This window comes from Colossoma macropomum, unplaced genomic scaffold (genome assembly GCF_904425465.1).
Source record: "Colossoma macropomum unplaced genomic scaffold, Colossoma_macropomum, whole genome shotgun sequence".
Classification (NCBI taxonomy): Eukaryota; Metazoa; Chordata; class Actinopteri; order Characiformes; family Serrasalmidae; genus Colossoma; species Colossoma macropomum.
The window spans coordinates 25,804,323-26,080,762 of record NW_023494802.1 but is presented as its reverse complement, the minus strand read 5'-3'; the positions used below and the strand labels follow the sequence as shown (position 1 = coordinate 26,080,762).

Sequence of the window (276,440 nt, the reverse complement as noted above, 5' to 3'; positions counted from 1 at the left end):
TTAATCATAAATACACACAAAACCCTTTTAACCCTTCTAAGCCCTTTTAACTCTCTTCTCTCAATGACGTTTCACTCTGTTGTTGGTCTGTAAATTTTCTCCCTGACTTTCCATGACTCTATGCAACAAATGATTTTGTTACTCTAATTTTAGCATCTGTCACAGTTAACTGAGTGCTTGAGGACACTGCTATTATACCTTAGATGTGTAGATGTGAAAAATGTTTTTAAAGAACCTCCACATGTAAAGGTTCTACACCAAAGGTATTTTATTCCAGTTTCTGGTACTGGATTTCTTAATCACTGGTAGGTATGAAAGGTGGTGGTCTATCAGTAATTGTTAAACTGGATTAAAGGTCAGGATTTTAAAATCTCTCTTCTATACCGAAGTTTTTCCAGGGAAAGAACGATTCTATACTGTTCTATTTAGGAACCTATAATAAATCACTAGGCAATACCATTCTCCATGAAACATTGCTGGATCAAAAATATCCACCATTATGCATTCAAATGACATGCACAAGTGACATTGATGACAGATATCTATACACATGTACATGTGTATGTTTGGCCACAAGCCACAGAGACATAACCGACAACAATATCTTTGATCTTATCTCTGTACTCTGCAAGTCTTTTTAGTACACAGTATGTTTATTTGATCCGCCCAATGACAGCTGGGATAGCCCCCCCCCCACCCCACCCCACCCCACCCCACGACCCACAAGGATAAGTGGTTTAGTAGATGTGTGTGTGTACGTTTATTTGAAAAACTGACTTCTCTGCCATTTCATCAGTTCTGTTCTGTTCTGTTTCATCAGTTCATGTTCTGTCTGCCAACTTGAGGCACCTGGGAGAGAATTCATATGTAAGTGCTCACTGACCACATCACAAATCAGGAGCCCCCCGCAAACAAGGGAGAAGGTCTCACAGTATCACAGCAATGCAAGGAACAATTTAAAAATGCCGCATGAAAAGGTCTGGCTATTTCTCTGGGGTACTGGGAATGTACTGCAAGAATAACAGGAAAAGATTAGGTAATGCAGCTGGATGTGGGTCAACCTCTCTGCGCAGAGCTTGTCATCTGCAGCTTATTGCTGAAATGCTGTTGTGTCTTCGGGGGGTGCGTGTTGCATCTGAATGCACATTACCGAGTAAAGGAGGTGGCCAAAAACATGTCTTCCGAGGAGGTTAGCGCTGGGTTGCATGAACAAGAATGGTATGTTTCTTTTTTTTCCAGCTTTTTCAGGCTTCTAGGAATAGTTTCACTTTATAGCATTTTGTAATGGATTAAAAGGAGTGGAACAAATCATCTTGTCTTATTTAAAAGAATACTTTAGCATTCTTCAGCCTAATCTCAATTTGCCACTTCTGACAATACAGTCACAGCTGTCCACTGGTTTCTAGTATAAGTAAATTTCAAGTCAACAGGTTTTCTCCTCTTTTATTTATGTTCTTCTCTTCATTTAAGTACAGGAAAACAAGCTGAAATGTAGTCAATCATAAGTTACTTTGTCTCTGTGGCAAAAACAGGAAAGATTTACCAGAACTATGAATATATGCAGTGGTAGGATGCTGTAATGACAAACTCAAGAATGGATATTGTTTTACTACACGTTGTGGCCAAAGTTTGTGGACACCTGACCATCATACTTATATGAGCTTGGACATTCCATTCCAAAAGCATAGGCATTAACATGGAGATATTTCATAAAGCTTCCGATGCACTGTTCTTGTGCTAGTGTTGCTTTCAGAGGCAGTTTGGAAAGGCAATTTTTTGTGCTACATGTTTCAGCACTCGACAGCCCTGCTTTGAGTTTCCATGGTCTACTGCTTCATGCCTGAAATCTATTGCTCCTAGGTGCTTTCATTTCACAATAATAACACTTACAGTTGACTGGGGCAGATCTAGCAGGGCAGATCTCACAAATTGACTTGTGGTAAAGGTGGCACCCTATAAAGGTACCATGTCCAAAGTCACTGAGCTCTTAAAAGATTGCATGGCTATGTGCTTGATTTTATACAGCTGTTAGCAATGAGTGTGGCTAAAACACCTGAACTCAATAATTAGAAGGGGTGTCCATGTACTTTTGGCCAAAAAGTGTGAGACTACGGTAATCTAAAATGTTACACTAATCTTTACTTAATACTTAATACTTTAGCCATCATTTTATAGGTCTGTAGTATGGTTTTGTAGAAATATGGCCAAAAGTATGTGGACACCCCTCCTGATTATTGATTGTTCAGGTGTTTCAGCCACATAAAAATTGCCTCTGTTGTATCACTCACTGCTTCTAAAGGAACATCAGCACAAGAACTATACAAATGGATTTCAATGGCCCAGATGGAGTGGTATAAAGCAAGCCACCACTGGACTCTGGATCAGTGGAAACATTCTCTGGAGTGATGAATCACACTTCGCTATCTGGCAGTCCAATGGACAAATCTGGGTTTGGTGGATACCAGGAGAACACTACCTACCCTGTTTTTCAGTTTTTGAGGTAGTCCTCTTAGTTCCATTGAAGGGTAATATAAATGCTGCAGCATACAAAGACATTTTAGAATGTAAATTGCAAGCCATGCCTTCTTGTCCAACATCAGGCTTGACCTCACAAATGCTCTTTTGACTGATTAGGCACAAATTTCCACTGACACACTCCAAAATCTTCAAAGCCTGTGGAAGCTGTTATAGCTGCAAAGAGGGGGCCAATTTCATATTAATGCCCATGACACCCATAATCTCCAATAACTCATATAGGCATAGTTTTGGCTATATTGTACATAACACTTGTATAGAAACCTATAGTAAACAATAGGCCAATTGCCTATTTGCTTTAGAAATTCCTGTAATATTAGTATAGTTCTTTTTCGTAAGGGCTGTTAATAAATGCGATGTCACAGAATGTTTAACTGTGACTGATCATAAAATAAAAACATGATCATAGATATTATTATGGGCGGAATATCTTATGGGATTTAAAATACATTTATTCTTTACAGTGCTGTGTTCTCCCTCGCAATTAGTCCTTGTTTCATTCCCTTGGAGAGATTTCACCCAAAAAGGGGAGGAGATCACTCATGCTTCCACTGTAACATCACACATGCTGCCATGGTGACCAGAAGTAGGCTCAACAAAAACAGAGTGAGTGGCTCATGCTGTTCTCCTAACAGCTGGGAAACTGTTACAAATATAGAACTTATATCTTACACAGTCACACTTGCACTCACACTCACACACACACATTCAAATGTGCTACATCACGGCTGCCCAACTTTGCCACCCTCAAACAAAGCTTAGTTCCAATGTTTCTCTCAAGTAGTCATATTTTCCTAATTTTCACATGTTCACCTGTTTGATTAACTGGATCAGAGGTTAAGATTATAACTCTGAAGAGTCGGTAGCACTGTGTCCCAGCTGTATTCTAAACACTAATACTACTGGGTATGTACTGTGTAGTAGTCCTTTTGGTGGGTTAGTGCACAAAGTATTAACATTCTGCATCAGGAAGTAATGAAGTAATATTGTTATGCCAATGTACATTTCAAGCTGCAGTTTTGCAGGCTACATTGGAACTACCTCTGAATTTAAGTAAAAATGTTTATTTTTGGTTTTCATTAACCATTATTTTTAGCTATCATAGGAGCACCTATGCATGCACTGTTTTTTTGTATTTTTGAGCCATGACTAGCCCATTTCCACTTCTCATTGCATTAAGGGACAGTCAAAAAAAAATCAACTGATTCCAAGTTTACATGTTGAATTTTGAATATACTTAACTTGACACTTGTTAAGCATGTAAACCCGTAAGTGTTTAGTACACAACTGGGCACCCTCATGGCAGATGGTGTCTTTTCTTAAGCCTGCATCTAAAACATTAACAGTTACTAAAGGACATGCAGCGTGTTGCTAATAGCACATGTGACACTTAGGGCAATATATATTTCATTTATAACAAACATAGCCTGCATATGTGGGGTAAAATTAATAAAGATGCTCTCCAGGGTAAAACGCCTCCCACACCCTTTTTTAAAGGGCCTATATCCTACAAATTCATTGCAATTTATTTTATTTTATCGCTTAGAATTAAACACTTTCTGTTACTGTGCCTTTAAGATTGATATATAATAAGCAGATACATTTCTAAGTGGATACATGTAAATGTGTTGGTTTTCATGACGTGACAGAAACAATGAATTCAAAACAGGCTGTTTTTGTAGGTTAGTTTCCATACATAGAGTGTATGGACAGGGGAGTGAACATTATGTTTATGTATGATTCTGTCTGGGATGCTTTAGATGATTTTGTTGTGCTATAACTTCTAAATTGGCAGCTGTTCAAATTGAAATTCCCCTAAGTGCATTTTGGCTTATCTATCATCATCATTTACGTGGTAAACACATGTGGAAATGTGGGCTAATTTTACAGTAAAGGAATGAGGTTCTTTGGGGGTGTTTCTTCACCTATCTTTCTTTACTTTAAATGGATGGGGACATACATACCCACAATATATTCAGAAACATAAAATTCCACTTCGAGCGAGCACACTATAATAAAACAGTGCTTACAAAGTTCTGCATTTAAAGCATAATTGTTCCTCCTTGTTTTGATACTGATTAGTCTTGTTTGATAGTCATTTAGATTTGTGATAAAGTGTGTAAAGTGTGTTTCTTTGTACTCTGAGAAAGTGGGGCCATGTGCAGGTTTGTGTTGGCTATTTGCCCCAAGCTTTTATCAGTGCTTCAGCACACAATCAAAAGTGCGTGTACATAAATATGCAGCAACACACAAAGAGTTCTCGTCACCTGACTCTAATACCCTGTAGTGATAGGTATCAATGAGAGAGGAAATACCTTAAACATAAAGACCTGCCTTTACTTCCTGTCTGTGCAGCTGATTCTCTCGCACACACATTCACATACTGAAATTCCTTTGCCTCGTTCCTTTCTTCTTTAACCATTCTTTTTCAAGGGAGGAAGGGTGGGCTGCTGCTGATTGCCATAGACGGCGTGTTACATTGAGAGTTGGTAGACAGATTCATCGTTGAGGAATGGGATTTGGTCTGGTAGGGGACTGTTAAAGTCTTGGTATGGGCCTACAATGGTAAAACTGACTAATCTCAGTTTAATTCACATCTAACTAGAGGAAATAAAAGTCTTATTTACACTGGAATGTTAAGACATTTATAGACCATTTCAGCTAGTGCTAATGGGAGGTAAGGCTGTGGGTTTATTGTTGATGTTTTGTTCTTGTTGCTTGGACCCACCTCAGCTTCACTTCTTCCCTATAGCTGTTTAATACGTAGTTATACCATTAGAGTAAAGTCTTCCATGAGAAATTCTGCTGACCTACTGGATTTCCACTTTGTTACCAGATTTGTGTTACAGCATATAATAAGATACTTAGCTTTGTACTTAGCTGCTCTAGTAAAGTACGTTTTGAGTTGATGAGAATCAATTCAGAGTTTTCTTCCTGTAAGAACTTCATAAAAATATATATAAAGGTTTCAAAATGGCTCTGGACTTCAGACATATAGCTTGAGGAAAATCCATCTATATATAGAGCCTATAAAAACGTTTGTAAATGCCTGTAGACACACGTGCTCATTCAATATTTATTCCAATGTTTATTCAAAAATCAAGAGTATTACTAGTGAGCTTCTCATTATTACACCACCCCCCCTTGCTGCAGCCTCTACTCTCAACTGTTCTGTGGAGGAAGAGAAATGTACGTACAGTGTCCATGTCCAAGTGCCTAAATGTCTAAAACCCCAGGCAGCATAATATAACCCATTCAGTGTAACTTTCTGTAATGTAACTTTATTGTAGAGGCATTAAACACTTTGGCTGCCTGGTTCCTATCACCATTATTGTGAAAAATACTCTTTGGGGCATTTAACATTAAACCACTCTAAATGACTTTATATCCATCTCAACCTTTTAATTGTGTAGAAATTTTGAAAAAATTATGGAATTCCCCTTCAATTCCTTAAACGTCAAGTCTTTTATTCAGTTGTTAATCTTAATCTTAGTTATTGGTCATTAACTACTATGTAACTGCTATGTAACTACTTTAAACATTCAGTTACTAATATGAAAGTAATGTGTAATTTCTGTAACATATGACATTGAGGGATCAAAATGTCGGCTCACATACAGACCCTTACAGTTTCAAAGATTAAAATAGCTAAATTCACTAATTAGAAGCGGTGACTGTATACTTTTGGACATACAGTGAATATCGTTTTAGTTCTGTCCTTTGACTGGGAATGTCTCACTGTGATGGTTCCAAGATACAAGCTGCTCAGTGACCACAGGTTGCATATTGATCATTCTATGAAGAGGAAAATGGGCTCTTTCTTAGTAATGTAGCTCTGCAGCAAGAGCTGAGATCTAGTTAGCTTTTGTGTAACATTTAGAAACTAAAAATGAGAAGTGACAAGGAACTGACCTAATTGAGTCCTAATTGAGTCATGCCATAATTCTCATCATTTCCATCTTAAGTTACCAAGCCACTGTTTTCTTTCCCGAGCTTACTGCCTGTTAGAGGTTTAACAGTGTCTCCTGTGCACAGCAGGAAACTACACTAAGAAGACCTAAAAAGTGTGAATTGTTCACAACCCCTATTTAAAGAACCACAAAATGTCTAACAATGTGTAGTTGTTTTTTTCATACATCCACTATGAAGTGGCAGCACATCATTCTGAAATAAGCTTCTCTCTGTTCACATGCTAGTGGTTAATAGGTTATGAGAGGGAAAAACACAATCCTAGATCTATACTCTGAGAGATCAATCATTCATTCAACATAATGAGAAATTGTTGCATTGTTTGTGTAGAATTGCTCACATTGAGTTTTCAGTTTACAACACTAGACTACTAAACTGGACTATGTTGTTGGCTGATTGAACCTAGGCAGGTTGAAAATGATATTGACAAATTCATCACCATGCTATCCCAATTATAAAAAAACATATAATCTAACAGCGTAACCTTTCACACACATACTTTAGCATGAAATTAATAATGGACTAAATTTAAATTGTGTGCTACAATTTCTCATTATGTTGAATATGAGTTTTGCTAACATTCTGTCGCTTGACTCTGGATGGTAGCTACAACAGAATGCATTTGTGGGCAGAGCAGGAATATGTCAATTCCATTGCAGTTTAGATCATTTTCCACAGCATCAGTTCTATTTGTGATTCTGACACTGATCTTGGGTCAGTAAGTAAAGGCACATATGTGAAGTAATCTGTAGGTTTAAACCCACAGTGCTTACATTCCAGGCCTCAGCCTCTTCATCTTGACCATGTTCACCTCTAAAGCTCATGTTTTATGAATTGCATAAAACACATGACATCATTTCACAGGGGGCACCAGAGGTTAGACAGAGTCAACAGTAAACTCAGCTTGTTGACAGAGGCTGTGTAAAGTTGTGTGTGAATGTCTCACAGGCTGCAAATCCTGGGACTTTCACAGGGTTTAAATGTTCACTCATTTCACCTTAAATCAAATTTACACTCATTTGAACCCATGTGTGCAAGACTATTTAAGATTACTTTACAAGTCAACACAGTTTAAGACATTTTAGATTTCCACTATCTAATTGTCTAAGAATTGGGTTATATGACTTGCTACCTACAACGTCATTTCCAAAAAAGTTGAGATACTGTGCGAAACAGAATGCAATGATATGCAAATCATTTAAACCCTATATTTAATTGAAAATAATACAAAGACAACATATCAGATGTTCAAACTGAGAAATATTATTGTTTTTTGAAAAATATATGCCCATTTTGAATTTGATGCAACTCGTTTAAAAAAAGTTAGGACGAGGCATGTTTACCACTGTGTTGCATCACTTCTGTTTTTTTAACAACACTCTGTAAGTGTTTAGGAACTGAGGTGCCCCGTTTCTGTAGTTTTGAAAGTGAAATGTTTTCCTATTCTTGCTTGATATAAAATTTCAGCTGCTCAACAGTTCAGGATCTCTTTGTTGCATTTTTCTTTTCATAATGCACTAAATGTTTTAGTTGGTCACAGGTCTTGACTGCAAGCAGGCCAGTTTAGCACACAGACTCTTTTACTATGGAGCCATGCTGTTGTAATATGTGCAAAATGTCTTGGTCATATATTTTTCAAAAAACAATAAAATTTCTCAATTTTAACATTTAATATGTTGTGTTTGTACTATTTTTAATTAAATATAGGGTTTAAATGATTTGCACATTATTGCATTCTGTTTTTATTTACATTTTACACAGCATCACAACTTTTTTGGAAATGAGTTGTACATTAGGTCCTAACTTGAATTACATAGCTTATTACACTTGCTGCATGGAGAACAATTGTATAAATTTATTATTATTATTTGTTACTGTTATTTAGAGTGCCTCATAATTTAAACATGTTACAGAAGTAGTGTAGAAATGTAGCATTAGGAGTCTTGCCTAAGGACTTGTATTGGTGTAGCAAGAGAATTGAACCTCAGTCTGTTGCACTGAAAGCTGTGGTATTGATCACTACCCTAATTTATTGCTTTATGTTATGTTATGTTATGTTACATCATATTACATTACCAATGGACCAATAGAAATGGTCCAAAATGACCTGGAATAAAAACTTGCTAAATTAAAGTATAAAATATTTTCTGTTTTTCTTTTGACAATGATCTCTGAGATAAAATTTTTGTTAAATGTACTTAGTTGTAGATATGCCAATGTTTAGTTAGAAGAAATAACTTAAATGGCTATATAAACTGTTATCTGGTAGTTAAGTCAATGAGTTAATGAATGGCAAATGTGCTACCATTTTCAGTTAACTCTTAACCCCAGTTCATGACACCATATTTGAACACAAGTTACAATTACGATAGCAAGGCCACCCTCCAGACCTGTCCTCTCGAGGTGTTACCGAGCATGTAATGCTGTATTTACTCTGCCTATTCGACTCTTAGAGTAATGTTCACCTTCTGACCCCCTCCTGTGTTTTCTTATTGGGCCAGCCTTGCAGCGGAGCAGTCTGGAGGCCCAACTGGGAAGGAATGTAGCCATAAAAAGTGTGTGCGTGTGTGTACAACTCTGAGCATGCACATATGTGCGGGTGCAAAGTAGAATGCAGGCAGGCAGTGAATTTGCATTGGGGGAACCACGGGGGAATGATGTTCCATCTATCATAAGCCCTTTCACACACACACACACACACACACACACACACACACACACACACTCACACTGCTTTCTCACACCCACGTTCTTCCCAGAGAGTACATACATGGAACAGAAGCACATATATACATTAAAATGCACAGGATCACACTCATTTAGTCATGCAGTCAAACACAGAACACACATTTTAAAGCAAATATGGGCACAAAACATGCAGATAAATAAACTGTGGAACAAAAAGGGCAAATTTTAAAAATATGTTTTAAATATGATGCATATTGCTTATGTATTTTCTAAGCAAAGTATCAAGCGGTTTTACACATGTTTTTCATCAAGAAAAGGTCCCCTTTTTTTGGACTTACCACTTTCTTACCATTATCAACATTACATATAAAAAAATCACATGTGGCTTCACTGAATGTTTTGGATAATGAATATGAGGGGTATATTTGTGTTGATGTTGTGACCCCTGTTTTCTGTCACCACCACAATAAAGGAAATCTGAGCTCATATGTTTCTCTACAATGCACCATTTCACATCAAACCACTCTGAATGATTTTGTTTACATCTTCACAATTGAATTATGCAGAAACTTTCAAAAAATGGTACCAAAGACTGGAGTGCAGTATCTTCGTGAACTTAATTCAAGTTCAGCTTCAGTTTCACTTTCAGTGATGCTGAAATGTTGCATGCCATGTATGCATCACTTTTATTTTAAGCATGACGGACTGATGGAGCTTGAGACACTCAGCTCCACAAGAAGCTAAATCTCTATCTATTTTGTTTGAATAAAGCAAGTCATGTTATGACATGCTTTCCAAAAACTCAATTCCAAAGAACACTGTGCAAGATGTAAATAAAAACAAAATTCAATAATGTTGTAACGCTGAGCAAGCACAGAAAGATGCTTGCGGATCTTAAAAATGACAGTTGGTTTAATGAGAGAAACAAGTTAGGGCAAATCCAAAAAACAATGTCCAAAACAGGCAAAAGTCAAAAACCAGAAAATACAAAGACACAGGCAACCAGAGCAATAAGGGTAAATCCAAAAGAGAAACTATCCAGAAAACAGGCAATGGGTTCAGTACACAGGACATGAAAATAGAAGATAAACGCTCAGTAACCAGAAGTGTGGCAATACCTCGCAAAGAGGAGAACAAACCAGGATCCTTTTAAAGTCTAAGACAAATAGACACAGGTGTGTTGAATCAGTACTCAGGTGATTGAGAACGAGGCAGAGGCCTGTGATTGGTGGAAGGGGTGATGTCATGATGATTCGGATTCTGGGAAATGGAGTCCTGGAGCGTGTTAGGCAAGGGAGGAGAACCCAGAAGTGTGACAAATGTGCAACTCATTTAAACTCTACATTTCATTGAAAATAGTACAAATACAACAAATCAAATGTTGAGAAATTTTATTGTTTTTGAAAAATATATGCCCATTTGAATTTGATGCCAACAACACGTTCCAAAAAGTTGGGGCGGGGTCATGTTTACCACTGTGTTTCATCACCTCTTCTTTTAACAACACTCTGTAAGTGTTTGGGAACTGAGGAGACACTGCTGTAGTTTTGAAAGTTAAATGTTTTCCCATTTTTGCTTAATATAGGATTTCAGCTGCTCATCAGTTCAGGGTCTCCTTTGTCGTATTTTCCATTTTATAATGTGCCAGATGTTTTCAGTGGTGACAGGTTTGGACTGCAGACAGGCTAGTTTAGCACCCGGAGTTTTTTAATACAGAGCCATGCTGTTGTAATATGTTCAGAATGTGGTTTTACATTATCTTGCTGAAATAATCAAGGCCTTCACTGAAAAAGGCGTCATCTGGAGGGCAGCATATGTTGCCAAAACATGTATATATTGTTCAATGGTTCCTTCACAGATGTGCATGTCACCCATGCCATGTGCACTAATGCACCCCTATACGATCATGAATACTGGCTTTTGAACTGTGCATTGATAACAAGCGGAGTGGTTTTTAGGCCAGAGGACAGTGTCCATGGTTTCCAAAAAGAAATTTAAATGTTGATTTGTTGGACCACAGGACACTTCTCAACTTCCCCTGGGGTTGTACTCATAATCACTGATTTTTGGTTGCTTTTTTTCTGTAGAAAATGTATGTATGTAATGCGACAGAATGACGCAGACGCTTGCAGATAAAAAGGGAATGAGAAGCTTTACTGGTAAAAACAGAATCCACAATCGTAGTCAGGTCACAGGCAATGGTCAGATCCAGAAAAGACAAAACATACAAAAATACAAACATAACCAGGCAGAAGTATCCAAAAGGGGTCAGGCAAAAGGCAGGTCAAAACACACAGCAAAAAGGTCAGAATATGAACAGACAATCAGAAAATAAACGCTCAGTAGCTCTGTGAGAAGAAGCAATACCTTGCAATGAGACTAACTGCAAGCCCGGGCTATAAGCTAAACTAATCAGAGAGAGACAGGAGAAAACAATCAGTACTCTGGGGAACTGGAGTGCTGATTGGAGCATGAAAGTGAGGCTGGCGTCACGTGATCTCCCAGGGGATTCTGGGAGATGGAGTCCAAGGAAAGTTCAGAGCCTACGGGAGTCGTGACAATGTAGATAAGTATTTTACAATCAGTTGAAAGAAACAAGCATACATGTAATAGATATCCTACTCACATGGATCCTTTTGTGAAAAGAATAAATGATCGTTGTGCCTGACCAGTTTCAAAAACAGATCACCTGGTAAATTTATCATATCATATCTTTCATATATTCAAGTGCAAGTTTGAAATATGTGTAAAATACAAATAAAAACAGAAAGCAATGATTTAAAAATCTACTTCAACTTATATTTGAACAACAGCTGTAGAAAGACAAGATATGTAGTAGTTTACTTTATCAGCTTCATTGTTTTTTTTGTTTTTGTTTTTTTTGTAAATACATGTTTATTCTGAAATAGATGCCTGCAACACATTTCAAAAAAGTTGGGACGGGGCAATTTTAGAGTAGAAACATTGTAAAATGTTCAAAAAAAGATCTTAAACAGGTGATGCAATTATGCTCAGATATAAAAGGAGCACAAAAAGAGTCCTTAATGAGCAAGGATTAGGGTTATTGGGTAACCATTTTTTTTTTTTAACACATTTTTAGTGACAAACGCTGCCTTCTAGATGCTGTCTTTTTCAGGTCTCAGATGACACCAAGCCACATTCTGCACAAACAGAGAGTGTAGGTGCTAGACAAGCCTTCAGTCCAGAACATTCTTATTGAATCTTATTTAGCTTTAAATACAACAACAAAGGCTCTTTACAGTTGCACAGCTGAAGACTTGTATACTAGAAAAATGGCAAAAAATTCTGTTTTCAAAACTGAATCAGTTTGTGTCTTCAGTCTCCAAACAATTGTTAAGCTTTGTTAAAAGGAAATGTGATGTAACACAGTGGTAAACATGCTCCAGTCTCAACCTTTTCAGAATGTGTTGCAGGTATCAAAAATGGAATGAGTGTATATTTACAAATAAACAAGTTCAAAAGATAGAACTTTAAATATTGTGGTTTTGTAACATTTTTAATTTAATACAAGTTAGTATGTAGTAATCACTGCTTTTTATTTTTATTAGCATTTCACATTCTGTCCCAACTTTTTTAGAGTTGGGTTTCTATTTCAGAGAAAAGTTATACAGCCTTTGTACTATATTATTTAGTCTGTAATTACACTTTACTGATGTTATGCTCTGTCCATATCCCATTATTGTTCCTTGTATCCTGTGCAGACATTGTTCAAATAGTGCTAAACTTACTTAGAGAGGGAAACGTTGGCACTCACAGCAAAAGGTCACCATCATTATAACAACACAACGTCCCATCAGCAGCTAAAGCACAGTGCTCTAGTTGGTGACGCACAACATTTCTTCATAAACTTCTAACCGACGGCATTCTCCAGAGTGACAGGATCTTCCTTATAAGTCCATGTTAACTTTAAAGTAGTGCGGTCGTTAAGCAATGACATACAGCAGGAGAGCCTTATATAGATGCCACAAAGGAGTATTAGCATCAGTGAAATGCAGGGCTGTTTACTCTGATAGAGCGTTCAGCAGCAGGGGAGTCACTGATGGGTCAGGCCAACACTCTTCGTCCTCCTGAGAGGGTAAGTGCAGTTCTTTGATACCATAAAGCACTCAGCAACAACTGGGAAGCAGCGAGGTGGTTTAAAGAACCTCAGGCCTAGTGGTTTGAGGAAACAAAGTTTTACACATCCTGAGTCACTTCACAGGGTTGAGTTACCAAGAAAATAAGCCAAAGATGATCCTCATAAACAAACAGATGGAAACTTGAGACTTGTCATAATGCATAGGCCAAAATGGGTGGCTAAGTGATTGTTAAACTTTGGTTAGTAAGTTGAGATCAAACCAGTCTATCTGAAAAGTTGAGTCAGAGGGACTGATGTACTCAGCCTTGTGCACCAATTTCAGGGGCAAATTGGACACATTCTGCTTACATGTTATATACAAAACTGGTACATGAGCCTAAACACACAGTTTATGGGTCATGAGCATGGTAAAACACAAAATGCACTTTTCTCTCCCTCACATGCTTTTGAGAGATAGCTGTGCAAAGCATGTAAAAAGTGGGAGGAGATGTTTCATGTGTTTTTACTTACATATTCCACTCAGTTTACTAAAGTTAGAGCAACTTTCAGCACCCAGTATTGCGTTAAGAATCCTCCACCTTTTAAAACTAGGTGTAATTTGTGTTAGGGCCTCAAAAGACAAGTAGTTAAAGGACTTAAGGAAGAAGCTTCAAACATGTACTGTTTACCCTCAGAATAACACTCAGATAACACTACTCTATAATGTTTTGGTGGGAACAAACTTTTATTCACACCGCTATTTGTTCATGACTTAACATTCATTTTTTTATTCTGTCCGAAGTTAACGACTACATTATCTCACGGGGCTTTGAAACCTTGCACCTCACAAGCGAGTAGTTAGTGGGTAAGGCTGTGCACAGTTGCGTGATAAACTGCAATCTTAGTAAAATCAAACAATAAATTCAGGACATCACGGGTGAGTACAGCTGTGCGAGTACAAACATCTGCCCCAGAATCTCCACCTGTTGGAATGGCCTTACTTCTTATTCAAACAGCATTAGATACCCTTACTCATTAAGCTTTCATACTTCTTTTGGTGTCAAACCCAGGTCCTGGAGGGGCGTAGTCTTGCAGAGATTTGCTTTTCCCTCTTATAAGACATCAAATTCAACTTACAAAAGCCTTGATGAGTTCAGTCAAATGCATTATGTAAATGTACAGTGTAACATCTGCAGTGTTATGGTCCTACAGGATTGACATCTAACATCCCTGCTTTAACAGGTGCCAGATATAGGTTCAGATATGGGTTACACAACAAAGAATTCATTTAAAGCAAAGTGCTCATTGGGTTTGAGTAATACTTACCTGGAAGCATGGTTAAAAAAGAGGAAAAGAAATCAAAGAATTCAATTAGAAATAAATGGCACTAAAGGTATCCACAGCCAGTCAGATATTCTGATCTGGAGGAATGTCAACAAGGCTAATAAATCATGGTATGGTTCTTCACTGTTTAATAGTCCTAGAGGGCATCAGGTTCATAGGAGAGCAATACACAAACATTATACTTGGTCAATCAGCAGGTCTGTGCATCAGTGAAAATATGAATAATTAAAATAGCTGCAGCCAACTATCAGACATTCTTGTTGAGTTGCTTAAGAGGTCCTAATGAGTTACAAATGAGGCTTAAAACCATTACGATTGGAATCAGAAAACAATAAAACTTGGGCATATCAATGGAAAGAGATAACTCTAAATGTCCCTCATTCCATGTTTCTGTAAAAAGCTTCCAGCACTTCCTGTCTTTGTGTGGTGGAATGCCATCATATTTTCATATAAATGCTTCAGCTAATGTGCCATCATGTCTTAAAGTAAATGACTTGTTTCGCATTAAGTCTGTGGCCGATTTTGACAGAAGTTTTTTATTGTCACCAAAAGCTCGTTCACAGGCTTCATGCTAATTAACTTCAGGCTTTATTCAGAGAATGTGATTTGCAGCATAAGTCTTCATGCATGTGTCTGCAAGCACTGTTGCACAATTTTCTGAACTCTATTGGGGAGCCAGAGAACATGTGGGACTGAATAAGATGCACACAAGCATTTGCAAGTCAGGGAGTCACATCTCTTCCTCCATTGGGCTTCCAAGGCTTAACTTAAAACTTGCCTGTTTATGGCTGATCACACAAAGAACATACAAAAAAAATCTGTGTAGTATCTTGTTCTGGCAGTTGGATAATAATGAAACATTTTGTGTTCCTACTAACAAGCAGACTGGGAAGGTTCCAAGTCATACTAAGTAACACCCAACAGTTGTCTAATAGTGATCCTTTTCACTAGTTACAACATTCTGAGATGTTTTTTTTATTGGAACTGCCAAATCATCTTCAAGATAAACACTTAGCAGACCACCATGTCATCTGGTAAGAGGGTTTTGAAATTCTTTGTCAAAAATGCTGACTTCAGGGAACAAAAATTGGCTAGTACATCTAGAGATACTGCCTAAGTTACAACCCAAGAAACAAGTGTTCTGCAATAGGAAAAACCCGCCCAAGTCTTCTCCACAATAAGGCAGTTTCACACAACTGAGTGAGATGTTGAGCTGCTTTAACAGGAAGCAATGACACTAGTTAACAGGCATGAATACTTGCAAGAGCTAAGAAGGATTCATAATAAGCTTAAATAGTCTGACTGAAGGTACTCAGTAAACAAAGTAACAAAGTACCAAGGACCATAAATCCTTTCCTAGGGAAAGGGTACACCAGTGCACCAGTGGCCTAACACAAATTTTTTAAATCTATTCATGGAGGAGAGGTACATGCAGGGCATTGTAAGGCGAAATGTACGGCTATATTTACATTGTAGATGTTGCAACCCCCAGTTCCTATTACCTGTGTACAGTATACCATTTCACATCAAAGCACTCTAAATGACTTACGTAGAAATTAAAAAAAAATTGGTGGAATTTCCCATTAAGGAATTACAACTCTGTTCATTACTCTGTGCATATAAAATTTTTCATAATTAGTTTAAATCTGAAATCCTAGAGAAGTAGAATCGTAGTACACCTTTAACAATAAAGATGTCTCGGTAACACTTTATATTAAGGGTACATGACCTGTCAGTAATTAAGGCATTTACTAATGAATAACTAATCAGAAAATAATGAGTCATTAATCAGGAACAAATTAATAAGTCATATATTAACAACCACGAGACTAAATTACTAACACATGTACTGATGAATGAAGGTGAAGGTAATAAAAGCTTTATTCAGTGCCTGAATTTATTAGGAATTCATGTCTTAATTAAGCATACAAAAAGAATGTTAGTACACATTGACGAACTGCTAGAAGCTCTGTTAGTTTCATTATATTCATGCAATTTATGATTACCTACGTCATACTTTAATGTCATACTGTTACAACAGAAACATAAACTGTTGTATGTTTAATAAACTGTAAACTCGTTTATTTACTGAAAATAGGCATTTGATTTAATTAAAACTGTGAATTATCTTAAAATATGCCACAGTTATTCTGAGAAATACCACCTTCAGAAAATGAAAATGTGTTTCCCATTATACATCTATTATTCTTTTAAAAAAAAAATGCTATGTGTAAATGTTTTATTAATGGAAACACAGCATTTTGTAATGTAACACTTCAACCATTTCCGCAGCTGGAAATTACTGCTATTTTTCTTCGCCATGGCAGTAATTGCGTTAAATGCTACGTCAAGCGGCCATAGAGTCTTGAGTGAATGTCTCTAGTAAAACATTTAAGAGAAGCGAATGAAAATAATCAAAATAATAAAAAAAAAAGTAATATTTCTCTTTTCACGCAATATTTCGGATTTTTCTTACTTTTAAAGGTGAGTTATGCATATGCATACTGTATTATATACGTAATTTACGTAATTGAGTGTTGTGAGTGCTAGTATGTTTGTTCGTGCCTCACCTCTTTTTAGACTAAGGTGTAAAACATGCAGCTGCTATCTGTGGTGAAACAGAATGGATTTGCAGGTACTATTATTTCTAAATTCGTTGTAAAGTAGCTTAAATATTTGGTTTGGTGCTTACTTATTTGCAATAAACCTTTTTGGTTTTAATAGTAAGGTGTTTGTGTTTCTCACGAGCATCGTGTGATTCTAGTAGTAACATGTGGCGTCAGGCACGTCTATTCGGTCTGGTTAAAATCACATGTTAATTTTATGCTGCTTGGTTCATTTGTTATTCCTCCTTTGACAGAGACTCTTATTGTGAAGAGCTGTGTGTGCGCGGTGGCAGTGCTTCACAGGGCCTAGTAGTAAACAGACTGAGCCGAGATAAAGAGAGGGCGCGCTAACTGCGCTTAGCCGATCGCTAACCTAGCACCTTATTCTCACCTTTCTTTTGTACTCCGTTCTGAGTTTTTCAGTAAAGTTGCGTCACAGACTCGATCTTCAGCTTGTGTGAGTTATTTGGAAACACCGCTGCAGTATGAATATCTTTGTGACTTTAATTAGCTAACAGTTCTGTCCGTTTTACAGATGTTTGTGGAACTGCAGAACCAGTATGTATTGGTTTCTCTTCATTTTCCGTGTTACAGTGACATATTCACATGCTCTGGTTCTGTGTATTGTGTAGAAGTCATAAGATGATAATAAAATATGCTTTTTTATTCCTGTGAATTTGTCAGTTTCATGTTTTTATATGAGCCATATTGTACTTATCCTTCATCACTGTTCTTGAGAGGGCAAGGACTGTCAGTTTGGTAAGTAAAATGATTAACCCCTGCTATTTTATTAGCTCAGTAATAAAGTGTGACTGGTTCATTGCTTTACGTTAGGGGGCACAAACATTATGAACTCATCATGAAGAATTAGTATATAATCAGTAATAAAGTGTGATTCACTCATCACTTTCAGAAGCACAAACATGAATTCATCATGAAGAATCAGTATTTAATGAGTAATAAAGTGTGACTGGTTCATCACTTTACTTTAGGGGGCACAAACATTATGAATTCATCATAAAGGATCAGTGATCATTGCTTTCTTTATAGTGAATTGAGAATTGACATTGCATAGTGTTGTATTTTTCTCACTCTGACACACCTCAACCAGCACAACAGGAGCTTGTAAATTAGCAGTTGAGTTCAATCAGGTGTACTAGATGGGGGAAAGCACAAAAATGTGCATACAATTAAGGATTCTTATGACCCCAGGAGAAAGACACTTCAATAATTAACTCATTTCTGAGTTCAGTGGTAACTGTAGGCTAAACCATTCCCTCATGAGGCACTGTGTATCAATACAGGAGTTAAAACATGTCATATTATTAACATAAAAGATGAATTAAAACTATGGTAACTGTCACAAATGAGGACTAGTTGCAAAACAATGTCAGTGTAAGCTTTTAATTTCATTAAACAGTCACTAGGTGGGTAGAAATAGACGAGGTAACATAAGAAATCAAAAACAATAAACTCAAGACCTGACAGAAACAGGCAAATACAAGGGCTGCTTACACAACATGATGAAGAAGAAGGACAAGATGATGAGAGGATGGAGCTATAAAAAAAAAAAAGTTGACTTTGATAGGCATAATATTCCAGAGCACTGTGTCTCAGGGGGATTTGTGACAACATTAATTCCTAATAAATTCAGGCACTGAATAAAGCCTTTATTAGCTTCACCTTCATTCATTAGTACATGCGTTAGTAATTTAGGCTTGTGGTTGTTAATATAAGACTTATTCATTTGTTCCTGATTAATGACTCATTACTTTCTGGTTAGTTATTCATTAGTAAATGCCTTAATTACAAGCAGATCATGTACCCTTAATGTAAAGTGTTACCGATGTCAAAAATAGAATTTGTGTGATGCTATAGATGAACTACTTTTGGTTCCCTAAAGAACCTTTTTATAGTTTATCAGAGAACCATTTTTGTAAATGAGCCTATTTAAAGTTTAAAAACAAAAAACTGGTATAAAACCTTTACAATATGTGAAGATTCTTTGCACACACAAATTTCTTTTTCCAAATAGGGCTCTTTAGGGAACCGAAAGTGGTTATTCTAAGTGTATATGGTAGGTGTTTCTGATCAAACGGCCAATGAGTATAGATACAACATACAATATACAATAATATACATAATTTGACAACTCAGTGTAAATAAACTGGGACACTGAGGCAGGTCTTTTTTGTAAAAGAAATGGGATATTTAACCAATTTCATATGTGTTCATTCTGTACTCAATTTGTATGATATTGTTGTAAATCAACTACACTACATCTGCTATTAAGAAAATTAAAAATGTGTAATTCTTTGAGGTCATTATATATTATACTTGGCAGTCAAGTATTTACACAAATAATCACACAAAAGATTTTGTCCAAGAAACATTTGGAAGAAGCGCTAAAGAATTCCGTGAAATAATACAATTCTAGACTTCAGTGGAATAATAAAGTTTGGCCTGGCTTTTCTGGTTAATGTTCGCCGACAATAAATTAGGTTTTCATGAAATACATTCATGCTTATCTGATGTTTATGAAAATAACACTTTAAATGCTATAATATATTTTACATGCTGTTTGTATTATCCTTGATGGATACCCCAATTGCAAGACCCTGTAAATCATCTCATTGTAAAACACTAGTGACTGTCTCATCCAAATGTGACCATCCTGCTTGAGTACCGGATATTAGGCATCTGTACTTTTAAGTGAATCAGCTCCTCTTCCTTCTTCAGAGAAGCATCCAAATTGTTCATTTGTTTATTCTCAAATTCACCAAGCCGGCACCTTTTATGGCCATCTGCGCACTCCCCAAAGTACTCAGCTGAATGTGACTCAAGGTGTGTGCCAGACTAATCTTTGAGTCATACACAGTTAACACAAGGGACGTTCATCTTTTGTGATCCCATTAAAGAAAGCAGACGCAGTTCTCTACAGGCTTATCTGTGGTCATTCCTGTCTGCTGGTACTGAGTGATCCCGTGGTAACAGCACACGAATGGAAGGGGTCGGGGCTATTGCTGGGATCTGTTTGAACATCCTGACTTTGGTGGGAAAGAGCGCCTAAACTGATTCTAGATTAGCTGATACGGCTTGAGAATAACTGCAGACATTCAAACACAATTACCTAGAAATTTGGGAAGCTAAATGTTGTGCTTTCTATCTCATTTGACAGCTCAACTCATGACTACTCCAAAGCATTTCCAGCAAACCGGAAGGAAGAAAGAGAGTGAGAGAGGAAGAGAGAGGGAGAAAGGTTGGAGGGGTGATTACCCATGAAAAAAGTCTCGGGAAACATGAGTCACGAAATTATGATTGTGAATCATGATCCAAAGTTCCACCCACCCCTTGTCTCTCACAAGTCTTTTTTTGGTTGTTTCCTTGCTGCTTTTATTCTGAATAAGGCTCTTTATTAGGGGATCTTATGATTACAAAATGCTGCAACCTCTTTCTATCTGTTTCTCTGAAAAGAAAAATAGAAACACAACACCCACATTCTCACTCGTTCTGTGTGTCAGCTGCCATTTGTCCATCGCCACAGCAAAGTGCATGAGACTGAAATAGCTCTCAACTGGGGGGCACACATATTGCTGTCACATGACTGAGATGGACCACAGAGCACCATTTAGCATTGCACTCAGTTAGAGGGCATATTTTGCTATTGCCTTATCAACAAAGCTCCACTCAATTCATACCATATGGTGTGACCAAGCTGATGTGGTGAACCAACGCTGCCATGAAAATCATGGACCCCCTTAACTGGTAAATAAGAGTGGAGACCAATATCTTGTCCAGTGGTACAGGCTACACTGTCCAAAAAGGTTTAGATGAGCAAAAGTGACAAATTTCTATGAGAGGTCTCCCAACCTATGACCTCAGCATGTGATTTTGTCCAGCTGTGGCAAAAGAGAACAAAAAGTACATGGGGAGAGACCTATGTTCTTCTCCCCCTGGCTTTCTTTCCTATGCTGTGAAGAGTTGCTCCTTGTCTTGCCAGAAGTCTGGTTTACATTAGCGATTTGGCACGGCGCCTCTGCAGCGATTCGCATGGCCACAGGAGCTGTCATTGCCCAGGCTCCGGCCGGCCTCCATCATGTCCAATGACACACACACTCATATACACACAACTCAACTCCCCTCCCCATTTCCAAACAGAAAACCTAGGCTTCTGACCAGAGCCTGGAACATATGAGCGAGCGCTGTCGCTGGAGGTTTGGTGAGTGAGCATTCCGGTTGCTAGGGTGGTGGATAGTGTGTGTCAATGTGCTCCACTGAAACACCACGTCATGTTCTGAGTGAGTGTACTGAGCTGGGGCTGGGGAATTCAGGGAGGGGCCCAGACAACTCTCTGACGCTAACAGAATCGGTGACCTCTGCCAGATAGAGGAACTGAAAATAACGGTAAAGGCCCAAGGAAGAACAGCAGAGAGAGAAAGCAGTGGGTGCATGAAATGAGACATAGTGAGGAAAGAAGTATTAGAGAAAACAAGTTAGCAAGTTGAAAAAAATTCACAAAGCACAGGCAACGCGGTGATGTCACCAGAGTCTAAAGAGGCAATGCCTGTAAAACCCAAAGCACACCAACTCTGTGTTCTCCAATAAACATCAACAAATCCAAACAGTTGGTGTGCCAGACCTGTGTGTGATTACTGGGAGTTTCTAGTATGTTCTCCCATTCACAGTGGCTCATTAGATTTGTCAGTTCTTATTCTAGAAGTGTACACTCCTGAAAATTAAAAATGATAACATTTATAATTTTTAAATTAAGCAATAATAGGAATACTAACAAATCTTTTTAAAGAACTTTCTACTAAATGGCTCTTTAGGGAATCAAAAGTGGTTCTGCATCCCTCCACACAACTCTTTTAGGTGCCTTAATTTTTAAGAGTGTATAAAGTATTGGAATGTCTGTGTTATGTTGGGCCAGTGTGCTTCAGGGAATTCCATGGATGTTTTTAAATTTCTGCCTATTTATATGGTTAAGTACTAAAGAAAGCTATTGAGGGTGTTTTGATGTGAAATGTTCCATTCTAAAGAAACTTATTGAGTCAGAATTGTTCACAGCAGAGGTTATAAGAACCAGACGTCCAAAGTGTTTTATGCATCTAAAAGTTATTACAAATCCAATTCCAAAAAAGTTGGGATAGAAGGTAAAATGCAAAAAAGGCAGAAAGTGCACCATTTTAGGAACTAGTTCCCAACTTCCAAGTGTTGTGATTATGAGTAATATAATAGAAACCCTCAGTTTGTCATTCTGTACATGTATTTCGAATTTAGCTATAGTCAGACATTTGCTTATGTATTTTTTTAACTCAGAATATGTATGTAAGTATGAAGTGATTTATTTTTATCCCAAAAAATCAGTGTCTTATTCTTGTTTGGGGGCAGAGTTAAATAGATCCAGTGGGGCATTTATGTGGAATAAACCAGGGATGATGTAGAAGCAAGAATTTTAGTCCTCACGGTTCAGGAGATATGGACCAAAACATAAAAATATTGTTCTATAGCGCCACCATCAGGTCAATCAGGTTCATTTCACTTGCCTGAGTTGTGGGAGAGATACTACACCTAGTCATCCAAACACCAAACCGTCCAAGGCTGGTGTTTGGATGACTTACTATGTCTTCTCCACTATCAAATGTTTAGGGCAGCAAAAGAAGATGTTTCTGTTATGAATATCACTGCATGGGCTCAGGAATTTGACAAACTGCTGTCAATACACATAATTCATTACTACATCCACAAATGCAAGATAAGCCACATGTCAACAGTGACCAAAAACACTGATAATTTCTATGGGCTTAGCTCATCTGAAAAGGACAGATACACAGTAGAAACATGTATTGTGGTCTGAATGAAAACATGGAAATATTTTGATGTTGTGTTCTCCGGGCCAAAAAAGAACAGGACCATCCAGATTGTTACCAGCAGAAAGTTTAAAAGCCAGAATCTGTCATGGTATGCAGGGATATTAGGGGGTAATTTGTACATCTGTGAAGGCACACTGAACACATTTCATAGCAACATGTTCTGTCCTCCAGAAAACATTCATGCTTATTTCAACATGAAATGTCAAGCCATATTCCACATGTGCTATAACAGCACAGCTGCATAAAAAGAGAACGCAGATGCTAGACTGGCCTGCCTGCAGTCCAGAACTGTCTCCCATTGAAAACATGTGGCACATTATTAAGCTTAAAACATGACCATGAAGGCCCTGTACTGTTGCACAGCTGAAGACTTGTATTACAGAAGAATGACAGAAAATTCTGTCTTCAGAAAACAAATCAATTTGTGACTTCAGTCCCAAAATGATTATTAAGTGTTGTTAAGATGGAACATGTAAACATGTCCCAACTTTTCTAAAACATATTACAGGCATCAAATTTGTAATGAGCATATATTTGTGGAAAACACTGACATTCATAAGGCAAAACTTTAAATATTGTTTATTGTTTTTTCTATTGTTTTCAACTTAATATGCATCAGAAACAACTTACTAATCTCTGCTTTTTGTTTGTATTAACACTTCACATACTATTCCAACATTTGGGCTTGTACATAAAGGGGTAACAGGTACAAATATATGAAATACTAATGCACTCCCTAATGCCTGGGATATTGTTTTATGCTAATTTTGAAGTAAGGTTTTGAAACATTTTTTGGAAACTGGTGGCTTTGAATAGTAAATAAAATGCCTATATTCAACCCCTGTTTCATCACTACCATTATAAAGAAGACTGTGTCAGTATGTTTCTCTGCGATACACCATTTCACATCAAAACACTCTGAATGAATTTGTCTTAACAACTTATTATGTTTTTTAATTAGGTAGAATTCCTCTTTTAATGCATTCAGAAGATTCTGATATCAGTTTCAGTAGAACACTCTCATATTCCCAAACATCAGTATACCAGAGCTTCTCTGCTTGATCTCAGTCATTTGGGGTTAAAGCTAAGGTTCCCCACCCAAACAGAGCAGCTTGCCACAGCAAAGCAAACTTTTCTTCTGCACCATGTCTAAACCCACATCACCTCCCTGTCTCACATGTTCTTCCGAGCTCAAAATTGTTGATCAATGGTTTGGCAGGCGTAGATACAGGACAGCTTTGATTCCCTGTGCTTTGCTTTTCAAATGCTAAACGTTCCCGTGCCTGGCTGCTACCCTAATTGCTTCCATCTCTCTCAGTTGCGGCACAGGCTGCGCTGACTGTGTTGAAAATGAACCCTGGGAGGGGTGGGAGAGAGGGCAGGGGAGCGAGAGTTAGATCACCCTTGTTTGATTTCAGAAATGAACCAATACCTCTTTCTCACGGTCGCAAGTCCTCTGAACAAGCAGGTCAAGGCCGACAATCCACAAGGAAAAGTGACACCTTCTGCCTGTTTTTTCCTTGGAAGTTCTGTGTTCTTGCTTTATTTCTTATCTTCTCCCATGACTAAAGAAAAAAAGGTGGGTAAAAGCCCCAGAGTACAAAACCACAAACTTGTGAAATGGAATAATACTTACTGCCAAATCCTGAAGTAGGCAAGAAGGAAAAAGGAAGACAAAAGTAAATGAAAAAGTAAACGGCATTTGGGAAACAAAGTCAGATTCACATGTCTACCAAAAGTTTTTTGTATGAAAGAGCACAAGAGTGAAAGTTTTTGATTAGAAACATATGGCAAAGGGATTCTTGCTCACAAGTGTCCTTCATTTTGTGATGCATTAAGCTTTTCATGAAACCCCACCTCATGTTGTACAACTCAATATGTTCCATTTGTTGCTCTAGAGTGCACGCATGATGTATAGCCTTGTTTGCTCAAATCAATCAACTTGAAGATTTACATTAAATCAATAAATTCTAAGGGTTTATACTACACTCTGTGTTCTCTTCCAAGAACACTTTGTTACTGTAAAAGGAAGTTTGTTGAGAAAGGAAATCTGAAAGATGGTTTGATTCATGGCAGCAAAACTAAACGTTGACAAGTCAGATTTCTAATGCTGCCCCAGGTTCGCCTCAGCAGGTGAAGATGTTGAATTTAGCATGATTTTGAGCCCCTGTTCTCCAGGCGTTTCTACACACACACTCCACATTGTCTCTTTGATATGATTTAGACAGGGGTGATTCAAGGATAACTATGAAGTGAAGTTTCTTGCATGGCACTGTTTTTTCCAGTTTCAAGGACATTTTGGATTCATACTAGAGCCCAACTGACATGAAACTTTTTTGGCTGGTTTTAAGGAGCTAAAAATTCAGATAACCTGTAATATCAGACATTGTTATTTAATACGGTCAAAATTAATCAAACTCAAATAGAATTAAAAAAAAATGTACTGAACTTTCTCCCCAGTTTAGTCATAGTCAGATTTTTAGCCATGGCACAACGTGATTTTAATTGTGACAGACACCTGCGCTGAGTTATGGGGGTAGAGGAAGGGCCATCCTACCCACCACAAGGCCAATTGTGCTCTCCTGGACTCATGGTTGTGGATGGTATGGCATCACCAGAGACAGAACCTGCGATCACTGCACAATATGGCTAACATTTAGATGGTTGTACCACTTTTGCATGCATAAGACTCCAATAGTTAAACAAGGCTTAACTTATTAATATGATTATCAATCAACAGTGGTCAAACTTATCATTAAATATGATTGTCAATTCTCTACCAGCACATTTCTTAGACTCAAAGTTAATGACTTTTCTCATCCCAGAGGTGTCCATTTTGATATAAAACAAGTCACTAAATATTGGTGCCTTATCAGCAAGGCTTTTGCCGATACCAATTAATATCAGATGAAATGATCTGCCAACCAGTGTAACGGCCGGGTCTTAATTCCTACATTATCATGAAATTACCCCACAAAGTTACCTAGAATCCATGTACATCTTATGTGTGTGCTTGTGTCTATGGGTGTGGGTAACTGACTTTAATGGCTCAAGTCTTGAATAAGGTCTATGTTGTAAGCACAGCCTCTTTTTCATGGTCCTGCAGGAAGAGTACAAGCCTGAGTCAAGTCGTTCTGCTCTCACTGCCTCAATGGACTTCCAGCTGGGTTAATGAGTCATTTACCTGGGGAGTCGGCACGAGACCCAGCTCAGCTCGCCTTAAACAATGGCTGCCCCAACAGGATGGCTGGAGAAGAAAAAGTTCCCACAGTCGGTGGCAAGAAAGCCATTGCCTCTCCCAAGCTACAAGCTTGCAGCCCAAGCTTCATCATGAGCATTCTCCCAGCTAGATTGCTAAGATCAGAAACAGATGCCCATTGACGGAACAAGCTGGTTACTCATACACACACACATACACGCTAATGTGGAGTCCATGACTATGTCCAGACAGGGGGTGAGTCTCCCACAGCAAAGACTGTGATGACCGTGAGACATTGGGAACAAGAGAGAAAGAGAGAATGTGTAGATAGAATCTGTGCTGTTTGAATGTATTGGTCTGCACATGGTCAAGAAATTTGACTCTGAAAGTTTTGTGAGGGGGTGGACAGGGGCTGAGTTTGTTTGTGTATGGGGGAGTTCCTGAATTTCTGTGTGTCCATTTCACAATCACAGGGGAAGGTGAGAATGCAACCTAAAAGATTACAGGTGTTTGTCTTTATGCAGTATAATGTGTATTGCTGCCCTTTGGGACACGAAAGGAATTCTCAGTAATCACTGTAGTTGCCGCAATGAATGGTGTGGTAAGGGTCAAACTAAAGCATTTAAGTCAGTTGTCTCTCTGAAATAAGGCAGTGTGCTTACCTCCCTCTTCCCACCCATGAAGATAACAAAATTCCATTACAAAAGTGGTTTTAACCAGACTGCTAGCAGAATAAGATCAAAGTCATAATTTAAGATAAAAATGAACATACTAGTTCACTTGGCTTTTTTTTACTTTTGTTTTCAATGGAATATTACTGAGTTCCAATTCAGTCTTTTACATGACACACAATTCTGTGGAAATCTAGACAAATCATAGTATAGTCACTCAAATAAACCATGACACATCATGACTGCACTGAACCATATATAATTTGTTATTATTGGCATTGTCTGATGTCATGATGATCACCCAGCTTCCTTCAGTGTCCTCACACAAGAATCAGTAAAGAAGGCCGTAGTACATGCTTGGTATCGTTTGTTTTGGTTGTTGGCTCTCCATATTTGTAATCTATTGAATGTGTCTAATGTTGCTTTTAATGACAGTTCTTCACAGGTTACAAACAAGAAGCAAGCTCACTGGAGCATCGCCATATAAGTCACTCTGGGAGTCTTGCTATTAGTATGGTCTTAGTTTTAATCCTTTAATTTAATCCTTTAATATGTCAATTATTTTTATGTTATAGAAGTCTGTAATAAAGAAGATTTTTAAAAATGTTTATAAAAACTATATTCACAGATTTAACAATTCCAGAGTAAGGGTTTACCCCTTACTAGAGGTCTAGTGATGTCTGTATAGGTGAGCATACTGTGTGCACCTAACACAAAAACACCTTCGCTGATTTTCATGGGACGTTTCTATAAACAAATAATTATAGTATGTTATTCATCATGATTTGTAGTTCCAAATATACTTAAACCTCAAAGTATTTGTTGGTGTCTGGTTTAAAGTTACAATGTATAAATTGCTATTGCAAAATATAACAAAAATTAATAATGGCAAGTGCTTTGAAGGGTGGTGCATATATGTTTCATGTCTTGGATACATACAGCTAGACTAATCCAAACCAAAGTTGCACTAAACATTTTCCTTCAAGTATTCATTCATGTATGAAGTGCACAGAAATTAATAGATGAGAGAATATAATCACATAATGAATCTCAGAAATTCATTTGTTGGACTGAAGCATGGTAGTCACCCTTAGCATTAAGCTTTTTCATAAATTCAAAGAATGTGTTTTGATATGTTTATTTCAATCCTGTACTATAGCTTATTAGTTGTTATAGATAGAATTATATTGGAAACCACAAATAACGAAAATAATGAAAACAGAATAGAATACAACACTTGCATAAGAAAGGGAAAGTCAAAAGAAAATAAGTGAAAAACAGGAGTTTCCAAAATTAGAGTTCAAAAAATGATTAACAGATATTGAGAAAATGGGACTCCTAACAAGACCTAGTACACCACCAAAACTGTAAGCATCTTTCAGAATCAAGCTCTACTCTTGCTTCAGATCTGAAAGAGTCCACTGGTGTTTCTGTTCATCCTTATGAGAAGACATCTCAGAGCTATGGGTCCTAAAGTGTGTGTATCTGTCAAGAATCAGGAAAAAGAAAATTTGCTTATCAAACAAGAAGCCACTAGTGCTTTCAGAACATTTAACTGACCGTTTTTCACTGCGTTCTGTGTGTTTTCACCTAAAGTGCTAGAGGACAGAGCTGAAGTGAGCGTGAAGTGCCTGGTACCATGTATATTTGTACAGTTGTGGGTCATGGTGCCCCTTGACATGGAGACATGAAGAAAGTGAGAGAGGTCAAAGTGCACAGAAAAGAACTGGTTAGTTCCAAACAAGGGCGTGTGAGCTTGAATTTCTGCAATGTGTTTTGTCTGGACATAGTGAAAATGTATGCATATGTGCTTTCTCATTGTACTACACTAGCGTGAGAAAGTTTAAAAAAAGAGGGGGAGTTATTCAGACACATAAGACTAATAACCTCTACAAGACCATGTCACTGTTAGAGTTTCAGTATGATGCTAGATTGAGTCAAGCTGTCCCTTTTCAGTTCCGACACTCATCGCTTGTGCAATGCTAACACCCACCACAGTTACATATCTGCAGTCACAGCATACCTCATCTATGAAGGGCCATCTAGCTGAGCATTGTTACACACCCGTTCCTGGTTAGAAGTTTCACTTTTTCTGCAAAGTTGATCACTTACCGCATTCCATCAATAGGATTCTTCTCCCGGCTGCTTCTGCACTGCTTTTCACTATGCCAGACATTCCCGGCAACTTAGCCCAGCAAGCGTGTGCCATACAGGGGAAAGACTGCATGTTATTAACACAGCATGGTTCTCTCTGCATTATTCGAACTGCATTCCCTCAGGATACTCAGTGCCCATTACTTGCAAGGATTTAAAATGACTACTTGCTCATTCACTTATTTATCTGCATTTTTCCTGTTGTATTGATACCCAGAATGTCTCATGTACTGGGACACATTCAGTTGTTCTGTGTACAACACAAAATAATCTCATCCATGCTTCGCCTACAGTTATGTTCTTTAGTTACAACAGTTGGCCAAGCTTTCCCAATTATTCTAAACATTTTTTGGTTGGAATACAGAAACACTGCATAACATGAGTTATTGAGCTGGACTACACTACTCTAATCAAAACTAGGGAGGTTTGAAACAACAACAAATTTGCTCCATGCTAACAGTGCACAATGAAAAACTACACCCAGTCTGTCCTAATTGTGTGACTTTTCAGAAGCATACAAAATAAATATCTTTTTCAAATGTTAACGTACACTAAATCTGGTGACTATGGCATAACTCGAGGGGGCACAGGGTAGGCATTCACACTAGGGCCCAGAGTAAAGGGAGGCCCAAAATGAAAAGGTGTCCTCAATGTTTTTTACTAGGCCTCCAGGCTCAGACAACCCATCAGGAGTACGAGGAGATTGTCTGGCCAGTAGTCTGCACTGTTAGTTGGAGCATCCAGACCAGCAGCACAAACGGTAAACTAAACTGCCCCCGACCCCCCTGAAATAACTGATTTTCAGAATCTGGCTAAGCGTATCAGTAAACACTGGCACATTCAGCGTTTGCTTACAAAAATAGTCCTAGTGCTGCTTCCTAACATAGCCATCTTACAACTGATTTTACACAGCAGCAACAGAGGTCTTCAATCATGTGCAACTCTTTTCTTAGTTTCTGCTCAGACTGATTAAAGTTTTTTATTATTAAAATAACACTTTAAGAGACATTATACAGCACATAGGGAACACAGACATCGGACTACTCATACAAAAATACATCGAGCGGACAGCTCTGCAGAGGGTGGTGTAGACAGCCCAGCACATCACCGGGGTCCAGCTCACAAACCTCCTGGATTTATACACCAGCCACTGCCTGAGGAAGACCAGGAGGATTCTAAAGGACTCCACCAACACAAGCCACTGTCTGTTCTCACAGCGACCAAGCGGGAGAAGGTACAGAAGCATAAAGTCCCGAACCAGCCGGGTTCCTAGACAGTTTCTTCCCCCGTGCCTTCAGGCTGATGAACAGCCAGTAGTGCTGGTATATCGGTCTATAGGCCCGTCACTACACCTCTGAGTCATCATCATCATGATGATCTCCATGGACAATCTACACCTCATCCACATCTCAACAGATTTACTCTGATCTTACTGTAACTTCAGTCTAGCAATCTATACTTACACATATAGATTGACATCTTGTACATCTTCTATCCATATCTTGTATACTCTGGAAGACTTCTATATCAATATTCTAGCCCCTGTGTACCCTGCATCTCATTTATTTATCTACCTCAGACTCACTAACTGCACATACGGAAATGTGTACAACAGTACATATCATAGTTCTCATTCAATATGTTTTATTTCATAACTTATTACAATACTAGTGTATATTGTGTATATGTGTATATTTTTGGAGTCGGTGTATACATATTTCTTTTTCTTATATATATATATAAAATAAAATGCAGGAGGATGCTCTGCACTGTTTGTGGCAGAATTTTCCATCACGGCTCTATTGACAAAAATAAATTATCCAGTTTGCTGTCGTCCATCTACCACCAACAGGTAAACACGGCATTAGAAACAGTACATGAAGTACACGCATATAGCAGCTAAAAAATCCACTGTACATGTTTGGCTATACTGTACATGTACTGATGCTTCTTTGTTGGCAGACTTCTAATCTATTTGATTGTTGCAACCCCAATTTCAAAAAAGTTGGGATGCTGTGTAAAACTGAAATAAATGTAAATAAAAACAGAATCTGTGAAAAACTGTGTTTAAAAATTGCCAGACAATTTCAGAAAATAACCTACAGTAAATAATATCATCAAAAGATTCAGAGAATCTGGAGAAATCCCTGTACACAAGAGACAAGGCCAAAATTGGATGCTTGTGGCCCTCAGGCAGCACCGCATTGAAAACAGGCATGATTCTGTTCTGGAAATCACTGCATGGGCTCAAGAACACTTCCAGAAATCATTGTCTGTGAACACAGTTCGCCGTGCAATTCACAAATGCAAATTTAAGCTGTATCATGAAAAGAAGAAGCCATATGTCAACACGATCCAGAAATGCCGCCATCTTCTCTGAGCCAAAGCTCATTTAAAATGGACTGAGCCAAAATGGAAAACTGTCCTGTGGTCAGATGAATCAAAATTTGAGTTTCTTTTTGGAAACCATGGACGACGTGTCCTGACTCAACAGGAGAAAGACCATCCAGCTTGTTATCAGCGCACAGTTCAAAAGCCTGCATCTCTGATGGTATGGAGTTGCATTAGTGCCTATGGCGTGGGCAGCTTACACATCTGGAAAGGCACTATCAATGCGGAACAGTATATAGAGGCTTCAGAACAACATATGCTCCCATCCAGACAACGTCTCTTTCAGGGAAGACCTTGCATATTTCAGCAAGACAATGCTAAACCACAATACTGCATCCATTGCAACAGCATTTCGGGTGCTGAACTGGCCTGCCTGCAGTCCAGACCTTTCACCAATAAAAAACATTTGGCACATCATGAATCGAAAAATCCGGCAAATAAGACCAGGACTGTTGAGCAGCTAGAACCCTACATCAGACAAGAATGGGACAACATTCCTCTCCTGAAACTCCGGCAGTTGGTCTCCTCACTTCCCAGACGTTTACAGACTGTTGTTAAAAGAAGAGGGGATGCTACACAATGCTTGACATGGCCCTGTCCTGACTTTTTTGAGATGCGTTGCTGCCATGAAGTTCTATATGAGTTAATGTTTTTAGTGAAATGGTAAAATGTCTCACTTTCAACATCTGATATGTGTCCTGTGTTTTATTGTGAATAAAATATGGGTCTATGAGATTTGCAAATCATTGCATTCTGTTTTTATTTACATTTATTTCAATATTACAAAGCATCCCAACCTTTTAGGAATTGGAGTTGTATATCCACCTTTGTAGCCTGAAACAGTTTAGCCCCCTCATTCATGTGAACTTTATGGAGTGTTTCTGTCCGGACTGCTTTTTAATTGAGATGCATACAAGACAGCCAACTGGAACAGAGGATATTTACATATATCAGTCTTAAAGTCATAACAACAAAAATAACCTGTTTAATTCTTAGGAATAAAGAGGGATTGCTCACAACAACAACATTCACCAAATAATTTTTCTTTGTTCCAGTCCCAGGAATTTAAATGTTTGAGGGCCCCTGACCTATTCGGAGTTCCCCCTCAGGCTCTGTAGTATTGTGACTCAAGCACAAGTTAAACCCAGGTGCCTGGTTGACTTTTTTCTGCTCAACAAAGAATAGCTCTCTTTGGATATGTGTCTACCCTGACAGCTAGTCATCAAAAGCTGACAGACAGTGAGATCATTCAGAGTTTTACAAAGACAGGCTTTGATTCACCTGCTAACAGGAGAGTGTGTTAACACAGATTAGAGGGGAGCTTATTAACTCTTATTCTTTCATCATAAAGGGGTGAGGATGCACGTGTGTGTGCGTGTGTGTAGAGTAGGGGGTGCTGACACACTCAGCATGCTTTAATGAAGGGGCAGATGCATGAGCCCTCAGGGACACTATTAATGACCCCCTGCAAGTCCCTTTATTAGAGCAGTGAAATAGGGTGTGTGACGTGTGCACATGTGTGTGTGTGTGTGTGATTACTAAGGTTTAGGCTTCACTAAGTACATTTTTTCTTCAAATTCAAAAATAGCATTACTAACGAAAAGAGAAAAAACACGCTAAATAGGGCTTTCTTGCGGTGCTGAGTCTGTAAATCCTTAAAAAGTAATTTAAAAGTGGTTTAAAATTTAAGAGATTTTTTGAGTCACTGACTCAAAAAGAAGGTCTGGCTCAATGTTTGGGACTCAAATGCAATCAACATTATACTGATGAAGATATGATGGCAGTAATAGGTGATTCATTTACATCCTTGAAAGACATGCCCTTCACCAAGTTTTGAGTGAGTTTTCTTTGAATACTCTTTTAAAGCACAATCAGCAGAATCATCTGCTCAGGAGGGTCCAAGGCACAACCGTCCTTACAAAATGTTCTTCCACATGTTTCCACCAGAAAGGTCTTTGAATCTCCAAACCTTACACGGCAAGGCGAGCTTTAAGATTAGGGTCAGGCTCAGAAAAATGTTATTAAATACTGATAGTTACTGCATATAATACATAGTGGGGAACCATGAGGGCCATCAATGATTTCTGGGACCTAAAAATGTGACTAATTTTTTGTTTATTTTAATAAAATCGTCATGTTTGTTGTATATAAACTCTGTATAAATTGTTATACTATATTTTTTCATTGGGTTGGGTTTAGGTTGGAATGGTTTTCAATCTTTAAACACCCAACAAAAACTTGTCCGATCAGAATTTTCCCATAGTATCTAGGTAGATACAGCCAAGCTAGCTCTTTCATTGGGTAGGCCTTAAGGAGCTGGACTGAAGTTTTTACACATTAGATTAACTACCAACACAAAAAGTGACAGGGAAATCAGCCAATCACTATTTGATTTCCAATAGGTGGAACCAGTTATGTGAGAAAAGGCATCTTTCTATCACTGCTAGTCTCACCAGGTTTTAGCCAGTTATTAAAAACAGACAACAGTGACAGCAGCTCTATAGGCTCTTCAAAAACCCTGAAAAACTGCAAAATACAAGGTAAAATATATGTTGATATCTGTTACAAGCATCAAATAAAATGTATACAATTTATTTCACAAACTTGAATGCTAGAATGGCCAAAAATGTTAATGTACATCAGAACTAGTGTTAACATACTATCAGAAATTCCTTCCCTATTCAAACTGGCATTATCATAAAGTGAGTTTTTTTATTATTGAACAAAGTGAAGCCCTGTCTCTACAATAGTGATGTCCAGCCATGTGTATGTGTGTGCTTGACACAAATTACCTATGTATACTCAATTAATTTATAAAAATAAGTAAAAACAAGTAATGTTTATTCATTTCAAAGCTGCTGAGATCTCTTTTCCATCAACTGAGTAAACAACGCAGTGCCCTCTATAAAATTAAAAAGTACTGAATATGCAACACTTTAATCGCAGGTGTCTGATTCCACATGCCATGTCTGCTTCTATGAGAATGGTGTCTCACATTAAAGCCCTGGTAAGTGGTGGATTGTGTAGATTAAGTGTGAACTCTCTGGGCCATCTGCCATCCCAGCTGTTGATGGAGTTGGTGGGAAAGGCATGAGAGAGTATCCGGCCCTTTAGCCATAACACGCTTTACACACCAGCAATGCCCTTTATAGTGCCCATCAGAACAGGCCAGACATCACCCAAAGACAATGGCCTGGTGGAATGTGGCTGCTTTGTTTTGACTGCTTAACCTTTCCCATATACAGTGTATTTGCATGCATTTGTGTGCATTTGTGTCATTTTTCATTTTCACTGAGAAATTATACCTTCATCTTGCAGTTTTTCTTCTCTATGGTGCTTCTCAACAGTAGAATGCATTAACCCTCATATTCTGTTTGGGGTCCCAGAAACCTCAAACCTTCTTCAATAGCTCAAAAACACACTTAACATTGTTTTAATGACATTTCTTAATTTTAGATTTATAAACAAGATTTTTATTTGGTGACAGAAACAAGAACATGGGATATGTTTGCATATAGACCATATAGTATATAAACCACATAATATTTAATTATTCCTTGTAAAAATAATGTTTTAATGACCTTTCTGAAATACAAACCTACTTTGTGGCAAAAGAGAGACTAAAGGCATCAGACATATTCTGTTTGTGGGTTTTAGTTAGATCAAAAGAAAGATATAACATGTATATCATATAATATAATGTAATCATAATACATGACTTTTTATTTTTAAACGTATGACATTAATATCTTTGTTACCTCAAAGTAAAGGTAATTAGGTATTTTACTATATTCAATAATAGCAACAAGCATAATGGACAAATACATGCACACAGAGTGTGGTTTAGTTCTACTATAAAGATACCACTGTAGCAGCACAGCACAGCACAAAAAAAAACCTCAGTGGCCATGAAAACAGTCTGAATAGTCTAAAAAGTATCTACCTTTGACATCATTGATAGGCCAGCCATGTTTAAAAGAGGTGAAGCAGTATGCTTTAAAGATTCAGATGCTGCTGGTACCAAGACAGTTCATTACTTGCTCAAACCCCAACATCTCATTCTCCCTCTTATTGGGGCCTGAGCATTTATGGCGGCTAAAGTCTGTTCCTCACCCTCCTTATGTGCTGAGCCTTGAGAAGGAAAGATGAGGTTACCACTCCAATTATTTTATCAGTTCCTTTGGCCATGGGCCAGCCAGGCAGTAGTGTAAATCCGCTGCGATTTGAGCCTCTCGTCTCTGAAGTCCTCAGGAATTCATTTGTCAGCTCAGCTTTGGGGGACCTAGATAAATGCAGGATGTCTCTTTGGGGAGGGGGAAGTAAAGAGAGAGAGGGAGTCGTCTCACAAAAGAGGCACAGGGTTGACTGATAAAAAGCACAGCCGAGAGATGGAGATGGAGAGCCCATTGCATGACACCCTAAATCTCTACATGCCGGAAGGGTAGTAAATCAAAGTGGACTCAGTGAGGGGTGCAGCAATGACCCTGAATTCCAGTTGTGCTGGGTTTCAAATCCCCCCAACACCAACACCACTACTACCACCATTGCACTTAAGAGCGCAATGCCCTGCTGAAGGTTACGGCTCTACTAGAGAACAAAACACAAATAATGCTATATCAAACGAGCTGAGACTGCACACTTAAAAATAATTTTCTTTGTTTGAATGTGCAGTTTTAAGAAACACTTAATTTGCATAGAAACTTTACCAACTTTATTTGGTGAAACTCAACAGAGTTGAGTGAGTTAGGGTTAGGATTAGGACCAGGGCTAAGGTTAGGATTAAGTTTTGGGTTTAGGTTAAGGCAATAATTAGGATTCAGGCTTGAGTTGTGGAAGTTTAGGTGAGCATCTACAAAGCATCTACAATGGGCAGTCCTTTTCACAGAAACAAATGTTTCATTAAAGTTATGGTGCTTTTTTATTTTATTCTGTATTTTTTATTGTTTTTCTTTTTCAAAATGCAATGCTTTAGAAATCAAAGAGGGTAGGCCATTCTTTACCCCCTAGCAGAGCCAATGGGAAAATTATGTATACCACCAAGACAAAAACTATATCCTGCATTCCCTCACGTTCAAACAAACACATATAAATACATACTTACATAATTACATACTCTGAAAAGAAATGAACATACTTTTCATCCCCATTCCAGTGACTACAGATGTTCAATACACACTCTCAAAAAAGTGCCAAAAGAAGAAAGGTGCCATAGAAAAACCTATTAATGAACAGTTCTTCAAAGAACTTTTTTTGTACACGACATATGTGAGCGTGAAGAATCTTTTTAAATATACATAATGTTTAAGGGTTCTGTACTAATTAAAGATTTTACCTAGCACTGTATGTCCGATCCATGAATCATTTTCAGAACCTTTATTTTTTAGACTGTAGTTGAAGTACATTCTCCCGCTCAAAGCCCAGACATCCTCTGCTCTTAAAGCCTGTCTCCGTGTCCCTTCTTTTCTCTGAGCCCCCATCACACCCAGGGGAGCACTATAAATAACAGCATGAGCTCATCCCAAATGGTAATTAATTACAGGCTGGGGATCCCTGCTGAAGAGCAGGCAGTGGGCCCCTTTATTATGACAGCCCCCTTCTCCTGGACGTTCTATCACCTGCTGAGCCCGTGCTGAGCAATTTTTCCCACCCGTAACCCGAGACCTAGCCTCATCCTGGAGTGAAATGGACACTGTGGAACCCAAGACGTTCTGCACAAAGTAGGGGGGAAGCAATGGTCAGCCCTTCCATTTCTCTTACCGTCTCCCTCTAGCTTGCAGGTCAGAGCATTCCAGAGGATTGCTTCACATCTGAATATGTTTAATGCTACACTTCCTTTTACACAGAATTCAATTACAGGGTTATGAACTACAAAAACATGCTGGACTTAGCATATGAGTAAATTTTTTCTCTGGTTTCTTTACTACACCTTAAGCACATGGTACTTTAACTTGAAATTCTCAGTGTTTTATCCTAGTAACAAAAAGGATTATTTGTAATAATGACATAAAAGGCCTACTTTTCCCTGAAGAATTATTGTTATAAATGTGATGTGCAATTGTGAAGAAACATAACATTATGTAAAAGTTATACACCAATTTATTTTTGTGTCCATGGACTGCAGAACATATTTTATAGATTCATCTCCCCCAAACAGCTTGGGACAAAACTATGGTGCTTTACTCTTTTGTCTCATAGCAGTCCCTTAGTGTTTAATATATTGTGAGACGTATGTGTGTTTAACCTTCTGGTGAAATTCAAATAACCAGAATTAAACCAATCAATCATAAAGTAATAAAGTTTAGTTCTATTTTATTGATAGTGATGCAGGTAGATGCAATTGGCATATAGCATTGCATTAAGCATCTCTATTTTCATGCAGGAGAATGAGTAGAAGTTAAAATCAAGAACAACATATGTGTGGGATATCTGGATTTTATACAATGATAGCTAGTGAAAGTTTTTGGCCCATAGTAAAATCCCCCATTCATGGCATGTGATGCAGTCCACATCTGCATCCAGAGCCTGTTTGCTCCTTCTGCTCTTTGCCCAGCACAGTTCCACTTTCCAAAGGCCAGCTGAAGTAATCACAGACCTACTGTCAGGCCTCTCTCCACACCCAGCCCATTCACTCCAAACAGGAACTCTACCCTAATAACGTATCACAGCCCTAAACTAAAAACACCCAGCCATAGAACCCCACAACAGCTGGGTCTGTATGAAAAACAAAAAGGCCCTGGTGTCACACATATGTCAACTTTATGAGCCACTCTTTCAATTGGTTGTTATTAGTATGCAAGAAAACAATGGTACATAATTACACAATACCTTAAATAGCAGCAAGATTCATTAATCTAAATGTTCGCTTTATTCATTACAATGCAAGACCTGGGTAAACATCCTCTTAGGATAAAGTTTATCAATACACAAATGTATATATTGAGAAGATCAAAATATGCCCTGCGATGGACTGGCAACCTGTCCAGGGTGTATTCTGCCCTCCGCCCAATGACAGCTGAGATAGGCTCCAGCACCCCCCACAACCCAGAAGGATAAGCGGTTTAGAAAATGTGTGTGTGTGTGTGTGTATGTGTATGTGTGCATATCAAGATATGTTTTATTTATACTTTAAAATATATTGAAAGCATATAACGATACATTTATATTGTCGTAGTCCTTTGCAATACACTATTACATATCTAGATTAGATACTTTTTACATTGATATTCCTTTGATGGCAGAAAATGTCATCAGAGTGAAACTAAATATTGGCTGTCTGGTCAACCTCCTGTCTCAAACTGGACAATGCTCTTAACGTCCATTCACCATAAAGCAAACATCCTTCCACACCCACACAACCACAGTCTGCCAGCTGGCACAAATTTCCATGACAGCTCCAGGAAAATGTGACATTGTGTATGATGAAATAAAAATTTCCCCTCTCATGTTTATTCATGATGTCTATGTGTTTTAAAGTACATCTAAGTAAGAGGTGAATTTGTTAGGACTTTAGGAAGAATTTAAAAATAAATATTATAACATCTCCACATATACACCTTGCAGTATGATCCACAAACTGAAGCTTAATTTAATGTGATTAATATATATATACATTTAGTATTTATTAATACTGCATGATTGACCAAAAGTGTGACATCTAATGCCACTTGCTGATGCAATACGATATTGAGAGGGGAAGTATGTATCCTCTGTTTCTCTGACTTAACTTTCCTCACACACCCCCATACTGTTTCCAACCCCCACAAGCCCAAAACCTGAGAACTCGTGCTCTCCATTCCCCTCAATATACCCCTTCATTCCTCTTTCCTCAGAAGACTTCATGTCTTTCTCTGAGGCAAAAAGATTGGGATGCAGTGCAAAATGTAAATAAAACCGAATGCAATGATATACAAGTCATTTAAACCCTATATTTAATTGAAAATAGTACAAAGACAACATATCAGATGTTGAAACTGAGAAATTTTATTGTTTTTTGAGAAATATATGCCCATTTTGAATGTGATGCCAGCAACACATATAAAAAAAGTTGTGGCATGGCCAAAAAAGACTGGGAAAGTTGTGTAACACTAAAAAACAAATCACAATTAATAAGGTTAATTGGCAAAAAGTCAGTAACATGATTGGGTAAAAAAGAACATTCCAGAGAGGCTGAGTCTTTCAGAAATAAAGATGGAAAGGGGTTCACCACTCTGTAAAAGACTTGCATGGGCAAATAGTGCAACGATTAACATTTCTCAGTGTAAAATAGCAAAGAACTTGGGGAATTCATCATCCATGCTACATAGTATCATCAAAGAATCTGGAGAAATCTCTGTATGCAAGGGACATGGCCAAAAAACAATACTGGCTGGCTGTGATCCTCGGGCTCTCACTGCGTTAAAACCAGACACAATTCTGTAGTGGAAATCACTACATGGGCATATGGCATTGGTGACTCGCACATCTGTGAAGGCACCATAAATGCTGGATGATATATACAGGTTTTAGAGCAGCATATGCTGCTATCCAGACAAAGCCTTTTTCAGGGCAGGCTTTGTTTATTTCAGTGAGACCATGCCAAACACATTCTGCACGTATTACACCAACATGGATTTACAGTAAAAGAGTCTAGGCACTAAACTGGCCTGCCTGCAGTCCAGACCTGTCACCTGTTGAATTTAATTCATTATGAAATGAGAAATATGACAAGGGAGAGCCAGAACTTTTGAACACCTCAATTTCTATATCAAGCAAGAACGGGAAAACATTTCACTTTCAAAGCTACAGCAGTTAATCTCCTTGGTTCCCAAACACATACAGAGTGTTGTTAAAAAAAGAGGTGATGCAGCACAGTGATAAACAGTCCCCCGTCCCAACTTTTTTGAAACATGTTGCTGGCATCAAATTCAAAATGGGCATATATTTAAAAAAATAAAATAAAATTTCTCAGTTACATTTGATAGCTTGTCTTTGTACTATTTTCAATTTAATATAGGGTTTAGATTATTTTTTGGGGGAAGGAGCATTTAGTGGTGTAAAACACTTTGGACGTCTGGTTACTTTCACCACTGCTGTGAACAGTTCTGATTTGGCAAATTTCTTTAGAACTGAACATGTCATATCAATCCACTCTGAATTAATTTGTTTACATGTTAATCATGTAGTTATGCAGAAATTTATTATGCAGAGAAATTTGGCAGAAAAAATCCTCTTTAACAGAAGGAAGACTTTTACAGAAACATTGAACCCATGACTTTTACTTTGGTAAAAGTCATGGGTTCAATGTTTCTGTAATCATTTGTCTGAATTTTGAACTCTTTATCACCTTCTAGCCAGTGCTGTACATTTCCAGCCCATCTTCCTGAACTGGCAACCTCAGAGTGGACCTGTATGTCTCTTTTATCCTGACTTGGTTCTTGATATGGTCATTCATAGCCTTATTCATTTACTTCCCCTGCATTTACTCACCGCCAGCCTGTGCAGTTCATTCAGATAGAAGAAAGAGCCATTTCATGCTATGGATAAGAGGTATTACACAACTCATGACTGACACCAACCAAGTATTCACAAAGACTAACATATTTACCTTGTCAGAAGTAAAGAGAGAGAAAGAGAACCATCTTAAGGGGTGTGAGGTTTTAATGTGGAGTCAAATTGAACATGGCTGTTTACACAGTTAAACAGATTCAAGTAGAACATGAATGTGAACATCTAGCAGTCACTTTCTCATATTCCAAAGCCAACATCATTTGTGAATTTTGACTTTGAATATTTTGATTGATGTCTGTTTTTGTACCATGAAAGTAACTTTTTCCATTAGAAAAGTTTTTAGATTAGATAGTTGTATTTTCATCATCCTTTTGTGGCTGTAATATAGCACTTTTTTGAAGTGTATAAACAACTAGTAGAGCTAGCCAGACTAAAGTACTAGATTTAACAATGAGAAAACAATGAGGGCAGTTCATTCTTTCATTATGCACATGCAAAATAGTTTTGTTTTGTTTTTATTGTTTTGTTTTTTCATATAGACTCTTTTCAGAAATCACACTTACTTTGATGCATATATTGTTTGACATGTAATTGTGACTGAAAAGCTCATTCCATTCAAAGAGCATAGAATTGAACTGTATCAAATGCTTTTGCATTAATTTGCCAGCCTTTCTTAGCAAATGCTACAATTAGCCTGTCAACTTGTTATAAATGACCCCGCCTCTTGACATATTTCCACTCATGCCACTTTCAGCTAAACTGTTCTCAAACTGTAAGTGCTCAACATTAAGTTTGTTTTTTTCATTTGTAGCAAAGATGTATAGATTTTATGTAGGTTACATAAAAATAATTAATCATTTAGAACAACTCTTAAGTTATGCTCCACTCTGCCCTTCTTCAAGTGATCAGAAGACTTTTCTTTCTAATAATTTAATGCCAGTCTGACAACATGAGATCTATAACATTCTCCACCCATACTTTGAAAACATCCTATTCAAAGCTGCCTGTCTGACCACAATCTTGACGCTGTGTCAAGGCCTTCTGCCTCCCTAAAAGTGAAAATCTGAGAAAGAGCTTTCCCATGGACAGCATTTCTCATGAACACTAGCATTTCTCATGAACACCACCCTTCAGGAACTTCTCACTCATGCAAACTCTCCTCCTGTCCACTTCTTATCTCCCCCCGTCATCCAGTGATCAAGGCATGATCTCACCATACTAAAACTGAGGCCAGTTAAGAGAGTGAGATAGATCACCCTGAAAAAGTGTAATAGGAACCACATCTCTCAGCAGAGGAATCCTTTGGCACCCGTCTTACTGTTTCCCAGTACAGCTGGAGATGAATGCTTGCATGCATTACTCAGCTATGCATGTATCTGACCCCAGCTCAAGAAGCCTTTCATAAAAATTATTAAATGCATGAAGCGTTAATGAGATGATGTCATTCCTCCCACCTCTCCCACAACTGTTCTCTGACATCACCGTGCACAATTCACATAAGACGTGGCCTGCAAACTGGCCAAGTCAGCAAGGCCTTGTAAAGTAGAGAGGACCTGACAACAGTGGAGACTGGTCTAAGCTCATTTATACAGTGCACATCACACATGAGTTACTGGCTCTTGAAAGACAAAAATCAAATGTTTATGGTGAAAATGTGTCCGCACCTGCTGCAGCACACTCATAAAATCATCAAATTTTGTGTTCACTGCTTGCCAGTTAATACAGGGCTTTGAGCACTTCCTACCATCAGTTAAAAGCAACGTTTGTCTAGGATTTAACATGTGATTCATTTAGGGGTTAATGAAATCTGCCTGTTAGCATGCCTGGGGTCATTTAGTACGAATAAAGTATACACATTACAACTGTACCAATATTATTACTGGTAAGAAGGAAAAACTATTAATTAAATACATTTTAATGACCCAATTAGATGTGGCAATGAGAGAGGCATTTGCCCAAAATACATTATTTAACTATGTAATTTACCTAGCAGGCATTTTCCTCTACAAGCAACTTTTAACCTAATGTAAAAACTACGTGGATGACAGCTTCCCTTAATTGTTTTCAAAGCATTCTTAAACCTAAACAGGGTTTATTTATCTGTAAAATATGTTTGTGGATATGACAAAGACTTCATCTAACAAAGAAAAAAACAAGTGAGCTACATGACAGATAGCATTTAAGGGGACAGCATCTTCACAGTAGAATTGAGAATGTTTCATGCTAGAATGAGGAATTTTCAAGAATTTGCAAAAGCAGCACAAAACTAAAGACAGAGAGATGAAAAACAGATTGCAGATTTGTCTCTGGAAAAAAGACAAATGTGTATGGTGTGTACAACATGTTGTTTTCAAATGATTTGGTTGTTAGGGAAGTTCTACACATGGTGAAAGTTTCCAATCCGGATGTCGTAGTGCAGGAAGAGCACTGTGAACTGTTATTCAACTAAAATGTAGGCAGCTGTTTTTTTCTGTCCTTGCAGCATAGCTGGGCCATTCTGTCATGTTCTGCCTTTGTTTAGTTCCTTCTTTGTTTTTCATGCTTTGATAGTGTGGTCCTATTTACAATGACATAATCTATTTCATATGGTAGTAATTTGGTGGCACCAATACTTCAACCTATTCAGCCCATAGAGTTTATTTACTGCACTTCTTTTGATCATATGCAGTCACGTACACTAAGTTTTCAATTTACTTTGTTCTTATGCTCATTGTCCATTTCATCAGAAACACCTACCATGTAGGTGCACTTTGTAGCCCATCTGTTCCCTTACAGAAAAGTGACATACATTTCACAAGTGAAGTGTGCAAAAACCACACGTGTTTGCAAGAAATCATGCAGTTTTTTTTACATGTGAACACATTTTTTTCATGTGGTAACACATTTTTAACATGTGGAGTGTGTACAAACCACAAGTGTTTGTTTTACATGTGAAATTCTTGTGACTTTTTGTAAGGGTTACTGCACAATTTGTCAGTGCTCACTACTCCACCCATCAATGAAAAGCGACCACAGTAGGACCGACGCTCAGGGGTGTTGCACCAAATTTTGGGCCCCAGGCACAGTTACGTATACATTACAAAAATGTAATGTATTTATTATGTTGTATTTCTTTATGAGGTTGAGAGGTTGACTGGTATACATTTAACTCTTTCTTTTAACATTCTACTCTTTTTTCCTCAGTGACTGCCTCTGGAACTAACAGTGTGCATTTTACAATTTAGCTGTTGGGTTAAGGCTAACTTGCCCTGCGATGGACTGGCGACCTGTCCAGGGTGTATCCTGCCTTCCGCCCAATGACAGCTGGGATAGGCTCCAGCACCCCACCGCGACCCAGAGGGATAAGTGGTTTAGATGATGGATGGATGGATGGATGGATGGATGGTTAAGGCTAACTGCATTTGGTTATGTGAAGACAGGATATACTTACATAACACCATCTATATGGTCACCAGCAGTCAGAATCAACTTGATGACACTTATAAATAATAACAACAATAATAATATTACACTTGCTGGCCACTTTATTAGACACATATATTTTGTTGGTATATCTTTGGTACATCTTTTTCCATGCACAATCTGTTAGTCATACCCTAGCCCTTCATTAGTGGTCAGTTTCTGACCACAGGACTGCTTTTGGCTGGATATTTTTGGCTGGCAGACTATTCTTGACCCAGCAGTGACATTGAGGTATTTTAAACCTCAGCCACACAGCTGTACCTGAGACATTCATACCACATACTGCCATACAGTAGTGTTACAACTGTGTTGAGGATCGTCCACCACCTAATAATATCTTGTCAATGGTGGTTCAGTGGTGTGCCTTTTCAATGATGGACACAGTAGAGAGGGACTGATAAACTGCAACAGACTGCTACAGTTAGAAATTGGAAACCTACAAAGTATACCTATACAGGAAGCGTACCTGATAAAATGGCCAATAAATGTAGATACAATGTAGGTGTACTTAATAAACTGGTAACTAAGTGTATAGCATTAAGCCAAACTATGAAATACAGAGAATGCAGAATTTGCATTACTGTCACCCTAAAATATAACTGTAATGGGAACACTTCCTGTTTTTACTGCTTCCTACAACCTGGAGTAACATTTCTGAACAAATATAAGCCTGTCACTAACCTTCTATAAACAAGCCTGATTTCAATATGACTAAAGGTAATTTAAGGATGAACATAAACTGCTTCTTCAAATCTGACATACTCATCTCTAAAAAACTGTTAGAACTTTTAGTAATATCAAAACATCGTGCATAAACTTCATCACAGCTAATTATTACCAATAATAGCCATAATTTGTCCACCACAAAGAAAAGTACTGTTGGGATCATGCACATGCTAGTCAGCTGTAGGCCTCTATCATAAAATGTATTATGCCAAATCACTGAAGGTTTGTAGTACTGTGTAAAAAATATGAGCACTGTAGTCTGCTTTCTCCACACTCATGTTTTTTCAGCTGTCATGGCAGACATTGTGTTTTTCTACTCCCAGCCATTGTTACTTGTATGTTGCTTGAGTGAGATGTGAACACGAACTTGCCTCCGTTACTTAGAAAAGGAAACTTCCCAAGGTTAATCTGAGTGCGCGTTGAATGGAAAAATCATGCTCAGGAGTTTATGTTCTCTCAGAAAAGCCAGTGATTTATGATTTACAGTGCAAACAGACACTCAAGGAGTCCTGATTGTGAAGTTATGTGCAGCAGTTCATATTTTGCTGACAGCCTAAGATTGCATCTCAGAGGATGTTGTTTGATGGTACTGTAGGAAGGAGTCTGTAGCAGTTACTATGAAACACCAAAAACACAGCAACACTCAATCTGAAGGCTTTTATTAGACTTATATATACTTATATATATACACCGATTAGGCATAACACTATGACCACCTCCTTGTTTCTACGCTCATTGTCCATTTTATCAGCTCCACTTACTATATAGGTGCACTTTGTAGTTCTACAATTACAGACTGTAGTCCATCTGTTTCTCTGCATACATTGTTAGCGCCCTTTTACCCTGTTCTTCAGTGGTCAGGATCATTTTCAGCACTGCAGTAACACTGATGTGGTGGTGGTGTGTGTTGCGCTGGTACAAGTGGATCAGACACAGCAGTGCTGCTGGAGTTTTTAAACACTGTGTCCACTCACTGTCCACTCTATTAGACACTCCTACCTTGTCAGTCCACCTTGTAGATGTAAAATCAGAGACGATAGCTCATCTGCTGCTGCACAGTTTGTGTTGGTCATCCTCTAGTCCTTCATCAATGGTCACAGGATCCTGCCCACAGGACACTGTTGGCAGGATATTTGTGGTTGGTGGACTATTCTTAGTCCAGCAGTGACACTGAGGTGTTTAAAAACTCCAGCAGCACTGCTATGTCTGATCCACTCAGACCAGCGCAACACACACTAACACACCACCACCAAGTCAGTGTATATATATATACATATATTGTAAAAGGAAAAAACGACTACCTTTCCACTCCAACCATGAGTCATACTTTTACTGCTCTTCATACCTCCTCACATTTCATTTTTGAATTCTTTCCCTATTCTTCTAAGGGAAGCATAAAGACTATTCAGAGTTTAACATTTGGGCTTTAATGCTACGCAATAGATGGGAGGTTGTTGCGTCACTCACAACATTAATAAAGTAAGGGGGATGAGTAAAGAACGGCCTTAGGCGGCAGTTATGAATGGTGCCATTTAAACATAATCAGTGCCTGTGAAGCACTAATGATGGTTGGCATCACAAGGAGCTCTTTTTTCCAATCTGGACTGAAAAAAGTCTAGCTTGAGAAAAAAAAACACTGATTTCTTTTTGATTGACTCTACAGAGCCACGAGGCCCATTGACCTGCCTTACTACTCTATCCATTCTGAAAAACAAAGGTGCCAAAAGAGGTCTTTGCTGCAATGCCAGAGAGCCTAGGACCCGAGTCCTGCACCCAATGAGAGAACAAACATATTTTTGCATTGTATATAACAAACAATTGCAAGGATTTTCGGTATTTCAAATGCTTAAGGGTGTATTATGCACCACAGAATAGATGTATATGGGTAATGTGCTTTGAGGCAACCAGTTCTCTGTTCTGGAAGGTCATTTTATGCTGCGAATGTGGCAAATAGAATAACCTTTTCAAAGATTGTGTAGGGATCAAAGATGATTCTTCAGTGGCATTGCTTCAAAAAACCTTTTGGCACCTTTATTTTTAAGAGTGTGTGGTAGCAAACAGCTGAACCATGTCATGTTACTCCAACTGTTTATCTGCAGTAGACTTTTTAGCTGGAGTAAGCCTAATTGTAGCTACTCCTGGGATGCCAACAGTCAAAATTACCAGCCTGTTGAGAGTCTGTGCTAAAACTGGGACTCCTATAATTAGCCTTCACCTTCAATCTGTTGACTACTTAATTCCACAGGTTTCCTGTTCCTCTAAGTCTGTTCCTTTTTTCTTTTCTCATCATTTTCTCTCTCGTTCTTCATTACATTTATTTGCAGGCTCAGTGGATACCTCATCTGCCGTTGCCATGGAAAAGTCATCAGGGCCTGTGTTTGAAAGAGGAGGAGGGAGAAGAAAGGGGCAATTAGAAAGGCTGCCCAGTCCTGACCAGGCGACATACGTGGCATTGAGATTAAGGAAGATGAATGAGATGGGCGGAATATTCCACAGAATGTCTCATTAGACTGAGAAGCTTGTTTATAGTGCCTTACAGTACATTATAACCAAGAGAAATTACATTCCTTGATTTGATGATTTGGAGATTGTTCTGAACTGGCTCAGGGGAACTTTAAAGCTAAAGTCTTTCATTCAGCAGTGCTTACTTAGCTTGTTATCAGTTCATTACCATCCGTACATTCTTAAAATTAAAGTTTCCTAAATGGCATATGATTTTGGGGAACCTTTACATTATGTGGCAGTTCTATAAACTGTAAGATTCTTCACACATTTCCAAAAATGATGAAACCAAAAGTGGTTCTTCTATGGCATCAGTGAGGTAGTCAGGCGTAAGGGCATGACTACCTCACTGTTGTATACTGACTGTGTATAACATATGCTGTGTTTTTGACAAAAAAACACTTACTGATGGACACTACAGAGCCACATGGCCCATTGAGCTGCCTTACTCGCTGCTATTCTGAAAAATACTGTATACAGTTTTTAAATGGAGCTGTTCCATATACTAACTTCTAAAGATTTTTGCTTATATATATTTTTTATAAGACCACATTCCAAGACGCTGCACAAGCCAGGGAGAAGAGACAGTTTCACAATTACAATGTGATTGGCCAATTCCATCAATAATAAACAATTTTAATTGGTTTATTTCAGTCTGTTTCTACAGATATCACCATGAAATACCACCACGTTCAAGTCTCCTGCAGTCAGTCACAAACATCCCGATATAATGTCAGGTAAAACTACACATTATGATTGAAAACTCTTGTGAATATTGATTCTGGTAAATATTAACATGGCGTACTAGTAGCATGACATGCTAGCTAACCTTGGGTAAGGTTTGCTAACATCAGCATTTTAATGTTGTCTCCAGTTTTTGATGGAGGAGAGAGGGAAGGACAGAGAAGTGAACTCATGGATATCTCACTTGCTGTCACAGCAATGTAAACCCATACTACACTAGTGCTGTAGAGTAAACTGTATGCATAACTAATGAATGACTGTATTTCAGTGCAGTATTCACATTTTCATGGTTTTCCTGAGCTCATACCACCTGTCAAGATTCCAACCATGACTCAAAATTCACATTTTTTTCATTTGTGAAAGGACCTGACTTGTACATTGACCTTGGCATTGCACCATGAAGGTCACTTGGGGTCTTCTTAATAATGCAATTTATTATGGCCCCTCGTTTGTTAAAATATGTCAAAATAAAAGTCATTTGTCCTTGGTTGTGCCACCTGATATTTGAGGAAGGAAGAATTTACGGTTTTTCAGTGAGTTGAGTATTTTTAAAGTTGCTTATTTTGCAAAATAGTTTTTATTTTAAAGTTTTCAAACATAATTTTTTTTTAACATAAGATTTTTTTATAACTGAATTACCTTTTTTGGTGGTTTTGATAGTTGATAACGCACAACTCCAGTCCTGGAGGGCCAGTTTCCAGCACAGTTTGGTGATTTACCTACTCAACTGTATGGCCAAAGATCTCCCTTTGGCACCATTACTTTTGAGTGTACTCTCACATGCAGGATCTATATGCTCTTTCTGATGTTATCAGATCCATCACTTTGTCTAGCAAACCTCTTCCAACACATATCAAAAGTGCCATTTTTTACAACCTTCTTACTCCACTGCTCTTCACGCGTTAACTCTGTGGCATTTCCTTTGAGCTCTCAGGTATTGCTCAGTCACCGATTCAAGCACTATCAGCATTCTTTCTCCTCTTCCGGCCATTGGAAAAGCAGCACAATGGTGAGAGAGACAGGAAAGGGTGAACAAGCCACAGCACTCACTGTGCATGGAGCTCTGCCATGATTGTTCCTTTATCCTGACTCATGACAGCACTGTTGTAACAGTCTCCCTTCTGCTGGTGTCCATTCCAGCACAAGTACTCTTAGCACTGCACATTCAAACTCAGCCTTGGTTCAGTATCATTAAAGAGGATGAGATGACTAAGAAGGGGTGTGGATGTTCCAGCATGTTCTGGCTATTTAAGGTTTGGCGTCAGTGGTGGTGTTGACTTTTCTGAACATCGAAATGTGAATGCTTGTGTAAGTGGGCAGAGACAAATATGAGTTAGCATGCCATACTAATAGATGTCTGTACACATGGAGTCATTTTGGTTACACTATATTACATTCACATTCACATGGCTTTTTTGCTTGTATCAATACTACATGTTAGTGGTGAACTATGACTGACAGAGATACATTTTTTTTAATGTCAAAACTTGGTCAAAAAACTAAAAGAAATGCTAATGTCCTACTTAGAATACCTGTATAGGACTTCCAGAAGGCCCAGAGCCAACCCTGGTCCTGGAGATGTACTTTCACACAAAGTCTTGTTCAACCTGTTCCAGCTAATTCACTTCTTCAGAAGTTCCTAATGGGCTAGATCAGATGGATTACTATTATATAAAGTGGGGTTATGTTAGATTCAGGATGGAACTAAACTCTGCTGAAAAGTAGATCTCCAGGGCCAAGGTTGGTGATGACTGACCAAGAGTGACATTCTCTCACAAAATTGGTCCCACCCATTTGAAATCAAAATCTGACTGGCTGATTTCACTGTCAGTTCTTAATTATGTTGATAGTTACTGTAAAGCCTTGTCCAGCTCCTAAAGGCCTAACTGGACAATTTTCTGTTGGCTGTTTTAAGACTTAAACCATTTGTTTCCACAAACATGAAATAAGAGTTCTATTAAAAGTTACAGATTTCAGAAACCATTAGCCCTTCTCTAAAGGCCTAGAAGGCCTTGAGTGTCCCTTACCACTACATGTAAGCACAACATGTATTATACTTTTGCCTGGCATCGTTTAAGCTGGGATACCGATTTTGGAGTCAAACAAAAATACATATTTGCATATTTTCAATTTTGGTGGTACAGAGAGAACAGTACAAAATAAAGAAAATATACATAAATAGTAAGCAGAAATCTGGAAATCTCTTTTCTGTGGTTAATGATTACAATACTGTGCAAGTTTCTCTTTTCTTCTTTGCTGTAATTTTAAGAGAAGCAGAACAGAATGAAACAGTCGAATCAAAACAAGTTATGTTAGTAAGACATTTATCATAGAGTGCTTGTGCTCAGTAAGCATGCATGTTTGTTTATTGAACTTTTATTAATATCATAGGGCGTTATTAATGTAAACTTAATTATAATCTGATTCTGTGATTATATATCTGAAAGACTTTGTGATATTGAAGTGTATCAGTACTGATCAGCACTAGATTTGTCTCATAATTTACTGACAGAAAGAGCAGGGAGGCTTGTATGGCACAGTGGGATTTTGTCACTTTACCCAGCTAGCTGCTTCCTGCTATTCAGGGGACAGGGGAAAAATGCTATTGTTCTCTAGGCAGCATGTTCTGAAAGCATGTTTTTAAGCTGAAATGCTGAAATCCAGTTCAGGTGGTGGCAGTTACAGTGTTTGGCAAAGAAGCTATGAAACAGAGTACAGACAGACACAAATCACTGACCAAGCTGGAAATGACATTTTTCACATTTCTCATAGCAGATGTTTAGTTGCAGCCATCTTTGATTTGCTTTTTCCAAACTTTAGCATGGCACTTTAAGCAAACATTTGTTTCAGATTCCAGTGTTTCCAGAGTATGTCTGTTTTTAGGTTTTTGATCAGTCATCTTTTTAGTACATGTTGTATACAGCCAGGCGTACAAACAGTAATAAGCTTGTAATATGCACCAGCAATGCTGCTGACATATGAAATGAATGTGACTTACTTAAAATGCAGTCATAAATATGTTACCTATGGACATAAACCAGGTATTTGGTTAATTATGAAAATATTTTACCTCATCAAGCCACCTTAAAATTACAATTGTGAGAAAGCCCACATTGAAATATCCCCGGTCTTACCCAAAAGACACATTTTCACCAAGCCACCCCAACTGCAATTGTATTGAAAACATCTCTTGCCTCCATTCTGAATTACCATATTGATATCTAGTGGCATTGGTTTGTTTGTTTAAAGCCTTGAGTGTGCTTGTTCACAGCCTTTCAGTTATTGTATCACAGAGCTTCATTATTCAGTGTTTGAGAGCACAATCAGGCTGCTGGGAGCATTAAGGTGATAAATAGATGGAAAAGAGCAGAGAGGGGTTGAACAGAACTGCCTTCACTCTCAGTGTGTGTCTAATGTGTAAATAAACCCAAGCTCACCTCTGAGTGCTGGCCTGGTCAAAAGGTCTCAGTTTTTCAAGAAAATGCTCAGGGGGAGCAATGGATGCAATCAATACAGAAGAATAACAGAGTAAAATATGCCATTGTTACTTATAAAATTTACCAAAATTTACACACAAGGCCTATACTGAATTTCTGTCTACAGATTATAAAAGTCAAGAGACAGTGGGAACAGAAGAGAAATATCCAAATATTATTTCATCCCCAATTTAAAGTAATACAGGCTGATGAAGCCAAGTTTTAGTGAACTTTATAACCCACACACAAAAAGGCAGCAGCCTTTATGAAACAAAGTCCATAGGACAATGCTGCCCTCTGGTGGAAGAAGTATTCTAACACAAGGTTCAGTACTACGATATACTGCTTTACGCCTGTAAACATAGTTTTACCCATGTCCCTTCAATTTTCTTTATAATTATGTGCCTTGAAATACACTTCCTATCACCTAATGTGATAGTGATCAGTAATACTTAATAATGTCATTGTTTAAAGGAGGATTACACTAATTCTTCTAAATTTCTACACAATTCAGTTAAGATATAAACAAAGTCGTTCAGACTGGTTTGATGTGAAATGGTGCATTTCAGAGAAATTTTCCAACTCAGATTTTTTTTACAGCAGTGCTGATAGGATCCATGGGTCACGATATATACAACACAAATATAGCCAATTTATTTACCATCCAAAATTACCAGTGAAGCTACTAGTGTCTTTTTAAGTTTTTATATGTAATGATGACAATGGTCATCTGTAAAATATCGACGTTTCCTTTGGGGACTGTTTTGCCTTACAACGTCCTGCACATACTTCGCCGGTAATGTATTTAAAAAAAAAAAACTTAGGCAACATATTTGTAATGATTTCATTTAAATACTTTCTGTGAGCTACCTTTTAGATGCATTTAATGCCACTTTTCTCTAGAATGGGGCATTTCACATCAAACCCCTCTGAATGACATTTTATATTTTAACGATTTAATTTTTGCAGAAATTTTGAAATATTAGTGGAATTCCCCTTTAAGCCAATAATGATTCATCTAACCCATAACAAAACTGTCCAACCACAAAATATAGATTAAATCTGAGGGGCTTCACTGAGGATAGTAGATGAATGACAGGAGGGCAGCTTTTGATTTTATTTTATCTTTATTCTTCACTTACATTTTCATATAAAATTTGTATGTTTTGTCTCCTCTTTAGGCAACAGCATAAGAGTCACTCTCGCAGCTGTGAACTCAAACCTCAGTCAGTCTTTCTGTATTAAGCACCTCTAGCACACACGCTTACACTCACACGCACCCACCCACACCCACACACACACTCATTCACAAGGCAAATCAAAATGGGTCTGACTTCATTTAGCGCAGTGGTCTCAAACCGCAGCATACCAAGAAAAGGGCAAGCAGGAACAACATGAAGAAAAAACAAAGTGAAAGCCCATTTTTCACACTCCAGCCATGCTAAACACAGCAGCTTTTCTCGCCTGCCTTTGGCCAGGACTGAGACCACTGGTTTGGTGGTGCAAAACTTTTTCTTTTTTATGTTAAGACAACAAATAGAGGCCAAAAAAGAAAAAAACACATACATATACACGCATACAACAGACTGACCCTCAGTGCACAGCGTTTTGGCCTGTAGCAGGCCCTTAGTTCGCCTTTTTGAATGATTCATCTGTTTCCAGGCTGATTTTTCTGCTACAGATACACGCTACAGGAGGAATGTGGTGGTAAGTGGCAACACTTAAACTACACTAAAAGGAGTGCACACAAGGATTCGACACATTAACCAGTCATGTATACGGAGACAAGATACACAGTAACAAAAAAGACCAAATAAACAGACACAAAAAAACACTAACTCCTCTATTTCACATAAACAGTGACCATATAAAACAAAGGATACCTTCTCCTTTGATTAGTCGTTTGCAAGAACAGTACTTATTGCAACTCTTGGTGGAAAACTGCAGAGATTGAGCAATTGAGCAACAGATCTGGATGATGCCTAAGGTCAAGTTTTCCAGTCAAGTTTCTTTAAACAGTAAACAAAGTTTCACTATTATCCATGTACTGACATTGCCATTTGGATAAATGCAGAGTAGCTACACAGAGTTATTTGTAAGAGCGGTCCTTGTGTGGACAATAAAGTTTGCAGCAACTGAAAAGCAGCGTAGGATGAAGAGCTGTAATTCTATTTTTGTGTTTCTGTGACCAGGAAAATGATTCCATTACTATGAATATGTAAACCTAAAACAACAGCACCTTTTTTGAAGTATGACAACTCATCATACAAACAGAAGCTTCATCACACTCTTATGAATAAATGCAAAACATCTCACACTCACTCTCATTTTCTCTCTCCCTTACACACACTCCCCTTCTCTGTATAGTGTGCACATATACACACAGAACAAAATGATAATTTTCTTGTTATTTTGTGTACATATAATTTAACATCACATTACTTTTTACACTACTTCAAAACACTTCCTATTTAATTTGACCAAAGTATTTTTCTTTTCCTTAATCAATGCACAAAAAAAAAAAAAATCAAAGCCTCTGAGAGCCACTGTAATATCAAAATCAAGACATGGAAGTTCCAACAATTGGGCCTAATGCATAATAAAATGAAGAAAATATAAAAGACATGAGTGCTGCATGTCCTAAACGGAATTTCACTCTCTGCCCAGAGCACTGAGAAGATTTGTCAATATACAGTTATGAGCACTTGGTGACAGCAACAAAGTGCACTGCAACAAATTCAAATGTTATCTAAGATTTCTCTTAAACAACTGCACCTATTAGGACGGTGGTCCAGTGCTACAAAGACGGTTTCTAAACTGACTGTGTCCAAGCGCAAATCATAGCTATGATTCCACATTGTCCCAGCATTGTGCTCACTGGGGTTAATGGTAGCGATCATATGGAGCTACTGGATGTAACATACAAAGAAAATGTTTCATTAATCTACAAAGGTCTGATGTGCAAATTAAATTTGTGGAATCTCATTCGCTAAAATCGACTTTATGGTTTTAAATGATTATTTGCAATCATACACTCTCTTTGCCCTCACCACTCGGCTGTGGTTAATAAAGAAATGCTCACTCTGTGATACATGAGTACAGTATGGTAAAGAGAAAATAGGGCAAATTTGCTTTTAGAAAAGACTTGAACAACACAAAGAAAAATAAACTGTACTGGGTTATTCCATGCCAAATGACTGGGGCTTGACATCACCCATTACAGATCTTAGACACAAGAGAAGTGATGCCAAAAGGAACAGTACTAGCTGAGCACTTTTTTGTGAAAATGCTGGTTGAGTCCAAAAAAAAGTCTATTTTGCATTTGCTCAGTAATTTCATTACCATTACAAACGTATTGCTGGTTTTGTAGACAGAAAACAGAGCATCCTAAATTAACATCCACAAACATTACTCATGTATATGATTATTTGCTCCAATCAGAATACCTTTAAGTTAAATTATCTAGATTTTAAGTTGAATTATTCAGATGTGGCTATGCCCTTGCCTGAAGGAGCTAATATGACAACTTAAATTCAAAGTATGAGAACTTGTTTCATTAGCAGAGATAAGGTCCGTCCAGTTTAGTTAAAACTGTAGAACTCAAGAGCTGTACTTAAAAATCTTAATGGCGGTTTTGGATTCCTCTGACTTCTTAACAAATCTTTATTCACTTAGAGAGTGTCTGAAATTGCTCACTTTAACCTCAATACATCATTTTGACTGACATTATTCTTTGGACCCAGTGAACAAATTCACAAAAAATGTGCAAAACCGACATTTATAAACAGTTGTGAAGTTTGAGAACCCTGTAGAATTATTTGGATCTGTCACAATAAAGGAAACTGTTGCTCAAAACTGTACATTAGCTCTGAGATCTGTGATGAGTAGCATCAAAAGCTCTTTTCCTCAGATTATTTGACAAGCAAGACCCCTGTGCAAACTAACTGCACATTCATTCAAGCTCCTCATCAGTTAGCCTTTGAAAAAGCCTAATCAAGTTTTTTATGTGCATAAAACAAGCAAAAACAACCTCTCTCAACCTTTTGCTTGCTCTCAGCAAACACTTGTACAGTACATGAAACCCAAGTATTACCAGGATTTTTATATCTATTCTAGGGGAGGGTTACTATCGGACATCCTTGTTCAGTTTCACTGCTAATTTTCAGCTTACATCTGATATCCAACTAACATCTCCTTCAGTTAGCAACACCTTGGAGCATCCTGCTCTGCTGATATTCTGCTGATAATTCCACTAATAAAAAAAAAAAAAAATCAGGGGGCTACTGCAATGGAAATTGAAGGCATCTGCAGAGCCCCCAAGGAGCCACTGGGCCATCCTGAAAATGCTTGCTCCTCAACATAAAGGCCACATTTTCCACCAGTATCAAATACTGACCTGTGAGTCTGCTCAGCTTTCTCCTCCCCTCTGTCGTGCTTTTCTTTTTAAGTTTTTTTTTAAATAAATTATTATTCTACTATTTTTTTCTTTTCAATAACTTATTTTAACCACAAAAGACCTACTTCAAATACAGTAAATGCTTATCGCCATTTGAAACGGACACGAACCAATCAGTAACTGTTCCTTTTTAAAATCTAATGGTTAACATCACTCATCCTATTAAACTGATCTACCCTGTGTGGAGTAGGCCCTCTTGAACTTTAATATAAAGCTTGTGCAAAACATCTGCAGTGTTGCTGGGCTCTAAACTTCTGGAGGAAGCTGGATTGTCTCTCCCTCCGCTAGAAGATGGGTCTCCTCCTGGTTCTCTGTGGTACCCGTTTTAGAGCCAGACTGGACCTCTTCATCATTTCTAATGTCTGGACATGGGGAAGGAGAAGCACTAGAGCTTTCCGCCTGATCCTGCCTGCAGGTTTGGGGTTCTTTCTCAGCGTCATCTCCTCCAGGCTCTTCCTCTTGCCCTTGAAGTGTCTCAAAGGCAGCTGTCTCCACAGGGCTGAGCTGATAGTAGAGCAGAGAGCCTGATTCATTCAGCAGATTCTGCTGAGCTGGAGCTTCTTCTTGGTTTTCTGTGATGCAAAGCAAGGTGGTTCCTCCAGGGAAAGCACCTTGTAGAAGCATTCCTTCTACACTATCCATTGCCCCCACGCTCTCCATTTCCTCGACACCACCCTGGCTGCTCAGCTCCCCATGCAGAAGACAAAGCCCCTGGTCAGGGTCCTGCACCTCCTCTCGCTCCCTCCTCCTCTCCTGCTCCTCAGCACTCTGGAGGTGCAGCACAGCTGTCTCGTTCTCTCGCTCCAGGCTGTTGCACTGCTCCTCTAGAAGCTCCTGCTCATTCTGCGCCTCTAGGGTCTCCACCTCCACCTCTGAGTCCAGGGGAGAGAGAGAGAGAGGTGGGGAGAAGGAGGATGAGGCCAGCTCCACCCCCTCTCCACCAGAGTCTTCCTCACCGGGCCTGGAGCCCAGCACCCGTCTCTTCTCCATGTCCAGCTTCATGATGGTGTGTAAGTAATGGGTGCGCACGCGCAAAGGGTTGAATTCTATCCGGCCAGCCGTGTTGTGGCAGCCATCACGGGAGCAGCCACATGGGAAAGACATTCTGTCCACCTGGCATAGAGAGAGGGAAAAATGGTCTGATGCATGTTGCACTCTTAATATAGGTTCCTAAAACAATTCTATAAATTCTTTAGAATATTTACATTATGTAGAAGGTCTTTAAACTTTAAAAAATGTTCTTTACACTGACATATTTAATTTACAATTATGGTTCTTTTCAGCACGTTTTTAAGAGTGCAGGTCTGTTTGACCCTTTACACTCCAGGCTTCTTACTCAGTTATTAATAAAAGGCCAATATCATGAAAAATGGATGTAGAATGTAAACATTATTACAGTTTCAAAACATAATATTCACTCCCTACCCCATACAATCCATATATATAAGTTATAAGGATTGTTTCAGCCCAGACTGCTTTCTGCGTGAGGCAACATATATCAGTCTTAGAGGCATGGTAACAAAAACAGCCTGTTGAATTCTAAAGGATAAAGAGAGGTTGGAAAACAGTATAATGTATACATTTGAAAACAAATGATGACTGGTTTAGGTGCATAAAATCACACAAATGTTATAAGTGAGTGGGGGGGAATAAAGCTCAAGAAAAATGTAGGATATGGGCCCTTTAGCTTCAGGTTTATTATGCACTAATTAGTATGATTATTCAGGAATTAATTATATAACTAATGTACACTCATGAAAAAATTAGGACAACCATGAAAACTTTAACATATTTAAACATGTGGACATTTGATCTTTGAAAAATAGAGGTAATACAACTACATAAATAAAACTGAAGAAATGTCTTTGAAAAATAATTTGCAAAATGTAATTTTCCAATTTCATTGTGAGGAAAAAAATAGGACACCGCCACATGTATACTACTTAAAATGCCTAAAATCAGGTGTACCACATAAGCTGCAAACGATTAAAACATCATTATAGATGATTTTGGAGGAGTCTATCTTATTTAAACCACAGACGTTTAGTTTGGTTTGCTCTTGATTGTTAAAGTGAGTGGTGAGATCCAAAGGGCTCTCTGAGACCTTCAGAAAGACGTCTGCAGATGCATATGAGTCTGGGAAGGGATTTAAAAATATCTCAAAACAATAGAAATCAGTCATTCTATTGTCCGTAAAAGAACAATCAATCAATCAACCTTTATATAAACTCAGAGTATATTGAGGGAGACTTATTTGTATGTAGCCAAGCTAACACAGAAATCAGGTTTGAAAAAACTGGACTGTAAAAACATATCAAATACAAAAAAAGTAATAATGATAATAATAATCATAATAGTAAATTGCATAGTAAAAAAAAATCAATAAACCATTAAAATTGTAACAATATAAGGACCTAATAAATAATGAATCAAACATTTGAAAGCGCATTTGTCATCTAGCCGTATGTTATTTGTACTGACTAACCCAGTGTCAGATCCCTTCAGGGTTGTGATTTTAAAAATGTTAAAATCAATGTTAGAGGCTCTGGAAAACATTGCATAAATTTAGACTAGTTTATGATTGTAAAAAGCCGATTGTAGAGCATTAAAAATTCTGCAGTTTTCCCACTGCAGTACCAACTTAGTCAGCCGAGGAGTACAAGATGGTGTCATCGGCATATAAATGTACTTTGCAATCGACAACTGAGGTGGTAACGTTATTAATATAAATATTAAATGATCCTGGTCTGAGGATCGAACCTTGAGGGACCCCCACAATTACCAGTAGTAGCTCTGATTTACTTTGTCCCAGGGCCACACATTGCTGACTAGCGGAGAGATAATTTCTAATCCAATTCAAAGCCCTGTGGTCAAAAGCAATATTTTGCAGACTTATTAAAGTAAAGAACGATCAACTGTATCAAAGGCTTAAGAGAGATCCATAAAAATGATTGCACAATGTTTCTTTCAAAGGCACCGAGAACATCGTCTACGACGAAAGCAGCAGCAGAGATTGCACTATGTTTTTCTCTAAAACCAGATTGGTCATTTCTAAGATTTTGGCTAAGCATGACAATTTACGTTATTAAGATCTGAGGGATCACCTCCTTTGTGAAGTGAAATTAAACATGCTGTTTTCCAGATACTGGGAATTCTGCTTGAAAAAAAATGTGTAATGTGTTTTAAAATAACTTTTTTCGTGCTAAGGGCTTTAACTACTATGCAAGGAGAGAAAGAATGAATTGTGAAGAGACCACGTCTTACAGCAGGGGGTGTATCTATTTCATTGAGAGGCGCTTCCATATTAGCATTATCAAAGACATGTCCAGTAGCCGCAAAGTGAGTATTAAATGCTTGGCAGAGCTCTCTCTGTTCAGAAATCTGTTGACCATTCATTACAATATGGGTTTTAATAGGCATTCATTTATTTTTTAGCAAACTGACTTATAAAATTTGAATCAAATTTAACTTTTCAAAAAGATTAATACTTATTTTCAGTCATTCTGACATAAATGTATTAATCATTTTGCCAGCTTTTTCTATTTGCTGTGTCACCCTGTGTAATATTGGAAATTGAAGTATATTAGGTAAACATAGCTGTTTGCAGCTTTGTTTTGCTAGCACAACCTAGCAAAGCTGTGTCCGCTAAAGAGCTAACTAGGTGAGCTTTGCTGTTTAAAAATTAAATCAGTGTTTAATAACACTGCTTCTGGAGATCTACAGCTCTGCATGGTTTCTTACATTAAAACACCTGATCCAGTTCATCAACTGATTAATGAGCCCTTCATGAGCTGAATCAAGTGTGTTGGGTCAGGAACTCGTTGAATCTGTAGTGCTGTGGGGTCGTATGAAATAATGCAGCACTGACCTAAACACAGTGAAGAGCAGAAAATACCTTTGATTCATGCCAGCTATGAGTTACTGCTGCCATAAGATAGTTGATAGACAGTAATGTTTATTCATTACAAAAAGAATCAAGTCAACTCGTCATGGTTGGGAATTATAAAGGCTGTTCTGTCAGTCTTTTGTTGTTTCTACCCACAGAATGTCTGTGCTGGTCACTGAAACAGGCTTTCTATCTTAGCATGCTAGTTTACAGGATGCTGTTGCTCCAAATCACTGTCTTCACATTAATACAGTGAACAAACTTTAGATATTTAAGCAATTTAATCCCATTATCAGCATGACTAGCAGAGTTAGCCCTAGCAGACAGCATTGAAAGGTGGTACAGTTTCATTCATTCATAAACAACTAAGTTTGTTCTTCAATGTTTTTACCCAGGTTGACACAGGACCCATAAACTTGTGTTACATTAATAATTTAAAAGGAATATGCCAGTAAAATGCTGCACTCATTGCAGTACCCAGTACAGCATGTCCCACCATGCTGGGGGTGGTTCATGCTGAGTGTCTACATGTTCAAAAGACCTGTCACTACAAATAAGTTGATCAATAGAGAGTGCAGGTGAACACCCTCTTCTAAAACCCATCCCCTGTTAAAAAGGTGCCAAAAGTCAGAAGCAAAAGAAAAATTTCAGAAGCAAAAGAGCAATTTGAAAAGCAAGAATATGTCAGCAAGCATGTGGATTTTGCTTTATTTTATTTAAATCTTTTGGCACAAAATTAACTCCACAAGCTTGGTCATTAAAATGTGTAAAATTTCTTCTAACCACCATCCAAGATCCTGACTTAATTATGCTTGTGGTTCAAATGCATTCGACAGGGCAGTGGTCACTTAAACCAGGGTCAAATACACCTATAGAAGTAATCTATAGGATTAATTTTGTCAGATCTGTTGGATAAAATGTAATCTGTTAGTGTTGACTTGGTGAGGTCATGTAAGTTTGGTCATGCTGGTTGTAATTAGTTGCATTAGAGACAGATTTCCACACACTTCTTTCAAGTGATTGGATGCATTACTTAATCAGTTCAGATTAAAGAGCATTTCTGAGCTGATGTATGGACTTAAAAATTCAGCCAAATCATCTACAGTATGAGAGGGTGCGGAAGGAGGTCTTTGAATGATGAATTAAGAGTTTTTAATTAAATGATAGATTTGTAAATAGCCACACCACCACCCCTTGCTGTCTTATTTATTCTATATAGATTATAACCAGGTAGGACTACTTCTGAGTTAGACACAGATTTATTTAATCATGATTCAGTTAAAAAGTACAATATCTGGATCGGCTTGTGAAATCAAAATTTTTGGATTACCCTATGTATCAAGCTGAAGAAGGCTCCTATTGTTTAAATGAATTTCTGTGTTTGAAACTATTAGGATCTGTTAATAATTTTGTTGCAACCATAAGATTCAGGGTCAGTTTGGGGGTGACCAAGATGGCTTAACGCTGATAAGATTAGCTGGGTTAATTAAAAAGTGGTAATGATTACAGGGTACTCATTCTTAATTTCAGGTAGTCATTTCAGGTTAAGAACAGAGTACAACACAATGTGACTTAAAATCTGCATGCCAAGCCTGCTAGGCTGCTAGCCTGCTACCGTTCCTACAGAAGGATGGACAGTTCCAGAAAAGATTAAAATTGTTGTTAAAAAACAATTTATTCACTAGACAAGCTTCCTGAAGCCAACTGTGGAGGTTTAACAAGTGGCTGAAATGTCCCATGCCTCTTCCCAGGGAGCGGGACTGGGCCAGAGATAAAAATCCTTTTGCCACAGTTTTTGAGTGCGTCAAACAGTGTGCAAGGTCATTCTTCAAGAGTTCAGTTTTTTCGCCTTTAATATTGTTACAACCTACGTGAATGATCACATAGCATACATTTAAATGCTTGCGAGGAGGCAAGGAAGCTGCTGCGTAATGTCATTTTACCTTGGCACCTGAGAAGAAGTAGGTGGTTGTCAAGTTTCTGTTGAGGTATCTGAAGACAGACACCCCAACAATCAATGTGGTTGGTGGAGACTGCAGCATGTGCAGTGGGGTCCGGAGAGAAGGCTATGCAACATGGCCTGATGAGAAAGCCACACGCTGGGGCCCAAAGGCAGTGTCGGGCAAAGTCATGTGTCGACATCCAGCAGCACAATTCAGCAAGAAGCCATGTGCCAGTGTCCAACGGTATGATCTGGTGTGAACGCCATGCATTGGTGTCCAGCCACATGTTTGCGTCCAATGGAGGAGTCTGACGTGAATGCCGCACGTCGGCATTCAACGGCATGATCCAGCACAAATGCCGCATGTCAGCATCCAGCGGCACTGATCGGTGAAAAAGCTGTGTACCGGCATCGAGCACTGGGGTCTGGCGAGAAAGCCTCGCATCAGCATCCAGTGGCAGGGTCCATCAGGAAGGCCACGCTTTTGCGTCCAGTGGCGCAGACCAGCATGGATGCCATGTCAAGGAAGCCTGCTGTGGTGGTGAGCATGGGCGCCTCTAAGTAATTGTTGGAGAAAGACAATCAAACTCTATCCGGCCTGAACTCGGCAATCCTCTCCATGGAACTGCTGAAAGCTCAGGAGGTGAGAGGGAAGCAGGGGATCCATGCAAGCGGGCGTCCCCAGGCTCTTTCAAGGTGCAGAATCTGTTGCTCAGAGGGATATTTCGAGGCAGAGGGTGGTATGCCAAGCGCCTACCACCGTGCGAGTTCTCACAGGCCACACTCCACAGCTCTGTCTGGTAAGGTGTGGAGCAGCTCACCCCATTGGATCCTACACCCAGCCAAAGCCTGGGGTCCTCCAGCTGTGATGAGGCTGTGTCTACCCAGTTACTGAGGTCAGGGTCTGAGCTGTTGCTAGCATAGAATCTAGCAAGTTCTCATGCTCTTGGATTTGATGCAGAAGTGTAATTCTGCCCTACAATTCTGCTATCTTCTTGTATAGACAGGCACAGTCCAGATGGATGGCCAAGTTAGGCCATCCTGGCAAGTTCAGCCCAAGAACAGACTGCAAGATGCATAAAGACATTTCCAACAATCTTCCTACAAATGTCATCATTGGACCTCCAGGTAGCTCTTGCTACAGTTGATGTCAAAAAACATGCATCTACCCTCAGAAAGAGATTTTCATGGGAGATGTGCAAGAAGGAAACCTTTGCTGTAAAAAAGGGCAAGACTAAATTTCACAAAGAACACCTAGACAAAGACCAGGACTTCTGGAACAATGTGCTTTGGACAGATGAATCCAGTTGAAGTTGAATTATTTGGGAACAGTAACAGAAAACATGTTTGGTGCAAACCAAACACAGCATTTGTGCACAAGAACCTCACACCAACTATGAAGCATGAAGGTGGAAATGTTATGGTTTGGGGCAGCTTTGCTGCAGCAGGGGCTGGCAAGCTCTAGATCACGGAATCCACTATGAATTTTTTATTGTATCAGAAGGAGCTTCAGGAAAATGTGAGACCATCTGTCTAAAAAACTGAAGCAGAAGCAGAGGTCGACCATGCAACATGACAATGACCCAAAACATTCCAGTAAATCCACCAAGGAACAGCTCAAAAGAAAGAAATGAAGAGATCTGGAATGACAGTCAGGATCTTAATCCTATTGAGATGTTGTGGAGTGATTGAAACTGGCTGTGCATGCAAGACAGCCCTCAAACATCATGCAGCTGAAAGAACTGTGCATGGAAGAGTGGAAAAAAACTTTCTCTCAGTTGATGTCAGAGACTGGTAGACAGTTATAGGAAATGTCTAATTGAGGTTATTTCAGCCAAAGAGAGAAATGCCAGCTATTAGGGCAAAAGGTGTCCTAAGATCTTCCTCAGTAGGAATTTGCATCTTTTTCATTTTTTTGTTAAACAAATGATAAAGTCACATTTTATTGTTTTTTGCAAATGCAATTACATCACCCTTATCTATAAATATTATTTGACTGAAGATCAAATATTGATATGTCCATATTTCTTAATAAAGAACTAAATATTTAATGGGGTGTTTTTTTCACATGACTAAGTTATGTAGTTAAGAGAGGTTAAGGGGTTAAACAACTTGTGCCTCACTTTCTCATTCATATACAGCTATCACATTACAAATTCTCTTCTGTGAGAGAATGCTCCTCCCTGGGGCAGTCAATCTGCTACACTCTTTTTACAAAAACAGGCAAACATATACACATGCTCACAGCAGCCCTCTAACCTGGCACTTGATTCCTGCCTGGCTGCAGCCGCACTGGTGTGGGTCACAGTAGAAGCGGCAGTCACAGCCACATTCCTCACGCGACAGCCGGATGGCCCGTAGCTCCGTCTTCTCACGCGCATCAATGCGGGCAATGCCTGATGCTCGCAACAGTGCCCGCCGCCGCTTGGTAGGAAGAGGCTGCAGGAAAAAGCAGTCATCCACTTCGACACCTTCCACGTCCAGGTCATCGTCAGACACATCATCCAGGGTGAGCAGGTCTGCCTGGGCACACTCCACTGTCCCATTCCGTGTTAGCTGGGGAGACATATTAAACTCATGTTATGATAATTAGTAATTTAAAAAATTTAATTCTTTCCCCCAACCCTAAATATAGTTCATAAACTATAAACACAATTTTGAAAAAGTTGGAACAGTAAGTAAAATGCAAATAAAAACAGAAATTAATGATTTATAAATGTACTTTGACCCATATTTGAACAAAAACAGTACAAAGGCAAGATTAAATGCTTAATTTTTATCACCTTCATTGTTTTTTGTAAATGTACATTCATTGTGAAACTGATGCCTAAAACAGTCCAAAAAATGCGTGACAGAGGCAGTTTCCGACTAGAAACACTGTGAAACATCTTAAACAGGTGATGCAATCATGCTTGGATATAAAAGGAGCGTGATGGGGAGTCTTAGTCCTTTATGAGCAAAGACGGGTTAAGGCTCGCCACTTTGCTGTTAAAGCATCAGCAAAAATCTAACAGTTTAAAAACAATGTTTTTCAGCCTGGAATTGCAAAGATTTTAGGTATTTTACCCTACACAGGGCATAATATCATCAAAAAATTCAGAGAAGACACTAGTGAATAAGACCCATTGAACTTAAGCTTAATTTTTTTAAATACCTTTTTTCAAGGTGCCCTCTATTGGCACAGGGGCCAGAAAAGCAAATGCCATGTTGCAGCACCCATGGTGTTACTAAAGGGCACAACAGCAGTGGTCAGAGGAAAAGCAGGGACATTTGGCTACATGCTCGCCTGGTTGAGATCACAATCACCAGCCTTTAGCCTCTATTTTTGATCAACCTCTTAACATAGCCAGGACTTTTAAAGGTTTTATTACACACTTCTATAACTTTAGAATAATGGTTACTCATTTTTCTGTTCATATTTCTAAGGAGATTAGGTACAAGATAATCCACTTACCTAAGGTAGGATCAAGTCAAAGGAAAATGAGTGGGGAAAAAACAGGAGTTTCAAAAACTGGAGTTCAAAAAATTTGCAGCGTGAACCTGTGATTGGCTACTTTCACAGCTTAGTGGCCACAACAGGCGTAAAGAAGAAAAATATACAGTCAAGACAATGGCATTCACAGAAAGCGGCAGCCGCGAACCAGTGCTTAATGCTGACGATGCGTCTGAAAAACATACATTCGTGGCCTTCCACTAGGAGTGGAAAATCGGGAGAGTCGGGAGCACTCCCGGGGGGCCAGTAGTGCTTTGGGCCGGTTGCTGTGAGCCAATGAATTAACGGCATAATTAATGAATGGCACAAGAATGCTCAGACTGTAAATGTTACATCCAATACATTCTCTTTTCATAGTAGAGATTCCATCAATGTCCATCTCAAATTCCTGTAAAGGAAGTCAAACAGGTAAAGGTGTTCGGGTGCTCTAAACGAGTGCATTTTTGTGGATGATGCCTGCTGTTCTAGTATAAACCAATATGTACGCTCAGTCTGATGATGTGTACCTCTAACCCTCAATAAAAGATATGTTTGTTTACAATTAAATTAGAAATGATTTTTAAAGAAATACTTTAACTTTTACATAAGTACATTTATGAGCATGTACTTTTACATTTCTACTTGAGTAAAAAAATCTAAGTCATACTTTAACTTTTACCTGAGCAATGGTTTTTTGCTAGACTACTAGTACTTTTTCTTAAGTAAGGGATTTTTATGTTCTTCTGCCACCTCTGGTCAAGATGCCATTACTGAGAAAAGAAATTAGACAAAAAAGAATAAAAAATGCAAATCAAACAAAGAAGCTTCTAGCGTTCTCAGAATTAGCCAGCCCAGAGCCCAGACCTCACCATCATTGCTTGTGTTTGGGACTACTTTGGTCGTGAGAAGCAGAAAATACAACCAACTTGTAAGACTGAACTTTGGAGGTCCTTGCAGATTTCTCTGAAAAACTAAAAGCAAGTCTCTCAAAAAAATGGAAGTTGTAGTGAAAGCAAAGGGTGGACACACCAAATACTGAAAACTTTGACATTATATTTAGCTGTTGAGGCTTCTGTGTAATTGTATGTTGGGTGGTCTCTGACTTTTGCAGAGTACTGTACTTCCTGATAAGTGTTTAAAAAACTTGAGGTCAGGAAAAGTTCCTCAATGTGAAATTCAGCATAGCACATTTGCAATGACAGTAGATAAAGCCATAAATAGTGTGCCTAAAATGTCCTTATTCATGGTAAAAGCAAGGCAATACACAGCATTGAGTGGCTAATCATTTCTTAACCTTTAAACGGCCAGGGTCCACCAGTTGGCCCAAAGTTTTATTAGACACTTCTATAACCTAAAATAGCTCAGCCAGTTTGCATTGTATGTATGTGATGTATGTAATAAGCCTATGATTTTAAGGGATTAAAATGGGGACATCATACAGTATGACAAAACACACTGGTTTGTTAACTCTAGCTTATGGTTGCCAAGCAACATAACAATCAAAGATTATTCCACATATATTTGGCACATTAATAAATAATTCAACTTTGAATATGGCTCTGCCAATCAGATTTAAAAACTCAAACCGTTCATTTTCTAATATGAATTCTTCACCTTCAGCTTGCGAGCATTCAGCTTCTCCTGGCGCAAGTGCTGGCGAAGAATGTGCCGGTGGCTGCTCTCCTGCTCTCGGGCAAACTCCCCTAGGGTGTAGTGGCGTATGGCACAGTGATGCCTTGCCATGCCCAGTGAGCTGCCACCCTGGCTTGGCACACTGGTGAAGCCTTGCCTTCTGGAGAAGTAGTAGACCGTCACTGCGTCAAAGCGGACCTGCTTACGGCCCAAAGAGGTTTTATGTCGTCTAAGAATGGAGGTGGCTGAGGAAGAAAATTGGAGAGAAGTGGTTAATGGTGGTGTCCATCTCTCTCAGGACACAGTGTGTGGTATTTGCGTCCTATGGCCTGGTTATCATTCTCGTGAGGGGAAAAAATTAGGCAGTGGCAGCAAAATTTCTATGCATACTTTATGTTCTGATGATACTGATCCTGTGTTATTGGTGTTTTTTTTAATCTATGCACCACCCAATGTATTCTTTTATAGCAACTGGAAAGGCTGGAAAGATTTTACAGAAAGTTGACAAAAATCCCAATCGACCTAATGAGAAACTGTAGTGCATAACTTTGTTTTTGTCAAAATAAGAAAATATTTTTTGATTTAAAATATTTATTCTGTTTACATGGGAAAGGTCGCACTGTTAGATCGAGTGTAATTTGTTTGTAATGTAATTCAGCTAACATTAGCATGCATTCAAATATGGCCTAGTTTATATTCCAGCTCAGTAGTGTAGCATTTTAAACTGGAAACTCAACATTAAGTGGCAATTCCAAACTCTAACCAAAATGATTTTTGCTCACTTTTCCAACCACAGTTTCAAAGAAAATAACCACAGTTGCTATTAAAAATATATTTGTGAGATGAGCATACATAGGTAAACTGTCACTCTGTGAGGGCAATAAAGTTACTGTCCAGTCTCATATAACATATCTAAGAGACAGAAGAACATAAGTCTAATGATAAAAATGTAGTTTGAGAACTTCGATCAAGAATACCACCTCATTTAATTTCACTTAACTAAGCCAATGTCATGAGAAGTTCCTGATGCCAATTTGCCATGATTTTAATTATAAGCTCATTCAACACTTAGTAATTCTATTACATTGAAAATTAACCCTTGGTGGCCCCTTACGTGTGAGGGAGCTGGAGGGGGCGTTGAGACTGTCACAGCTATCTGCACTGTCGCTGCTGGAGATGTCATCGTCGGAGTCTTTGGGCGTGGAACACGGCGAGCCGCTGTCCACTTCCTCAAATCTGCGTTTCAGGCTGAGAGCTGACACTGTCTCCATGGAAACACGATGTTCTGAAGACATGAGGTACACGCTTAGTTCAGCCAACTTGAATGGCAGATGTGGTCAAGATGAGACACTTAACAGTCAAAAGTCAAGCACCAGCAGTCAAAGCACAGAGTGAGATAAACTGACCAAAAACTAGACTGTGCAAAATTGTTAAAAAAGGCTGCAACAACCAAATATATCAGGGTTGTGTGACAGACTATAATAATTACAATTATAGTACAATAAATACAATAAAAATCATACCAGTAACAGCTTGGCATTAGGCATTAACGTAGGACAAACATAACAAAGCACTAGCTTTTTGCCACTGGTAACACATGAGCCATTGCACTAAAGACTTTCATCAAATTTACCCAAAAAAGAAATATAACATCTTATATAAAACCAGTCATCATGTTGGCATATCCCTAATTGTACTTGTATTTCAACATTTTGACGTGACATGATACAAAAAAACACAAAAGTGAACATGTGGCTTGGTAAAAGTAAGCATTCAGATACATTTTTCAGACCACACAAATACCTGTGGTTTATCACTCACAGCAGACTCTGGACCAATGAAAACGTTAATGGAAATTTCACTGATTTGATAAAGAGCTCAATTTCAGAGCAGAGCTGTTTTAAATAGGAACAAGACATACTTTGATGTAATAAATATACCCTTATATATGGAATGCATTATATTATAGCCTTTTGTGAGATGATACTGCAGAAGCCACTATGGCAATAACAACTAACCGGAAACACATTGTGAAATCCTATAAGAAAGTGTTTTAGTCAGCAGGTTGAATTTGAGTCAGATATGGATTTGACTCCATGAAGTATTTTAAAGTTTCTTCGGAGAGACAACTTCAGGCTAAATACCAAAAACTGGAAATGGCTACATTAAAGGTGAGCAGGACACAACTGATAAACTATTAACTCTCTCTCAAATAAAGCTGAACGTTTCCTTAGAAAAAAAGCTGATGACTGAAGAAAACATTCCACCAAGCAGGAGATTAGTTTAAATGTAATGTGAATATTTAAAAATAGCCTTGAACACTTAATTTATGTTTTACCCAATAATGAAACCCCTCACCAGTTCTTGCGAATGAACTCATTCAATCGAAACACATATAAATACATATATTTTTTCACATAAAGCATGCCACACAGCGAGGCTAGAATCTGGTTAACTATGAGAGCAAGTGAGGAAGCTGAAAATAGTATCCATGATGATGAAAGGAAGAAAACAATTACAACCCTCATGAACAAAAACAAAAATATAAAATTCCACAGTTTCACAAAAAGTGATATCCTCCTCTGTCTCCTCATGTTTTGCATGTATGCTCTCTGTTTCCTCTTCTCTAGTATGACAAACCCTCTCAGAAATCATCAATTCTGAAAACATCGCCATGGCAACGGAAAAGGCGCAGTTTACAGAAATGGCCTAGGGACAACTGTCCTCTCCTCTTCGGTTTCTTTTTGCCTCCACCTCTCTCCACTAAAACCAGCATAACCTTTTAAACAACAAGTCTGTGCAGACTAGAAGGGGGTCAAGCAAGGCCATTTGATCAGGCCGCCTCCTTCATCTGAGGGAACTGTGGGAGTCCCATAGCAGCTTTGAGCTGCTCCATGCCTGATTTTCTTCATGATTAAGCACTGGTTCTTCACCAGTCACTGGCTTTCACTGAAGGACAAAAAGTCTAGCGGTGGTACAGGAAAAGGCCAAGAATCTCCAGCAAAAGAAAGTTTGTTTTCTTTGAAAGGCAAAATATAGGCTAGGGATTGGATGAATAAATGGGTGGCTTTGTAGTAAATATTTGAATAAACTTTTATGAATTAATGAATGCCTCAAAAATTAGATTAGTACACTGAAATCTCATCAAAACCACTCCACCATATGCTATCATCAAAACAGCATTAGCTCAAAAAACACTTAAGCAAACTAGTGTACATAATCATGTGTCCATTCATTCTCTCAAAAGCTAGAGCAAACAGTGACAGCTGATCATGCCAACAGCTAGTAAAGGACATCAAAGAGAAAGACTTTGAAACTTCAAACCGTCTTGCCAGATGCATCAGTAACATTCAGCATAAAATAATCAGAACGGAAGGAGTAATGTAAGCCATATCAAGTAGGGCTGTCTGATTCAGTGCACTAGCTCAGCACAATGCCTCAAAGAGACAGGGTGCACTACCTTTAAATGAACTGCAACCATAGAAACAAGAGATGCCCAGAACAAGATGTATCTGTACATTGTCTGTTCCATTTCACATTTTCTTTTTTATTGCAATCATTCTTAAAGTGATAAAAGAGAATGGTGGCATTTAAGAATCACATAAAAGCCTTTATTATATTACATTTTTATTACATTGTACTGCCCACATATCAGCTACCACATAATGCACTTGGTCTTGTTTCATTGATAGCTTTTAAACCTTTCATGCTAGATCTAGAGCACATAAACAAGCTTACTGTACAATTCTGCACAGTCATCTACACTAACAGTCACTTTTAAGATGCTTTATGATGACAGATTACAATGTTGTAAATATAAGTACGCCTGCCTGAGCGGCATAATTATAGGCAATAGAACCAAACTGTTCAAGTTTTGAGTTGTGGCTATTAAGGGAAATGTAAAGACTGTCTGAGACCACTACTAATTTTTAAATCAGTAACCTACAGCTTTACTCATCTGAGGACTATTAAGTAGAACAAATGTACTACTAGACAAATGGAATGACAAAGCCTTTATGAATTTATGAAAATCAAAAATAAATGACCAGCTGCTTAGGGTGGCAAAAGTGATTGTGCTGTTGCTACTAAATGACTCACTCATTAATCTTGATTTGTCATGTTATGACCTCTGCACCTGTGAGGCTCAAAGCTCATGTACGCTCACAACCCTATTCTACTAATGCTCCACATAATAGCGCTGACATATTGCAACAGCTAATATTCTGAAGTGCAACACAGTGGCTGATCTAGGGGCAATGGGACACTGACGCCGCAGTATGGATCACAGGAGCCTCCTCAGTATACTCAGTGTAGATGGTCACGTAACAATACTGTCACCACACATGCCTATATAGGTTTCTCAGAGGAAAAAGTAATCCTGCACATATGATCATGCACAGAAGTGGCACAATTTACAAGGCAAATATTAGCGCAGTCTGGCAGAGAAGCAGGGGATAGATCAAAGGCATATTATTATATCTTTGCCTTTGCTTACCCAATTTTTCAGAACATCTACATCTATAGAAACACTGGCGCAAGAATAAATGGACCCTAAAAGCTGTATTAAAGGTAAACGTTCCGGGCATTTGAGACGGAGACGGAGTAATATGCTTACAGTCTCAGACACACACACCCCATGGCCTATTTTGGGGTGCCCCGCGTGAGGGGTAATCATGGTGTTACAAAAAAATCGCAATACTGATGAGTCTGTTCAATTCGTCTGCTCCAGTCACTGAAGTAGCCTACACTGAACAAATAACAAGAACACGTCACGTTTTCTTCTCAGCTGGCAAAGTCTTGTATTGGTGACGTAGCAATTTTATCAAAATCCAACTACAATGTCCAATCAGGAGCTTTATGTGGACTTCTGCCTATGCAAACCAGCAGCTGAGAACTGAACAGGGTTCAACATGGTGGCAAGTAGACAAGAACACATATACAACGGCTGAGAGGGACAGCTGTCAACACACATGAAACGAAATTTATTTCCAGTTAAAAGCATTTTGTGTTGGAGGCGGACATGCATATGAATGCTTATCCATACGCTCTATGACAAGGCAAATCCTGCTTGGCTGTGCAGAGCAGCCAGTGTCTTCACTATAATTTCCGTGCTTCTTTTCATAGGGTAAGCTACAAGGGAAGCCAGGCTAGGTTGAAACACAAAACCTATTCAGAGTCTTACCTTGGATGGAAACAGAGACCCTTTAGCCAGCGAAGCCGTCGTTCGATCCTTGCTGTTTGTTTGCGATATTCCTTACTTTTTGGAATATTAGCCTTATTTTATTGGGGACCACAAGGTTATCAGATGAGAGACAAAGACGACTTTAGTCCATAGAAAATGGTTTCATCAATGAGGAAACGCCAGTTCGCGGTGCTTATTATTACCTTCCTTTCTCAAAACATTTAGGCATCTTATGATATAATAAATAGGTTATGACGCAGGCTTATGTGCTATTTAAGTCCGATTTCAGACTCTTACTTTGTGCACCAAGTACGTGAAGCTACCGATTCAATGTTTCAGGCAATTGCTTCAAAGATTAAACAAATTGATACAGAAAGGCTATCAACGACCTCATTCATTTAACTGAGAAACTCATGACATTTACCCTGGAACATGCAACCAACAAGATGATGAAGCAGACTTCAGCAGCCAATTTGTCTTGACTATATCCATAAAAAGAGCAAACCGAGGGCAGCGTTAGAGTCCTTTTTTTCTTTAAAGGGTGTTGTAAGCACAGTCGTCCTCAATAATTAAACGAAACGCTAATATATTTAGGCTGTTAGACCGTTTTAAAAAGCAAATGTGTGTAGTTTTTGTCGACCACAGACCCGGCTGGGCCTCGCTATGCCCCGGTTTGTTACGATGTAACAATAGAGTAAGGAATGCCACACACTACCCATATATACTTCATTGTGACATCACGGATACGCTCCAGTGGCGACAGCTGGGAAATGTAGTCCATGCTCGCCCTTTGTTAACGGCAGAGAAAAACCAGGCGTTTAGCTTTTTTCACTAAAGCAGATAATTGCGGCTCAGAGTGAATGTCGTAAATTGAACTCGAATAAAATATATAAGCCATTCAGCTTCACGAGAAACCATAGATGTGTCTCAAAAAATCAGAGCAGCCCTCTTCAGTATTCCAGTGCTCTTGTATCCTGTATTGACAGCTAAGTCTCCATGGAAACAGAGAGCAGGGTCATGGGTTTGACTGGAGCGCTACCGTAAAAATGTACATTACAGTTTGTCGAAAGTCTTGGTGCATTTTGTTTAAACTATAAGAATGTTGCTGGTGAAAGCATGTAAATGTTGATTAATTAGTTTCGCTGCAATTAGTTTATTGCAGCGAAATTAGTTTATTGCAGGATTTTTGCCACCTTTTATGATTTATGGAATGCTTATATGTTTGACACTGTAACAACAGTACACAAGCTAATTGTGATAGTACTTATCGGAGGGAAAAAAATCCTGAAAATAGTCATGTCACGTGACACCCCCGAACTTCATTTCTGCAGTCATCTCCAGTTTCGCCTAAAGCACGTCGGCTCAAAGCTGGACGTTTGATTAGACCTGCTAGAAAGTTACCCCTCACCCATGCAGTGAAAGAACAAACATATTTCATACTATATATTACTTATTACATTTTTAGTTTCCTTTAAAAGTTGTATTTTTGGAGATTTTTATAACATTTTAACAACTTAATTTTAAGTCTGCCTTAACTTCTTTTTTTACCCTTTTGGTCCTTGGTACACCTTGGCACTTTGGCCACCCGAATTTGGGCAAGTCTGTAAGAGGACTGAAATGGCTGTTTTTTGTGTAGATTGGGATCATTGACTGGAAGGAAGGAAAATATGTGAGTCCTTCACAGATTAATACCATCTTTGGTCATTTTAATTTTGTAGTTATTGCCATGTACTTAGACATTTTCAGGAGTGTGGCTGTTTTTATAGTCAAAGCCTGAACCTCAACAATTTGTGAACAGACCTGTGTGTTACATCATATCTAGCCCAGTGTAAGGGGAAGCCATAGACAACTACTTCTGAATAAACAAAATATTAAAATATAAAATTACTACAAATTATTATTACGTTGCATTTCGTTGTCCTGCCTGACCAGGAATTCACTAGGTCCTTGTTATTATAAAACAACCAGGAACATCACTCCAACTGCCCAGTTGCCCAAGTGTGAAAGTTGTGTTGGTTGCAAGTGAAATTTCAAGCACAACAATGATCCAATAAACAACACAAAGCTAACAAAATGCCTGCATAAACGTCTTGCATTTGGCATCTCAGACCCCAGACTTAAGCATGACCTGTCATCTGAACTGAAGCAAGGAATTCATAAACACAGATCTTTGGGAGTCCAAAACGTGCAATGATTCACATTAAACAGAAAATATAAGTGTGTATTTTAAAATTGTGATTTGTTTAAAATGTGTTCTGAAAAACTACCATAAATGCATACATTTTGCCTATAAATTTAAGCAAATCATGTAGCTTGCCATCTGTGATGCTTACTATTACCTTTACTATTTGCCTTCTTGATAAATCGGCAATAATTAGTTTGCAGTTTGCATGAGGATAATGTATGTTTTAAATTCTCATGCAAGTCTCTCTTACAATAAAAATCAAAGCCTAAAAACATTCGAAAAGCAATGTATGGTTTGTTATTGTTCAGTTAGGTCCATTTCTATTGTGTGGACTTCTTGTAAAACTCTGATTAATCACTCACACACACACACACACAAACACTTTCTAAACCGCTTATCCTTTTGGGTCGCGGGGGGAGCTGGAGCCTATCCCAGCAGTCACTGGGCGGAAGGCAGGATACACCCTGGACAGGTCACCAATCCATCGCAGGGCAGACAGACAGACAGACTTATACATCTACACACACAATCACACCTAAAGGCCCTTCTTGCCGTGAGGCGACAGCGCTATCTGATTAATCAATTAATCCTAAAAATAAATAGATAAATGACTCAATCCAAGCTAATCCATATCAACATCTTGACTTCTAGCCAATTTCTAGATAAATTAGCACTAAAATCTACTAAAAAGGAGAAAATGTCCCGAGCAGTCTGTAAAAGCAAGACTGACAGACAGGAAACTATGTTTAATGGGTAAGCCGTTTTAATTGTTGCAATGGCATAGGAAAGGGGGAAAAGACAGACAGTCACTGAGAGGCCTCAGTGACTTTTCCATCTCAGTCTTGTTTACATTTAGCATTGTTAACCATCTCTAACTTCACAAGCAGTTAAAGCATATGTTTTTCACCCCAAATGGATTTGTATTGCAGTGGTCACAACCAAAAAAAAAAAAAATGTGAATGACCCACATAAAATGGGTGGATTATAGACTTACATAAAACATGATTTTTTTTTAACAAATAAACATAAGATGTTCTCCCCCTAAAAAGCTAAAAGATACGTTTGCAAATGTAGAAAGTGTTCTAAAGCAAGAGCTTCTGACAGTGATGAGTGTAACAGGAGAAAAAAAACAACCAAATGAAAAGCTGAATAATGCCTGGTGGTGCCAACTGAGCCCACTGTCTGAATAGTATGATAAAACATTAACAATAAAATGTAGTGTGCATTTTCCACTATGCATTAGCCACTGAATTCTTAGCCACTTGATCTGTAAAATAAATACAGTTTTTCCCTTAAAAACATTGGTTAATAAATGAGGTACATGTCAGTAACTCAATTACATAGAGCAGAGCTGCACATCTTGCTTTTGGACTGGCAAGCCAAGGGAAGATGTTAAAATAATTCAATCAGACTGATGACAGCATATCAAGCTTAACATGCTCTTTGAATAAGCTAACAGACTCAGAATTCAGATTATATAATTACACAGAACCAAATTATAATGTATGGGACAATAGTACATGAGAACAATGAATCTCGGACACTACAAAACCAAGAAACTGATCTGTACAACTGCTTTTCATACTAGACTTCCAGTATTAACCTCCTAATCATTGTCAGTCATCAGGTTTACTGTAATCTGACAAAGTTGCAAGAACGCTGAACAATTTCAAAGGCGCATCATTTTAGGAGCCTGTACAGGTCTTCCCATGATGAACCCTGAGGCTACACTTCCTTTAGATACGTGAAGATCCTTATCTTTGTTCGCACTTCCTTTCGTCTACAGGGGCTTTCACAGTGTGTGAAGGAGCTCTGGTTAATACTTCTGTTGAAGGGCGTGGAAAGGAAGGTTGTGGTAAGATGCATGAGGACCACGTCAGATAGTATTTTCTAATGCTAGTTCCACGACAACCAATTCAGTCGTTTTCAGGCAACAGATTTTGGCACACCGAAGGTTTCAGCTATTACATGAACATCAAAGAAGACACTTTTCATAAGGAAAAATAAATGACTAAGCACCTTTTGCAGAAGGGGGAGGACAGTACTGGCAGTACAGATACTCTGTAGAGAGTAAGACAGGAAGGTTTCAGAAGGGGCCAGACACTTCTCCCCTTTCCCACGGTGGCCTCTATGCTCTTTCCAAGTAAAACAATCGTAAGCGTGGTCCAGGAAGAGTGGAAGGCAGGGAGCTGTGGGTGGGCGTACTGACGGGAGGTTTAATCTGATGGGAAACAGGGGCTGACTCTCTCCCCATTTTGCTTTTTCACTTCAGGATGATGTGATATCCATCACTTGTCTCAGCTGAAAATACAGGAACAGGTTAGTTACTGAGCAAGTCGGTGAAAATAAACAGTTAAATTAAAGAAATACTAGGACTAGGTATTGAAATTTAATACTAACATTGCATTGTCAAATTACTTAAAAACTGCCAAGTATGAAAGAAATATCACATTTCAATAATCAGTCAGTCGTGTTAGCATAAGTGGGCAAATAAGCATGCTTGTTCTAAAATCTAGACTGGTGCTTGGCTGATGAGAAATGTTATTAACATCAGCAGTCTGTTGAACAAATACAAAAACAAATGCAAACAGCAGCAGTGTCTCTGAAGGCCTCCACAGCCTTCAAAATCCAACACAGCTAGGAACCACTTTGTGACTGGGAATATTGGAATAGATTTTTTTGTACAAATTTGTACAAATATAGTATGCCACAAAATGTCCTTTTGTTAAACTTTTTATATATATATATATATATATATATATATATATATATATATATATATATATATATATATATATATATATATATATATATATTTTATAGAGGAAAAATGGTATGTAAAAATATCATATAGGAATAGCAAAGTCAAGGCACCAGTTTTAGTAGCAAAATGAAAACATACTGAAAAACAACCAGCCCTAATCTCTGTCTCCCACATCTCTAGAACATTAAAGATTACCATGGACAATAATTTCAACTGTACTTAGTAAAAGAACAGAAAACTCATTGACACAAAACACTTAAAAATAAAAGCCAATCAGCAGATGCTGAACCTTTGGCTCATGTTATAAGAGTGTTTCAAGTCAATGTGTTCTCTACTCTTTTACTACACAAATGATTGTCTGTGATAGGCAACTGTATGCTACAGATGTAGCAGAAAGAGATAATACAGAAAAAACACTTAAGTATTCTTTTAAAAGAGGCACAGAGTAAATTTAGTACCTTTCATTGTGTCCAAGACAAAACACACCTCATCCTGAAAGTTCTGAATCATCTGTGGGAAAGAAAATGAAAATAAGGTCAAACTTGAGAGGCGTTAGGACTTGTTTCTCTGTGTGACAAGTTCAGTATTACACAATGACATTTTCAATTAAAAAAAAAAAAAAGTAAAAGAGAACCACTGTACAGCCTACTTTGAGGACACAAAAGGGTGATACTATGATTAGGTGCAATTTAGTCATTGTAATTTAACCTTTATTCATTCATTCATTCAACATTTTTGACACTTTAAATCCATATATGGGATAATATGGTTGAACTAGTACAATATAATCGAAAAAAAGAAAGAGAAAAGAAAGCGTATTTTTCTGCTTTTTTTTCTGTCCCTTAGCATTTACTGAATACTGTTACCTGAACACATTCAGCCCTGAGGAATATTGCACAAGTCACATGTCTAACCGGACTTTGCATTATCTGAATTTCCTGACGGTCATGGGAAGCAGAAAAATGAGCTTTCCTTTCTCTTTCTTTTTTTCCAATTATATTGTACTAGTCACTTTAAAAGTTCAAACATATTATCCCAGTTATGGATTGAGAGTGTCAAAAATGTTAAATGAATGCATGAATGAATAAATGTATATAAAACTCATCTCATCTCATCAGATGACTGATAAGATGAGATGTTAAATGGATTTGCACATTAACACAAAAATAATAAGATGTTTGAAGTATTTTAATGATTATATTTCAGGGTAAAATGTAGTCATGGTGGGCTGGGACAGTGCTTTAAATTAGTTTAAGTTATTAATGTTTTATGTTATTCATCTGAAACATATACAAAGGTTTTGTGAAGGACAATTTATATGTTAGAGTATGTACTTTATTAATCATACAAACGAAATTTTTCATTTTGCTCCCTAACTATGCCTAGTCTGGGAGTAGCACAGCATCACCAGCAGATGTATAATGTATGTATAAAATGGCTTTTATATTTACTTTATATTTGTAATATAATTTAACATGTATGGGACACAAATGGCTCCGGTTTCCTCCCACAGTCCAAAGACATGTAGTCAGGCCAAATGGACATGCTAAATTGCCCCTAGTTGTGAGTGTGAATGTGTGTGTGTGAATGTATATGTCTGTGTGTCTGCTCTGCGATGGACTGGCGACCTGTCCAGGGTGTTTCCTGTCTTTCGCCCAACGACTGCTGGGATAGACTAGAGCTCCCCCCGCGACCCAGAAGAATAAGCAACTTAGAAAATGTGTGTGTGTGGGACACGAATGGATGCCCATTCATGAAATCACCTATAACTTTACAATTACTTAAACAGAATGTTAAGATATAATTAGGAGAATCTATTAGACTGAGTAAAAAAAAAAGCCCTGTGAGACATCACCTCATCGCTGACCAGCACATGAATGCCTGTAGGTCCTTGTTTGAAAATCTGACTGATCTGGCGTGGAGAGATGTTGAAAAGCTGGGCTATCTTCTCTGTCAGTTCAACAGCCGTTAGCTCCTCCAGGTAAATAGCATGGTAAACTGCAAAGGTTAAATATGGACAGGAGAAAAAAAAACTAGTGTTCATACTGCTACTGTCTGGAGATGGTTAAGAATTGGTGACAAATAAGCAAATTAACCCTCAGCATCTTCCACACACAAACACACACCAAAAAAGGTGTTGCTGGTGCCGTCTCCATTCTCGTGTTTGTGTTGCTGTTCCCTGGCATGCTGGGACTCCTGGCACACATAGATAGTGAGTCTTGGGCGAACCACCCTGAACATGCACAAACACAGAAATTACCATCAGTGAGGGCTGACTAATTCAAATCTATGTAAGCACATATGCCTATGCCCATCAGTATGGCTAAAGTGACTACACTGCATATGACCATGTGCGTGCATACTGTGTGCAACACCACACAATGTAATTGGTAGAATGGTTTTACCCATTTATAAGTTATATCTAATAACAGCACCTTCCCCCCCCCCCATATATAATTTCCCTTACCACCAACTGCTAGTAACATTAATAATCAAATTACTCTAAGCTGCTAGAACTACTTTTTTGGTGGAAAAAATGTCCAGTGTATGAACATATATTTGAAACAATATTTGGGCTTGTTTGCTTTACATTTTTTTTTTTTCATTTTGCAAAGCTGTTGTCAAGTGTCCATTACATAGGTGTCAGTATCCCCTATATTCACAGTCTTCAAACTCTATTCACACTGATACCCATATATATCACATTTCTACCATTAAATCAGAATCTTGTTTTGATCTTTGCTGTTATCCCATACTAACCTATTTTATCCAGAATCAGAATTTATTTTTACTTTATTTTACATTTAAACAGCTTAACACTTTCTCTTGCATGGTCAAATACACATATATAGGTATATAGGTAAACTGCCTGGGTTGATGCCTACGCAAATAACATTGTGTCTGTGATGATTTACGGCTACGTTCGCATTACCAGGTTGAAGTGGCACAAATCCGATTTTTCACTAATGTGACTCAGATCTGATGTTTTCAGGGCTGTGTGGACATGCAAATCTGATCTTTTCAAATCCGACCTGAGTCACTTTCATATGTGGTCCTAGATCGGATACCTACTCGATATGTGGCCATGCAACCTTAATGAGAACGCTCGGATTAGAATTCATGTGCTTTTTTTCTACTGCGCATGCGCCATCAATCAGAGTTACCATGGCAGCTTTAACAGAATTTACAGCCTGTAAACGGTGGAAAAGCAACATATCTTACCTTTTTCGCCTTCTTCTCGCAGTAATAATGAACAGCTGAGAACTATCAGAGTTAATTATCTTCGCAGCAAAGGCTTGTTCTGACAATTAGTTTGTTTGCTGATGATGCACATGACGCACATGATTCATTCACTTGATGTTACTGAGTAGGATGTGCGCACGCGGGTCATTTCAGGACGCTGGTTTGTTCACATTAATGACAGATTTGAATCACTTACCTAAATGAGCATGAACCATCGTGTCAGAGAGATTGGATTCAAGCAAAAAATCTGATTTGAGCATTGAGGCTTGTAATGTGAACGTAGCATATGTGTCATGGTAATATTATTTGTGATAGCACACTCCCTCTCATGCTGTTTTGCTTAAATATAACTTACACTTTCTATCTTGCCAACACACATGTTGTACACATTTGTGCACTGTGAAGACTGATCCCTACCTTCCTTTCAGTGCGTTGAAAAGTCGTATACCATCGGCCGGGCCACAAATCTGAATGACGTCCTCCCTTGTCAGCTTCAGCAGGTCTGCCCCTGATGACCATCCCAACAAAAAATTAACAAGCAATAAAAGTCAAAACATTTTCCCCAGGAACTGACACATGACAACATTACATATTCCAACCAACAAAAAAAATCAGTAGCCTGCAATTCAATGGAAACAGACACAGTTTGGATCTACAAGCATGTAACATTTGTCTAACTTTGACTCCACAGAGTTTAGGTAAGGTGCTGTATGGTTGCTGAGTGACATAAGCACAGATAAAAGAGCTGTATGGCATGTAACGCACACAGAACATCCCATTACCCGAGAAGTTTGTGAAGAGACGGCAGAATGGCGAAAAACGGTTTCTATGGAGCCACTGCTGCGATTCCTGTGGCGTTGCCGTGGGCAACAGGTTCTGTTTGTTCAGAGTAGAGAAAAAGGACACAGGTAGGCCTTAGAGTGAGTATCATAAAGTCATTAGGACTTTCTTTTTTCTTTTTCCACTGAACAGTCCCTCCACTTTCAGAAAGACAAACAGTTCAAAGACTCAGTGTAGACCAACACCCACTTCAAAACATTTAACAAGAAGGAAGATTCCATCTCACTGACTTTTCCTGACTGACCACTACTGAAGTTTGTTTTAAGGCCGGTCTTCTTCCACTTCCACTGTGATGCTCTATGCAAACCACCAGGTTCTGTTTAAGAGTAACTTTCAAAACAGCAATAAATTCACAGTTAGCTCACTGTGTCTAAACAGATGGCATGATGTGAGAAGGCTAAAAATCTATGCGATTATTTCATGTTGAATATATACTAAATAATGAATTATAAATGGAAGAAAGTATGTTTGGTTGGTAGCGTTTACTGTATATTTGATACACCACAATGATTAACTAAAATGAGGTTAGGCTGAGAGTAAAATAGCCGAAAGCTTATGTTATGATTACAGATCAACACAGCAGCATTAATTCAGAGGAAAATGTTCCATTCTAAACTGGCTAAGCCTATTTAATGGTAATAATAAAATTATGGAATATGCCCTAGTTTGAGATTTAGTTTGTATCACATCATTGGCTAATAACTACTTTACTATTTTAATTACTACTGCATTTAAAACAGGGGCACAAAACATAATTCAAAAGACATTCTTTCAATACAACAAAGCTCCCACAAATAGCACTCTTGTGCCTTAGTGCCAAGATACAACTAGTAAAGAGGTCTAAATTTCAATTACATTTATTTCACAAAATAGTATATTTTAAGTTTTTAGGACAAGATGGCCGAGTATGGACATGCAGGCTATATAAATATAAGAAAATCAGCTGGATATGACCCACAGGATGAGACTGCTGACTGAAGGGTGACTGAAGGTGAAGCCTAAGCACCTGTTAATAAATGTTATTATAGCAGCATAACAAAAGTACATTTATGTGGAAAAAGAGCATTTATGTGCATACACAGCATTTCCTGTTTGTACAAGTATGCAAACGACACAAAATAAAGTCCAAGTATGATGTAACAGTATGATACACAGTTGTATAACACTTCTAGGTGCCCCTGGTCAAAATACATGTTTAGAAAATAAGAGAACACATCCCCTACAGAGAACACACTTCTTCACATATTCACGCACAATTCATGTTTATTTGCTAAATTTAACATACTGAAGAAAAATTCAATATAAAATGTTGTCTGTACAAAGGCTATGGCACATTTTATATTTTATATTTTCCCAATATGTTAAACTCTGCAAATAAATAGAAACTGTGTACTCACATTTGCAGAAAAATGTCTTATTTCTGTTTGTTTTCTGTAGTAATTTCACCAGGTACTGTGTGCCAGTTTATAGGATGTAGTCATTAACCAAATTCCAAACTACTCCTTATACATAAAGCCATACTATAATTTACAGTCAGCACAAATACTTAAAGAGAAGAGAAGAAAAAAGAAGAACTCACATCTGCTACCTGTGCCACTGGCTCTGGCTGGTGATTTGGTGATCCATTCCTAGAAAGAAGTGAACTAGATTAGGTGACATGAAGGTTACCATGAAGAAAAAATCTATAAAGAAAATAAACAAAGAAGGCTCTTAGAGGATGCGGCCTGTTAAATAATTAATAATAAGGCGCCAAAACATTTTGTCTTACGGGGGTCAAAATGTAATGTTTGTGGTGTACCGAGGGCCAAAAACACAAAAGAGTACACAAATAAGGACGGTAGGTGTATTGTTAATCAAAACAGATTTTTCAAAATGTAATTTGTACATTATGCTATATGAGTCAATACCAAAAGTACATTACAATCTAAAAAGAAAAATGAACATTTAAGTACAAGAAGTATGCAATATGTTTTTGATGAAGAGGAAGGAAATTGGGACAGACAGAGGGCCAAATCAATTGTGCTTACAGACTGACTTTAACCCATAGGCCCCACTTTGGGCAGCCCTGGTTTAAGACATTATAAATTAACTTTTATTACTTATGGTAGGTCTGTCAAAGATTGGAACAACACAGTAGTAAAACTCAACAGTGTTTCTTACCCTTCAGCAACAGGGAAGCTGTTATGGGTGCTGCCGAAGCCTGGTGATGGAGAGTTATTCACATAAGTAACCTCAGGCCAAGGTGAGCACTGTAGGAGGAAAACATGATATTCAACAATCCATACAGAAGTCAAAAATGTTGTACACTGAGGATGTCAGAGGATGTGCACCTACAAGGAATAAAATGCAAGAAAATTTTAATTTCCCAAGAGATCATAAAATACAACTCACTGATTTATTAGGACACATTTTCCATGTACAAACCTCAGTAAGAATGGTAGTTTCATAGGATGGCTGGTATTTTTCCTTTTCTTGAGGTGCTCTCTTCTCCATCTTTTCTCTGTCTGTCTTTTGCTTCCTGTCAGCACCTTTGGGCTACAAATAATTATGAACAGGAGACAATGAGTTACAGTGGTACCATTAACTTTATATTTAATTTACAATGGCATGATTGGGTAATTTAAGATTAAATTAAGTTGGAAATCGTGGGATTACACTGTGACTATAAACCAACAGAGCAAAACTGCATTAACATTGCATTAGGAGGAAAATGGTTCACTGCAAACTAGTTTATTTCAAGATAATAAGAACGGAATAATAACATCATGCTTGCTAAATAAAACTGTATAACAATTACAACATTACCACTGCAATTGTGAAGAACAGAGTAATACATATTTGACTTCTAGATTAACCATTCAAAAGACACTGGCCTATAAAATAAACCTCCTACAAATATTACACGACTACAAATGATACTGATGTGTCTTAGGCCACACTGGTTAGTCATTGTATTGTTATGGTGAATTAAAAGGGACTTCATGTGCCTAAACATTAAACCCAAGTGCACAATTATCTATCTGCACCTATCCTAAAATCAACAATATTTACCTCTCCAACTAAAAATCAACATAAGATGTGGAAGTGTGCTACATTTTGAAAGTACAGAAATAACATGTTCTGCTCCCACCTTGAAGACTTTGATTTGGCAGCTGGCAGAGTGCAGGTGTTCAGTGTACTCTCCTGCTTCATTCTCCTTGAACGTGTCGATTTGGATGCGGAACGGCACTCCCTTCTCTCCACCATGCTTGCGCATTGTGAACTCTGTGCTGATGCAATGAACCTAAAACCAAAGAAACAAGAAGACACTTGTGATTGCACACCTAACATTCATACAGGCTAACAGAAAACATTATAACCTGTACAAAACATTTGAACAGATCCCATAAAGAAATAGAAGATACCTGAATGAAGGCTGAAGTCCTCTTTGAGGGGTCCCACAGGAATTCCACTGTGTTGAGCTGTGTAGGGTTTGCCCTGGGATCCACGATGCCAACAGACATAGGAATATCTAAAATAATTCAAAATGGAATGCAAAATGAATGTTTCCCTGCCATTTATTCATGTATATATCATACATTGAATTTCTATTGTTAACTGACATACAAATCAATTAAAGTGTGTCTGAGGTCTGGTTTTATACTGAAAAGTAGTTGTCAATAGGTGTAATAAGGTCATTTTGTACAATCACCATTAAGCATTTTTTTTTACCAGCACCATAAATACCTATTCTCGTTTATGCTCAATTTATTTTCTCTTGTAACTCTTTAATCCGTTCACTCTTAGGCTGAACAAGTTTAACTACTCCAATACTCTCTATGTGCTACGCTATATTTAAATCCTATATGTTTCTGTTAAAGCACCAGGCCACCCATCAAAGGAACACAAATATGAATTTCATATAATTTATGCTTAATGTTAGCTACGATTAGCAATTAATACATGAGTATGTGGGTCAATTACTATGTATAGAGCTAATATTACCTAGCTAGCTATCACAAAGCTATTTGTACACAGACAAATAACGTTTCTGTAACTAACAGATCTCTGTATATATTTAACTTGCTGTTGTACAATTCTGGCTCATCAAAAATGCAAGCTATTACTTTTTAAGCATCAATTTAACCTTTTGTTGCTGCAAGCTGCTCTAATATATCAGCAAAAGGTAGAAAAAAACAGCTCCATTCAAATCAATGGCCAAAGCACAAGCAAAACCTTTTGTAAATACAAGTTTATGTTGTTGATATGAAAAAAGCCGTACAGCACTTCAGATTTAAACACGCAGTCTTCCACTCACCTAGATCAAGGATTCTGTCACCTGGTCTATTCCAGCGCCAGCCTTCCAGCTGCTGGTGCTCCGTGTACTGCAGCCGCCGGTCATGAAACACCACACGGATGATACTCTATAGGCACCAAGACCAAAACAGCAGTGAGTAAGCAAGAGAGCACCAGTACAGTCATGACTGATAGATCTCAAAACAAACTCCTTACCTTCACCATTTTGCCAGTTATCTCCGGAAGCTCACCCATTTTCCGATTGTCCAGCATCCGAATTTCATAAGACTGTCCTACAAACATAATTTTTTAAAGATAACAGCATTCAGTCAATTTCTACACCATTACAGTTAATGCTGACAGTATTTTTTAACAGAAAGACAATCTGACAAAACTGAAAAAATATATATAACCCATTTGTGGATGCTTTTCTAGTATATATTTATTCAGAGAATAACTACAAGTCAGGACTTTTTTGTTTCTCAAAATGAATGGCAGACTTTATATGTGGAAAAGCAGCACACCATCGTTTAGCCATATGCAATCTTTTAGAATTAGCAGACCTTGGTTGAGGTAGGTGAGCGTCTCGTCATGCAGTTTAACAGCAGGTGATGTGGCAGCACACAAAACATACTGGAAAGGAAGAATCTTATTGTCATTGTCAGGAGGCAGATTGGATTCTTCCTGCTTAAAGATGGGGAGAGCCAGTACATCACTGTAGAAAGAGGAAAAGAACCCAGACAGAAAAACGTATTTGAGATTTGTCACACACCAATCTACTTATCTATTTTTTTTATACATAATCTGACATTCTTTTAATACAGTAAAGAAACATCCATAGAAAATGTCTTCCTAAAACTGATACTGATAATTGCCCTTAAAAAAGATAGAAACTAATGTTATTTTTTTTATTTGGTCACTTTTCACTTAACACTAATGACACAAAATAACGACGACACCTTCTGATCCAGTTGGTCACATATCTGCCATTAAATACTGTTAACTTAGAATGATTCTTTTAGACTGCTTTAACTATCAATGTTATCAAACCCTTCAAGTTCACTGAACCATTTAATCATTACTATGAGAGGATGACAGTGTAGTTTAAAACTGTCCTAGTAAAAGTTACATTACTGAAATTAAATGTACAACTACACTGAGATACCAAAAAACAGTCTGAAGTGCAGTAAAACTTCAAAAAACTATTCAGATATGAAATTACATAGCAAATCGAACTGCGGTGTAACTATCTGGTGCATACATTATCTATCAGCATACAAACTTAGGACTGTTAGGCACTGTTCTCTTTTTCTAGGCCTAAAATAAAATGCTGGAGCTCTAAAGTAAGAGGTGTTACTAGCAACAAAGTAGATTAAGTGCCATCAACAACAGGAAAGAATGAAATTAAACCCAAAAATAAGGAACTGGATAATAACATCCAGGCAGAAAGTAGATTACTTTTCACTTTACCTCTCAAACATACCTATTTTTTTTTTTCCATTTCACAATTACATCAAAAGATAACTCCTAAGATAACTTTTACTCAAGTATATGGAATTGAGCAAAGTTGGGTAAAGAAGCCTAAACTTATAATCATATTTACAAGTAAAAGTATTGTTAATTCAGTGAAAGAATAATTCAAGTAAAAGTAAAAATCTTTCCAAAGCTTGATTAAAGTACAAAAGTAGCAGGTTAAAACTGCACTTAGTACATCTATCATTATATGAACTAAAGTTCATGGGCTCTGTCTTTTTGATGCACCCTTGGTTTGAAATAAAATCATAAAACTCAAAATTCAGAGGTGCACCCAATCACAAAGTAGCCCAGATGCTGTCAAGTGTAAGCAACTAAATGTTAGTGACTAAACATAGCTTAACTGAGTAAAAAACAAATCTCTTCCCTCACATATATACTCAGTACAAGTAAAAGTATTACCATTTGAAAATACTCAGTAAAGTACAAATCTATCTAAATTTCACTTGAGTGTATGTAACTCAGTATATGCAACTATTTACTAGCCCCCTCTGAAACAAAGTAAATGAAAAAAGTTATTTCCCGCATCTGTTTACCATGTAATTGAACCTTCAAATCTCAGAAAACAAGTTTCACCCAATGTAAGAGTCGGTAAGCAAACTAAATCGTGGCTACTGTATCTTAAAAACAGACAAACGACAAAAGCCCGTAGGGCTGAGCTCTTGCGTACCTCATACTGTAGGCTCCAGCTCCGAGCTCCTGCCCAATGCCGGACAGACTCGCGTCGAAGTCCTGCACGAGCCCGGACTCGATCACCTCATCAGCGAGCGGTAACTTCAAAGCCCAGGCCATCGCGAAGCTCTCAGCTCTAACCTACCTCAGGTCCGACTGACCACTATCAAACACCCTGGCCTCGATTCCCTTCGTGTTTTTTGGGCAGCTCACACACACCTGTCCAGAAGAATGAATTATAACTGATAAAATATGCGAGCCATACTCATGCAGGCTGGCTGGAACTCTATATTAAAGTATAGATCATGTCCACAGATTTAACGAGCCTGGTCACATGTAAATAATGTAAATGGCAGTTTCGAATCAAACAGCTCGACCATTTTAGAGAGGTAAATCCACAAACGTCAACATTTAGCCCACTAAACTGAATAAAGCTAGCTGTTCGGTTTGTAGTTAGATGTGATGATGCGAGCAGTTAACGTTAGCTGCATGTGATCAGGCGCCTTAACTGCTGCCTCTTCCGTGCTGTGTTAGGTCTAACTTAAGTTTAAAGTGTGCTGAACGGTGTAAAATAACACCTGTAATACCAGCGATACAGTTTTGAAAATGGGATATGATATGACCAAGCCATGGAAAAAAAAAATCCATCTAGCCATACATCAATTTGTTTATTCCCACAACTTCACTGATTCCTCACGCCATGCAAACAAGATGAAGAGGCAAACACTTAAAGTGCCTACTACGAACGTGTTATTCGTTTTTCTTTTGCTAAGTAATAAGAAGGAAATCCTTTGAAATGCCGTTGACATTCGGCGGTTATCTCCATTTTCGTCAGCATACTTACCCTTGGCTACAACTGAATAAGTTGGTTGCAACACTCATCGTTCACGCCATATTTTAATCCGTCGTCTTTGGAATGAAGCAAACAATTTAGTTAGCTCGCTAGTTGGAGTCGGAGAGAAAACTGTCAACTTAAGCTTTTTCGAAAAAATGTTTTAGACCCAAAATGGCATAGGAAGGTGATCTGCTCGAAAGAAATCGACAAAATAGAGGCACGATCAACACACTGCAAATAAAAATTATATAGAAGACATGTTTGTTTATCTGTTCTATTCACAAGATTGCCGTAATATCCGCAGTCGTCTTCCTCGTCGGTTGCGCAAGCCAAAGTGCAGGACTGCCCCCTGTGGCATTGGGTGTGAAACTAGAACAGTTGAGTTTGTGACTTTTCCTGAGAAAATTGTCTGTGGTCACTGCATGATGTAATTAATTCTTGGAATGATGCTGGAAGACAGTAGTATGAATCTGTTTATTATGCTTTAGCAATGCGCAACTATATTGTTATCCGATTTATATTATTCTTTTTATTATTATTCTTATTTTTCTGCCGGATTTCCGCCGCGTAACTTGTCCGGCAGTTTTCGAGATATCAACTCCGTTCCAATTCCAGATTGTCCGGTCTGATTGTGTGATGCGTGCTTGTATACAGCTTTTTGATCGGATTTTGCGCATTTTTTTACCATAGGAATGAATGGGGTGAAAAATTGCATGTCAATCTATGTACTTCTGCTGAACGAAAGACACCATTTCGTATACACTATATCAGGACAAGCCCCCAAGCACAAATTCACTGTTGTTCTGACCCGCACTCGTCCGTTTGTCGTTTTTTTCCATCCCATATTCCTCCCATAGAGTCCTATTCATTTTTGCCACCACTCAAACTCCATTACGTCTTTGCCCGACAGCCACCGAAATGCATGCACTCACTCAGGGCAGATACCCAAGCTCTAATCCACAGCCATACTAACCCACACTCCTTTATATGTCGTTTTTTCATCCCTCGTTCCTTCCATAGAGTCCCATTCATTTTCGCCACCACACAAACTCTACTACTTCTTTGTCCGATAGCCACCAAAGTACATGTCCTCATTTAGGGCAGATACCCAAGCTCTAATCCACAGTCATATTGACCCGCACTCCTCTATGTGTTGTTTTTTTCATCCCTCCTTCCTCCCATAGAGTCCCATTGATTTTCTCCCCCACCAAAACCCTAATCTGACTTTTTCTCAACAGCCACCAAAGTACATATACTCACTCAGGGCAGGTCCCCAAGCTTTAATCCACAGCCACACTGACCCGCACTCCTCTCTGTGTCGTTTTTTCATCCCTCGTTCTTCCTATAGAGTCCCATTCAATTTCTACCCCAACAAAGCCGCAATCTCTCTTTTTCCCGACAGCCACCAAAGTATGCATATACTCACTCAGGGCAGGTCCCCAAGCTCTAATCAAGGTTGGGATAGCTACTAAAAAAATTGCAGCTAGCTACAATTTAGCTACTTTTCCAGAAAACGTAGTGACTACTTTTTAGCTACTTTCAAAGCGTCATTGTCAGAATGTTTGTGAATCTCCACCTGACACACCAAACAAGCCCAACTGAAAGTGTGAACAAGACACATCACCAAAAAAAAAAGTAAGTTTAAGTGTAATCAACAATCAAACCAAAGGCGTGATATCCAACAAAAATTTAGACTAAGTAAAGGTCAGTCATTTCAGGTTTTTCCTAACAAAAATCAACAAAAATAACTGGATACAAACCAAACTATTTTGTGCAAAGCATTTTAGCAGCACTGCTGAAATAAGACTGCTCCAATTTAAACATTTCAGAAAGAAATGTACAGACATGACACTCAGAGTCCTTTGTTAAACTTCAGCAACACTTTAGCCACAAAATTCTCATCAGTGACCCTGGTTCTGTTTGGGGTGAGAATCAGGCCTGCGCAGCTGAATAATCTCTCCACTGCTGCAGAGCTGTTGTGGCTCCACAGCAGAACTAGATTTTTCTTTGCTGTAAATTGTTATAACACACAGTTCTAACACAGTTTTCACAATAAATGGTGTTAAAGGCTGGAGTTAACGCATAACTGCTAATTCACCAACCTTTAATACTGAAGGCTGATGTGCAGACTGCTGGTCACACAGCAACGCAGATAACAAAAAGGCAAAGAGAGAGATTTCAGACGAACATCGATAATTTGGAGATGAATGGCATTTATAAGCACTCAGCTGGTTTCCTCATGCGTTTAATCTGCAACAAGTGGCAAAGCTGAAGTCAGCTTCTCATTCACCAGCTTCTCGTTTGAATTGTCCCGTTCCACCTTAAATGGCGCAGCAGTACAATCTGGTGCCTCAGGCACCATTTAAGGTGGAACGGGACCATTAGAACGTTCCACCTTACATGGTGCAGCAGTACATTCTGGCGCCTCAGGCACCATGTAAGGTGGAACGGGACAATTCGAAAGAGAAGCTGGCAAATGAGAAGTGACTTCAGCCTTGTAAAAAGTCGATCATTGGGAGACATTTTACAAGAAACTTGTGGAGAAGTTTCCTGAGATGCGGGAAAAGTGGCAAGCGGCTACAGCTGAGCTAAAGGTTAAAGCAGAGCAAAGTAAGTCTGCATTTTCGTTTATATTATATTTGTAGCCTGTACTAGCACATTAGCACATACAGAGACATATTTACAGCCAAGACGGTAAAACGAACATAAAATTTTGTGGCTCCCAAGGTGGTTTGATTTTTGTTGGATGGACAAAATGGCTCTTCTTAACATTTCGGTTTCCGACCCCTGAGCTAAGCCTGCTAGTAAGGGGTGATCAGCGCGTGGGACGCGCATGACTGTTTGCTCTAACTGTCCACGACTCAGTCAGGATTGCACATTCGTCACCAGCCCAGTTAACAGCTGCATTCTATGGTTCACATTTTGCGTGGATTGTCGGAAGCCTGTAGCGAAATTGTAGTGAAAATTATTGCTATAGCTACACAAAAATGTGTAGCCACTACAGCTATTAGCTACATTTCATAAAACTGTAGCAGCTACAGCTATTAGCTACAAAAAATTATAGTTAGCTACAAAAAGTAGCATGCTACTTACTCCCCCATACCTGGCTCTAATCCACAGACATACTGACCCGCAATCCTCTATGTGTCGTTTTTTCATCCCTCGTTCCTCCCATAGAGTCCCATTCATTTTCACCCAAATGGTAACCCTGTTTTTTACTTTGCCCATCAGACACCAAAATGCATGTACCAACTCAGGGCAGGTCCCCAAGCTCTAATCCAAAGTCATACTGACACGCACTCCTCTATGTGTCGTTTTTTTATCCCTCGTTCCTCCCAAAGAGTCCTATTCATTTTTACCCAAACCCCAGCCCAGTTTTTTTTCTTTGACCAACAGACACCAAAATGCATGTACTAACTCAGGGCATGTCCCCATGTTCTAATCCAAAGTCATATTGACCCACACTCCTCTATTTGACGTTTTTTCATCCCTTGTTCCTCCCATAAAGTCCCATTCATTTTCGTTGCAGAGACATTTTGAGCAATGTGAGCAACTAGAGCTCCTGCACACTGAACTGAATAACAAGTGCAAGCAACCAGAGGAGCCCCTGAGAGTGTTAGCGAAAGACATTGAGAGTTTGGCTAGACATGCATATGCTCACATGCATATCCATGCTCCATCTATTCAGAGTGAACTGGCTAGAGATTAGCCCCTGGAGTTATGCACATAGACACAGCTGGATTACCCAAAGACATTGCATGAAGCTTTAGAGCTGGCTTTGGAGAGAGAGAGTGTCAGAACTGTTGTAGCTGTTGCAGAACCCCATGCTCTGAACTGAGGGTCTTTTGGGGGTGAAGACCACCTCATTTGTGACTGCCCCAGCCACCCAAAGGTGCAGGTGACCAGTCCCTACAACCAATGACAACTTAAAGGTTTTCTCGGATTGGCGTCTTATTACCGGAGGTTTGTGCATGGCTTCTACTGTTTGGCTGACCCCTTCTTTAAGCAACTGCAGAAAGGTCTTCACGTGGACTGAGGACTGCCAGAAGGTCTTTTCTGACCACAAGAAGGCCTGGTCCTTCTGAGGCCCCTGTGCTCAGGCCACCTGACTGTATATTGCCGTTTATCCTGGGCACAGATGCCAGCAATACTGGGATGGGAGCTGTACTTGCTCAGATAGGTGCTGAAGGAGAGCAAGAGGTGGCATACTATAGGCAGACATTCAAGAGCTGAATGCAGATATTGTGTGATCTAATGAGAACTGTTGGCTGTAATATGCTCTGCCTGTCACTTCAAGTACTATCTGTGCTAATTGCCTTTTACCTGACTGGGACTGATCATGCTGCACTTCAATGGCTAAAATCCTTCAGAAAGCCAGAAGGTCAGATTGTAAACTGGATTGAAGAACTGCAGTCATACAACTTCCAAGTTGTGCACAAGGCAGGGTGGACACCAATGCTCTCTCCCATCACCCTTGAGCTACTGAGGGGTATAAGTACTGTGAAAAGAGAGAGGCCCAGGAGGTTGTGCTAAGGAACCAGGAGGAGGCCTCTGCTCCTGTATGCCAAGAGGGCCTGCTAGATGGTGGAGATAGCTGAGTGGAGGTATCAACAGAAGTGTGACCCAGACCTACAGCCTTTCATACTGGTTGGAAACATAACATAGGCTGCCTTGGGAGGAGATGGCAAATTTATTTAATTTATTTTTTTTATTTTATTTATTTTATTTTATAGCAGCTTTGCAGAAAATTCAGGTTTGAGCCCCCATGAGCAAGCCAACGGCGACAGTTGCCAGGAAAAACTCCCTAAGAGCAAGAAGAAGAAACCTTGAGAGGAACCATGACTCAAATGGGGAACCCGTCCTCCTCTGGTTGACACCAGATAGCAAAACAAAAGCACAAGAGCAAATAAACAGAGGTGAAGATTTTACAACTAATGCTTTAATTAATTCTGTTAATTAAACGTTGAATAGAGAAAAGGAAAAATGAAAACAAACCAGCCACTGGACCAAACAATGACAACTGATGATTACTGTTAGAGGCCTATCAGAGTAACAACAAAAAAGAGATCTATGAAAATCAGCCACAATTACCAATGAAAACCAGTGACTACTATTACGAGCGTATTACAGGGAAAAAAACATGAGCGTCAGTAACTACTGTTAGAAGCCTACAGTGATGATCTGTTAGTGTGAAACTGAGAAGTTCAGAGTACTGTGAGGCAAGGGAAGCAAGGTCTATGATTAAACAGTTTGTGAGGCAAGTGAAGCAATGTCTATGATTAAATAGTTTGAGTTTTTGCAGGCAGCAGTATCATGAGGAACGTCAGTGGCCTGCAGGTGAGGCTTTCTGCACAGCAGGAAGTTCCATGGTGGTCAAACTGCTCCAGAAAGCAGGTGAGCACCAATAAAGGCAGATGAAGCAATAGCATCAGACCACATAGGATGGGAAGTTAATCAGCTCGGCAAATAAACACTAAGTTAGTTCTGTTAGGAGTGACTGACAACACTACCTAGTCTTAACAGAGTGTAGCAATGACTCCAGCATGTCTAGCTATTACAGCCTAACTAAAAAAGAGAGCCAGAAGTTAACAAAGGCAGAAGGTCCCTGAGATGTCAGCGCCCCTCCACTGTCAACAAACTTTAGTAAACGTGTGTGAGCAGTGCGATAACAGCCAGAGAGAGTCTTGACATTCAAGTCCTGAGTCAAGTCCCAAGTCAAGAGAGTTGAGTCTTGATTCAAGTCCCAGAACAGGCAAGTCTCTAATTGTGTCCCAAGTCAATATAGTCAAGTCTTAAGTTAAGTCCAAAGTCCTAATCTTCTAAGTCCTAAAGTCAGTATATATTCTTCAGTTAAGGCCACGTAACAGTAATATAGCCTTTTGATGTCAGCATGTTAGTAGTGTATGGCTGTATATTAAGTTTTGTTTACCCTTCTACATAAAATGCAAAATAAATGGTACACAGATAACCTTAACAGACGTACTGGTATACACAAAGGGTAGTGCACTACACATAAAAAGAATTTTCAAAGTTCTCTTAAAGGTAATTAAAAATATATATGTGAAGATAATTTTTGATGATTTTTGGGAACATTTGATAAAAATAGGATAGGATAAAAATATAAACTAGCTCAGCACTAAAACTAGCTCAGCAAACTAAAAACTGCAGCTATTTTGAATTGAACTTGGAATGGCAAATTCGAATGTGAAGCTGGCGAATAAAGTCAGCTTTAGCTTCATGGTGAATGTTGCACTTGTTTTAACTGCAGAAGCTGTTAAGATCACTCCAATAGAGAGAGCTAGTACTCTAGTATTGTTTAAATGTGCATCATAGGACAGATCAGGACTGATCATGACACCAAGGTTTTTTTACAAATGTATATGATGCAAATGAGAAGTTATTAAGATTAAGCATTAATTTAGATTTGTTTCTAGCAGCTTTTGGACCAAGAAAAAGAACCTCTGTTTTGTCTGAGTTGAGTAGGAGGAAGTCATCCAGTCTTTTATGTATTTTACACAGGCTTCAATCTTATTAAGTTGAAAATTATCACCTGGTTTGGCTGAGATATACCATTGTGTGTCGTCAGCATAGCAGTGGAAATTTATACCATGTTTACTGATAATGATTCCCAGTGGTAGCATATATGATGTAAATAAAAGAGGTCCTAATACAGAGCCTTGAAGAAGACCATACTTTACTTTTGTAAGAACAGATGATTTGCCATTTACGTTTACAAACTGATATCAAACAGTCAGGTAGGATCTGAACCAGGAAAGAGCTATTCCTATTACTCCTACAAGGTTTTCTAGCCTGTCTAGTAGAACAGTGTGGTCTATTGGGTCAAATGCCGCACTAAGATCAAGGAAAACCAGCAAAGATACATTTCTTTAGAGAGAGAATAATAAGAGATTATTTATAATTTTCCACTAATGCTGTTTCTGTACTATGATGAGCCCTAAATGCAGATGAAAAGTTTTCATGTTTGTGATTCCTATGCAATAAAAAAAAGTTGTTGTGCAACAGTGTTTTAAGCAGCAACAAAAGGGCTATGGGCATAACTTGGGACCTTGTGTCTTTAGGAGGGGATGCTCCAGTGAGTACTGAAGGAGCCAGCTATGGGTGAGGTCATGTGGCAGATGATAGTTTAAGAGTCGGAGCTCAGGGCTACGCATTAGGGCTGTGTATTGGCAACTGCTTGGCGATACGATGTGTATCACGATACAGCGGTTACAATAAACTGTGATTTTTTAAATCTAATTTTAGGAAAACTGTTAAAGTATTAAAAAACACACCACCATATGCATAAAATTTGAGTAAAGAAAAAAAAAAGATTTTTTATGCAATAAGGATAGTGGGATCTGTTTTCATTTATCACTATCCCTGTAACATCCAACATCATAGCACTACTTTTTGTGCAATCTGAACCAAGGAATTAATATTTGCCTATATCAGAAAAAAATAATATAAAAGCTTGTTTTTACTTCCTTATACAACTTGGGCACAGCAATAATTCGTTTGTGTTTGTACCGTTATTTCGTCCTATTCCTCACAGTAAGCGAATTATCACGTTGTTTGTAAAATGTACTTTAAATTCACTCCAGCTGTATATGTCCAAGGGGAAACCACTTTTTTTCAGGCTCTGGTTAAAGATGTCCCCCCTGTATTCTCAGTGTAAAAGTGGTATAATATGAATAAAAGTTACTGTAAATACAAGTCACATTAGTACCATAACAGTAAGACTTAAGCTTCAAAGACTATAGGGAAACTAACTTCCTAGGTGCACTGAGATAAGTAACGTTAGTCTAACAACAATAACACAGACTAATTACCGTGCTGTGTAATGCAGTTTATTTATTTCAGCAACAAATGTTTCGAATCTATTTACACAACTTAGCGACACTGATGAGGATATGGGACATAAGTACACCATAAAAATCACTGACGTCTGAACAACAGAATGTGCCTGCATGTACGGTAATTAAATCAGAAATGGCGCGTTATATCCATGTTTCTCGGAGTAGAGCCAAAGCTAGCATTAGTAAGATGACCCACGTAGTGTCTGAGCATTAAAACATCTGCTAACAACACATTTTATACTTTAAAACGTGTTTAACTACAAGTCATTTTACAAACAACGTGGTAATTCGCTTACCGCGTGGAATAGGACGAAATAACGGTACAAACACAAACGAATTAAGGCCCGCAGAGCAGCGCCAACTGAAGACGTCATGATTTCGACATGCGCAATGAGGGGGAACAGGGGGAACTGAATTTACCGTAACACCGGTGCTCCATGACTCCAGGCACTGTTTAGTTCCTCAGTGCGTCAGAGCACGCCACGCAGCATTAGCCTTTACTACAATAAATTAAAGTTATACTGAGACCACAGAACCTTACTGTTAGAACCTTTTTCGGCTCGTGTCTTTCAGCTCAAAAACAGCCAGTCTGTGGAGAGGCAGTCACAAATGGCAAGCGTGATGTGTGATGCTAAAAATTTTATTTCATTCAATTTATACAAGCGGAGTGTATGAACCTGAAGCCGCCGTTTTTGAGCTCTCCCTGCTGGGTGTGCAGCACTATGCTCAGCGACCCTGTGCGTCTGGTGTGCAAGAATGTAACTAACACTCCATTTAAAGTGGAACGGGGAAATTCAGACAAGAAGCTGGTGAATAAGAAGCAGACTTCAGCCTTGTCTAAATCTACTTATTAGATAATGTTACCAGCATTAAAAGAATAAGTAGGATATTTTGAGAGCCTAAATCACATTATCAGGGGGTAAGTAGTGATATTAGGCTGGACAATAAAACAGACTGTACAATAGGCTTGAAATAAATCGAAAGCAACGTCAAAAACACAAGTTACTATGATGTAGTAATGATACAGGCTTGCTCGTTAGGTAGAACGCATTGTGAGAATACTGGTCCGAGTCTTTCATATTCAGCCATCGGTAGCAACGTTACTATTCAGCTAGGTTTACTAATGGTAACATAAGAGCTGGTTTAAGGGGAGCCTGGCCTCTTCCTGTTTCCCTCATTATATCAAAAACATGACTGTAAACACTAGGGGGGCGCCTGCGAGCAAGTCCTCAATGAATGGGGTGAATGGAGCTAAACGGCTAAAAAAAGGAAAATAGCTTCTAATCACTTACCCAGAACTTGCCTTTCATTTTAGAAAGTAGGAGGATCTATTTGACCAAAAAAGCAAAGATAACTGTATGTTTCCTTTTTTCTACAGCAAATGGGTTTTGGGCAGGAGGACAGGAGCGTCACTACTACTGAGTGCTGATTGGTTGGCAAGTGTAGCAGCTCATTGGCTGTTTGTGCCCATTGGCATCATGAACATACCTGAGGTGCCTTGAAAACCCTGTAACTGGAGTTCAAAAGCTCTTAAAAATACTACAGCCATGTTAAAATGGTTTGTGCTGGTCTATGTTAAGGAGATGAATATATTCTTTTACATTAAAAATGTTTAAGTATTTATAAACTATAATTTTGCTCAAATGCTCCATCTTAACCCATTAATTTTGGACTTCCACTTTTCACGCTTTCTAGTGTTTGAGAAACTCGGAAAACATTACAGAGTACAGAGTAATTCTTCACTCTACAAGTTCTCTGGTAACGTTAAGCAGTGCGCCCTTGTTACGCTACTTGTTTACATTGGAGTGGAACAGGCTAATGGCTGAAGATAGAATATACACTGCTAGCATTCGTGGGTTTAAACACAACACAAAAGAACCACTGTCTGCTGTGAATCTTTGCGTGTAAACTGTTAATTAAAAATTGCTATTGTGTTTTGAGAATCAATACAGTAACACAAACATGATATTGCAATACTCAAGTATATCAATATTTTCTTACACCTTACTACGCATGGTTCTCCAGGATCTGGTCATTTTGAGTGATAAAAACCCTCAGATGCCTCCAGCAAGGTTTTTACTGTCGTCTGCAGATGTTGCAATAGCTATGGAGCCCGTAACAATCCTCTGGATTAGTCACATGCTCAGCTGTAACCATTCACTGTTGGAGCTCCTATGGAGTGAGTAGGGATGGACATTTAGGCTATCAGATACTTTGTGTTTCATATTATTAGTTCATTGGGGTGTTGGGGTGACATCATCAAACGTCTATTATGTGTAATATGTAGTGTTGGGGTAGTTAATTTTTTTTAAAAAGTATTTCATTACAAATTATTAAATAAATTATTAAATAATTTGACAGATTGTTATGCAAGTTTACAGTGGTTCCCATGCTCGATGATTATATTCACAAAGTTACACAGTTAGCTGCCATAGGTTGCAAAGTGCACACAAATTACCTACAAGAACAGGCACATATTATCTGTATAGAGAAAATTAGGTTTCAAATGCATTGCACATATTAATATAGGACATTGACATCAGCCCACAGTTCCCCTATCATTGCATCCCTAGTTGTATGATATTTTGAGATCAATATACAGTACTATAAACACCATATTTAACACTGTTTTATTGTTGGACATTTTTTGTATTTAGAATTTCTATAACACGTGACACTGCACTCTGAAGAATATGGCAACCATTATTATGATTTAAATGATGGTTTATTGAGAGAAAGACAAGTATTAAAAGTTACACAAAAGATTAATCGACTGTTTCCATATAATTTACTTGGATTCCTCATGTTTGTTTAGTGTTCTTCAAATGACAATGACAAACAGTAATGATGATAAAAAATAAACAGTTTGACAAGTACCTTTGTGAAAACGTAGTATATACCAAACAAAATGAAATCAGAACCAGTTCAAGTTGATTACTGTTCCATACAATGGAGAAAAAATCTTGAGAAATTTTTGCTTTTGATTGACATCAGACCAAGCTTATGGGAAAACAAGTAAATGCTAGGCTACAACTCCTTCCTCAAAAAACATTACAAAAGATGCAGAAAACAATCCATTATGAAAATTAAAAATTCACAATGGCATAGCTTTGTCAAAACACCTAAAAATGAAACAAGAACACACATTAGCACATCCTTCAGTCAGCTGCTCTTTGTCATACAGTCACAATCTTTTATTTAACTGTCCACCTTGTTGCATCACCACAAACAAGACTGTGTGGATAGTTGGCTACCTATTATATGCTGCACACACAAACATAGTAAGGCTTTAGAAAACAAACAGTACTTTAGAAGGAAAATATTATCCCTTACAAGACAGACAGCTTATGAATTTCTGACAGAGATACATAAGAAAACATAACATAAGGAGAAGGGACACATAAGGAGAAGACAAAGAAGGAGGTTAAAATAAGATTTTCAAAGCGAACTGACTTGTGTTGCTTCAAATGTAACTTGAGCTAGCAGCTTTCTACATGAGTAGGATATTCTTAAGAGGACCTGTCGTATTCTCATTACCTTATAGCACGTCTTTATCTGAGGCAGAATTTCACATTATAAGAGCATTTATGTAATAGAGAGACTTATCTAAGCTATTATTTTGGCATGAATGTTGTTAAAGGTAACAATAATCCATAGCAATTTCACATCAGTCACTGCAATTTTAAATATGTGTAAGACTTATTAGATTCTCTATTTAAAACAATAGACATTGTGTGTGTTACCATCTTAACCATATACATCTATCTAACTTCATAAAACACAGGAAAGCCCAATCAGAATACAGTGGATTTTGCCACGTAAATAAGGGCATATTCTCTGATCCAAAGTACTATGATTGTCCAATAAGCATACACTGCACACATACTGTGAGAAGACGAAAGACAGGATTTCTAACAGGACACTGACCATACGAGAGGACTGTGAGAGCTACCATAAAGCTGGAAAACATACAAAATACATATGTTTATTGTTACATCACATCACCAACTGTCTAATATATATATATATATATATATATATATATATATATATATATATATGGCATCTACACACACACAAATATGTGTGTGTGTGTGTGTATAATCTCAGTATTTAGCTGCAAATTATATTGCACGTAAATGCACGTAAGTAAATGAATATGTGAAGAATACTCAAATAGTAAAGAATAAATGTTTCATACGAGATTTTGCTACTACACTATTACATCCGGACAAGGTCCAGAATTTAATCCTAACTAGTGGGCTTATATGGCGTTTTATAACAGCTTTACAAAATTATCAATCGTAATGTCAGGGTATTTAAAAGGGCAACCACATAAAGTCTATGAATAATGAAGATTTAAAATTTACAGTCAAAATGATTCCTCAGTGATGTTTCCTCAGTGCTTGTAATGACAGTACCACATGCAGAGTAAGAAAAAAATATTACAGAAAAATGAGTATGTTTCATACTACTTCGACCACAGACCATTCATGCAATGCCATTGCCAAGTCCATCAAATGTGAACACCACTTAAGACACTTACCAAAAGCACCAATCTTTTTTTAAAAAAGTTACAGTACAAAAGAACAATTCAAGTCCATAATTTCATCTCACTTTCCTTCCAGTCTTGTATTGCACACCTTACAGTCTGATGTCCTTACTGCACCTGGAATACATTGATCTTACTGGTGTTCTTCAGTGTCTGCCTGCGGTTGCAGAACCAAACTCGCACCACCTCCCTATCATAATTAAGCTCCTTGGCAATTTCTGTGATCTCCTGGCCAGTTGGAAGGGCATTTTTCTCAAAGTAGGTGTTCAGGACCTCGATGGCCTGTGGTGTGAAGCTGGTGCGGCGTTTGCGCTTCTTGGATGGCTCCCCACCCACAAACTCCATTAGGTTCTGCTGACCCTTCTGGTTCCACAGCTCCGCTTCAGCCAGCCAACGCTCCAAAACAGGCTTCAGCTTCTGGGCACTCTTGGGTGTGATGTCAAGCTTTTCAAATCTGTGGGGAACAAAAGGCAAGAGTGAGGATGAAGGTTAGATTGAGAGGAATAAGGGCTCCAGCCATCTATGTATAAGTGATACAGTGAGATGGAGAATGCACACTGAGAGAGAGAAAGATGTAAAAAGAGACTGACCTGCAGATAGCAGACTGGCTGTAAGCTGGTCCTTCAGTAGCTGTGAGAGCCTGACCCACTTGTGTTTGGGTCAGACCCAAGGAGAGCCGTCGGATCTTAAAGTTCTTGGCAAACTCTCGTATCTCTTCCAGGTTAATGCCCTCTTCTTCGGTCACACTGGACTGTGGCTCTGGACAAAAAAGGAAAACGTTCAGCATCCAGTGGCCTATCTAGCACTGCATGGTATACCAAAAATATATCATATTGGGTTTATACTGCGTTTATTTTGCTGCATAACATGACTGTGATATGCAATATATTAAGCCATACTGAAGAACCCTTAATGTGACCTGGATAAACAATACCTAAACTTTTTTGATCAAAATAATGAATTTTAACGTCTTGTCATCCAAACCCTCATAAAACTCTCTAGTACAAGGCTTACTTACATATTGCAAGCACTAGCAATGTCACTATTGCCAATTTCAAAACTGCGATAAACATTATATAATGCAGCCTAACCACAAGCAAGACCTGGATCAGTTATCAACAAGTCAGGATGCACCTTCAGCTAACAACACACTAACAAACAATAACAAAATAAAGATCTTTTTAGCCTTTCCCATATGTGCAAACAGGTCATAAACAAATGACTACACTTAGGAATATGCATGTTTTTCTGATTAGAAAGAGAATAAATACACATACTGCTGACAAGCTGGCCAACAGTGGGCATTTCTGCACAAGCAATAGGAAGAGCTGATGAGATAGAGGAGGCCAATTTTCCTGCAGAGGGCTGCGGGGCAATCACCACTGGAGACTGGGCAACTGTTACAATGGGACCCTGAACAGAGATTCAGAATAATAAAATAATTCAAATGACATTCTGAGCAAGTGTTATATGATGCATCTCTATTTTTATCACTTTTTATCATTTTTATCATCAATGTAAAGTCTCCAAAATGTTCACTCTATTCTGGAAAATAAGCCACAATACTAAAAATATGCACAAAAATGAAGCTCATTTGAAAGCATCTCATTCATTAATTGCATTTTGATCATTTAGTAATATGTAGGCACATGCCACATCACACCTGTGTTGTGGTCTTGAGTGACAGAGGGCCTGTGACTTTAGGCAGGACAGTGGAGCTGCTGGGAGTGGTGGTGGCAGCGGCAGCAGCCGGTGTGTTTCCAATGGTGGCTATGATCTGGCCCTGGGAGTTCAACAACAGCTGAGGGGACACAGTCTGCACTTGCAGACCCTGACCAGGTAATGCAGGTGCTGCAGTTGCTCCAGCCAGTGATGCAGGGTTTACCAGCAAAGGTAGAGTGCCTATCACCTAGAGACAAGGTAATAAACTACTCTTATTTATATGCCGATTGATTTTTTAAAGGAAAAGTGCATACATGGCATTCTACCGTGAAAAGATTGGGCATGCTCACTGAATGACAGGCAAAGTAGGCATACAACAGTGCTGCACTGATTAAGTTCAATTACTACTATAATGATATAATTTAACACACTTGTATATTAGGTGCTGTTTCTATTCTATATAATCTGTGTTCTCTCACCTGACCCTGTGCATTGGTGATGATCTGGCTGGTGAGGCCTGCCACATTGGACATGGCGCTAGTAATGATGGGAGTTGCAGTCAGAGAGTTGATGAACTGTGGTTGGGCACCCAGAGAAGCAGCACTGATCTAAGACAGTCAGAGACATAAATGAGAACATGTAAATCAATCATCATAAAACAAAAGTAAATGCTACATATAGTAAGCATATACTTTCAACCCAAATTATGGCAAACAAGTAGGTCTATAACATCTGAACATCACACTAGTGAACTGTGACTTCCTTGCTCAAATTAAAATACAGAATTCATCTCAACAGAAGCAAAAATAGCTGATATTAGGAGTGCGCAGCAATAATGACAAAAGTACACAGATGAGCCAAAACATTATGACTACATTATGCTGTTGGTTCTCATGCCCCACAACAGCTATCACCCACCAAGGGATGGAATCTACAAGCCCTTTAAAGGTTCCTTGTGGTACGTGGCATCAAGATGTTGTTTGCAAAGTGGAACCAAAGTGGAGTGTCTTTTTCTCACAGTAAATCCTGGTGCCATCACTTCACCAGTTAAACGGTGTACACATACCTGGCCCAGCAATGATGTAAAAAAAAAAACAAAAAAAACCTGGACTCAGACCAGGTTACCTTCTTCCACTGCTCCATGGTCCAGTTCCGATGTTCGTGTGCCCTATGTAGGCCCTTTTAACAGCGGACAGGGGTTAGCATGAGTACTTTGACCAATCTATGGCTACACAGCCCCATATGTAGCAGGGTGCGATGCACTGCATGTTGCAACACATTCCTCCCTTAACCCTCATTAAAATGTCTGTGACTTGTGCCACAGTAGCCTTTCTGTTGGTTCAGACTAGATAGAATAGCCTTTGTTGCACTCATGCATCGATGCGTTCATTTGTCCCTACGCGGACCACTATTGGTAGGTACTCACCACTGCTGACGGGGAACACCCCACAAGCTTTGGCGTTTTGGAGATGCTCTGACCCATTCATCCTGCCATAACAAATTGGCCCTTGTCAGAGTCACACAGGTCTTCATGTCTAAAATATTACAGACCTTGACATGCACCATTGTTACGTAGTAATCAATATTATTTGCTTTCTCTGTGACTGATCATAATGTTTTGACTCAACAGTGTATATCACAGCATACTAAACACAGGCAATATGTGCAATATTGAGGTACAAAATAAACCAGAAAAACAGTACAGCCACAAATCAAAAATACTATCCAAGAAAGAATTTTTTAAATTCAACATGGTAGAATGGGGCACAACCTAACATTTTGTTTTTTGCTAAATAATCAAACAACATACACATTTCTGCTACAATTGAAGCAAACTTTGTTTCAAATGCCAGTCATTTGTGAACAATTCGGCCAAACATGGCAGGAGTGTTAGAACTCTACAGGTGGGGTTAATGACAGCAGACTGAGAGCTTAGTTGTAACATTTGAAAGAAAAGTCTGGTAAAACGATGTAAACAGATTTGATTTAGAACAATTATACACTGTTTGACCCTAACAAGCTTTCCAGCCTAAATATAAAAATATATGCATCAAAATAAAAGAGGCTGTGTCAAACAGTGGCAAATCTATTTTTAGCTACAAAGTAGAACAGCAAATATCAACATAAAAAAGCTGTCACATCACAACTAACCCCACCATGTGGAGGTTGTTCTTTATCTTGGCTAGCTCTAAATGTGAGCTGTTTATATTCTACAAAACAGTGCTATATTGTAGCCACTAGGAGTGTAATTAAAATAACATTGGTGTGAATTCTATGAGAAGTTATACACATAACCTAGTAACTGAAAATGAAAATTTGTGATGTAAAAAAGTTACTCAAAAGGCACAAAAGTGGTCTTCATGTCTACAACATCTGTTTCTTTGAAAATGTGCAAATCGCTGTTGTCAGAAGACAACAGTTTTTGACAGAATTTTTCAGTTTTTGACAGAATTTGAATATGCATGTTGCCCTTTACATTGTGTGTAAATTCAATTTCATGATGAATGGACCAAAAGAAACAGCCCAGAATTACTTGGAAAAAAGTCTGGTTCCATTGACTTACATTAAAAGTAGAGTATGTTTTTTCCCGTCTCCTGTAAAGTTATCATTTTGGAGATACAAGGTTGTCTTCTGACAACAGCGAAAGAATGATCTGACAGGAATATTAGAAGATGGCCAAAAGCATATTCTACTTGATCCTGTTTGATATACAAAATAAAACAACATAAAACAAAATTTATTTAATTTTCATTTTACCTCATGTCAGGTTGTGCTCTGTACTCCCCAATACACAATCTAAAACAAGACCAGGAATGAACTCCCAGCATCGCCAGTTTTCGAACTCCTGACAATAGGGCAAAACCATTTAACCCTTTAGGGCATTTAACATCATTCTAAATCTCTTTTACTGAAACACACAGTTGTTCAGTGTTCTTTAAGTACTGACAGTACCTACAGTTTGCTCAGAAGTACATATAGCAATGTAATTCAGTGCAACAGTGATATCATAGTCAAATTGTGCACCCATAGCTAATATATGTGGTCCAGAGACATAGCATTAGATCATATGTGATGCACAGCCACTTTCTAACTCACAATGGCAGGGTTGATGGTGAGGCCAGCTGTCTGGATTGTTGCGACAGAGGCACTGGGCTCAGAGACCTTGTGCACAGCTGGAGCCGCAGTAGCAGCAGCCACCTGCGCAGTGCTGGCTGGGCTGGCCTGAGTCGGAGTCTGCTGCACAGCTGCTTGTACTGACTGCAGGTGGGTCTGCAGGACCGTCTGCGCGGGTCCCTGAAGCTGAGGTTGGACCGAGTTCAGAACAGCGGCAGCTGCAGTGGGAGAACACAGAGGCACAGAACACTTTAAACACCTGCCAATCTATTAGTTAAGCCTATCACCACACAGAAGCCCTTGAAGCAACATGGCAGACATCTATGCCATGTTATGTCATTTCCCATGTAACCCTTGAAAATGATCAAACACTGAACAGCTGAGAGTGACCAAAAGCTATTGTAATCTTTCTCCATACAAGGAAAAATTAAGTACATGCTATAGATCTGTGGGTTTTATGGTCTTTCTCACCAATTTCTTCATGCATATTTTCATTAGAAATGGAAAAACTCTGAAACCTTGAGTATCAGCTGACATACAGTACTACGCAAGTCAGAGTCCAGGCTTTCATTTGTTTAATTTGCTGTCAATGACCATTTAGCACTAGTTATTCATTTTTTCAGCTTCAGAAAAAAAAGGCAGAAAACATTTTAAACAGGAAATTCCAGAAGCCTTAACAGCTAAATATAATCTCAATTTTTCAGTATTTAGCATGTCTGCCCCTTGTTTTTATTACAGCTTCCATTATTTTTGGAAGACTTGATTTAGTTTTTCAAAGAAATCTGCAGGTATATTTTTCAGGCAACATTCAGTTTTACAAGTTGATTGCATTTTCTGCTTCTCACAATCCAAAAAAAATTATCAACTAATGTATCAATCAACCTTTATTTCAACTAGGAAGTACACTGAGGATGATGCTCATTTACATCGTAGCCAAGCAGGTTTAAACAGGGATTGAAAACATTACAATTAAATAAAGTTTTCATTTAAATCAATAAAAAAAAATCAAGACTATCATGACTAAACAAAGAACATTTATTTAAAAAATGAATGAAGTAAATAAAAACTCAAGAAATACTGATAAAACAGAAATAAGAGAACTAACATTAAATAAAATATAACTTTAAAATAATCCAGTGACACCAAGAAGAGGACCTTTAGAGTTTCCTGTAATGTATTCTAGTTTGCTGGTGCACAGTAACCGAAAGCTGATTTGCACAATTTAGTAAAACCTCTAAGCACCCCACAGGTGATCAAGTCAATGGAGTAAATCTTCTAAAATCCAATATTTACAGTGGGCATAAATGTGATATAAGATGGCACACAGCCACAGAGAACCCTATAAAGAAAAAACAACCGGTGAGTTTCCCACCCCATGGTTTAAGAGGGCCAACCAACTTTTTCATACAGCATGCAGTGATGACTGTTGTAAGGGTCTCCAGTAATTAAGAAGAGACTGGCATGCAAAATTTGACACAGCAGCTACACAGTGCACAGTGAGAAAATATAGAAAACCTTTTTATTAGGAGGACACATCTGTAACCTGGTCTTAAAACTGGAAGGATGGAACATGTAGAGGTGCAGTAGGATGCACAAAAGAGAAAAGTTGATAAATTAAATACTGATGAATGTAATATTATACTCAGTGTTGGAGGATTTTGTGCAACTTTCTGCTAAATATATGTTTTCTGCTTCTTTTCTGACACCATATAATGCATATCTTGACCATTTTGACAGAAAATTAAATAAACGAAAGAGTGAGTTCAGACTATTGCACAGTACTGTATGTATAGTCAAAGACATGATTTATATAAAACCATTTTTTTACCCAGTTAAAATCACCAAAAAGCACCAGTTATATACTTTGCTTTTCAAGTACATATTATAATTAAGTAGCTACTTTGACCTACTGTACTTTTTCATGCATTACAAGCAATTGTGAGATATTTCCAGTTAGATTTGTAACAAAATAGGAATTGTCCATCATTTTCTGATGTTACCTTCCCCAAAACAATATTTTTTTCCATATTTGTAAAATATGATTTAAAGTCCTGCATTTTTACACCGACACGATCATAACATACAAACTCCTTTCAAATTACAGTAGGCAAAATGCAAATAAAAACAAAAAGCAGTGATTGACAAATCTACTTTGACAATTTGAACAAAAACAGTTCAAGGACAAGATAAAGTTTTAACTTACCAACTTCAATTTAAGACTACAAACATTGAAAAATCTTAAAAAATGCAATGCAATTACGCTTGGACATGAAACAAACATTCAAAGAAGTCTTAGATCTTTGATCGAGAGCTGCAACTTTGCCAAAAAAATGCATCAGCATTCAAACTAAAAAAATAATGTTCCTGAGTGAGCGATTGCAATGATTTTAGGTATTTCACAATCTGTTGTGCACAATATCATCAAAAGGTCCAAAGAATGGGAAAAATGGGAAAAAAGGCTGAAAACCACAAATGAATGCCCATGATCTTTGACCAACAATGAACACATTCTGGAGCAGCAAATGCTGCTTTGTAGGTGCCGTCTTTTTCAGGGACACCTATGCTTATTTAAATATGACAACACCAAGCCACGTTCTGCACATGTTACAATAGCAAGCCTGCATAATCAGAGAGCACAGGTGCTAGATTGGCCTCCCTGCAGTCCAGAACTGTCTCCCTTTGAAAACATGTCTTATTAACCTCAAAAAATACAACAACAAAGGCCCTGTACCATTGTGCAGCTTAAGAATTGGCAAAATATTCCATTTGCCAAACTGAATCAGTTTGTGTCTTCAGTGCTGGTAAAACAAAGGTGGCATAACACAGTGGTAAACTTTCTCCTGTCTCAACTTTCATAAGTAAAACATAAAATATTGGGCTTTTGTACCATTTTTAATTTAAAATAGATCAAATATAATTAACTGAATACTACTTTCTGTTTTTATCATCATTTCACATACTGTCCCAACTTTCTTGGAACTGGGTTTGTACTATGGAACAAGGACTTTGCTTATGTTCACTGTATTACACAAAAGTCATAAGAATCTTCTGCAGTGCAACACCTTACCTTGCAGGCCAGCAAAAGGCAGTTTAATAAGTCCTCCAGCTGGGCCAGTTGCAGCAAGGCCAGGCAGAGTGGCCACAGTAGCCGTAGGGAAGGTGAGTACAGCCAGTCCGCCCTGACCGCCTACTGAGCTAGCCATACTGATAGGGATCAGCAGAGGCTGGCCAAGAGAGCCCTGCTGAGCCATCATGCCAGTCATCAGAGTAGTCAGGCCATCCTGGGTCAGAACCTTAAGTGGAAAAAATAAAGATATAAACCAGACATTGTCACAGAAAACAGACTTTAACCCTACCAGACCAGCTGTTGGTGATTTAGACATATTTAGACATTTTTTTAATCTACTGGCTCTAGTAGGTTGTTTATGGACTAATATCTCCAAGTATAGTGTACTCAAGTGTTTACTGAGTGATGTACCTCATTGGCTAAGGTTGGGCTGATGTTAAAACATAATATATATAATACTTGATGTTAAATGACTGTTAAAAAACTGCAAGGTGTGGAGAAGCGGAACAGCATTGACTTTCTTTTTGTTATTGACTGAATGGTGTTAAAGTTTAACACCACAAAAATCTTGCTATAAATAGTCTTTCATAGCTTACCTGTGGACAAGCCTGGACAGTGATAGGCATGGTAGTCTGTGGCTGGGGCAGAGAAACACTTATAGGGGCTGCAACAGTCTGAACTGCAGGGGCTGTAGTCTCAGTAGAAACTGTGAGTATGGACATAAGGGAGGCTTACCTCAATGAATCGCTGTGACCGCAACAGGATAGAATAGAAGCTTGCATTTATGCATTGGATTAGCTATTGCTCTCTCACCAGTGGCTGTGGTACTGGATGCTCCTGGACCATCCTGAATGCCACCATCAGCTGGCTCTAAAGTTAGACCTCCCCTGTCCTCTCGTCCTGGCTCCACTTTGACATCAGCCCCTGAGGAGGGCAGAGCAGCATCCACTTCCACTTCCAGCACTCGAATGGTCTCATGACCAGACATGACAATAACCTGGAGATGAGTGAGCAAGTGGGGTTGTTGTGCATTACGCTACCTGCTATTTTGTGATTCTTTTTGTGAACTTTTGTGGAACTGTGTAAAGAGATGAAACATCTATAGGCAAAATTTAAAATTGTGAAGTACGCATTTAATATGAAAGACACAATAACTAATAAGGTAATTACATTGCAACACTTCTACCATGACACAGAGCATAAGCATGAAGGACAAAAGCAGCACAGAAGCAAAAACAAAGACATGGAGCAGGGCCCATCTAGGTGCATGGCTTTGCAGAAGGACAGTGAATGCATACCTGGTTGTCTCGAGCAGGTAAAGTCAAATTGCAGGAATCTAACAGCTGAAAAAACACTTCTGCAGTCAGACAGTGAATGGCTAAGGAGAACAGAAAGGCCAAGCACATGTTAGGGCACAATGAACCATGAAACGAGGACACAAAAGGAAAGGACATGAGTATAGGGAACCAAAAATAAGAGCATCTGCCCAAATCCAGCTTAAGCAATGCTTTCTGCAATGCCCCATCAAGAGAAGATTGCTTGAGCTTGTTTTATGATAAATGCATAGGACAGCACCAAAGTGAAAATACACAGACATGTAGAAGCATGATGCAAACCTCAGGGAGTTTTGTGAGATATCCAATGGAATTTTATTATGTGTTTACAAGCATGTAAATTATAATGGCAACATGGTAAATCTTTGCAAAAGTGGTCACAAAAAGATGAGTGTTGCACAGAGTGTGTGTTTTGGAATTTATCATAGCTCAAAGTGACACCTGCTCATTGACAGTGAGTGGAGCATCGCTTGCAGGGAGGTCCTCCGAGTCCATCGTACAGTTTGACTCCTATCACAGGTCACAGGTTTGCCATGATGACTGAAGAAAGCATACCCTGGCTATGAAATTACCTGAGGTAAGAAATAAGAGCATTGCTGATGCTGCGGCACCACTTCATGTTCAAGGCAAAACATTTAACTGCCAGACACAATCCAAGCTTTAGCTTACGCTAAAAACTATCCCAAAAACTCATCATAGCACCTTTGGGGGCGTCTCAAACACTTTTGGATAAAGAAGGAAAACATTCAACTCTAACAAAACTCTGCACCCTCTCAAATTCAATGCACTTCGTCTAGATTATATGGTGCTGAATTATGTAACCACATGAGGCACCAGTGCTCACCAACACAGCTTGATTCATGAGCACATGAGGGGCACATTTCAAAGCATAAATCTACTAGAAGCTGTTTTAGCCACAGAATTGCTACGCTGTTAGCATTCAAGTCGTGCTACAGTGTTATTGTTGTTGAAGGCGGGAGGGGGTGTGAGCTGGCGAAATGTGAGCTTTTAGACTAGCACGATTTCAATCGTACGTTATTAGCTTAAAAACAATAGGGCATTATGCAAGCACTGCGGAACAGCATTTTCACATAAAGCGGCCTGCGAGGGCCGTCATTATGGTATGTTTTATTGTGAGACCAACTCAAGTCTAATGGTAGACCACCATCAAATGCATAGACTTTAACACTCGCAGGAGAATGTCACGGAGGACACATGGTTCAAAGGCACGACGCATTCCGCTTCTTCATCTGTCAAAACTTGAGCAGGTGTTGCAACCCTCCTCCCCCCACGCTCGCAGCCTTTTCACAATATTAAAAAAAAAAACAAAAAAAACAATCGCACTTGCTTCGGGGACCAAACGTACGTCTTTAACAGGCTCCTTATAGTCGTTCTTCTCACATGCCATGCCTTGGGACTGCATTTATGTATTTCCTTTCTCTTTATCATAAATATATAAATTATGCTAATTAAGACCATTGCATATTAACCAAAAAACTCGTTTTCTATCGCCCCTTGGTCACGCAAAGCGAAAAAGCATGCTCAAATGCAATCATATTCACAACTTACCCGTGAAATTTCGGTTAATTTCTTTGTTTCTCCTCCTTCTCCGAGCTTTGCCACAGTTTGTTTTAGACATACATAATTAAAAATTCATCTCACAGCTTCCAGACGGGCGCTATGGCTGCACACAAAAGAGCTATTTGCATTGATAAGGAGGCTCAGCAGCGCCGTGAACCTCCTTTACTTAATATTTAATGATGCCTATCCTCGCTAACTATCGCGTAGGGAAACTTGGTGCACCTGAGGGATCAAGAGAAAGGGTTATCTGCAGAAATGTCCCCCAAAATTAACAGAATTTTGCTCTTTTGCACTACGTCATGAACATAATTTATGCAGGCCGAGTCCTGAATTGAAAAAATGTCGCTCGCTCAAACATAGCGAAAGCTATGGCTGCCTTAAAGAGACAGTACTTCTATTTCCAAACGGTGACGGTGTCAGTCTAAAGGACTAATGAAATAGTCTGTAATATGTTTGAAGGATAAAGTTTGGACATTTATGATAATGTTCTAGTAACCTCCAGGCAATAATGACCCAAAAAGTAGTTAGAATTAATTTTTGGATTTGAGTTTGCACTAAAGTCTTGTGATCATAAAGAAAAAAGATGAAAAACTCCTCAACTCCTTTACAGTTCCCTGTAAAAATGATAGTGGGATTTCTTAGTACATTCAGCTTCTTTCAGCATATGAATTAAAATTTGTTTACATTTGAACTTTATTTATTACATTTGGCCTAAAATTAAATGCTAAAGCTTGAATGCAAAAAGTGTGACAACAGGAAAGTAGCCCAGATGCTGTCACCAATCAAACAAAAAAGTAACCAGCAATGTATAATGCAGACTCCCTCTCTCGGTAATATACATTTTGAAAAAAAATGTAACAGGGTAAATAACTAGTGGCTACCCGCCTCTGGACTTACCCCACCTTCTGGTCATTTAAATGCATTCTTTTAAGTTCCTGCTTAAGACTCCTGTTGTATTCACAATAATAGTTTGACATCTAGTGGCCATCTTTGAAATTGTTCAGCAAGAGCAAAACATTGAAATCCTCAATTTATACTCCTCTGTGATCAGCTTTGCAGCTTAGAATGTTTGATATTAGTAGTTGGTAAGCTAATTACTGTAAATGGGCAGCTTCTGTCAGCACTACAAGATTGGACAAACCAATGGATCATCTGATTTTGACATTTCTATAATGTTTTAACTCATTTTAGGTATCAGGGACATCTGAGAAGAAACACAAATTAGCCGACATGGAGCTCCAAAAACATAACATGCACTTGTTTTAGTTGCTATCATCACGAGAACAGCAAGTAACCAGCTGGAACTGTATTTGACACACAAAGACCCCCTAAAAGTTATTTGCTGAAGACTCCTTCAAAGATACCAGATTTCTGTGATTACAGACTGTCACCCAACAAGCTGAATGTATGTTGTTGGTAATCCCCCATGATAGGACCCTGGACCAGAGCATGCACTTTATAGCAGGCCCAGAGCTGTTAAGTAACATGTCGAATATTAGTGCATATTATTACACAGGCTGGATCAGAGTGTTGCAGCTTGTGTGGATTTACACAAGTTCAGTAATACTGACATAATTTCCACCAGAAGGTGAAGAGCATTTAGAAGTGTTTGGTCAAAGCCGCTATTTTCAGAAAAGGCCACGAAAAAGAAAGAAAATGGTGCAGGGTAGCTTTAATTTGTGGTGTCCACCAGAGTTCACTATTATAAAACTAAACTGTTGGCTACAGACAATGATGATACAAAAAGTGATTGCACTTACACTTGTAGAAAACGAGGTTATTTTCATGTTTATCCTAAATTCAGGTTGCTAAACTACATGTATTTTTCATTGTAAAAAAGGGTTAAGGGAGTTGCAGCATGTCTTACACACACTAATCTTTCTCTCTGTTGCAGAGCCAGCTGGCGAAAACCACCATTTGCATGCATTAGCAGCATATTGCCATGGAGTTCAAAGGCAAACTGGGATTGCTGAATACAGGCGAATTTGTAATTAGCCTCAAATCAGCCACTAGCCTGCTTAAAGAGGGAAGGCTTGCCTTGAATAAAATAAATAAATAAATAAATAAATAAATAAAAACATAAATATACAACCACAAATTATTTATGTTATAAACAAAATATCATACCATATATAGCATGCTCTGAATACTTCAATATGCCTAAATAATTCAGATTTTTATGATCTGAGCACCAAAAATCAAATTGTGGGACAGTGGACAGATCACATATTTCAGGCCATTAACATTTTTGGCTGTCTGTTTTCTTTTCACAATGTTATAAATATTGAAATGTCAGGTTGAATGATTACTCAATTTCTTCCCTTCATACCTATTCTTAAATTTCTGCCATGCAGATGATATTGATACCTTTTAGCAACAATAATCATACACTTCTGCTTTTACGAAAACAGTCTGTGCCAGGGGCAGTTAATGGGGAATTCCATCAATTTTTCAAATTTCCTAAATAATTCAATCCTTGAGATGTGAACTTTTTTTTTTAATTTTGCCTTACAATGCCCTGCATTTACTCTTTTAAAAATACGTTTTAGACTTTAGAAAACAATGTCCCGTGCTTCAGGGGACCTATTCGTGACCAATTTGCGTAATAACTTGTAAATTGTGAGGTAGCTTTTTAGAGCTTAAATGCTTTAGATGACTGGCAGGGAGTCAGTTCTATAGTTTTCTCTATGGGCATTTCTCATCAAACCACTCTAAATGACAGAAAATTCCCTAGCATGTAAAAATTGGATGTTAACATAGGTTGTTATAATTTACTGTTTAAGAGACATGTTTCACGTGGGCTTCTGGCCACCTAAATGGATTTATTTTGATCACTTTGGGTGTATTCCAAGAAGCAGGTTTTTTTCCTTATATAAATTAAGTCAAATGTCAAGACTATTTATCGTTCTTCATTGTAAATCAGTGAATACGAGAAGATTTTTTTTTACCGTTTTGTGACATACTCCCTGGGCCTACTTATAATTATTTTAATCACATCACGCTGTGAGACAGATGCAATACTAAATGTATGCAACCACTACAAAATTCAATCGTTTTTCCCGTGAATTCTGTCACGTATCTGTCTCATTTCGCTTTAACTGGGTGTAGCGGACAGAGACATGACGTAGACGAGTCACACTGAAAAGACAGGCCAACGAAAACAAGGAAGTACCAAGGAAGCGAGCAGGAACTTGAATTAGTCGCGATAAAACACAGTGACTTTGGTTTAATACTCACTGTTTTCGATTAATTTTTTTTCATCAAAGTACAATGAACAACAAAGGTACGTTTACGATGCGGTCTGTCTTTTTACTGTTTTTATGTAGCTAATAGTTGATAGTGTAAAGGCTCCCTAGCAACTACAAGCTGCTATAGCTAGGTAATTAGCTCACACTTATTTGATAACCATTTGCAAATCTAAAACATTGGAAGTTTCATAATATTTTTTAACGAAAACGTTCAAAACCCTACTCTAACGTATCCGTGTGCTGCTAACTTTAATTTAGCTAGCTAACTAGGTTACTTCGTTTGCGGATGCTTTCGCTGCTGGCTAGCCAAAAAGCTTGTTTGCTAACGATGACGTGAATCGAAAGGTGACCTCATTAGCTAACGTGAACATGGCTAAAAATAACCAAATTGATGCTGCCTCTGTTTTGAATTTTAGTCGCATCATTTTAGGCCCCGTCCGGTTTTTGGACTGTTCGCTAATCGACTTTGCACACATTAGCTTACGAAGTGGTAAATGTGAGTTTAAAGTGATGATTTGTCACTTCGGCATGTAGCGTTAGCTAGCTCATGGCTAACTGTGGGAGATGGCTGCTGTTTCTCGCACTGGCTGTTAGACTATATGGCAAATTGGTGACTATAAACTATCAAAGCGCCATTGTTCATGCTCATTTACACGAACATAATGTAACCACTGATTTGATTTCATTAAGTGTCTTGCCAGCTGTCTCACCGTCTGTGATCGGAATAGAATGGACTGGACTTAGGGTTCGTGTGTTACTCTTATTTAGTTAAGTTAGTGAGGCCATTTTAGAATTTTCTTTCTTTTTTTTCAAGTTTATCTTGTATGAAAGCCAAATTACATGCAACACTGCAGAAATGTGGTATCCGCTGTCAGAAACAAATCATGCCTGTCCATGCAGGTCCATATCCACAGCAAGCTGTGTATCCGCAACAGAGCACAGCACCCATATACCCTCCTACTATGCAAGTGCCTCCACCTCCCCAGGCACCCCCCTACTCAGATGCCCCTCCTGCCTATTCTGAGGTAAGGAAAAAAACAGACATAACAAACTGACCAAATGAGTGAATGGCTTAAATGTTAAATTTTATATTAGTATAGTCAATGTATCTTAAACACATTTCTTTGTTCCCCCGCAGATCTACCAGCCAAGGTATATGCACCCACCCCAGGCCCCCGGTCAGCTACCTCCAATGACCACTGCATACCCTGCCACTCAGATGTATGTGCCCATGCCACAGACTGTACCGGTAGGTGCAATGGCTCCTAATGTTCCAATGGCTTACTACCCCATGGGACCTGTGTATCCTCCAGGCTCCACAGTCTTAGTGGAGGGTGGATTTGATGCTGGAGCTCGATTTGGCCCTGGTGCCACTGCTTCCATCCCTGTGAGTATGCAGACTGAACATATTTCTCATAACGTGAAGACATATCAAAGTGTAGTACAGAGTTTTCTGCAGGAATCATTTTTTAAGATAAACAGAGTCATTAAGAGTGGTCTAGTGTGTAATTGTGCATTGTTCACAAAGGTGGCAATGTTGAAGACTTCTAAAGTGTTTAATGCCTGTAGTACATGAAATGGTGACAAACTATGCCTGGTGCCAGAGATATTGTTTTACTAAAGTTTGGAGATGAGGGTTTGGTCTGAAATGTATTTTTTTTTTTTTTTAAATTACATTCATAGCAGAGAGGTACATGAATTTTTAATTGCCCATAAAACATGTCATTAACACTGTAAACAAAATATATAAGTTTCTCTGCAATACACCATTTCATATCAAACCAGTCTGATTTTTTTTAAACATATCAATGATTCAGTTATGTAGAAATTCAGAAAAATGTATGCAATTCCCCTTTAAATTTGATATTTAATATCATAAACAAGTAATGGCTATATACTATCAAATTAAATCATCTTTCTGTGGTTTAAAAAGGCCATAATATTAATCACTTTGTCCTTGTCTTTTTAAAATGGCAGCCCCCTCCTCCTGGACATGCCCCAAATGCAGCGCAGCTGGCAGCCATGCAGGGTGCGAATGTGATTATGACACAACGCAAAAACAACTTCTTCATGGGTGGCTCTGGAGGGGGGTACACTATCTGGTAACAGTGAGAAGGACCTTCTTGGGCCTTGGTCTCCATCTTCTCTGGTTCCCTCTCCCTTGGGGCAGCTTGGCTATGCCATGATACTGATAAAACCTACCGGAATGTAATGTTTTAGAGTCCCTAATAATGGTACAGTACTCCACTGTTGATATAATTTTCATTCATTCAAAAAAAACTAAGTATTGCAGACAAACTGTGATGCTTATAAAGCATGCTGTGTTTCTAGAGAAAGCACTTTTCGCACAATTCATTGTTCATTCATTGTTGTTCTTGATGCCTTTCTCTTTGATTTTGAACTTAATTTTTAGTCTACTTCCATGTTTTTTTATGTTAGATCAAGGATATTTTTTCAGTGTTTGTCAAACTGATTTTTTCCCCCATCCTGCAACAAATTGTGAGACAGATTTCTACTACCTTTCTGATCTGTCCTATCAGATGTGCTTTCATAAAAGTAGCTATGCACTACCCAGTCAGCAGTTTAATTACACTTTTTATCTATTAAAATGGCTTCCAGTAATGTATTATTTGTGTAAGTTACACAACATTAGATGTAGTCTCCTCTTCTGAGGTTAAATTGTGCTTCACATAGTAGAAATATGTTTACAAACTCTTATCACAGCTGAGTACTGTACCTTTTAGGCAAGAGTAGATAAACATAATCAGGTGCCAGATTATACTGAGCACTGTTAATTTAACAAACATTTGCAGATAAAAACAATGCAGTACAAAAAAGAAAACCTTCATTTTTGGTTCAGAAAGTTGGTTGGCTTTTTTAATTCTTAACCCCCCAATCATGTCGGATACCCAGAGCTGTACATAATGCACTGTTTAATTTTAGTTTAGTGAAATGTCAGACTGTTTCCTTTTCACAATAGTGTGTGCTTATCGCACAATTTTCTTTAGCATTGTCCTCAACGTTAGAATTATTTAGAGATCAGGGCTTAATCAAGACATTTTGTTTTCTTTTCAGTACTTCAGCACATCAAGCAGGTTTTCTTTTTCCTAGTCAACATTTAAATGTATAACCAAGGAGCTGGTTGTACCAAAGATCTGGATTAGAATGCACTAAAAGCTTTTGCTGTGACTTGAAAGTCATCTTCTCTCAATAATTCTGCACATGATAAATTAATAAAAGATAAACATATCAAAATTAGGGGACGGTGATTGTTTTGTAGGCTTGAAACACCTGCTAAAGCACACCACTGCTCTGACTGTCTTTTGTAGTAGGGTGTGTTTAAAAAATTGTATCTAGCATAACTGCATCTTGATGGTTCTGCATGCCTTTTGCACTTTTATTCAATACTATTTTGTTTTTAATAAAGATTTATCATTGTTAAATTTTTAGAAATACTACAAATATTAATTTATGTGCACTGTCAACCAACTCTGAAATGTTAGACTTTTTGCAACTTGTTTTTTGTACAAATGCTTTATAAATGCAAATACAGTGTGTCATTACATTTTGCTGCGTGGATAATTTTTCAAAGGCATTTCGTATTCATATATATTATTTCTACAGGACAGAAATTCTAACATGGTTTTATCTGCTTTTTGTCTCTACTGCATTGATTGTCTTATTTTTTTTATGCAGATTTAAAGCAGAAACAATGTTTAGTTGCCCAGTCTGCCTCTTACCACTCATAGTTTTTGGATAATTTGAATATTTTTTTTACTTTTTTTTTTACTTTATGCCATAAGCAAAACAGATAAAGCTCTAGAAAGATGCCAGCACTTCACATCAATATTTTTTTTATTTAATTTAATTTTCTTTATTGGCATTTGTGTTCTCATAAGCCTTATTTTTCTTCATTTCCCTTACTGAATATTCATCTTACCCATTACCACTAAACACTAAAATGCTCTGCATCAGTAGGGTGAAACTGGATTTGTTTTCAGAAACAGTTTAACAGCTTGTCTACTGTAAAGTTATTGAAATGTGACACTTGTTCATTCAGCTCCTTCTTCATGAAGGCCAGTTAATTGGTCCCCCATTTTTGTACAGTAAACACTGTCTTTCAGTTCAACCGCTGTGTTAATGTGCTTTTTTTTTCTTCTTTAAAGTTGCACTTGTAGGGGAATTTTACAGATTTTTGTAAATGTAATATGAATAAAATCATTCAGTCTGGTTTGATGTGAAATGATTCATTGTAGAGAAACTCCTTACAAATGTTGGCAATGTCGACAACATAGAAATATAGCGATTTTATGTGCCAAAATGACCTGTGAACCTGAGTGAATGAGTTTTTATATATAATGCTGATAATGTTAAAAGTGGGGGTAAAACTGGTAAAACAATACCTGGTCATGCACTGCCATGTATGTATTATAAAAGTATCTGCTTGTCCAAAATGTCAACACAACTATAATAACATAATGTCTTAAGAATCAGGCTATGTATTTGTAACCATTTTGTGCAGTAACTTAGTGTGAGGTACCTCTAAGACGCATTAAAAGCTTCAGCTGTCTGATTGCTATTACCAGAACTGTGAAAACTTCTGACTTTAAAAGTTTTTTTTGGAATGGCACATTTTACATCAAACCACTCTAAATGACTTTGTTTATAGATCAACAACAGAATTATGCAAAAACATTAAAAACGAATAGGTAAAATTTCCTCTTTAACAGCTGCACCGCTGGGTATCCGACACTGTAGTTTTTAATTTTTCAGCCCTGTTTTCTCCCTCATGCTCTTCCATTGCTAGCATGACTTCCTTATATTGTCATCTGAGTGAGGCTCAAACCCAGGAAAAAAAAGAGGTTGAAGACTTCAGCTCCATATCATAAAAAGCATTAAGCATCATAATTAGAAGGTTAGAATTTGAGATTATGCTAAAGTTCATCACTAGACTATTAACTTGCAGTGTGAAGTTACAGCGAAAAAAAAATTACAGTTGATGAACAGTTGGAGTTCATGGATTGTTTTAAAATTTTGTGATATAAGAGATGAGGAAGATGATGCTGAGTATACACTGAACTCATGGAGTTCCTCTCTAGACTCCTGCAGAAAGTGATCTGCAATTATGCTGGTTCACTTAACTTTTTTATACTAAACATTATTTAGAATAAAGACTATTTTGGAAAATTAAATGAAAATGCTGAAATTTGTTATTTTTTATTCAATTACTCAGTGTAATTTTAGCTGTCTACCACAACATGGAGTTGAAATTAAATAGTACAGACTTTCAATTGAAGTTTATGGTATTTACATCCAAATCAGATGAACGGTGTAGGAATTACAACTGTTATCATACATAGCCCTTTATGTTTAGGGGCTCAAAAGTAGTTGGACAAATGGACAGTCATAAAGTGTCATTTTTAATATTTTGTGGAAAATCCTGAAGTCTGGAACCCTAAGGCATCGCCAGATGCAGGTTTTTTCCCCACTGGTAATGCTCTGCCTTTACTGTAGCTGTCTTCAGTTCCAAACATAAAAATTTGCAACTCTTAAACTGTTCACCCAATTTGGATTTAAATACTCAAACCACGATTATTAATTTAAAAGCTGAAAGGTTAAATTCATTATTTAACACAAATATCCTATAGTAGACAGCAAAAATAACTAAAACTTTGTTGATATACAAATATTTATGGGCCTTAATGTAGGTCCTCCTTATTTTCATTTTAAATATGTGGAGACAAAAAAAAAGAAGACATCAAATGTATGTAATGATAGGATCCTGATCAAAACACAGACACACAAACACAAGATGTATGTGTGCAAGATACAATGCAACGATAAAGCATACATATTTTCTTACTTATGGCTACTTGGAACAGTGCAATTACAGCTTGATTATTCATATATCCTTCAGTATGACAAATGTCATATACAAAAACAGAAAATAAGGAACAATAAAATGCTGGACATGATCAAGTGACAATGGCCAGCATTTATCACAGAGATAAGAACTCAGTGAAGAAAATGCTTTCAGGATACGAGTTCATTGAAATACTACATAAAAGCGGTATTGAAAATACCAGGGCAATGGGTTTATTCAAGCATTCTTAAACCATGAGGTTACAGAAAATATTCTCTCCCAAACATTCAGCTGTTGAATTTTGCACAGCCTGTCTTTTTTTTTTTGGTGTTCGTAGTCAGTAACGTAGTAGCCGTAGTGACAATAACTGGATTTGGTAACTAAAAACTTGCATGCAAAAATGCACAACTACAAATGATCTGATTCTAGCAGCAAAGTTGGGAACAGTATAACCCATATCACTGGCCTTTTTTTGAATACGCAGCCATTTTGTTAGATACACCAACCTTAAGTGTCAACAACAGGCTGCCATGCTTTGTACGATCAGTTGTGGGTTGCGATACGTATTATTTGGCACTACTTTTGTAGTTAGAGCAGTTAGGTGACTTAATGTAGAGTGCCTGGTTTAATTTGTGACTGACAAGGTGGTAGTTGCGACGCCAGACCTCCTAATAAGTATAAGTGTCGGAATCTGTCACTAACAATAGCATGCCACACTGCAAAATTCCTCTACTCTATGCTCTTTTAACAGCCAAAATACAATGACAATACAAGCCTAACAAGCTAGCCAGCAAATCGCTATTCTTAGCTAATTGAACTGTTTCTCCCCCGCAAAGGGTTTATTTTTCTAGTATGGAACGTGTTCTCTGTGCATGCAACACATATCTGCATACTGACCTAGAGTTTTTTGGGGGTGACTTTTCAGCAATAAAAACTTACAATACATCCATGAGCTAATAACAGGATTGTTGTTCATCAAACAATGTTAACATGCACATCATCGCCCCATATGCTGAGTTCCGCCTTCACGAGGCACTGGCATGGGGTAAAAATTTCCCACTCAGTTTCTTCCCATCCAAATAAGTCTACATTCCCACCCATATTCAGCTCAAATTTTGTCATGACTGTCCCCAAAAATATTAGACAGATGTTTTGTACATGCTAACACTACTCAATATACATCGATCATGCATAACATTATGACCACCTCCTTGTTTCTATGCTCACTGTCCATTTTATCAGCTCCACTTACTCTATAGGTGCACTTTAGTTCTACAATTACAGACTAGTCCATCTGTTTCTCTGCATACTTTGTTAGCCCCCTTTTACCCTGTTCTTCAGTGGTCAGGACCCCCATGGACCCTCACAGAGCAGGTACTATTTGGGTGGTGGATCATTCTCAGCACTGCAGTAACACTGACGTGGTGGTGGTGTATTAGTGTGTGTTGTGCTGGTATGAGTGGATCAGACACAACAGTGCTGCTGGAGTTTTTAAACACTGTGTCCACTCACTGTCCACTCTATAGACACTCCTACCTTGTCAGTCCACCTTGTAGATGTAAAGTCAGAGACGATAGCTCATCTGCTGCTGTTTGTGTTGGTCATGCTTTAGTCCTTCATCAGTGGTCACAAGACGCTGCCCACAGGACGCTGTCCAGCAGTGACACTGAGGTGTTTAAAAACTCCAGCAGCACTGCTGTGTCTGATCCACTCAGACCAACGCAACAACAACAATGCTCTGTGAGGGTCCATGGGGTTCCTGACTACTGAAGAACAGGGTAAAAGGGGGCAAACAAAGTATGCAGAGAAACAGATGGACCACAGTCTGTAATTGTAGAACTAAAAAGTGCACCTATAGAGTAAGTGGAGCTGATAAAATGGACAATGAGCATAGAAACAAGGAGCTGGTCAAAATGTTATACCTGATCAGTCCTTAGTTAACTGTTAACTGCTACACTGGCCTTTTCAATAGAGACATTACAGAAGTTTGCAATATGTGAATTGGCCTTCTAACCAATAAAATATGTTTGTCATGTTTTTTGAGCATTCTGACCCAGCCACAGTTCTGTGGGTGTTGTGATAAAACAATGTATACATGTTATCCATCAAAATTAGGTTTCCCAACCCTAGTCCTGGAGTACTCTTGCCTGGCACAACTTAGCGCACATGTCAAGCTCCAGTCCTTGCGGGCCAAAACACTGTAGAGTTCAGCACGCTGCCTCATTATACACACTTGATTTTGCTCATCAGCTAATCAGCAAGGCCTTCATGAACTAATTTCAGAGCGTTAGAGAATAGTAAATGCTAATCTCCGTAGCACTTTGGTCTGGAAAGTCCCCAGTTTGACATGCCTGGTTTAGCGTTTTCCCTGGTTCACATAGCCAGCTGTACTCAGCAAAGGCTTGTTAATAACCTGATTAGTGGTATCAAGTGTTTAGAGCATGGTAGATATCAAAACATGCAGGACATGGGGTATTCCATGACCAGGATTGGAAAACATACCTGAGAAAGTCTACATGTGGTAGAGAAAATCTGCATATCGTCACTGTTGGCACAAAACCTCGAATCTCAAAAAAAACTACACAACGCAAAGGGTTACTGGAGTGCATAACTTGAAAAAAGTAAAAAGTGACAAAATGGAATTAGAAGGTTTTTTCACAACAGCAATGATTTACACCTGGCCTGTAGTCAGAAATGTGTTCAGGAAAGTGGTTCTTTAGGCTCACATGAACAAGTCACGCTACAGTCCTCCAACTACTGTTTAAAACAGTGGTGGCAAGTGTATCACAACCCATAACTGGCATGAGGCATCAGATACATTGAGGTGTACTAAGAATGTGGATAACTGCCAGGGCAAAAAATATATATAAAATGTAAATCATAAGCATATATTAAAACTAGCAGAAAAATACAAAATCACCTATGTGGCACAGAGAAAGGTAACAGCAAGTTCAGTTATATTATTTGACCACCTCACTTTTGCCATGACGCAACTGTACATATCAGCACCACATAAGCAAAAACTACATCAGCCCAACTATTCATCTCATTGACACTGTTTTCACAGTGGTTGTGTTTCTGAAGCAAAGAAACCATGAAGTTTCCTAACACACCATCTTTAAAACATACAGACCTATTTAGTATGTCCATCATTGGCATCTCACTCACAACAGTCTGTGCTGTTCAGCCCTGAGCATTTCAAATGAAGTACTCCTTCTTATTTTCAGTGACCGTGTCTTGGTAAACCTGATCAGGATCCACCCCTGGCGCAGGCTCTCCTGATGTTCGGTAGGCACCCTTGTTGTGACACAGGTAGCGGTAAAGCAAGAATGCCAGGACAGCCAGTGTAAACAGGACCAGCACAATCACTACTAAAACAGACATTCACAAACAAGAAAACACTTGTCAGCACACAAAAAAAACTCCCCACCCCTCTAAACCCCTACCTCAATCCCTGAAAAAGTTGCTCTAAAGCAGAACTTAAAACTTTAAATGGCAAATTGGAAGAGAACATCACCAACCTTTCTCGTTCTAACAACTTCTTCATACTGGTTTTAGATTTTTTTTTCCTATTTCCCCTTTCCCTGTTTATAGAGGCCAATCGAAAACCAACCCTACCGGTCAGGATTTCAAAGGGGAGGGACTTATTCTAAAAACTTCCCCAGCAAGTATCCACCACATACAAAAATACATATGTATTTAATGGCCAAACAAGATAAGCTTACAAATTAAACATGTTCAGCAATATAGAAAAAGAAACATTTCCAAAATGATTTCTTTGAAAATAAATTACCTCCTATGACGGCAGAGTCTGTCTGGTTTGGAGCCACAGGTGTTGGTGTTACTTCTGTAACTTGAAAGAAAGAAAGGAAAAAACCTGACGGCACATAACCTGTATGTCGACATTGCATGCTCTAAAAAAGGCTTGTGGAATTACAAAGATTTCTAAAACAAGTAAATCTGATCAGTATCGTGACACAGTAATCTGATTACTGTTTAAACTGCAGCACAATTTTTAATGTCCAAACTTTATATTTTGTACATGGCCTTTACTCAGTGCTCCACATACATTTAGGATAAAGTTGCAAGACAATGGCATTACAGTTGCCCCGGGGGTCCAGCTGGCTAGCTTTGAACACAGCATCAGCTAGAAGGCATGTTGTACAGGTAACACAAAAGGTGTTTACAGTAGTAATATTTTAATGCCCGTTTTCCACCATGTACTTTATGATGCCCAGGCCAGTGCCCTCGTGGACAGAGAGCAACTAAATTAACATAAGGCCATTATGTTTCACATTATTTTCCACAGTACTCTCACAAAATAGACAACAAAAAATGCCTTACTGTTAATAGGAGATGAGGGAGCCATGAGGGAAAGTGTTGACACTAATATCTAAAACTAAAAACAACAACAAAAAAGTCAGTAAAAAGCAGTCATTGTGGCTTTTTTTGCGTGACGTCAACGAGCAGATTATCACTTTTCGAAGGCAGAATGCAAGAAGTTTACAAAAGTAAAAGTGTCTACTAACCACTGCAGTAAGACACGAGGAAGCACGTCGTGTGGTCAGAGCCAAAGCAGAGTTTCACTTGGCAAACGGCTCCATTCAGGCTAAACTGAACAATCGTTACCAAACTGCACGCCCTGCTTTGTTTGAATAACACACCTCTTAAGTAAACCACGACTGGTGGTCACTCCACAACTTTCCACGAAAAAAAAAAAATCTAGCAGCACCAAACAAATGGTTCAGAAAATGCGACAGGCAAAACTTTAATTTGACCCCAAAGAACTGATGGGTAGGCAGCCCACCAGAAAGTCATAAACCCTCACTTCCTGATAACTACAATAGCAATTTCGGCTTCCATGTACTTTTTGCGTCAGAGCGGAGCCGAAACTAATATCCCCGCTCATAACAGTCATGCTAGCCAAAAGAAAGCGTTAATGTCCTTTATAGAACTAATACACTGCAAAGTTAGCGTAAACGCCGGTAAGTTTTAGTGTCTTACGGTCTCCGACGTCAAACATAATAGCAAAAGCGCTCCACATACAACGTAAATTAAACCGTAAAAGATCTTGAGTGAAGCAGCTGCCCAACACGCCACCATTTGAAATCCTTCAGAACCTTGAAAGCTTCAAGCCACAACGTTGAAGTACAAAACTTACCTGGTAAAGTTTGAAGTCGGAGTTTGAATTCTAACTCGACAGAGTGGAGCCAAGTCGGTAATTTACGATTTTCATTTCAGACTTTGACAGCGTTTTCAAAGAGCTTTTACATCGGTTGGAAAGACAAGGCACAGCGACCTAAGCATGCTGCTTTAACTTCCCTCATATGCTATGCGCGAGGCGCGCGTCCGGGCGAGTCTCCTTTTCGGGCGCGCTCCCGCAGCCTTGTCAAATAGTTAAAGGGGTATACCACCGATTTTCCTTTTTACGGTCGTTGAAGTGTAAACAAAGTCACGCAGAGTATTTTGATGTTTGATGGTTCATAAACTTAGTGATTTCTTTACAATGATTATGACAGGAACCAGTAGTCACAATGTCTACAGCGTAAATATAGACATTTAATTTACTATCCAAAACGACCTGTGAACCTACACTTGTCTTCTAAATTTATATATGTAATGTTAAAGGTACTATTCGCCCTATGACGCCATTCCTGTGCCTCACCTTTATTGATGTATGAATGTTCTAAAATAAATTTTAGGTCAAAACATCTATCATAATACAGTCTAGTATAATACAGACAACTTGAGATCATGACTTAATTATCTTATGATCTCAAGATAACAATCTAGAAAATTGTAACTACCTCATGGACTCTCCAGACTTCTGCGGACATCAGGTAGCGCATTTGTAACCTTTTCATGTATATTTCTGAGAGGTAGCGTTTAGAGGCATTAAATACTTCTGGTTCCTATCTTCACTACTGTGAACAAGTCTGATAGTTCTAAAGTTTCTCAAGAACAGAGCATATCACACCAAACCACTTAAACCATCTTAACCATTTAATTATGCAGAAATGTAGAAAAAACAGGCAAATTACCCTTTAAGAAACAACTACCATAAAATGACCATAGGCCATGTGCTTAATGCAGGGGTCGGCAATATGTGGCTCTGAAGCCGCATGCGGCTCCACAACAGAATTAGATTTTAGGTAGAAATAAAATAATCCTGCTTTGCAGTAAAATAAAGCTGTACTGATCGTTATAACACACCGTTCACAGTTAGACTTCCATTTAAGGTGGAACAGGAAAATTCAAACAAGAAGCTGGCAAATGGCAAGCTGAGCAGCTTCGTAAAAAGTCAAACATTAAGAGACATTTTACAAGAAACTATTCTACTTTTGCAGAAAGGTTTCTGTCAGAGATGGGAGAAAAGCACCTAAAACTGAGCTAAAGCTTAAAGCAAAGTGAAGTAAGTCTGGTTTTATGTTTATATTTTTTAGTCTATACTAGGACATTAGCACATACTGAGACATATTTACAGCCAAGATGGTGAAACGTTACCTCAATAAACTGTACATAAAATGTTGTGGCTCCCAAGGCGGTTAGATTTTTGTTGACAAAACTTGATAAAATGGCTCTTCTTAGCATTTGGGTTGCTGACCCCTGGCCTAATAGATTACTTTAACACAGTGGTGGACAGTAACACAGTAAATGTAATTCGCTACTGTACGTTACTGAAGTATTTCCATTTTTGGTGACTTTTTACTTTCACTCCACTACATTTCAAAGTCCAATATCTTACCTTTTACTCCACTACATTATGCGAAATCTGTTGTTCCTTTTGGCTTATGTGCGTATAAAAACACAACATGTCAAAACAAAAGAAGCACAAAGCAAGCACACCAATCAGGGTACAGCATGCATTTTGTTTTGAACTTGTTTTGCCCTGTTGGACATGCTGACCCAGTGCAAGCATACGGTTCAACAACAGTGCAACAGCGTAAAGGTTTGGGAGTGCCTAGTCCTACATAAATGATGGAACAAACTCCTGACTCTAACCAAACTTTGTGTAAATAGACCACAATTTAGAAATATGTACACATATGCAGTTGTGACTGACGTGTCTTTTTTCTGAATTTATACAAACACTTTCATTTTATAGTAAATTCGTTTTGGCTAGTTTACGTTTATGAACAGAGACCTGCAGATGCAATATAGTAAAGGAAACTTCATTTGTGAACCTGTGTTTAAAGCAAGTTTTTATTAAACTTGTTTTGAACTAATTTCTGTTTTTACTAAGTTGCAAATAAATCTTAAACCGAAACTTTGCTTGTTCACAAAAGGTTAGTTCATAGCCACTTGGTTCTACCTAATGGAAATTGTTTGCCTTCAGTGTTTTGTGCTTATAATAATTTTAATAGACATCAGTGACAGACTCATTAATGACATTCTATTAAAAGACTGGTTTACCAAGAGTGACAGTAGAGTATTTTCACCTAAAATGAGTTGATAAAGCAAGTGTCTTGTTACAAAAATGGTAATAGAACATTAGAGCCATAATTAATCTTTTAATACTTTTACTTTCGATACTTAAGTACATTTGAAGGCAAATACTTTTGTACTTTTACTCAAGTGGAGGTCTAAAGGGAGGACTTCTGCTTTTACTGGAGTAATATTTTACCTTGGGTATCTCTACTTTAACTCAAGTACATGGTTTGTGTACTTCATCCACCACTGCTTTATCACTGTAGAAGGTAAAAGATAGAATACAGTCAATAAGTGCAGATTTTTAAAGATAGTTTAATGGATGATCAGACTGTTTGCTAATTAGCTATTCACATCAATTAAAAACAATTTAAAATGTAATATATATTTAGTACAAGGAACATAAAAGCCAGTAATCCAGCACTCAAAATGTCCGTTGCCTCTAGAGGTGAGAGGTGAAATCACATGACATTAAAATAGGTGGACAATAATATAATATATAATACTTTTAATTAGTCAAAGGTTCAACTGGATTTATCAAGAACTAAACTGTTAATTTGATAAATTATATTTAAGCTTGATCAAAAAGCTGAAACATTGTATTTTGTCACATCTGTAATAATAACAGAAGTAAAAAAAGCTTTGGCTGGCAAGTTTGGTGTTTGGGCACAAATATCCAGGCAGTCAGCTGATGTGTATTTTGTTGTTCATCCCTATGAGGAGAGGAAACACATTACAATTAAAACAGTGAGCAGTATCTGTTTATCACTGTGTACTGGGTAGTTTATAATATTAACATAAATAACGTTTAAAGTAATCTCATTGACTTTACATATCTACCTTTTATGAGTCTTTTCTTTTTAGACTGTTTCCTCCTTCACTTCACCTAACTTATGATCCGTCCTCGCGGTTTCCTTAATAATCAGAAAAAAAACAAGCATTACAAAGTGGAAATAAGTTTCTACATCAGAATTTGGAGCAACAGCTACATTTGACATCTTACTAGTGCATGTGCCTACCTTGCAGGAAGCTCTAGATGCTTCTAGATCTAGTTTATGGTCAGAGGCTTTTCCGTTCTCCATTCCACCAGAGTCGGGTTCATTTAGCACCTCAGAGTGGGTAGTGCCGTTTTCAGGAGTTTCAAGTGTAGAAGAAGCATTGGGATCAGCCCTTTCAGAGTGACTTACACTTGGTTCCAGCACATTCTCATCATCATCCTCTAGAGAGTCATCTTTCAGATTTGGACTTGCCCTCTCTCCACCCTGGTCTGTGATTGGTAGTGGCTCCTCCTCTTTCATCTCCTCTCCTTCATTGTCTGGCTTTACTTCTTTCCTTGTGGCACTGTGTGCACTTCCAGTGTCATCTGTTACTGGTGCAGTGGAAGAGCTTGCCTCTACAGCAGAGTTGTCCTCACTCATGGAGCTTGTGTCGGTGTTTCTGGACCCATGTTTTCTGCCCACAATGGGCTTTGGTTTGGTGGGACTGGTCTCAGTGCTATAAGGCTCAAATGAGCCCCTATCTGACCTGAAACTTGAATTGTACTCTCTCCTGAAACAAAACAATAAGAAATATGCAATATGAAATCTAACTAGCTGACACTTATGAGCTTAAAGTCATATGCAAAGGTTTGGGCACCCCTGGTCAAATTACATGTTTTGTTGATTTTCGAAGTACACGTTCTCTATAGGATACACACATTGCACATTTTAATGCACAATTACTGTTTATTTGCTGAATTAACATATTGGGGAAAAAATAAACATTAAATGTAGCCTGTGCCAAAGATGTGGCACATTTTATGAAAACTCAAATAAATAAATAGCAATTATGCACACATTTAAATTTGTTCCCTGTAGAGGTTGTGTACAGACAATTGACCAAAATTTGATATGGGGTGGTCAGACTTTTGCATGAAACTACTTGTACTTAAACCAATAAATTAACACAAACGCTAAATCCAGGCAGCTGACTGTAGAGACGTAGACTGGCTACGTTCACATTACCAGGCTGAAGTAGCACAAATTCGATTTTTTGCCCTAATGTGACTCAGATCTGATGTTTTCAGGGCTGTGTGGACACACAAATCTGATCTTTTCAAATCCGACCTGAGTCACTTTCATATGTGGTCCTAGATCGGATACGTATCTGATTCGTGGTCATGCGACCTTAATGAGAACGCTCAGATCGGAATTCGTGTGTTTTTTCTTTCCATTGCGCGTGCGCCATCATTCAGCGCTATCATGGCAGCAGCGCTGAACAGAAACTAAAGTCAGTAAACGGTGGAAAAGCAACACATCTCACCTTTTTCGCATTCGTCTCGCTCTAATAATGAACAGCTGAGAGCTGATCAGAGTTAATTATCTTTGCAGCGAAGGCCCGTTCTGACCGTTTGTTTGCTGATGATGCACGCGATTCATTCACGTGACGTTACTGAGTAGGATGTGCGCATGTAGGTCATTCCAGGACGCCAGTGCGTTCACATTAATGACAGATTTGAATCACTTACCTAAACCCGTGTGAACCATCCTGTCAGAGAGATCGGATTTGAGCAAAAAATCGGATTTGAACAATGAGGCTTGTAATGTGAACGTAGCTCCTGTGCGTGGTATAGGTGATGTGAATCCTCAAGCCACTGTGTAATTATGCATATGCTTACATTAATATTAGTGATGCACAATCATTTTAGAATCATATCACACACACACACACACACACACACACACACACATCTTCTAAGTGGCTTCTCCTTCTGGGTCGCGGGGGGTGCTGGAGCATATCCCAGCTGTCTAGAATCATATCAGTATCATCAAATTTTTACTTAAAAAATATTAACATCAGACAGATATTTAGATCTGACCAATATTTCTAACCAATATTTAAAGATGTATTTATTGTACTCCTGAAGAGCAGAATTCTTTTGCGGCTACTATGCTAAATGTCTGCATTTTATTAAATTCACTGCATTTGTAACCCTCCACAAATAAATGTTATATTTCTTTGTAATACTAATGGATCTAGTCTAAATTTCTACATTTTATAAATGTTTATGAATTCCCATACTGGTGCATCTCTACTCTTTATACAACAGTTGTTTAGGATCAAAAAACTTGATTGGTTGAAAAGCATTATACCCCCTGATAAGACCATTTTTAAAGAAAAAAAAAGCATTGTTTCACATATGTTTTTATTTTTGCCAACTTCTTCTGTCAAAAAAGTAGTTTGAGTGCCCCAGTCAAACGACCGGTTTTGTTGATGAAAATAAGAACACATCCTCTACAGAGGACAAACGTCTGCACATTTTAATGCACAGGTATTGTTCATTTGCTGAATTAAATATACTAGAAAAAATAAAAACCTAACATTTGGCAAAAATTACGGCACATTTTATGTTGTAGCGTTCTGCTACTGGCTGGCGGTCTGGAAGTGTGGCTAGGCGCAACCACACGCGAAGGCTCATGGTAGCGCGTGCCTTCCAACAAAGGGACTTGTTTATGTGGTTTAATGTTATCGTCTGTTAGTTATGTGTACATGTTGTTTGTGTTATTTAGTGTCAGGTGTTGTAGGTTTTGTGTGTAAGGAGGGGTCGCCATCAGGGAAGCCAGTGGCTAGAGGTGACCTCCCTCCGACCCGTTCCAGCCCAGCTTAGCGCCCGTTTATACAACAAGTAACGCTCCAAATCAGATTTTCACACTGAGTCTGACTTTTTTTATTTGGTTGTTCATATTATGTTTTAAATGTAACCTGTATGTGACATCAGTCTGAACAAATCACGCTTCTAAACCGATCTGCATGCGTACAAGAACAGTGCTTCACGTGGCGACTCGTCCAGAAGTAAACAGTCATGATGGCCAGCAAACGCCAGTTGTTCCCGGAACTTCAGTTTTGTCTTCGCCAGCATCACAAGAACGAATATAAAGTTTCAGTGGTTGACAGCTGAGCTGATCACCCAGAATGTGTTCGATTTCGCCGAAAAAGGGCACGTTATTCGGCCACGGCCACTTCTTTGGTTCGTGTCCTGGGATTCTTTAAACTGTTCTCTGACGCTGCAGCCTCGGTCTCCCTCGGCCGCGTTCGGCCGTTCCGTTTGAACACGGAGCGGCTGTGATGAGTCTCTTCTAATTTTTTAGTACAGAAACATAAGTCTCAGCAGCACGAAATTATGACGAATGTCGAGTTGTACTGACGTAAAAGTCGCATGAATTCCAATCTGGCTGTTCAGACAGAGTCGCATTGCCGCAGATCGGATACGTATCGGATTTCAGTACCACATATGAAAGCGTCTCAAATCGGAATTGAAAATGTCAGATTCAATGCGTTTTTTGCCGTTCACACTGCCACACATATGACACATCTGTGTCACATTTGAGGAAAAAGATCGGATTTGGGCCACTTTTACCTGCTGTGTAAACGTAGCCTTAGTGTCTTGCATGTGCCCCTTCTCTGCCCAGTGTATTCAACGAAGCTCTTTATTTCAGCAGATCATGGCTAGTCCTGTGTTTTTCTTCTGTCAACGCTACAATATTTTATGTTTTATTTGTGTTTACAATATGTTCAATTGCAGCAAATAAATGCACTAAAATTTTCAGAAACTTCAAATTAAAAAACTTGCTATTTGACTCAGGGTAGTACGTGGGGATTCACATCACCTGATCTTGCTTATGTAAAATGAGCTTATTTGCTTGCCTATGGTCACTCATTAACATTATACACATTCACCAGTAGATGGCAGGACCTATCTGTCTCTGGCACTGAATAATAAAAAAAATGATGCTGAGAAAGAGTAGTACATTCCTCCTTTACCTGAGAGTACCTCTGGGGCTGTAACTCATGTGGAAGTCAGAGAAGCTGGCCCTCAGTGATCTTGGAGACAATGCATCTTTCAGTGACCTCCTCTTAAGTGACCCACTTTCAGTAAGAAGGAAGAAAATCACACTGTTGAATATCTCAAAAAATCACAATTAAACTGCACTATGAGGGTCTGTTAAACCAGATGGAACAATCAGCTGATATATAGCATACAGTAAATTAAAACCAATGCTAGAAGATGAAGGTGCACACCGGCTGAAGTTCTTAATCACAAAGTTCTTGTCAGGATGTTGAGCCTTGAGGTCCTTCATAATATTCTGTAAATTCTGATTATTCTATAGGGAAAAACACATTTTTAATAAACACTACTTTTACATTTTAATTTTAACAGAGGTAATGCTACATACAAATATGGACAATTGAGATAACTTGATGTTTCAAATTAAAATATGTTTTACTTTGGTTTACCTGGGCCATTTCCCTATAGAAGATATCCCTCAAGTTGGAAACAGCTTGGAAGACTGTTACATAGCATCCAATGCGACTGTGGACAACAGATTTATATACTCACATTATATAGATTAACAAAGATCCTTGAATTGAAAAATCTCCCAGAGTGCCAAACATTTAAGTGTGACCGCTGGTATTGTTACATCTCACCTATCATGGAGAACAGGCAGCTCCTCTTTTAGCTCACGGTTCATTTCCTCAAAGATCTTCTGGGCTGTTTTCATCTCCTCCTTTGCCTGCAAATTTGCAAAAGTTTCTCTTTAGCCCAATGTAACAGCCAAGACATATTTTCTACCCAGATTCCTCTTCTTTAGTTTTTTCACTGGAGTTACAAGGCTGTTGTAGTAAACAAGGGGCACTTGCCTTAAACAGCATTGTGTTTGTATCTCAAAGTGACTTGCTTGTGTAGGTTCTGACATTGTATGACATACTGTTATCTAAAAAATCAATAAAATGTGCATTACAGTAAAAACAGCTTAAAAGTGATTTTTTTTTCAACTGTACTTTTGTCCATTTTTATACGTAACAGTATATCATACTACATCAGAAAAAGCATAAGCAAGTGTATTTTAGATTACTTAGTCAGACATGGGTTGAGTATGTGATGTGATGAACTTCCACTACTGGTTAGCTACATTAGCCTTGTAGCTCCAATGCAAAGCTAAAGAAGCATATTTTGGGCATCAAACATGCCTTGACCGATGGATAACATTTGCAATCAGAGGGAAAATGTATAAATTAGATTTCTAATTTCAGCGCTTTGGCATGTGACATGAGAGTGGAGACTTTATCATGTGAAGTAGCCTCATTCATCCTAAATAAAGTACAGGCTTTTATTTGGAACAAAAGGACAATTCGTGATCTCAGTAGTACTGGGTTGCTATAGCCTGAGAATTACTTAGTAAAAAAGATGTCTGGCACCCCTTATGAACAATATTGTTTACTGCAAAGCTGACCATGTCTGTGCATGAGTTTAGCATACACATGGTAATTATTTAGGCAAAGTAATCTGGAACGGCAGGTAATTTTGTTTAAAAGCACAAAAAAATCTCTCTACCTACAAAAAGTAGGTAATAGAAATACAAAGAAAACAGCATACTGACACAAGTATAAGCACTCTAAAGTTACACCGACATTATCATTTGTCTGCTCAGACCTTGCCTATTTTGATATCGTCTCTCTTTTTGGCATTCTCTAGTGACTCCAGGTGATGGCGAGAGGAATCATAGTCCACAAGTTTTCTACCTCGTTTGGCCACTCTTTCCTGAAAGACAGAGAACACTGAAAGATGTAAAATTGGAAACTGAGCTAAAATATATGTGGCTTATAATGTATATGTAGCTTAATATTACTCGTATATCTGGGAACTGGCTCATGTAAGATTCCATGGTAAGCAAAGCCTGATCACGTAGCTTTGTCTCACAATCATTCCATAACAGGTCTTCTCCCTTTTCAGAGACAGAGTTGTATTAGCTCAATTAAAACCTACAGAAAAGGGCATTCTGAAATGCATATTAAATGCATGTTTTCATATTGCCCAAGATCACCTCCACTACAGCGCCAAGATCCTCTCCACCTTCCCAGTCAAGCTCATAGGCATCAAAAAGAGACTGAAAGAGACGACTAGAAGCATCTCGCATCACTGTAGGACAAACATTACAATTTCATGAAGTCTGTCTGTATTTCACTTCAATTCCTTACTTTTACATTCCTACTAATGGCATGCGTTAGTAAAACAATAGATCAACGGTCTCTGTTTGAAAGTGAAAATAAAATAGTAAAATGAAGTAAAACAGAAATTATACTTAAATAATAATAATTGTCACAATACCTGTAATAGATTAAGCTGCTTTTGTGCTTTCTGTTTTGGTCTAGATGCATTAGCTTTCTTTACTCAAAGGCTTATTAAGATGCATTTTGAATATTTGTATCTAAACTAATACAGTAATCTTACAATAACGTCCTAGCTAAAATTAAGATATGTTGGCTAACCTTTGATAGCATTTAGATATGCCTTAAGGTCCTTGTATATTCTGTGTCCATCACTCTGCAAAAAAAGCAAGATTTAAACAAATAAACCTTCATAACCTTGTTATAAAGCAGATCTTGTGTGTCTTTTGATTACCTGCTGGTCTTGGAGGTTTTGTACATATATCTCAAACTGCTCATCTCTTGTTTCCTCAGATTTACCAAACTTCTGTAAAACCTGCAAAATGGTCAAACATCTTATCAGAACTTGTGTAAGAAATTCTTGATGGATGCATTATGACAAAAGTCTTAGATGATTAACAGAACAAAACATCCGCACAATCCTGATAATTGATTTTGTGGGTGGTACATGTAATTACACTGACTTGGTGACTCACATCACCTCAGTTCTTATTGAACAGCATCTGCTTTACATGGCATAGTTCACAAGATCAGGGTATGGCAAGGCTGGCAAGATCAAAAATAAATGTGTCAATAAAGGAGGCTATTAATTAGAGAGAGAAGTTGAATGATGACATTGACTTTTATCATCTGTGTCCCACCCTATGAAGAAGATAAATACTGGCAATGGAAGTTACATGGCTTCCCCCTGCATTCCCTTTCGATGCACTTATAAAAGTGAAATGGTTCTGGGGGAAAATTGAATATGGCATGGCAACAGCATTAAAGATGCCGAACCTACTACACCTAAAGCATGGAAAAGGGTCCCTGAAGTTATTATCAATAGTGGAATAGCTGATATTTTTAGAATATTAATTCATGTATATACCTTTTCCTGTGCTCTGCTGAATTTCCTTTGGACTTGTTTGGCAAACACCACAGCTCCTCCCTTTGAATGGGTGCTGGGACTTGCGCTGTTTCTTCTCTCTGCCATGTTCCTTCCACTTTCTTCCTTTTCTGATTTTGACCTTCTCAGAAATGCTACTTAATATGCCAGGCCCTACAAAGTGATTTGAGTCAAGAGTCAAGTTGCCACCTATTCTTTTCTGTTATCTTGACTGATCATTTGTGACTTTGCCTTTGCTCTGTCATAGTCATAAACTATAAACTTCTTATCTTTCCATAAAAGCAGTATTTCAAACTAGGTGTGTTTCAATGATGACACATAGTAAGGGCTAACATGTTAAGTGTTCAGAAAAATGTTCATTAAGCCAAGAACATCTACTTCCTTTTCTGGGTCAAACAAACTTGCCAATACATGTTCTGGGCCGCAGTCCCGGTCTTAGACAGAATTTTGTTGTATTTTGTTGGAAGATAAGCCTACACAAGTGAACCGTGTAAAAGTCTTCAACGTTGAACTACATTTCCCATGAGTCATAGCGCGGGGGCATACATGCCGTTGTACAGGAACTTTGTGCTGGTGTGGTGATTACACCCTTACAGAACAAACATGGTGGATGATATGAAAGCAATGGGGGTAACACTAGCGAAATGTGCTGCTGTTGATCTGGGCGTTCAGTGGGTCGGTTGGGCGCTTGCCTCTGCTATGAAAACAGAAAAGTTTTTCGATTTAGCAGGTAAATTCAGCACCTACTTCACAAGATCTGATTACGCCGAGGGTGCAGAATTCTGCCTGTCAGGCGCTGTGTGAATTCAAGGGGTGCAAACTGCTCCTGCTCCAAGTGTTTTGACACAGGAGTGAGATGGCCATTTGGAGTTTACTTTAAGAAAAAGTGTCCGATATAAAAGCCATATTGGTAAAAAATCAAAACGTAAAATTATTACGACATTTGGTTTGCTAAAGTGCTTAAGTTGTTAAACACGCCTCTGCTTACATGAGCGCTCTTTGTCTTATTCACTATCGTAAATCAGCTGGAAGAACTGTTAGATGTCTCAGGTAGCCGTTGAATGTAAGCTAAAAAGCACGACTGTTCAGTAGGAATGCATACGAGTTTTTTGTAGAAACTATTTGTGAAATTTCGGTTGGCAAAGCACTTTCAAGATCCTTCAACCTGCTGCACACATTGTTGATTTGAACTACAGTTACAAATTTAAAAATTTTGGCTGTATGAGTAACATTGGAAACATTTAATTATAATCTCTAAGCTTTTAGCTTTACTTTTTCTACAGAGACATATGCGCAAAACTGACATTATCACAAAAAATTAGACATAATAAAGCCAAAACAGAAGCTACATAGTGTACAACTAGTTAATTCACTGAACTGATCCATTTAAAGGGGTCCTTTATTGATTTGTTTGTAATTACCATTTAGTCAGAGATTCTACTCACCTGTCAACACTCAGTTTTCATTTCTTTTCAGTGATGTACAAATGTTATCCAATCAGTCCACACTTTTGAACACAGGGGTTCATGTGCTTTTCCCTCTCTTCCAAGATATGTGCTCTTGAAAATCCTTGAACTTTGGAACCAATTGTCTGACAGTTCTTGGGTAAAATATTCAGTGAACACGCCTTGCTATTTAACTGGGCTGGCATGGGTGAATGGCTTCAACACCCGTAATATAGGAAACAATCCCTTAATTAGTTTCATTAAATGTTTATTCTTCTGTATTTCCAGGGTCTGGTACCTTTGTATTGTTGGCCCATCTGAGTCGTATATGGGGAGGCACGAGACATTTGAGGCAAAATGTACAGACTGGCCTTGTTACTGCATGGGGACTGAGGTATGCTTGATTATGTTGCTAGTGACTTGTATAAAACTGTACAAAGGCCATTGGCACAAATTTACTTTCAACCTAACAAGCAATTATAATAATGTTTACAAGATCAAACAAAGTTCAGGGTCCACATCTGTGTACAGAATACTATTTTGAATTAGAGTTCAGTGAATTCTATTTAGATGAAATCACATTAGGTCAGTAATTCATTCTATTAAGGCTGGGTTAATAAGTCAATGAGTTACAGGTTCAGCCTTGTCTTGTAGACTTGGGACATTTCTCTTCCTCCGGATCATGAAGGAAGGACAGGACCGCCGGTTTAACAATGTCAGAGATAGCCCTAGGGTATTTTTTGTGTACTGGACCCTGCAAGGTATTTGAACTGCTTTACTGCACATTATTTTGATGGTTATGGTCAGAAAAGTTAATAAGTTCTCCATGGTGCCAGTGGTGATTCTTCAGTGGAATTTGTTCTTAGTCAAGGACTGGGTTTAATTTGTGCCCTGGAAAAAGGTGCATGGTATATGTACTGTAAATGAATTCAAGTCAGTTTTTGCTTTACTAACGCACAAAGGGCTGTGCTGTGTGTACACTTTCATGAATATATTGTCTTTACTCTGTCACTGGATCAGAACAAAGTATTATGACTTTTCAAATTGTTTTCATAATTTATTCATTATAAATTGGTCTCAACAGAAGCAAAGATGCTACCAGCTTCAGAAAGCTCTCTTCTGTCTTTGTCCCAGCTGTGTGGGTGTTTGTCGCCCTCATGCCCACCCTCATTCTGAACACGGAGCAGAAAGACAAGCCATTGGGCCCTCGTGACTACGCTGGTTGGTTGATATGGGGGCTGGGGTTTGCCACAGAAGCCATTGCTGACCAGCAGAAATGGAATTTTAAAAATGACCCTGATAATGCTGTAAGTTGAAATCCATACTTAGTTCTGCAAGGTTCATAATCTTATTATGTTGTGGAATTGGTTTGATAATTCCTTTTGATGTGTTCTTAAATTGGCTAGTATTACATGATTTGCATACAGACCTACAGTGTTTATTAAAGGAACAGTCCATGTTCTCGTATCAGTCCTGCAGGCTAGGGCTGATACAAGAACATTCTCGGCTCGGCAGTGTACAATTATTCATGCTTTTAAGCTTTGTAACAATGCTTTTACTTATTTGGGATTTTATAGGAAGAACCTATGAATTTTAACCAGCATCTTTGTGGTGCTTCACATCAATGTACAAATGGAATATTTGATGCAATAGTAGTAGGGACTGCACATTCAGGGCTGTGTATGTGGCAAAGGGAGGATTGATTGGTAAACTCTTTAATATAGGCTACATGTACTGGCATTGTTGATGCATAGTTTGTTAATGGGCATACACTTAGTTGGCAGTTTATTAGGTAGATGTACCTTGTATCTACTTTCATTGAGTTTTTTCTAAGGAAAGTCTATCATAGGTGCATTTGGTACAGACTGTTGCCCATTATTTCCCAAATTTGGCAGCCACTCTTTACCCAAAGGGGCCACAATAGGACCACCACTGACCCAAAATTATTTGGTTCGTGAAACACTCTCGACACAGCAGTTATACTAACATGGTAGTGTTAGTGTGCACTGTGCTGGTACCAGGCCCATATCATCAAGTTATCAGCCCCTAGCCCCTGGGTTTAAATATCTGTTGGGGCCCCTATCTGGCTACGTTTTTGGGGTGCTCAGTGAATTTTTTAGGATACTACAGCACTTGTTGCCTGTTCAGCATCACAATGATAGCATACTAATTGCATTTTTGGGCACGTCACCACTATAAGCACAGGGTTTTTGACATTTGAGACAAAGCAATAGTAGGATTACATACACATAATGAAACGCTGGTTAGCATAAACCCACCAACCAGTGCAACATTCCCTAAAACATGCTAAAACATGCATCTATTTTTCATAATTCTCACCCTGGAGAAACAGACCATGAATAAGTGGGGTGCTGACCCTGCTATGCAGAACTACATCAAGAACACCCTGCTCCTCTGGTCCTTCCCTATGTTCTGAAAACTGGGGACTACTTTTATCTTTTGTACAGTCTCACATGGCCAGACTGTATTAGATGACAAAAACATTGGACTATTGTGATATATTTTGATATAGTTGAAACATAGTCAGTTTTTTTTTAATTAATTCACTCATTTAAGCATGTTAAGACCATTGACACGTGAACATATGAAACACCTACAGTACTTATGCAATAAAAAAAAAATATTGAATATTTTGGCCCATAGCCTATAATGAAAAATATGCTACAGGTCTTCCATGTACACAAATTCTAATTTTTCTCATAATTTACTATTTTTTTGTCCCTTTTCTGCATCACAAAGCCTAATGCCACAGATGTCATTTTTGTACCATTTGTCAGCTGCCATTGTGTTTTGGCTTTATAAAGCATGAACCTAAGCTGGTCAGAGTGCAGAGTCCCATGCTAATGTTTTGCATTCCCACGCAATAATGTTGCATTTGTTGTATTTGCAAGGGAATGCAAAATGTTTGTGAGGGAATGTAAAAATTTTGCAAGGGATCACAAATCTATTGTGAGGAAATGCAAAAAATGTGCAAGGGAATGCAAAAATATTGCCAGGGAATGCAATGTTGTTGCAAATGTATTTGCAAATATACACCACCGAAATGTCAACAGTGGCACCAACATGGCCCCTGTCCACTGATGGATGGAGTAAATGTGGGCTGATAAATTGTGTGCACCATAGCCCCTAATAATACTTCATAAACTGGTAAAACTATTTGTTCATAGCAGTCTTTTTCATGAACCCCTGTGTTCTAAATGAAATAAGAATATATTGCCTTCATAGATCTCGTTCTTTTGTCTGCAGGGTAAGTTTATCCAGCATGGGCTATGGGCTTATAGCAGACACCCAAACTACCTGGGGGAGATCTTGCAGTGGTCAGGTGTATTCCTGTCTGCGTCTTCGGTCATGCGAGGCCCTCAACACCTCAGTGTGGTGTCTCCTCTCTTTGTCTGGTTCCTGCTCAGACATGCGAGTGGAATTCCCATTTTGGAGAAACAGGCCATGAAGAAGTGGGGAGCTGACCCTGCTTTCCAGAACTACATCAAGAACACCCCCCTCCTTTGGCCCTTCCCTTTGTTCTGAAACCTGAGGATACTTTTATCTTTTGCATGGCTGAACCATATTTTAACTTTTGACTATTGTGATCTATTTTGATGAAGTTGAAATAGCTATGGTTTTAGTTTTTTGTGTTAATTTACTCATTTAAGCATGTTAGGACCATTGACAAGTAAATGTATGAAATGCATATAAAACACACAAAATACAGTACTTAAATAAAAAAAAAATTACTGAATATGTTGGGTCCCATAGCCTACAATGAAAAATGGGCAGTGTATTCTTAATACGTGATGGCCTAGAGCTGGTGTGTCAAACCGCAGACCTTCTGGGTTGTGAAATGCTGTGAAGATTTGCGTCTACCTTCATCTAACACGCTGAATTCAGTTCATGAAGGCCTTGCTAATTAGCTGATAAGCTGAATCACGTGTGTTTAATGAGGCAGTGTGCTGAACGCTGCAGTGTTTTGGCTCACGAGGACTGGAGCCTGACATGTGGCCTAGAAAAGGCAAATACTATTCTTCTGCTCCATGACTCTTCCAGTTTGAAAAATAACTCTGGGAAATCACTTACATTTACATATTTTAGATTTAGAGGTGATAGAAGCCAGTAAATACATTTATGAAAGATATACACACAATCCTCTTTGTATATACACATTTCTAAGCACAAGAAATTTTAGCACACCACTTGGATTTTTACATTGCAATGTTTTCTCTCACACGCACACAATCAAGTGATAACACCACAAATAACGTACCATAAATGAATGTATTTTACAAGCAGGATAGCAAACTTTTACATTCTGTAAGATTACCCTCTTGCTAAAGTTGCCATTTTAACACTTGATAAAAGATGTTGAGCTGTAGTGTCAGCTAGTAGTCACACTGTTGTTCCACTGCAAAGCTCTAACCCACTGCACAGTATAATTCAACCATGGTCAATACTACAATCTCAGATTGTACATGACGGTCTCTATCAAAGTCCACAGAAGAGGACTTGATGCATTACCTCTACGTACAAAGCAGATAGCTCCAAATCCAAAGAGAGCAACAATACAAATAAATAATCAATACCGAAGTGAGCAAAACATGTATTAATGTGTAAATCAAACAGTTGATTATTTGGATCTATGAATACAGTATGTCCACAAGTATGGAATAACATTTGATTAAAAACAAAACATACAAGATGTAGTAAAGCACAGGCATTTGCAAAATGTAAATGTTTACTATAGCGTCTGTTGTTCTTGTTTTCGCGTATGAAATTGCTTCTGTGTTTCAGATAAGAGGCTAGATCCATAGCATACAAGCTTTTGGGAACATCTCTTTTTTTTTTTCTTAGTCAACCTCAATCACATTAACGTAAGAATGTAAACCTCTGTCTAGATAGTCAGTTAAGAAGCTCCAACAATGCTTCAAAATTCCAGAATGCTCTTTACAAGTACTCTTTGGGAATAAAGACAGCTAATGGAATTGATTTCCCCTCACCAGCTGATGTACAAGATAAAGACCTGGTGGCATTCTGAAACATTTATAAAGTCTATCTTTTGAGCAAGAGAGATTTAGCCTGCTGTTTTTTTTTTTCCAGAGAAAAATAAAAAACACTAACACTCTGGCAAACCTTATGTTATTTAGAAATATGAGCATAAAAGTTTTTAGCACCAGAGGTTACTACCAGTGTTGGGCTTCTTTATAAAGAACTCCCATCCAAACTGATAAGGCTCTGAGCTTTAGAGTAAATGTTAATAAAAGCTAAAGCTAAGTGTATCTTTGACCATCCCTTTGATTTCCAAGTGTGTCATTAGTACAAACACCTAAAAACAGCTAAAATATAAAACGTGAGTAGAAAAAGAAAATGAGGATTAAAGCTTTTGTAAAAACATACTTGTAGCCATAAATGAACTGTGCAGAGTATTGCACATACATACACATATATATATATCAGCTATTTCCCAAAAATAAGCCAGGGGAGGCTATAGGCATCCTCAGGCTGTTTCTGGTTATTTCAGGAGAGGGGAGGCAAAGAAGTTGCCTTGGCGACTGAAGCCCACAGTAGACTTGCTCTTGCTGCCAAACCTGTGAAAATGAGGATGAAACAGTTGCAACCCATAAGTCCCTTTTAATTCAAGCAAATGTACTAAAATCAAACTTAAAAGTTGCAGTCTTTACCATTTAACCTATGCACAAAAACTATGAGGTATAGGTTTTCTGTTTCTCTATATTATCAATCCTTTAAAGCATTATTTACTATTACTATTCCTTTTGGAATGCTGTTCTGAATTTACTACATTTTGCAAGCACGATACCAGTCATAACCAAAGGTGATAAGAGTTAAAAAAAAAGCATACTTGGGAGTGATTGCGTTGAGTGTAGCGTTTCTCATACGCTGGGAAAGAGAGCTGGAGGATGGAGTTTTGCTCATTTGCTGCTCTGGGGTGGTGAGGGGGCCAAAGATGCTTACTGCAACCAAACAAAAGTCTTTTAATCAATCAAATTTCACACCTCTCACATTAAGTACGAAGCCCAAGAAATACTTATGTTTCTACATTTTCCCCCCACATTCACTAATACACAGACCTTCTATGCAAGAAAGCAATAACCTATTACAATTCCATGTAGGACTTAACTGGTATATACAACCCAAACATACATACCTTTGTGATCAGGAGTGGCATAGACATTGGTATTCTCAATGATAATGTGATCATTGTGAGCTTGATCCGGCTCCACCATCATGAACCGGCTCCAGTACTCAACAGGCAGGCCCAGCAAGCGCTCCACAACCTGACGTCACAGTTAACAGTTAAGAGTTTCTCAAGCACTGCAGCAGATGATCATTCTGGGCATTTTCTTTAGTTGGACTAAAGTTATTAAAGTAAATTTTTTTAAGTTAAAATTAATAACTCACATTCTTTAAAATAAAATTCTTTTATCCTGATTATGCCAAATTTCAGTGCACTGAGATATGAACAGAAGATGAGTTTGTTTCCTGTCTCTTACTTTAGGCTGGCGTTTGGTGTCCTGCAGGATAGTCATTGGGTCTGGATCAGGAACGGCATGGCCCACAATAGTGGGGCCAAACACACGAGCCAAGTTAGTTGCATCCATCTTGGTGTCTGAGCTTTGGGCAACTCTGCCGGTACATATTATATTTATTACATAAATATATGTACCATTTTACAGCCTAAATCAAATACTTCTCAACTTTGTCATTATAATGCAGCTCTGTATTGATGTCTAGTTTGTTTGACTTGTTAAAATTAAATGATGCATGTATTTGAAAGCAAGCCTTATATACTCAAAGCAAGTCCAAAAACAATTCCTTTGGAAAGAAAAGCTAAGCAGGAGTTGATGTGGTGGTAAAGAGAGACTTCAACAGACTGGCTACCTCTGCAGGTGGATGATCAAGAATGCCAGTGTGTCTCTGTTGGGCTGGGGCAGGTCACTGATAGTCTGGTACATCAGTGCAATGGAGTTGTCTTCATCAGCCACCTCTGAGAAGAAAAAACATCAGGCCATAAGATAAACAGTTAAATTTCATGAGGACAAGCACCAAAGCCTATTTGATTTGGATACAGAACTTTGATGCAGTCTCACTACATTTGTTTTGTTCATAAAAGCACGAAAAGGTTCAATCCAGTTTAGCTTTGTTTACAACATAATAACGAGATTTGCAACTGAATGCTGAAAGTAGCCGAAACACTCTGCCTAACTGTCTAGTGCATGCACCCTCATGACAAAAATACAATTAATTCTGTGAAAGATTAAGTCAAAGCTCAGTGTGTGTATGAAGCTCGCCATTAATATTTGAGTGCAGAGACTGACCTGCTGCTTCCATAAAGCTGCGGTTTAGCCTGAAAGTTAGCAGTGGCTCTTTGAGGTTTCTCAGGAAGTCCTTGAGGAGGCCAGTTATGGCATGAATATCCTCCACCTTACTGAGCAAAGGGACAGTCTTTCCACGCAGGAACTTCTCCTTCAGCTCCTTCACCACTCGATCAGCACCAGAAAGGCGGTATAGCCCAGTCTGAGATGGGAACACAGGAAAAAGGGGGTGGGGGGTGGGGGGTTGAATTCAACAAGCTGCAGAATAGCCTCATCGCTTGTCTACTGCACAAATTATGAGGGGGGAAGAATCCATCTGGAGCACTTTGTGTGCTGATATGGGGGGGGTGGCTTGTGGCTCACCACAACCATGACAATGTTGCATCACTAAGTTTTGCTCTATAAACAACTGCACTACTAGAAATTTAAAACCTTACTGTAAAACTACATCTTTGGCATCAACACATTCATAACCATTTCAGGCTTTAGCAAACTAATATGGCCACCAGCACTCAATCCCTCATTTTGGTTGATTTCACTAGCCCACTGACCTGTGACCTTTTTACTTTGTTCAGCTGATTTTTTTTTTCCTTTCAAAAAGCAGTCACATTCTGTCTGATCAATGTGCAGCCGCTTTCCATTAGATTAACATGTAAAATACGTGCTGGCAATCGAGGCAACAGGAGTTAATGCATTAGCACCTCACCTCATGTAGGCCTCTCTGCTCAATCTCATTCACACAGTGCACCACCAATGGTGGGATCATGGGCGATGTAACAGAGACATAGTCTGCCAGAGTGCCCTACAAGACACCAACAAACAATATAGCAGGATAAACAATAAGTAATAACACACTAATTGATGAATAGAAATACATGGGATACATGCTAAAATGTTTTGCAATTAATCAAATTCTGACCAAAACATGCTACCTCTCCAATCTTGACTGGAGTCCCAGCCATGTTGGGGATGCAGGGCAGTGGACAGCGCTCACGACACTCAGGGTGGGCTACTACACGACAGTCCCTGCACTTCAGAGAGATTTTCCCAAACTTTATCCTCTTTCCACAGGGAACACAGGACTCTGGTTTTATCACCTAGAGAAGAGCAGAAACACAGTTTATTTTAAATGGGCATGATATTTTCAGTGATACCCTGATGACTGATTCTGGTCAAAAGTTAGTAATCCTCTGAACATACAAATAATAAATCAATAAGCCATGAACCTAAAAATAGCCATTAATTGTACCGTTTTGGAAACAAACTCATGCAGGCGGACACTTCCATTGCTTTGGGGTGTACTTGGCTCTGCCTTGCTCTCCCTCTCGACCTGACTGGGTCGCTTGAACACGTCCACGGACTGGAGAGAGTCAGTGTCTGCAGTGTCCCACTCCGTAGCAGCTATAGGAAACAGTGACAGCAAAAATTAAGGTGGCCTCACACATATAACATGTATCTGCACAAAAAGTGACAAAGACTCATGACAAAACTGAACTAAAAGAAAAGTAACTATTCCAACAGCCTCATCTCAGTGGCTGTACTGTACTGGCTATAATTATTTTTAAAATTACTGGCTATGTTGAAGGCAAAGCAATAGATCATTAGTGCTGGAGTTCAGCCAAATAAATAAATAAATAAATAAATAAATAAATAAAAATTCGAACATGTTTTGTCTCACTTTTCAATAATGTGATCCAATAATGTGATTCTACTAGCACAGCCACAAAGACAGGTCATACGCTTGCAAAACTAAAACTGCCAACAATCTTCACATGTTGAGACAAATTAGACCAATCAAGTTTGGCCATGTTTGTAATGATTGTCTTAAATTCTTGCCATCTTTAGAGTGAATGGAAATAAGTCCACTGCATTAAGCTCAGAACTCACCAGTCTTTCTCCTACTCCTGGTCCAGTAAGGCACAGCCTCAACAGTGGTGACCGCTTCTATGACACCTCCGTTTTTAGGCACAGTTACGGTGGTCTTGGCCACCAGAGACTCATTGCCCTGCAGGTATTTACATAAAATTTAAACTATATTCAAACCTTTAAATTCCTATTCACCATAATCGTTCTAGTAACCAAAGCCGTTAGCCACTCATTACATAAAATAAACCGTTTTATCTTTATATTCATATTATATATATATATATATATATATATATATATATATATATATATATATATATATATATATATATATATATATATATATATATAGTTTGGAGTGCAATTCTGCATAGACTAAATGAGACAGCACTTTCAGTAGCTGAAAGTTAGCTCTATAGGGAACACTTAGTGAGAAAATGTCCTTTTCCTGATATTAAACCACAGGCTTTGGTCTATTTCTTTAACAAGGAGATATACCTTCTCTGAGGTGCGGCCAGTGGACCGGGATCTCTTGGCAGCAGCTGGTGGCCCATCAGTATGGTTTCTGGAGGTGCGCTGGAATGAGTTAAAGAAAACTTTAATGGTCTGATGTCAGGAATAACCAAGATTAATGTGCTTCAGCAATTTCCTGGGTGTAGATGCATGAGTCACCAGCTTACTCTCTTTTGACGTTTTTTCAATCGAACAGTTCTGACAACAGAAGAGTCCCAGTCCTGTGAAGAAAACAACAATCAAGTTGTGTCTATGAAGCTATAGAAATCAAACAGAACAAAAACTTTAAAATACAGTGTTCTTAAAATTATCTGTGATGGAGAGATGTGGAAAGCATGGCAACAGTGAAAAGACCTACCAATGAATCATCGGTTTTATCATAACTGATGTCCGACAAGATTGAGGCTGATTCATCAATGGTTGTCAACCTACAGAAAATAAACAATGTTAGTTCAATTAAATTCATTCCTATAGCAGTAGTATTTTAATGCAAAATAAATAACACATATTACAGAAGTTTTTCACTCTTGTTATCCTCACCTTCGGCTGCTGTTGAGATTGGCAGGTGCCTGAGAGCGTGCATTGAGGAAGGCCAGGGCTGAACGCTGCTCATCATTCAGCTGAATGCTGCTGCTAGAACCCTCTGTGACCAGCAGATCTCTGATCAGCTGGATCTGACGATCCTGCAGACAGCAAAAGAGAGAATGAGTGTTAAAGTGGAATTCCATCAAATTTTAAATCTGCACAGTGGTTTTATAGATTATGCGCATTATAGAGAAAATTACTGAATCTAAATTGTTCACAGTGGTGCCAACAGGATCTACAAGCATTTAACACCTCAAAAAGTTACCTCACAGAAAGCACAGGAAATGTTTCTAAATAGGTTGGTAGATGCCCAAGACATTATCTTATAAAAGTTTTGAGACAAGGTTTGCCAAACTTTTTTTGAAAGTCCATTCATGGAAGAAATGTATGCAGGGTGGGCAAAACAGAACCCAATATTTTTTTCTGATTTACCACCATTCTTTTAATAACATTTTTAATGTTACAACTCAGTGGACACATGCAGGTTCATAGTTTTGCTATATTTATGTTATAGACATCACAAATCTTGGTTCCCATTGCCACCATTCCAATGAAATCGAATCCGATAAGTTTCTCTACAATGCACCATTTCACATAAAACCACTATGTATGACACTTCAATTTTAAAATTCTTTCTTTTTAAGAGATGAGATAAATGACCACTAAGAGATGTTGGCCAGTCACGTATGTGCAATGTATCTTTGGGTCACACACCAGTTTTTCACAGTCAGCTTCAGCTTTTTGTCGCCTGCGGATTTCCACGTCCACTTGGTTGCGAGCATGTTTGAGCTTGACCTCCAGAGCCCCTCTCTCTGTCTCTGCTTTGGCAAGCACCTCCTTACATGAAGCCAGCTCGTGCTCTACTCTCAACCATTTACGACGACAGTCCTCAAAGTTCAGTGCCATCTGAATGAACTCTAAAAAATGCGTGCACAAGCGTGAGAAATTCTGTTCTTAAGACATTAGCGTGCACAAACTTTATTCATGTAAATACAGGAGTATACTCACGGGGCTCAATGCTTTCATTGAGGATGTCAACATGGGCTCGAAGATTTTCGAACACCCCGAGGAGGTTCATCATAGCAGTCTCCATGTTCTAAGGTTACACAACAAAACAGGGAAAAAAAATATCCAACAAAGACATTGTACGATTCGGGTATTCCAGCAAAAAAGGCGTACGGTAACTATTGTTCACAACCGGTTAGGCGCTGACAGCAGTTCCAGTTTTAAAAACTTCATCTTGAAGGAATAACGTTGACTTACATTAGTCATCTAAGTACACACTAACTAGCTAACGTTAGCTAAGTGAAATCGATACCTGGTTAATTTCCTACAGCCTCAGAAACATGAACTTCAGTCCAAAACGCAGTTTCTTAAGAAACAGAGTGTAACGTTAATACACAAGAACATTCCAAAACGCCAGCTAACCTAACCTAGTTAACTAACTACATATTAGTAACAGACGTTAAGTTACACTGCACTCTCTTCTAAAATAACTAGCCTAGCTAGCTAACTAAGTTACTGTCCATTTCATTAATAACGGGGCTAACGCTCAAGTGCAGCTTGCTAGGCCAACTAAGTTAACCCGTTACCTAAGAAAGATAATGTATTGTTAGCCAAAAACGAACGCAAAGTAAACAAACCATGACTAAAGAAACTGAACCTCGCTGGTTTGCAAGTACATAACCAGCCTGCTGTAAACGACTAACGTTACGGTGATAGCATTAGCTGCTCTCATTAAAACGGATCACGCCGTAATCACCGTCGACTTGCTAGGTAACAGTTCAACAAGTCAGCAAACCTACGCTACGTTAGCTCTATGAATTAACTGCATTTACTTACTAATACGTTGAATCCTCTCGAACAGCTTTTACGATAATTTTCAGGGTGATAATTGGAAAACAGCCTAGCAAAACTGCAAAAAATTAACTACCCATCCGCACGGTTGCAGTCAGACCATATTGCTAATGGACTAGCATTCGAGGTGGTTGCATTTCAAATTTACCCGCCAGCCAATGAGCGTTAAGACGCACAGGCGTGGAAACAATGACGCGATATGAAGAGGTGGAATCTGTGCGACTGAGGTTCCCTTAAAGAGAGGGTTATGTTAGTGATTCATTAAAGAAGCACTCAGAAAGGCTTTTCATTAATTCGCAAATAGCCCGGTAACCCGACACAAAACATGCTACGAGAAAAGTGGATCTTTGGGAAAAAATAATTAAGCTAGTTAGTGCATAAATAAATAAATGTTCAAATTTAGGCTTACATTTCCACGTGCTGTGAAATTTGATCAAGGACAAGGTTTGATCCTTGATCTGAATCAACGAAAACCCACCATCTTTAGAAAGAAATTTCTGCTGTCAGTGTTCGTGTGAAATAACCGTAAAATAATACAGAATAATAGTACTGTTACTGCTACTACTGCTGCTGCTACTACTACTACTAATAATAATAATAATACATTATTAATGTAACATTATAATCTAAAAATAGGATAGAAATATTTATTGGTGAAATTCTCAAAATACTTTTTAATAGTGATAATAATCTCAAACTGATAGGAACTCTGCTTTTAGGGCTTTCACTGGTTTGTCACCTCATAGCTTGATTTATCACTGTTACTTTCGGTTAGGATGAATCTAGGGTAGATGAGCCATCTCGCATTTGACTGAAATTTATCTACTTCCCTGCTAGTGCATTTAAAGCCAAAAAGCAAAAGTGCAGTTATCTCGCCATATGTACATTATACCCCACTGGCAAAACTCTACTGTGCTCATGTCTACTCGGTTTTCACCAAACACTGAACATGTAGCTACCTTGATCAATTGGAAACACCTTTCTGAAAATGTAGTCAGTATTGCCTGTTTACAGCAGCCTTTGAATTATTCACCAAGTACTTGTAGTTTTCAATAGGGTGTATTGTGTGTTTGCATATGTGCATATGTGTGTGTGTGTGTGTGTGTGTGTGTGAGAGAGAGAGAGAGAGAGAGAGAGAGAGAGAGAGAGAGAGGGAGAGGGAGAGAGAGGGAGAGAGAGGGAGAGGGAGAGGGAGAGGAATAGGATATGTTTTAGACGGACTTCGTTTTGTGTTCATTGACATTCTCATCCTCACGGGGGAAGTCTCCTGAGTGAGATGAAGCTACGAGCTATTTTGATTAATTTCTTGGATGGTCAATAAGCATTGATCTAGGGTGAAGAATAGAATTGAGAGAAGAAAGACAAACGAGTGAATGAGAAAAGGAGGGAGGGGAGACTGAGAATAAGACGGGGGAGAAATAAAAGAGAGAAAGAGGGAGGAAGGACAAAAAGAAAAGAGATAGCGAGAGAGAGGACAAACAGGAGAGAGAGGAGAGAGAGATGGGGTAACTTCATCTACACTATAACAGAACAGTGTTGCTGGTGTTGAGATCATTTCGGCTCACTGTAGTGGCTCCAGCGCGTGAGGAGTCACGGACGCGAGGCTTCACAGCTTTTCATCTTTTGTGCGGAACTCGATTCACTCTGAGCTGCTGCAAACATGATCGCCACCACGCAGCAGAACATGACAACGGACCTGGTAAAAAGTGCATGCGTTTTTAAAATCTTTTTCTTCTTTTTCTCTCTCCATCGCTGTTGGCTAGGCTAATGCAGATGCATGCTGAGCGGTGTGTATGTACAAGTGTGTGGCTTAACCGTAGGAAAACGAGTGTGAGTACGAGCGTACAGTTGAAATGAAACTGACAAATCCATTCGTGAGAGCAACATGCTGATTGAATTTCGACTCTGAACGTGGAGTTAGTGAGACCGTTCCTTCCCACTGGTATGGCAAGCCAGTGTGAAAACACGTTAAAGCCCAGCAGACTTTCCATTCATACTTCTACAGCCCAGCCATGTTCTTCTTCTCTATTTTCTACTCTTCAGACCCTCTAGCCCATCACTGCTTTCAAGTAAGCATAACAACGTTTAACACCTTTTGTGCTGCTGCCTCTGCTGTGATAAGTTGTGGATTTGCTATTCTGTGTTTAGCAGTAATTCTATTTGTATTTGTGTTAGTTGATTCCAGATCCAGTGGTCTTTGTGCACAACCACAGCTCTGGACAGGTGCATCTCAATTTAAACAGGTTTGGGTTCCCTACTTTGCCTCGGTGATAATAACAATAATACAGGTAGATGGTATTCCCAACTGAGGCATCAACACATTGATATCTTCTTTGCTGTTGGCACACAGACATCAACAACTCATTAAATGTTAGTGTCTCTGTGAATGACACTCTGGAGAGTGTTTTTGCCAACCCATTTCTTAGATTGTCTCCTGGGGAGTATGCATGTGAATGCATTGGCTTTGGGGAACAGATGAGTATGCTTAGTCTTACTGGTCTTGATAAACACAGACTCAATTTTTTTAGGATTGGATAGCATTTAAAGTGACATGCCAACCAAAATTAAACATTTAACTATTGCCATATCTGTTGGAAAACATGCCTACTTACCACCTACATCAAGTCCCCAGTAGTTTCTAGAGTAGGAGTTTTCTGGTTTAAAGAATAGGAAAACCCCCTTCTGATTATGTATCTTGAAGGTACAAGGATCTTTTTAGAAGAAGAAGTGCTTTCGAGCAGTTACATGAGGACAGACTGTTTGATTTTTTTTCTGCTAGCTGGTAAATGCAGAAAGAAACTAGATAGCTAACATTACTGCAAGGAAACCAGGAATATCACACCTGTATTTATTAGCCTCTACATGAGTGGTACATCAGTTAATTATTTTATTGGGGGATTCACTATGGTTGTATGACAATCCTGTGTTGCATCCTTGTTATTGTAGTGAGAGAATACTGATGGACAAAACCCAAAAAGAGTGTAAAATTTAAACTCTCTAAAAATTATCATGCAATTCTGCATCACAAGATATTACAGAATATGACAAATAATATAGTAACTTCTAATTTCTGGGCCCCTTAATCAGACGCAGAGAAGATACAAGGCATTTCTCATTATCACAGACAAATGGTTCATTTTATTGAAATGTCCTGTGTCTTTTCAAAATACTTGTGTCTACTGATGTCATTTGTTGGCTGTAGATTTGCTGATACCCTGGAAGTGTCACTGTGACAGAACGTTATTGTTCTGTGTGTTTTGGTTTTTGAATGGCATCAACAAGAGTGGAGTATCACCATTAACTAGATTCAAAGCTCAGACTTATATATAACACTATGAGTCTCTCGAACACACCAATTAAACACATTCTGTTTGTAAATGAGATTTGGCATTGTAAACAGCTATATAGCTGCAGCACAAAGGAGATGGCAGAGCTGCACATGTATTCACTCTGGCTCTGCATGGCCCGCAGGCAGATAGGAGACTACCTGAGTAATTAGTTTGGTTCTATTGTGCTGCCTGCTCTGCATTCTGCCTCTCATGCCTGAAAGTAATATTCGCCAGCACTTTCATAATTTGTTTTGCATGTAACAGCCTTGCCAGTAGGCCTCAATATGTTTTCAACATGGCATGATGCTGCCGTGCGTGTGCTTAGGAAGTGCTTTCCTATTTAACTAATTCCTTAATTATGTTCCACTTTAGTCATGCTTTATATCCTGCTTAATATTCCACCAAGGAATAGCCTAGGAATCTATGTGTTCCTCCATGTGTTTGTTGGTATGTCACTTGAATGAGAAAGGACAGCAGATCTGTAGGCGCAATGTGTATTTGATGAGAAGGGTCAAAAAAGCCAAATACATGGTATTCCAAGGCCGTGATTTTAATTTTTTAACCTTTTGTCACAGCGTTTATAGTTGCCTACCTCAGCAGGAAAAGCTCTATAGATTTGTCACAACCAGAGAGGCATTTTGTGCTTTGCAAGCAGAATTTTTATATTATATTTTTGTCGTATGGCATGACAAAGTGGTAACCTTCAGTAGTATATTATCTATATAAGTGTTAGCATGTAGATAAATGTGGTTGTGGTGCAAAATAAGTTGAAAGTGACTCTATTAACAGTTGCAGAAGAATTATTTATATTAAGGAATGTACTGACCTACTCTCATGGAAAAACTGTATTGCTTGTTTATGGACTTCATTACTGGTCAAAAATTTCCATGAAGTTTTATGAGATCTTCATATTAAAAAGTGGACTTAGAATATTATTGCCTAGAGTGGAAAATGCTGTCAAAATGATTATATTACCAAATATGAACTCTTAACAAGAGCAGACGCATCTATTATTTACACTTCCTTCATCTTGTCAATCAGGACTGCACAGCAAGCTGCTTACCAGCCATTCTCTCTCTGTTCTGTTTATTGGGAGCTTCGCAGCCAGACTTCATTAATTTTCACTGTATTTTTCCAGAGTTCCTGGATCACATGGAAGTCATTGTCTAGAGATTAGTTAGTGTGCCTCCACATTTTCATTTGCTAATGCAGCAACACTTGAAAGTCTTGCCAAGTGCCCTGGTTTAAAGCCTCCAGTGCCTGCTCCGCCCCATCACGTTCCTCTAGAGCCCTGTTCCATCATGAGAAAATGGGATGTGGCAGTGAATAGTTGCTTCAGTGACCAAGTACTGTATTTATGATTGGATGTGACATGAAGTCACTGTCAGAGAGGTGGTGTTCATAGACAGAATATGCATATTTGATTATTGATAGTTATTTTTTTATGGCTGAAGTAAGATTAACATGTCATACTACTACAGATTGTGACACTGTAAAATAAGGAGCTTTACATAGTGAACTGCTATCAGTTGATATCATTAAAGCAGACAACAGGTCTTCCCCATACTGTTTCTGATGAGCAGAAATGATTTTGAGAAGGTTGTTTCTTTTTCTACAGTTTCCCTTATTGATAGTGCTCTGTCAAGTGTCTTGTGCGTATTCCTGTGGACTTAAAATCTTACTGTCTGCTCATTGTCATAAAACCAACCGACTGCCAAAGCCAGGCCTTGCAGTTGTTAGTATTAATCCACTGCCTTGTATGCTAAGCTGTTGGCCACACTACATGTACTTGAAAGATTTTGGCTGATCAAGCCCTTCTGTTGCATTCATCTACAACAAGAGGGCTTTCTCTGAACTATATCCACTTGAACCATTGTGATCTCCGTAGGCTTTACGGCAACAACCTATTTCCCCCCCTCCCAAACAGCAACGACAGTTGCTTTACTTGAAAGCCTATAGGTGTAGGAGCCAAATTTCTAGATTATGGAAGACAGCCATCTGGAACAGGGTCCAGGGTGTCATCTTATCTTTTCTTTACTGAAGGAAAATGCTGCACAGTGTTAAAACGATCAGTGTATGTGTGTCACGCTGAGCAGGCAGCACCTGAACAGGGCTTGCTTTGTGTGTCCTTAAACAAAAAATGCTAAATAAATATAACTAGGGCAGCACAATATGTCATCTGTTATTGTGATATTGGACTTTGCAATGCTGATATCATACAAGGCTGATGTAGGCAAAAAAAGCCCTCTAACCAACTGCAGTGATTTTTCCTGTGTGTTGTTAGCATCTTGACTAGTCACAATTCCAAATAGTCCTGTCACGAGCAGTAAATTTTGCTGATGATTAACCTCCATATACATAACTAAAATTAACAATTTAATTGTCTTTTTAGTGGTGAATGGATTTTCTTGATGCATCGTTTATAATTTCTACCAATGCAAATATAAAAGGATTGTAAAAGGAAAAAATAATACTGAATTGTCTGCATTGTTTAAAAATTAATTTTACATGCTTCAAATAGAATACATTAGGAATCAAATCAATTTGCTGTCAACTCAAAGATTTACTCCTCAAGTCTTTTTTTGTTCTTTGCATGCAGCCATTGGCCAAATTGGAGGTTTCTTGGTTTTCTATACTTTCTATAGCTTTAAATACTTAACAGAAACAAAAATAGCTTGAGATAAAATAATCAAACATCACTCACCAGTGCCAAAGTAAAAATTAGAACTTTTGTTATTTTTGTAAGCCCCTTGACATGTCTAGATAAGTCTGTTTTCTGCTTTCTTTTATTTACATGTATTTGCCTCAAGCCAATAAACAAAAATCCATCTTTATCACATTCTGTTTGTTGTGTTGTAATGTCATATGATGGTGAAAGCTAACAACTGTGGAAAATAATTGCAGTCAGCTTAAATAATTGCGATCAGCTCAAATAATTGCAATCAGGCAAATATGTAATAATTGTGACAGTCCTGGTTCCAGGTGAGTTCTTTTCAAGGTGATATGATAAATAAAAGTATTCATGTAATCCAACAAATGTAAATTATTTTGGTCAAACATAAGGCAGGCTGGTCTTAAACTATGTTGTGAATCAGTAATGCAAGTACTTTTTTAATAGGCTTGTTTTGTGATACAAATCACAAATATAATATGCAGCAATAGAATCACAGCATTTGTATTTTGTCCATTTTGTACAAACCTAAATGTACATTCAGTAGCAGTTTGAGTGGCTGCAGCTTTGCAGCATTATTGTTGTAGAATTGTTACTGCAGTATCAAAACTGCCAGCAGCTGCAGTTGTGGATTGGGTCTTAAGATGTGATCCTAGAATAAAGACTTGGAGTGAGTGTGGATTGCACAGATTTGTAAGAACAGGTTATTCAGCAAAGAAAGGGATTGATCGGCCCTGGGCAAATACAAAGAAACACCTGCAACTAAGACTGTCTGAGGGGTTCCATTGTGTTTCAAGGCTTTGAAATGTATTTGCACACCATGTTGTAACCTTGGAATATATTAGAATATATTTCAAAGCCCATTTAGATTGTGCTCCTTGCTTTGTGGTTGGAGAATGAAACTTTCACATTGTTTGAGGTTACATCATTGCTGTACAGTGATTTGTTTATACCAAAAACACTGAATCACAGTGACATACTGTGAATTTCATATATCTGTGATTAATTATGTCTCATCAACATATCTATCACTTTGCTGCTTACTATTTATAAGTCAGGACTCCTAACTAAAAGCATCATTGTTGATTATAATAGTAATTGGATACTACTTAGTATCTTAGTACTTAGTACTACTTAGTACTTTGACAGTCAGTTTTTAAAAAAGGTAGAAATTGTTTATAAATGAGTGTCCATCAGGTTGTGTCCATCAGTAGTGTCCCCCAGCCCCCCCTCATAATATAACTGAAGCATTTCATTCCAATATGCAGTAGAGCACTCTTAAGAATTTTTTGTTTTTTACAGATCAGCTGTTATTATTTTCAACAAATAATTATATCCAAAGAGGGATATATACCAATAGATATATAGCATTATGGAGTGAAACTGTTCAGCTGCAGGATTATTCACTAGAGATGGCACCAATCTGACACAAGCAGTATTGTGGTAATTATTAAAAAATGAAGTAATTGATTGCAGTTACTAATCATTCCTCTCAAAATGTAATAAGATTACTTATTACTTCCTGGAAAAGTAATTTTATTACTCATTACTCTGTAAACTCTACTTTTACTAACTGTACAAAGGAAAAACCAATAGTCTTTTCCATGTATTTGTACAGAAAGAAATAGTCAGTCACAATAAACAGAATTTACAACATGTCCTTATCCCTGCCTTTTAACAAGACACAGCCAGTTCTGGTTAAATAAAGTTAGAAACCGCTGATGCTGTTTAAAAACTGCCAGTATAAATGGTTCAAAAATGGCTGCCTAAAAAAAAAATCATGAATAAAATCTAAAGCTTTAGAGTCATGTCTGAACAAAAATCAAGTTTGGCCTATGTAGAAGTGAGGCTGAGCCTCAGCTCAATTAGGCTGATTATAAATTTTGACAGATTGTTCTCTGAGTTTCAATTTCTTCCTGAGCTTGCACTGTCCTGCTCATATTCACAAGAAGAGTCATGCAGTTAGTTTTCACACTTGCAAATTACGTACAAGTACAGATGTCTAATTTACACTCATTCAAATCAGATGAGCACCTGTACACCTACTCATTCATGCAATCATCTAATCTGCCCATCATGTGGCAGCAGTGCAGTGCAGTGCATAAAATCATGGTAATCAGGTAATGTTCATATCAACCCCAAGAATTAGGTAAAAAAATGTGATCTCAGTGATTGTGACCATGGCATGATTGTTTGTACCAAACGGGCTGCTTTGAACGTTTGTATAACTGTTGATCTAGCATTTTCATGCACAACAGACTCTATAGTTTACGTAGAATGGTGCAACAAAGATAAAACATCCAGTGAGCAGCATTTCTGCAGATGGTCACGCCTTATTAATGAAAGAGGTCAACAGAAATGGCTAGGATGGCTGTATGGCTCAAGCAGCTAAATGGCCAGTGGAGGACTGGGCTTTACATCTCATTCCGTTTTTGGACGGCAAAGCACAAGCTGCTTATGTAGCCATGGATGGAGATGAGATGAGAGACTACAGTAAAATCAAAAAGACAATCTTGAAGATGTACAAAATAAATAATGAGACTTGCAGGCAAAGTTTCAGAGACTGCACGGTTCAAGATGATGAGACCCTGAGAGAACTCTTCACCAGGTTGAAATTGCTCTACAAAAAGTGGATGACGCCAAACGTAAAAACTAAAGAAGAGATCGGAGAGACAGTCATCTTGGAGCAGTACTTGAGTATGGTGAGTCCTGAGCTAAGACGTTGGATTGTGGAGCATAGCCCATCATCGGCCAAAGAAGCAGTGGAAATGGCGGAGGCATTTGCTGCGGCAAGAATGCTGGACGGAGAGTTCAAACTGAGAAACAACAACAAACCACGTCATCGCTACGAGCCAGGTAGATCTGAAGGTGTTGCTGGGGGTGGTACAAAACTGCAATTTACCACAGAGGGGAGCTGGCGTAACGCTAATAAAAATGCAGAAAGGGATCAGAGTAATGGGAAAAGTGGCCCTGAGAAAGTCTTTAAATGTTTTAATTGCAACCAAATTGGACACAAAATGAATGCATGCCTGTCAATGCAAAATAGTTCAGCTCAGCTTTGTTATTTGCCCAGGAAGGAGAACAGCTTTAAACCTGCTGAAGACACTAAAGAGTGTTATTGCTGTGAAAATGGGCAACAAAACGTTTAAAGCTCTGATAGACACAGTAGCAAGTCAGACACTAGTATCAGTAAAATGCGTGCCAAAAACCCATTTAAAACATGAGGCTAAGCTCAGAGTGAAATGTATCCATGGAGAAGAGTAAATCTACCCAACAGTGGATGTGAACATTGAAATTAATGGTCAAACTTATCTGTTAAATGTTGGCGTTCTAGAAAAAACACCTTATGCCGTGATTCTTGGGAGATCTGCCCATTTTGATAGATTTACTGGCATCTAAGCACAAAACAGCTGAAACTTTCGTAGCCACTAGAATGCAAGCTAAGCTAAATGAGCTAAGCTAAATGAAATTAACAAGTTACTGCAAGAGCTGCCCTTCAATGAAGCCCCTAAAAGCAGTAAGTCTCGTAGGGGAAGAAGGCAAGAAAAAGTAAAAGGCACGGCCATGGCAGAACCTCTAAGTATGCCAGAAAGTAGCATGAGAGTGTTACCTGGTAACATAAGGGAGCTTCAGGAACAGGATGAGTCTCTTAACCCTCTGTTTTAATGTAGTGAAGGGAACAGTCTGGGCAAAAATGAGATCCAGTTCAACTTGAGGGACAACATTCTATGCAGAGTAAAGAACAATATAGAGCAACTAGTGGTACCTACATGTATGAGGCAAAGTGTGCTTAAAATGGGACATTCTGAGCCATGGGCAGGCCACTTGGGACAGGACAGAACTCAGAGTAGGATAACAAATCGATTTTTCTGGCCAAGGCTACACCTAGATGTGACAGTTTCGCAGAACATGCCCAGAGTGTCAACTAACAATCTCTCAGAAGAAGGCAGACAGGGTCCCTATGATTAACATGCCCATAATTGACATGCCCTTTTCGCGCATAGCCATGGATGCATGGACCTCTCCCCAGAAGCCGGGGAGGCAATCGCTACATCCTTGTGGTCTGTGATTATGCAACAAGGTACCCTAAGTGTTCTGCACTCAGGAAGGTTAAAATATGCCAAATAGTCAACCCTCGGATTCAATTAATTTCTAGAGTGGGTATACCAAGAGAGGTTTTAACAGATCAGGGTACAAACTTTACATGTAAACAGCTTAAAGATGTCTTCTTGCTGTTAGGCATAAAAGGTATAATAACCACCCCATACCATCCTCAGACCAATGGCGTGGTGGAACGCTTCAATAAGACCTTCAAAAGCATGCTCAGGAAGTTCGTTTCAGAGACTGGTACTGATTGGGACATGTGGTTGCCATATCTTCTCTTTGCCTACAGAGAAGTACTCCAAGCAGTCTATGGATTTTCACCGTTCCAGCTTCTGTATGGCAGAGAGGTTAGAGGCCCGCTGGACGTCCTAAAGGAGGCCTGGGACGGGCATAGCATCGAGGAGAAGATCAATGTGCTGTCACATGCTCAAAATGAGGGACAAGATGGCTCAGCTGACTGAAATGGTCAGAGGCAACAAGGAGGAAGCCCAGCATTGCCAAAAGCAATGGTATGACAAAGTTTCGAAAGCCAGAGAGCTGCAACCAGGGGACGGAGCCCTCATCCTTCCTCCTACATCTAACACCGGACTGTTGGCCATATGAAATGCTGCGAAAGATCAGTAAGACCATGTATGAACTGTTTCTCCAAAACAGAAAGACACAGAAACAAACTTTCCACATCAACATGCTGAGACAGTGGAGAGAGGCCAAACCGAACACAGCTGAACAGTTATGGGTGAGAGCAGTTGGAAATGAGGAGGAGAACAAAGAGCAATATTTCCCAGGTACAGGAGGGACCAGCACCCCACTTGAGCTGTCACACCTCTGCACTCGCCAGCAAAAAGAGCTCATGAGCGTGGTTCCTCCAAACCTCTTCAGGGGGGAGCCGGGCAGGACAAACATCATGCAGCATAACATCCGTCTGCTGAAACCGGATCCAATCAGACAGACGAACTGCAGAGTGCAAGCACTCTTGATTCCTGATTTGAAAAGGGAGGTAGAGACTATGCTGGAGCTGGGGGTGATAGAGCTGTCAAAGAGTGAGTGGTGTAGTCCTGTTGTCCTAGTACCCAAGAAAGATGGAGGCCTATGATTCTACATCGATGATGTGGTGATATACAGTACAAGCTGGGATGAGCATGTGCAGCATGTGATGGTGGTCCTGCAGAAGACTGCAGATGCAGGCCTGTCAGCCAACCCATCTAAGTGCAACCTGGCCAGAGGCTCCGTTTCCTTACCATAGGTGGTGGGGTAAAGTGCCCACAAGCTGACAAGGTGGAGGCGGTCCAAAAGACTCCAGCCCCAACCACAAAGAGATGGGTAAGGTCCTTCCTGGGTCTTGTTGGCTGGTACTGGAGATTCCTTCCAGATTTCTCCAGTAGAGCAGCAACAAACCTCATCAAGAAGGACATGCCACAACGGGTGAAATGGACAGCAGAATGTGATGCTGCCTTCAAGGACCTTAAAGAGAGTTTGTGCGCAGAACCAGTTTTGAGCAGCCCGGACTTTGAGAAACAGTTTGTTGTCCAGACTGATGCGTCAGGGTGTGGGTTGGGGGTCAGGTTGCTTCAAGGAGAAGCTGATACCCTGAACCCAGTCTTGTACATCAGTAGGAAACTGTTTCCAAGAGAGATTAACTATTCGACAGTGGAGAAAGAGGCCCTTGCGGTGAAGTGGGCCCTAGATTTTTTGAAATACTACCTGATGGGATCCAAGAACCTGTAGGGAAAGACAGAAAAGAGTTAAGAGTAATCCAATATAAATTAATGTATTTACCGGTAAAGTGAAGTTTCTTGTTTAGTGTTTTATGTGTATTGTGTTTATTGTGCTGAAGTTGTTTTGTTATTGTTTTTCGTGTAACCCCTCACTAGCCCTGGGGAATGGTCTTGTTTAACTAGATGGGGGCGGGGCTATGGTGTTAAAAGGAGGGGGGATTCATTCAATGGGAAAAAGAGGGAATGTAGGATGTGTCTATGTGGCCTTGTAGTCTCCGGCACAAACTGGCTGATGTTTTAGCCAGAAATATCTATATAGGACTGCGTGAGCAACTAGAAGTAGTCTGCTTTGTCCTAGCCATATTAGTTGCATTAAAACCCATTTATTTTATGTTTTATTCGGTATTTTCTTTCACTTTTTGCGTGTGCAAAATAAAATACACATGTGTGCAAGTCGAACTCTGGAGTTCAGCCTGATCTTTTTGAGGGGAACCCTGTCTCTACACCGTCATGCTACACGTAAAACAGTGCAGCCTTGCAATCTCTACACCCCAACATTCCCACACTTGGCCTTCCCAGTCATTGGATCTAAATCCAATAGAACACCTTTGGGATGTGGTAGAATGGGAGATTCGCAGCATGAAAGTGCAGCTGAAAATCTGCAAGAATTACATGAAACAGTCATGTCAACATGGACCAGATTCACAGGAATGTTTCCAAAATCTTGTGGAACCCAGACCACAAAAATTAAGGCAAAGAGAGGCCTTACTCATTATTGGTATAGTGTTTCTATTAAAGTGCTCCTAATGAAGTGCATAGTGTCTATGCAGAGATTATTTATGATTTAAATGCATTGTGCATAATACGAGTAATGTAAGTAAATCAATTTTTATTTCTCCTTTTTGGCTCTCTCTTATAGTTATTATAACTCCTCAGGCACCAGAATGTAACTGCTGCACTATTCAAGATGGAATGGAAAAATTCAAACAAGGAGCCAGCAAATGTCCTTTTCAGAAAGTGTTACCAGCATTAAAAGAATAATTAGAAACTTTTGATAGCCAAAATCACCTTATCAGATGGTAAGAAATAATACTGTGCTGAATTCATACACAGCTCGATGGGTAGGATAAATTGTTAGAACGCCAGCTCCCTTCAGTTCTACATTTATTTGCTTTGTCCATGGATGATGCCGCAGAGGATGACTGGGTTTGGCATTCCGATGTCTCCATATTCTGCGATATCCCCCTCCTTCCTTTCACTAACCTTCAGCACTGTGGGCAGAGGCCCTACAAAAGTTGTGCAGGTAACCAGCCCAAATTGAGCCAGACCTTCTTTTTAAGTCTATGTGTGTGACATCAATACATAAAGACATCTGACATTTTCTGAAAAACTGCCAAATCTAATCTCACAGTTCTGAATGAATATTTCAGGCCTTACCAGGAGACTTGCAGCAGCATAAGAACACCACATTTTAGCAGATTCTTTTTTCCTCTTGACTCAATAATGCAAATTCTTACTTTTACTTACAAACCTTACATAGTGCAGCTTTAAGGAACTGTAAAACTGTAACTTCGTATTTCTCCTGTTATATTAAAAACAAAGTTATGCATATAACCACTGTTCCCTAAAGGAGAGGAACAAGGTACTACACATACTGTATGGGATAACACCTAAAGACACCTTTAATCATGCCTTGAAGGCAGATGACACATAGTGACGAGAGCAGGTAGGCCTGTCCCCTCCTTATAACTGCTTATCACCAGCATCTTTCCATAGTCCAAGATACTGCTCCTCTCTGAGCCAACAGCAAAGTGTGGCAGCCCATGTTATACCTTGTTCCTCTCCTTCAGGGAACAGTGGCTATATGCATTGCTTTAAGTTCCTTATCAGTCAAATCATTTGATACAACACATACTGTTTGAGACATATATTTACCTCTTGTGAAACAGACACCAAGCTGAGAGAGCACCTTAGTGCACCCCAGACTGCTGAGATAGCACCTAGTGCATCCCCATGTGGAATGAGCCAGCACTCCCTCAGGTAACTCCAGACCCTTGATGCTATTAGCTAATGAAATAGCTGCCATAATAAAATAGACAAAATGCCAGTCAAACATACGAAAAACCTGAGTATGATTAATGTATGTACACGGTTCACGCAAAGGGCAGAGCATGTGCAGTCTCTGCTGCTCCTTAGATGCAAACAGAGGAGGAGAGAATCGGCTCAAAAGCTAGTGAACTATAAGAAATAGACAACACCATTGGTAGATACACTGCATTAGGCCGCAATGTAACCCTGTCACCTGGCGCAAACTGTGTACATGCACATGCTTTGCAGAAGCTAAAGCAAGGAGCAGAGCTGTCTTATATGAAACAAGCCTTATGTCCACAGACTATAGAGGCTCAAAGGGAGGCCCATTTGGCAACAAGGACAATAGGTTCCAAGGAGCGATGGCAGGCCTAGATACAGGCTTTAAGCGCCGCATTGCCTCATCAAACATATAGCTAGGGGGAGTGCTCCCAGCAACAACCCACCGAAGCCAAAATAAGAGGCTGAAATAGTCACCAAATAGACCTTTATTGTTGAGAATGAGAGCCCTCATACCAAGAACTCCTGAAGGAAAGTTAATATCAACAATTTAACATTGGAAGGGAACCCGCTCCCCTGACAACAAAGTGCAAATGCACAGAATTTGTATGCATACAAGCTTCTCGTATAGGTGGCCTTACTGAATTGTAGCAACGACATTAGAGGGTCATCAAAATTGACCTTTCCGCAGGAAAGCATGGAGACTCCAGAACTCTGGTCAGGGGTGAACTACTTTCCCATCTGCCTGAGCCAGGAAATTCATGTGAAGAGGGAGAGCCCATTGATGTCCTGCAAGAAGACTGATAATTTCCACATTCCATGGTTTTTTGAAGGCCAGGGGGGGCTGCAGGTATTAGACACAGGTTCCTCTGGCACACCCCCTCCAGAGTTGGCAAGATCAGATGTACTGGGGGAAATGCATAGAGAGGAGTGTTAGGCCATGGATGTGAGTATCCACTCCCATGGGTGTGCTGTGGCCTGCCAGAGAGAAAAACAGGACAATGTGAGTTTTTTTCTTGATGCGAAGAGATCTATAGTGGCCCTGCCAAACCGATCCCAGATCTGTGCCACCACCCAGGGTGGTGTTGCACTGAGAGACAGCAGGTAAAGACTGCTCCACATCAAAAGGAAATGAGCATGTGCCCCCTTGCCTGTTTATGTAAAATACTATAGTGGTGTATAAAGTGGGGGCTCCCATTCCTCATTCATAACAGTTCTGTAGATGGCTTGGAGCATTCAGGTGGTCTGATAATAACCAGTGTTGAAACATGCTTTAGACGTAAACCCAGTGGAACTGCCACTATCATTGATGCCATCTGACCCAATAGCTGGAGAAACTTGTGAAAACACAGCTCCCCAGTTGAAACTGCATGAGGCAGCTGTGAAATGCATGCATTCTGTTCTCTGACAGTCATATTTGGCTGGAGAGAGAGCATATTTCCAACCCAAGCTGGGAGTTAGGGAGCTCTTTTTTTAAATTGACCACGAAACCCAACCACTGCATGTGAGAGCCTCTGTGTTCTCTTAAGCTTTCCCCCTCAATTGCGCTATTACAACAAAGTCGTCCAGATAGGTATGCATGCACACTCCCCGCCCCCATAGCGTAAAAATGCAAGATGCTAGGGAAAGCCCAAATGGGAGAATGAGCCATACGTATGCCATGTCCTCAAACAGAAACCTCAGATACTGTCTGTGATGGAGATGGACTACAGTATGAAAATATGCATCCATGAGATCTGTTGATGTGAACCAATTCCTTGGGCAGATCAAGTGAAGGAACTGACGAAGTGCTAGCATTTTGAATTTGAAAACTTTCAAATGCGTTTAACACTCTTGGGCTATGTTAAGACTGCAGGCAAATCGGATCTGTTTCTCAAATCAGATCATTTGAGGCGACTGTCCGCACTGTTACTTGCAAGTAGTCAGATTGGATTTGTGTGTTCAGACATCACCAACCTATCTGCATGGGTTGCTGTGGTAACAACGTAGGCGTCAGTAATGGCATAGCTACGCTGGTGACACGGATTTCAAATGCAGATGCAGGAAGGATGGAGGTGCTTCGTTTCTCCCTCCAAACTCTAGACTTCTCTGGCATGAGCATTAAAATTTGGTTCTTCTTGAACCCCAGCCCTTCCTTTACTCTGGATTTGATATCAGCGTTTGTCATGTTGCAGATGATGCAAAAGATACTTAGAAATCTGATATGAGCAGCCAGAGCATCCAGACTGAGACGCATCTGTAAAAATCTGATTAGAATTGCATTTCAAACCACCTCCAAATGTGGTTTGGATCTGATTTGCAATAATCAGATTTCATGTGTTTTTTTTTGCTGTGCAGATAAATCCATCTGGATATCAATCTGGATACAATCTTGATAAGCCAAAAACTGGATTTGAGCTGTCAGTCTGAACATAGCCATGGATTGAGAATCGGATGTAACGCCTCATCCCTTTTTGGCACCAGAGATTATTAGCTGTACCAGCCCTTTTGTGGTTCGGCTTGAGGGACTACTCTTATTGCCTGTTTGCTGAGGAGATTTTTTATCTGCTTCCTGAAAACCGCCACATTATCATTTGACTTTCGAGTGTAAACCATGCTAAAAAATGCGGGGAGGGCACTTCCAAAACTTCAAGTGGTAACTTATGACAACAGTCCATTCCACCCAGGGCTAGACTGTGCATGTGTGCCACTGTGTGCAGCATGGGCAGCTGCTGTGGCCATGGTGACAAACCACTTGTGAGGCCCCCTGTGGCTGAGTTAGGAAGTGCACTTTCTAAGGCCAGATCTTTTCTTGTGTTTACAATAGGCACTTTTAATTCGTGGAATTCATGGAACAAAATGCAACATTATTAAGGCACTTTTTAGAGCAAGTGAATTTTTCAGTGCACCTAAACTGGGGGCTTGATAACATTGCACTTTGGGAATAAAACCCCGACTTCCCCTCTGTCAGGCTTCTTCTTCCTTACCACCGGGTCCTTCAGGAGCCCGGGGGAAGGACACTTGCTCCAAGCCGAGTGGTGCAGCAGACCTCACCAGAGGAAGTGCCGCAGCAGGCATGCTTCATCTCCAGGCTTAGCAGAATAGACCACAGGGCCTCTGTTTGCTTTTTTTTCTCAGCTCACAAGTGCATCCTAAATGAATGGGGGTCAAAGGAGCTAAACGACTAAAAACAAAAATGTAAAACAGTTTCTAACCACTTGTCCAGGAAAATCTTTCAATTTTAGAAAGTAGATGGATGTATTTCACTAAAAAAGAAAAGAAACTTACCTGTATGTTTCCTTTTTTCAATAGCAAATGGGTTTTGGGTAGTAAAATGCTAGCATTACTGCTACTAAGTGCTGATTGGTTGGCGAGCAGAGCAGCTCATTGGTTGAATGAAGCGATTTGTGCTCAATGATGTCATGAATGTACAGGAGGCACTGTTAAGTCCTGTAACTGGTGTTCAAAAGCTTCAAAAATACAACAGCGGTGCTGTTATGGGTTAATGTGATGAATGTATTCTTACATATATAAGTGTTTAAGCATTTACAAGCTATGATTTTGTTCAAATGCTCCATATTAACCCATTCATTTTGGGTTTGCTCATAAGCTCCCACTAGTGTTTGACAAAGCCAGAAGACATTACCGAGTGCAGTTCTCTCTACACATTCTCTGACTATACTCTTTTTTTCCTTATTCACTTGAATAGACATGCACCATCTTGGTTTACCTTATATGTAATCTTTGGTATGTCTTAGGGGTGTAACAATACACAAATTGACCGTAGTGCCATTTTTGCATCATGATATGATACATTTTTGATACAGAATTAGAAAACAAATACTAACGTAACTTTCACATTTATTTATTCATATATTTATTTAATGGTAATGTTTTAGCTGTTCAAAATCGGCAGCAAGTGGCTGCTTGAATCCTGTGTGGAGAAGTATTAACAGTGTGTGTTTTCTCTTAGCTACAATGACTGACACATTAGGGTAATGTCTTTACAAATCAGTTAGCATATTTGAGGTATTAGTATGGGTATTTGATTCTCTTGCAATGCTGGCACACTGTCACCTTTCAGTCTACCAGTTTTTGGCCATCGTTATTGAACTCGACTGGAAAACCGCTTGAAGGTTAGCTTTTTCCTCAGGTGCCAGAATGTAACTGCCGCACCATTTAAGGTGGAATGGACTAGTTGAAAAAGAAGCTGGTGAATAAAGAAGCTAACTTTAGCTTCGTCCAATGTAGGCAGAGTTCTGAGTGTGTTTTTTTTCTTTCTTTTTGTTTTTTAAAATTCATGGTTAAGGTTTTAGGAAAATCATGGATTGTGTTAAATAGAACTAGACTCTGTAGGTCTCACGGCTATTAAAAGAGGCGCTGTTTTTGCACAAGTCGTGGTGCTTCATTTTGCAGCTGTTGTTGGCCACAACCACATTGAAAACTGTACTTTCATTGGAATTGTTGAATAAAAAAAGTTTGGTACATGAACCTGACACACCACAAAGCTCAAATTCTGTTGTCTCTTCCTTCAAATGCAAATCCTGCATTTGTAAAAGTGGGCGACAAAACAGGACAAATTCTATTTCTATTATACTATTTTTACCTGTGGAACCTTTCCTTGCCATTTTTCTCTGGTACACAGTAAAAAGATTCACAGTAAAAAAATTACTTAATGTGGTAACAAGTAAATCAACAAATCTTTTACTAACTAAACAATTACTTTGAATGATTTTTTTTTTAAATCAAAGTAAATTGTAAAAGTTGAGTACAGCTAATTCAATTGTTACCACAAAGTAATTTTTTTAGGTAGAACTGAAGAAACCTTTTACAGTGTAGCTAAAACAGGAATGTAATACAGCATCATGCCATAAATCTGCATTGTATAGTTTATTTTCATTTTGGACTAATGATACATGACAGCAGATGCAATGTTAACAAAAAATGCATTTCCTCCAGGTAATGAAAAATGTACACAAGCAATTTTTGTTTTTAAAAATTAAAAAAAAGTTTTTTACTTTCATTTCTCTTCTCCTAGCAAGGTACTCTACTCTTGCTACAGAGTCAGAATTAAATGCTGCCTATGGTGAGCAATATTAAAACAGTTATAAATATATAAATAAAAGTGTAGTGAAATTACATGTGCTTTATTTTCTGCACTTTTCTCATTATATTGTACAAAGATTTAACAGTAACAGGAAAATAACAATTAACAAATATTTTTTGAAAAGTCAAAGTGAGCAGATAAGTGGGAGAGGTACTACATATATATAGTACCTTTTCATGCATTTAACCTTTTTTAAACTGAAAAAAAATGCTGTTGCACAGAAAATGTAGCCGTCACGTCATTGACCCATTTGCAAAAGGAGGCTGCAAAAGGTATTAAATGAAGGGGTGGCAATAATTGTGGCACACATAAATTTGAGAAAAATATTTATTTCATGATGAGTTTTTTTTTATCACTGTACTTCCAAAAAGGTTAGATTTTGTTAAAATTTAAAAATAAATATTTGAATATTTATGAAAAAAGGATAAGCAATAAAGAATATTTTCATAGCCTGTTTTCCTCATGTTTACCAGCGGTATCAATATTTGCGGAGGGCACTCTCCGTGTGTGTGTGTGTGTGTGTGTGTGTGTGTGTCATGACAGCCCTACTATATCTGCTCTATATCTCCTTTAAGTAAAGTGCTTTAATAGAAATGGCTAATTTTAAAGTTTTTTTTAATTGGTATCTGCAGATACTCTGTATGAGATTTTAGAATCGGTATCAGAAAAGAAAAGTGACATTGTGTCATCTCTATTACTTACCCAAACATTTTTTAATTCTGGATCATGTTTATTTGCTATTTCTGAATAGTGCAGTTCCTGAAAGGAGTGTAGAAGACAGATTTGTGACAGCACTCACAGTGGGAAGCTTTGTGAAGTGGTGGGTTTGTGGGCTGGATTAAAGAAGTCAGGGGGCGCAGAGAATCTCTCGACTGCAGTGAAGGAAAACATAAGCAGTGTTGCTAGGTCTGTCATGACTTCTGGATTCAGCTCCATACTGTATATGGATAATGAAGGGTCTGCAGGGTTCTCCTCATGGCCCACTCATACCCTGTCTGTGTCAATCTCCCTGTAAAAGTACTGAGAGCATCCTTTAATGAGGATATGTGCCACTGCACTTGACATAAGCATATACATAGAGTCACTGTCATTTCAGTAAATACCAAAATACAGACGGATTACAGAAGTGAGTAAGTAATCTGTGACTCTAGTAAAGATTATTTCGTTTAAATGTGTCTAGTGCTACAACTGGTGCTAATACTTATATTATGCTACTGAGAGGTTTCCAAATGCAGCATTTTCTCATAATCCGTCCTTTGGGGGTGAAATGTTGCAGAGGAAGCTGAGCATGTGGCCATCACCATATGTTTGGCATCAAAATGTCAGGCTCATAAGGAGAGCAGCATCCCCCCATCCACAACAAAACGTTTCAGAGGTTCTGTTTACTCTATTAGTATATGTAAGTGTGATTGTCTTACTTGTTGTGCAGATTACTTGATCTCAAGTGTAGAGCACATAATTTAATTGGTTAATAACTAAAAGGTTCAGAGAAAAGAAAGATAAATTAGATTAATCTTTAATCTGCACACCAAAACAATTTCTACTCAGTGATTCATTGGCATGTTATTGATTGTCACGAATGTTGCTAGCGAGGCAACGGACTCAATCTCCCAGAATCCTCTGGGAGATCATGTGACTTTATCGCTTCCTACAACCCCTGATGCACACATGGACTTCATCTCCCAGAATACACTGGGAGATCAGCTGGTTGATGGTCTCCACACACGCTCCTATCAGCGTTCAAGATCGCCTGAGTTTTAATGTGCTGCACCTGTATCTATGATCACATGACCCCATCAGTTTAGCTTTTAAGCCCGGGCTTTAGCAGTAGTTAGTTGCAAGGTATTGTTTCATCTGCAAACTACTGAGCAATCTTTCTATTGTGTTGATTACCGTCTATGACTTGCATTCTCGTTTATCTGACTCTGATTTTTGATTTGCCCATTGGATTGTTTGCCCTGGATCTCTGTTTTTTGTGTTTTGACCTTTTTGCCTGTTTTTGACGACGATTTGGGGACACAACTTGAGGCTTCTTCCGTATTTCCTGTAAGTAAACCTGATAAATTTGAGGGAGACCCGGATAAGTGCCGTGGATTCTTACTTCAGTGTTCAGTGTTTTTTGAGAATTCCCCCTTCAGTTCAGACCAAGCTAAGATTTCCTTCATAGTGTCACGATTAGCTAACAAGCTTTGGAATGGGCTACTGCTTGTTGGACTCATATCCATCGATTATCCTATGCCCAATCCATAATGGAATTTAAAACTGTGTTTGATCATCCGTACGAGGGCAAGGTTAGTGGGGGAACTGTTGTCTAAACCAGGTCAAGGCCATCGCTCATTAGTTTACTACTCTCTGGAGTTCCGTACCCTAGCAGCTAACAGTGGGTGGAATGAGGCCACTTTATTAGTAATGTTTCGCCAAGGATTGAATGCAGATATCTTGAATGAACTTGCATGTAAGGACGATGATTTGAATCTTGATCAGCTAATTAATCTCGCAATCCCTTTGGATCAGTAAGTACACCACTGCACTTCATCCAAAAGCCAAACTAGAACCAAGAGAACATTTGCCAGAGTCAAAGTAGTTTCTGAACCGACTGACAGCACAGAGCCCATGCAATGTGAGTCCTTTCGGCTATCCCAAGAATCCCTATCCCAACGTCGCTTCAGAGAACAACTGTGTCTCTATTGTGGTAAAGCCGGACATCGACTCCGTGACTGCTGAATCCGGCCACACATAACGAAGGCGCCTACCCATAGACAGCACGTGGAGTTTACTCTAATGTGGTGAGTGTACCCACAAAGGGGTTGGTCTCAAAGTCAGTTATGATACCAGAGAAGCACAATCCCTCCATTTCCTGGACAGCACACACTATTGAAAGATGGTCAGACTTTTGTATTCAAAACTGTCTTACTCCTCCCTCCATCAAAATCACATTCATCTCTGTAGAAAGTCCCAATGTCAATGACAACTTCCAAGTCCCTACTGAATACCACGACCTGAAGGAAGTTTTCAGTAAGAACAATGCCACTAAACTGCCCCCACATAGATCATATGATTGTGCCATTGATCTCGTAGATAGCCTTTCCTAAGGCTCGAATCTATCCCCTGACACAAGAAGAGAAGGCCCTAGATAAGTACATCAACGAAGCCCTTGAACAAGGATTTATTCGACCATCCACCTCGTTGGGAGATAGATGAACGGATTGAAAAGGCATTACCTAATATAGAGATACCAGCTAATTGCCCCCCCGCTTGTCTTCCTTCATCCGCGAGCGTCTCTATTCTGTGATAATCATTACGTTGATTTAATGACTGTTTTTTATTTACCTAATTATTTACGAATAAAGGTCATTGGTGATGTTAATTTCAGGAATTGTATATATTGTTCTTTATTTATATATTGTTGTGTTCTGTGTGTTTTTATTTTAATTGGTGAATCAGTTTACCCAGTTCTATTTTAATTTCTTGTTTCATTGTTGTTTAATTAATTGCTGCTTTATTTATTTTTTACGTCTGAGGTCTACATAATTAAATAAATTAAATATACAATGGACTGGCTACCCCAGAACCCAAACCTGAGCATCATTAAATGTATCAGGGATAATTTGGATCTTGAAAGGCAAAAAATGCAACCAACTTCTAAAACTGAACTTTGGAGGTGTGGAAAAATATCCCTGCAGATTTCTTGGGAAAACTGAAAGCAAGTCTCCTGAAAAGAATGGAAGCTGTAATAAAGGCAAAAAATTTACACTGTGAATACTAAAAAGGGTATAATAAGTAATTAATTGGTATGTTACAGCCCTGTTTTCAAAGTTGTGATGCTGTGCAAAATGTAAATAAAAACAGAATGCTGTGACGTACAAATTATTTAAACCATATATTTATTTAAATATACATAGTTCACAAACAACATATCAAATGCTGAAACATTTTGAAAAATAAATGTCCATTTTGAATTTGATGCCAGCAACATGTTGGGACAGGGGCAACAAAAGACTGCTGAAGTTGTGTAATGCTAAAAAAAACTTGTGGAACATTTTGCAAATAATTAGTTGGCAACAGGTCAACAGGTAACATGATTGGGTATACAAAGAGCATCCCGGAGAAGCTGAGTGTTTCAGAAGTAATGATAGGGAAGGAATCACCACTCTGTGAAGGACTGCATGAGCAAACAGTGCAACAATTCAAGAATAACGTTTCTCATCAAAAAATAGCAAAGAACTTGGGGATTTCATCATCTACAGAACACAACATCATTAAAAGACTCAGAGAATCCAGAGAAATCTCTGTATGCATGGGAAAAGTGTCTTAAATTGTCACAAATTAAAATCTCCATCAGCTTTCTTCTCTCCATCTCTTCCTGTGTGTAGTAAAATATTATTTTTTATTAACTTCAGATTTACAAAAAGAAGTAATGAGAGATCAATCTTTTTTGTTTTTTAACTGGTAAAAATCTAATTTGGCTGGCCTTCGACAGAACTGCCACCTCTTAATTACCATCTACAGGCTGAGGATTTGAGGGATGTAAAATTGTGTTATGATCAACACTAACTTTTCACTGACATTACATTAACATCACTGTAAACAATATATGGCAAATACTGGATTTGTGTTTCCAAATACTGAAGAGAAATATAAAAATAAAGAATATATAAAGTACATTTAGAAAACTGGCCTCATGTTGTCCATGTGCTAAATAGTCAAGCATGATTTATCACTTCAAAGAACATGCTTCCAATGCTCCAGATTCCAGTGGCATGGTGAGTTTTACACCACTCCAGCCCATGCTTAGCATTGCGCATCGTGATCTTAGGCTTGTGCGCAGCTGTTTGGCCATCTAGTGAGTGATAGAAAAGAGAATGGGCAATTTTTGCACGCTATGCATTCTGCACTTGGCGGCCCTGGTCTGTGAGGTTGCACGGTGTACCATTTTTGTATTTGAGCTGTTGTTGCTCCTAGATGCTTCCATTTCACAAAAATAGCACTGACAGTTGACTGGGGCATTATGCTGAGTGATTAGCAGAGAGGGAGGGCCATTTATGCTTTCTTGGACTCCCATCCACAGATGACTTTCATTATATGAAATGTTCTAAATTAGAAACAAGTAAAATAAGAGACAAACTGTTTAAAACTTTTATCTTTTTCAACTGCCACCTTAGCTTACATGATGAGAGATGAAACAACCCCAAATCCAAAAAAGTTGGGATGCTGTGTAAAACGTAAATAAATGTAAATAAAAAACAGAATGCAATGACTTGCAAATCTAATACACATTTTATTTATAATAGAACATAGAACACACATCAGATGTTAAAAGTGAAATATGTTACCATTTCATGAAAAATATTAACTCATTTATAATTTGATGGCAGCAACGCATCTCAAAAAAGTTGGGGCAGGAGGAGCAAAAGGCTGGAAAAGTAAGTGATACTAATAAAAAATGGCTGGAGGAGCAATTTGCAACTAACTCACATGAATGGGTATAAAAAGAGCATTTTAGAGAGGGAGAGTTTCTCAGGAGCAAAGATGGGCAGAGGTTCACCAATCTGCGAAAAACTGCATCTAAAAATTTATTTAATTTCAGAAAAATGTTCCTCAATGTAAAATTGTGAAGACTTTGGATATCCCGCCATCTACAGTAAATAATATCATCAAAAGATTCAGAGAAAATCCCTGGAGAAATCCCTGTATGCAAGGGACAAGGCCAAAGATGCTTGTGATCTTCGGGCCATCAGGCAGCACTGCGTTGAAACAGACATGATTCTGTTCTGAAAATCACTGCATGGGCTCAGGAACACTTCCAGAATTAATTGTCTGTGAAAACAGTTTGCCGTGCAAGCCACAAATGCAAGTTAAAGCTGGATCATGCAAAGAAGAAGCCACACAATCCAGAAACGCTGTCATCTTCTCTAAGCCAAAGCTCATTTAAAATGGACTGAGGCAAAATGAATCAAAATTTTACATTATTTTGGGAAACCACAGACACCGTGTCCTGCGGACTCAGTGGAGAGGGAGCATCCAGCTTGTTATCAGCGCACAGTTCAAAAGCCTGCATCTCTGATGGTATGGGGTTGCATAAGGCCTATGGCATGGGATCTGGAAAGGCACTATCAATGCGGAACAGTATATAGAGGTTTTAGAACAACATATGCTCCCATCCAGACAACGTCTCTTTCAGGGAAGGCCTTGCATATTTCAGCAAGACAATGCTAAACCACACACAATGCATCTATCACAACAGCATGGCTTTGCAGAAGAAGAGTCCGGGTGCTGAACCGGCCTGCCTGCAGTCCAGACCTTTCACCAATAGAAAACATTTGGTGCATCATGAAATGAAAAATCTGGCAAAGAAGACCCAGGACTGTTGAGCAGCTAGGATCCTACATCAGACAAGAATAGGACAACATTCCTCTCCCAAAACTCCAGCAATTGGTCTCCTCACTTCACAGACGTTTACAGACTTTTGTTAAAAGAAGAGGGGATGCTACACAATGGTAGACATGGCCCTGTCCCAACTTTTTTGAGATGTGTTGCTGCCGTCAAGTTTTGAATGAGAATATTTTTCATGAAATTATAAAAATGTCTCACTTTCATAATCTGATAGGTGTTCTATGTTCTATTGTGAATAAATTATGGTTCTATGAGATTTGCAAATCATTGCATTCTGTTTTTATTTACATTAATTTATATTTTACTCAGCATCTCAAAAAGTTGGAGAATTGGGGGCAGCATTTGGAAGTATTGATTAAATTATTAGGGCCATAATTCAAGTGTCTTTGAGAGAAAAGTCTTTGAAAAAAGGAAATGCTATCAGTAACACCAAAACAGTTGTTATGGATTGCCTTTAGAGATGTTTACGAATTAAAACAGTCCAGATACATTAACACATCTCATTTCCATTTCATTTCCACTTACATAATTTGATGTCTTTCTCTATTTGTCACACAGTCCTTGTGAGATTTAACCATGTTTATAATCCTCATTTATTACTGACTAAAGATGGATTGACAAGGCAACACAATTACAAATAAATTGTATGGAATGCAGCCACAGCTACAGACAATCTATCACTCTAAATAATCAAAATGAGACAAAGTGAAGCAGTTGTTGAGTGTCATGTCTCTGTAAACTCTGTTGATTCCTGGATTGAAGGCTGGGGGTTGAGAATGTCTGCAGGTTTGTTATATGTGGCTTGATCTGATCCCCAAAAGCCCTGTTTGCTCTCATAGAGGACTCATTAGCTCTCTGATTCTACTCAAAATGATTTATTGTGCGGTTTTTACTGTCTTGACCAGATGCTGAAGTTAAGGAGCTCCCCCGAGTCTAATTTATGAATTGTTCACAACCCGATAGAACCTGCCTATAGTAGCCCTTCTGCGGTGGGAACAAATTGAATAATTGTATTGTGGGCTCTTTTTAATGTGTCAGCCACTAGTGGTTGATGTAGTAGCAGCCACTAATGAAAGCTATGTTTATGGAATAGGTTTTATCTTAGCAATGCAATGTTCTGGATGGAATAGGGCTTCATTGCACACCATTTCTAATGCTGGACGGCACTGATACAATTTACTATCACAATACTTTCCAAACATATCCCTGTTTCAGGTAATATTAAAAACAGCACTCTGACCATAATGAAAAATTGAACCATCAATACATCTGTTGTAAGCTTGAGTACTCTTCTCCTGTAGTGGTGCCACAGTAGTTTGTAGAGGGAGTTTTTGCTGTTTAAAGTCTACAAAAACACCTTCTGGAATATTGATGGTAGGAGGAACATTTGAAGAAATTAAATCTGACCTGTTTCTTCAGCATGGGATGTTTATCCATCAGTTTCACGTTAGCATGATTACCGTGATTTTGACAGATTGTTCACCAAGTTTACAGTGCTTCCTGCACTTGTACTGCGCTGGTCATATTCACAGTCAAATTTGTGCAGTTAGCACACGTGTGCACAAATTACATATAATGACAGGCACAGATAATCAGTAGACAGGAAATATATGTTTTACGTGCATAATTCATGTAATTAACATTCTTCTTCCAAAGACATCTGATTAACACAAGTAACAAAATTCTTATTAAGAAGTTATTAAGTCAGTAACTGTATTTAAACAGTAATGTGTTGCACTACTACATTTCCTGTTTTGTACTGTGTACTTTGTACTGTGTTACCCCCAACACTGGTTATTAATCACTTTTTGCAAATTTAACTTATTTTTCTGAGAAAATGGCAAAAAATAACATATTTGCATATATAGATTGGTAGAAATTGGTAGAAACACATTTTGAACTTATATCTGACTTGGAGACTAAAAGCATTTTGCTTTGAATGACCCGATACCTAATTATGTTTATTTAATTAAAATAAAGGATAAAACATTCTGTTTTGTCACTACCAATAAAATAATAATGCTTCAAACTTTTACCAAACATTTCAGTAGTGACTGTTTTGGTAGTGACAATTTTAGCTAATTTTGAGTATAACTCAAAAAGGCTTACAGTACCAGCCACTGCTGGTACTGCGTGTCTCTCTCTCTCTCTCTCTCTCTCTCTCTCTCTCTCTCTCTCTCTCTCTCTCTCTCTCTCTCTCTCTCTCTCTCTCTCTCTCTCTCTCTCTCTCTCTCTCTCTCTCTCTCTCTCAGGACCAGGCCATCCATTTGGTACGAAGCAGTGTAGTTCCCAGTATTTTGTATAGCTCTCGTAGTGATAGAAAAGACGTGCCTTGATTAGTCAGAATCTCTTTTGGGGATTCTGACCCAGGAGAAGATGTGGAATAGCGCCTCTGCGGGCACTGTGTTGCATAATCCACCAGGACCAATACAAAGCGACATCTGCTTGCACTTCACTCAATTGACCTGATGAGGTCCATGCCAATTCTTTTGAAGAAACCTCGATTAAAGGGAGAAGGTGCAAGTGTACATTTGGGATGGCCGGTGGATTCACCCACTGACATTGGTGGCATAACACACACTACCTGCATACATCCCCACAAATGCCCGGCCAATAAAAGTAGCATTAGATGGTTTAAAGTTTTGTCCTGCCCTAAATGCCTTGCCATGGGATCATTATGAGCTGCATGGAAAAGCATTTCTCTTGGGAACCAACAACTGAGTAAGCATTTCTCCTGTTTGAGTGTCTTGCATCACTCTGTATAATTTGTCTGTGATTAAAGAAAAATATGGGTACGAGAGAGTGACCCCCAGCTTGAGCATCGACCGTCGATGACTCTTACTTGGTTAAATTCATGCTTTAAGGTTTCATCTCAGGACTGTGCCAAAGGGAGATCACCAAAGGGAATCCCAACGTCAAGCTGGTGGGTGGGCTCCAGGTGTGAAGACTCCCTTTCAGGATTGGTCTCACAGTCCACAGACCCACCACTTGGCTCCCCTTGATCTGGCTCACCTCGAGGCAGATACACAAGTGCATCTCACTCAAGGGTTGCATATTTTGCACACGACCTTTGATTACGGGACCTATCCTCTGCCAGTTCACTAACTAAACCCCCAAATTGAATCCCAGAATTAGAGGATGGGTAAGGTGAGGACTAACATCGGCCTTTACTCTATGCTTTTCCCCACCTAAATATAATAGTAATCAGCTCTAGCAGGTGTTTGTGGACATCCCTGAGCACACAACTCACCTTCACTGCTCTTTCCAGTGCCACATCTTGAACCACACATTGGTGGATTATGGTTTGATTACAACCTGAATCCACCAAGGCTTGGTACATAATCCCTTTGCTACTCACTGGTATAGAACCTGGACCAGTGTTCCCACTTCCATGTGAAGACAATGGTCCTGAAAGCGACCCAGCTCTCCACAGCACCAACACACCTGCACAGGATTCATTGCAGCCCTTGCAGTTTCGGCCAGACCGACCTGTGTGGAGAGAGAGCAGGTTACATGAGAGGGAGATGAGAAAGAGGAGGGGGGGCAGAAGGGGTCGCATACAGGGTGTGGGTTTGGGGTAGTCACCCCTTGTTTCCAAGGGACAGGGAGGGAAAGAATAGGACACAGAGATTGTGAGAGAGAAGAGGCTCCTGGTTGTAGATACACCACCATGTGGGCCTTGATGATCTCCTCCAGTTACCCTGGACAGTGGCACTGGAGCCATGCCACTGTCTCTGCGGGCATCCTGGTAATGAACTGCTCCAGAACCACCTGGTCGACAACCTCTTTAGAGTCATGTTTTTTTTTTGACAGAAGCCACCTCCTGCAAGCATTCCAGAGTTGCTGCACCAAGATGAAGGGCTGGTCAAACTCCCGAAGAGTCAGTGTTGGGACAGTGATGTTTGTGGCTGGTAGGCTGCTAAGCAAACTCTGGAGGATTCGCCAATCCTCACCCTGCCCTTTTGTGAGTGACTTGAACCGGCTTAGCTGTTCTTGCTGCTGGTCAAGGAAGACTTGACGTTGCATCTGTTGCAGGCTGGCAAGGGCTTTGTTAACTTCTCTAAGTGGTAAAGTTTCCGTGACTGCATACCACATCCCAGGTCTTGGCACCAGCATAATGTTCCCTGGATGTGGCATGAATAAGGAAGGACACGGGAGCAGAAGGTAGCAGCAGAGCAGACCTTTCTTCTCAAAGGGTTGTGGCTTTTCAGCCAACATCAACATAAACAGAAAAATAACAAAAAAAGACAAAATGCTTGCTGTGGACCAGCCTCTTTCTTGTTGATGCTGCTGTTGCTGCACGGTTAGTCTCTCTCTCAGGCCCTTGTTCACTGCAAGAGAGTTCCACTTAAATAGCCAGTAGCAAAACCACACACAGGTGAAACACCTGCCGCTTCGCCCTGCCATGCTCTCATCTAGCTGGTTACACACCTCTTTGCCTACCACACGGAGTATTCAGAAAATGCCTAGAACTATCATCCCCCGGGCCCTTACTCTGAGTTTCTTAAAGAGTTTGCAGAGTTTCTTACGAGTATAGCTCTCTCTGCGGATAAAGCTCTGATAGTAGGAGATTTTAACATTCATTTTGAGCATACTCAAGACCCTCTAAAAATAGCTTTTGAAGCACTTTTTGATGCTATGGACTATACTCAAAATATGATAGGGCCTACACACCGCTGCAACCATACCTTAGATTTAGTACTATCTTTGGGAATCAGGATAGAAAACTTAGTAACTGTCTCTCAGAAAGAATGCATCTCTGATCATTACTTAATTATGCAAGAAGTCATTTTGGACTATAATGTTTCCGTACCATCCCACTATTGCCACAAGCGAACTATCACTGCCTCCATCATAGATGCTCTTACAAATAGTTTACCAGATTTATCAGTCATCCCTGCCCCATTGGGGTTCTATGATCTTGAAAACAAACTCTGCAATCCACACTTCAGTCATTTCTTGATAATGTGGCACCTATTAAGATGAAAAAAGTTAGAAGAAAAAAGCTCTCACCTTGGTGCAACGACCATACACGTATACTGAAACAAAAAGCTTGTAGTCTGGAATGTAAATGGTGTATATCAAAACTAGACTGTTTCTGAATTGAATGGAAAAAAACAGCATCATAGAATATAAGCATACCCTAAACGCAGCCAAAGCATCCTATTTTTCATCACTAATTCAGAATAACAAAAATAATCCTAAGATCCTATTCCCGACTATTTCCAAACTAACTGGTAACATTTAAACAGTTTGAAGGCAACATATAGCAGGAATGATTTTAGCAGATTCTTCAATGATAAAATAGAGAATCTGCCTATAGATCTATTATCACAACATGAGTGCCCTGCCAGCCCAAAAGTCCAGTTGCTATCTTTTAGTTCTATCCAAACAAATGAATTAGTCACACTGATTAGCTCATCCAAACCATCAATATGCATTCTTGACCCAGTACCCACAAAACTGCTCAAACAGATTGTCCCCTGTGTTGTTAAACCTCTGCAGTCTATAATAAATTCATCCCTCAGTCTGGGATGTGTACCAAAATCATTAAAACTCACAGTCGTTAAACCCCTACTTAAAAAGCAAGATCATGATCCCAATGAACTCGCCAACTATAGACCAATTTCCAATCTCCTTTTCGTTGCTAAGATCTTAGAAAAAGTGGTCTCATATCAACTGTGCTCCTATCTACAAGAAAACTCTCTCCATGAGATGCTTCAGTCTGGCTTTAGACCCTTTCACAGTATTGAAACAGCATTAACTAGAGCAGTAAATGATCTCCTTGTGTCTCTCAATAGTGACCATATTGGCATACTAGTCCTTCTAGATCTCAGTGCAGCTTTTGATACTGTCGATCATGAGATCCTCCTTGATAGGCTGGAAAATCTGGTTGGTATCAAAGGTTATTAACAATAAACACTCATCGCACGCTAGTACAATATGGTGTCCCCCAAAGATCTGTGCTTGGGCCGCTGCTTTCTCTCTGTACATGCAACCTCTTCGTAACCTAATTCGCAGATTCGGCATTAGTTTTCACTGCTACGTGGATGACATGCAACTTTACATATCTGCTAAACCAAATGAGGCTATAAATCTAAATCTTGAATGTGTTAAAAATATCAAAAGCTGGATGACCAACAATTTCCTTCTTCTTAATCCTAATAGAACTGAGGTCCTACTACTTGGACCCAAAGCAGATATCTCAACTCTCCAATTTTGAACTAAATTTAGATGGCCATACGGTCATTCCAAGCTCTACTGTAAAAAATCTAGGCGTCATCCTCGATTCCAGTCTCTGTTTTGATATACATGTTTGCAACATTGTTATAACCACATTCTTTAACTTGCATAACATCGCTAAACTACATAATATTCTAGCCCTAAACGATGCGGAAAAACTTGTACATGCATTTATAATCTCCAGGCTGGACTATTCTAACACCATTTTAGCTGGATACTCCAACATTTTAATAAATACGCTCCAACTGGTCCAGAATGCAGCTGCTAGAGTCCTTACAAGGACCAAAAAATTTGACCATATATCCCCAATTCTGTCGTCATTACACTGGCTACCTGTTAAATTTCGTGTAGAGGATAAGATCCTTCTCTTAATATATAAATCCTTAAATGGCCTGGCCCCGCAGCATCGTAGTGAATTAATTCAGTCATAGAAACCCACACGTACGCTTCGCTCACAAAATAACGGCTTGCTGACAGTTCCTTGAATTAGAAAAACCACAGCAGGTGGTCGAGCATTTTCCTATGTAGCCCCAAAATTGTATAATCATCCCCCGACCTCTGTCCGGGACTCACTCTCTACATTTAAAACTAGACTCAAAACTGTTTGCACAAGAATTTTGCTAATATCAGTTGTTGCACTATTAACTCACTAATATCTGTCCATAGACGGACCTGTCCTGTTAATCAATTTCTCTCTCTCTCTATCTCTATCTCTCTCTCTTGCGCGCTCTCCCTCCCTTTATTTGAGCCCCTGAGCGACGTCTGCCTGAGTGGCCACATGTGAGCCACCAGAGCTGCTAGAGTCACCAGAACTCCATCTCTGTTGGCTGATCTGCACCTCAACTGCATGGACTGATCCTCCTGCTGATGCTGCTGCTGCTGCTGCTGCTGCTGCATAAACTCAAATGAGTTAATTCACCATTGCTCCACCTGTTTTTCCTATTTTGTATTCTAATATTTTATACTAATGCTATCCGGTGTCGACCAGAGGAGGATGGGTTCCCCTTTTGAGTCTTGCTTCCTCTCAAGGTTTCTTCCTCTTGCTCTTAGGGAGTTTTTCCTTGCCACTGTCGCCATTGGCTTGCTCATGGGGGCTTGGACCCGGATTCTTCTATAAAGCTACTTGTACCTGTTGTAAAAAGCGCTATATAAATAAACAAAAAAAAAAGTTTTTGAGCAAGGATGAGTCCAGCAAAAAAATAGATATTAGATATTTCCCACTCTACAGGTGCAATATATCATCAACAGCTTCAAGGAATCCAGAGAAATGTAGGTAAAGGAAAAGGCAGAAAACTACTGATTGATTGATGTACAATGGAAATGTGTATTGTGGTCTGATGAGCCAACCTTTCAGATTATTTATGGAAATAATGGATGTCATGTTATCTGGGCCATAGATGTAGGAGGCCATTCAGATTGTTACCAGCGTTAAGTGCAATGGCCAGGGTCTGTCATGGTATGACGGGATATTAGTGGGTAACTTATACATCTGTTAAAGCTCTATTAAAGCTGAACACATTTTGGAGCAAGCCTTTTAGAGGTTGTCTTTTTCAGGGATGTCCCTGCTTATTTCAACATGATAAAAGTATTACAACAGTGTGGCTGCGTAATCAGAGAATGTGGGTGCTAGGCTGGCCTTTCTGCAGTCCAGAGTCTACCATTAAAAATGTGTCTTATTAAGCTCAAAACATGACAACAAAGGCCCTGTATGGTTGCACAGCAGAAGACTTGTATAACAGTAGGATAACAAAAAAAAGTGCTTTCAAAATTTGATCTGTTTGTGTCTTCAGTTGCTGTACAGTTATTAAGGGTTGTTAAAATCAAAGGTGATGTAACACAATGACGTTTATATGGTAACATATCAACTTTTTTTCCCTTTTTTTAATTTAAACAGGTCAAACAGAATTTACTAATCACTGCTTTCTGTTTTTATTAGCATTTCACATTCTGTCCCAGCTTTTTTTGGAATTGGGTTTGTAAATAGATCCTGACGTAATCCTTGTAAATATCTAAGGTCCAAAAACATAATTGTTTTTATTTATTTTTTTTGTTGTGGGACCGCATTTTAAGCTAATTCCCTAGAATGGTTCATTTAGCAGACATTGTGTCCCAGACTCTCTTATTAGGAGAGATGACAGAAGTCTTCTTCAATGGCTCTGTCAGAACAGGGAATCAAACTCTGGTTTCCTATGTGAAGGGTTTTATCCATTGCATTATGTAATCGCTATGGTTTTAGCATTTGCCTCTTCATATCCTCCACTTCCAGGTACACTTTATTCTTCAACCAGGTACACTTTATTCTTCAACTTGAGTTGTGTCTATGATAAAATAAAAAACTTATTTAATGACTTGCACTAATGCCAGCTTGGCTTTATTTACTAGCAATTCCAGTTAGTGATTTTATTACATATTAATATACAAAATCGTGAATTCTGTCAAACAGATAAGGCAGCGGTATACAATGCTGCAATATAGAATTCCACGTAACATGACAAATACTAATAACAAATTGTGATAGCTTGTTTCGATTGAACAGTTTCTTTCTGTTTTCTTCTCTTAAAATAACACCAGAAGGAACCTTTCACAGTATTGAAAATGTTGACCAGAGAGAAAACAGATTTTGAGAAAAGAAACTTATTTATTTGTTTTTTCATGCATTTTTGGCTATTCTTGCAGAAGACTGCATTTGACAGTTAACTTAATTTAATGCACTTACTACATTTTTATTGTCTCTCAATACTGCTTATTGCAAAATTCAATATTGTTGTGTGACACTAATACCGATATGTTGACATTGACAATATATGACCTAACACAAATCATTTCTGTGGGTAAGACAATCTCTATAGACATATCCATATTACACCACTTTCAATCCAGTGCCTTATTCTTCCTATTAATCATTTCCCTATGGTGTTGTCCTCTCCGCTCTGTGAATCACTCTACTCCTGTAGCTCTGAGGCATGATGCACCAAGTATTTCTTTGAGTGATATTTTGTTCAGCCAGTGTCTCAACTGCAGCTGTGTCTTTTCTCCCATTTGCTGTTGGTCGCCCACACGGGCCCCCGGCCTCTACATTGAGACTGTGTGGTATTAAAACCAACTGGAACCAGAGCATTTAGGGTGGGTGATATTGAAAAAATATAACATCATGATACTTGAAAGGATTACACAATATGTATCACAATGCTTTGTTTTTCTGAGGTTGAAACAGACAGTGAAACACTAGTGACACATTTTAGGTTGGACATTTAAAAAAGTGATATTCGGTGAGATTCATTCTTTGCAAAAAATCGAACAACTGGTAAAAATAAATAATAAATAAATATCCAAAAAATTGGATAATGCCATAGTAGACTGGCATTCAGTTCATTTATGTTGTTACTATGCAGTTTATTTAGTTACTGTACAGTACTGTTTGTTGTTTAAATACAACCCCATTTCCAAAAAACTTGGGATGCTGTGCAAAATGTAAATAAAAACAAAATGCAATGATGTGCAAATCATTTAAACCCTATATTTCATTGAAAATAGTACAAATACAACATAACAAATGTTGAAACTGAGAAATTGTATTGTTTTTTTTTTTTTTAAATATATGCCCATTTTGAATTTGACACCAACAACACGTTTCAAAAAAGTTGGGACGGGGGCAAACAAAGGCTGGTAAAGTTCTGTAATGCTAAAAAAACACCTGGTGGTTAATTGGCAACAGGTCAGTAACATCACTGGGCATAAAAAGAGCATACCAGAGAGGCTGAGTCTTTCAGAAGTTGAGATGGGGAGGGGTTCACCACTCTGAAAGACTGCAAGATCAAATAGTGCAACAATTCAAGAATAAAATAAAATCTCAAACTAGAATAGTAAAGAACTTTTGCTTTTCATCATCTATGGTATATAATAACATTAAAAGATTCAGAGAATCTGGAGAAATCTCTGAAATCTCTGTAGGGACAAGGCACAAGAACAATATTTGCTGGTCAAACAGTGAAAACAGACATGATTCTGCAGTGGAAATCATTGCATGGGCTCAGGACCACTTCTGAAAACCACTGTCTGTGAAAACAGTTCGTCACTGCATCAACAAATGCAAGTTAAAACTCTAAAATGCAAAGACGAAACCCTACATGAATAGGATCTAGAAACACGGTCCCCTTCTCTGGGTCCGAGCTCATTTGAAATGGACTGAAGTGGAAAAGTGTCCTGTGGTCCGACAAATCAACATTTGAAATTCTTTTTGGAAATCATGGACAACAGCATTGCTCTGTATAAAAAAGAGTCCTGGTGCTAAACTGGCCTGTTAGAAGAAGAGGTGATGAAGCACAGTGATAAACATGCCCTCAGCCCAACTTTTTTGGAACGTGTTCAAATTCAAAATGGGCATATATTTAAAAAAAAAACAATGAAATTTCTCAGTTTCAACATTTGATATGTTGTCTTTGTAGTATGTTCCTTTAAAAATATGGTTTGTGTGTGTGTGTGTGTGTGTGTGTGTGTGTGTATGAATATATAGGTTTGACAATTAGTGCTTCTTAGATCAAAGCTTGATTTGATTTTGAATGTTTTATGTGTTAGAAATGTCTTGACTGTCTGTATATACTAGAACGACTTATTTTGTCTGTGCTATATTGCTATATATCAGACTATATTTGGTCTGTGCCAGTGCTCTAACGAAATAAGGCCCAAAAACCACAATTGCTACAATTTATAAGTGAGTTCAAAAATAAAGCTAGTTGTTTGTGTATGGTTATGTCCATAGTATAAGCCTCACCTAACCCCCCTGCCACCTGTATCCTGGAAAATGGCAAATGAAAGATATTGGCAATATATTTTTACATTTCAAAATTTTATTTTAAACATATATTTCTTTAATTTTTTTGTATTGAAATAATTACTTAACAGACATTTTCATTGTTCTAAATGTACTGAGGAAGCTCACAATATCCCAAGAAAATCATGTCATGATGTAATAACGAACAAAGATTGCCCTATTGGCCACCGGCAGAGCACAATGAGTGATGTGCTTGGTATTGACTCCAGCCATCGTTTTCCTCTCAAATTCCCTTGTCCCTGCTGCTGGATTCTCCCCTCCTCCAGCACATGACAGCGAACAGTCTTAATTGTGAGCACAGACTAATTTCAGAGCTCAGGGGACTTATGGAAGCAGCTCTGCCATGCCTCCATTAGAGGGAAGACTCAGTATTCGAGTCATAATTAGGGAGATGACTTTGAAATTAATACACTCTCTACCATGTACTCAGCAGAGTGTACAAATTACATTAATTGAGCTGTGGCTGCAGCTGTGGCTATATCCTCCTTATCTCTGGTAATGTGGTATGATGAGATCACATAAGCTTAGGATGCAGTGCTGAAGAGAAATACAGATATAAGATGGTGACAGATATTTCCCCAGGTTTACAATTAAGCCCGACTGATGTACTGGCTGGCTGTTAATATCGTCCGTTATTGCATATAGTTTTATCAATAGAGACAAAAATATAACAAATAATTACCAACTTTTTTGGTCATGACATCTCTGTGATTCAAACTCATGATCTCTTGACAATAGGGTAAAACCTTAAACTGTTGTGCCACTGTAGAACCCAGGAGCATTGGCTGGGCACATAAAGATCTGGGGCTCAGTCCAGCTCAGTGTAGTGTTTTGGGAAATCCTTCCTCTATATTTTGAACTTGTGCGTAGTTGCTACTTTTTTTAGTTAATGTGCATTGTGCATTGATTCAGCAATGTTGATTGGCATGTCTAATAAACGAAATAATAAATAAGCAAAAGAATAGCAGAGTGAAAACACTATTTGTAACAGAAAATAATTATTATTTGTAACAAAAAATGAAAACACAGATGTCTCCCCAGTAATGACGTTATTAAAGTCCTTTGTACATTTCCTCTCTCTCAACATCAGTCTCTTCCACGTTTCCTCTCAAATGTCCTGCTAATGCACAAACTTTTTTATCTGTAGCTTTTTATATATTTTAAAAGCTAGACAGTCAGTCAGTGAAACAGTTCTCCCATAAAACCAAACAAGAAACAATATTTTAAATAAAAGTTCTAAGTTTATAAAGCATTCTGTCTTAAATCTTTTTGTCCTGATAAACACTGATAAACATTGTTAGAGGTCTGCAGGGCCCTACAATATTTTTTTACTCTAATCGCAGACATTTTCTCTGTCTCATGTGTCCTCTGTGTCTTTACATCTCTCTCTCTCTCTCTCTCTCTCTCTCTCTCTCTCTCGCACATTCTCTCTTGCATGCTCTCCATCTTTTCTCTATTTCTTTGAAGGCATGAGTAAAGGTTTGAAGCCTTTTTGGTTAAAAAAAATACTCAGGGCTACAGCTCCAGGAGTTCACACACTGGTAGAACCCAAATAACAACTGTTAAATATTTTCAAACCTGAGAAGAATGAGAAAAACCTGTTATAACAAAAAACTGCTGCTGGCCCACTAGTCACCATTCTGACAGTGAATTGGAAATTGACTCTGTTTTAATTAATATAATCAAATAAAGGATTTTTCCCCATAACACTGTTATTAGATTAACTAGGACACTGCATTTCTGTGTGAAATGTGAGTCTATGTTGAGCTGCTAGCGAGCAATGATGGGTGAGGTCAGAACCCCCTGCTTTGAAAACAGTTCTCCAAAAAGATTGGCAAGCTGAGATAAAACACAGCACAACTGCAGCTTGATATAAATAAAATTGTGTACAACTGTCACAATAAAAAACAGCATTTAAACACAATAAAAATGTTTAAAAATGTTTTACTTGCTAACCTATGAAGATGGAAATTATTATTGAAAAATCAAAGTTTCATGACGTTCAGGCCCTATATAACCTGTAGCATAAAGGGGTCGTTATAGTACCAAAAATAGTTATTGAATAGCAGAAGCATTTTTGGTGCTATGTAGTGTCACGACCAAGAGCTGTCTCTTCTGGCCAGGGTCTAGACATATATGAATATCTCTAATATCTTCTATGCTATTGCCCTAATAACTATCTGTAGTCTAACTTCTTTAAAAAGAATTAAAAGAATCAAAGAATATCAACAAAAAGTAAAAAAAGGATAAAAAAGAATAAAAAAGGAATAAAAAGACTTCAGCCGCTGAGTTCTTGTGGAAGGAAGGAAAAGGCCTTCTCTTTATTGAGCTTTAAGTGGCAAAATGGTTCCCGGACAACAACAATGCAAATATCACCTCGAGGCATCCCTTTTTATTGCCCTTTGGGGTGATGAAATAATCATCCCACCCCTTTTTAAACAATTCCATACCACCTTAGTCCCCATTGTATCCAAACCCTGCACCCTTTTTGGCAACCTTTAAAGCCAACGCTCATGATGTCCTTTTTTTAAAAACCATTCTGACCTGGTGTACCAGGCTGTTCCATCCTCACAGGGTCATCTTACACATCTTCTTCACCCAAGTTCAGGAGTTCACTTCAGCTATAATTTGTACTGTGATCTAATACAATTCCCTTTTAGTAGTTTTCACTTCAGCTATAGTTTATACTGTCATCTAACAATTCCCTTCCTTTCAGCCATAATTTGTAGCTACAATCTGTACAGTTTCTTTTTTGTGAGTTCAAGCGTTCCTTGAGTTAATCCTCTTTAGAGGTAATATTCCAAACGCATGCAGTCTATAACCTGCTTCCCAATGTTACCTTGTTTAGGAGATCTCCAAATGCTCAAGTTAGCCAATATTTAGTTTATTGATTATTAATCAGGGAATGTTTTATTAAATCTTTCCATCAGTAGAGCCATTTTTAAAAAGATTCTTAAAGAACAATATATAACTGGTTTACCATCATTTTACAACCATTTAACCGTGTGAAGAATTATTAATGCATTAAAATGGTTCTTTGAGTGTTCATGGTTTTATATATAACCATTGCCTTCACTAAAGACCCCTAGAAGAACCATTTTTAAGAGTGATAGCTCAGAGAAGGAGATCAGATACACAACATACAGGATAGATAATATATCACAAGATATAACACAAGATACACAATATTTCACAAAATATTTAGTTTTTCTGAGCACCCGCATTTAAAGGGTGCTCAGCCAATCACAGTGAAGTTTCCCAAGGTTGGAACATAGCACAAGTGTTTTGTAGCAAAACTTCTGAGACAGTACTGAAGAAATGTCACAGGCATATTATTTTCTGCAACAGCATAGGCAACATGCCATCAATGCTGGAGTGGGTAATCAGGAGATTCTGGATAATTCCTGGTGGGCCAGTAATGTTTTGGGCCGGCTACTATAAGCTTGAGTATAAACTTGTGCATAGCAGCACAAAAGTGTCTGTAGTTATTTAAGGGTTAAACCAGCAACTCTCATCTCTGGTGTTACAGGTCTGGTTTGCTGATTATAATGGAGTCTCATACAGTGGAAAGAGATTAGATGAAGCTGAAGCTTCTTGTTCTTAATCTGTCCCACCTTAAATACTATAGCAGTTGCATTCAGATGCTTGTATGGGCACTAGCATGTAATTACTGTAAAAAGCAATAAAAACCCTGGCAAGCTAAAAGGGAGAGCAACAGAGGTCGAACTAAGACCAAAATCAACATCGGCTTGGCTTTTCAGTCATGGCAACAGCCCCATGACCTGAGGGGATTCAGGGGTGATGTCAACTCTGGGGTTTTTATTGCTGAATGGGTAAGTTATGTTGGTTGTTTGCTAGCTAGCTACCGAAAATAACCAGCCAGATTATTGCTGTAGTGAAAGTTAATGTTACCCTTGTAACGTAATGCAATGTACCCTTGTAATTGGGAATATTTTAGAACTATAACCAGTGTTAGCTTGCTAATTCCCTAATATTAGCAAATTACTTTGCTAATGGTGCTTTGTTTTGCTCTATTATTTGATAAACCAGGCTAGCCATTATTCTCAGGTAGTTTCCAGTGCTACTGTTTGTCTCCTTTCTTTTTTGCAACCAAATATACTTAGCTAACATTGCCTCAATATGTATAAGACTGAGTGGATGCTTACATAACTAATGGACACATGCATCCCAGCTCTCGCATGAATAGTAATGTTAGCTAGCTATTAGTTATCTGTGGTGAAGCAGGTAACATATCCATACTTTTCCCCTCAAAAAAGAGCAGTTTACGTCCACACTTAGAAAGCCACATGTGCAATCAATCATCAGATTAATTTGCTCAGGAAAGGGGACAGCAGCACAACCCACCTTACAAAATGTTTTTTTAGACGTTTTGTGCAGTTACGTATTTCCACCAGAGAGGTTGCCAGTTCCACAAATTGCCATACATCAAACAATTAGGATCAAAACCTGATAGTTTTGTTGTCTAATGGGAATTGGCTTAGTGGTTACCAATAGAAACCACTAGTTTCCTGTAGGACACATTTAGATCCCATTAGGAAACCATCAAATGCCTCTGGAATACAATTAAGAAATACAATTAGAGTTTGGGGTGGGCTGGTCTGTATCATGTAACTCCCAGTCTGAAAACAAGTCCCACTCCGGCCCTGCACGCCATAAAGCATCAAGGCATGACAAACAACTGCTGCAGAGAATCTCTAAGCCTGTGGAAGACCTCCAGACTTGCATTTTTGGGATAATTTTTGTGTCCGAACTAAAGATTAGAGAAAGTCAGAGAGCTCATTCAGTCAGATAATTGCTATGTCATTTTTTGCTCCAGTATACTAAACACTTAGGGCCTACATGAACTGAAGCTTTGATACAGCTGTCGACAGGGCAGTTTTTCACTCTACAAGCTCTCCACTTGATCACTTTTTACATCAGCCTTGAGGAGTGACGAGAGCAAACACTCAGTTTAGCCTCTCTGTGTGAGTACACTGGCTCAGACTGTACAGCAGTAACAAAAGCAAAGGTTTATGGGGGCAGTCTATGATGCATGTGTGCATTCTTAGGCCCCACTCCACTCCTGCTTCCACAGCCCATCATTTTCCACCAGCCTTGAAATAGCTGTTGGTGTTTGTTTGTGATTGATACTGTGCTGCCTGTCTTGAGTTATTGTGTTGGTCCTCTCACTTTTGCCTTGGCTGGTGAAGCGACAAATTCAGCAAAAAATCTAATTTACGTCTAATTCTAATTTATTTCTAATTTTGACCTTACCACAATAGTAGTTGATAGGCAAAAGCACAGAATGTAGGTGGCCGCTTAGTGCTGAGTGATGTATTGAATGTATTGATACAAAGTAACATTGTGAATATTGTGGCAATATTGCATTCATGCAGTCCTTGCATACGAGTTTGAGCACATTAGCGAAAAGGAAACCTCAAGCAATAACATGTAAAGTGATCAAATAGCGTAGTAAATAAAACTAAAATAGTGTAAATTTTAATCTTACTGAGCCTTCGTTTTAAAAGTAGATGTACTCTTTTAACTGGTGAAAGGATTTCACTTCAGAAAGAACATTCTTAAGCATACCAGCAACAAACACAAAGAATAGTTTAATTGTCTATATTTTAAGGGTGCAACAGTGCGTCATGGCATGACATATAACGAAACAATTCGATTACCTGTTTTACGCAGCGTTTGTTGTTTGTACACCCAGAGGTTGCATTTAACCGCTTAAACCCTACGCTCTCGGGAAAAAAGGTACTAAACTGTCACTGGGGCAGTACCCCCTATTGCCACTGGGGTGGTACCCTCAAGGGTACATCTCTACCTATAGTCAGGGAACATAATTGAACCATAAACCATTGAAATTATATTTTCTAAGTTGTATTGACTCCACACAGCCCGTCTCGTCTTCAGACTTTCAATTTTATTGTTCCGTTTTAAAACATTAGGTCACAAAAAGGTACAAATATATACTTTTCACTGGGAAAAACTTATTTAAGGTGCACATCTGGACCTTAAAACAACTGTTGTACCTTTTTGAGGGTAAAACAATTTACAATGATGAATACACTTGATGAACGAGAAACATACCTGCACAGTACCTTTATTTCTAACCGTGTAGGGGCCTGTATGAGGGTCCACACTTCAATTTATCACTCTCTTAACTACATATGTGCAACTAATGGTGGTTTTCTACCACACAGTGAGATACTGTACAATTACAAATCTGTGATCACACATTTGGTTATTTCCGCTGTCATGTGACGTACTGTATCTGATTATCCATAGTAAATACAGTTCCCGTTCTTGCTGGGATACCACGCATGCCGAGCTGGAACCTGTGGGTGGAGCTAGACCGTTGTCTGGTTAGACTAATAAAAACGCTAACTAGCCAAAATCGCTGTGATTCCTCATACAAACGAAATGTTGTGGAAAAACTAAGTCAGAACTCGAAACTCCTCCATTTTTTGTAAGCAACAGTTTGTTTGTAATTAAATACTGTCCTGCAAACTAAAACTGTTAAACTCACCAAAAGCAGGTGCATTTCACACCCTCTTAAACAGATACATAACTAAGGAAAAACGTTCTGTTTATGTTATAATATATTTTACTGGATTTTTTAAGCTGTGAAAGATGCTCTGCTAGCTTCCTCGAAAATTGTCAGAATGTAGGCTGCATTTCTGTGCTGTTTTCGAAAGATCTCAGTCTTCAATGACATAGCAGTCTAAAAAATTCAGCCCACTTACACCGCAGCTCAGCTTTTGGAACACACTAATATAATATCAAATCAGGAACCAAGAATAAAGAATCGAACCATACTCTTTCTGTATTGGTTAGTTTAATGCTCCCACCTTTTCATTTTTGCCAGGACCTGGGGAGCACTGGTGGGCCTCCAAGAAACTGGAAGGGCATTTGCATCGCCATGGTGGTCATCCTGGGGGTTCTGTCCCTGGTCAGCCTTTCAATCATTCTCCTAACTCCTGGTAAGAGAAATATGAAAGATGGTTGGGCTAAAGCGAAAACAAACAAGAAAACAGATTAGGGTGAGAAAACAAGATAAATATAATGGTGTAGGAGAATGATTAAAAAAAAAGTGGAGGGAAGCAGGGTGCATGAACAAGAGAAGAATAGAAGAGACAGGAAGCAGAAGGCTGTAAAAGGAAAGATAGAGGAGTAGAAGAGCAGGAAGGATGAGATTATGGAGGGAGAGAGTGTGTGAGGTCTGTGGACAGAGACCATCTGCATAAGATATTCATTCACACAAATGCACAAAGATGCAGAAAACTCAAAATTGTCAACAAAGTAAGTCAGACACATTTGTCCCATCCACACCAAGCATTTAAAAAGCTTTGTTTCTGACATAAGTGCTTAAAAACAGCTGTAAGACACAATCATACCTCTCATTTCTTTATTGTAATTTTTATATCACGTCAAGCAGCTGATGGCTTCCACTTTTGAGGTTTATTTCTCATGCTCTAAGGGAGCTTTTCCTGAAACTAGCGACCTCAGTTTGCTCATTTGGAGCTTGGTCTCCGATTTCTGTAAAGCTACATTGTGAGCTACAGTGACTGTTGAAAAACGTTATATGCATGCATTTGCATTGAACAGAAAAAGACGCCACTATTGAGGTGTTCTAGAATGGATAGTTTCTTGCTGTGAATGCTGACTTTGTGCTCTCTTTCTTGTGCTGCAGATGAGTCTCACCTTCTTCTGCACTCCTGCCTCACTGTGGAAGACCTGGAGAGCAAGGAATTCAAAGTTCATGACCCCTGCGTGAATTGGCTCAATGGTAAAGGCTCAACAGAGTGTGTACACACAGTGATGTCCTGAAGAGTGAATGATAGGGGATCATTTAGACAGGCTTGTCTTCTTTGAATGGATTGACTTCAGGGGAGTAGACCTGCTATTAGCATGTGATCACATTTGAAAAATTGATTGTTTGCTTTTAAATCTACAGAGAAGGTCAGTTACACATTGGCTTTGAGGAGGGAAGATATTTTTTTTTTATTTATGGCATGGTTTCTAGGGTTACCCTGTTACTTGTTATAGGAATGCTTTACTATTTTATTCTAATCTATCTACTGCATATATAACGTATGGTTGATGACCATAGAAACAATTTAGATTTTTCTAAAATGTATTAAAAATTGAGGCTTGCTGAATTCTATTAGTGTGAAACATATTTTGGTAGTGCCCTTTCATAAATTCTCAAAAAGTATTTGTAAATGAAGTTGTAAATCTGTGTAATTCTTTCTTTCAAAAATGGGACTAGTTTTCCAGCATGAAAATCACATGATACAGATACAGCAGCAGTCTTTTAATACTAACAACTAAGAATACATAAGCATTAATCTGGTATCATTTAAAGCTATTTTTGTCTCTAATGATTCTAGAGACTTTGCAGTTGACATATTTTGATATTAGAAAAACATTTTGAAGTTCAATTACTGAACCAAGGAGATGGAATTAGAAGTGGGAAAATGGCCCCATTTAGTAAACAGCTGTTTTTCAGCATTGCCATTTTCAAGTGAAATGGAATTGGCCCTGCTGTGGCTGAAGGATTGCTTGTTGACCTGTGCTGAATGGTGTGTCCTGCAGAGAATGAGGTTGTGCTGTGTACTCAGGAAGGCCATGTTCTCATCCACAACTTCAACACCAATCTGACTACCACCCTACTAGACAACAGCACCATGGTGAGTTACTCACACACAACAAAGAACACATTGATACTATTCATACAACACATCAATATAACCTAGGCACCAGACTGACCAGTATGCTTACCACACATATGTACATGCAAAAGGACGTATCCTCTTCCACAGCTGCTCAACGACCACTCCTGGGCAACAGCACTCTAGTGAATTACATCCCCCTGGGGCAAGTGAAGGGACCAAGATGTATGGCCACATCGATTTACTCATATTTCCAAGCAGTCACAGCCAGACTGAACAGGAAAGTGGCCGGATGGAAGGAGAATACAGAGTGCCTGTTAAATGCTCCAAAAAGCCCATCCCACCCCCTGCCTTCCAAAAAAGGACAAGAAAGAAAAAGTAGTGGTGAATGGCATTTGAATGTTCTGACAGTTTAATCTCTCATTCTTTGTCTCTCTTTCTTTCTTTCCTCACTCTGTTTGGCTCACTGTTTGCACCCCTAACACACAGCTTCAAAGAGACTGCTTTAGCAGGAGCATTACTTTGAATGCAACGGCTGGGTGACACTGAGAGACTTATGTGGGTCAATGCCTCTGAGCTGAGCATGGGCTCCTCAAAACGGCAGAAATGTTTTCACTTAAATGCGTGGCAAAAACCTTACAATTTGTATCTTTTGACCTCTTATTTCCCACAAACAGGGATTTTAATTTACGTCTCAGCCTGAATCTGCTCCATGCTCTTCAAGATAGAATGAGAAGGAGTAAATCATTTGAACAAGGGTGTAAATCTCTGACCTCAGAAAAATTCTACTCCTTAAGAATTTAATTCTTGAAGAAACAGTTGAGCATATGAAATCATGAAGAAATTTCACTAAGATTTGATCCAATTTTATTACTTTGACATGATTTTGAATTATTTTCACTGAATACACAAATATAACTGGAGGAACTATATGCACAAAAGTGAGACAATAGACAATAAAAACAATGTTTAAAAATAGCCCATGATGCTGGTTCAATCTTAGGTGATGCCACAGCCACATCCATGACAAGGAGTCCAAGAGAGTATGTTTCTGAGAAAGTCATGCCTTCTTTAGTTATTGTTGCTACATCTGGCAAACTTTCAGTACAAGATACATGGTAGCATTTGTAACACTTGTGCTAACACTAAAAAGCTTAAAGAATAATTTAGATGCACTAAAGAACTATGTTATTTGCTTAGAAAGACCCATTGTCTTTCACACAAGATCTTTCAGCACACTTTTAATGAAACAATACAAAGAATTGTGTGTACGAGTGCATTAATATTTTATTTTTTAATAACACAGTTCAGTCATGTTTTTTTTATGTATCAGTAGATAAGTTAGTACTAGCAAACTATTCCCAACATTTTTGTTGTTTATTCGTTAGAAAGTTTTTTAATGATTTTTAGCAAATACATAAAACTAGATAAAGTTTAGCTAGCAGAAATCTGCCAGTTGATAGTTTTACCACTGAGCTATGAGTGTGGTCACAATTTAATCCAAAACTTTTTCAACTTCAGGAATGAAACAAAAACACCATTTTCCAGATGATCAGAATCGTGTGTCAGACATTATATATTCCTCAGCTTTCCACTATTTCTTAGTCTGATAATTCTGACTAATTTACTGCCACTGCTATTCTCACTGCAGGTTTTTTTGAGGAGTCTAGAACATTTAGAGATGACTGTGATTGGCTGAAAGGCATGTCAATCATAATTTGCAAATGGTCAGTTGGCCTTACTCTCCCTTGGTAGGTAGAATGACCCTGTGTCTGTCTCATGTGACAGAACTGGTAGTTAGAGATGTCCTTCAAGTGTATTAAGCTGTCCTTTGAGGCTGTATTAGCAGCAATTTGAAACGATGCAGTGGCCGGCTTCATGTGACCTGGAAGAAGCGTGTACTCGCCCTCACCTAGCATGGTGTGATGGGGAAGACATACCTAGCTTTAAGTGAGCATGAATAAATTAGGGACAAAACTGAGTAATAAACCAAAACAAAAAAAGAGAGAATTTCTTTTGGCACATTCTTGCATTCTTGACTGTTATTATAATAATTAATTATGATTGATTATAGCTTTCCAAAATTGGTGCATTTGAATTACTACCTTTGTATCTACTATTATAATTGCTACCTTTATATCTACCTTTTTATAATGCATTTTACAGTGCTAGTTTTAAGTATTCAAACTCAGCTTTTGCATTTCCTGTTTCAGGACCTGAAGTCCATGAAATTCCAGGTGTCAGCAGACAAAAAGTTTATTCTGATGGCCTACAACATTCGCCCTGTAAGTACTTCACAGTACGACGTACTTGTATTTTGTCATTTGTATCACAATGATCTATAGCATCAAAGCACAAAGCATTAGAACTTATGTATGTTGATAAACAACAGTTTGTCAGCACAAGCATAGCTTAAGCCAATGGCTGAGCAGTAAGCTACAGCTATAGTACGCCCTTAATCTGCTAACACTCGAGTAAAGTGGCTGAGACGGAGGCAGCAGGAGATACCTCTAGACATGGAGTCTGATAGTGCTGCAGTCTGTTTGGCATTAAAACCTGCTGTTTGTCAATGGGAAGTGTGCAAGGAATTGAATATTCAGACTCGGCAATAGTGGAGTAGAGGCAAGAAAGCAGAAAGGTGAGATGAGCAGAGAGAGAAATAAGGAAAGAGACACAGGAGATGAGATCTGGGGGTGGGAGATGGTGAATATTGATAAACAGAGATAGGGCAAGAGAAAGCGAGGCAGACGGTGACTACTGAAAGAGGGCAGGAGAGAGAATGAGTGTGGGGGCTGGGAGTGATGGGCTGAGGAGAATGGGGTGGTAAAGTTGGAGCAGCAGTAATGAAATCACTGTGGCAGTTCGGCTCTGAATCATAATGAGGAACGAGCCTGAGCCAAGGCTAGCAGGGGGCTTTAGTTAAAGGAGTATTAAACGAATCCAGAGGCGAGGCCCAAAATAAACAACATGTAGGATATTTGTCTGTGCAACCACAGCAGGATGTGAAGCTGATCATCCCCCAGCCGACCTTATGCTTGTGTAAATAACCGTTTCTGTAATAAATTGTTTTCTCTTTTCTCAATGGAGAATGCTGGCACTGGATTGCTAATGTTAGTAATAGAAAAAGGATGGCGAACAGAATTAGAGGAAAAATAAGCCCTCAGCTCAGCGAAATATGGCCTTTTACAATCATTTTCTCTACACTCTTAAAAATAAAGATGCTGGGCTCCCGAGTGGTGCAACCGTTTAAGTGTTGGCCCTATCATCAGGAGATCGCGAGTTCGATCGCTGATGATGCTACAGCCATCTGTAGCCAGGAGTCCAAGAGAGCACTATTGACCTCACTCTCTGGTGGGTAGAATGGCCCCCCCTCTCCCACCATCGCTCGATTCTAGTCAGCGCAGGCGTCTGTTAGCTGACGTAACAGAATTGGCGGTTGGCGCTTTCCTCCGAGTGTGTTCGGCTGTGAGCAGCATTTTGAAAAGATGCGGTGGCTGACTTCACAGGTCTCGGATAAAGCCTGTGCTAGCCTTCGCCCTCCTAGCGCTGGTAGTATCGTGTGATTGGGGGAGTCCTAACTAGTGGGTGGAATTGGAAATGACTAATAAATAAATAAATAGGCAAGCAAGCCACACAGTGTTCTTTGGAGTGATGCCATAGAAGCGCCACTTTTGGTTCCTTGAAGAACCTTTTAAATAGATGGTTCTTTTCATTTTTGTCAATGAGACATATGAGTGTGAAGGACCTTGAAAGACCTCTCTACATAATATAAAGGTTCTATACCAATAAAATCCATTTTTCCTAGAGCCATACATCCATGCTGAGAACGATTTAGGAACCATTGTTTTTGTTTTTTATTTTTTCATGTTTACCTCATTTCCTCCTTAATTTAGTGGTGGCCAGTTCTACCAGATTGAGAGGATGAAGGCTAGCATGTGCTTTCTTCAAGATATGTGAAGCCAGCCACGAACACTCAAAGAACCCTTTGCATGATTAAAAGGTTCTTTGTATCATGAAAACGTTCAGATGGAGATGGAGAATATGCTGTAGATGGTTCTATATAGAACCGTTCTGAGAAGGGTTCTATATAGCACCAAAAAGGGTTCTGCTATTGTTACAATGTCAAGCTTGTAACAATAGAAGAATCTTTTTGGGACTATATAGAACCCTTTTCAAAAAGGTTATATATAGAACCATCTACAGCACACTGTCCATCAGTCTGAAGAACCATTTCGCCATGCAGAGAACCCTTTAATCATGTAGAAAGTTCTTTGAGTACCATTTCTTTACTAAAGAACCCATAAAGAACCATCTTTTTTCAAAGTGTAATTAATACTTTATTCTTTATATTTTCAAAATATCTTTCCATATTACTTGTTTTTCTTTGGTATTTTGTGGAATCGACTCTTGGAATCGACTCCATCAAATAGCATCACTTGAAATCCGATTTACAATTGTGTCATGTCACATAGTCTGAGGCGCTGGCTAGCATGTTACTGAGTGATAGGGGGCCATCCTACGCACCCAGAGAGCGAGGCCTATCATGTTTGCTTGGATTTCTGGCTACGGATGGCAGTGGCATTGCCAGCTATCAAACTTGCCAATGCTTAAGGCAGCAGTATACCACTTCAAATGAAAAATTTTGTAGCAAAATGTTTTTTTGGAGTTTGTACAGTGCAGTGTGCACAAGCCATTAAACAGAGGTCCAAATCACTATGTCATTTGTTCAGAGACCTTCCCTTTACCATGATTGGTCCATATGTCACATTTTTGCCTGTGTACCAGCACTAAGCAGGCCTGTAGTGGTGCTGCGTGTCAGAAAGACACACACAGAGATCTTTTTTATGAACACCCCCACCCACTTACATTACCAGTACACACAGACATGCACAAAACACACATGCTCTCCATCGCTATTGCTAGTAGATGTGATAGTCAAAGCTAGTCTTTCTTTGTTGTGGTAATGGTATGGGTATGTTTCTGTGAATTACTGTTCCATATGTATGCATATTTCTTTTAAGATCCGCGCACATTTTCTGCCACCTCTGAGTAGCTGCTGCAAGAATGCAGTTGTGCAAAAACTAAATGACAGCATTTGTCTTTACCTGTCTGTGTTTGTGTTTTTATGTGCAGCTTTTTTCTACCTTTGCCATTCAGTCTCTCTCTCTCTCTCTCTTACTCTGTCCCTTTTCTTCTCTCTTGCACTCTCTCTCTCACTCTCTTACTCTTTTCTCCCCCCTCTCTCTTTCTTCCCATTTTCTTCTTCCCCAGAGCTTTACTGCTGACTGAAGCAGTTTGTAGAAAGCCTTACAGTGGAGAAGAGAGTAACAGAGCTAGAGAGAGAGAGAGAGAGAGAGAGAATGGGAGAGAGAGAGAGAGAGAGAGAGAGAATGCGAGGGAGGGAGAAAAAGGAATAGAGCGTGCATGAAATGGTAGTGGGCAAGAGTGTGATACGATCTCTTGTCTGCCTCAGATCACCCTGGCAATTGAAATCAATTGTAGGACGAGGATGAAAAAGGGAAGGGGGGGGCGTGTTTGGGACACCATTGATGGGGTGGGGATAAAGGAAGAGCAATGTAGTGAAAAGTAGAAGAGGAGGAATAAGAAAGAGAAGAGTGTAAAAATGGGGCAAGAGGGAGATTTAAAGGCTTACTGCAAAACTGAAAAGCAGAGAGAGAGAGAGAAAGAGAGAGATGAAGAATGGAGAGGAGTGAGAGGAAGATGAGAGTGGTGTGTAAATCTGAAGTGATTTCTCTGAGGTGCTCCACACTGCACAGAACGGAAAGCAAGAGATTTCCGGTACAGAAAAGCGTTTTCACGCTAATCTTTATCTTCTGCGTCTCTAACATATGATCAGTTACTACAGACAACAATTTTGATACATTGTCTTGTATTTAGTAAAGAACAGGGAAAAAAGAAACCAATGTGCAGACTCTATTGACTTCTATTATAGGTGTGTTTTAAGGCAAGGTGTTTTCAGTTTTTTTAGTACAGATAAATGTGTCAAAATTATTGTCTGTGGTAATCGATCAGTGCTACAGATGCTGCTTAGATATAGATTATCTCAGATTAGAGATTAGATTACACACTGTAGTATTTCTTTAACCTCTCTGTCAGTAAGATTCTCTTATGTGCAAGGTAGAAAACACCACACCAACCAAACAAAAGGAAGAACAAGGTAGCAAATCAATACCAACCCTCTCACTTGTTTCTGTTGTAGAACAGAAATCCTTTCCCCTCTATTGACATGGAATGTGTACAGGGGAATAAACGGCCATTTGACAAAACTGATGGATTGAAAAATAAAAAGTCCTTTGTTCCTGTGTTGTGTGGACACTGAGACTGAGCTCAGTATTATTTTATTGAGCAAGTTAGTGCAGGCATTGTGGCACACTTGTCACACTGATGCAGAATCCCATGTTCCCTCTCTTATTCTGTTTACAGCAGAGATATTAGTATTGTGAATGCTCACGAAAGGGTGGAGGCAAGCAGAGCTTCTTGTCAGCACAAAGAAAGGATTTATGATTCACATGCTATAAGGCCATATTAGAATTATCCTCTTTTTTCAGCACACATACACACACACTCATGACTACTATTACTATACTAATCCTCAGATCTAAAAGACTTTAAAGGAATGGTTTGACAAAAAATTATGTGAGGCGATCAGCCAAGACACGTTTGGCAGCAAATTTTGCTTCTTTAGTTTTCTGCTGGAGCTACAAGGCTAATGTTGCTAACAAACACTAGAAGTCAATAATCACCCGAATCTTTTTCGCAAGTACACCCCCAAAATTTCTCTCAAACCTAGATCTTCATGAAGGTTGCACAGAATTGTCGATGTGGTTTAAAACGCAGTATGACTTCATGATCTATAAAAATGAACAAAACTTCAGTGTGTTGCTGAATGCTGCAATGCCAAAATCCAATTTCTGTTGTTTGTACTTGAAAAACATTTATCTTCTGTTAAAAATTTTAGATGAACAATTGCTGATAAAAAGAAAACAGAATCCATGCATCCAGATGGCTGATTATTAGGCTGTCTAAAATGTCTGCCCACTGTATTGCGTAAAACTGAAGTTTTGATCATTTTTTTATAGTTCCCAGTAAGTAATACTGGGCACTAAACAACATTAGCAAGTCTGTGCAACCTTGATAAAGACCTGTTTGAGTGAGTTGGGATAGGTTTTGGGCATGTATTTACAGAAAAGGGTGTCTATTTGGGTGTCTATTCATTTCTGGTGTTTGTTAGTAACGTTAGCCTCCTAGCTCCAGCGCTAAACTAAAGAAGCAAAATTTGGACATAAAACACGTATTGGGTGATTGACTACATCTGGGATAAGGGGAAAATTGTGTAAATCTAATATTTTGACGAACCATTGCTTTAACATCTATCTCATGGATCTTTCATGACTTTCTGACTATTTAATCTCATTTATAACTTCATCCCTGAGTTTTAGTTCTTCTCAGTGTTTATTCCTTGAGCTCTTCCTCATGCAGGGAGATTTGCTGCCACAGTTGCTCATTAAGAGTCTGAACATGGATTTCAATAAGCTGCTTTGTAACAGTGATTATTGTAAAATACACTGCACAAATAAAACTGAATTGAACTAAACACACTCACATACATTTTCTCATTCTGTATTAAACACCCAGAGAACCTCAGACAGCCTAAGATAGTTTTGTCCTCTAAATAAGAACACAAACATCTTTTTTTGCATGGTATTTATACATGTGCTTATATACTCATAGACTGTAATGCTATAAATTTGCAGGGCTTGGGTGAGAATAGAATAGAATAGAATAGAATAGAATAGAACAAATGTTATTGTCCAACCAAGGCTGGAGATTTTTTGGTCTCACCTCAAATCCAATAATCAAAACAGCCAGATTATCAGTGAAGTCAAGTCACCTTTATTTATATAACACAATGAAAGTGCTATCTAAAGTGCCAAAGTGCTGCTCAATAAAATCAACTAAATTGGAAACAAACAAGACAACAGATGACTGAATACATGGTCTTTAAAACTCAACTTCAAAAACTACTGGGAGAATAAATAGGTTTTTAAATTTGACTTAAAAATATATGTTGTGGAGGATATAAAATGGGAGTCCTGGGTCAACAACACAAAAAGCCCAGTCAACACAATGTAAGACATAAGAGTAGTAAAAAGTACAGTAAGCAGTGGATCCATTTCCTCAAAGAGCATTATTCATTTTAGCAGTAACTTCTTCCCTGTGAATCTGTTTTTTAAATATCTCTGGTTCTTCAACTTTTCAAAACTCTGCCACACTTCAGGTGGCATATTTCTAGTGTGGCAGCAGGCACCACAGTGTGACTGTCACTCGTGCTGTGGCTCACAAGGCACTTCACTGCTGTGCGTCAATTAAGTAAAACCAGCTTGAGAAAACCTTGATGAAGTCTTGATGAAGGCTCACGCCTTAATTTGTTGAGAGATTTTGTTTCCATAGCCATGCTTCAAAAGGATTTCTAACTCCTTGTGCCTTGAATATTCACTTTTTCTAAAGCTTTTGAACACCACTCTATAGAGCACCTTTGATATTTGTGTGTTTATTTCCCTACCAATAGCACTCTGTGGGTACATACAAGTGGAGTTGCAGCGCAGGATGTGACTTGCTGTGGCTGTAATATGTGCCCACAATACGCCTGAATTTAATGTTGGATTTAAGTTATCAGCTTATCACACAAACTGTGTGCAGCCCCGCTCACTGTGCACTCTTGGTGTGCAGGGTTTGAAAGGCGCTGTGAAATAATCGAGTGGTAAGTGAAAGTTTAGTCATGAACGGATAACAATATTAATAAGCACAGTTCGTTCTCACCTAAACATTCTACAGTGATGTAATTCTGCTTCTGCTATGAAAATAATTTGTGAAACAAGGACTGCGCGCGCACTCAGGTACATCTGGAAGCTGTTTCAAAAAATATGCACACGGAGATCTGTGTGATGCCATGATTTTAATTTTTTGAGTGTTTCCATGGGATCATGAGAGCAAGCAGGCATTTGACCCACCACTTTACAAAGTAGACGTACTGGGGTGACGACCCCTCTGTTTTTGGCAGAGTTCACACGCTTACATCATAAAGAAATTTAACTACATGGAGCACTGACCAAGAGAAACAAACCGAAAGAGAATCAAACTCTTTGGAAGAACCAAGCAAAATCCCCATTTCAACCAGGAGGCGGGACATTTCTCAATCAGTAAAGCCATTCTGAGTGAACAAAGCAACAGGGGAGAACACCCGCTTAGGGCTAGCTGAAACCATTAAGATTACAGGACGGTTACTTCTAACCACACACCCCATGTTCATGATAGTTACACAGACACCAACTGCCCCACAACGCGGCACAGAATAGTACATTCTGCACTAGTAACGTCCACATTAAAGTCGCTCTGCCTGCGAGTCTGGTGCACCCGTGGTGCTCTGCACATCGCTGATTTGTATGGCCACGTCTATCCCGTGGTGCTCTGCGTGTCGCCGCTCTGCGTGGCCATGTCTCCCATGCACCCATGGCTGAATGAGCCAGTAACGGGATGCTACATAGCACCTGTTTTCAGAAGTGCTGTCCCGGCAACCTCACAAAGTCTGAGCAGAGGCCGTGGGGCGCACAAGGGCACACAACCCCCACTGCAGTCTAAAGTGGGGCTACAGAATGTCCACTGTCCCAGTAAACATACATACCACAGTGCGTGTGCGTCCTCTTCCACGGGGTGGTGGAGCAGAGAGATTGAGCATTGCGTCCTCTTCCCCAGTGTGGTGGACCCCCTCACGGTTTGCGTCGTCATTCCTTGCGCTACTTTGGATGGTGGCAAGAGCAGCAGCACTCCTTGGCCGCTCTCTCCCTCCTCTGCTCCCCCACCGCACCGAAGACACCAGTGAGGTTGCTGCTCGTGTACGCTGGAGCTCCAGCACTCATCCTTGACCAACCATGCCACTGGCGCCTGCTCAAAGCGTCACAGGAGGGCCATAAACGCTGTCAGGCCACCTCGCTGCCCCCCCAAGTTTAATTTGGTCCACTGTAGCTGTTGCAGGGTAAAATCAGTTAAAACAAATGAAAATGCCATTAAAAGTAGTTTTAGTTACTTAGTCGTTGACCTAGCTGCATTTTGCATTTTGTCACTCAGCCAGCCAGGTTTCTTTCTTTCTTTCTTTCTTTCTTTCTTTCTTTGCTTTTTTCTCTCTTTCTTTAAGTTTTGCCCCACCACTGTTGGAGGTGTGGCATCAACCATGTGCAGAGTGCATTCATAGCTTTTCACCAGCACTCCAATATAGTTACTCCAATATGGTTTGATTTCAACTGTGTGTTTGGAGCTACTATAAGCCAAATAGTCAAAGAGACCATTTACACAATTGTGATATATTTAAAATATAAATGACTTACTAAACATTATCAATAGGCCATTTATGTAATTAGATTTTTTTCCAATAATTAAGTGGTCTATAACTGTCAGGTTCAGTGTAGCAAGCTAAATTAAATAAATATTAGATTTGGTATTCACTAACCATTTGCTGTTTTATTCTTTTTTATCATGTACACGTTAGTGTAATGCTTTAAGGTAAAAAATATATAAAAAACATGTAGTCATACCACTGTATTTATTATATATGTTGATAAGATGTGTCCTTACTCACAAAGAAGTTTGAAGAAACATTAGATATAATATATGATTCAAAATCCATTTTAATAATACTATAACTTAACAGAATTGTGGAATCAGCAGAAAAAGCTGCATTTATAAATAAATAGCTCTAGTAGTAGTAGTAGTAATAATAATAATAATAATAATAATAATAATAATAATAATAATAGAATGGCCTAACTCATAGGCTATATGTAATATTTCTTTAGTACATAACGAAACAGTGACATGGACCGATTACTAAAACAATAAGAACAATTCAAATACCCACATATAAATCCACATCAGTTTTGGAAATCCCAGAAACCAAAATGTTGTTTGGCTCTCTGCAAGTCACAAGCTGCTTCCTCCTTTAGTGTCCAAACAAAACAAAACATCATATTTAAGAACTGCATGGCGGAAATCTTAACATGTTGCTTGAGTTTAAGTAGGATTTTTTCATTGGGAAATTATTTTTCAGAATGTGTGAGAATCTTGTACCTGTCTGAGCTGCCTGCTCTTAGCAACACCTTTTTAAGACTCCTAACGCAAATGTACATCTGGTTTTAAAAGTTTTAAAGATAAGTATTATGTCAATTTCACTGCCTTTATTGATAATTATTGATAAAACAATAAGTGGTGGAACAAGTCTGTATGTTCTGTGTTCTGCCCATTGCTTTACACGCACACACTCTTCACCGTTTTTTATAATGAAGTGATAAGTTATTAAGCAGAAGCCAGAGCTATGTTGATAAATCTGGAAGAGCTTTTCAGTAATCAGGCTGCTGATGTGCTGCAGGCTGAGAGTGGCTGGCACTATCACTCATAACTGTTTCCTTGCACTGCCTCAGCCGCCTGTGTATGCATTTAAACACTGCCCTCATTCTACTGGCAGCTCTTTGCTACCACAGAACCTCAACTTTTCGAATGCTTCTTTGTCTCCTTGTTTGTTTGTTTGTTTACTTGCCTTTCTTAGTTGTTTCCTTTTTTGTTTTTTCCCATTCTCTAGATTGTGTCTCTGTGATCACCTATACATTAATATGTAATCAGTCAGTCGTGGGCTGTAGGTTAGGGAACCAGCCTTGTGACCGGAAGGTCACCGGTTCCATCCCTTGAGCTGGCACCTAACTTCTCCCCGGGTGCCGTGAATAGTGCTGCCCACCGCAGTGGGAAAGTGTGCACCCAGTCAAACAGTTGCCAGCCCAGTCGCAGGAGATTATTTTTGGTAAGCTGTTTAAACATGGATCACTTTAAATTCCTTTCAAAATCCAACATAAAAGGTCAAAATTAAACAGCAAAAGTACCAACTGCTCCCACTTTGTGTCAGTTTTTTCATCAGTTACAGCATGCGTGTTTATCATCAGAGCCTGTGTTTGTCTTTACAGTGGCAAGGACCCTTGCAACACTGCAGTGATTGCAAATTTGGTAATTACCAAACTAGCTGCAAAAGCTAAAATGCTCTGTCCAAATGCTTAAGCAAACGTCTATTTAAATGAATCAGGTCTTCAAAGGTAAGACATACATATTTTTTCATGCCCTAACATACATGGCAGTGCACCTTAAGTTTTTCTTTGATTGTTCTTAATGTAGTTGTGTCTTCTTTATTGGGCAAAAGTTCCTTTTGTGAGTGGAAATGTGCTTTGTAGTGGAGTATGCTGATGGTTAGTCAAGTGTTGTCTGTTTTCATAAGAATCCAGTATTCTATTTGATTGCTATTGTTTTGTATCACTATAGGGCAGAAGCATTGGGACAGGGAGAGTGATAACTGCACTGCTGTTAGCAATAGGCTGTAGCCTGATGTTACAATATATCAGGATGTAGCATGTTTGGAAATTGTATCAACCAAGACGGTCTACCCAAAAATTTATTTATGCCTACGCTACTCGTGTGACCACTTTGCATGTCACTAAAATGCAGCATGTTTAGTTGTGTACAGCATAGAGTATATGCAGAGTTAATGACCAATTGATAAAACTGGGTTGACAGCAAGCCTCAAGGCCAACGTATGCTCCTTTGTTAAATCTATATGCCGTAGATGCAGCATATATACCATGTAGCCGCGTACCCTATGCTGTATCCTGACGCGCACCTCCCCAGAAATGTAACTACACGTTGCGGTGCCACAGATCATGATGTAATTGGCTACAGCATAGATTCTGTGTTGATTCAATACAGAAGCATAAATACAGATGTGTGTTCGAAACTTGGAAACTTGATATTGAATCTTCATATGAAATGACTGGCCACCTCACGCTGTTGATGTCTTGTGGATAAACTTGCAGACAGCCTTTCACAGAGCGAAGAGTCAGTATTGTTCCTCTCAGCATTGATGAAAAATACTGCCAAGTAGGGGTGTATAGTACACAGAAGTTGGTTCGGTTTGGACATCATGGTTCAGTACAATTTCAGTACAATAAAGAAATGCAACAAAAGCCTCCAAAAGTGTAAAGCTAGGTTTCTTTTCAATCTATCAATGAACTTTTATTTAAACTCGGAATACATTGAGGAAGACCCTCATCTACAATGTAGCCAAGCAATACAGGAATCAGGGATTGAGAAGTTGTAGAGTAAAAAAATAAATCAAATGCTATAAATAAATAATAAAAATCATAAAAGTAAAATTTATTTATAAGAAGGTACCAATAAAGATTAAAATTACAATATGACAACTTATCAAGTAACAGAGTAGATAAGGATAAAATAAATAAAAACATAAATTAATGAAATAAAAGAAATAGATGTAAAACAATAAATTGACAATGATAAAATAAATAAAAAGAATACTAATAAAAGAAATAAAAAGAATAAAAAGAATGATAAAAATTAAAGAGATAAAAGTAAATAAAAGTAAAAAGTAAGAACAATAGCTAAGACATAGCTAAAACATACCAAAAGTCATATTAAAAGTTAGGTAAAATCAAATAAAGCAGTTGCAGGCTGTGCAGAGGTGGTTAGAGACTAAGAGTTGAGTGAAGTTTTAGAGTTTCCTGTAATGAATTCCAGCTTGCTGGTGCACTGTAGCTCTCGGCACCTGAAGGGTGATCCAGTCACTGGAACGAGTCTGATAAACTGCATCATTTACACTGAGCATTTCTGTGATGTACGATGGCATATGGCCAGTAAGCGCTTTATAGATAAAAAGAAGCCAATATGTGTCCCGACGCACAGGCAGAGATGACCAGCCAACCTTTTCATATAGTATACAGTGATAGGTGTTGTAGAGGTCACCAGTAATGAATCTTAAGGCAGCGTGGAATACAGAGTCTAGAGATTTCATTTACAGACAAGTGCATGTCTGTATCACCATAAACAGGCAATAATGTTGCTTAAATGATCTTTTTCCTTGTGTGCTTTGGGAAACATACTTTGTTATGATACAGGGAGCCAGGTTTTTGTCTCAGTTTACAGGTAAGTTTGTTAACATGTTTAAAAGTGCTTTTGTCATCTAGCCATATGCCAAGGTATTTATACTCATTGACTCTTTCAATGTCAGATCCCTTCAGGGTTGTGATTTTAAAAGTGCTAAAATCAATGTTAGAGGCTCTGATGTCCGGGCCACACGTTGCTGTCTATTGGAGAGATTGTTTCTAATCCAGTTAGTAGCCCTTAGATCAAAACCAATGATTTGTAGACTTTTTAAGAGTAGGGAATGATCTTTAGAGAGGTCAATGAAAATGGCTGCACAATGTTTCTTTTTATCAATGGCACTGAAAAGATCGTCTAAGATGCGAGTAGCTGCAGAGATTGTGCTGTGCTTTTCTCTAAAACCAGATTGGTACTCTGATAAGATTGAATTTCTATGCAGAAATGCTTTGAGTTGATCATTTACTAAGGTTTCTAAGATCTTAGCCAAGCATGACAATTTTGAGATGGGTCTATAGTTATTAAGATCAGCGGTGTCACCTCCTTTGTGAAGTGGAGTTATATGTGCTGTTTTCCAGATACTGGGAATTCTGCTTGATAAAATAGATAGATTAAAAATATACGTAATATGTTCTAAAATAATCAGGGTTGCAAGCCTTAGAAAAAAGGGGTCCAAACTGTTCTCTCCTGTACTTTTTTTAGTATTGATGGTGTTAAGTGCTTTGGCCACTAAGTGAGGAGAAAAAGGGTGAATTGTAAAAAAAACATGTCTTACGGCAGAGGGTGTATCTATTTCATTTAGAGGTGCTTCCATGAGAATATTATCGAATAAATATCCAGCGGCTGCAAAGTGAGTATTAAATGCTTGGCAAATCTCTCTCTGATCAGTAAACTGTTTGTCATTAATTACAATATGATTTGGAATGGGCATTGATTTGTTATTGAGCAAATTAATTGTCTTCCAGAATTTAGAGGAATTTGTAGCTGAGTTTGTAAATATCTTGTAAATATAAGTCAATGGTCTCTGTCACCATTTCGTCTAGCCTGGGCCCATGCTTTATTTCTTGCATTGAGCAAGGAAGATATTTCTGAATTGAACCAGGGGTTTAATCTATCTCTGATTCTCACATTTTTGTAGGGGGCATGCTCATTTACCACTGACAGGAAAGTTCTGCAAAAATGGTCTAGCGCTAAATCGATATCTGGGATTTCTTAAGTGTAGTGTTTGTTGCTGAGCACCAGATCATTTAAAAAGGCTTGATCATTAAAATGTTTAAAATTTCTTATAACCACCATCCGAGAGCTTGACTTTATTGAACTGGTGCTTCTAATGCATCCAATAGGGCAGTGGTCACTAAAACCAGGGTCAAAGACACCTATAGAAGTCATTTTTCCAGGTCTGTTGGATAAAATTAAGTCTGTTAGTGTTGACTTGCTGGAATCATGGAAGTTAGGTCATGTTGGCTCTGTAATTAGTTGCGTTAGACATAGATTTCCACACACTTCCTTCAGCTGATCGGCTGCATTAGTTAACCAGTTTAAGTTAAAATCACCTAGGATTAGTATTTCTGAGTTGATGTATGGATTTAAAAGCTCAGCTAAGTCATCAACCCTGTGAGAGGGTGCGGAAGGAGGTCTTTAGATCCCAGCTACCATGAAACTGTTATTGCGTCCTAGACACACTTTTAGGGCTAAGAACCCAAAACATTTATCTTTGGATAATGAGATAAAAGTTTTTACTTAAATAACAGATTTGGTGTAAATAGCCACTCCGCCACCCCTTGCGTTCCTGTCAGCTCTGTGTAGATTATAACCAGATAGAGATAGTTCTGAATTAGATACAGATTGTTTTAGCCAGGATTCTGTCAAAACTACAATATCAGGATCAGCTTGTGAAATCAAAATTTTCAAATTATCCGATTTACTGTGCTGACGAAGGCTTCTAATGTTTAAATGAATTATGCCCATGCCTTTTCTGTCTTTTAAACTAATAGGATCTGTGACTACAGAGATAGCTGAATGATTATTTCTAATTTTAGGTAGTCATTTCAGGTTAAGAACAGAGTAAAACACTTCATTTATTTTGAACAGACAGTAGTGCAAGTTACAATTTGTTCCATCTAGTGTCATACAGTCCCCCCTGAGGTAGCTGGTACAGCCTGTAGTGTCTGTCATTTGCACTCAACAAGGAAAGTCACTAATGTTAACTAACGTGTGCAGTGATAGTTCAACATCAGCTGTGATTTTGCAGTTAGGAGCAGAAAAAAGGCTTTGTGCTGAATCTCTTCACAGGTGCAAAAATACTTTTTTTTTTTAAATCCCCCTTCTTCTTCTTTTTATTTACCTTGATAGCTGCCTTCCACAACTCTCACTTACTGTTCAAGCAAACTTAGCCTCAAACTTAGCCTCACAGCTGATCAACGATCAGGAGTTATAATGCTGCCACTGCTGCTAACTTGCTAACAGCCTACAGCTTAAAGCTTTTGCTTTGTGAAATTTGGTTTAGCATTACATTTCTCAATTTTCATTCATACCATGTATCCTCTGTACGACTGCACGCACCAAACTGTAACGTGCATACCGTGATGATTCAGGATTAATACACATACTGTTACACCCCTACTGCCAGGCTAATTTGTATTTAAGGTGAGACCAAACATTCTCTATAGGGTTCAAATCTGGACTCGAACCTGGCCAAAACCATTTCTAAAAACACTCTATTTTGGGCTTTTCTTTCCCACAGAAGTTACTTAGTTAGTTAGATAGTCATTTTGTCAGATACTGAGTTAGTTTCTTTCATATTTTCTTTTTTCTTTTTCTCTACAATATGTGTCAGTGATAACATGCACAATAATCCAGCCCTTACAAGTGGACATAACCTTTCTTGCTTGCTTGCTTCTTGTTTGCTTTTTTTTTGTTGGACAAAGGGAAAAGTAGGCTGTAAGTACAGAGGTATGGATATCCTGCATTTTATTTTTGACATGGTAAATCAGAGGAATAGAGCTTCGGATGATGCTTATCTCTGGCATGTTGCCATGTTAGATCCTGAGCACTTGGAAGAATATGTTCTTTAATAGTCATGCTGAGCTAAGCCCAGCTTTCATGCTTAATGTTCTTATCCTTGCTCTCATTCTGTCATATGACCCTATTATCACGAAATAATCCTGTCACAGGCCTAATTAGAATCTGATAGCCCTAAATGGTTCTAATTCTAATCTCAAATAAAACCAGTGGCAGTCCTGTAGATCTCTGTCTAACCAAATGCCTTGTTTAATAATGACACTGCTCTCTAGTTAAATGACCTATCATGCTTCTGACACAAAAGTGCTCTTTTCTAGCAACTTTTACAATGTTTCAGAATGTTGGCAAAAGTCCCATTAAACCAAAAGCATTTGAGTTCAGATTTACTACATAACAGTGAATTTCCAATTTAAAATGTTTTGCATTGTTTTGCTATCCAGTGTCAACCAGAAGAGGATGAGTTCCCCTTTTGAGTCTTGGTTTCTCTCAAAGTTTCTTTCTCTTGCACTAAGAGAGTTTTTTTCTTGCCATTGGCTCACTTATGTGAGCTTGGACCCAGATTTTTCTATAAAGCTGCTGTGGTAAAAACACTATATAATTAACTTTGACTTTGACTTTGCTACTGAACTGTACACAAAACTAGGCTGGTTGGAAATGACAGGAACTTTGCCACTATGCTTGTGTTAGCTTGATTATACAATCTATCAGCGTGGCCTTCAACAATCATACAAAACAAATATCATTTGAAAATAATAATCTAGATATCCATATTTTGACAAAAAGTTGTGAGCTACAATTTCATTTGTTTGGGTGAGATATTTGTCTATGATTTGTAAAACTTGTCTAGCCTAACAACAGTTGCGATGAAATACCATATTTGTGGGTGGAGCATGTATGGGTTCATTTATACTATTGAAAGCTGCTTGGTATTTTAATATTAAACAGATAATTGGTATTTTGCCATCGTGTACAAAGAAAATGTGTGTGTGTGTGTGTGTGTGTGTGTGTGTGTGTGTGTGTGAGAGAGAGAGAAACTTGGGGATCCACAATATGCTCTGCCCCGTTTCAGGTATTCTCACAGTCCTTCACTGCCTCGTATGCTCTCTACACTGTGGCCACCGGGTAGGTAGAGGCAGTGCACTGCATGTGCTGCACTGGGCATGTGCATTACTAAACAAGCCGATGAGTCAATCTGGTCGTTCTCCGTTTGTGTACATATTCAGCCGTCGGGCATCCCTCTAAAAGCATAGACAGCGAATACTGACCCAGCTGGCAACTTTCCAGGTGGAGAGTAGCGTTCTTCCTGTGATCTCAAAATAATACACTGGATTATTATTGGTCCTCCCTTGAGGATGTATGCTCCATTCTGTTTTTTTGTTTGTTTTTGTTTTTTTTTTTGTTTTTTTTGAATTAATGAATGAAGGCTTTCCTTCCTGTTACTTATAAAGGGTGATGAAACATCAAAGAATGCTTTGAAGTTTGTTTGCTTGTCCTTTGGCAGTTGACAAATCACTAAACTTCAAGTGAGGTTCCATCGCATGATCTGACCCCTCAGCTTGTATGGTTGGTATTATTTGTTTTGTTTGGTATGATCTTTGCGTTTGCATCTTGCTATTTTTCATGAATTCTCTCAACCACTTTCTGAAACGACTCAGATGTTTTAAAAGACTGCTCTCACTCCTGCTTGATTCCATAAGTCTCTAACACTGTGCCATTACTGTGAAGTGAGGTTTACTCACTGTGTGTATGTGTGTGTGTGATCTGGTATGTTGTAGGGAGGTGGTGGACCTCACCCCAACAGGTGTAGAAGTGTCTGTTCTGCAGTATGCAGCATGGGGGCCTCAGGGAAACCAGCTGGTGAGTCTGCTCTCCCTTCTCCCTTTTAAGTCTGTCTGACTTAATGTATCTAAATAATACCTGTAAGTGGAGTTACTTTACTGAAGTTCACAACTACATAAACTTAGATGTCAATTTATGGAAAATCTATACTTTCATACAAATGTTTGAATTTCCATTCACATAACACATTAGAATAACTCATTGCTGTCCTGTGAATTCTGTCACCTTTTAGAAGGTCAATTACCAGCATTTCCTGTTGATTTCTGGACTGTGTTTTGCATCCAGTGTGTTTAACAGTTCAGTAATGCAAACCATCTGTTAGCATTAGGGTTATTTACTGTCTCTCTGCTGTGCCAGGTGTATGTGTTTGAAAATGACATCTACTACAAGGCTGATGTGTCTAGCCCAGCAATGCGTCTCACAACTACAGAAAAGGAAGGACTGGTGGTGAATGGACTGACCGACTGGATCTATGAGGGTTAGAATGTACTATTCTATGGACATAGATATGGTGGGAGTCCAACATTCTACCTTTTCTACCTTTTGCAAAATTGTAAGAGTCCACACAAGCCAACTCATAAGTGAGTTTGTAGCCTATGAAAGCCAATGAAATCAATCTCATTGATTACATACTTTAACTGGCCACTTTATTAAAGACACACTGTTTCTATAGCCCATCTTGACAAACCATTTATGTTAACCATCCTCAGGCCTGTCATTAAAAGCCAGTTTCTGACCACTTTCTTGGTTGAATATTTTGGATGCTGGCTTGGCTAGGACTTGTTAGACCAGCAGTTACATGGTACAGACCATCTAACTCCAAACTCTAACTGTATTTTTCCTGCTACACACACACAGTATTGCCTTCATGCAAAATAACTTTTTCTAAAATCTGCACATTTTCATCTTTTCTTTTTTTTCATCATTTCTTAAAGCCATTATACACCGATTGTGATATAACAGAAGGACGTAAAGTTTCACTGATGCAAAGCATCAGCATGTAGTACTCCATGGGACATCCTGCTGGTCTGCATTTTCACAGAAGTTAGTAGAGTGCAAGTCAGGCCTGACAATAGGATTAATTAGGCAAGGGGGTAAAAAAAAGGACTGAGAGGGCACAACAGTAGAAGGGTTAGACCTTCTAATGTCCACAACGAGCACCACATATGGATATATTGCTGTGTTCCTAATCATAGTGGCTGAGTTGACAACTGCTGCTGTACAGGGTCTGTACCTTGACATATTTTAGCTGAATTCAGCTAGGAGATCTCTAATGTTCTTCTTTCCTTGCCATCTGGTAAAAACAGCAGATTGGGTCCTTCTTTGGGAATGTAGCATTAGCTATCATTAACATTGGCTTTTAGCAAGCTAAATTCTGCAGCCCTCCACAATTCATGTTGTATATTAGCAGGTGAGCTGATGGCAGAGCACTCATTACTACTCATTTTCACACCTTCTAATATAAATTTATTACTCATTTTACCAGTCTTTGCTTTAATTTTTCTTTGTTTGCTGATTATGCTGATATATTTTTTGCCTGTGGAATCGTTGTTCTACTGTTTTATTTTTACATTGTTTTTTCTTTTGCTATTCGCTTTGGCAATTCTAAACATGGGGCAGATCTGAGAAGATAGTGTCACCCCTATTGATCCACTGATTTGGAGTGACAGAAAAGTTTTCTGAACTTGTGGCCACGCCCACTCAGAGAGCCATGATGTACCTCGAACATGGCAGAACACATCCTACTATGATTGCACTGGCCTGTCCACCTTCATATGCATTAGTGTCCGGTTTCTAAATACAAAACCTCAATACATAGCATGTGTATATATATATATATTGCATAGTGCACAGAGGTCGCCAACTTTCTGCAGAGTCAGTCGCTACAGACCTCCAAACAACATGTGGCCTTCAGATTAGCTCAATGACAGTGTGTAGAGAGCTTTATGGTATGGGTTTCCATGGCTGAGCAGCTGCATCCAAGCCTTGCATCACCAAGAGCAATGCAAAGCGTCGAATGCAGTGGTGTAAAGCATGCTGCCACTGGACTCCAAAGCAGTGGAGACGTGTTCTCTGGAGCGACGAATCATGCTTCTCCGTTTGGCAATCCGATGGACGAGTCGGGGTTTGGCGGTTGCCAGGAGAACGGTACTTGTCTGACTGCATTGTGCCAAGCGTAAAGTTTGGTGGAGGGGGATTATGGTGTGGGGTTGTTTTTCAGGAGTTGGGCTCGGCCCCTTTAGTTCCAGTGAAAGGAACTCTTAATGCTTCAGCATACCCAGAGATTTTGGACAATTTCATGCTCCCAACTTTGTGGGAACAGTTTGGGGATGGCCCCTTCCCGTTCCAACATAACTGCACACAAGTGCACAAAGCAAGGTCCATAAAGACATGGATGAGCGAGTTTGGTGTGGAAGAACTTGACTGCCCTGCACAGAGTCCTGACCTCAACCCGATAGAACACCTTTGGGATGCATTAGAGCAGAGACTGCAAGCCAGGCCTTCTCGTCCAACGTCAGTGTCTGACCTCACAAATGCGCTTCTGAAAGAATGGTCAAAAATTCCCATAAACACACTCCTAAACCTTGTGAAAAGCCTTCCCAGAAGAGTTGAAGCTGTTATAGCTGCAAAGGGCGGGCTGACATCATATTAAACCCTATGGATTAAGAATGGGATGTCACTCAAGTTCATATGCGTGTGAAGGCTGACGAGTGAATACTTTTGGCAATATAGTGTATATATACATACATACATGTATTTTATATTTTTTGTGTATATATATATATATATATATATATATATATATATATATATATATATATATATATATATATATATATATATACCGATCAGGCATAACATTATGACCACCCCCTTGTTTCTGCGCTCATTGTCCTTTTTATCAACTCCACTTACTATATAGGTGCACTGTAGTCCATCTGTTTCTCTGCATACTTTGTTAGCCCCCTTTTACCCTGTTCTTCAGTGGTCATGACCCCCATGGACCCTCACAGAGCAGGTACTATTTGGGTGGTGGATCATTCTCAGCACTGCAGTAACACTGACGTGGTGTTGGTGTGTTAGTGTGTGTTGCGCTGGTCTGAGTGGATCAGACACAGCAGTGCTGCTGGAGTTTTTAAACACCTCAGTGTCACTGCTGGACTGAGAATAGTCCACCAACCAAAAATATCCAGCCAACAGCATCCTGTGGGCAGCGTCCTGTGACCACTGATGAAGGTCTAGAGGATGACCAACACAAACTGTGCAGCAGCAGATGAGCTATCGTCTCTGACTTTACATCTACAAGGTGGACTGACAAGGTAGGAGTGTCTAATAGAGTGGACAATGAGTGGACACAGTGTTTAAAAACTCCAGCTGCACTGCTGTGTCTGGTCCACCAACCATCTGACAGCGTACACTGGGGCTCCATCTACTTCTCCCGGAGTGGGTGGTGTGTCATGGGGGTAGCCTCATCCAATGTACCTGGAACCACAGATTTGAGACACGAAACATAATAGAAATTCAAAACTTGATACCGAGGAGGCAAATCAAGCTTGTAAATAACATCATTGACCTTATCCAAAATTTTAAATGGGCCTATATATTTAGGGTGGAGTTTTCTACTTCCCTCTGCAAACCTGAAGTCCCTGATCGACAGCCAAACCCGGTCTCTAGGCTGAAAGGAGGGGGTTTCACCACAGTGATGGCCCCCATTATTCTTGCTCGTTGCAACACCATTTCAATTCTATGATGAGTCTTCTCCCACACACTCTTACTCCATTTCATCCATTCATCCACTGCAGTGACGTCAGACATAGCACCGGTTCATTTAATTACGGGGGGCTGAAAACTCAAAACACATTGAAAGGGCACAAGTCCTGTGGCCGAACTTAATAAAGAGTTCTGAGCTATATCTGCCCACACAAGATATCTCCCTCAATCAGATGGATTATTTTGGCAAAAAATGCATAGAAATTTGCCAAGTTCTTGGTTTACATGTTACACTGTGAGAAAACCTGTATCTGTAATAGTAAGAATAGTCGTGTGTCCTTGAGAAATCTGTCACAAAATCTATGGCTATTTGTGAGCAAGGTCTAGCAGTCACTGCTATGTATGTGTCTCAGGACGTATTTTAGGTGGGCTACCAGAGCGTTGGGACAAGACGGCACCTATACCAGTCTCAGACGCGTCTGCTTGTGCTACAAACGGTTCGGGTCAGGGTGTTACAGAACAGGGGCAGAAGTGAAAGCCTCCTTCAAAGAACTGAATGCCCATCCTGCTTTGGGTGTCTAATGTATTTTCTTTAGGAGAGCTGTCAAAGGGGCAGCGATCACATTGAAATTACGAATAAAGTGTCTGTAGAAACTGGAAAAACCTGGAAATCTTTGTAGTTCTTTTACGGAAGTGGGTTGAGGCCAGTTAACCACTGCCTTAACTTTGTGATCATCCATTAATATACCATTGGAACTGATGACATAGCCTAAGAAAGCTACTGTCTGAATGTAAAACTCACATTTTTCTCCTTTGACGTACAGGTTATTCTCAAGTAAACGTCTAAGAACCAAACTGACGTGCTCTACATGTGTTCTTGTGTCTGGCGAGTGTATCAAGATATCATCTGTGTAGGCTATTAAAAATGTACGAATCATGTCTCCCAAGACATCATTTATGAAAGCCTAAAAAACTGACGGAGCATTAGAAAAGGCCAAACAACATGACCAAGTACTCAGAGTGCCCCCTAGTGGTCGCAAGGGCCGTTTTCCATTTATCCCGAAAGGACCCCCGTCTAATTCCACAACTTGTAATGAGGTTTTCAGGGATTCTGCAGATCTTCAGTGAGTCAGGTGTTGATGAAATTCCCCTCAGCTTCAGAATCAATTAAGGCTGAAACAACAGAGACATTTTGTTGGCAGTACACAGTAATAGGTTAGAGGAATGATTTTGAAACCAACCCCTTTATGGGAACACTCAGCACATGGCTACTTCCTGTGCTTTCTAGGGGTCGGCACCTGAGGTTTGTGTGGATGAGTCCTACAGTCATGAAGAACGTGACCAACACCAGTACAAGTACAAACCCTATTTAGAATGACAAAGCCAGGCGGGATGAAACACACTGCATGAGTTCTTCCTGAAGCTCAGACTTGTGGTCTTGTGATGGCTTCAAAATAATGTTTTGTTTATAAGAGGAGTTCGTTCTACCAGTCCTTCTTTCATTAAGGAGATGATCCAGCCGGATAGCAAAGTAGATGTGTTGGTCTAAGTACAGGTCCTTGTCTCTGCAAGCTAGTTCCGAAACTATGCCTAGAAGTCCTCGACGAAATGTTACCATTAAAGTGGGTTCATTTCAACCACTGCTGGCAGCTAGGGTGCGAAAGTCCAAAGCGTAATATGATACAAAGCGGTTATCTTGTCAGATCTTGATTAGTAATTCTCCACTAATTTTTCCCTCAATAGGATCAAAAACCAAACGAAAATCTTTCAAAAACTGGTCATATGACACGTTCTGAACAGTGGGCCAAACTGCAGTTGCCCGATCCAAAGCTGACCAAAAATGAAATTTTGGCTTGGTCAATATTAACTGGAAAGTTAGCAAAGTAGATGGAGCGTTGTAATAGAAACCCGTGACATTTCTCTGGAACCTCTTCAAATTTGTCCGGCTTACTTAGATAGAAGGTTGTTATGGGGACCTCTTCTGCTAAGGAAGCGTTAGCAGGTGGATTGGTCTGTGTAGCGAGACCCAGATTTTGACAGGTTGCAGACAGGTTCTTAACACTGTTAGCTATTTGTATTAACAGAGCTTGTTGTTCGGTTTGCTGACATGTTAAGGATTCTAGAGTTCGAGTTATCCCAGCAAGTACTTGTTGGTTTTGACCAAGCATCTATCCCTGGTTAAGTATGTAGCGTCATGGCATGGGTTTCCATGGCCGAGCAGCTGCAAGCAGGCCTTACATCACCAAGCACAATGCCAAGCGTTGGGTGGAGTGGTGTAAAACACTCCACCAATGGACTCTGTGGTCTGAGGGATAAGTCTGGGTTTGGCAGATTCTGGGAGAACCTTGTCTGCCTGACTGCATTCATGTGACGTCCATGTGTATGTCTATGCTATGAGGTGCTTGGCATCTAATTTTTTTTTTTTCACATCAAAACAGTATACACTGGAGGCGATACAATTTTAAACTTTTATAAAATTTCACTTTATGAAACACAACTGTAAAAAGTGTTTCATCTTGGTTGTCATCATGCCAACAGCAGATGCGATTGTGATTGGTCAGTGAGTTGTTGTTGCTGGTGAAAGTTCGCAAAAAACGAACAGAGGGCAGATAACGCAATGTTGCATTTTCTCCGTTCTAAAAATTGTCTTTGGTGTGCAAGATACTTTCAATTATACACATGCTCAAATTAATTTACTGTTGTCCAAATAAATTACATAAATAAATCGTGTTTGGTGTGTAAATGGCTTAAAGGCTTTTACTCTTATATATCAGTTACAGTCAGCAAACCGAGTCTGTACCACTTGAGGTGGGGGCCACTGGTTCAACCCCTAATTTACTACAGATATACAATTGAATGTAACGTGTCTGGGCATTCTTGTGCTTATATGTGTGAGTTTATACATCAGTTCACAGTAATCAGCCCAAAACTCCAGAGAGAAGTGCAGAGAGGCCATGAGGTAGTTATAATCCTCTGAAATGTTATCTTGAGATCACGACTTAACAGTATTTATGCCAATCATGACTTAACTATCTTGTGATCTTGAGATAATAAATGTTGTTATCTTAAGATCATGACTTCGTTATCTTGTGATCTCAAGATAACAAAGTTGTTATCTTGAGATCACGACTAAATTATCTTGTGATCTTGAGTAAACAAAACTGCTCTGGATTATTATCTTGATCAAAATTAAGTCGTGATCTCAAGATAGCATTCCAGAAAATTATAGCCACCTCATGGCCTTTCCGGACATCTGTACAAAATGCTACTGGCCCAGAGGATATTCTACTGACTCTCCTGATCACCCACTCTGGCATTGGGTGGTGGGCTGCTAGTGGGAACAAGCAGGTGTGCAAAAATCCCAGCAAAGCTGCTAGGTGTTTCTAGTAAAGTGGCTGCTAATTGGAAGCACAAAGTAGGTATTTCTAATACAGTGGACATTAAGTATAATTCATATTTTATTGGTGATTTGAGGTTGTCAGACTGGTTCAAGAGGTCATGGGGGAAAGCATCATTTAAATGAAATAATAATAATTATTGTAATTATGATTCATATATATATAACCAATTAAGTTATTATCTGTGAGAACTGAGCTCATGGCTGTTTCAAATTGATTAATGTTCAATTTGACCATAATCCCATTTTTAGATGACAAATTTAAACTGCTTCCTAAATTACTACACAGAATTTATGAGTCCATGAAATCTAATTTAAAATGTTATTATTCATTTCCAACTATTCTGCTGTCACAGAGGAGATTCTACAAAAATATCCAGCCCACTGGTGGTCCAAAGATGGTGCTCGTCTGGCATACCTTAAAGTCAACAACTCTGCTACACCTATAATGGAGATACCACATTTCCTGGGTGGGATCTATCCCTCAAATGTGCTCTATCCATACCCGAAGGTAAGAGGACAAAATCTTTGTGTAATTTTCCTCTCATACTTTTGCTATCATTGCAAAGACATTACATAATTATCGTATTGTTTTGCTATCCGGTGTTGACCAGAGGTAGAGTCCCCATTTGAGTCTTGATTCCTCTCAAGCGTGGTTCTTCATGATCATAAGGAGGTTTTCCTTGCCAGTGTTGTGCTTGGTTTGCTTACAAGGGACCCAGATTTCTGCAAAGCTGCTTTGTGACAAAGCCTATTGTGAAAACCACTATAGAAATACATTTTAAATGAATTGAATTTTGTCTGAATGGAATTATATTATATAAGTTCAGTTGCTTAAAATGTTGAATGTAATTTCTTAACCAAAACAATTAAATGCAAACCAGTGGAAGACAAGAACATGAAAAGCAAAATCAGAAAATTGAGATTACACATAACTAACTCAGTTACAAATGTGTGTGTTTTTTTTTGGGCAGGCTGGATCTAGTATCCCTTTGGTGAGCCTGTTTGTTGTGAATCTGTATGGACCAGCCCACACTTTGGAAATGATCCCACCTGACTCACAGAGCAGCAGGTATAGCTGGAGTCTGTGTTCATTATTAAGGCCATTAGAGGTGGGCAATTCAACAAACATACATCATACAAGTACTTCATTACTGTGCTTAAGTAATTTTTTAGGCATCTGTACTTTAGTTGAGTATTTCTGTCACTTAATACTTTTTACTTTCACGCACTACATTTTAAAAGAAAAATGTGTTTTGTAATCAGGCAATCCTATTCAGGCACCTAATGAAGTGCAAATCAGAATCCTACTGGATTGTGAAACTGTGGAAGAGGGAGAAGGAGGGTGATGGGGAGTGAACCTGTGATTGGTTTCTTTCACAGCTTACAGGCCCCAGCAGTGAGCATGTCGGAAAAGGAAGGAAAAAAAACAGATGAGACAATCAAATCCAAAGAAAGCAACAGTGTCAAGCCAGTACTTAGTGTGGATTATGGGTCTGAAAAAACCTGCATCCAAGGTTTTACTCAATGCTGGAGTGGGTAACCGGGAAAGTTGGGAGAATTCCTGGTGGGCCGGTAGTATTTTGGGCCAGTTACTGTGAGCTGATGAATAAACTTCACATAACTGCACATAAGCATAAGAAAGCTAAGACAAACTGTAAATGTTACATCAAAGTGCATTTCTGTAGCAATTTAGGGTTTAAACCAGCGGCCCGACTCTTAACCAGGGTACTGCCCTGGTTTGCTGACTGTAACTGAGACTTCATTTCCCGTTCCACCTTAAATGATGTAGCAGTTATGCTCAGATGCCAGAATGGATGCTAGCATGCAGCTGCAGGACTTTTAAGGTGAAATTTTCTGCCCATCCAAAGCTGAAAACAAATGTAAACAATGTCGTTGTTGGTTTTCTGAGAATGTAGAACTTTACAGTGTTCTTTTACTACAAAAGCTGGCATAGGCTTTGAGAAAATGTCAAAGCAAACGTCTAATGTTACTTCAGTACATTAAGCCATTATAGGTAGGACATAAAAAGGCTAGAAACATGTTTCATGCCCAATGTGGCAATATGCTGCTGCCATCGATTATTAAGTTTAGGTTTTTAAGGTTGCTGTGTTGTTTATCCTCGTCTTCGTCTAGCTGTTTGATTTAACTATAATGTCATCATTATTGGGTCTATCTGCTGTGACAATAATGTTTTTTGAGTTTGTTCATCTTTAACTTTGTAGCTGAAAGCGTCTGATTTTAACTTAGTTTTGTAGTCTTCTCTAGGCAGAAATGTCTGTGCTGAGCGAATGCGTGCTTTAAAATGGAGGTGCTACAGTGTTGGTTGTGTTTGTGTGAATCTAGCTTTCTGATCGGTTACTCTTGTTTTGTGTCAGGGTGGAAGTGTTGGAATATGTAGGGTGATTATTGCACTGCTGTTAGGAATAACCTGTAGCCTGAAAGAAATAGTTTTACTTTTTTACTCTACGTGCATTTAGGAGCCTGTGCATTTATATGTTTACCTCAGTAAAAAATGTAAGTCATACTTCAACTTTTACTTGAGTATTTTTAAGTGTGGGACTTGTGCACTTCTGCCACCTCTGCTTAAAATCATTTTAACAATACACAATACATGTCAGGATAATTCGTTTTTCTGATATTTAAGAAGCTGGACCAGCGCTACATTCGATTAATAATTGAATATAATGCTATCTTGAATTATTCATGTTGAGTTATTCATGATTCATGTTGTGGAAGTATCGATGATGTCCACAATATGCTCAGAAAAGCTTATCATTATGCACATTATTGCAATAACAATAGCATATCGCAAGCAGAGCTGTAAAAACTGAATTCATGCTCCTTAAAAGCAATTTGCTATAATTCTGGGAACATTTGAAAAGCACATGCAATCAGAGTGTTGGATTGATGCTGAATTATTCATTCTAAACTTTATTATCCTTTATTAACTTTATTTCTAGCTCTCTCATTTCATGTACTTACTGGGCATTTCTCAGTAATGTCTTTCAATTTCTCTTGTATATTGCTTTTAATATATTCCATATCCCTTGTATTTTAATATATTCCATATATTCCCTCCTCTCTTGCTCTCTCCCCCTGAAGAGACAGCTACATTTCCATGGTAAGCTGGATCAGTAGCACACGTCTGGCTGTGCGCTGGTTAAACCGTGTACAGAACCAGTCAGTGCTGTGCATGTGCGAGGCCACAACAGGAGCCTGCTCAGAGGTGAGGAAGTCAACAGTTTGCTCCGCTGCAGACCACTAGGTATCTTTATCTGTAAAGTGTCCATCGATTCCAGCCCCATTCTGCATGTTGCATGGCATGCTCTGATGCCAGCTTAGCCAAATTTCACACTGGATGAGTTTCTCTCTTCATAAAAGGTTAGAGGAAAGCACTGAGCCTTAACTTTAAGCCCACTATTTCAATGTCCAGTCTAATATTTAAAGGTCACTGACTCAGTAAGTGTGTGTGTATGTATATGTGTATGTTTGTCTGAAATTTACCTGAAGCTTCTCTTAGTCCCAGTCCTGTGGATCAACCACAGTTAACTTACATGTGTATGATATATGCTTACTTTTGTGTGTTCCCTGCCCCAACACTTATTTTCCCTCATCAGCTAATGACAAAGCCCATCATGAATTGCGTAATGTATATAACACAAAACTGAGCTGCTACAGCTCTGTAGTTTGCCAACATTCAGTCTGAATTCACTGCTCTTTGTAAAACGTTATTCACATATTATTTCTCTAATTATGTACAAATCTGAATGTGTGTTAAGCTATCAGTTAAATCATGGTACAAGTATAAATACAGGGTCGTGAAAAGGTATGGTCTCCCTTCTGATTTTCTCTATGAAATACTGTCACAGTGAATGCTTTCAAATCTTTAAACAAAAAAAATGTAACATTAGACAAAGAGAAAATTTCCAAACACAAACTGCATTTTTCAAATTATTATTGAATTTATTTAAGGAGCAGTTATTCAATGTGGAAACCCCCCTGTAAAAAAAGTGATTATCAGCTTAAATACACATGGTACATTTGAAGGGAGAATTCAGTTGTATAAAGATTACATTGTTTGAGCGAGAAGGCAATATTTGAGCAATATGGAAATAAGTTAGATAGCTTGCTAGTAAGATTAAGTGAGCTAACTTTGACTGATGAATTCCAAAATTTATAAAGGCATAAAAAGCATCTGTATTGTATCTAATTGCAAACTTCTGTTACATTAAAACAAATAAGAAATTGCTCCAAATGCATTCAATATTGTTCTTTTATCTCCATAACAAAAGCAACATAGAAACGGTCACCAAAGGCAAGCAGTGAACCAAATTTAACTGATAACGAGATTAAGCTGTTTCAACACAGCCTGGCTTGAATGCAACCAGCCCTACTGAATGTAAACCTGACATATATTTTCAAGCCTCCCAACAAAGTGAAGCAGTTGCCTCAAACTTTTTACAAGCACAGTCGGCCATGATAAAAAGAAAATGCAAAAGAGGTGATGAAAAAAGCTGTTGATCAGTCTGGAAAGGGTTACAAAATGCTTCTGAGTTTCTAGAACAACAGTGAACCACAATGAGAGCTATTATCTACAAATTGAGAACCAAAGGAAAATTGGTGAATCTTCCCAGGAGTGACTGGCCTGCCAAAATTTCCCCAAGGGCATAGAGACAAATCATCCAAGAAGTCACCAAAGGTTCCAGAAGAACATCCAAGGAACTGCAGATATGTAGTCTCTGTTGACTCCATATTCATAAAGGAGCAGGAAGGCAGAAAACATTGCTAACCAAAAGAAACATTAGTGCTCGTCTAACGTTTGCAAAATTCCCTAAATCTTTTGGGATAATGTCTACAGACAGAGCATTTCTTTCACAGTAGGAACATCATATCAACATTCAAACATATTTTGCTGCCTCCTGAACCAGACTTGCTAGAACTGAAGAAACTATGAACTCTGTTCTGGAATAGAAAATTCTTAAGAAGAGTGTTTGCAATTACTTTTTTTACGTGAATATTTTACATGTTGCACATCTTGGCTTCTTAAATAAATAATGAAATAATAATTTGGAAAAAAGTGTTTTGTGCTAAAAAAGGTTCTATTACATTTTGTTTAAAGATCTAAAAGCATTCACTGTGACAATTATGGAGTAATAGAGAAAGATAGGAGGGAGCAGTTTTACAGTGCTATAAACAGTAATGGGTCCTAATAGTATATCCCTGAAGATGAGCAATGTATTGCAATACTCTCCAGAATGGTTCACTGTTACATATTGTACACCTTTGTCTGGCACCTAGGACAGACACATTTTTATTTATAAGCTGTGACACCTTTTTTCTTTTTTATACCCTCAGAAACACAAAATGGCTGTGGACCTTTTGCAGAATCAGCAGCAGGTAGTTTCAGTCTCCCTGTCTTTTCCATCTCCTTCTTTTCCCCTTCTTTTCTCAGAGGGTGGATGTACAGCATAATCAATTTTCAACCTCCATTCTTTTATTTATGAATGCAGCATTGACCTGTGACAGTAATGAAGCTGTGTGCGCTGTCATTGATCGGTTGCTGGGGTGTGTATTGATGGTGACTTCTCTGACAGGAGGAGCCGTTGTTCTCGGCAGATGGCTCTCAATTTTACCTCACGCTGCCTGCCAAGCAAGGGGCCCGTGGGGAGTTCCGCCACATTGCCAGCCTCCCTGCCCAGGTCTGTTGGACTGGTCATTTCATGCTGTTCAGCTCAGCGTGATTACTCACATTTACTTTGGCTGTTAATGATTAAAATCTGGCACCTCCATGGGGCTGCATACAGTATCATATACATCGCTGTTTGTGTGTACATCCTGACAGAATTGGGTACAGGTAAAGTACACAATGCAGACACTGATAAAACGCAAAAGGGTAGTGGTAGTCATGTCCTATGTCTGTCTCCTCACAGAAAGTCATGATCTAAAAGCAGCCTTAGTAAATGGAAGACATTCACTGCTACACTTCTTTACTCTTTCCTTCTATCTATACTCATTGTTCATTTACCTTATAGGTGTTCTATAATTAAATATTTTCTCTTTCTCTGCATAACTGTCTCCCCTCCCCTGCCTTTACCCCTTTCATCAATAGTTAGGATCCCCACAGGACTAGCACTGAGTGAATATTACTTGGGTGGTGGATGGCACCATGGCAGTGTGCTGAACTGGTACAGGTGGAGTTTTTAAACACTGTATCCACTTACTGTCCATCTCTTTTAGATATACTGACCATATTGGTCCACTTTGTAGATGTAAAGTTACAGATGATGGTACATCTTTTGCTGCACAGTTTGGTTCTGTTGTTTTCTAGTCCATCATCAGTGGTCAGTTTCTGGTCAGAGAATGCTGTTGGCTTCATTTTTTGATTGGCAGACTATTCTCAGTCCAGCAGTGATCAAGAGTTGTTTAAAAACTTCGGAGATTCTATGTAGCACACACATACACACTTACATGCCACTACTTTGTTGGTGTCACTACAGTGCTGAGAATGATCCAAAACCTCAATGTTACCTGCTGGTGGAATCTTGACCACAGATGAGCAGGGTAGAGGGTGGCTGACAAATATGCAGAGAGAAACATGGATTACAATCTGTGATTGAAGATGTACAAAGTGCACACGTATGGTAAGTGAACTTGATTCAATGGACAATGAGGATAGATAGAGGGTAGATGTGCCAGCGAGTGTGAAGAGAATATGTGCAAAATGAAATAAATAATAAACTGGGCCCCTGAGTGAGCCACGTTAGTGGACGGCCCTTTATAAAAAGGCTATATATAGAGTTCATCAGGGATTCTTTAAACCTTTGTGGTGTTACGTTGCAAAAGTCTAGATTCAGGATGCACATTTGAATTCATTGCTCCCAGTGGGCTAATTAAAAACGTCATTGATGTACATCTACAAATTACAATAAACAGTCTAATGAACAATTGACTAAAAGAGCATAATTGGTCTTTTTGTATGGTTTCTGTCATTACTTGTCAATTACCATCCATATAGACCAGGTCCTCTTTTTATGTCTACTCATACTACATTAAGGTAACAGTTAATATTGTCCTGTATTTGTATGGTGTGTAGTACTGGTCCTCTCTTTAAAACAAAGCTTTTCATTAGAGATCTTTTGCATTAAATAGTATGTAATATTACATGAAGAAACTCAGTCTTTAACTCTGTTTTGCTTAACCACCACTCACCAGTGTATTTTATATTACTCTTGTGTCCCTCTTTATATCTCTGTAGCTTTTTTGAAGTTCCACCTGCTTTTAATGTGATTGTTTTCATCCCCCATATCCTTTCTTCACCCTCAAACTTCTTTCTTTCTTTCTCTCTCTCTCTCTCTCTCTCTCTCTCTCTCTCTCTCTCTCTCTCTCTCTCTTTCTCTCTCTTTCTGTCCCTCCAGCCTGCTCTCCCCTCTGCTTCTCCTCGCTTTCTTACTTCAGGGAACTGGGATGTAACTACACTTTGTGCTCTGGATGAGAAGAATGGTAAAATGTACGCAAGGGATGTCTTACCTTACATGTGTAGCTATCAAGCTTACGGCTTCGCAGGTGGCACTGAATTCAAGCTCAGCTGCATAATTTCAATTTGTATGGATTGTAATGAATTATTAATTTATAATATTAGTTCTTTTCTCTTCTTCTGTAATAACGATCATGTGAAGTATAACACTTCAGCTATTTTCAATGTAGCACATTAGCATATCAAAATGCCTTAGCCATTGTTAGGATTGCACACTTTGAAACAAGAAACAATCCAGCTCAGTCATTTGGCAGTTCATACCTCGCTCAACAAATCCTGACTGGTAGCCTAGCCTCTCATCTAAGGCCTAGCTAGCATTAGTGATAAAGCACTAACCTCAGTTGGTCGTCAAATATTTTTTTCTTTGCCCAAAACACTTGTAGTCTTTCAAAATCTATTTCTACCCTCTACATACATCATCACAATGGGGTTTTTCTAGTCTTTAATCCAGGAAATCTCACTTTAGTGATTTCACTTTACTGTGGCGCTACTGTAGGAGGCGAGGAAGCATGTTTACCACACATGTAGCTATGGTTACTTTTATGTTTATTATTTGTTTTGGCTGGAGTGTCCCTTTAATATTCAGTGGACTAGTTTTAAAGATTTACAGACGAAGTTTAATCACAGATAAATCAGTGTCTCTGTCATCACACCAAGCAATAAACGTGAACTATAATATGGCTTTCTATCTGCATTAGAATAGATTTTAACTTAGAAACATCACATCACAGTCATACTAATATAATGTCAGCTCTTCTTCTCCATTTGATTTTATGCTTAGTAGCGTGGTCTTGACAACATTGGCTAGGTTTGTGATTTATCGTATTTTGATAGTACAGAATCATTTGGTGCAGTCTGAAAGTAAGTGAATGGTGACACAATTATTAATGTTTTGCCCTTGTATTCCTTCATATTTAATTTGAAGTGAAACAATGACTACAAGGATAAATTGAAGGTTAAATGTCATCTTTAATTAGAGTTTTAAATCTACATTGTGTGAATAATAGTGGAACCATAGTGGAAGTCTTTTTAGGTTTGGTTCTAACTTTAACCCAATTTCAGATCCAGTTGTTTAATATGTTTAAACTCAGATGCTGGAGCCAAAACAATAAAAATTGTCACTGTCCAGTGACTTACAGACTGCACTGTATATAACACATATATATTCTGTCAACATACTGCAGTGTTTCATGACATACACTATATGGACAAAAGTATTGGGATGCATGCCTTAATCATTCAATTAAAGTGTTTCATTCAGTCTCATTGCCACAGGTGTATAAAATCAAGCACCTAGCCATGCAGTCTGCCTTTACCAACATTTGTGAAAGAATGGGTCATTTTAAAGAGGTCAGTGAATTCGAGCATGGCACTGTAATAGAATGCCACCGTTGCAAGTAAGTTCGTGAAAGCTCTTTCCTCCCAGACATTCCATTCTGATGGACGAGTCTGGGTTTGGTGAATGCCAGGAGAACATTACCTGTCTGACTGCATTGTGCCAAGTGTAAAGTTTGATGAAGGAGGGATAATGCTGTGGGGTTGTTTTTCAGGGATTGGCCTTGGCCCTTTAGTTCCAGTGAAGGGAAATTTTAATGCTTCAGCACACCAAGACATTTTGGACAACTTTGTGGAACCGTTTGGGAAGGGCTCTTTTCTGTTCCAGCATGACTGTGCCCCAGTGCACAAAGCAAGGTCCATAAAGGCATGGTTGGGTTTCATTGTAAGCCAGGCCCTCTCGTCCAACATCAATGCTCTATTGGATTAATGGGCATAATTTCCCACAGACATACTCCAAAATCTAATAGAAAACTTCTCAGAAGAGTGGAAGCTGTTATAGCTGCAAAGTGGGGACCAACTCCAATATTAATGCCTAAGGATTTAGAGTGAAATGTCATAAAAGCTCCTGTAGGTATAATCTATATCTCCCAATACTTTTGTCCATATCGTGTATGACTAAGCAGTTTAAATACTAGGGTAGACAATATTCCCAAAACATTTTCTCAATGTCACTGATTTTTATCACCACAAAAAACTTATTAGAAAAGGCTTCAAGGTCTCTGTTTTTTTTCTCCACAGTTATTTCCTGAGCACAGAGGAGTCGAGACATAGCAGACATTTATACAGGTGAGCCTCTGCCTCCTGCTCAAAGTTCCCCACGACTGTAATTGAACACTTCATCATCCTGAGTGGTACTGCCTGGGTGTTCTAAGGCTAGCCCATCACACAGCATTATTTGAATCTAAATTTCAAAGAAAGCACACCTTTTGAAAGGTTTTTATGATCTTGTTAATGTGCGCTCATTTTGAAAGTCGCTGTCCTCCCTTAAGGTAGTTAATTTTTATCTGCACACTCACTTGAACTGCCCCCGACCCTTCTGGATTGCTGGTACTATGTGTCATCAATGCCTTGAATTACAATTAGTCAAGTCCTGCCAGTGTGAGTAGGGCCAATGGGATGGCGTTTTTGGGGACATTTGTTTGCAGCAGATGAAGTTTTTTTTTTTACTTTGCTGAGCTGCAGGCAAGCGATTTCGTCTAATTTGTTTAACAGTAATGGGAGAAGGGAGGAAGTATATAGAGAAGCAGTGTGACTCACTTGCATGTAAAGAGTGTTCCCTAACCCATGATTAATACCTTAAGCCTCTCAGTCACTCAGCCCAGGCCATAACTTTTGCAATGCTCCAAGCAAAAGGGAAAGAACATAGTGGTCTACTTTTTTAAGTATAGATAAGCGTTACATAATCAGCGCTATTGTATTACACACCTGAGGGTCCAATAAAATACTTGTTTGTTTTAAAAATATTAGCTTTCTCCACAGATTTAACTAGACACTTGAATGTGATACGTGCATTATTTAAAGGCTTCCGATTCTCGTTGTTATCGTAACATGCAGAGGTCAAAACACCAAGATGTTAGAAAGCTGGTTGAAACTGGCTGTAAAATCTGGACATTTGGATATAAATTGTTTGAAAGATTTTCTTCTTTTGATTAATTTGAAAAAATAATAATTTGTATTTATTTTTTGGAACTCTTCCAAATTCATTTACATCATCACATGCACTTCCCTGTGAATTTTGGGTAACTCCATGAATAGTCTGTAGAAACCTGCATGCCATGCAAACTCTCTGGTGGTTCTCAGGAAGTGTGCATTATCCTCTCATAGCCTAGATGGATGGTAGAATTAGATTACAACACTTTGTCTGTAATGTGCACGTTAAGCCCGAATGTCTGCAAATCCAGAGAAGTGTATAAATGTTCTGTATTACCAGAGATGAGGCATCAATTGCGATCCAAAAAGCTAGGCGGCGTGTCTAAGTGGGCATGAAACACAAGCATGTAACACAAATTAATGTTTTGCTAGCCACATTACATCACTCACACAACAGTATTTTCTTTATCAATTTTTGCAAACTGGCTCCTTTCTGATGACATGACAAAGCAGCCTTAGTTGACATTATATAATGCAAATGAGAAGCTTTCATAGGACAGTGCTACTGAGGACACACCTTCCTTAGTTGCAGCCTAGCTTTCGCACCCCAACTTTTGTGGCAGAATAGCACACAACCTCCAGTGTTCTGTTGCTTTTAAACAGTATTGCAACATTAAAACAGTGAATTAAAGAAGCTCCAAACCTTATGTCCACTACAACATTTTAATATTGGCAGTTTCTTCACATAAAAGGAGTAGTTTCGGTAACTTACAGTAAAGACCATTGTCACTAAGCTATCAGTGGTCAGTGGAATGATTCAGGTATGGTGAAGAAAAACATGCTGTTATATAAAAAATGTATAGAATGCTTTTAACCAATTAGACTATGAAGTCAGAACTAACCATGTGTAATTACTTTATATTAAATATAATTACTATCTTGCAGTGCTGAACTTGGAGGGGTGTTCCATCGTCACTGTCTGACCTGCAACCTCTTTGAGCGCTGTAGCTTCTTCAGAGCTGACTTCAGTCCCAACCAGACACACTTCACACTCTACTGTTTAGGTAGGGAAGCACAAACCCAATGGACACACTGAGGGTGGTTAATACAGTACTCAGCAATTACACTGGCAGTCAAAAAGACTTGCTCAGATGCACATACACTGAGTTGCCTAGTTTTTAGATTCTCCTGCCTTGTACCTAGGCATAGGAAGGTGAACCCTGCCATATTGGTCTTCTAGGTGTTTAATTACAGACCGCAGACTGTTGTTATCCACTCACTACCCCATTTATTACTGGTTAGTTTCTGACCACAGGACTGGTGCTAACCAGGTATTATTTGGATAGTGGACCCTTCTCTGCACAGCACAAACACTGACATGGCCAGGGTATCGGGCACAAAAACCCTTTTCACTGATGTGCATTTCAGGACTGTAGATTATCTGTTTATGCACAATTTGTCTTCTAGTCCTTCGTCAGTGGTCAGTCAGTCTGCTGCTGACTGGATGTTTTTGGGTGGTGCACCACTGTTAACCAAGCAGTGACACTGACGTGTGTAAAAACACCAGCAACACTGCAGTTCCTGATATGCTCACACCAGTGCCACACACTTACATGCCACTACCATACTAATGTCACTGCAGTGATCTGCCATCCAAATAATACCTGGTCAGCCATCATCCATTGGTGCCTCTTTCCACTGATAGGTAGTGAAGAATGCATGGGAAGTTGTTTTTTTGACAAGGTTGCCGACTAAGCATCAAAAAACCTAACAAATGCAACAGTAGTTAACATCATTCTCTGTTAACCCAGGTTTAGATACTTAAGCTATAATTAATCTTTGCACATTTGTACATTACAGTGTGATGAGGAGATGAGGAGAAATCGATTGGCTTATATTACAAAGAAGGAAAAGTAATCATACTATGTAAATTTGTACAAACACTGCTGTCATGTTATGCATATTGGAGAATAACTTTTATATTCTTGATCACTGTGTAGTGTGATTTGTTCCTCAAGTGATATTTTTCATGGGATTGATGCAACAAATGTAAATGTAAAAATTGACCAAGAAAGAACCAGAAGGGTCCATTTCTATCAGAAGGCTATTCCAGATTGGTCAAAAGCTTGCCTTGATTGGTCTAGTTGATCCCAAATTCATCTTGCCCTAGAGAAGATTAGGCATTCAGAATAAGTTGCTATGCTGATGTAGCCCGGTAAAGAGAGGTCCATCGTCACAAGACTGAAAATCCAGGATTACATCCAACTACGTTTATAGATTTCTGGCTGAACAAGAAATCTTGCTGAATGAGGCAGGCCCTTAGTTTAAATGTCTTTTTTTATGGTGCATGCAGTTGTTCAGTATTTTAGTAACAATATCTGTGATATGCTCAGAAAACTGTATTGTGATGTAATATTACAATAACAATAGCATATTGCCTTATTGCCCACCCCTAGGACACAAACACAAAATAATTTACCTTCTACTTTACAGGCCCAGGGGTTCCAAAGGTGTCCATCCACAGCACAAATGACTCCTCCCGTGAGTGAGCCTTGCTTTCTTATTGATACAATCCGTTTACACAGAATAAACAGAACAAATTCCGTAAGTTTCAAAGAGAAAACTCATATATTAACACTTTTTATTTAATTATGCCTCCATTGCTCATATGTGCACAAAAAATTGCAAAAAGTGATAAAAGATTAACTGATGTAACTACAAGCTGATGTAAGATTCTTGCAAGAGAGATTGGGTAATTGCTAACAGAATAGCTCATTCGATACCACTTAATTAGCCTTCAGTGAAGTGCTGTAGGGATTATTAGAATTGCTGTACTCACAAGTCCCCTGCTGAGATGCAGTTTAAAAATGCATATTTCCAGAAAAGGGAAGGCACAAAGAAATGATCAGGAGGCTTGAATCATCACTAAGTATGACAGCAGAGATTTCTAAAGTTTGTATAGGCTCATTTATTGTTCATTGTTGACATTGTCAAAGAATGTGAAACTGGAATGTTTCCATTAAACTAAATGTCTCTCCTGGCTTTGAGAAATATGTGTTTGTTTATTAAATGCACTTGATAAATTGAATTGGTGTAAATGAGATTGACGTGTCATATCATCAGGATACACAATGGTTGAGGACAACAGCCACCTTTCAGCATCTCTTGGCATCAAGCGTCTTCCGGAGACGCTCTTCAAAACGCTCTCCTCTGACAACTATGGTAAAGTTGTAATCCAATTGATTTTTTGTCTACAAACTCTCCTCTACTTTCAGGCGTGGTACGATCTATCTAATTGTTTTGTTAATTGAATCTTCACAGCAGCCAGACTGCTCCATTTTTTCACCATTAGGGAGTTAACAGGCTCCACAGCCGGATCTGTGTGTGTGTGTGTGTGTGTGTGTGTGTGTGTGTGTGTGTGTGTCTATATGTCTGTATGCATTTAAGTACTTTGCTTCATATGAATGTGTTCATATTTCTGCATACATGTTATGTGACTGTGCCAATATAATTAAGCACACCGTGTGTGTGTGTGTGTGTGTGTGTGTGTGTGTGTGTGTGTGTGTGTGTGTGTGTTTGTGTGTGTGTGTGGTGTGTGAGTGAGTGAGTGAGTGAGGGAGAAGGGGAGAAACCCTATTACACTCACGGGAATCTACTTGCTCTTGGAGGTTTAATATTGATGAGCTTGCGTACAGACACTTCTGCAGTATTTTACAAGCAGAGCAGAGCAGTGCTGTGCTATGTTTTAACTGCCTCTGTACATAATTCTAGACCTGCATCTGAAGCTCTCCCTGCCTCCGGGGTATGAGGGAAACTTGCACCCCCTGCTCATCATTGTGTAAGCTTGCACTGTGTGTTATCAAGCATAAATCACTGTTATTACAGCTGTCCTCACACTGCACTTCATTATGGTCCATGATTAATTATGTATGGTAATTATTTCAATATTGATGTAACAATCATTGGGACTTATCAGAAAATTGTGACCTCATTTGAAATATGCTTGTAATTATAATTCTCCCATATGTGCATCCATCCTCATTTTTCTCTCTTCCTCGCTCTCTCATAGTGATGGCAGTCCAGGCAGTCAGACAGTGACGGAGGAATTTTCCCTGGGCTGGCCTCAGGTTCTGTCCAGTCTGCATGGAGTATCTCTTGCCTGGGTGGATGGCAGGATTAGAGCCTCGCGAGGTCAGAAGACCAGCACAGTGGACACCCGCAAACTGGGGTCACTCCGTATCAAAGACCAGCTAGGGGTAGTAGAGTGAGTATGTTTCAATATCAATATGTTTTGAAAACAAGGAACTTGGTACAGATGTGTGCAGCATTTTATATATCGTTGTTGTCAGAACAACACCTCATATCTCCAAATTGGTAACTTTACAGGAAAAGGAAAAAACCTACTTTACTTTTAATGTAAGTCCATGGACCCAGACCTTTTCCATTCATCATGAAATTTACATACAATGTAAAGGACAACAGGTATTTTCAAATAATTTCAAAAACTAAAAAACGAGGTTTTCTTCCGACAGGAGCGATAAATGGACTCCCCACATGAAGGGGCCATAAGTAACCGAACACATTATCATAATGTTTCATTTAGGAGAGAAACCCTTCCTTGTGTTGCTCTGCCAGGCCTATATTGAGAACATTTAAGGTCCTGTTTGCTTAAGTAATTGAAACATATGCTCATTGTTGTCAAGTGATTAACAATTTTTGATGCCAATCAATATTATTCTACGTTTTGTTGCTCAAAACTGTGATATTTGCTTTAGCAGTGGATTCACACTAACGTGAAGAAGTTTTGTGGCATCTAATTGAATTTCAGTAGCTTCTGTTCACTTCAGAATTTATCCTCTTGCTGCAACTTTCAGCAGTCACATCAATTACACTTACCATCCACTTTGTTAGAAACTCCTAGCATGGACTTCCACTCACTGGCCACTTTATAAGGTCAACCTATACCTTGTAAATCCCTTATATAGGCGTACAATTCACAATTTGTCAGCCACCCTCTACCCCACTCCTCATTGGTTAATTTCTTACTACAGGACAGCTGTCAACCAAAAATTATTTGGCTTGTAGATCATTCTCAGCACAGCAGTTACACTGACATGGTAGTGGCATTGTAGTGTGGGTGGTGCTGATTCAAGTGTAACTGGCACAGTGGCACGGCAAAGTTCATGTCAGTAGTAAGTTGAGAGTGGCGCAGCAAAGTTCATGTCAGTAGTAATTTGAGAGTGACACACCACTCAAAATAATCCAGACAAGAGCAGCTCTGTGGCGAGAAAGTCAAAGGTTAGAAAATGGTTAACAGAACTTTTACAGCAGAGCTACCGCATAGGGGCCTATGTCCTGACCTAAATAGGGTTCTTAATAAGTACAGCAGTTTTGCTTCATGACTAAACATGCAATTAAGTCATTACTTACTGTAGTGACCCATGGTCTGCTGAGTGATTTGCTGTCGGTAGTAAAGCAAGCAGTTTGACACCCATAATATTTTGGCTATATCTGTGATTGATTTATTTTCATTTATTTTATTTTTGTGATGGCCTGGCTTACTGGAATTGACACCTCGAAGTTTTTTGAGGCCTTTTTTAGAGACGTACAAAATATCTCTATTTTATGCATTATTAATCCTATCATTTTGGAACTTTTCAGGTGGCTGTCTCAATTGCCTTATATTGATGCTCGAAGAATTGCTCTTTATGGAAAGGTACTTAATTTTTTCCCATTTGGAATTCTGTTCCTTTCACCCACAAGGCTTATGTAAATGAACATTAGCTACTGATCTAAGAATAAATCCTCTGTTATCGTTGTGTGGTAAAACACTAAAGTCTTAGTGATCTCATAGAATTACTGATCCAGTGTAATTACTTTGTCTGCATGTTTAATACTGGTTTCCATTGTAATGTCTGTAATGTGCTTTGATGTTTGTCTTAATAGGGATTTGGAGGCTATTTAATTTTGAAGATTCTTACAGCAACTGAGCAGATGTTCAGATGTTCAGCCATCATGGCCCCTATCACAGACTTCAAACTCTACAGTGAGTCCATCAGAGACATCCGTACAGCTTACATTGTGACCATACTTGCTATTGATCTAAATCTAATCAACACCTTTTTGCAGATGCTGCCTTTTCAGAGAGATACCTGGGACTCCCTGGAAAGGAAGAGCATGCCTACATGGTCAGAACTTTCCTAAATTTAACATCTATGTAATTGTCACTTGACCATTTTTAGCATTTATGAACTGCAAGATTATAATTCATATACAATCAATTTGTAAAGAATTTTCAAGGGTATGGAGAATGCATTTTAACTCAAAAACCTTTTCAGATCTTGAACATTTCAGATAATGTGATTAGGCTTCTAATATATTCATATAGAACAAAGTGTAAGCTGTAATCCTCCAGTCATACAATCATCATTAAACAACAACGTTTAATGTAGAAACCTTCTAATTAGCTTTATAGGTAGCTTTTGTTTGCCCACTTACCACTGCAAAGACAATGCTAATTTTGCTTATATTATGTTAGTGTATTTTTAGCACCATTTAACCACCATATTCTTTTCTTTGGATGTTGCAGTCTGGATTTTGATTCTTTCAGTAAAGATTTAAACTTAAAACTTGTCTCTGAATTTAAAATCGGCTGAATCAGTTATTTAAACAGAAATTTAGTGTTATTGAAATGTGACATCACTGTCCTTCAGACATCTGTACGTGAAAAAGCAACTGCAGTGGTAGGGTTGCCAGCTTCAATGCGGAAAAACAATATACGCCCCATCTTCCATTCAGGCCTGTACCTTGACAGCTTCTTGCGTTTTTAATGTGGACTTGCATTTGAAGACATTTTTTAAAAAATGATGTTGATGTGCAATCTCACACAGAGTTTGTAACTTTTGCCCCTTACCTCTGATTTTGAGCTTCTCTGCTATTTCTTGTGAAACTGCTTTGGGTTTATTTACTATAAAGATCTAGTGTACATATAAAATGATATGTATAAAAATACAGCCAAATTCTTTCCCTGACTGATTCAGTAAGGGACACAGCATTTCATGTTTTAATATGGGACGATCCTGTGTTATAAGGGACGGGTGGCAATGCAGTGGTGAAAGTATGAAGTGGAAGTATTTATTTGAGGAAGCAGGACATGTGCTCGATGTGATGCTACAATGAGCAGCAAATCCTAACAGCCATATAATATATAGAATCTTATGTTTTAATAAATCACATACTTTAAAGAATCACATATAAACATATATGTGAGCTGGCAAGGAAAATGCAATCTATGTCTCTATTTCCAGATTTGTACATGCTTATTTATTCCACTAACTTCCATGTTTCTGTGTTGTACCAATAGACAGCCTCTTTACTAGAAGATGTCCACAAATTAAAGGATGAAAATTTTCTCCTGTTGCATGGCACTGCAGATGGTATGTTTTTAAAGAACAGAAAAAGCCAAAGTATATAGCAGTTTTGCATTTTTAGATGCTCAATAATTTTGTATATATATGTGTGTGTGTGTGTGTGTGTGTGTGTGTGTGTGTGCGCAGCCCGTGTACATTTCCAACACAGTGCAGAACTGCTGAGTCGGCTGGTGAAGGTGGAGGCCAACTACACACTGCAGCTGTACCCAGATGAGGGCCACACTCTGAGAGAAGAGCGCAGCATCCAACATATTCACCGATCTCTCCTTCACTACCTTCACAACTGCCTCAAACACGACCCCTTTTTGGTCACAGAAGAGGAGGAGGAGGAAGAAGAGGACTGAACTCATCTGTTGTGCCCCTTACATTCTCAAGAGAGATTTGAAGAACTAGTGTCTCTCTCCTTACCATCCAGGATCCAGTTAAAGTTGCTGTATTTAGCCAAAAGAAAGAGGAACTGTACAGAGATCAATCAAACAAGCCCTGCCAGACAGCCACTTTCAGCAGCTGAGGCTGTGAAGAGAATTAACCTCTTTTAAGTCTTTTTATGTGTTTTGTCCTTTGGGTGTGTTGGAGGCCTGTTGTAATAAATGCACAAATGCTGAGTGGTACAGTATTCTACACATAAAGTCCACAAGGCTTGTTCAGCCAAACTTGCTTTGTCAATGGACAGTCTTGTGTGGCATTGAACATCAGCTAAATTCTTACAGTGACACCCTGTGACAAAGTAAGGCTACTGCAATGGACTTCATGGTTTGCAGTGGTTGAGAATCACTGACATAAACTCTTGTAGTCTTACTAGTGTTTTCTAAAGTAAACATAATTAAACAGAAAGCTGCAACATGTTATCTGGCTCTAGCCCTTGCATGACAAGAGGACTGCATGGTGAAGTATATTCTGACTTTTTCATAACTGTGTACCAACCGAAATCAGTATATCAGTGTATCGTCAAGAATCAGCATAACCTAAATGTCAGAGCTTGAAGAATGTGTGACAGAAAATAAGGCACTTTCAAAGCATTGCAGTACCAGCACATATCCCTGTATGAAAGACTAGTGGCGGTCTCGCAACCTGTGCATTGTCCTGCATGTTATGCGATGCTTTACTAATGCCTCAGTGTTGACTTTACATCTCTTAATATGTTCTTACTCATGCATTATTATGCCATTACACAAAGTGTCTGTATGTTGTATGAATTCCAAACAGGAGTTCCGGTATATTCTTTATTTATTGTTGTTATGCTGTCTGTGTGTTGCCAAACAAAATGTGCCAAATATTGTGTGACCAAAATCTTTTAGGCTACTTCAGTCATAGACTTGAAATGTTTGATTAACGCTTCTCAGCATACAGTTTTATTTGCAGGGTCTCATCATAATAATGTCAAGCCCCGAATGCCTTGTGGGTCAGTTATTCCCAGATGCCTAGGTGCAGTACTGAGGCATCTTACATGCTTACATGAAGCAGAACACATTCTATAAACTGGAGTATGAGAAGAAAAAAAAACATTGCAAAGAAATATAGCAATAAGGCATACAGTATACATAGAGTGTACAAAATATTATGAATGCATTTAATAGGCTGCCATACTGTGCACAACCAGTTCAGTTAAAATGCACCTATTTGGGGACCATAATTGTGCTAAAAAATTGTACTTTGAGTAAGCTGTAGTAGACTACTAAAAACCTTTTTTGTTCAGTTTAAATAACAACAAAGTAGCAAAGTATGATTTTAAAAAAATGAGTTTTTGTTTCTTTATTTATTTATTTATAAATCATAGTGGAGAAAATATCCACAAAATATTCCCATATTACAGTAGATGACAAAGGGCCTCTGAACTATGGCACCATCATTGTGAGGAGTTGTCTATGAGGAAAACAAAGCAGCATTATCAATATAAACGATAATCAAATATTTTCTCTCATTGTTCATTGTACATACACTCTCCCCTGTCTGCCCGATCTGGACTGCTGTCATTGACTAATATGGACAGTCTGCCACATATGCCAAGCTTTAGTATAGCTAATGTTATGCGTACCTTTATATTTTATGCTCAAATACATACCCTTAGGCCAAGACCTGCTTTGAGTAAACATGAGGTCCCAAAATAGGCATTTCTCACCACACATCTGGTCATAGACAGGATGGAGACCTACTAGGTACACTGTAATGTGGCCATTCCTAGTGTTTTGTACACTTAGCATAGAGCCTCACACAGAAGTGAGACTTATTCAAGATTATCACAACCTAACCATTTGTTTTTTTCGTTGTGTTTTTCTTCTAAACTGGGAAATTTTGATTTGTTAAGTGTACAGTACTTTCTTATAGTGATTGTGTGTATTATTGATAGGTATTTGAAATTTTTCAAGAATGAAAATCTGCGCTAACATTGTGATGCACTCAAGACAAATTCCTTATTTCAGAATGCTCTATTATATCATTGACACAGGAAAATCCCATATGAAAAAATATTCTGAGGGCCATGCAAATTGGTAGACTGCATGAAGTCTGTTTGGAATGAGTGTCCTTCAACCTTGATGCGTGTTTTTAAGGACTGTTTTCCAATAAAGTCTTTTTGTGTAAATTGAGTTTAACACTGTTCATGCTCCCCATTAGCAACGCACTCTGCACAATAATAAACAATATCTTGATTAAACAGCTTAACCAAATTATTGTTAATTATTATTGTGCACTGAGCACTGAGTAAGTAAGGGGACACACTGCCATGTCATAGTTTCAAATGTATAGATATCACAAAGCAAGGTCCATAAAGGCATGGTTGGGTGAGTTTGGTGTGGATGAATTTAACTGTAAGCCCACACAGAGCCCTGCCCTCAACCCCATCAAACATCTATGGGATGAACTTGAACGGCCAGGCCCCCCTTGTCCAACATCAGTGTCTGACCTCACAGATGCTCTTCTGGACAAATGGGCAAAAATTCCCACAAACACCCTCCAAAATCTTGGAAAAAAAGCTTCCCAGAAGAGTGGATGCTGTTATAGCTCCAAACGGGGGGACCATCTCCATATTAATGCCTATGGATTGAGAATGAGAAGTCATAAAAGCTTCTGTAGGTGTAATGTGTATGTGTCCCAATACTTTTGTCCATATAGTGTATATAGCATTATTCTCATTTCGACTCTTTAACGACTTTTCAGTAACATTCCTGGAAAAACGCATACAGGAACTTTACGGCTGTGGAACTTTTTTGTGAAAATCGTGTGATAGCCATTTTTTTTTTTTTTTCCCCCATAGAGAAAAACTGCTTAACCTCAGACTTCCTAACATAGGCATGACTGTGACTACAGAATGATGCACAACTTTAGAGGTTTAATTGTTTAGGAACTACTTTTGTTTCCTGCAATACTTGGAATAAATTTCCTACAAAAACTAAATGTGATACAAATATTACAAAGACTTACTTAATAACAACACATTCATTCTTTCTCTAGATTTCCAAAAAGGAATCAATAGCATTAGTCATACATTTGTATGAGAAACTTTAAAATTCTTTTAGTTTGACTTGTTTATTAAGGTTATAAAACACTTTGCAGTGAAGCCAATAGCACAGTTAAACCCCTTCAAGGAACTACACCAAGATTTGATATGAAGTGAGGTATTCATCAAGGTTGCCCCCTAGGACCTCTATTATTCCTGTTAACATCTCAGATTGAGATGTTGATTAACCAAACTCAGTTCATAAGAATAAAGCTTAATGAATAAAAAATAAAAATTTTATAACTAGCTGATGACACCACTGTCTTTCTTAAAAATGCAAATGAAATCCCCAATGCTTTAGATATAATAAAAAGATTTTTAGGCCTGTTAGGTCTGAAATTAAATATGAATAAGTTTCAAATATTGGCTTTAAAGTTATGTGATCTATTTAAATTCCTGTAAACAATAAAATTAACTACTTTGGCATTAAGATTACTAAGAATTCACAAGAAATGAGTAACCTACACCACAGCAACCATGGAGAGTGAAGAAATAAAACAATCGTCTGAAACAAACAAAAAAAATTAATATGGGCATTACATTAATTTTATAGCATTTATTCTAGTACTTAATGGTAAAGGAGGAGAATTCTGTCTCTGTATGTCTGGTTTAGGTTTATCAATTAAATGAGAAAAACTGGTATGAAATAGAGCAGGTAAAGTACGATATATATGAATCCCTAAATACCTGAACCCAGTTGGAGCAAATTTAAATGGGATGACAGACTGATTAAATGAAAGTGCAAGTGAGTTCACTGGAAAAAACTCACTTATCCGTAAATTTACTTTGTAACCTGAGAACGAGCCAAACCTCTTTAAAAGCGACAGAAAAGCAGAAGAAGAGAACTCACTGGATCAGTCACCTACAGCAGTAGGTCATCTGCATACAATGATAATTTCATCTTAAAACCAGAATGGGAGATTCCATTTTTGTCACGTGGTACTAAACAGGGATGCCATTTGTCTCCTTTACTGGAGACAAATGGCATCCCTGTCTAGTCCCACATGACAAAAAGCAAATAAATGCAGGGGAAAAAAGGTCAATTTAAGAATTCAACATTTACAGTCAGAGGAGCATGATCTGAAATAACTATTGGATAATACTTAAAGGAGGTGGCTTTAGTAATTAGGGAACTCCACAAAAAATAATTAAGGTGGGAATAGGTTTGGTTCAGATGAAAGTAAAAAGAAAACTCCTTAGCACATGGGTTAAGAAGTCTCTTATGTGTCAATAATACCGTATTTGGACATAAAATCAGAAACTGACTGGAACATCAAGGAGCAGGGTAGTATACGGGAACCTGATCGATCTAAAGCCGGATCAGTGGTACAGATCAGATCTCCACCCGTTATCAGAACATGTGTATTTGAAGAGGGGAACCAAATAGCTTGTGTAGCAATTTTGGATCATCAAAGTTGGGAACATAAATATTTACCAACAACACTGGGGTGGTAACAGTACCTTGAACAATCAGATATCTATCATTCACGTCTGTGATAATGTTATCAGGGATGAACTGAATACCTATTTGAATTGAAATGGCTGCTCCCTTGTTTAAGAATTCAATGTTAAACGAAAAATGTCACTAACCCAAGATGTAATCTAAAATGATAACTATTTAAAAAAAAAAATAAAAACAAATAAAACAAAAAAACTATGTCAGTATTCAAATGTTTCAAATGAGCAAATATTTTTGAACGTTTAACCGGGAAGTTCAAACCTTTCACATTGTGGCTCAGCAATCTTACACAAGCTCCATTATCCGCATCTTGAAGATTTGGATCATTGGGATACTTATAGTATAAAAACCAAACTGACTGGGAAAAAACACACACGCGCCCTCTTGTTCAGCTCATTATGCACAGGATAGCAGGAGTAAATAATGGCAGATCCTGGAGTAAATGGAATGGAGCTGTTTCACTCCACTAAAGTCTGTTTATCTAGCCGTATTTATTGTAAAGACCTATAATTAAAGAATATTTTTTTTGATGTCCACGTTTGCTTTTCAATGCCTTAATCAGGAAAGGTGTACCTTTTTGCGTACACTAAAATACTCTTGAAAATTGTAGGATATTAGCCTTGATATTATGTGGTATCAGATCAAAAAGAAAGTTAGTGTTTTCTTTCAACAATAATCTGAATATGCATCTTTTTATAAAAGTTGACTAAAAGTTGTTGTCGCAAATAACAAAATAACAGACCACAGATTCCATGTGGTTATTCTGCAGTTACCGTATACCCATACTAAAAACTCCTAATGTAAGCAGTTTTTCTCTTTAGAGAAAAGGAATGCCGTTTTTTAAAAAAACGCCGCTATCGCTCTCTGTGGTAAACAAAGAAGTTTTAAACCCAACACCCTTCCCCCCCGACTGTCGTTAAAAGTTTAAAATATGAATACTGCTACATGCAGCCTACACTGCTGCACGTTGAACGGACATCATAACACTAACAATACGTCCCACGCAAACCAGCAAGCTTTGTCAAATGCGGTTACTAAACTAGTCTGTCTGCTTGGTGGTTTATTTTTTTACTTAAATACTTTTAACATTTCTGATGTCCACATTTACTTTTACTGCTTTAATCAGAAATGTGTCACGTTTATAAGAGCACTAAAAGACTCTTAAAAGTACTGGTATCGGAATACTAGCCTTGGTATCGAAAAGACAACCAGTGCTTTCGCCCATCCCTAATTCGCAAGAACCACTTTTAATTTTCCTCAGGCATTTCCTAGAACCCCTATTATGAAAATACAGTTACACCATTTAGGATTTAACCAATTAAAATAAACATCGAAGCCGCTAACTACCAATCAAATCGTTCTGCCTACCGGTCTGACGAATAGCGTCACGTTTCGCCGTTTCCTCTCCACCAGGACCCATCCGGTCCACACTTCGGCTACATTTGGGCCTGAGTCCCTCCTTCAACCTTCACTGCGGCCACCGTATCAGAGGGGCACCTTCAGCGAGCTCCGCGGCGCAACGGCAGCGGCTCCACCACTACCGCCCACTTATATTTATATACACTTATAGTTATCATGTCCTTTCTCAGTATCAGCAGGCTAGCCCCGAGGTTGCTTAGCTCAAAGGTAAGATACTTTATCTTATCCGATGGCCACCGAAAAGGCCAGCGAGCTGTAGAGTTCAGTGTCGGTTGAGCTGGTTAGCACGCTAAGGTTGGTCCGTAGTTCCTCTGAGACACTTTAAGGTCCCAGCACCAGCTAATAATGCTGTTGTTGTGTAACTAAAAAGGTTAGTAGTTTTCTATACGTATAACACAGTAGAAGAACACATTGTATGAGAGAATGTCCTGTTGAACCGCATATTCCACATAGCTATTGTTTCAGGGTTTCACGGTTAGCTGGGTACCGATTAGCTGCTACTGCTTGAGTGGGTGCGACTGTGTCGGGTGAGCTTACCGTGTTAGCCGCCGTGTTAATCTATTAAGTAACTAACCTAGCTAACAATTAATCAAGTTTTTTCCTTTCGTTATAGTGATGGGTTATTATCACGATCTATCGCCTTTGTGTCAGTGCGTATTCTTGCTCCTGGATAGGAGGGACAATTAGCTAGCTAGTTAGCCAGCTAGCAAGCTAACGGCATTAACGTATTCTTCAGTCCCCAGTCCTTTGATTTTGATCTCGGTAGCGAAGCGATTTATTAAATTCCTAATGAGGTAACGGGATGAGAGAGCCAGATGATTTACAAAACGTTAGCTGACCATGTAAATCTTGTGACAACTGTTGTTGCATGTAAGGTCTTTTGGGTCCTGGTTATATTCTTGCTGGCTTTGCTTTTGTGTCGTAAGCTAATATTTTCTGAGATTTCCGCAAGCGTAGTGCTAAGGACAGCTGAATCCTATCTCTGCCTTCTTGTTGCATGAGACCGAGAGGGTAGTAATACGCACCAAAACGTTTTATGTAACATATGGTCCTGACATTGCATTGTTTCATGGATATAAAGCCCATGCCATTCACTGAACTAGCTAAATGAGTTTTAGTCTACCTTACATTTATTCTGTGGCTAAGCTGTTTGGTACTGTCTTTCACTTAAGGCTTTCAAACAGCAGGGAAGGCACGTTACCATACTGTGCACACTGATATGTTCACTAGCTATGTGGACGTTATCTTTGTATCATGTGAGTAGTACTCATACCGGCATTTTTAGAATGTCAATGAACACCGAAAGTATTGCACATACACAAATTGGTGGAGGTATAAAAGAAAATGATAAAGTCTGCTGAAGCAATCCCTTTGTCACAGTAGTAAAGGGCACTTCTGACCTAAGGAGATCGTAGTTTATAACCACAGCTGATTTAGCCTGCTACTTGTCTGCATAGTTCAGTTAGACAAACAGCTGTTTCGCTGTCTGAATGACAGCACATTGAGTGACTGTGTCCTTATTGTCTCCTCTCTTAAATGAACTTTGTCTATTGTGATGGTTTACTGTGCCTTACGTCTCTGTGGTTTAAATCCTGTGTTTATTACACCTGTTATCTAAAATGTTGTCAAAGTTTACATGAAAATCCTGTTTTTCCTATCTATGCATGTTTCTCTTGGAGCCAATTTTTTCCCTAGTTATTTCTTTGCTGAAGAAATGCAAATGACTTATGTACTCTGACATGTATTACAGTGGTTGCAGACTTAAAATCTTTGATAGTCAAGCAGGATCTTTGTGGCTGAAATTTTGTTACATTTAGTTGCTGTTCTGTGTGCTATGCTGTCTTTTTTATATTCCATTTCACCTCTTGTTTTGACTTTTATAGGTTTTTATTATAGCCTATAAAAGCCAAAACAACCTGATATTGTATTATAGGCTGATTATTTTCTCCTGCTAGTACATTAAAAAAAAGTGCCACAAAAGTGCATCAGAGTACTCAACCTATGTTTTGTTGCAGTGGAGAAAGAGTGCTTGAAACCAAATGCTGACCATGACAACACTGAACCCCTTGAAACCCTGACTGGGTGACATTACTGCTCTGAAAGAGCCGTCATGGTGTTCTTTTTGACTTTGTATTAGATGATGGAACACAAGTTTGTATTATTTCCTCATAGGTTTGCTGCTTTTTGTTGTTTTGTATTAAGGAATGATGTCTTTGAGAGGAATGTCCTTCCAAGCACAGCTGACCTTTACAATGTGGGTGTCTAACTGTCCTGTGGTTTCCTGTGTTTTGCCACTGAATGCATTTTTTGTATAGTGTATTCCTGCTGAATCTGAGTTTCTCACTATTGCTGCATTGGTGATTTTCAGTTTGAATTCTTAAGTTTTCCTTTTTCCCTGCAAAACAAAGTATGTTCCCTCCACAAACTGCTCTGAAGTGTCCTAAGTCCTCAGAAGTCTATTTCTGGTTGTTCCTTCTGAACCTACTAATTGCCATCTCCCCTCCTTATAGCTCCACAGCAGCGTTGTGACCTCTGTAGGAATGTCCTTCTGTTTGGGCCACGACACCATCTTCCTGTGAATAGAGCAAGGTTTTAGCGGAAGTGAGTCAAAGGTCATTGAGAATGTAGGTGACACCTGCCAGCTGTCCATTATGTACAAGTCAGATGTGGGTTCAATTCTGATTTAGCCCCTTTTACTTTGGAATGTTTTTCAAGGTCTCTGTGTCTTGAAATATAAGGCTGCTGTGGCGAGACTTGGGTAATTCGCAGTCTCACTTGCCTTTTGATAGAGAAAGTAATATGGATTTGGTCTGTTCAGCAACAGAAAGACCAACTCTTTCTCTCTGGCTTGCTTTTTAGATGGTCTTGGGCAGTGATTTGGCTCCAGTGTGAAGTGTGGTATGGCACCGACAGACTACTTTTTATTTTCGGGTCTGTTCATGTTCAGCCTCCTGACTTGCCTGGTGGGTGCTGGGTAGTAGGTGTAGGGTTTCAGAACACTGACCTGTCACAGCCTCCACAGAAGTATTACTGGCCTGTGTTCAAGAACGTGGTACCCTGCCTGTCTTCACTCTTTCCAGTGCATGCCCCCTTTAATCACTTTTTGTGGTGTCTTTTTCTTGGGTGAGGTGGACAATGTTTGTGTTGTAGTATTGAAATTTATTTTTGTACAGTTCAGTAATGCTGTGCTGATGGTAAAGACTTGCAGTTAGACTGTAGTGCACCAATATCTTTTGTATTCTTTTGGGTTGATCACTACCAAGACCTAGGTTGTCACTGTTAATTGTCATTAATGTCCTAATGTTGTCAGTTGAAACACACATTATTTACCCTACAACAGGAGATGGTAAACTTTGCTCTCTCACTGCTAAATAGTTATCAGTTGGCAGTTTCTCCTTACCTGCATGGTGTTGTTCTGGGGTGATTTGTAATCTCAACTATTAGATTAAGAGATAACTGCCAGTGGTTTATGGGTAGGGGTTGGACATGAACTGTACAACTCTCCCTCCCCATAGGATTTCATAACCATGTTAGACAAATGATAGATTTCTAACACTGTGGAATTCAGTGTGATGTGCAATGTTTTTTGGTCAGGTCAAAACAAGTGTTATCCGTTTACTCAGAAGGGCGTTCATACATCTTGTGCTGTTTGCATGGTATGAGACAGTGAAACTTCTGTGTTGAACTGTTCTATTTGAAACAAAGTTCTGTTCAGATAAATTCATCACTGTTGGGACCATTGCTTGATTCTGCAAAGTGATTAACAATTCTGTTAGTATATTTGTATGCATGTGTATGTGGGAGCCACATCTCATGATTTAGCCTAGGTGCTTTGGGTATTATTTGAGTCATTATTTTAGCTGTGATTTGAACTGAGTAGATAAGAATTGATGTATAGTTTCTGTAAATGCAGTGTGTGCCCTTATGAGGTGCTTACTTGATTTGGCTACCTCAGTACTGTTCTTTCTCATTAGTTATGGTCTGTCTGGCTAATTTCATCTAGTAATGTGTTCTTTTCTGCTTTTGTTCTTGTACAGAATGCAGCATGTGTTGTGGCTGCCAGGAATGCCAGTGCGTCCACAGTAAGTATCTATAAGTAGCTTTATGCTAGCTGCACTACACTTAACTGCTTGGTTTTCTGAGCCATTTCTAATCACTTCCTTATAGATATCAGGGTGTATGTCAGTTTTGGAATGATAATTGTCTTTATTTTTCCATCATCTAATCTGGTTTCAACCTTTGTCCTTCCTCGTCATATGGCTTTACCAACAGTCTGCATGGGTGAAAGGTCATACCCCTATTGACAATTTGTATTTATTTATTTATTTATTTTTATTATTTTCTTTTTTTTTTTTCGGACCCTCAAACTCTCCCTCCTGTGGTTGTCATATTGGTTTTTACTCACTGAAATTACCGAACTCTGAAATTCTCAACAGGTTTTTGTTCCACAAGAACAATAAAAGCTCTGTGCCCTGACATTTTGACCTCTTGACCTTTTCAGAATTTGAAAGATGTGCTGGCAGATCTCATCCCCAAAGAACAGAGCAGGATCAAGAACTTCAAGCAGCAGTATGGCAAAACCACCATTGGCCAAATCACTGTGGATATGGTGAGAGGTTGTCTATTTAAATTGTGCAGTAATATTACTAAGAATTTGAGAGAGCATTAATATTTTCAATATTTTATTTTTAAATTTTATTTTATTAAAGTAGGAATTGATGTCAATCAATATACTGATAATATTACTTGAATTCCTGTGTCTAATATATTTGCATGACTAAAATGTTATAGTTTGCTTGTCTTCCCTCCCTCCAAGATGAGACTTCTGTGTTTTGTGACCCTTGCTTCACCAGCAGGCTTATACTGTAGGCTGTAGGGCAAAATTGTGTGGGCATCCCTGCTCTAGTTCTCTGATTGGCTAACTTGTCCTTTCAAGGACCTTAAGGTCATGGTGTGATATCACCTCATACATAGCTTCTGTTTAGCTGAGTCGTGTGTGTGTGTGTGTGTGTGTGTATGTGTATGTGTGTATATATATATATATATATATATATATATATATATACACACATATATATATATAATATTATACACATATATTGTTTGTGCTAAACAGGTTTATGGTGGAATGAGGGGCATGAAAGGACTGGTATATGAGACATCTGTACTTGACCCTGATGAGGTAAGTGCCATGTTGTAGGCTGATGAAACATTTACCTTTTTATGAAACATGGATTTATTTATTTTTTGGATCCATGGATCATCACAGCCAAGATTGATTCTCCCTGCTGAGATGTTGCACCAGAGCTACCTAACTTCATACTGGTACATATGGCCACATACTGAACTTATGCATTTGTTTACGCGTGGTCTCCAGGGCATCCGTTTCCGTGGCTACAGCATTCCTGAGTGTCAGCAGCTTTTGCCAAAGGCTGCAGGAGGTGAGGAACCGCTGCCTGAGGGACTCTTTTGGCTGCTGGTCACAGGCCAGGTGCCCACCGAGGAACAGGTGAGGAGGATACAGGATGTTGTCATGCAGGAGTTGATGTGATACAGGTTTATATAAACCTGAAATAGGGTGTAGAAGCAAGAAAGATACCCTTTAAAACAGTGTTCTTTTTCCATTGATCTGCTTGAAACTACTGTAATATTTAAATTTAGGGACTCAAAATTTGGAAATTTCTTTGACCGATATTGACCATAATCAGTGATTAACCATTAACAGGCCAGTTGTACAGCAGATAGTTCCAGTTCCAGTCCGCACGAAGCTATTGTATAGTATAAAATACTTGATGTACGCACACGTGTGAGTGCGTATATCAAATGAATGCTGTATAAATGCACCAAGATATTAATAAATGTTTAGACTGTGAAATAGTAGTTGTATTAGGTACAGTCTTGTCAAAAATGGTTCTATATGGTACGAAAAAAGGTTCTTTGGCTTGTAACAATAGTGTACCCTTTTTCAGTGCTACATAGAACCCTTTTCTAAAAAGGTTCTATATAGAACCACCTACAGCACATTCTCCATCAGTCTGAAGAACGATTTCAAGATGCAGCTAACCCTTTAATCATACAAAGGTTTTTTGAGTACATGGTTCTATATAGAACCATTTTCTTTACTAAAGAACCCCTGAAGAACCATGTTTGAGTGTAGGACTAGAGGATCAAATTGACAATACCCTACGTTAGAACCCGTTTTAGTTTAAACCAAGGGGCTGACAACTACATGGGCATGATTTATATGACCACGAACTAAAAGTCTGGAATATATAATGGCGGGCTACTGAAAGTTCTAGATTCAAAATTTCTAAAATTATATTTACCACTCATTACTAGCCCAAGTGAAAATTGGAACCATCCTTGGTTTACTGTACCTTAGTAGCTCTCAGAAGCTGTTGCCTTCCACCATGTCCTTCACTATAGTTTTGCACTAGAGATGAAACGATATTAAAATTTCATATCACGATTATCGTGACCAAAATTATCACGATTATCGGTATTATCGCAATATTGTTCAAATGTTTTGAAAAGTAAAATAAATAAAAAAATAAATACTGATACAAAAACTGAAACTCGTTTCACCAACTTTTATATTAACACAAATAGAATTGGCAGCAATATGCACTTTTTATTTGCATAAACATTAAAAATAAGGTCAATACATTTTTAGTATTACTTTTGTATTACTTAGTAAGTTATTACTAAGTAAGTAATGTAAACGAAAGAATAGCAAATGTAGTCTTCTTCTTCTTCTTCTTCTTCTTCTTCTTATTCTTCTTATTATTATTATTATTATTATTATTATTATTATTAATAATAATTACAATAACTATGGATTTCCCTGCATAGAGAATTAAATCTGGACCAACTCTGAGGTGCACTCGGGGGATTTCTGTCTGAATTGCAGCTGCAGCATTATTGTGCTGTTGTGGCGCTGAACCCCTAATCAACACAGTGCACCAGGAAAAACAGCCAAAATCACAGAAGAAATGCATGACCGCGCTGTGAGCTGCAGACAGTGTAGAACTCTCACAGCGTGTCTTCACCTGTGGAGCTGCTTCTCTAAAAGCATTTTAAAACTAAAACATAACTTAAAATTAACATGCATCTGAGCTGCGGCAGAAACACTCCTAAAGTTTAATCTCTGAAACTCTGCTTTTCCTAAAAGCGGCACACAGCGTTTACTCTCGCAAGGTCCTGTCTCAAAGCACACTATCTTCCCTATGTAGTGCACTTCGTGGATCATGAAATAGAAAATTCTTCACCCAAAGAGTGCAAGAAACGTTCGACTAAGTCATCTATAATCAACATTAACAACAGGTTACAAATTCCCTATTTAAAACTCAGCTGCTTGTTGATGATGATCGTATTTGAACAGTAGCGCACTATGTAGGGGACACTGAGTGATTTGAGACAGTTATTCTCCTCTCCGACAGTAAACGCTGCAAGCGAGACGAGAATGGGGAGCTGCGCAGATTGAACCTCTGCAGCGTCTCGTTCCAGAGCTTGTGTGACTCAGAGCTCATTTTGGAGACTCTGCTCCACAGAAACATGTTAAACGCTTTAGTTTCGATTCACAGTTGATTCACCGATTGTTTTATTTTGACGCTAAAAGCTTCATTTTATATGATTAACGAACCGTAAGCATAGGTTAAACCACACAATGTCACACCGTGACATTTCTTCTATTTCGAAGTCCTCACAGACTTCTACGTTAAAGTTAACCTTGCATTCTCTAAAAAGTAGCGGGTGGTGGTCGCGAAATGACTTGGTAAGGTTTGATGTATTGCCCCCTTTCGCCGCTATTTTCTTTCTGCATGTTCTGCAGACAGGGTGGTCATCTTCAATTAACTTTCCTTCTGCATTCTTATAAAACCCAAAATATGACCAAACGTCTGACTTGGTCTTCTTAGAAGGCTGAAATATCTCCGACTCTCCGAGTTTTCACACCGCGGTAATCGACCGCGGTTTTAACGATACTTTAAAGTTCAAACGGTACTACTAACCGTCATTGATTTTACCGCGGTTTACCGTGAAACCAGTAACCGTTTCATCTCTATTTTGCAGACAGTGTGTTATTAACTAACACTGATGGGCATGAGACTTTCTCTCAGAGAAAGGTACCTATTTTTTCATACCATCCTACCTTCTTGACATTTCAGCATGGTATTCGGTATATTATAGTATTTGTTGGGGGAGGGGAAGCATAAAAGTTGAGCTGCTGGTGATAGTCACTTATAACGCTGTTTCCATCTCATTTAATGTTATTTCAAAATTGAAAAAAGTAGTTTGGTTTACATGGTTACCAAATCAGTAAACACAGACACAGTACATAGTTTTCAAACCATCATTCAATGTTTGTTTGAACCATCTATCGAACATATAATAAACAGAGCTAAAAACTATGAGAGTGGTGCTGGTTTGCGTTAGCTTTGCTATCATGCTGACAGCTCTGCCCACCACGGAACATGTTTGATTCTGGACAACTAAAGCTCTGACACAAGTTTAAATAATTAAAAGTAATGATTAAAATCTGAGAGAATGGAGTTCAGAAGCCGCTGATAGGAAAGTAAGATAAAAATGAAGCTGTTCTGTGGTGTTTGGGTCTTAATGTTAGCTTAGCTAGCAGGCTACAGACCCAACAGTGGCACCTATCACAGTACAGGCTCTGTTGACAGGAATTTAGATGATTTAAAAATATCTGAGAGAGTACAAGTAGAGTAACACTAAGCCAAAATTGTGTTGTGTGGTGTGTGCAGAGAATGTGCGGCCCTGATAGCTCTCTGTAGCTCTCTGCTGTGGCTGAGCTGCTATCATGCTCAGTTCTTCTGAGGTATTTCATGGTTCTGATTTCCTGGTTCAGTTGTCTACAGTAGAAGTCATAAATTTGCATACACCTTTTAACTACATTCATTTAAACTCAGCTTTTTGCAATTCCTGACATTTAATCCTTGCACAGATTCCTTTTCTTACTTCAGTTAGGATTACTACTACATTTTAAGAATGTGAAACATCAGAATTATATTGTGATTTTATTTTAGATTTTTATTTTTTTGATTACATTCCCCGTGGCTGAGATGTTAACATACACATGGTTAGTATTTGGTAGCGTTGTCTCTAAATTGTTTAACTTGGGTCAGATGTTTCAGGTAGCCTTGCACAAGCTTCCCACGATACGTTGCTGGAATTTTGGCCCATTTGTCCTGATAGTTATGGTGTAACTGAGTCAGGTTTGTAGGCCTTGTGTAGGCTTGCACAGGCTTTTTCAGTTCTGCCCATAAATGTCTATAGGATTGAGGTCAGGGCTTTGTAGTGGCCTTGCCATCACCTTTACTTTGTTGTCCTTAAGCCATTTTGACGGAACTGTCGAAGTATGCTTGGGGTCATTGTCCATTTGGAAGACCCATTTGCGCCCAAGTTTTAACTTCCTGGCTGATGTCTTCATGTTGCTTCGATAGCTCCACACAATTTTCATAATGCCATCTAGTTTGCAAAGTGCTCCACTCCCTTCTGCAGCAAAGCATCCCCACAACATGTTGCTGCCACACCTATGCTTCACAGTTGATATGGTCTTCTTTGGCAAACTCACCCTGTTTCTTCCATACATAATAGTCATTAAGGCCAAACAGTTCCATTTTTGTTTCAACAGACCAGAGAACATTTCTCCAAAAAAGTAAGATTGTTGTCCCCATGTGCAGTTGCAAACTGTAAGCTGGCTTTTTTATGCTGATTTTGGAGCACTGACTTCTTCCTTGCTGAGCAGCTTTTCAGGTTATGTCGATACATGACACGTTTTACTGTGGATATAGATACTTTTGTACCCGTTTCCTCCACCATCTTTACAGGGTCATTTGCTGCTGTTCTTGTATTGATTTTGTATTTTTTGCACCAAAGTACATTCATCTCTATGCGACAGAATGCGTTTCCTTCCCTTTTTTTTGTTTTGTTTTGTTTTGTTTTGTTTAAGTACACCTCCAATTAACTCAAATGATGTCAATAAGTCCATCAGAAGCTGAAAAAGCCATGATATAATTTTCCGGAAATTTCCAAGCTATTTAAAGGCACAGTCTACTTGTTGTATGTGAACTTCTGACCCACTAGAATATTGATACAGTAAATTAAGTGATATAATCCGTTTGTAAACATTTGTTGGAAAAATTGCTTGTCATGTGCAAAGTAGTTATACTAAACAACTTGCTAAAACTATAGTTTGTTGACATGGAATGTGTGGAGGAGATAAATGAGTTTTAATGACTTTAGCCTAAGAGTATATAAACTTAAACTGTATTCTGCCCTCATTCATACATTTCAGAAATGTTCAATTTCCTGCATTCATACAATTTAGGAATGTTTCTAGACTTGCATAATAAACCTACTGATCCAAACAGGAACTGTTGTTTATCAGAAATTAAATAAAATATATATATTTTTTAATTGATATTAGTTGAACAATTATTTGTTGCTTAATGGCTAATTGGTTAATCGTACATCCCTGTTTATTTCAGAATAAACTCAGTCAGGTTGATGGCAAACATTTAAGTTCTGCTGGAATGACAGTAGTAATATGATTACTAGATGGCCACAAAAGGATGATTTTAGAGAAAACATCTAGAAAACACAATGGTCAAAATATAAAATTACACAATTGATGAATGTAAATTGGTCTAATGAAAAGGATTGAGCACGAGTACTAAGGTACCCTGTATATTGTTCAAGGTGCTGGTGTTTGAATAATGAAATCACTATTTGAGTATTCAATAGAGGAAATACACAGGCTAACAATTCAGTGAAATGCCAATGTTCTATTTTAGCAGAACTGTAATACGCAAAAGTTCTGCCCATATTTGCAAGTAAGTACTTAATACTTGGCTGATCTGAAACACAAGTGCATTAACATGGGTGTGTTGCCAAGGATGCGTTGTTAAGGACGTGAGAAGGCAGAGATGTCATGGCTTTATCACTAACTAGACTAACTAGGTTAGGTCCAGAAACATTGAAAATAAATTTATCTGACAGTCTAACATGTTGGCACATTGTCAAGTGAGAGGGGAAAAAAACAATACCTGTAGAAGATGACAAACATAAAGTGGTGTTCTCTAGTTCTTGTAGCTCAGTAGCTCATCTGAGGCAGCCTCTATTACTCATATGACGAAAACCTAACTCTTTCACTTGGCTACTTTTGAATCATAAAACATGTTTTGAAATGCATTCCTCTGCCTGTGCTGTCACATAAAAAGGTAAGCCATGGCTTTATTTTATTCTCAGGCACATAATAAGCTGCACAGACTCAAGCTATTTAATCATAACCTTTGCCTCCCAAGCTTTACCCCTTTTCTGTATTATTATTATTATTATTATTTTTTTTTTTGTATTTTATACTAATGGTAAAACCATATTCTCTGTTCATACTGCTCGTGTTATTGTCGACCAGAGGAGGATGGGTTTCCCTTTTGAGTCTTGGTTGCACTCAAGGTTTCTCAACTTGACATTCATGTTCAGTGAATAATGGAATTAACGTTTGTGAATTTTGTTGTGCCTAAATAAAAATGATCAACTCTGGCCTTTCATACCGTATGCATTAGAAGTTTTTATTCTCGTCAGTAAAAATGGTTGGTTGACCGGGCATTGGTGTAATGCAGTTACCCTCGTTTTTGCAAAGTGAAAATGTACACCTGTACTAAGAGTTGTGGGGGTTTGAAAAAAGGTTTCACAAACTAACCACTGTCCAAAAAACCTGCTTAATGGCATATTTGCTTCATGCACAGTCTTAGTGGCTAAACAGAATGTAAGCCCATTGAGGCCTTTTCTCTCCTGTCCTTATGTGACTCTGCAGGACTGGATTGCATCAGGGAGTGGTATCTCTGGAATTTAAATTATGTATGAATGGTGCCTGTCTAGAGTAAAACATCAATGTCAGTACTGTTATACAAAATGCATGACATTTTAGAGTTTTGAGTGGGTCTGTACTTTTAAATTTACACATTTCATAATAATCATTACACATCTGAAACATTAGAAAGTAACATACAAATGAGCCAGAAAATCTGAAGTCAGGTATGTTATTTATTTATGTATGTATGTATGGAAAAAAAAAGCAACATTAATAGTGTGATGAACAGTAGTGTAGTGTTAATAAACCTTTTGATGGCCCTAACCCTGCATCTTTATCTCCACAGGTGAACTGGTTGTCTAAGGAATGGGCAAAGCGGGCAGCTCTCCCCTCTCACGTGGTCACAATGCTGGATAACTTCCCCACTAACCTGCACCCCATGTCCCAGTTTAGCGCTGCCATCACTGCCCTGAACAGTGAAAGTAGCTTCGCCCGAGCCTACTCTGAGGGAGTCCACAAAAGCAAGTACTGGGAGGTAAGGCATTTGAGTTCACTTAATGCAGACTATAATAATGTGACATGTAAAACCTGATTTTTGAATTGAATAGACCAAGTTCCTAATAAAATTCTTTTTGGTTTAGTTTGTGTATGAGGACTCCATGGACTTGATTGCCAAGCTTCCCTGTGTGGCTGCTAAGATTTATCGCAATCTGTACCGTGAGGGCAGTAGCATTGGGGCAATCGACTCCAACCTGGATTGGTCCCACAATTTCACTAACATGTTGGGCTATAGTGACCCCCAGTTCACTGAGCTCATGAGGCTCTACCTCACTATCCACAGGTAACTTTTCAAGAGGTTCCTCGTAAACATTTATTGTTTTTAATGCTTAATGCTATTGTGAATATATTACTACACATAGTGATTTGGAGTGCACTATATTCAAATGCATCAGTGAATCAATAAGCTGACATAGGTAAAGATTGGCCTGCATTAGTTTGACCAAAATAACTAACTTTTTTGTTGGATTACACACACACACACACCTCAATTTGTTAACACTCACATAAACACTCACTGGAAACTGTGATCAGTCAAGATACTAATAGTTAATATGTATGAAGCTGTCTGAAAATGTCCTTTCCCTCTGTTAAAGGTTAAATATTTCAAATGTTACAGTTTAATAGTTTTTCCATCCATTGAAGGACATTTTATTGAACTACAGAATTGAGTGTTCCCTTTTTACTAATTTTCAGTGTTCATAACTTATTTTTGGGGTCAACTAGAATAGATTTACATGCTTCAGTGTTCCAAACGCAAATTTTTCCTCATACTGCACATCTCTATTCAGAGTTCTCTGGTGTGTACTTTCAGCTTTGTAACTCTGCAGACAGTTTACATGCACAAAAAGCTATATAATACACTAAAGGAAAAGGGAAAACTGGAAAAGCGTAATAGATCCCCTTTAACTGGCAAAGTTTCCTTCATAATGCTAATTGCTTGATAATTCTTTCCACCCTGATCACTTAGTTATTAAGTAGTCAGTTGACCTGTGGCACCTCTGGATAATTCTTGTTTTCTTAAATGTTCAAGGAATGATCTGTTTTCCTCTTAAACCACTTCTACCCTCTAGCTTTTGTAAATGGTTAGTAAGCCCTCAGTGTTTTTTAGTACATGAGATTTTGTCATGTTTTGAATGGGTAGCTAATGATTCAGTGGAAATAATGCATGATTTTGTGTTTTTTTTTGTGTTTTTTGCTCTGTTTCAGTGACCATGAGGGTGGCAATGTCAGTGCACACACCAGCCACCTTGTAGGCAGTGCGCTCTCTGACCCCTACCTCGCCTTCAGTGCGGCCATGAATGGCTTAGCTGGACCCTTGCATGGACTGGCTAACCAGGTAGAAGCCTGGCTAAAAACCCTGATGTTATGTTAATGTTATAAAGCTTGCACGTTAGTGTGTAGTAATTAAGAAGGGATCAGTCAGTCAAATGTTTTAATTATATTGTTGCTAGTATTTGGCTTTTTATTTTTTTTCCCCTTTCTTTTTTTTTTCTCCCCCTCATCAAGAATTCAATATTTGTAAACCTTTTGAGCTATTGATTCTTGTTTCCTACAGGAAGTGCTGGTGTGGCTGACAGCCTTGCAGAAGGAGCTGGGAGGTGAAGTGTCAGATGAAAAGATGAGAGATTACATTTGGAACACACTGAAATCTGGCAGGGTGAGAACACCGAGGCCACAGATGCATCCAAATTACATCTCTGCTGAATACCAGTACAACATCTTGCCTTGCCTTGTCTTGTCTTGTCTTGTCTTACCCCTTATGTGACACAGGTGGTGCCTGGCTATGGGCATGCTGTCCTGAGGAAGACAGACCCCCGCTACACATGCCAGCGTGAGTTTGCCCTCAAGCATCTTCCTAATGACCCCATGTTCAAGCTGGTGGCTCAGCTCTACAAGATTGTGCCCAACGTGCTGCTGGAGCAGGGCAAGGCCAAGAACCCCTGGCCCAATGTTGATGCACATAGTGGGGTGCTGCTTCAGGTGAGACACTGCCCACATGTCATATTGACCTCAAGTCTCATTTTGATGTCCAAGGGAGTTGTTTAGATTTTCTTTATAGTTATTTAGTCAGGTGGAAGTATTTATCTTTAGTATTATTATAGAGGAGTTGTTGTTGTTGTTGTTGTTGTTGTTGTTGTTGTTGAATAGATTTATAGGAACTTCTTATTTCTCACCATTCAAAAATGGCAGGATACATTTTAGTAATGATCATCTTTTAAATTATACATATTGCACTAGCATGCACATTTGCTAATGCTTGTGTGTGTGATGTTCTTTGTGCAGTACTATGGAATGACTGAGATGAACTACTACACAGTGCTGTTTGGCGTGTCCCGGGCCCTGGGTGTACTGGCTCAGTTGGTGTGGAGCAGAGCGCTGGGCTTCCCTCTGGAACGCCCCAAGTCCATGAGCACAGACGGACTTATGGCTCTAGTGGGGGCCAAGTCAGGCTAAAGAGACCAGGCCAGGCTACTGGATCGGAGGAGATGCTAAGATAACTATATTAGAAACAAGCCCCTGGGCCAAGAGATTCAAAGAGACAGTACACTTTTAAAATTTCACCTAAAAGAGAAAGGGCCTTTATTATTTAGGACCATTATTGTTGATTTTCATCTTGAATACCCAAAACATACTAAAACACATTCAATTCCACAATTCCTACAGAGACGAGAGAGAGGTAAAACCTAACATACATTTAGACACTTTCCAAATTTAAGTAAGTGATTGTTCTCACTGATCTCCTCTTATGTATCCCACATGAAAATTTATATTTTGTTTAATTTGGCATTTCTGTACAAACAGTGAGCTTTAGAGATGAACACACTCATGGTAGCATTAGTTATTTACTATTTAGACTTTCTTTAGGTTTGTGTATTAAAAAAAAAAAGCCTTTATTGGAATAAAGAGACATACACCCTGTTTTCCACAGCCTTAGTAGCAGTCAGTTTAAAATGTTGTTTTCCCCTTTCAAATCGACTTGTGTATGGAAATGAAAGAAAATGTGATTTTTCTCTTTGGAATCAACCAGACTTTTCTTAGCTGTTCAACCAGGCAACCCTCCTCCAATATCAGTATCACAATGTTTCTCCCTATAAGAACACTCCAGATCACAAAGGTCCTCCCAAATACAAGTCAGTTCATTGATGAACTGCCAATTCAGTTTAAAAACACATGCAGATCTGTTAAAAGGGTACTGCCCCTTTCAATTCTTGTACCACTTTCTGACTTCAATCAATCATGTCTTTTTAGATAAACCTCTGGATTCCCCCTTTTATATTGGAAATAACCTGGATTTTTATTTAATGTCAATCTCTTTCCCTCTTTTTTTGCCATTAGATGTTCTAGGAAAGTTGAATGCAGCATGAGTGTGATGGTACCAGTAGCTTTAAAGACTTTGATTGTAATGGTGAACTTTGGTTTGTACCATTCATTAACATTAGTATCAATGCCAAGAGCAAGCTGAAAATTCAGTCTGAGCAGCCAGTGCTTTCAGTGTTTGGGGCCTATGTTTTTTTTTTTTTGGAACATGCCCGTTAATACAAAAGCACTTCAGTGATCTGCTACTCCAAAATAAGCACTTGCTAGGTTGGAATCCTCAATTTTTAGGTTTAGGAAACCCCTGGTTTGATTTCAGTGTCTTTATATGTAGAGTTTTCTGGGTTCTTGTACAGTTCTTATACAAAAAATCGCTAATTTTGTGCATACATAATTTGTGATTTTATTTATGTTTTGTAAATATTTAGCTTGAATGTATGAGCTCTGCTTACTCTAATAATTTCACTAGATCAAGATGCGGGTGTCTTACATGTTCTCCTATTCACCTTTGAGCATGCCGTAACCACTCTTAAAACCTTCTTTATAAGGCTGTATCCTTTAATATCAGTTAAACACACAGATACTCCAGCTTCTTGTAAATAAAACTAAGAGTAGGATGGAGTTTGTCCATGGGGTCGGCACAGGCTGGTCCTGCTTTTTGTGCTTGCTCTCAGGTGGTTTGAACCTGTAGAAGCTCACTGTCAACTGACAGGTCCATAAACACTCCACATACTTAGATGACATGGGGACTTATTCCTCAACTGAATTTCCCTTTCTTTCTGGCTATTTATGATTCACAAGGTATTTTCACTCATCAGTGTTCAATGCAATTTTCCTGTAGCTCTATGTCTTTTTCTTTTTGTGTATGTGTGTGTGTGTGTGTGTGTGCGCGTGCTTGACTGTATACTGTCAGGTTATTTCAAATAACAAGGAACAAGAATGATCAGAGAGAACATGGATTGGTTGAAGTCAGGATGACTGCAGAAGGTAGAGGAACTGGTGAATGGGGTCAAATTGGTCGAATGGAAAAGAGACGCTTAGTTGAACAAAAATGGGAAAACTTGACAAAAAGCAAAACCAATAAATGTTTTTAACAAAATGTTTTTGGGGCCTTTTTTTCTTCAAACCCAACAATTATGCATGTACAATGCACTATAGTGAAGGCTGAATTTATACAGAAATACTTTCATTGAATGAAATTGGTGATATTTGGCTAATTTTGGTGATTATAGTCCCCCAACCAAAAATATCTAGTCATCCTGTGGGGAATGTTCTGTGACCACTGACGAAGGACTAGAGGATGACCAACACAAATTTTGCAGCAACAGATTGTCTCTGCCTTTACATCTACAAGGTGCACCAACTAGGTAGGAGTGTCTAATAGAGAGGCCATAGTTTTTAAAAACCCCAGCATCCACTCACTCCAGCGCAACACCTGCCCACATGCTGCCACCACCACATCAGGCTAAGAAAGTATGCAGAGAAACAGGTTGCAACAGACTACAGTCTGTAATCGTAGAACTGCAAAGTGTGCCTATATGGTGAGTGGAGCTGATAAAATGGACAAAGGTGGCCTCAATGACGTGGCTATATATAATTAAGGCAACAGTATGTTGTATGTATACATTTTTTGGGGAGGTAACAAGGTTGGTTAAATGGTTGGTAAACTTGTCCTGCCCAGTGTTGCATGCTGTTATTGTAAAGTTTCTGCTTGAATGGGAATCACCATCTACACTATGCTGCTGAGGCTATGGTGTCATCCACTACACCATGAGTTGAAAGTATGAAATATACCCCCCACAAGTAATTGTACATGCATCAGTGTGTGTGTGCAAGATAAAAAATAGGTTGTTAAATGATGTCTGCAATTCCAAAATCAGACCACTACTGGACCCCTACACTATAGGGGATCCACATCTCTGTAAACTAGTGCTTCTCGCTTTTGCACCACTTGACTCAAATTTGCATTGGTCTTTGTAATGAGGGACTTCTGGACTGCAACTCTTCTATAATATCCCTTTCAGTGGTAGTTGAGTGTTCTTGTTGGCACGGTCTGACTATGTTCTTCACTGACATTGTCCATCACTTGAGGAACAGTTGATCTTTGCTTTTCCTTACATATAAAGCACGAGCATCACAGTGAGTGAGGGTGCAGAATTTCCAACCCCATTTACTTAAACATTTTCCATAGATCTAAATGCAGATGTCAATTTAGTTACTGTTCCTGTCATCCATGTCTCAATAATGACCCTCTTTCAGAGTCACATAGATGTGGGCATGCTTTGCTGCTTCAGGGTCTGTGTGACTTACCATAATTTCAAACCTATGAATTCTGTTCTCAGCCAGAAAATGCAGCAGAAGGATATCTGGTCATCAGTTCATAATCTAAAGCTCAGGTGTGATTGTGTTATGCAGCAAGACAAAGATCCAAAGCACAAGAGGAAATCCATCTTTGATGGATGGTTCAAAAGAAATTAAATGAATGTTCTTAAGTGGCCTAGTCAAAGTCCTGACTTGAACCTCCTGGGCCAGGACTATAAACAGACAGTTTATGTTTGAAAGCCCTATATTGTGGAATTCTGTGGAAAGCAATTCTGGAAAAAGGAGCAGAAAAATTTCCTTCACAGTAATGTGAAAGACTGATCTCCAGTTATAAGAAGCATTTGGTTGCAGCTATTGCTCAAGGTGGCGCAAGTTATTAAGTTTAGGGGGCAAATACTTTTTCACATGGGTAGTATAGGGGTGACAAAACTGTCTTCCTTCAATAAATGAAATGATTTTTTGAAATTGTGTTTAATCACATTTCCTTGTTTTATATTACAATATACATTGGATCTGACATGGCTGTGTGACAAATGTGCAAAAACAGGAAATAAGGCACAGCACTGCATTTTTCAAAGCACTGTACATGCCACAGAGCACAGTAGTTATATTATTAAAACAGCCAAAGAACAAACAAAATTGGTTGTTCGGAAGTATTTTATAGGCAAACAGAAATCAGTAACTTAAAGTTATGAAATGTCAAATAACCGGGACATGAAACTAGTATCTGACAGTGTAGATTTTATGCCATTTCAAGTTTTCTTTCTTATATTCAAGATTTTGGAGTGCTCTTAATTCAGTGTATTCAACTCCACAGTGATTCATCACTGCAGCTGTACTGTATATAGCTGGACATGGCACCACAAATATTTTTTCAAATGAAGCCTTTATATATGTACCTACATGATGGATAAAAAGCATAGAGTAAGTTTAATGGTCATGGATAACTACTGTAAAATTGTGATTAATTTGAATGCACATTGGTTGTTCATTAGTTCAGCTTTAAAGTGTCTGAATTTGATGTTCAGTATAACATTAATAATAATACTGCACAGGTAAAAATACTGACTGATTGATCATTGTGATTTGCACACACACAGAAAGGAAGTTTTATCCAGTATGCCAAACACAAGATTCACTATCACTGTACATTTTTTACTGCTGCAAAAAAGAATAGCATGATATGCTAATTATTGGTAAGCCTAAATGTAGCACACAGAAATAGTACTTACATGCACATGCACACCGTGAGCCTTGTGATTGCAATTAGTTGCAATCAGAATTTGACCACATTCAAAAGGCTCATCTTGACCCTTGTTAAGCCCTGAGTTATTTTCATTTATGCATATAATTCAATAAAAGATGAATTAGAATGCTAATACTAAATAAGCCCAAATACAATTGTATTACTTACTATGCGACCAATGAATCAAACTTTACTTGCCTGTGTTTTCATTATAAATACCCTATTGCAGGCTGACTAAGATTAGATAGACTTATGTAATGTTATTTTCAGTAAGCTATTACGATTAATTTGGTAGTAAACAGCAGGTCTCTTAATATTTCATTACTCTGGGGCTAAATTAAACCAACGTAAAAGCATTTTAAAAACTGCACATGAAATCATCTCGTGCGAAACAAAGCAACAAAAGGTCACAAAAAGAATCTAAAACAGAAACTCAGAAGACACAATAGAGACTAGATCATGGTCCTCATTCATTTTGCAGTAGCTGTGTACAATTTTCCAAATGCTAACATTCAGAGTTATCACACCTATCATAAGTTGCCTTTCAGCAGAGTTCATTCTTTTCTATGTTGAGCTGTGAGTGTGCAATAGTCTAGAGAAGGAACTCAAAACTCTTGTGCTTCAAGAAAACAGAAAGAAGAGTTGCAGAGTAGAAGCACTCTCTGAGGTAGTGGGACGTGCTGTTCCATCATAGTGCAGTGAATAGTTACCTTTTTAGGTACCTTAAATGGATGATTGTGATAAATGTTTGGAGATGTAGAGGATGGTTTTGAAATTCTATTGAGAGTTCCAGATAAAATGCATCAAGGCACATCTGTGTGTCACATCTGACTGACCTCATGAAACATGAGCTCACGTGGGATACGCGTCTCAGGTCCGTAGAGTTTGTTCGCTCTGTGCTCAAACGCAGCTACCATCTGCTTTACTACCTCGTCAAAAAACACTGTTGCCAGCTGGGAGTGGAGCAGCGAGCGGAACTCGAACGATATCTGTAAGGAGGCAATTGTCAACAAGAACAGTGGGCAGCAAGAACAGACATAGATAAGAGATTACAAATGTGAAGTTGACAGCCCAGCAATGATTAAGATAAGAAGCATACTACTCACAGAGAAATCTACTGTGCAAGTACGGGGGTAACCAGGAATACCAGGACTGAAACGCCATATTGTTTCCAGGTGATTAAAGAGTTTGCCATCAGTATAAACTGCCTAATGTAGGGGGAAAAAATCAAATAGGTGCACATTCTTAAAAAAAGGTGACAAAAAGGGTTCTTTTGAACAATGCTATGGAAGAACCACATAAATAACCTATTCTTGTAAATTAGGTGCACAAAAATCTTTTTTTAAAAAAAAATTTTTTTTTTTTGATGCAAAGCACCTCATGGACCTTACTTGCTACTAACTCATACAGGCTGAAGACTCTCCACAAAGGGATGCTATTAGCTCTCTAAAAGCTTTTTGTACTACATAAGAGTGGTGCTTTGCATTAATGCTACCTATTTAGTGTGCCATGTTAGGTTTAAAGAACCTCTTCACAATGTAAAAGTTTCCCTACCGCTTACAAGCTTTTCTTAGAACTGTGCATCCAAGCTAGGACCAATGTAAGAACCTTTATTTTCCACGGAGTGAATATTGTGATTGTATTGTATTGTAGTTATAATGCAAAATAAGGCTGTCTCATCAAAAGAAAATGGCACTTACTTTGACAAGGTGAGGGCGGACATGGCTGATCATAGATGTGTATCGCTCATTTACAGGGGGGAAGCCCACCTCAAGCTCAGCTTTGGCATGACCAGACCTTCTCATGATGGTTTGGGACTTCTTGCACCATGGCACAAAGTATTTGTAGTCATCCACATTGGCTACGACATCATACATCTCTTGCATTGAATACCTAAAACAACATGATGAGTAATTAAAAGTTAACAACAGCACTGACTAGCAGAATTGCATGACAATAGTGAGACATCAACAAAGTTATTGTTAGAAATCCGAGAAATTACAATCATTTTCATACATATCCTGCCCGCTTGGGTTGCTTTGCAATATTCTTCAGGTCATTGTCCATCTACACTGTGAAGTGCCATCCAAAAAGTTTTGAAGCATTTGGCTGAATCTGAACACATAATACAGCACCTCAGAATTCATCATCAGTAAATACAAGGGAACAAGTTCCATTGGCAGCCATACATGCCCATAACAGAACTGTACAGGAATTCTTTCTTTTAGATATTTTTGGGCAAAAACTAATTTGGTCTTCCTGTTTTTGGAGTTTTAGACATCTTGTGGTAAACCCTCTGTATTTACTCTCCTGTTGATTGTTGACTCTGACACAGGTACAATGTTCTTGATCTGGCCAACTGTTGTGAAGCGATTTTTCTTCACCAAGGAAATAATTCTTCTGTCTTCCACCACTGTGGTTTTCGGTGGTCTACTGGGTCTTCTGGTGTTTCTAAGCTCACCACTGTGTCACTTCTTGTTAGGAATGAAGCAGGTAGTTGATTTGGCCTCAACAAATATTTCTGCTATCTCTGTGATGGGTTTTTTTTTATTTTTCAGCCTAACGATGGCTTGCTTCACTGACAGTGATAGCCCTTTGGACTTCAAACTGAAAATTAACACGTACAGATTCTGAATGCAAATGCCACACTTGAAATCAATTCTAGATCTCTCTTTTGCTTACTTGTAAAATAATGAAGGAATAACACACCTGGCCAAGAAACCGCTGAGCTGTCAATTGTGTAATTTAATTTTGAGTCCCTAAAAATGTGGACAACGTATGAAAATGGTTGTAATTTTTACACCGTTTACCTGATCTGAATGTACATACCCTCTAATTAAAGTCTGCGCTATACACTACTATCCATTACTTAAAAACTCCAATATGCTGTGAGAGAAAAACTCAAATATTAACTTTATCAACGTTTACATATTTATGGACCTTCCTGTAGATGAGTTTAAGCTCTCACAAGAGGCTTTGATTATTCTTCATTTTTTTAGGGCGGCACATATGCTTGCCTGCTTAGTATGATGATGCACTGAAATGCTTTTATGAATAGAGATTAACCTAGACTCACTTAGTCCAGGTAAACTACATGGTCAGTAGGAACTCTCACTTGAAAATACTGTTTAGTCTAGAACTTGATCAGGAAAGCATCTCATCAAGGTTTGATGAAAATGCCAGGGGTGTGAGATCAGGCCAACCCAATTATTCTAAATAAGATCTCATTTACTTTTCCTAAACATGGTTAAGTTCTATTATATCTATCAGTGTTAAACTTAATCAATTTGGAAAAATCTAAACTTATTCAAAATGGGCAAATCCAAGGATTGTTTCTCAGGAGCCAAACTTCAGAAATAGGAGACTATTAAGAAACAATTTTGATTTTCCAAATTTCATCAAAACATTGTCTCACAGATGGCAATCTTGTGTATGATCTGTGTATTATCTCCAATCTCGAACCTTAGCTGAGTAATATTTAAATAAGAAGAAAAATGTAAGATGTTGCTTTATTATGTAGCACTCACCTACATCTCAGACATATTTAGACAATCTGTCAGTGCAGATGGAGATGTGTGTACTTTCCTCATTTATATTTACAACTTCTTTCAACTAAATGTTTATGTTATGCTCCTCTTTTCATCTAAGCACCGTTTAGAAGAAAGAATTCAGAAATCGGTTTCTCCTTGTTTAATGTAATAATATGTAAACAAATTACGTTTAATTTTATTTGTCCAGACACAAAGAAAAATGAATTTCATAAAAGCCCAATTGTATTATAATAGAATTAGTTAATGACTGGCTTTATTCTGAAATACAACCCCTTCAACAATCCAAAACAGTATGGCTTTGCATCAGGATCAGCATCGGGTTTGCATTACTGTCTTACCCCATTATCCTCCTCTCTGAATATTCTTTCCTCTTATTACTGAGACTAATGAAGCTCCTCCTGTGATGAGTGGGAGTTAGCTCCACTTCTTGGAAGCAGAGCATTCTTGGAGTCCTAGTCATTAGGATTCCACATGAAGACAAGTGCCTGTGAGAAAAGAGTAAAACTGGTTGCATGGCGTGCTCTGTTGTAATATTTTCTGTGTCAACAGTAGAGTCAGCAGAAAAGAGACTTTGTAACATCACACCATCTCAGACCTTCTAAGGGTATGGTTTGGTGTTTCTTGCTTCAAAGCCTTGTCCTGCTGATACAAGCAGCAGGCATGCCACAAAAAGGAACGTTTCAGGTTTAAATATTGCAGGGGTTATTTGAATAACAACTGAACAGCGTCATCTGATTAATTAGCTAAAATTGCGCTATATTTATCACATACATTAATGTGTGTTGGACTCAGTGTTTTACTGTGTAAATTACTGAGTTGCCATTGAAAACACCTCATGGATACCAGCTGACTGTCCAGAGCCAATGGATATCTCGTCTTACCTGATGGGGCACCTTATCCGGTCTGTACATATCTCTGTGCTGCCAGAACGTCCAGGACGAAAAGTGGCAATTTCAAAAAACTCACTTAATGTCCGTACACCCATGGGCATACACCGGGTACCTCCGGCGAATGCCATTAATTGAAATGACTAAATTGGTATTCAGACGATTCTATGCAGGATTCCACTCACACAACTAAGTTATGTTCACACAATGAAAAAGTCACCCAGTCAACCTAGCTACAGCGCTAGATGACAGCCTAGCTGTATCCTCGTACGAGAATACTGATATACAGAGACCGGCTTATTCAGCGAATAATTTGACTAACCACTTCTATCCTTATCGGCAGCCAGTCGAGTAACGTCTAAACCTGGAAACGTAAATTTATAGAGTGATCTCAGCTCCGGCTCGTTCTCTCTTTATGTGTCACCACAGTCTAGGCTGCCACCAAGTGAACTGGAGGTCGAATTTGTCACCGGAAAAATCGTGAAAAATGTATTCTTTAAATGTTTTATACAACAGTTGGTGCAGTTCATTTTATTTTTTCTGTGAAAAGGGCAACATACATAAAAACGACACTCATCATATTATGGATGATTTCTGGAGACTGCCTTTTCGGACCACCTCCCTAGGGGGCGATGTTAGGCATACCTAGCCTCTCCATTTCTCACTTTTCAAAATAAAAGCTCCTGCCATCCCTCTTTATAATGAATAGTTCGTGAAAAGAAATGTTAAAGTTTAATATTTACTGGGAAATACTCAATCAAAAAACTTAATGGTGTTCTAATCTGTGTCTACATAAAACTGGCTGTATTTCATTATGTGGATGGACCCACTTATTGGATCCGATATATTATTATAATTACTATAATTATTTCGATAATCTTCTAATGTCCTAAATATTGTTGTCCAGTGCAAGAACGAGTGAAAATGTATCTTCATTCACTCGTTTCATCCCCGCAACCCCTGGCTACCATAGAGACGTAAGGTACTATAATATGTATCGATGGTTGAGCCACGGAATTATGGAATTTGTAGTTTTGAAAACTGCATCAAGAAGTTTTGTATCGAAACGCATGGACTACCCGCTGGCGAGGATCCCAAATGAAAGTAAATCCAATTAAGTTACAACTTTGCTTCGTTTTCGGTTTTGTCAGCGTCTCTACGTTTGAACACATTAATTTTATGCAACTTCATTAAAACCTGAAGGAAATTCGCTTTTTGGCGCTCAACGTTATGTCTTTCCGCATATTGTATGAACTGGTGAGTTTGCTGTCAGTGCGTTACCTGCTGGCTGGCCTAGGTAGTTAGCTGTTCAGCTAGCTGCCAAAACTTTACGAGACATAATTGAAAATAGTCCGAGTAATTTCTATGAATTTAAAGTTTAGAGTTAAATAAGGGTCATCAGATAGTTAACGTCAGTTTCGCGGTATCAGATCAGACACCCGAATTTGTTAATCACAATATTTTCATGTAGTTTAATATTTACAAGTGACAGTTTATCAAATTATGAAATAGTTTATGAAATAGAGAATAACTTGCAGAATATGGCTACTGATCTTTTCACTAGCAGACAACGATAAACCGTAATCAGAGATTGTGTAAAAACTTTTACAGTTATGTATATTTATATTGTATATGTGACACTGTTAAGCATACATTGATTCTTTAAAGATTGCAGCGTTTACTTATTTTCATTCTGCAACTAATCTGCTAGATTACTTGTTTTACTTAGGGATTAGTCCTGGACTACACAACATTCTGAATTACAACCCCATTTTTCAAAAAAGTTGGGACCCTGTGCAAAAAGCAAGTACAAACAGAATGCAATAATGTGCTAATTATTTAAACACTATTTAATTGAAAATAGTATAAAGACAATATTTCAAATGTTGAAACTGAAAAAATGTATATATATTTTTGTGCCCATTATGAATTTGATGCAAGCATCAAAAGTTGGGACAGGGCAACAAAAGACTGGTAAAGTTGTGTAATGCTAAGAAAAACACTTGGTGTAACATCTCACAACTAATTATGGTAATTGGCAACAGGTCAGTAACATGATTGTGTGTAAAAAGAGGATCCCAGAGAGGCTGAGTCTTTCAGAAGTAAAGATGGGAAGGAGTTCACCACTTTGTGTAAGACTGCTCGAGCAAATAGTGCTCAAGTATATTGTTTCTCAAAGTAAAATAGCAAAGAACTTGGTGATTCCATCATCCATGGTACATAATATTATAAGATTCAAAGAAATATATGTATGCAAAGGCCAAGGCCAAAAAACAGTACTGACTACTCTTCGGGCCTTTAGCAGCACTGCATTAAAAACATATGATTGTGTGGTGGGAATCACTGCATGAGCTCAGAAACACTTCCAAAAACTGTTGTCTGTGAACACAGTTTGTCGCTGCATCCACAAATGCAAGTTAAACTCTACCATACAAAGAAGAAACCATATATATACACAGGGCCCAGAAATATCATCTTGTTCTATGGGCCTGAGCTCATTTAAGTTGGATTGAGATGAAGTGGAAAAGTGTCCTGTGGTCTGAATAATCAAAATTTGAATTCTCTTTGGTAATAATGGATGCCCTGTCCTCCGGGCTAAAGAGGAGAGCGACCATCTGGCTTGTTATCAGTGCACAGTTCAAAAGCCAGCATTTGTGATGGTATGGGAGTGCATTAGTGTACATAGCATGGGTGATTTACACATCTGTGAAGGCACTATTAATGCTGAGCAATATATTATTACATAATCACCTAATTGCAATTATTTGAGATCACTCAATCAACCAACCTTTATTTAAACTTGAAGTACACTAAGGGTGACCCTTATTTACAGTGTAGCCGAGCCAATATAGAAATCAGGGATTGTAAAAACATATCAAATGCTAGAAAAAAGTAATAATAATAATCATAATAGTAAAATTAATAGTAAAAATCAATCAAATCAGAATAAACAATTGCAAAAATAAGATCACAATTATTTGAGAACAATTATTTAAACTGATTGCAATACTTCTCACAGTCTTTAGATTTTACAATCATATGTTGCAACAAACAAATGTGAATTGTGTGCATGGCAGCTATTACATTATTAAGTGATCTTTTTCTTTTTTTTTATCTAAGAGGCTTTAAGATGGATTCTGTACATTGCTATTGGAGTGGAGCAAGTGGTGAGCAGTCCTTTCCAAAACCCAGGCCCATAGCAAACACATTATCCAGACTGGCTGAGCTGATGGCTTGTGTGGAGCATAGACAAGAAGGACATTCTCCAAAGTCCCAACAGTCCCGTTTTTCCATCTGTAAAGATTGCGGTCAAGAATTCTCAGATCTCAACAGTTTGTCCTGCCACCAGCAGAGCGAGCATGCCCTGCAAAAGCCTCATCGCTGTCATCACTGTGGCCAGGAATTTGTTCTTGGGTCTACCTTGCAGCTGCACAGATGCCTAACCAACCACTCGGTGTGCAAAGTGTGTAGAGGGAGGCCGCAGCAGGGCTCCTCGCGCCCCTCATTTCTTGCTGAGGCCTCGGGCCCCCATTATCTAAAGGAGCAATCCCACCATTTGAACCAAAGACTTCACCATGACAGCAGTCCCTATGCCTGTGCCCCATGTGGAAAAGCGTTCAGCCATAAGCAGGAGCTTCTGTGCCACCAGCAGGCCGGGGGCTGCCAGCCAGCACCACTGAGCCCCAAGGCATTCGCGACTTCTCCGGCTTTGCTTGCCCTTTCTCCTGATGATGCACCCACGCCTTCCTATGCTTCCCTTCCAGCCTCACCTTCAGAGACCAAAGAGTACCCATTTACTTGTAGTAACTGCCTGAAAACATTCCGTACTGTGCAAGGCCTGGCTAGCCATCAGCGTCTTGTTCATACAAATAGTAAGACAAAGAAAAAGAAGACAACTGCGCTTAACCAAAAGTTGAAGTGTTCTTTGTTTCCATGCCGATCATGCGACAGGGTTTTCTCTCAGACCTCTACGCTGTACCTACATAGGAAAGAAGAGCACAGACGGAAGACTTCGAGGATGAGACAGCAGAGGAGCTATGCGAAGTGCACCCGGCAGAGGCAGAAAGGCGAGACGTACCCATGCTTGCACTGCGGAAAGGTATTCTTGCACCATCTCACTCGCTGGGCACATTTCAAGAGCTATAGCACCCACTATCAGACCCACCTTGCAAACAGTGGCAAAATGGACAAAGTTGGCAGGGCTGCCAAAGACCTCAAAACAGCCAAAGGCCTTAAACTTAAACATGCCTCAAAACCTTTGAAGGAGTCTAAACTTTTTAAGACTAACAAAAAAGTAAAGAAGCAGCACCTACCTTTGAGGACCAGAAGGCAGGAGTTTGCAGACAAGGAGGCTGCAGAGATACAAGATGAAGATGGAGAGTTCCCTTGCACATCATGTGAGGAGGTCTTCAAGACCCAGTCTTCCTTGCAAAAACATGAAGAGGTTCACCGGTCCTCATACAGCCCAAACCACTGCAGTGTGTGTACTGCTGGGATTGCTCTGCCTGCAGTTGTGGAGTCCCCTGTGAATAGAGTCTATCACTGTGTCCTTTGTAAAGAGATATTTGTAGACCTGGTTACTTTTCTGCAGCACTGTACAACACACCATTGTGGCAATGAAGATGAAAAGGATGGTGACCAGCTCAGTGATGATTGAGAGGATTCACAGATTAATGTCTGGCCAGAATAACATAGGAATTGTGTGTTGCATGTCTTCCTCCTTTGGCTTCTCCAAAGAGGTAGTTTTGCATATTTAGCAGCCTTTGTTGTCTGTGAGATTTGAGCTTTTACTGCACCTTGAAGAGCCTTCATAGGTACTGAAACAAGTTCAGTCGCCAATGATCTCTTACAAATGTAAGTGAAATAATGCTAAACAATGTTTCTAAGAAAGATTAATGTATGGTTATTTGCTGTGATTCATCAACACCGTTGAATGTTAAACTCTTTTGGTAAAACATACACTGTCAAATATCAATTTCTATATTTCTGTTAAAATACGTTCTCACTGTATAAGTTACAGACCATTGTTAAATACCAGCTATATATTTGTAGATTTATTCAAATGCTGAACCTAAATCCTGCTGTGTACACTGCTAAATTTCTCACAGTATATTGGTGTAGGACAGTTTGAATCTACTTTTTGCATTAACATCTTTTTAAGACTAAAATAAATTTTATTAGCTCGTTAGCAACTTTCTTGACGTGTTATTTTTGACACTGGAACAGAACAACTTTGTTGTTAGTACTTATGTAGACATGTACACATATAGACCACAAAGAAAGGTATGATTCAGAGTATTGTTCTGTTGCCTCAGTTGATTATCATATTTCCCTGAAAAAGATGTGCTTATTCATTTTCTGTGCAAGCTACCCAAGAGGCCACTGAAACTAGTCTGTTGTATCAGATAAAACCACTTGGTTTTTTTCAGACATGCCTTGAAATAACAAATGTTTCGTGAAAATGGGAGTTTAAGTAGTTCTGTGGCCCTTATAGCTAAACCAAAAGCACCTTTAGCTAGCACGTTTCACCCCTGTGCCTTATTATACTCACCTCAACTAGTGCCTTGTGGTAGCATGTGTGCTGGGCCTGCATATTCCTAAAGCAGCTGAGTTGGAGTGGGATTTTAATGTAGATCAGTACTGCTGTGACATTACTGTATTTTACATTCTCTCTCAACAACAGAAGTCAGAGACATACATATTGTCAAAGACTGTCTAAAGATGTTTTTGTTCATTCACAGACTCTCTCCAAATCTACTGCTATGTTTCAAGACACATGGAAATATTATGCAAGCGTTAAAGCCACTGTCATCGGTATGTGGGTTTGTGAAGATTTATGTTTGAGATTATCTCCATAGTATGATATAATCTCTTATTTGTTTAATTTTTGTTGGGAGATAAATACATGAATGGAACACAGTGTGCCTTTGTATGTTATTATACTACTAAATAATGATTAGTTAAAGTAAACTTGATTACAGGAATGTCCAAAATAGCTTTCTATTTTGAGTCAAAAGCTCCTGCAGCAAGTAAGATGAGCACTCTCTTTGAGCTTGGCTATTCTAGTGTCCTATACAAGTATACTGAGTTTTATTTAACATATATAATTCCTTACTTTTAGGCTACTATTTTGCTCATTTTAGAATAAAGGGGAGGACATGAAACTATAAAATAACACATGGAATTATGCTGCCATTAAAAAAATTAAAATAATCTTAAGATTCATTAAGTATAAAATAATCTTAAGAACCATTAAGATTCTTAAAAGTAGCATTAATGACATTGTTAAGCACTCTTAATATTCTCTCCAGCAACTTCATAAGGAGCCACTTGGAATGGTTTTCCAGCGGGCTTGAAGATGTTCCACATAGGCTGAGAACTTGTAGGTTGTTTAAAAAAAACAATTTTTTGTCATTGCAAAAAGAAACGAATGTAAAAATATGCATACCTAGGCATGACCTGCACTATTTATATTTGTTTAGGTAAGAATACTTGAAGAATTTATGTATAGGCCTGTAGATAAAAATGCTTTTAAGATTATAGAAACACAGGTGTGTCACAATTTATGTTAAATATCATAGGCTGTGTCTAAAACCATCCTATTTTAACCTATTATTTAATATGGTAGTATCCTGTTTTGGACGCTGCCTTAATCTGTTGTGTCGTAAAAATCTAACCATGGCTGCTTCCAAAACTGCGTACTACCGTACTAAATAACGTCAAAAAACTACACCACTAATCATAATGCATTCATTAGTGCAGTATGTATAGTATAAATAATGCATATGCATTATTTAGTTAGTGTTGCCACCTCAGCCCTGTAAAATACCTGGACATCCGATCAGTTTTTCCTAAATTCAGTGGTTTGGTAGATGCAATCCAAAGTAGATGTTAACTCAGCTACAAAACAGAATCTTCTCAGTGATAGCATTGCAATCATGGTGCCTAAACACCAAGAGCGCATCTTTCCAAAGCAACTGTCCATACGTTGCGGGTATCTAGCCGACTGTTTGTATAAAAGTGGTTTAAATGAAGTAGTTAAAACGTCATATAAAATACTAATGTATGTAATTGCCTAGAGTCCGAGATATTTTACATCCAGAAATTGAATCAGTA

At 38.7% G+C, this 276,440-nt stretch overlaps 11 protein-coding genes and 1 long non-coding RNA gene across 19 annotated transcripts; 5 read left to right on the top strand and 7 right to left on the bottom strand.

Moving 5' to 3' along the window:
* Positions 1–56,339: 56,339 nt before the first annotated feature.
* csrnp2 (cysteine-serine-rich nuclear protein 2) lies at positions 56,340–74,952 on the bottom strand. The gene is made up of 5 exons (XM_036591718.1): positions 72,475–74,952; positions 68,407–68,577; positions 67,275–67,537; positions 64,448–64,744; positions 56,340–57,473 (listed from the first exon to the last, which is right to left on the bottom strand). Exons 2-5 carry the CDS (start codon positions 68,561–68,563, stop codon positions 56,607–56,609), a joined length of 1,584 nt encoding a protein of 527 aa, XP_036447611.1. The 5' UTR covers positions 68,564–68,577; positions 72,475–74,952; the 3' UTR covers positions 56,340–56,606.
* A 448-nt stretch (positions 74,953–75,400) lies between these two features.
* Positions 75,401–89,159, bottom strand: tfcp2 (transcription factor CP2). 2 transcript variants are annotated; one of them, XM_036591417.1, is made up of 16 exons: positions 88,831–89,159; positions 87,985–88,205; positions 86,345–86,496; positions 85,998–86,074; positions 85,804–85,909; positions 84,911–85,017; positions 84,637–84,789; positions 83,931–84,041; positions 83,667–83,755; positions 83,086–83,134; positions 81,449–81,542; positions 81,084–81,174; positions 79,520–79,656; positions 79,279–79,421; positions 77,882–77,933; positions 75,401–76,960 (listed from the first exon to the last, which is right to left on the bottom strand). In XM_036591417.1, the coding sequence occupies exons 2-16, from the start codon at positions 88,104–88,106 to the stop codon at positions 76,923–76,925; spliced, it is 1,521 nt and encodes a 506-aa protein (XP_036447310.1). In that variant the 5' UTR covers positions 88,107–88,205; positions 88,831–89,159; the 3' UTR covers positions 75,401–76,922. The 2 variants fall into 2 exon arrangements, with proteins under 2 accessions (XP_036447310.1, XP_036447311.1); XM_036591418.1 differs by having other exon boundaries at positions 79,550–79,656.
* An 11,622-nt stretch (positions 89,160–100,781) lies between these two features.
* On the bottom strand, positions 100,782–112,337 carry pou6f1 (POU class 6 homeobox 1). Of its 3 annotated transcripts, none has more exons than XM_036591942.1 (11): positions 111,976–112,337; positions 110,848–110,978; positions 109,886–110,069; positions 109,669–109,778; positions 109,073–109,298; positions 105,988–106,223; positions 103,371–103,499; positions 102,893–103,138; positions 102,507–102,642; positions 101,820–101,988; positions 100,782–101,683 (listed from the first exon to the last, which is right to left on the bottom strand). In XM_036591942.1, the coding sequence occupies exons 2-11, from the start codon at positions 110,899–110,901 to the stop codon at positions 101,338–101,340; spliced, it is 1,836 nt and encodes a 611-aa protein (XP_036447835.1). In that variant the 5' UTR covers positions 110,902–110,978; positions 111,976–112,337; the 3' UTR covers positions 100,782–101,337. The 3 variants fall into 3 exon arrangements, with proteins under 3 accessions (XP_036447835.1, XP_036447836.1, XP_036447834.1); XM_036591943.1 differs by lacking the exon at positions 111,976–112,337 and adding an exon at positions 110,371–110,450 and having other exon boundaries at positions 110,848–110,958; XM_036591941.1 differs by lacking the exon at positions 111,976–112,337 and having other exon boundaries at positions 110,371–110,956.
* Positions 112,338–115,113: 2,776 nt separating this feature from the next.
* Positions 115,114–119,466, top strand: dazap2 (DAZ associated protein 2). The gene is made up of 4 exons (XM_036591212.1): positions 115,114–115,270; positions 116,136–116,260; positions 116,374–116,622; positions 117,213–119,466. The coding sequence occupies exons 1-4, from the start codon at positions 115,258–115,260 to the stop codon at positions 117,339–117,341; spliced, it is 516 nt and encodes a 171-aa protein (XP_036447105.1). The 5' UTR covers positions 115,114–115,257; the 3' UTR covers positions 117,342–119,466.
* A 3,675-nt stretch (positions 119,467–123,141) lies between these two features.
* LOC118822840 lies at positions 123,142–126,450 on the bottom strand. Its single transcript, XR_005008482.1, has 4 exons — positions 126,260–126,450; positions 125,443–125,497; positions 124,892–124,951; positions 123,142–124,469 (listed from the first exon to the last, which is right to left on the bottom strand). It is a non-coding gene; the product is annotated as an uncharacterized LOC118822840 (long non-coding RNA).
* Positions 126,451–128,950: 2,500 nt separating this feature from the next.
* On the bottom strand, positions 128,951–138,214 carry bin2a (bridging integrator 2a). Of its 3 annotated transcripts, none has more exons than XM_036591271.1 (14): positions 138,064–138,206; positions 136,601–136,771; positions 135,968–136,048; positions 135,835–135,889; positions 135,390–135,484; positions 135,195–135,290; positions 134,999–135,106; positions 133,993–134,078; positions 133,801–133,876; positions 133,546–133,667; positions 133,327–133,431; positions 129,546–130,074; positions 129,367–129,440; positions 128,951–129,239 (listed from the first exon to the last, which is right to left on the bottom strand). In XM_036591271.1, the coding sequence occupies exons 2-13, from the start codon at positions 136,703–136,705 to the stop codon at positions 129,387–129,389; spliced, it is 1,512 nt and encodes a 503-aa protein (XP_036447164.1). In that variant the 5' UTR covers positions 136,706–136,771; positions 138,064–138,206; the 3' UTR covers positions 128,951–129,239; positions 129,367–129,386. The 3 variants fall into 3 exon arrangements, with proteins under 3 accessions (XP_036447164.1, XP_036447165.1, XP_036447166.1); XM_036591272.1 differs by having other exon boundaries at positions 133,585–133,667; positions 138,064–138,205; XM_036591273.1 differs by lacking the exon at positions 136,601–136,771 and having other exon boundaries at positions 138,064–138,214.
* Positions 137,094–141,824, top strand: si:ch211-210c8.6. Of its 2 annotated transcripts, XM_036591274.1 has the most exons (5): positions 137,140–137,348; positions 138,352–138,457; positions 138,718–138,824; positions 139,198–139,370; positions 141,331–141,824. In XM_036591274.1, exons 1-5 carry the CDS (start codon positions 137,222–137,224, stop codon positions 141,607–141,609), a joined length of 792 nt encoding a protein of 263 aa, XP_036447167.1. In that variant the 5' UTR covers positions 137,140–137,221; the 3' UTR covers positions 141,610–141,824. The 2 variants fall into 2 exon arrangements, with proteins under 2 accessions (XP_036447168.1, XP_036447167.1); XM_036591275.1 differs by lacking the exon at positions 138,718–138,824 and having other exon boundaries at positions 137,094–137,348; positions 139,148–139,370.
* A 510-nt stretch (positions 141,825–142,334) lies between these two features.
* Positions 142,335–150,355, bottom strand: racgap1 (Rac GTPase activating protein 1). The gene is made up of 17 exons (XM_036591270.1): positions 150,213–150,355; positions 149,379–149,466; positions 149,085–149,287; positions 148,326–148,468; positions 148,144–148,213; positions 147,953–148,006; positions 147,771–147,848; positions 147,294–147,411; positions 146,656–146,807; positions 146,339–146,503; positions 146,113–146,208; positions 145,410–145,608; positions 144,973–145,078; positions 144,585–144,717; positions 144,239–144,368; positions 143,933–144,044; positions 142,335–143,660 (listed from the first exon to the last, which is right to left on the bottom strand). The coding sequence occupies exons 2-17, from the start codon at positions 149,461–149,463 to the stop codon at positions 143,585–143,587; spliced, it is 1,920 nt and encodes a 639-aa protein (XP_036447163.1). The 5' UTR covers positions 149,464–149,466; positions 150,213–150,355; the 3' UTR covers positions 142,335–143,584.
* A 1,044-nt stretch (positions 150,356–151,399) lies between these two features.
* LOC118822760 (inactive dipeptidyl peptidase 10) lies at positions 151,400–241,810 on the top strand. Its single transcript, XM_036592028.1, has 25 exons — positions 151,400–151,926; positions 193,562–193,676; positions 194,387–194,482; positions 195,292–195,386; positions 197,582–197,653; positions 213,463–213,515; positions 214,169–214,250; positions 214,590–214,710; positions 221,697–221,851; positions 222,315–222,412; positions 224,446–224,569; positions 226,699–226,740; positions 226,938–227,042; positions 228,759–228,850; positions 230,954–231,001; positions 232,751–232,869; positions 234,299–234,346; positions 234,929–235,027; positions 235,577–235,643; positions 235,875–236,069; positions 237,467–237,521; positions 237,752–237,851; positions 237,935–237,993; positions 239,169–239,241; positions 239,362–241,810. The coding sequence occupies exons 1-25, from the start codon at positions 151,888–151,890 to the stop codon at positions 239,577–239,579; spliced, it is 2,370 nt and encodes a 789-aa protein (XP_036447921.1). The 5' UTR covers positions 151,400–151,887; the 3' UTR covers positions 239,580–241,810.
* Positions 241,811–245,648: 3,838 nt separating this feature from the next.
* On the top strand, positions 245,649–262,417 carry cs (citrate synthase). The gene is made up of 11 exons (XM_036592026.1): positions 245,649–245,816; positions 249,647–249,691; positions 250,111–250,218; positions 250,726–250,791; positions 250,987–251,118; positions 257,789–257,977; positions 258,084–258,283; positions 259,210–259,339; positions 259,559–259,660; positions 259,774–259,983; positions 260,287–262,417. Exons 1-11 carry the CDS (start codon positions 245,766–245,768, stop codon positions 260,455–260,457), a joined length of 1,404 nt encoding a protein of 467 aa, XP_036447919.1. The 5' UTR covers positions 245,649–245,765; the 3' UTR covers positions 260,458–262,417.
* Positions 262,418–263,759: 1,342 nt separating this feature from the next.
* On the bottom strand, positions 263,760–270,158 carry si:dkey-190g6.2 (coenzyme Q-binding protein COQ10 homolog A, mitochondrial). Its single transcript, XM_036592027.1, has 5 exons — positions 269,319–270,158; positions 268,776–268,922; positions 266,587–266,779; positions 265,993–266,094; positions 263,760–265,875 (listed from the first exon to the last, which is right to left on the bottom strand). Exons 1-5 carry the CDS (start codon positions 269,453–269,455, stop codon positions 265,708–265,710), a joined length of 747 nt encoding a protein of 248 aa, XP_036447920.1. The 5' UTR covers positions 269,456–270,158; the 3' UTR covers positions 263,760–265,707.
* Positions 270,159–270,383: 225 nt separating this feature from the next.
* si:ch211-148l7.4 (uncharacterized protein LOC563603 homolog) lies at positions 270,384–275,244 on the top strand. 2 transcript variants are annotated; one of them, XR_005008470.1, is made up of 3 exons: positions 270,384–270,428; positions 272,447–274,178; positions 275,066–275,098. XR_005008470.1 is itself a non-coding variant. In XM_036592025.1 (2 exons), exons 1-2 carry the CDS (start codon positions 270,395–270,397, stop codon positions 273,979–273,981), a joined length of 1,569 nt encoding a protein of 522 aa, XP_036447918.1. In that variant the 5' UTR covers positions 270,384–270,394; the 3' UTR covers positions 273,982–275,244. The 2 variants fall into 2 exon arrangements, 1 of the variants encoding a protein (XP_036447918.1); XM_036592025.1 differs by having other exon boundaries at positions 272,447–275,244.
* Positions 275,245–276,440: the final 1,196 nt, after the last annotated feature.

Bases quoted from the DNA above. Each gene is read 5' to 3' on its own strand.
- si:dkey-190g6.2 (XM_036592027.1), bottom strand. From the start codon at position 269,455: ATGGCATTCGCCGGAGGTACCCGGTGTATGCCCATGGGTGTACGGACA. The intron at 266,780-268,775 runs GTAAGACAGTAA...ATGTTGTTTTAG, and splicing joins TCAGAGAGGAGGATAATGGG to GTATTCAATGCAAGAGATGT. The intron at 266,095-266,586 runs GTAAGTGCCATT...CCCCTACATTAG, and splicing joins TCCGCCCTCACCTTGTCAAA to GCAGTTTATACTGATGGCAA.
- LOC118822760 (XM_036592028.1), top strand. From the start codon at position 151,888: ATGATCGCCACCACGCAGCAGAACATGACAACGGACCTG. The intron at 227,043-228,758 runs GTCTGTTGGACT...CTGTCCCTCCAG, and splicing joins TTGCCAGCCTCCCTGCCCAG to CCTGCTCTCCCCTCTGCTTC. The intron at 235,028-235,576 runs GTAAAGTTGTAA...ACATAATTCTAG, and splicing joins GCTCTCCTCTGACAACTATG to ACCTGCATCTGAAGCTCTCC.
- pou6f1 (XM_036591941.1), bottom strand. From the start codon at position 110,526: ATGTCCTTTCCTTTTGTGTCCTCGTTTCATGGTTCATTGTGCCCTAAC. The intron at 110,070-110,370 runs GTATGCATTCAC...ACTCATCTCCAG, and splicing joins TACCTGCTCGAGACAACCAG to GTTATTGTCATGTCTGGTCA. The intron at 106,224-109,072 runs GTAAGGTGTTGC...CTCCCACTGCAG, and splicing joins GCCTTTTGCTGGCCTGCAAG to CTGCCGCTGTTCTGAACTCG.
- si:ch211-148l7.4 (XM_036592025.1), top strand. From the start codon at position 270,395: ATGGACTACCCGCTGGCGAGGATCCCAAATGAAA. The intron at 270,429-272,446 runs GTAAATCCAATT...TTTATCTAAGAG, and splicing joins GGCGAGGATCCCAAATGAAA to GCTTTAAGATGGATTCTGTA.
- tfcp2 (XM_036591417.1), bottom strand. From the start codon at position 88,106: ATGGCCTGGGCTTTGAAGTTACCGCTCGCTGATGAGGTGATCGAGTCC. The intron at 85,018-85,803 runs GTGAGTGGAAGA...GAATTATTTTAG, and splicing joins TGACAGAATCCTTGATCTAG to ATATTCCTATGTCTGTTGGC. The intron at 83,135-83,666 runs GTAAGAAACACT...ACTTCTTTCTAG, and splicing joins AGCTTCCCTGTTGCTGAAGG to GAATGGATCACCAAATCACC.
- racgap1 (XM_036591270.1), bottom strand. From the start codon at position 149,463: ATGGAGACTGCTATGATGAACCTCCTCGGGGTGTTCGAAAATCTTCGA. The intron at 148,469-149,084 runs GTGTGTGACCCA...TGCTGTCTGCAG, and splicing joins AAGCTGACTGTGAAAAACTG to GATCGTCAGATCCAGCTGAT. The intron at 148,214-148,325 runs GTGAGGATAACA...TATTTTCTGTAG, and splicing joins AATCTCAACAGCAGCCGAAG to GTTGACAACCATTGATGAAT.
- cs (XM_036592026.1), top strand. From the start codon at position 245,766: ATGTCCTTTCTCAGTATCAGCAGGCTAGCCCCGAGGTTGCTTAGCTCA. The intron at 245,817-249,646 runs GTAAGATACTTT...GTTCTTGTACAG, and splicing joins CGAGGTTGCTTAGCTCAAAG to AATGCAGCATGTGTTGTGGC. The intron at 250,792-250,986 runs GTAAGTGCCATG...CGTGGTCTCCAG, and splicing joins CTGTACTTGACCCTGATGAG to GGCATCCGTTTCCGTGGCTA.
- bin2a (XM_036591271.1), bottom strand. From the start codon at position 136,705: ATGGCAGAGAGAAGAAACAGCGCAAGTCCCAGCACCCATTCAAAGGGA. The intron at 133,668-133,800 runs GTAAACCAAAGT...TTTTCCCTATAG, and splicing joins TCTATAGGGAAATGGCCCAG to AATAATCAGAATTTACAGAA. The intron at 129,441-129,545 runs GTAGGCACATGC...CTGATTATTAAG, and splicing joins CATCTAGAGCTTCCTGCAAG to GAAACCGCGAGGACGGATCA.
- csrnp2 (XM_036591718.1), bottom strand. From the start codon at position 68,563: ATGGAGACAGTGTCAGCTCTCAGCCTGAAACGCAGATTTGAGGAAGTG. The intron at 67,538-68,406 runs GTAAGGGGCCAC...TTTCTTCCTCAG, and splicing joins CCCCTCCAGCTCCCTCACAC to CCACCTCCATTCTTAGACGA. The intron at 57,474-64,447 runs GTTAGAGGGCTG...TCTCTATGCCAG, and splicing joins AGGCAGGAATCAAGTGCCAG to GTGGACAGAATGTCTTTCCC.
- si:ch211-210c8.6 (XM_036591274.1), top strand. From the start codon at position 137,222: ATGGTGGATGATATGAAAGCAATGGGGGTAACACTAGCGAAATGTGCT. The intron at 137,349-138,351 runs GTAAATTCAGCA...CTGTATTTCCAG, and splicing joins AAAGTTTTTCGATTTAGCAG to GGTCTGGTACCTTTGTATTG. The intron at 139,371-141,330 runs GTAAGTTGAAAT...TTTTGTCTGCAG, and splicing joins AAAATGACCCTGATAATGCT to GGTAAGTTTATCCAGCATGG.
- dazap2 (XM_036591212.1), top strand. The intron at 116,261-116,373 runs GTAAGGAAAAAA...GTTCCCCCGCAG, and splicing joins CCCCTCCTGCCTATTCTGAG to ATCTACCAGCCAAGGTATAT. The intron at 116,623-117,212 runs GTGAGTATGCAG...TTAAAATGGCAG, and splicing joins GTGCCACTGCTTCCATCCCT to CCCCCTCCTCCTGGACATGC.